Source organism: Symphalangus syndactylus, chromosome 12, assembly GCF_028878055.3.
Source record: "Symphalangus syndactylus isolate Jambi chromosome 12, NHGRI_mSymSyn1-v2.1_pri, whole genome shotgun sequence".
Taxonomy (NCBI): domain Eukaryota; kingdom Metazoa; phylum Chordata; class Mammalia; order Primates; family Hylobatidae; genus Symphalangus; species Symphalangus syndactylus.
In genome coordinates this window covers 97,727,935-97,981,044 of record NC_072441.2, presented here as the reverse complement: position 1 = coordinate 97,981,044, position 253,110 = coordinate 97,727,935, and the positions used below count along the sequence as shown (strand labels likewise).

General features: G+C 39.2%; 5 protein-coding genes and 1 long non-coding RNA gene across 25 annotated transcripts; 4 read left to right on the top strand and 2 right to left on the bottom strand.

The window, feature by feature from the left end:
- The first annotated feature begins 16,062 nt into the window (after window positions 1-16,062).
- Window positions 16,063-59,455, top strand: SCYL3 (SCY1 like pseudokinase 3). 11 transcript variants are annotated; one of them, XM_063627218.1, is made up of 14 exons: window positions 16,213-16,458; window positions 21,610-21,824; window positions 33,427-33,612; window positions 36,133-36,246; window positions 38,765-38,821; window positions 42,169-42,271; window positions 43,489-43,600; window positions 45,549-45,626; window positions 48,003-48,142; window positions 49,715-49,899; window positions 53,302-53,473; window positions 56,578-56,739; window positions 57,568-58,262; window positions 58,766-59,455. In XM_063627218.1, exons 2-14 carry the CDS (start codon window positions 21,660-21,662, stop codon window positions 58,823-58,825), a joined length of 2,229 nt encoding a protein of 742 aa, XP_063483288.1. In that variant the 5' UTR covers window positions 16,213-16,458; window positions 21,610-21,659; the 3' UTR covers window positions 58,826-59,455. The 11 variants fall into 11 exon arrangements, with proteins under 11 accessions (XP_063483291.1, XP_063483288.1, XP_063483285.1 ...); XM_063627216.1 differs by lacking the exon at window positions 16,213-16,458 and adding an exon at window positions 16,499-16,677; XM_063627217.1 differs by lacking the exon at window positions 16,213-16,458 and adding an exon at window positions 16,784-16,989.
- Window positions 40,449-53,306, bottom strand: LOC134734528 (uncharacterized). Its single transcript, XR_010117624.1, has 3 exons — window positions 52,293-53,306; window positions 49,751-49,950; window positions 40,449-41,133 (listed from the first exon to the last, which is right to left on the bottom strand). It is a non-coding gene; the product is annotated as an uncharacterized lncRNA (long non-coding RNA).
- Window positions 59,456-116,922, bottom strand: FIRRM (FIGNL1 interacting regulator of recombination and mitosis). 5 transcript variants are annotated; one of them, XM_063627200.1, is made up of 24 exons: window positions 116,736-116,919; window positions 113,006-113,046; window positions 110,993-111,081; window positions 109,245-109,349; window positions 108,660-108,800; window positions 107,728-107,893; window positions 105,881-105,965; window positions 104,038-104,176; window positions 90,881-90,961; window positions 89,177-89,241; window positions 85,436-85,584; window positions 84,791-84,920; window positions 83,174-83,360; window positions 82,255-82,337; window positions 81,849-81,900; window positions 80,086-80,175; window positions 75,490-75,675; window positions 70,032-70,154; window positions 68,755-68,850; window positions 64,739-64,852; window positions 62,938-63,042; window positions 62,199-62,279; window positions 60,617-60,736; window positions 59,456-59,754 (listed from the first exon to the last, which is right to left on the bottom strand). In XM_063627200.1, the coding sequence occupies exons 1-24, from the start codon at window positions 116,843-116,845 to the stop codon at window positions 59,557-59,559; spliced, it is 2,736 nt and encodes a 911-aa protein (XP_063483270.1). In that variant the 5' UTR covers window positions 116,846-116,919; the 3' UTR covers window positions 59,456-59,556. The 5 variants fall into 5 exon arrangements, 4 of the variants coding, with proteins under 4 accessions (XP_063483270.1, XP_063483272.1, XP_063483273.1 ...); XM_063627202.1 differs by lacking the exon at window positions 110,993-111,081 and having other exon boundaries at window positions 116,736-116,830; XM_063627201.1 differs by lacking the exon at window positions 59,456-59,754 and having other exon boundaries at window positions 59,761-60,736; window positions 113,006-113,045; window positions 116,735-116,922.
- On the top strand, window positions 114,831-119,414 carry METTL18 (methyltransferase 18, RPL3 N3(tau)-histidine). Of its 5 annotated transcripts, none has more exons than XM_063627255.1 (3): window positions 116,936-117,077; window positions 118,047-118,173; window positions 118,277-119,414. In XM_063627255.1, exon 3 carries the CDS (start codon window positions 118,444-118,446, stop codon window positions 119,368-119,370), a length of 927 nt encoding a protein of 308 aa, XP_063483325.1. In that variant the 5' UTR covers window positions 116,936-117,077; window positions 118,047-118,173; window positions 118,277-118,443; the 3' UTR covers window positions 119,371-119,414. The 5 variants fall into 5 exon arrangements, with proteins under 5 accessions (XP_063483323.1, XP_063483322.1, XP_063483325.1 ...); XM_063627254.1 differs by having other exon boundaries at window positions 116,959-117,132; XM_063627253.1 differs by lacking the exon at window positions 116,936-117,077 and adding an exon at window positions 114,831-114,942 and having other exon boundaries at window positions 118,047-119,414.
- A 59,245-nt stretch (window positions 119,415-178,659) lies between these two features.
- Window positions 178,660-190,443, top strand: SELE (selectin E). The gene is made up of 14 exons (XM_063628180.1): window positions 178,660-178,768; window positions 179,083-179,167; window positions 179,744-180,127; window positions 180,827-180,934; window positions 182,139-182,324; window positions 183,089-183,274; window positions 183,388-183,576; window positions 184,521-184,709; window positions 184,839-185,027; window positions 185,239-185,415; window positions 185,957-186,064; window positions 187,156-187,177; window positions 187,283-187,355; window positions 188,576-190,443. Exons 2-13 carry the CDS (start codon window positions 179,131-179,133, stop codon window positions 187,338-187,340), a joined length of 1,833 nt encoding a protein of 610 aa, XP_063484250.1. The 5' UTR covers window positions 178,660-178,768; window positions 179,083-179,130; the 3' UTR covers window positions 187,341-187,355; window positions 188,576-190,443.
- A 10,553-nt stretch (window positions 190,444-200,996) lies between these two features.
- On the top strand, window positions 200,997-222,665 carry SELL (selectin L). Of its 2 annotated transcripts, XM_063627249.1 has the most exons (9): window positions 200,997-201,601; window positions 202,575-202,656; window positions 204,287-204,673; window positions 205,644-205,751; window positions 208,322-208,507; window positions 209,632-209,817; window positions 211,382-211,510; window positions 216,815-216,833; window positions 221,550-222,665. In XM_063627249.1, the coding sequence occupies exons 1-9, from the start codon at window positions 201,560-201,562 to the stop codon at window positions 221,566-221,568; spliced, it is 1,158 nt and encodes a 385-aa protein (XP_063483319.1). In that variant the 5' UTR covers window positions 200,997-201,559; the 3' UTR covers window positions 221,569-222,665. The 2 variants fall into 2 exon arrangements, with proteins under 2 accessions (XP_063483319.1, XP_063483320.1); XM_063627250.1 differs by lacking the exon at window positions 211,382-211,510 and having other exon boundaries at window positions 201,208-201,601.
- Window positions 222,666-253,110: the final 30,445 nt, after the last annotated feature.

The following is a 253,110-nucleotide window of genomic DNA, read 5'->3' as shown; positions in this document are numbered from 1 at the left end:
GGCCGGCTAATTTTTGCATTTTTTTAGTAGAGACGGGGATTCACCATGTTGGCCAGGCTGGTCTGGAACTCCTGACCTCAGATGATCCACCCACCTCGGCCTCCCGAAGTGCTGGGATTACAGGCGTGAGCCACTTGCATTTCTAACAAGTTCCCAGGGGCTGCTGCTGGCTCCGGTCCAAGGACCACACTTTGAGAACCACTGCACTAGTTCACAGTATGGGCCCTGTTGCTTATACTAGTATGCATTTTGTGAAATCATCTGGGTAGCTTTAAATATATATATATCCAACTCAAACCAATTAAATCATCATCTTTGGGGATGGAACACATGCATCACGTGGTTTAAAAGTTCTGCCAGGTCCCCGACGGGCTGCCCCGCCGTGCACCGGACCGGGTCGGGTGCAGAGAGCCCCTAGTCCTGGGAAATCGGGTGCAGCCAGAAAGGCAGCCACCCCCACACCCTTCATACAAGGCATGTTCGTGGGTAACCTGGCGCTAAACCACTCGGAGACGACCTGCTTCTGGGTTGGGGTTTGGGGTTTCCTATGTAGCAGAGCAACTCTCTAGCTGAAATGTATTGAAAGTCAGCCCTGGACACATAAAAAATTTTTTTTAATTATTTCAAAAAAACTCTGCCAGGTGATTTTAATGTACAACCAGGGTTGATAATTGCTAGTTTACAGAAAATTAACTGGTAGGTATATCTTCAGTATCTGAAACCAGTATATACACAGGAATTCCCACATGAAGCTTCTTTAAATGGTTGTGTGCTTGTTTATAGTTTAGTTATAGGTTCCTTAGTCATAGGTTCCTGTCCAGGTTATATGGGAGAGCAAGGATGTTGTGAGCATGAAATTCTTGTGCCAGTAGATACTACATCTGTATTATTTGTTCCAGCAGATGTGGCAGATGCTGATGTTATAATGTAACTACAATTACTGTTTGTAGTTCAGGCAACAGGACACAGGGGTTCTGCTTCCACATCAAATACATTGGTTGACCTATAAGCAGCGACAGCAAAAGCTACCATCCTGAGTACCTACAAGCACACAATATAGTACACACAAAACCAGCTGCCCTAGTGGTAATCACTAATGGCTGTTGAGTTGCACAACTGGTCATAAATATTGTCATCATCCCTAATACAATAAAAGTATAGTGTATATAGTGTAACAGTGTAGCCAAAATTATCACCAAAGGGTAAATATAACTTTAGTCCATTATATCTTAGGCCTTTTTTTCTTAGCTTGTTCATCTTCACCAGATGTGAGTCATCCGGTCTCTTAGTTACCTATTACCTATTTCTGTTTCTGCCTTCACCACTACTTCCTTTTTGTTTTGTTTTTGTTTTTGTTTTTGTTTTTGTTTTTTTGAGATGAAGTCTCCCTCTGTCACCCTGGCTGGAGTGCAGTGGCGCGATCTTGGCTCACTGCAAGCTCCGCCTCCTGGGTTCAAGCGATTCTCCTGCCTCAGCCTCCCAAAGTAGCTGGGACTACAGGTGCGTGCCGCCACACCTAGCTGTACTACTTCCATTTCTTTAATGCAAGTCTCTCTCTGAGTAATCAGGCCTCTAGTCCTGCAAAATAAGTGTTTGACACTAATAGAAGGTATTTATTCTAGCCTAAATAGCTATCCTCTCCTATCGGACAAGGTCATTTCCTCATTGGAGAGACAACTCTTAGCAATGCTTCTTTGCCTTGGGAACATATCCATTGAGTCCCATCAGCTAGAGGAAGGAGAAGAAAAACTGAATGCAATTAGGGAGCTCACAAGCCTTTCTGAAAAGTAATTTTCCTCTTCTGCATCTGGTTGTGTACCATCACTTGATGCTGTATGGAAGTGCCTCAGATTCTTTCCAAGTGGTTGGAGTACCCTCTTTATATTCTTCATTTAATTCCCTAATCTATTGGATTCAGTGATGGAAATAACCCCTATTGTCCCAGTTTTACTTTGTACAGGCTTGTGGTTCAAGTTAGAGCATCTATTTCATTATATTTATAAACCTCTCCCTCATCAAGTTGATATCTACATACATCAGCGGGGCTTTCTATAGTTACTTGTCCCAAGCTGGTTTTACACTAATTATCTAGGCATTTTGTTTCCATCTACATGACCATACAGTCAGCCCATCAGCTGCAGCCCACCAATCACCTGGCTTCTTGTACTGTCTGCATTGAAACTGCCTGGAGCTAAATATATTGTGACACTTGCTTGGTCCTTCTTCTCTGAGGGCATGTGGGTGGGAAGGCAGAGCCTAGCATTTAACTTTATTTCAGGTTATGGTGGCATTGCTATTCATGACACACTAGTAGTCTTTGTGTTTCCACTGTAAATCCTACCAGGGTATTTTCCTCTTATCACAGGCTCCCCTTTGATCTCAGTTGACACGGCCATCTTTTAGAATAGTGCAGGCCCAGTGTCTGCCATGCCACCTTCTTGTGAGTGTAATATTTTGGCCCCTTCCTTAAAGTACCGTTGTTATTTTAATTCACTCGAGATCTGAGCCATCACTCTGGACTGTTCACAGTTTAATCTGATTCAAAACATAGTCAGAAGCTTTGTTGCTACGATGTAGGCACCAGACCCATAAGGCCTTCCAACTCAGGTAGCTCCAACTAGACCGAAAGTGGTTGTTTTTCTAAGGGTATAAATTTATTTGTATCCCCTGGAATCCCTTACATCAAAATCCCACTGGTGGCTCCTGAAGGTTTCCTGACCTGATAGGGATCATCCACAGATCTAAGATCCAGAAACCAGTGAGTAATGCCACTAAAGAAAATTCTGAGACTAATGGGGGCACCTCTTTTTAATTGGGCTTGTATCAGTCAGAGTTTGATCAGAAAAACAGAACCACTATGAGTGATATAGTGTATGGAATTTATTATAGGATTAGCTCTTGTACAATTATAGCACCATTGTATAACATGAAACTATTCAAAGGAAGTAAAAATGAGTTCTAAGGAACATTCCCTGGCCCTAGAGTAAAGGGAACTTGCACGTGTTCCTGGCACCATTTCAGATTTGCTATGAACCCAGGATGACTATGCATCTCTTTTTCCATGGGAGTATCCTTCGTGGTTATTGTGTCCATCTCACTGTTGTATGTTGGGTGAGGGTGGAAAGTTCGAGATGGCAGGTACCTTCTTTCAGTCCACAGCTTCTAGATCAAGAAGAGCCATACTAGAGAAGAACCTGAAGACCACTCCCAAAGAGCTTCATCCATGCCTGGATGTGATTTTGATGATGAGATCCTGCACTTTAAACCAGAGCCTAATGCCATAAGGGTAGGAGGTTTTTGGCAGAGGAGATAAGCATATTTTGCATGTGGATGGGAGGTAAATAACTGTGGCAGAAGGAGATATGTAATTTAAAAAGGTGACCATGGTATTCTCCAGCTCCTCCCATCAAAAGATGGACTCTATTTCCTCACTTTTTGAAACTGGGCTTCCCTTGTATCTCACTTCTACCAATAGAATGAGACAGAAATGATGAGTGAGTTCTTACAGGTTCAGCTCTTTTTCCTTCTTCTCTACAATTTACTACTGTTTCAAGTCTGCTGTGTAATCAGCACTGCAATAGTACATGAATATGAAGCTGAACCCCTTAGATTACATCCATTACAGCTTGCACCAGGTGGGACATGGAGCTGCCCACTAAGGCTTAGACTCCAGGAGGGTGAGTCAAGGAAACATCACCTTTTGGTTAGCTTCACTTTCAGAGTTTTTTCTTTTCTTTTTTTTTTTTTTTTTACCAGAGGCAGAAATGCTTTTTATTCTTTTAAAAATGTTTGTTATTTTTATTTTTTATTATACTTTAAGTTCTAGGGTACATGTGCACAACGTGCAGGTTCGTTACATATGTATACATGTGCCATGTTGGTGTGCTGTACCCATCAACTCATCATTTACATTAGGTATATCTCCTAATGCTATCCCTCCCCCCTCCCCCCACCCCACAACAGGCCCCAGTGTGTAATGTTCCCCTTCCTGTGTCCAAGTGTTCTCATTGTTCAATTCTCACCTATGAGTGAGAACATGCAGTGTTTCGTTTTCTGTCCTTGTGATAGTTTGCTGAGAATGATGGTTTCCAGCTTCATCCATGTCCCTACAAAGGACATGATCTCATCCTTTTTTACGGCTGCATAGTATTCCATGGTGTATATGTGCCACATTTTCTTAATCCAGTCTATCATTGATGGACATTTGGGTTGGTTCCAAGTCTTTGCTATTGTGAATAGTGCCTCAATAAACATATGTGTGCATGTGTCTTTATAGCAGCATGATTTATAATCCTTTGGATATATACCCAGTAATGGGATGGCTGGGTCAAATGGTATTTCTGGTTTTAGATCCTTGAGGAATCGCCACACTGACTTTCACAATGGTTGAACTAGTTTACAGTCCCACTAACAGTGTAAAAGTGTTCCTATTTCTCCACATCCTCTCCAGCACCTGTTGTTTCCTGACTTTTTAATGATCACCATTCTAAGAGCTTCTTCATTTCCAGTCCTGGGCTGCAAGAATCTTGTTGTTGTTTTCCAGCTTTATTGAGATAAAATGGACAGATTAAAAATTGTATGTATTGAAGGTGTACACTGTGATGACTTGATATATGGATACATTGTGAAATGATTATCATAGCCAGGCACAGTGGCTCACAGCTGTAATCCTAGCACTTTGGGAGGCCGAGGTGGGGGGATCACTTGAGCCCAGGAGTTTAAGACCAGCCTGGGCAGCAAAGAGAGATCTCGTCTCTAATAAAATTCAAGAAAAAATTGGCTGGGCATGGTGGTGCATGCCTGTGGTCCCAGCTAGTTGGGGGTGGGGGGAACGCGAGGGGTGCTGAGTTGGGAGGATTGCTTGAATCTGGGAGGTTGAGGCTGCTGCGAGTCCTGATTGCACCACAGCACTGCAGTCTGGGTGACAGAGTGAGGCCTTGTCTTAAAAAAAAAAAAAAAAATTATCATCACCACAATTAGTTACTATTTGTGTGTATGTGGGGTGGGGAAGGGGGAAGCCACTTGAAATCCACTGTCTCCAAATGTCAAGTATACAATGCAGTGTTAGTAAGTGTAATCAGTGTGTTGTATGTTAGATCCCCAGAACTTAGTCATCTTAAACTGAAAGTCTATACCCTTTGTCCAGCATCTCCCTGTTTCCCCCACCCCACAGCTTTGGGCAACCGCCTGCTACTGTCTGCAAAGGAATCAGTTTTAATTTGGTGATTTTGAAAAGGAGAACCACACAAGTTTGGAGGGTTCATACAAACTCCAGAAATGGAGTGAAATAGTTGAGAAAGGGATGCTGAGCCTGTATTAGTCCATTCCCACACTGCTAGAAAGAACCACCTGAGACGGGGTAATTTATGAAGAAAAGAGGTTTAATTGACGCACAGTTCCACAGGCTGTATAGCAAGCATGGTTGGGGTGTCCTCAGGAAACTTAAAGTCATGGTGGAAGGGCGAAGGGGAAGCAAGCACCTTCTTCACATGACGGAGCAGGAAAGAAACAGAGCAGGGGTAGGTGCCACACACACATTTTTAAACAACCAGATCTGTGAGAACTCTATCACCAGGAGAACACGGGAAATCCACACTTATGATCCAGTCACCTCCCACCAGGTCCCTCCCCCAACATTGGGAATTAGGATTTGACATGAGATTTGGGTGGGGACACAGAGCCAAACCATATCAAAGCCTATCAATCATTTCTCATTGAAATTACCAAGTCTAGCCACTTTTAAAAATTTTTTTTAACATCTCTAATGTCTTTATGAGTATCCCCAATTTTTAGTTTTTCTCAAACCTGACAGAATATAACACAATATGACACAGAATATGTTATAAGGCACCTGCTGTTGATAGAGTTCCATTTTGTTTCAACGGTTAATGACTTGATGAATGTGATATTCATCTCCCTTTATGTGCACCTGTGTACATGCTCATACACATAGTGATATGGTTTAGCTCTGTGTCCCCACCCAAATCTCATGTTGAAGTGTGACCCTCAGTGTTGGAGGTGGGGCCTAGTGGGAGGTGACTGGATCATGGAGGTGGTTTGTAATGATTTAGCGCCATCCCCCTAGTGTTGTCTTGTGACAGAGTTCTCACGAGATCTGGCTGTTTAAAAAGTCTGTAGGATCTCCCCCTTCACTCTTTTCCTCCTGCTTCTGACACGTAAGATGTGCTTGCTTCCCCTTCGCCTTCTGCCATGATTTTAAGTCACCTGAGGCCTCCCCAGAAGCAGAAGCCTGTACAACCCACAGAACCATAAGCCAATTAAACTTCTTTTGTTTATAAATTACCTACTCTCAGATATGTTTTTATAGCAGAGCAAGAATGGACTAATACACATAGCATGGTCTTTTTTTTTTAATTGAGAAATAACAAATAACATAAAAGTACCTTTTTAAAATTTACATTTAAAATGTACTTTAAAAATATAATTTAGTGGATTTTAGTATATTCTCAAGGTTGCACAACCATCACCATTATCCAATTCCAGAATACTTTCATCACTCCAAAAGGAAACCTCCTACCCATCAGCAGTCATGCCCCCATTCCTCCTTACCCCCAGCCCCTAGCAACCATGTATCTACTTTCTCTCTGTGTGGATTTATCTAACCTGGACATTTCATATAAATACACTCAAAAAATGTGTGGCTTTTTGTGCCTGGATTCTTCCACTTAACATGATGTTTTCACAGCATCCATGTTGTCGCACGTATGAAAACTTTATCCCTTCCAATGGCTAAATAATATTCCATTGTTTCGAATACATTTTGTTCAGCCATTCATTGGTCCAGGCATTTTTTTAGGCGGCAATAAAAGTACTCAAAATGAAGACACAGCAGAGCTCCAAATGACAAGTGATTTCACTGTCTGTTTACTATCATGGGGAGCAGAAAGACTGCCCTGAATTGAGCTCCCCTGAGACCTAACCAAATTCACACTTGGCCCAGCCTTTGTCTGGAGAGTTAATTTTGTGGTACCAATTTCTGTTTTAGTTTTTCTCTCTAAAACAACTTTATTAGTGTAATCACATTTTCATGTAATTCCTAATTACCCTTCTTGGTCTGAATTCCTATTATTAAAATGCCATGTTTATATACTTGGTTTAGGGCTACTCTGATTTCAGCACATCACTACCGGATTTCCTTTAGCTGTTTCTTGCTTTCCTATTTCTTGCAGAAGATAAAAAAGACAAATAAGCCCTTCTTCTTCCTCTGCACCTCTCTTATCAAAAATGGTGAGAAGATAGCAGTGGTGCTATTCCTTGTGTTTTGGGAACACACGCGTCTTTGTCACTTGGTTGTACGCACCGTAGTGGCTTCTACTGCTGATAATGTCACTGGATCAATAAATTCGTTCCTAGTGAACTCCATTTAGATTCCATACAGTGAGAGGCAAAGTTGGGAGAAAAAATGAAAAAATTCAAAAGATTGGTGAGAAAACAATTGCTGTGAGAAAAGAGGAAAATAATTTTTTAAGAAACCAGTATCAAAATTGAGGGCAAAAGTTTTCAGAGGAGGTCTAAAATCACTAGGATTTGTTTTACTTGTTTTTAATATACTTGCTGATGATGGAACAGACATTGCACTGAATCCCTTTGTCCCATAAGCAGTAAGTTCCCCGATCTAGCTGCTTCTTCCTTGAGGCAGAACTGAGACTGGGGTGGGTGTTTGTTTGCAGGGAGGAGGGGAGGGACTCAGGAGAGATGGCAGCCCTGAGAAAGACTTGCAATGGTACAGTGAGCAAAAGGGAATTTTTTTTTTTTAAGGAAACAGAGCAAATGGTTTTTATATTGTTCTGAGCTAGAAGCACAGCTTTGGAGAGGACTGAGAAACTAGCTAAAGATCATAAGTTACTGTTTCTTGGCATAAATTTGTAAAGTTAACTGCCATCTATACCTTATCAGGAAATGTGACCATGCCGTATCCCCTCCTGTTTCCTATCAATGCTTTGGAGCTACTATCACAAGACCCTCAAGATTGTTATCATATGAGGAATTACAGGCTACGGGCACTGTTTCATAGATGTAAGACTCAAAAGCTTCCAATTTAAGTGTAGGAGACTAGAATATGCCCAAAATATGCCTCCTTGGCATAAGGATTATTTTCAGCTGAAGGCAATTGAGAAGAAGCAGATATTTTTAAAAAGCTCTCTATCCTACTCCTACTTCCCTCAAAACAAGATATAAATTTACAAAAGTATCCCTCCTTCCCTCTCCACTAGGAAACACAAAGTTTGATCACTAAAGGCAGCTTCTGTCCACACTAGAAGAATCTACATTAAAAACTTCCATTTATTTGCCTTACCATGGTTTGCCATCCTTTCTTCTGTCTTGTTATTTCTCTAAGAGTTTATTCTTCTTTGTTGAAGATGCTATATATGCCTGAGTTCTAAGTCACCTCTTTGAGTATCTCCTATGTGTATATGAAATACACATAAATAAACTTCTGTTCGTTTTTCTCCTGTCAATCTTTGTTATAGGGGCCCCAGACAATGAACTTAAGAGGAGGAAAAGGAAAGATTATTTTTCCTCCTTTATACAACTTTACATTCAGTTCCTCATCTCTTTATTAAATTATCTTTAAAATTACAAAAATACATGTGTGTAATCCCAGCACTTTGGGAAGTCGAAGCAGGAGGCAAGGTGTTCAAGACCAGCTTGGGCAACACAGCAAAACCCCGTCTCTACAAAAAATAATTTAAAAAATTTATCTGGATGTGGTGGCACATGCCTGTAATCCTTGCTGCTTGAGGGGCTGGGATGGGAGGACTGCTTGAGGCCAAGAGTTCAAAGTTATAATGAGCTATGATTGCACCATTGTACTTCACCCTGGGTGACAAGAGCCTGGACTCTGTCTCTTAAACAAATAAATAAATAAACAAAAACAATGTAGGCTCACTGTAACACATAAAACAATATGCAGATATATAAAAAGGTATATAAAGAAAGTAACCTCTCCCTACCTTACATGGTGAATGTTAACAGACTAGTGTATATTTTTCTATACTTCCATTCATTCATTCATCAGTAAATATTTGTTGAGCATCTATAATATTCCAAGCATTGTTCTAAGCCTTTATGGTAGATCATTGAACAAAACAGATTTTTTTCCCTTGTGAAACTTAACATTTCTAGCAGGGGAGAAAGAAACCATTAAAATGTAATTTTTTTAAAAAAGTACAATGAGGTTTCTCAGGCGAATATAAAATGAACACATGTCAAAGACTCTATTTAATGTTTTTATTAAGGAGGGAATCAGTAAGATTTTAAACTAGTCCAAATAGCAGCTGAGAAGATAGGTGTATATGTAGGCAATTTGATAAAGACATGTCAGGTTCAGGTTGCTGGGTTAATGACTTACAGGACAATGAACTATAACCATTAAGATGATTTGCTGTGCTGGACAAACTTATTTACATCTCTAGTGGGTGAAAATGAAAAAGTTAGCCTCTGCCCCTAAAAAGGTAATAAAGAAGGGGTAAAATAACCTAGTCGATAGGAATTTAATCCAGAATTGCATGGGAAGAAAGCCACAGTAACCTCTTTTGCCTATTTTAAAGTTTCATATAATTTTTTTCTCTCTAAACCAAAAGCCATAATACATAAGCAAATTGCCATATTTCATCAAATATATGATGCCATCACATTTAGGAAGCATCAATATATTTGGTACCACTAAGAAAAAGTTATTGACAAATTATATTATGCCATTTGTGGTAAAATGCATTCTGACCTTCAGGGATGTTAAAATGTGAAAAACTATAGTTTTAACAATCTAGAAAATACAGTATATGGCTGTTTATAAGATGGTCAGTGCTATGGAGGGAAAAAGCAAAAGAAAACAGGATAGGAAGCACCAGGAGTGTAGCAGGAAGGAAGGTAAAAGTTGTAGAATTAGGGTGGATCAGGACAGACTTCATTGAGAAGATGAGATCTGAACACAAAATAGAAGTAAGAGACTTTGTCAAATGGACATGTGGGAAAAGAGAATGACAGGCAAAAGGAAGCGCTAGAGCAAAAGTCCTAAGGGAAGAGCTCACCTGACATGCTGACAGGACAGCAAGGAGGCCACTGCGCGTGGACCATAGTGAGTGAGCAGGAGGTTAGCAGTGAGGCCAAAGGAGGGAGGCCTTAGATCATTTAGGGCAGTTCTCAAACCTTCCTGCAAGGTAGGTGCCTGCAAATCACCTAAAGATCCTGTTAAAATGTAGATTCTGACTCGACAATCTAATGTGAGGCCTCAGCTTTTGCATTTTTAACATGCTTCCAGAGGATGCTCATGTTGCCTTCAAATATTAATTAACCACCCCTACAGGACAGATCTAAGTTAGTACACATCTGTATCTCCCTGAAGGCTGAAGTATTTTAAATAAGATGTAGATATATAACGCACACATTGTTTGCCCCAAATCTGTCTCCCAGCAGCACGATTCCAAGCTGATTCATGGCACTTTGAAGTTGAGAAGCAATTCACACTTCAGAGGGTTTTAGCATCTGAAAGATTTCAATGAGAAGTCTATACTCCGGGGGCAGATACTACAAGCACTTCAGCTATCTCTAACTCAGATCAATACTAGTGGCTTTAAGGATGTTTAAAAGTGAATTTTCATGGCCAAAATAAGTAATTTCAAGATGGACAGAATGAATAGAAATGTTGCCATGCCTTACATGATCAGAGTATGAGAATCTAGCGAGTCTAATAGTCTACACGCTTTGGAAAGGTGCCCTAGATTTAGGATTTCAAACCAGTCCCATATGGAGAAGATTACAAAAAGATTTTGTCACCCAACTCTAATTAGGATAGCTGAGTCTGCTATTAGAATACTGTCCCATCTTCCTGCAGCGGATGGAGCTTTCATGCAAGATGCCATTCAAGCTCCTAAACAAGGAAGTGGAACCTCATTGAATTTGTATAACAGCTCTACTGTCTGTCTTTAAACCTTGCTAATAAACGTGTGAATGTGTAGAATCCCATCTCAGACTTGCTTTCATTCTCTCTTTGTAGTGGTGGCAAGGTTATGGTGGAACTTAGACAACACATACTTCTCATTACAGAAATCTTCCAATATCTATGCAAAGTTCCTAAAAACAATGAGAGAGCAAAGTGGCTTAGGTCAAGGTCAGTTTTCTATAAGGCATCCACTACCTATGGATGCTGTATGTATTTATCTGAGAGGTGCCTGAAGGAGGGTTTGTCCTTAACGCAAGTTTCCCCCTTTACACTTCCAGATTCTAATTGCAATTATGCAATTACACAAATTATTGAGGTAGAACATTAAATAGAAATCACTTGAATAACTTTTACTGTCTTTGGTTTTCAGGCAGAGCTTGTAAAAAGTTAGTTCAAATCAAGTTGGAAAAAATAATTAAGTTGGATGGCTAAGGCTTTTATAGAACCAGGAATATATCCAAGATATTTACAGTCTACTTGGGAGTCTAAGTTAGAAACATGAAAAAGATTAATTAAAAAAACACCTAAAAGTCAAGCTGAATACAATAAATTTGACATGTTTTGATTTGAATTAAGAAGAGGATTGGTTGAAAGTAAAATTCAGGTTGATCCTTAAACAGTATGACAAGAAAAAACTATTTCTATTAAGAAAACAAACTATTTGTTTATAATTGTCCCACCAGCCACATTCTAAGGACAGAGGATTCAAGTTGTTGAAGATTCTTTTCTTTCCTGGCCTTAGACATATTTAAAATGAGGACTGAGCAATCAGTGAGGGAATACAAGATTTCTATGCATAAGAAAGGCAGAATGAGCTCAGAAGACAGCTCCAGGGGACTCAGAACTGGAACCAGAGCTATAGAGGGCTCTGTGGGGTAAGGGCTGGGAGGCAGAGAGATGTAGGGAGGGTGCCTGGGACATGCAGTGTGCTCTCAGTAAATTCATTTGTGTGTTTAATATTTACTGAGTATCTAGTATGTTCTAGGCACTGTGTTATGTGCTAGAAATATGGCAGGAAAGAAAGAAATGAAGGAAGGAAGCCCTGTTTTCAGGGAGCTGATGTTCTAGCTGTGGGACAGAGATGCTGAACAAACAAATATGTGCATTGGTGTTAAGGAAAATAAGGCAAAGTCAAAAGACAGGAAGAGGCAGGTAATGTGCTGTTTTAGACAGTGTTTTCAGGGGAGCTGTCTCTGATAAATTGCATTCAAGTAGAATTTTCAAAATATAATTACAACTCTCATGCAAATATAAAATGAACACATTAGTTAATGAGGAAACTAAAAAGACATTAAGACTGTTCAAAGAGCATTTGTGTAGCCACATACTTACAAGCAATTTTATAAAGAAATATAGTAAGATTATTAGATTAGATTTTAAAATTAGAAATGCTCTCTAGTGCAATAAGAATAAACTTTGGGGTTATCTTTTCCACTGGACAGAAAGATTTGCATCTTTGTTGGACAAAAATATACAAGTTAGCCTGTGACTTCAATGCCCCAAATCTTTAAGAGTCTGAACAGGTGACATTTGTTCAGAGACCTGAGTGACATCAAGAGCAAATAGGTGAGTAGATGAATAGTGAAGAGGGGAAGCATTGAGTGTCAAACTCCCTCCCATCTCTCTCCTACTCCATTCACTGCAAAATATTCCTTTCTCATTGGTATTTGGAGGAGTGGGTTTACCTTGGGGAAATGAAAGGAAATACAGAGTCCTCTAGGCTGATGAATGATTATAGAGGATACCCTGGAGCTCAGCACATCTGGACATAAGATTAGGGAGCAAGGAACAGGGTGGGAAGGCCAGCAAAGACTCAGAGGTGAGGACACTGGGAAGAGGGTGGGCCAGCAAGTAGCTGTGTTGACTGCAGAAGATTTCATGTACTGGTTGAAGGGACTCATCTGTACTCCTCCTGTAAAAGGAAGAAAACCATAGTTATGAACTCTCGAGGGATAGTGTGAAAGGCAAGAGAATCCTTCTGTCTTTCAAATCTACATCCTCAGCATGTTCTCCCGCTGTCTCCTGGTGCTTGGGTGGCAGCTGCTGTTACACCCACAGCCATTTCCTTTAACAGGGAGGAAAAACCTTTCCTAATCCACCGTCTATCTTCCTCCCAACTTCTGCTATGTCTCACTGGCCAGAACTTGTGACCACCCTAGCGGGAAAGCAGGCTCAGAAAGTGATCTTTTTTTATTTCTTAACTTCTTTATCGAAGGTGAACAACGGAGAAGGGGGCGAGGAGTGGGAATGGATGTTGGAGCTAGTAAACCTAGGGTCTATGTGTTGTATTTCTTTTCTAACTCAGTCTTGAGGTCTCTCTCTGGGAGTGGTTATAAACGTTAGCTCTTCCGTGATGGGGTTTGGATATTTACAGCGTGCCTTCCATGGAATACTTCTTTATCCTGGCAGACGGCCTAAATCCTAGGTGTCTGACCCATGATGGGAGGTCCCTCTCACAGGAAGCTTGTTTATATTAGCAGGCACATTTGTGGCTCTTGTCTGCCCCATGTCTGGTTTATTCCAACCAAGACAGCCACTCTCTAGGAGAGCCCTAACCAGGAAACAAGTCAGGTGTGGGTGTATAGGTCAGGTGAGACACAGAGGAGGTGAACAAAACATGTGAAATAATAGAAGCAGTTTCATTACTTACAGATCCACAAGAAGAGAACAGCATGCCTCACAGGGCCAATGACAAGGGGGACACACATGCTCAACCAGTAGGAGGGGGACGAGACAGAGAGAGGGACCCATGGGCCAAAGCCTTCACTGTGGTCCTGGGTCCAACATCTTAGTCCCACTGTGACTAAGAGGTGGTCACTGAGGCATATCTGCAAAGTATATGTGGGGTATAGGGGTCAAGGGGATGAAGCAAGTAGCTTGTACCTGATGGTTCGATAGGGAGGTGGTCACCAGAGGTGGTCATACAAGGCAGATGTCTGGACTGAGCACATAGAGGAAGTGGGAGGAGGCAGAGAACTAGAGACTGTCCAGGGTGACTAGGCCCTGCTTCTAGTTTGAGAAGGTTAAACCTGTCCTCAGAATGGATAGTGAGGCCTTTGATATGTGCTCCCACCTCTTCAGCAAGCATATTGACAAATCCTCTTTCACCAACTTGTCTTGCTGTAACCGCCCAGTAGGTTCACCTTGCCGGCTGCCTAGATAGAGCCAATTTATCAAGACAGGGGAATTGCAATAGAGAAAGCTGGCTGTGTGGGGGGGCCAGAGTTTTATTATTACTCAAATCAGTCTCCTCCAGCAGTCGAGTTTTTAAAGACAATTTGGTGGGTGGGGAGGGGCAGTAAGTCAGGGAGTGCTGATAGGTTGGGTCCGAGATGAAATTATGGGGCATCACTGTCTTCTTGAACTGAGTCAGTTCCTGGGTGGGGGGTCACAAGATCAGATGGGCCAGTTTATCATCTGGGTAGTGCCAGCTGATCCATCAAATGCAGGGTCTGCAAAACATCTCAAACACTGATCTTAGGAGCAGTTTAGGGAGGGTCAGAATCTTGTGACCTCCAGCTGCATGACTCCCAAATCATAATTTTTTTTTTTTTTTTTTTTTTGAGACGGAGTCTCGCTCTGTCGCCCAGGCTGGAGTGCAGTGGCGAAATCTCGGCTCACTGCAAGCTCCGCCTCCCGGGTTCACGCCATTCTCCTGCCTCAGCCTCTCCAAGTAGCTGGGACTACAGGCGCCCGCCACCACGCCCGGCTAATTTTTTTTGTATTTTTAGTAGAGACGGGGTTTCACCGTGGTCTCGATCTCCTGACCTCGTGATCCACCCGCCTCGGCCTCCCAAAGTGCTGAGATTACAAGCGTGAGCCACCACGCCCGGCCTCCAAATCATAATTTCTAATCTTGTGGCTAATGTTGGTAGTCTAGACCCCAGGCAAGAAGGAGGTTGGTTTTGGGAAAGGGCTTTTATTGTTTTTGTTTTAAACTGTAAATTATAAACTAATTTCCTTCCAAAGTTAGTTCAGCCTATGCCCATGAATGAACAAGGATAGCATGGAGGTTAAGGACAAGATGGAGTTGGTTAAATTGGATCTCTTTCGCTGTCTTAGTCATAATTTTGCAAAGGCAGTTTCATTGCTACCTGAATGATTTTCCTAACTTCTCCATCAATCTCCTGGAAGCCTTTCTCCTTAATCAATTTCTTCAACCCTGCCAGACATGTGGCAGCTTCTTCATCAGCAGATGTGGCCTCTCCAGTTATTTTTATGTTTTTCAGTCCAAACCTATTCCTGAATCTGCGTAGCCATCCCTTACTTGCAGTAAATAGCTTGGTGTGCCTAATTTCAGCGGATCCCTTTCTGAAGTCTTCCTATAGGCTCAACACTTTCTGGCAAAACATACTGCGGTCAGCTGAAATACGTTTTCTGTTCATGTCTCCCACCCACAAATGTAATGCCTTTTCCGTCTTTTGCTATTGCACCTCCAACTACAAAAGTTACAGCCACAGTGCATGATAGGTGCTTAGTTAACTAGCACGAATCTTTTTCCTTCTTCACAATTTCATGGATAATTTGTTCTTATCACAGATTTTGGCAACCTCAGCATATGACTCTTTTTCTTAAGTCCAGAGCTTTCACCTTTTCATTTAAAGGAAGCACTTTACGGCTTCTCCTTGGCATATCCAAATTGTCAGCACCACAATTCCTGTGCTTTGCGGCCATTATTAAGTAAAATAAGGGTTATCTGAACATAAGCAGGTGTTATCTCTCAAGCAGGTGTTATCTCTCATTATCTCTGCTATACTATGGGTGCATCTGTTAACCAAAGCCGCTACTGAGTGGGTAATGGGTGGATACTGTACACAGCGGGGCTACCTGCGACAAAGAGATGATTCGCGTCCAGGGTGGGACAGAGTGGATGGCCCAAGATTTAATCGCGCTACTCAGAACGCAGGCCGTTTGAAACTTCACAATTGTTTATTTCTGGAGTTTTCCATTTAACATTTCTGAACCAAGGTTTGACCACAGGTAAGTGACACTGCAGAAAGCATGGAGGGGGGCAAAACTACTGCATTAATATTAAAATTTTCAAATATTACTTTTTGCTAAATGAAATGTGATTCAGAACCTTCCCTCTCAAAGATTAGGCGAGATAACCACGACCTCCGCCAGCAGCGGCTCTGCACGACTCCGCCCTCGCAGCCCAGCCAATCAAAGATACAGGTTCAGTGACGTCACTCTCCTGAAAGTCATCGCTAATTCCCGTACTCCTTTTCTCCGCCCTGCACCTCTACTATTTGTTACAAGTGACCAGCAGCCATTTTGGATTTGGGCGGAAATGAAATTAAAACTGTGCTGTTAAAAGCCTAAAAATTCAAGTCAAGACAAACTTGAGCATTCGACCCAAACGTCTAGAAAGGGGGCATCTTCGTGGACTAACTAGACCACTGGGGCAGTAAGTGAAACGGTGTCGTCGGGGCGCCCACACTTAAGATGGCACCGGCCTGAGACTCACCTGTGCGGCCGCTCTACCTCGGTTCCTGGTTAGTTGACCTCATTGGTGGCGTCGGAGGGAGGAAGGTGGGCCTTCTGTCCCGTTTCCGGACCCGTCTCTATGGTGTGGGAGAAACCCGGCCCCCAGAAGATTGCGGGTGTAGTGGCCACAGCCTTACAGGCAGGCAGGGGTGGTTGGTGTCAACAGGGGGGCCAACAGGGTACCAGAGCCAAGACCCTCGGCCTCCTCCCCCGCCGCCCTCCTGCAGGTAACAGGGAGCCCTGCGCTGCGCCCCCAGTCCTTGCAGGACTGCGCCGTGGGGGAAGGGGCCGGGCGGGGAGGAGGTGGTGGGCGCGCGCCCCGCTCGCGGGTTTGCGTTCTGGGGCCCGCGCGGGAGCGAGCCCGGCGCGGCGCCGGCGGCCTGTTGAGCTGTGCTCTCAGCTTCGGAGCAGCCTCCCATTGCTGATTGTGGGGCGCCCTGTAATCTGCGCTTCGCGGGCGACCCCCGACGGGTGAGGCGCCCGCGGCCAGAGCTCTCCAAAGCAGCCGCGGAGTCGGTCCTCGCAGGGAGGTGTGGAAGGTGAGGGGCCAGCGAAGCGAGAGCGGCGCCCTGGCCCTTCAGTGACCCCGCGGGGTCGCGGCAAGCAGGGTGAGGGTGCTCGGCTGGGCGGGTCACTGTCCCGGGGCGGCAGTGCCCGAGCCCGGGGGGATCCTGGGGGCGCGCTTGCCCTCGGGAAGGCGGCCTCATTCTTGATCCAAGACCAGTGCCCGGTCCCCCAAGGCCCAGCTGGCTCCTGTCTTGGCATAGTGCTTTCTGTTTAGAATAAAGATGAAACATTTCTCGGAAGGGCATATTCAGGAATCCATGTGAAATTCTCGGAGTCAGGTCTCGAATTTTGGGAGTCACTGTTACTGCTGTTTTTAAGGACCCATGTCCTTATAAAATGTAGTATCTTGAGCTGAAATCATAATTATTTTGGTCCATAAAGACTTAATTGTGTATTGCTTGTCAGCTAGCAATGCTGGACTGAGTTCCACAGAGGGAATATATACCTGAAACAGACGAAAGCGAAGGGCCGGAGTAATGTTACCGCTGGATACCAGAATATCGGCCAGTACAGTGCATCCTTAATACTCACAGTGCAAGCCATTATCTTTGGAACTTTCAAGCTAAGGGAGCTAGGGCCAAGGTAGTTTCGATTAATTGCTGGGAAAAGAAAATATTTGGTAGAAACATTTCCCTAGAGCACACGGGTTTCTTAGTTGAGTGTATGAGTCGCCTTTTGACCTGGACAAGGGTTTTCTTAATCTACAAGCGGTCCCGAAATTTCATGTGCTGCCCAAGTAGGCAAAAGAGTGGAGGGACATTATTAAAGGGAAGACTCTGATGCATATTCAAGTCAGAGACTGTCAACTCAGCATTTTATTATAGAGTGGAGATGCTAAGTGCTACAAAATACCTGTTAGGTGATACTAGGATATCGTTTTCTACCTTCTTGTGACTTTAATTTCAAAGCTAATGAGCAAGATTTTGTGTTTTCCCCCTCCTCAAAACAACAGGAAAGCATTTTGGAAGGCCAAGTGTTTTTCTTACATTTCAATAAATCAATTTTAGCTGAATTATTTTTAAAGCACTGGCAGGCATGGTGGCACATGTCTGTAATCTCAGCAACTAGGGAGGCTGGGGAGGGCGAGTAGCTTGAGCCCAGGAATTCCAGGTTACAGTGAGGTAGGATAGCGCCAATGCACTCCAGGCCAGCAACAACAGAAAAAGACCATATCTCTATTTAAAACAAAAAACAAACAAACAAAAAAACTTGTTCATATAACAGTATTTGTGCTTCTTTAGATACATTAGTGTGAAGAATTACTGCTTCAAAACATTCTCAAATTGCAATAATCAGCACACCTTTTTAATTTTCCCTCAATAAAGTTTGCACTGGGAACATACATATAATCCTACCACTCTCAGTATTACACTGATGGTATCAGTGGACTTCTGTCAAAAGTTAACATGCTTTCAAAACAAGAAAATGGCATCCTTTCTAGTTCTCTCAAGAAATTGAATCATCCCTTTTTAATTTTTAAGTGATTTTTTTTAAGTCTTAGACCTAAAATACAGTAAGAAAAATGAATTTTAACTACTTCCTAATGCTTTTATAACTTTGTTAATTACTTTATAATGGAATTCATATAAAATCTAAGGTTAATAGCTATTGCAAGGCCAATATTCTCACAAGGAAGTATTTTGCTATTTAGAAATAGCTAAGTAAATTAAATGTTCCTTTCTCCCGCCTCTGGTGACTGCCATTCATCTAGCCAGAGCACTGATCCTGAATCCTGGTGGCAGTCTTATCTCCCGTGAGGATTAATATTAACACTAAATAAACAGCATGATTTCCTGCCAAGAAGATATTCATTTACATACAGTCCCTTATTCTCTGCTTTTCTCTTATTGTGTGTTGATTTTGGAAAACTATGTTTTGTGGGTAAGAGAGAGAAGGTCAGACTAGCTTCAGATACTTTCAAAGTAACACTTCCATAACTCACTCTTCCAGTCTGACTGGCTTTTCAGGCAGGAGTTGGAGACCAAGTAGAGCTTTCTGCCTATGAAATGGCAATTAGTTTCAAAGAGCATAGACCCATTCAGGTTACCTGAGGAAAAGGGGGCTGGTTTTAAGGGTGTCAATGGGATGTTAGGGTATCTGGGTGGAATTGGATTTGAGGCTGGGTTTCTGGTAGTCTTGAGATGGATAGTAGTAATGTGCCCCCTAAGTATGACTAAGCTACGGTCCCAGTGTTTGCTTTCTTAAATTTTACTACCAACTGACTTCCTCTGTTTGGAAAGTTTCTGACTTCATGTGGCTTTGGTTTGCCATAGCGCCAACTCCACCTCATAGCATCCTTCTACCTTCGGCTATGCTTCTAATAGGCAAAAATTGTTCTTAGTTCAAATTCCTGGGGGAGACAATGATCTGGCCAGTTTATCTCTTCACTCAGGCCGTGAAATTGATGGCTAATTTGTGAATTGACCGCCCTTTGGCCCAGGATAGGTACCTGACAACATTAACTGTGCCCAAGAAGAGGTGGCAAGATCAAGTGCTAAGCATGATCCTCCCTACTCAGCAGGAGGTTGTGACAATCTGGCCAGCACTCCATCTCCAGAATAGAGGGATTAGCATTGTTGCTTTTACCCATGGTCCCACATAAACTTTTGATTTGTAGTCCCAGTAGAAAGGTGAATGTTACCATAGTTGCCATACTTGGCATTTCTTTTAGTACTGTTTTTTGCTTCTCTGTCATTTTTAAGAAAGATACATTGCCAGGTAGGTAGGAATTCAGTGAATTTGTTACAAAGCAGATTTAGTTCTTATTCTCAGCAACATTTTTAGATTTTGAAAAGCTTCAATTTTAGATAGCTTTGGGCTTTATACACGTGTTTCTTATGTAACGATGGTTGTGGATCGGTAGGCATTTTAAATTTTGTTCTAGGCATGTGTTTTGAGCAGCATTACATACCCAGTGTAGAAGGTGTTGTATGGAATTTCACCGAAGTGGGGAAAAATTCCAAGTAGGGGGTCAATGTGTAATGATTATTGAGTTTATATTTGTCCAAAGAATACAGATTTTAAACAAATTTTTAAAGGCCTACATAGAATTATTGGCCGTATTTGTAGCAGTTTGCTTTCTACATTGCCAGAGTTAGTAAGAACTCTACTTTCTAATTTTTATATTATGGTAAAGCCACCACTGAAAACTGACTGCCACAGACATACGTTTCAGACGTACGTTGTTTGGCCTATATAGGTTTAGAAAACATTTGATTCAACATTGAAAAATGTGGAGATTTCCACAAAACTAGTCAGGCTCTTGGTTCCTCATGATAAGTGGCATGATCTGACAGTTCTGAAACTGCAGTCCTGGTTGGAACTCTGTGATAGCCGCTGTCTTCAGAATGCAAGCCTCTCACAGTAGGTCCCATGCACTCACAGTAGGTCCCATGCACTCACAGTAGGTCCCTCTGCCAGTACTGCTGGGGCACTGCACATCACCTGTTGTCACCCTGTGAGTTTGTATCCCTGTTGTCAAGAAAGCTGTTCATATTGTAGAAGGTTTGGAAGGTGCAGGCAAGTGTGTGTATAAAATTACCTATAATCTGACCTTCCACTGGAAACCTCTGTTAATACTTCAGCATATATTTTTCAAGTCTGTGTGTATGTATACATATATTTCTTTTCAAAACAACTTTGAGGTGTAATTGATACAGAATGAATGAAAAAAGTGTACAGTTTTATGTTTTGACATTTATAATCACCCATTATCATCATCATAATCAAGATAATGAATATATCCATCCTCCCAAAAGTTCCTCATACATCATGATAATCCTTTCCTCTCCCTTGGCCCCTCTAACTGTGCGCCTTCGCTAGGCAAGCACTGAAGTATTTTGTCATAGTTGCATTTGAATTCTGTGTATGTGTGGGCTTTTTTTTTTTTTAGCATTTGAGATTATTTGAGATTCAGTTTTGCGGTTTCTCCTTTTTACTTGGGATAGCTTTGAAGGGTAGTGCGATCGTACTTTTTCTTATGTTTCTTGTCATTTGTGTTTCTTCAATGAGTTGTCTGTTTTCTTTCCCATTATTGTACTGGTGTTTTAGTGTTTTACTTGGTTTATATGAGCTCTTCATTTGTTAATATGTTTTTCATCATATTAACAATGTTTTTCAACATATTAACATTAAAACAATGATTTTCCTCATTATTATAAGTATTCTCCAATTTGTATTGTTTTCCTTTATAATTTTAAGTTATTTTCTACATACAGAAGTTTTATTGTTTTTGAATAATAAAGTTTTACAACATTTTCCTTTGTGAGTGAGGATATACAGGTGAGTTAGGAAGTATGAATTACCTTATTCTATTTTTGATTGCCTTTCCACTCTGAAAGTTTGTATGTGGTGGAGTTTGGGGAGGGACAGTAACTACATGTGACTAGTAATGTGCATTTTCTCTAGAGTTGTTAGTTGTTAATTAACAACCATTGCTGGTAACTTGCAGAGCATTTACCATTTTTACCGTCAAATGTCCTAGTTATGAGGATCGAAGAAACTAGTAGTTTGGGGTGGCTATGTCTGGATATCTCTTGTTGATGTTGCAGATAGGGATTTAATGTTTGAAATTGTTTTCTATTTTCTTTTAGATCTGCTTGGCTTTGAGGAAGAGTGGCAGTACTGCCTCACTGCATAAGGGATGGGATCAGAGAACAGTGCTTTAAAGAGCTATACACTGAAAGAACCACCATTTACCTTACCCTCTGGACTTGCTGTTTATCCTGCTGTACTGCAAGATGGCAAATTTGCTTCAGTTTTTGTGTATAAGAGAGAAAATGAAGACAAGGTTAATAAAGCTGCCAAGGTACCATAATAGGTGACGACTTAATAGTTAGTACTTTTTACTATCTTGTTTTCTTTAAAAAAAAAAATATGAAATTAGTAAAGTTCAAAGGAGGTAAGATCATAAGGACCAGTATTTTATTTATGTCCTTTCAAAACATTGCTCTTACTTCATGGGCCTATCTTCCATTTGCATGACATGGTCAGGTACCATACCTGTAGCCAAAAAACATCATAAAACTCAGTACAATGGCTTTTATCATCATATTTTATTTTTCTGGTGAGAAAGGGAGACATTTTTATATAGCTAATATAAGATATAAGGAGCGATATAAGGAGTTAATCTCGTCTAGCAAAATGCAGTTAACTATTGACAACATTCTGGAGGCCTCAGCTTCCTCCTTAGGGAAAAGATCCTTATAGTTCATGCCTTATAATTGTTGCTCCAGGCAGAGGGTGCATTAGCATGCTGTCTGACACACTCAGGAGACCCTGGCCTCTTATCAGAAAAAATGATTTTACTGTGGAATATAAGTCAATAAAATAACCCCAAGTGTCTTTTTGAATTAGGGAAAATGAAGGCATTAGTTGATGCTTCTTTGGATAGCTAGCACTTTGGAAATTTAGCCATTCAGCTATCTTCTAAAAAGGGAAATGTAGTTGTACTAGTAAATTAATTCTCCAGTGTTTATTCTGGTAGGCATGCTATTTTCAGGTTGAACTTGATATCTTGATTTTGTTAGAATTATAATCTCTATTACCTTGAGTCCCTTAGTAATATCAACAGGTATGGAACATTGATATCTATTTCATAGGACTCTAAATTGTTTTTACTTTTTAAAATGATTATAAAGGATTATATTAGTAATGGAATTTTGGTCTTCACAACAGTTATTTATTTGATGTTGTATTTTTGATCAAGCATGAAATTGTTATAAGATGGTCCCTAAAGAAAAAGATATGTAACAGTTCTCTCGAGATGCATTTCCTAGTAATGTGTTGTGGTAAAAAGTATAGCTGGCTGTTTTCTTGCTAGGTAATTTTGCTTTTTGGTAGAACCACATTTTTGACTCTTTTTTTACATCATCTAGGTATTGTTAAGAATTTTTTATTGTGATTTTACAAAAGACAAAATGCCTTACTTCACTTTCTTGTTACGTTATTTCCATCTAATATATATTTCATCTCCTGTTATTTTCATCTAATAAGATTGTGCATTTTTTTTTAATAAACTATTATTAGCAAGGTACTAGAGACTTATCTTTCTTAGTATTTTTTTCTTTATATGATTTTTTAAAAACCGTGTTACCCATTGTGGTACACATACCAAGAAAACTGAATAACCTAGATCGAGTTTTTAAAGGAAGAAAACACCAAGACCACTCTCCATTTTTGAGGATTTCTGTGCTGGAGGAATTGCAAAGCTTGAGAGGGAAGACTTATTCCCCCTTAATATTCATAGATATCCTTTTAAGCTGTGTTTGAGTCTTTGCACATAGTTCATCTTTGTCTCTTGTTAAGCCATTCTGTGGCTTTGAAAACCTCATATATGAATTTGGGAAATTTGAAATTGCAACAAAGTGATAACTTTAGATTCTCAGAATGTTTCTCATAATCTTAAAAAACTAGGTCATAGTACTTGAGAAATGTATGGCATTCGATGTGCTAGATTTTAGGAATTTGATGTCCTAGGTATCTGAAATACTAAAACAATATATTTAGCTTGCCTCACTTTCTCTAGAGTTCGGGTTGTTGGTCACACCTTTGGTAGTTTTAACAACTATTTCAAGCAGATATATAGTGTTTTCTGTGGCAGATGTTATTGGATAACAATATACACTTTCTTCACTGTTACAAGTAAAAAACAACAATCATAGTACACCAAGATGAAATGCAGGTATAAGCTCTGGCTACACAATAATATGAGAAATACTTAGTTCTATCTGACCATCTCATTTTATATTGAATTCATCAGCTACAATTAACAGTATAATTTGCTAACTGATGATGATGACTCATATGTAGGCCTATAAACAATGATAAATTCTAAGCCCGAATTTGGTTGCTATAGTTTGCTGTAATCTAACTGTTTAGTTAGGGCTTTGTGGTAAGCTTATAAAAGCTTATAAAAATGATTCTTGAGTGTCTTTATGCCAGGAATCACACTGGACTCTAAGAGTGGTATATAGATGCTATATAAGTGCTCTATTTAGTATTGTTGGAGTCATTATGCTCTTCTCCATAATGAATTTGGGCTGTTGTGGAAGGGTTAGTCAGCATATTTAAGAATGCACATTGTGTGGGCATAACAAGAAATGGAAGAGATGATGGCTATGCCCAAAAGAGCTTGCATTCTAGTTGGAGAAAGCTGTTCTCCTCTCTCATACTGACTTTTTTTTTTTTTTTGAGATGGGGTCTCGCTCTGTTTCCCAGGCTAGAGTGCAGTGGTTCAATCTTGGCTCACTGCAACCTCTGCCTCCCGGGTTCAAGTGATTCTCCTGCCTCAGCATCCCAGGTAGCTGGGATTACAGGCACACACCGACACACCCAGCTAATTTTTGTATTTTTAGTAGAGGTGGGGTTTCACCATGTTGGCCAGGATAATCTTGATCTCTCGACCTCGTGATCCGGCTTCCTCAGCCTCTCGAAATGCTGGGATTACAGGCGTGAACCACCGCACCTGGCCCATGGTTGACTTTTTAAGAAATTATTTTTTGCCCTTCATAATCAGAATCTAGTGCTCTTACGTGGCTCCTGGGCACTATCCACTCAGAAGAACTTCAGAAGTATCCCCCATGCCTCAGGTATGATGGACCCACCAGATGGATGGCCAGCTACTTGCTCCCCACCACACCTTTCAGACTTCACGCTCTCCTTTTTCCTTGAATGTTAATAACCATGCAACCTGCCATTCTAAACTAATTATCTGCCGAAATCTCTAGTCTGAGCTCCAGATCTATATTTTCACTTACTTGTTGAACATTTCCACCTAAAAGTTTTATCAGTACCTCAAATGCAAGCTCTACAGAATGGAATTTTTATTCCTTTCTCTTTCTGCATTTTATTGTTAGTTTATGATCTAACCTTCAGATAGTGGACATTTACAAAAAAAAAAAAGTGTCTGCATTTTGTCTTAGATTTACATCTTCAGAGAAAAAGGAATAATATTTATCCCTGAAGATCTTTGTTCTCTGCGCATCTTGGTTATTTTGTTTACTTAACATATTTAACAGCATGAAACTATGGCTTTGTCCCATCTAAAAGCCTGCAGGTGGATTTGGGCCATAATGCTGAGTCAGTTAACTTTGCATAGTTCTCAAAGTGAAACAGCGAATCAGAGGCAGAACAGCAATAAAAAGTTAAGCCTCTGAGGCTTGAATGAATTCTCTGGATAGCTGAATCATAACTGATTCCTGATAAATGGGAATCATTTATATTTAGGGATAGAATCTCATACTTAAGATCCCTGATTGGGTGTAGAAAAATATCATCATTGATAAATTATATAATACTATTCATATTTAACAATAAAGGTCCTTACCCAGAACCCTCTTTCAGAGACCATCACCTAGGACAGTAAATGGGATGTAATAAGTATTCAATAACTTTGAGGAAAGTGCGTTCAAGACACTCTCATTCAAAAATAGTCATCTTTCTCTACTAGGGCAAGAGCCATTTATTTGCTCAACTGATGTTCATTGAAAAATATCCTAGTTACCGTTAGCAAGTATGTCTTGTTGCTGTTCTTTAGAGCAGCAGAGGCTTGAATCAAAAAATGTCCTATTTGATTCTGAACTGCTAGCCTTTCCTGTGAGTCTATATGCATAATTTATGCTTAATATTGAATGTACCAAAGGAGAGTGACAAATAAGGTTCTTGCTAAGTTAAGTGCCTTGTTCAGAAACATGCAATGAGTCATTTCTTCCTCTCCTTCTTTATTAAACAAACAAGTACTCACTTTGGATCAAGAAAATTTCTAGGCATTGTAGAGTAAAACAATAAGCAGAAGAGAACATGAAAGATTTGGTTTGAAAATTATTTGAAATTTATTTGAAAATTACTTGAAATGATTCTTAAATGAAAATATGAGGGAGGCTACATAATTTTATGCAGAAACCGTAGCTCTAAACACACTTGTAGGCCAGGCATGGTGGCTCATGCCTGTAAGCCAAGCACTTTAGGAGGCTGAGGTAGGTGGATCACCTGAGGTCAGGAGTTTGAGACCAGCCTGGCCAACATGGTGAAACCCCATCTCTACTAAAAACACAAAAATTAGCCAGGCATGGTGGTGGGCGCCTGTAATCCCAGCTATTCGAGAGGCTGAGGCAGATGAATCATTTGAACCCTAGAGGCGAAGGTTGCAGTGAGCTGAGAACACACCATTGCACTCCAGCCTGGGTAACAAGAGCGAAACTCCATCTCAAAAACAAAACAAAACGAAACAAAAAAAACACTTGTAAAAAATTATTCCCAGTTAACTGCACTCATTTAACCAACCTGCTAACACAATTTTTGGTTTATCTGAATCTTTGCTGCATTTATTAGTTTGTAATTGCTTGTTAAAGAAATTTTTTCTTCAATATTTTCTTAATTTTTTTTATTAAATTAACTTGAGGGTAACAACTTTCTTCCTAAGAATAAATAAATAAACCTTATTGGAGCTATTCCCAGAGTTGGCAAAATTTGAGATTATTATAAGAAAATAAAAGAAATTAGAGGCTGGGCGCGGTGGCTCACACCTGTAATCCCAGCACTTTGGGAAGCGGAGGTGGGTGGATCACAAGGTCAGGAGTTTAAGACCAGCCTGGCCAACATAGTGAAACCCCATCTCTACTAAAAATACAAGAACAATTAGCTGGATGTGGTAGCGGGTGCCTGTAGTCCCAGCTACTTGGGAGGCTGAGGCAGGAGAATCAGTTGAACCTGGGAGGCAGAGGTTGCAGTGAGCCAAGATTGTGCCACTGCAATGTAGCTTGGGTGACATAGCGAGACTCTCTCAAAAAAAAAAAATGTAATTGGAGAAACCAACCCACTGAGAAGATTTTCCTATGACCCTGCCTGGAAGTAGTTTAACAGAGAAGTTTGAGGCATCTGATACAAAAATTGTACCAATGCAGGGTATGGATTCTTATGCTAGCCCATAGTCTTCCAAGAAGGTGTTTGGAACATTCAGTACTCATTGCTTATTTATGAAAATGGCACCTGATAATATATTGAGGCTTATCTTCCAAATGAAATATTTCATCACTCTCCTCCCAATCTGATTGCTTTACAGGGCTTCCTCAGTGATTGTATAGGGTAGACCCCCTAGAGCTTTAATATCATGAAATTTCTTTCAGAAATTCATGGTTTGTAAGGAAAACCACCATTCCAGCAGTTTCTTTTTGCTGTAAATAAATGATAAAATTATTCAGTGTTGGGGGAATTTTGGACTGTGGATCTCCTGTTACTCATGTTAAAACTTTCAAAATACGCTGCATGGGTGGGGATTGGAAAGTCAGGATCTGATAGAGCTGTTACAGGACTATCTAGAGAAGATACTCCGCAGATTTAACCTCCCTTGTTCAGACACAAAATTGTTTTATACTTGTCATTTCATCTGTGTCTACTGTCTGCTTAGAAAGTAGGACAAAAAAACAGGTCAGGAAGCGGGAATATTCCATTGTAGGGGTTTCTAAAAGTTGGGGTATCCATACCCAGTGAGTTGTGATAAAAGTTTAAAAGATGTTTAAATGTTTTATTTATTTAGACAGGGTCTTGCTCTGTTACCAAGGCTGGAGTGCCGTGATGTGATCATGGCTCGTTATAGCCTCAACCTCCCCAGCTCAAGCGATCGTCCGACCTCAGTCTCCTCAGTAGCTGGGACCACAGGTGGGTGCCACTGTGCCCAGCTAATTTTTGTAGTTTTTTGTAGAGATGGGGTTTCGCCATGTTGCCCAAGCCGGTCTTGAACCCCTGGGCCCAAGTGATCCACCCATCTCAGCCTCCCAAAGTGCTAGGATTACAGGGGAAAGCCACCGCACCCAGCATAAACATTTTCAAGGGGAGTAAATAATAAATAAAAAGGTAAAATGTAAGAAAACAGAATAAACAAAATTAAAATATTTTGTAAATGTGTTTTACATTTATTGATGATCTGTGGCAGAGGTGAGCAAACTTACACCCAGATTAGCTAAAAATGGTTTTTACAGGTTTTTTTTTTTTTTTTTTTTTTTTGAGATGGAATCTTGCTCTCTCGCCCAGGCTGGAGTGCAGTGGTGCGATCTCTCTCACTGCAAGCTCCGCCTCCCGGGTTGACGCCATTCTCCTGCTTCAGCCTCCAAGTAGCTGGGACCACAGGCACCCGCCACCACGCTTGGCTAATTTTTTTTGTATTTTTAATAGAGACGGGGTTTCACCGTGTTAGCCAGGCTGGTCTCGATCCTCTGACCTTGTGATCCGCCTGCCTCGGCCTCCCAAAGTGCTGGGATTACAGGCATGAGCCACTGCGCCTGGCCGGTTTTTACATTTTTAAAGTGCTGTTTAAAAAAAAAAAGAGAAGAGGCCACAGATACCCTACGACCTTTAAAGCCAAGATATTTATTATCTGGCCCTTACAGAAACTGTTTGCCAACCTCTGGTCTATGATGTGCCTGCATCAGGGTAAGCGTAAGATACTAATCCATTCAAAATTGTTTGATGGCCCAGCATGTAGTCTTATTTTTGTGATTATTTCATGTTCACTTGAAAAGAATATGTGTTCTGCAGTTCAGTGTAGTGTTAGTGTTATTAGATCAACATAGTTGACATTATTCATGTTCTCTTTGTTTTTCTTGTTATTATTTTGTGGGAAGAGGCTAGTTTTATTGAGAGAAGGGCGTTTAAGTCTCCAGCTGTGATTGTAGAATTGTCCATTTTTCGCTTTAATTTTGCCAATTTTTGCTTTATGTGTATTTTCAGACTCTATTATACAAATACACATACATAATTATGTCTTTTTAATAAATTATTTTTCTTTGAGAAATACCCATTTTTATCTCTGGCTGTACCCTTTGTCTTGAAGTGTATTTTGTCTGATAGGAATATAGCCACTCCGGCTTTCTTAATGCTTACTATTTTTGTGGTGTATCCTTCTTTATCCATTTACTTTCAATCCATCTGTGTCCTTATTTTTAAAGTCTCTTTAATAGGCAACATATAGATGGGTATTGCTAATTTAATCTACTCTTATTTCCAGTGTTTAGATCATTAACATTTAATGTAATTATTAATGTAGTTGGGTTTTATTGTTTGCTTTCTATTTGTCCCCTTACGCTCTTTTTTCTTCTGTTCCCCCTTCTTTTGGATTAATTGAATATTTTTTAGTGTTCCATTTTAATATATCTTGATTTTTTTGGCTATATTTCTTTATATATTTTTTAATGGCTGCACTAGGGATTTTAGTATATGTTAACTAGTCTTTAATAGTCTACTTGTTTTGCAAACTATCCACCTGACAAGGGATTAATAACCATAATATAAAAGGAGCTCAAACAACTCAATAACAAAAAACACAAAATAATCCAGTTTTAAAAGGGGCAAAAGATCTGAATAGACATTTCTCAAAAGGCACACAAATGGACAACAGGTATATAAAATAGTAGCAGTAATCATTAGAGAACTGCACAACAAAACCACGATAAGATACCCTCTTGGCCAGGTGTGGTGGCTCACGCCTGTAATCCCAGCACTTTGGAAGGCTGAGGACGGCGGATCACATGGTCAGGAGTTTGAGACCAGCCTGGCCAACATGGTGAGACCCCATCTCTACTAAAAAAATACAAAAATTAGCCTGGCATGGTGGTGTGCACCTGTAATCCCAGCTACTCGGGAGGCTGAGGCAAGAGAATTGCTTGAACCCAGGAGATGGAGGTTGCAGTGAGTGGAGATCATGCCACTGCACTCCAGCCTGGGTGACAGAGCAAGACTCTGTCAAAAAAAAAAAAAAAAGATATCCTCTCATCCCAGTTGAAATGGTTTTTATCAAAAAGATAGGCAGTAATGGATGCTGGTGATGATGTGGAGAAAGGGGAACCCTCATATACTGTTGATGAGAATGTAAATTAGTATAGCCACTACAGAATACTGTCTGGAGGTTCCTCAAAAAACTAAAAGCAGAACCACGCAGTGATTCAGCAATTCTACTGGGTGTGTATCCAAAATAAAGGGAATCAATATAAAAAAGAGATATTTGCACTCTTATATTTATTGCAGTATTATTCACAATAGCCAAAATGTGAAATCAACGTAAGTGTCCATCAGTGGATGAATGGATAAGGAAAATGTGGTGTATATATACGATGGAATGATATTTAGCCATAAAAAGAATGAAATCCCATCATTTGCAATAACATGTTAGGACCTAGAGGACATTATGTTAAGTCAGGTGTCCGCAACCCCTAGGCTGCAGACTGGTACTGGTTCGTGGCCTCTAGGAACAGGATTGCACAGCAGGAGGCTGTGGGCAGTGGACACGCGAGCATTACCATCTGAGTTCTGTCTCCTGTCAGATCAGCAGCAGTATTAGATTCTCATAGGAGCAGGAACCCTATTGTGAACTGTGTATGCAAGGGATCTAGGTTGTGCACTTCTTATAACAATCTAACTAATGCCTGATGATTTGAGGTAGAACAGTCTCATCCCGAAATAATCCCCCCACCCCTGGTCCATGAAAAAAATTATGTTCATGAAACTGGTCCCTGGTGTCAAAAAGGTTGGGGACCGCTGTGTTAAGTGATGTAAATGAGGCACAGAAAGACACACACTGCAAGATCTCACTCATGTGGAATGTAAAAAAGTTGATCTCATACGAGTTGAGAGTAGACTGGTGGTTACCAGAGGCCAGGGAGGGTAGGGGATTGTAGGGGATGAAGAGAGGTTGATTAATGGGTACAAATACACAGTTAGAAGATACAAGATAGAAGATCTAGTGTTTGATAGGTCAGTAGGATGACTAGTTTACAGTAATCGATTGTATATTTTTACATAACTAGAAGAGAATAATTCTAATGTTTCTAGCATAAAGAAAAGACAAATGTTTAAGGTAATGGATATCCCAATTACACTGATTTGATCTTTACAAATTGTATGAAAGTATTAAAATCACAGGTACTCCCCCAAAATATGCAGATTATCAATTTTTTTAATTTAAGAAAATTAAAAATAAATAGGGCAAAAAATAGTCTACTGTGGTTAATATTGTATCATGTCACATAAAACACAGAAGCCTTGTAATGTAGGTATCTTCAGCCTCCCATCCCTACCGTTCTTTGTTACACACATATTAATTGTACATTCATTCACACACATTGAAAACCTCACCAGGAAGTATTACAATATCTGCTCTAAATAGTGGTTAAATAACTGAAGAGGTAAAAACATGGCCTTCACCTGGGCACGGTGGCTCACGCCTGTAATCCCGACACTTTGGGAGGCTGAGGCAGGCAGATGGCCCGAGGTCAGGAATTCGAGACCAGCCTGGCCAAGATGGTGAAACCCTGTCTCTACTAAAAGTACAAAAATTACCTGGGCATGGTGATGCAAGCCTGTAGTCCCAGCTACTCGGGAGGCTGAGGCAGGAGAATCGCTAGAACCCAGGAGGCGGAGGTTGCAGTCAGCTGAGATTGCGCCACTGCATTCCAATCTAGGCGATAGAGTGAGACCCCGTCTCAAAAAAAAAAAAAAAAAGTGGCCTTCATATTTATTGTAATATTTACTGTTTCTGATGCTGTTCCTTCATTCCTGAAGATCTGAGTTTCCCTTTGGTATCATTTTTTCTTCCATTTGAAGAACTTCCATGAGCATTTTTTATATAGCAGGTCTTCTGGCAAGAAATACTGTTTTTTTTTTTTTTGTCACCAAAAGTGCTTTTATTTTGCCTTTTTCTCTGAAGGTTACTTTTGCTTAGATACAGTATTCCAAGCTGATAGTTTTTTCTTTCAGCATTTTAAACATGTTTCATTGTTTCTTGCCCTCCACCTTTCCTGATGAGAAATCTGCAGTTGTTTAAATCATCATTCTCCTCCATGTAATGTGTTTCCTTTAGCTGCTTCTAAGATTTTTTTATCTTTGATATTTAGCAGTTTGATGGTATTATGTTTAAGTGTGCTTTTTAAAAAATTTATCTTGTTTTATATTCACTGAAATTCTGAAGTCTATAAACTTAAGTATTTAGCCAAATTTAAATTTTCATCCATTGTATTTTTTATGCCCCAATTTTTTTCTTTTCTCTTTTTGGGACTTAAGCTATATTTATTTGACCTTTTGTTATTGTCACAGGTGTCTGAGGCTCTGGTCTCTTTTTTTTCTTTCTTAATTTTTCTTTTTGAGACGGGGGTTTCACTGTGTTGCCCAGCTGGTCTTGAACTCCTGGGCTGAAGTGATCCTCCTGCATTGGCCTCCCAAAGTGCTTGGATTACAGGTGTGAGCCACCAAACCTGGCCCTTCTGATCATTTTTTAAAAATACTTTTTATTCTTCAGATTGGTTAATATTTTCAAGTTTACTGACTCTTTATTCTGTCATGTTCATTCTGTTAATGAGTCCATACATTAATTTTTGATTTTCAATCTTTTATTTTTCTTTTGGAAATTTATATTTTTCTATTTATTTTGTAACTTTTCCTTTATCTCTAGGAGGATGATTATAATAGCTGTTTTAAATTCTTTCTGGTAATTCTAATATCTGAGGCCCCTTGGAGTGGTGTTTGTTGGTTGTCTTTTCCATTGAGAATGTGTTACATTTTTGTGGTTCTTTGTATGTTGAGTAGTTTGGGGTTGCATCCTGGACATTTTGAATGCGATGTCACATAACTGCTCTGTTATAATCTTTTGGAAAATGCTGATGTTTTTTATTTAGCAGGCAGCTAATTTAGGTTCAGCCCTCATGTTTTTGAACTACTTCCTCTTACTCTTCCTGTGAATAGTATTTGCAATCTGTCTGTTTCTCAAAACTTTGTTCTGTTGGTTTGGGTCTATCCTGTGGATGCTTGCTTCTGAGAATTTGTGGGTATATGAAAAATCAGGGCATCTCTCCAGCTCTCTCCTCTCTGGGATACCCTCCTCATACTCACCTTCCTTGGTTCTTTTCTATCATTCTTTCAGCCAGAAAGATGGTAAAGTTTTTACTGGACTTTTAGCACCTTTGTTACACTGCCTGGCAACTGGGGCCTGCCTTCATGCATATCTGTGAGAAGGGGAAAATTTCCCCAAACCAAGAAACTTACCCCCATGGGTGTCGCTTCTTCAGGTTTGACTCCCCTCCATAATCTGTTTGCATTTGATTACTTGTCAGGATTTCAGTTGTTTCTGGCACTTCGTTCGGTTTATAGCAGTAATCGTTGAGAGATCTGGGCTCTTATGAGGCTTACACTACCATAATGGAACTGGAAATTTCTGTAGAGTCATTTAAATGTTAGTAAATTGAATGATGTCAGAACAAGTCATAGATCTTTGCCTTATGTGAAATTTAGTGGGTAGGGAGGAAGGTAGGGAGCTCAAAAGAGCCTTAACTGCAAGTATACATTTTCTGATTTCCCACATAATGTATATGAAACTATAATCTGGTTTGGAGTCATTAACTTCAACTCTTTGGTTTGTATTTTTAAAGCATTTGAAGACACTTCGTCACCCTTGTTTGCTAAGATTTTTATCTTGTACTGTGGAAGCGGATGGCATTCATCTTGTCACTGAGCGAGTACAGCCCCTGGAAGTGGCTTTGGAAACATTGTCTTCTGCAGAGGTCTGTGCTGGGATCTATGACATATTGCTGGCTCTTATTTTCCTTCATGACAGAGTAAGTAACCTGTATAGTCTGCATCACAGACTTTGATGTAGATGGGGGTGGGGGGGTGATGTGTGTGGTAATACTTACAAATTATGGTGTGTATAGAAATTGTAAGTTAAGTGTTATTATTAGAAAACTTCCTGAGGAAAAATAGCATGTTGGAAGGCACAAGAGGTGCTATAGATAGAGGTTTTATAGAATGGACAACTAGTTCTGTGTCCCTGGACAGTTACTTATAGAATTTTATTTTAGTTCACTGTAGTCTGTCTCTAGTTTTGAATAATTCTTTGCCTAAAAATAGCTACAGCTGGCATGAGTTACTAAAACAAAGAAAAGGTGTAATGTCAGTGCTGCCATAGACTAAAGTTCCTATTTGTTTTCAGGAGTTGTGTCCCATTTTAGATTTTGAAGAAAGAAATGACCATTTCTTAGGAAGAGGCAGAATATATACATATCCTTTCCTTTCCCATTTGAGTAGTTGGGGCCAATTGAGAGACAGCCTCTTAACATTCTGTGGTGTAACCAGTGTGCTTGGCTCTCTGATGATATTTGCTATTACTAGAAGATGGTTCCTAGGTTTACTTCTGGTCTGTTTCTTGACAGTATTACTGTTTTCTTAATGGTATTTGCATTCTGAAGCATTAAGGTCTTTGGCAGTCCACCAAGATTAAAAAATACTAGTCACGGGTTAGAAACACTTGGACTTGACTCATCTTTATGTTTTTAAATTTTTTCGATTAATTGGAGACAGATTCTCCAAATAGCATGTTGGATTTATAGTCTCTTAAAAGTGTATTTATAAGGTCACATGAGAACTAGAATTATTAGTGGTTCAGTGGGGAGAAATGTCTTCTTTGTTGACAAAAGTGCATACACATGGTTAAAAAGTTTGTACAGTATGTGGGTGAGGTGTCCCTCTCCCATCCTTGAATCCAGTGCCCTAATTCCTCCTTCAGAGGCAATGGTGGTAACTCGTGTATTATTCCAGAGATGTTCTTTGTGCATATAAAACAAATATCTAGTGTGTATACTTCTTCTCTTTCATTTTTTTCTCAAATGGAGATATACTATACACACTATTCTAAACCTTCCTTTAAAAAATATTTATCTTTTGGAGTATTCTCTATAAAAATATTCACATATTTGATGTATTGGGTAGAATATTTAAAGTGCTCTTTTGGCCAGGCGCAGTGGCTTACACCTGTAATCCCAGCACTTTGGGAGGCCGAGGCAGGAGGATCGCTTGAGCCCAGGAGTTTGAGACCAGCCTGGGCAACATGGCAAGACCCTATCTCTACAAAAACATTTTAAAAAATGAGCCAGGCATGGTGGCACATGCCTGTAGTACCCCTACTCAGGAGACTGAGGTGGGAGGATTGCTTGAGCCCAGGAGGTCAAGGCTGCAGTGAGCTGTGATCACACCACTGTACTCCAGCTTGGGCAACAGAGACCCTGTAATAAATACATACATTACATACATACATAATAACTTTAAACATACTTTTTTGTCTACTGAAATGATTTTTGGTTTGGGGAAAAAAACTTAAATACCTGAATCCTGTTCTTATTTTCTCCCTTTCTTTTACTTATTTGACTGTACTATTTTTACAGTTTTTAAAATGGGCTCTTTTGTTGTCTGTGGGATATTTTTTTTTTTTTTTTTTGAGACGAGGTCTCTCTCTGTCGCCCAGGCTGGAGTGCAGTGGTGCAATCTCAGCTCACTGCAAGCTCCACCTCCCGGGTTCACGCCATTCTCCTGTCTCAGCCTCCCGAGTAGCTGGGACTACAGGCGCCCGCCACCATGCCTGGCTAATATTTTGTATTTTTCATAGAGACGGGGTTTCACCGTGTTAGCCAGGATGGTCTCAATCTCTTGACCTCATGATCCGCCCACCTCAAACTCCCAAAGTGCTGGGATTACAGGCGTGAGCCACCGTGCCCGGCTGGTCTGTGGGATATTTCTGGTGGTCCTTATCATTCCATTTTCCTCTTCTTCAGGCAGAATTTTTTTAATGCCTACTAACAAGATTTCAGGTGAAGTGGATCTGGGTTCGTGATAGAATGTAGGTGAGAAAGAATCTAGAGAAGAAAATTAATAAAATAACCTATGTGAGCAAAGATATATTTTATCTTTAAAAAGGCATTGGAAGCAAATAATATAGGCTATGCAGACTTGTAAATATATGTTTAAGAACATGTATATCCCCTAACTCCCATAGAAATGGGGAGATGACTGTGTGCACTGGCTTTAATGTGTTTATTAACCTGCCACATGAGGCAGGGGGAGATAACAGAAGCCCTTCCATTCCATTTTTCTTTTTATTTAACTTCATTCAGTTTGTTGTTTCTTAAAGTCATAGTTCCATTTATTATGCCACAAGTGGGAAGGCTTGTCATAATTTTTTTGGTGATTAGTATTTAGTTTTTTAAAATAAAGATTGTGAGAGATGGAGAAAAACATTTTTTGAAATAAATTTCTATTTCAGATCCTGGAGTGGCACTCTTCCTTCTGTTCTTTTTTTTTTCCAGGGACACCTAACACACAATAATGTCTGTTTATCATCTGTGTTTGTGAGTGAAGATGGGCACTGGAAGCTAGGAGGAATGGAAACTGTTTGTAAAGTTTCTCAGGCCACACCAGAGGTAAGCCAGGGGACAGCCCCCCTTCCTTACTTGGTTTTTAATAGTGTCTTGGTATGTGGTTCTTGCCTAGGCACTTTCCTTCAGTGTTAGCTTGGTCTTAGATTTGGAGACTTGAATTTTTTATCAGTGCCCTCATTTATAGAATTATAGCATTTTGTTCCTCAGAGGCAGTGGGGGTCATGTATCCTTTCTCCTTATTTTATAAATGGGGAAACCTGTGACTGAGAGAGGTAAAATGTTTCGTTCAGATATTTGAGTTAAATGTCCCTCCTCTTTGCCCCATAGTACCTTGTACTTACTTGGATCATACCACTTGATAGTGAAATAACCTTTATGTATCTGTCTTGTATTCCAGTGGTTGGGCTCTTAAAGGTGTGAGTCTCTTATCTTTACACCTCTACCTAGAATAGTGCCTGGCACATACTAGGTATTCAGAAAATGTTCTTTGAACAATTGTCCAAGTTGCCCAGTTTCATACATGGTATCGTAGTAGTTGGATTTAGGACCTGTGCACCTTAACTCCTAGTGGGCTGTGTTGTTGCTGATGTAGTATTCCTTATACTTTTGTCTGCGAGTTCTGCATGTTTCCCTCCTAGGTTGATGAACCTTTCTGTTTTGTTTTGTGTGTTCTTTTCACATTTTGCATGTTGCCGCTGCATTCACTCTTTCTTAAAGAAAAAATAAAAACCATTTCCATCTTAATATCCCTACAGAAATGGTGGCTCACTGTTGACTTACTGTTTCAGCCTAATTTCCCCTATTCTTTTTTGTTTTGTTTTTTTTGAGACAGAGTCTCGCTCTGTCGCCCAGGCTGGAGTGCAGTGGCGCAATCTCGGCTCACTGCAAGCTCCGCCTCCCGGGTTCACGCCATTCTTCTGCCTCAGCCTCTCCAAGTAGCTGGGACTACAGGCGCCCGCCACCACGCCTGGCTAATTTTTTGTATTTTTTAGTAGAGACGGGGTTTCACCGTGGTCTCGATCTCCTGACTTCGTGATCCGCCCGCCTCGGCCTTCCAAAGTGCTGGGATTACAAGCATGAGCCACCTCGTCCAGCCTCCCCTATTCTTTTTTGTGCTGCTTCCACACTTAACTTGGGCCACGTCTAACGTGCACCTTCGTGGGTTCTTGCTCAGTTCAAATGTTCTACCACAAAGACATCTCTCTGGTGATTCTGCCCATATTGATCTCTTTCTTTCCTGAATTTACCTTGTGTATACTTTGTATATAGCATGTAATCCTTTCTGTGCTATTTATTCCCAATTCTTTGCCATGGGATGTAAGGCCCTTCACAGTCTTTCTGCAGCCTACCTTCAGCCTCATTTACCATTTAGGTTTTTTTTGGGGAGTGCTGGGAAACGGAATTTCCCTCTGTCACCCAGGCTGGAGTGCAGTGGTGCAATCTCGGCTTACTGCAACCTCTGCCTCCCTGGCCCAAGTGATCTTCCCACCTCAGCCTCCTGAGTAGCTGGGACCACAGGTGCACACCACCACGCCTGGTTAATTTTTTATATTTTTGGTAGAGATGGGGTTTTGCTATGTTGCCAAGGCTGGTCTCAAATTCCTGACCTCAGGTTATGTGCCCACCTTAGCCTCCCAAAGTGCTGGGATTACAGATATGAGCCACCGAGCCTGGCCTCACTCAAGAGTTCTTGAGCTATAGTCTGGTTACATCTTGTTCCATGCAGTTCAGCTGTGTTCCCACATATGCCTTCTTCCTTCACATTCTTCTTCTTTGTAGGCCATTCTGTTGCTGGAATGCATTTCTTCCCCTTGGCTTCTGGAAAATGTAAACTCATCTGAGAGATGGCTTTAGTTTCCTTTCTGTGACTCCTTCCCCTAGGCATTCCCCTGCCCCACAAAATTAGTCACCCCAGTGCTTCCAGGGCACTTAGCATGTTTATGGAGATTCTTAGTTTACATTCTAGGTTATGAGCACCTGGTTGGGGGCAGAAACTTTATTGCATTCATCTTGTATTCCTAGTGCCCTAAACGATGTTCGGGACATATAGGCTCTTCAAAAATAGTCTTCGAAACTAGCGAATTAACATGCTTATTCTGTGGATGTTGGTTTTGTCTCCATAACTAAGGTTCTCAACTTTCTAATCTTGTGTGGTAGCAAGACTTAAGATTCATTTGATTTAGTGAGATTAATGACAGATTTGTTCTGTGCTGGAAAAGCCTTCTTATTGTTAATATCTAAGCAGGAAGAGAAAGAAGTGTTCTAATTTCCATATAAGGAAATCAGATGCACAGATGCCTCTGAACAGCAGAGCGTGTCTGTTAAACCAGATGAAGGGGAGAGGAAAAGGAACTACCATTTATTACTATGCCTTGTGCTGTGCCAGGTAATTTATTTGCATTTTTAAAATTAGAAGCATTTTAAATTTGTGCATCTAATGTGCGGCATTGATTTGAAGGTTTAATTGCTGCTGTTTGAATTGCTCATTGCATATGTAACTTGATGTAAGAGATTAGTTCACCAAACATATCTGAATCATTTTCTTTATTTCTCTGTCTAGTTTCTGAGGAGTATTCAGTCAATAAGAGACCCAGCATCTATCCCTCCTGAAGAGATGGTAAGATGATATACTTCACATATAATGAAGGTGCCTTTGTGTAACTATGAAATTTTAAAAAACTTTCCTCTGCTTATTCCTTTCTTTACTGAGTTATAGATGCCTCATAATTCCTCTGGCCTTAAAGCTTTCTAAGATTAATCTTAACACCACAGCCAGGGAGCCAACTTAAATTTTTTTGTCATATAAACACCTATGATATTGTTTAGAGGTAGAGATACCTCAGTGTGAACAGACAATTATACCCATTTCATGATAAGTAGTTGTATTAGTCTGTTTTCATGCTGCTGATAAAGACATACCTGAGACTGGGCAATTTACAAAAGAAAGAGGTTTTTTGGACTAACAGTTCCATGTGGCTGGGGAGGCCTCACAATCACAGCGGAAGGTGAAAGGCACTTCTCACATGGCAGCAGACAAGAGAAGAGAGCTTGTGCAGGGAAATTCCCTTTTATAAAACCATCAGTTCTTGTGAGACTTACTCACTATTACCAGAACAGTGCAGGAGAGATCTACCTCCATAATTCAGTCACCTCCCACCGAATTCCCATGACACATGGGAATTGTGGGAGTTATAATCTAGGATGAGAGTCACAACCAAACCACATCATTCCTCCCCTGGCCTCTCCCCAGTCTCATGTCCTCACATTTCAAAACCAATCATGTCTTCTCAACAGTCCCCCAAAGTCTTCACTCATTTCAGCATTAACTCAAAAGTCCATAGTCCAATGTCTCATCTGAGACAAGGCAAGTCCCTTCCACCTATGAGCCTGTAAAATCACAAGCAAGTTAGTTACTTCCTAGATAGAATGGGGGTACAGGCATTGGGTAAATACAGCCATTCCAAATGGGAGAAATTAGCTAAACAAAGGGGCTACAGGCAAGTCTGAAATCCAGTGAGGCAGTCAAATTTTAAAGCTCCAAAATGATCTCCTTTGACTCCATGTCTCACATCTGGGTCATGCTGATGCAAGAGGTGGGTTCCCATGGTCTTGGGCAGCTTCTACCCCTGTGGCTCTGCAGGGTACAGATTCCCTCCTGGCTGCTTTCACAGGCTGGTCTTGAATGTCTGCAGCTTTTCCAGGCACATGCTGCAAGCTGTCAGTGGATCTACCATTCTGGGTTCTGGAGGATGCTGGCCCCCTTCTCACAGCTCCATTAGGCAGTGCCCCAGTAGGAACTCTGTGTGGGGGCACTGACCTCACATTTCCTTTTCACACTGCCCTAGTAGAGGTTCTCCATAAGGGCCCTGCCCCTGCAGCAAATTCTGCCTGGGCATCCAGGCATTTCCATACATCTTCTGAAATCTAGGTAGAGGTTCCCAAACCCCAGTTCTTGACTTCTGTGCGCTTGCAGGCTCAACACCACGTGGAAGCTGCCAAGGCTTGGGGCTTGCACCCTCTGAAGCCACATACCAAGTTCTGCGTTGGCCCATTTCTGCCACAGCTAGAGCGGCTGGGATGCAGGGCACCAAGTCCCTAGGCTTCACACAGCATGGGGACCCTGGGCCTGGCCCATGAAACCACTTTTTCCTCCTAGGCCTGCAGGCCTGTGATGGGAGGGGCTGCCGTGAAGATCTCTGACATGCCCTGGAGACATTTTCCCCACTGTCTTGGGGATTAACATTTGGCCCCTCATTACTTTTGCAAACTTCTGCAGCTGGCTTGAATTTCACCGGAGATTTTCTTTTCTATTGCATTGTCAGGCTGCAAACTTCCCAAGCTTTTATGCTGTGTTTTCCTTTTAAAACTGAATACCTTTAACAGCACCCAAGTCACCTCTTGAATGCTCTGCTGCTTAGAAATTTCTTCCACCAGATACCCTAAATCATCTCTTAAATTCAAAGTTCCACAGTTCTTTAGGGCAGGGGCAAAGTGCCACCAGTCTCTGCTAAAACATAACAAGAGTCACCTTTGCCCCAGTTCCCAACAAGTTCCTCATCTCCATCTGAGACCACCTCAGCCTGGACCTTATTGTTCATATCACTAGCAGCATTTTTGTCAAAGCCATTCAACAAGTCTCTAGGAAATTCCAAACTTTCCCACATTTTCCTGTCTTCTTCTGAACCCTCCAAACTGTTCCAGCCTTTGCCAGTTACCCAGTTCCAAAGTCTCTTCCACATTTTTGGGTATCTTTTCAGCAACGCCCCACTCTACTGGTACCAATTTACTGTATTAGTCTGTTTTCACACTGCTGATGAAGACATACCCAAGACTGGGCAATTTACAAAAGAAAGAGGTTTATTGGACTTACATTTCCACGTGGCTGGGGAGGCCTTAAAATCATGGCAGAAGGTGAAAGGCATGTCTCACCTGGTGGCAGACAAGAGAAGAGAGCTTATGCAGGGAAGCTCCCCTTTTTAAAGCCATCAGATCTTGTGAGGCCCATTCACTCTCATGAGAACAGGGCAGGAAAGACCTGCCCCATAATTCAATCACCTCCCACTGGTTCTTCCCAGGACACGTGGGAATTATGGGAGTTATAATTCAAGATGAGATTTGGGTGGGAAAACAGTGAAACCATTATCAGTAGTTGCACTTTGCTGGAATCCATAATAATTGTGGAAGCAAGAACCCTAGTCCTTTCTTGTATGTCACCCAAACCATTCATCTATCTATAGCTGCCCATTACTTAGGATTTCAAGATGCGCCGAAGAATGATTATTAGGAGTGCTGGTAAAGAAAGATTCTATTTACCAATAAATTCAAAAGCAGATGCTCCTTCTATAAATTTGTTCTTATAGCGACTATAAACAATCCCCAAAGATATATTTAGTGTGCTTTACAGGAAATATGAACTCAACTATAAACTTAAGTATAGACCTAAGGCTTGAAATAAATCAGATTTATCCAAATCAGTATTATGTATATATACTAGTGTTTTTAAAATTGGTGATTTGTGGGTTTTAAGTCAATTTAGGGGGTCCTGACTAGCATTTTACAAAAAAAAAGAATAAAAGAACATGTCTTTGGGCATCTTAGATAGTAAGGCTAAGCATTGTTTTATGAAACTTTTGTTTCCATTATGTGTGTATTTATGTACGTGTATGTATAGTAGATCATGATATAAGATACATTCTTTACCATGGGTTGCTGTGAAAATATTTGTAAAAAGCCACCGACGTGTGCCGTACTCTGACCTTTGTAAAAATTTTTGCTCATTTTAGTGTATTAAAATCTTCAACAAATTCTATTCACTAGTAGTGTTAAGAACCTATACATTCATGTGTGGTGGTCTGAAGATAGATTTGAGTATAATAAATACAAACATGGGAGAAGGTGCTTCAGAGAAAATTAGAAATGGCTTATACGGCAGATCCTCTAGTTAATTGTCTTCACTGCTTTTAGTCTCCAGAATTCACAACTCTCCCAGAGTGTCATGGACATGCCCGGGATGCCTTTTCATTTGGAACATTGGTGGAAAGTTTGCTCACAATCTTAAATGAACAGGGTGAGTTGGAGTTATACTACTGCATCTATAGAATAAGTAGGAAAATCAACCATGGCCTGTTCTGTGTGGAATTCAAAGGAATACAGTCTTTGAGCATAGAAAGGAATCTTTTGCTTACCAGGTAACTTTTTTAGGGCAGATATTAAGAACAGTAAGGAAAGAAGCTTTGAGTTTCATTAGTTTGCATGGTGAAAAGAATTTTAAGTAGGAAGCACTTTGAACTATGGCTGTCAGTATCATGTGTGATTATCTTATTAATTGGTAATAGTACTTAAGCAGTCTAAATGTAGACTCTATTCCTTATTGAACCAGCCAATAAGTACATAACTATCATTAATGATTTATATGTAATAATTTGAATAATAGGGTAAAATTCATAATTTTTTGTTAAATTGGGCTTAACATTTCTTTATTCTTTCAAAGCTCATTTGATTTATTTTCCTATTACTTTAATTTACTCTTCACTTTTTTCTTTCATTGCCTCTTAAAGCTCAGGCTACTAAAGACATTGTTTTCTCCTCTCTTCTGTGTTCTGTAACTGCATGCTTGGCAGCCTGCTTCACTCTCCTGTGCCCACTTTAGGACTTTAATTTTCCACTCATTGAGTTTACTGGGGCATGTGTCACAGTATAGGCCCCTTATTGGCCTACATCTCACATGGCTCAAGCTTTGTGCCAGTTCTAATGCAGTTTGTTCTGCCAGGCTTATGCAGTGTTCTGATTCAGCTGTCAGCTCTAAATTGTCACATCCTAAATACTTGAGAATTAAACCCTAAGGCCCAAAGGCATCCATTGTGTATAATGAACTAACTATGTATTTAGAATGGTAGCAATTATTTACTATCCTTGGAAGAATTGTAAATATAATCATTCATATAACTGTTCTGTGGATGAGGAACCCCTGTTGAGAAAGACCCTCAAACCTATCACTGTTAGTCCTTCTTCTTTGGGCCTGAGCTGGGTTAAATGGATAATCAGGAAATGAGAGGGTATAGAAGGGAATGGCACCTGGGGTGGGGTTTGATGGTTGTGGCAGGACAACTTTCTACACCTGCCAATGAGTTTTGCCTAAGGCAAGCAGGAAGCTGTTTAGCAACAGCCAGGGCTTTGTTTGTTTGGGCTTTTACAGGTTGGTTTTTGCTCTCGGCAGTCTCCAGCTATAGAGGTCCTGAAAAGAGGGAGAAGGCATTGGAAACTAACTGTAGCTCTGGATTTCAGTTTCAGCGGATGTTCTCTCCAGCTTTCAACAGACCTTGCACTCAACTTTGCTGAATCCCATTCCAAAATGTCGGCCAGCGCTCTGCACCTTACTATCTCATGACTTCTTCAGGTGAGGGCATCTGGTGTGGTGACGCCAGCTGCTTCCGGAACACTGCTGCCTGCTCTCATGCCTTGGATAAGTGGCAGTGGGGGGATTTTGGAGGACCAAATGATGCAGTTTCTGTTGTTAATTATTAGGAGAGATTGAATCATGTCCACAGGAGAAAATAGAGGAAGAAATTGGGTTGTCTGTCAGTTTCCTATTATAGATAGGAAGTTTTAGAAATCCTTGATTGTCTTGAAGGCTTGGATTTAGAAATTGTAGCCAGATTTATTAGGGCTTCTAATACTGAAGAAGCTAGGTGTGTCCACTGGTTTACAGTTGTAAGTTAATTGAAAAAGTTACTAAACCTAGCCTTTCTTTTCTGCTGCCATTATATTATGAGTTTATTATTCAGTTTTTCTCATGGGGATAGGGAATGAGTTGATATTCTTTGTCTAGTAATATGTGATGGAAGAGCAAATAAGTTGGTTTAGAGGGAAGGGCACAATATAATTTAATACCTTATTAGATTCACAGATATTTTTGAACCCTTCTTCAAAATTAGCTTTAATTATGTGTCCTTCATTTTTTTATTTCCATGACTGCAGAACTTTTGCACAGGTTAGTTCCAAATTCATGACTTTTATTAGCAAAGCCAACCTTATGTTAGTTTTAAAACTAAAAACCCTATGTGTTTGCATTTAGAGTTTGGGAAAAACCAGAGCAAAGGGAAGGCTAGTATTATTCCCAAGTGGGGAAAATTACCTCTAGGATAGAACTAGGGGCAGGTGGGGAAGGGTAATCTTATTAAATAAGTAGCATTTATGGTTACTGGGCTTATATTGTCATATTTCAAAGAAACTATTCAAAACTTTCCCATTATGATCGTCTTTTTTGAGCATACTTTTAAAAATTTGTATTTTTAATTGACAAATTTTATATTTATCATTATGAGAGTCTTTCCAAAGTATTTCTATGCCCTTCTGGATGATTCTTAGAAATATTTTATTTCCCTTGATAGAAAGTCTCTACAAAGAACAATCCCTTATGGTAAATAGATTCTCTCATCACTGTGTGTAAAATGAGTTATTTATTAAGAGTTGTATTGTAAATTGAGAGAGGAGAAGAAAACTGAAAACATACAAACTGCACCTGCCAAAATCCCACTGTTAATATGGGGAGAAACCCCAGTCAAGAGACAACAGTAGGAGCCAGGGTCAGCATCCCTTACAGAGGCAGCTGAACCAATTTGATTAGATTTAAGTTTAGACATCTTTGCTGCTGAACCAGGGGGAAGCCTAAGGTAGGTATAAACATAAGATGTGAAGACCCAAGTGGTATCTTTGCTTACTGGGCCTCCGAATAGGCTGTCTAGCTTGCATGCCGGAGCATCTGGGGTCAACAGTCTCATATACAGTAGGGTGTGAGCTGAGCAGTTCACAGCCTTTGGAATTCTCTAGCAGCCCTGTAGGAAACCCGACCGCTCCTCTCACACTAATCCCTGCCTGGCTGAAAGAATGACCAAGTAACTTACAGCAGGAGAAATGAGAAGATTGCTGTATGGAAATTCCACTTTCCACAATCTCTTTAATAGTTTTTATTTCATCAAAGGAGACTTGAGAGTCAGCAATATTTTGTAATGGTAATGTCATTTCTCCCAGGATATTTCATTTCACATCCTATTACAACCAACAATTTGGAGGATTTTTCTGAGTAAACCATAAAGCATGTTAGCATATGTGTGTTTAAACTTGTATCCTCTTCATAGATCTCTTTGATATTAAAATATTAGATTTCATAGAGGCTTGTTCCATAGTATTTGTCTCATAAGCTACTTAGTTGTAATAGAATCTTTAAATGGCAAAGGAGAATGTTTCTTGGTTGAAAATTATATTGATGTAGTCTGTGATTATGGCCTCAATATTTAACATTCTCTAATCTGTTCTGCTGAATTCCTTCTCTTTTTGGCATTTAGAAATGATTTTCTGGAAGTTGTGAATTTCTTGAAAAGTTTAACATTGAAGAGTGAAGAGGAAAAAACGGAATTCTTTAAGTAAGTTCAGAAAATTAAGAATTTAAGTTGAATAACTTGGATTAAGTCCATATAATCACTTTAGGTATTCTAGAGAAGATGAGTCAGATATTTGGTTTATTTCACATTTATTGAACATTTCCTATGTGTCAGGCTTTCTGCTAGGCCCTGGGGTAGATATTTCTGGTGAAAGAAATAGATACCCAGACTGATAATCCTTAAACAGAGAGGTGGGTACAGTAGAGCTTTTGGAAGGAGTTCTGAGAACACACAGGGCAGGAGGTGGTCGTTAGAGAAAAGGTATTCTAGGCAGAGGGGCAACATGAACAAATGCACAAAGACAAGACCTAGTGTGACTTGTGCAGGAACCGCAAACAGTTGAGTCCTGCTGGGGGACAAATTCCAAGACAAGGACAGGTAGGAGGTACACCTCGCATGTGGCAGTGAGGAGTACTGACATTATTTGTAAATAGGGTACTTCAGGCATTGGAGCCATCAAAGAGATGGAAGCAGGTTGTGAAACAGGTTAATGTCCCTTTAGGTGGATCACTTTGTTGTCTATTGAGTGGGAAGGCTTAACTCATTTAAGATTTGGATTGGTTAGTGACTATGGTAGTCCAGGCAGTAAATATGAAGCCACATAAGGGCATTAATGTCTCCAGTGAAGAAGACACTAAGATAAACTAAGCTGAGAAGCCTTAGTGATTATCACCAAATGAAATAGAGAATATTGGAGGAGAGGACCTAATATGCAGGGAAAATTATGACTTCAGTGTTGGATATGTTGGTTTGAAGTATCTATTGGACTTTAGATAGAGATGTACATGGACAGTTGACCAGACAGGTCTGAAGCTTGAGAGAAGTCTTAAGCTGATGAGCTAGAGGGAAATATTAGGGTGTTATCAGCCTGTAGTTGGTGATATTTTCACAGAGAAAGTGGGTAGCATGAAAAGGACAGTGAGCCCAAATTGTAATTCTGGGGCACCCAACCTTATAAGGGGGCTGGTGGGAAGGAGTGGCTGATGAATGAGAAGCAGGGGTTAGAGAAGACTCAGAGAGCTAGGAAGGCTATGATATTCCCAAAGGGGTAGGGAATTTCACGAAGGTAGGAGGAACGAACAGGTACCTGTTCATTTAGCAGTTAGGAAGACACTGGTAACTTTATCTTAGCAAGAGCTGTTCCAGCAGTGAGAATGCATTGGGCTGAGAAGTGAACAGAAGGTGAGAAAGACACTGGAGAAAAACTTGGAGAGAAAATATTATTACTGAAGAAGCAAATGGAGTCAAGGAAGGATTTTGTAAGGGTGGAAGAGACCTGAGCTTATTAATAGACGAGGGAAAAGAGCTGGCAGGAGAATGGAGGGAGCAGTTGAAGCTGCAATCAAGTTGGGGAGACGGTTGGTGCATTGTCCTGGAAGAGAGGGGAATGCTGGGGCAGTGGCTGGATGGGGGTGGCCTTAAGTAAGAGGAGGCCCTCGGATCCTTGATAACTAGAAGGGAGGTGGGAATGAGTATCAATGTAAACCTGTTTGCTGATAGCGGTGTAGGGGTTTGAAGGTGATAATGCATGTGACCTGTTTCCTAATAAAGTAGGAGGCAAGGATATCTGCTAAGGGTGATTGTATAATGGAGTCATATTACCATTAATACCTAATATCTGTATTTCTTAACAAAGTGCCTTTATATATGTTGTTTTAATTTATGGGGATAGTGACAAAGGCCTATATTTTGTTAGTTATGGAAACTTTCTACATTGTTTAAATTTGAGAAAGTGTCTTTTATTATCTACAAACCCTGTCTTATTAGGGTAAAAAGGAGGGCACTTTGGCTATTAGTAAGGGGATAATTTGGTGGAAACATTTCCTGGTGTGAATTGGAGGTGTGCTGACTAGCTGGCTTTGCCTCACACTTTCTGTATTTTTTTTTTTTTTTTTTTGAGACAGAATCTCACTCTGTCACCCAGGCTGGAGTGCAGTGGCATGATCTCAGCTCACTGCAACCTCTGCCTCCCAGCTTCAAGCTATTGAACCTCAGCCTCCCATGCCTCAGCCCCGAGTAGCTGGGATTACAGGCATCTGCCACCACGCCCGGCTAATTTTTGTACTTTTAGTAGAGATGGGGTTTCACCATGTTGGCCAAGCTGGTCTCAAACTTCTGACCTCAAGTGATCTGCCTGCCCCGGCCACCCAAAGTGCTGAGATTACAGGTGTGAGCCACTGCACCCAGCCACACATTTTTCTTAAGTACTTGCGGACCAATCTGTTCACCTTCTCTATCTCCATTTCAAGTGCATCACTTTGATAGAAGTGAGAGACAGGATGTGTGTAGGCTAAACTGTACAAGTAAGCTGATACAGTGTCATGACCAGTTTCCTGGGCTTTCCCTTTTTGTCCTCAGATTTCTGCTGGACAGAGTCAGCTGCTTGTCAGAGGAATTGATAGCTTCAAGGTTGGTGCCTCTTCTGCTTAATCAGTTGGTGTTTGCAGAGCCAGTGGCTGTTAAGAGTTTTCTTCCTCATCTGCTTGGCCCCAAAAAAGGTGAATGCTTTTTCAAAGTCTTATTGCTAGTTAAGGAGTTTGGTGATTATTAGTCCATATTTGAGCAGGATGAGATTACTGTGTGGTGTAGTTAATGTTTGGTTCTAAAAATGGAGAACAATTATTGGCCCCTGATGTGATAACTTTAATTCAAACCTGGGTACCAGAGTTCACAGGATAGATGAAGCATCTTCCCAGAGAGTCCAATTTACTATAGTAAGTGTTACATCTGACTAGAATCTGAAATATACATTTGAAGTTCTAAGGTAAGGCATGCATCTTCAAAGAACTTTTACATTTATCATAAATCATTTAGGCCTGTGCCTCCTACCTTACCAAGAGCAACCCATTTATTTTCTATTTTCAGTGAAAAGCACTGAGATCATTTTACTTCTTGGGGCTTCAGGGTTTTTTTCCGAATGTGAAATGAGGTTATTGCTTTGGAATTTTACAATTTTATAGCACTATAGATGGTAACACAACAGATTAGAGAATATAGTATTAATATGACACTAGAATTTTAAGTTAAGTAGAATCCTGCTTTCAGAATTTATTTTTGTAAAGGGATCTCAGTCCAACAAAGCATTGTTACAGTTTAGAATCTCCTTATATCTCTACTTTGATATCATTCTCTTTAGCCATGAATTTTTCTTTATAGCTCTTACATCCTCTTCCTCAGTAGGTCTTACATAGGGGTGTGCCTCTGAATCACCTATGTTGCTTTTTAAAAATTTGCCTCTTTGCTTGATCCATTGGTTCTAGAACAGAGAGCCAGGACATAGGTATACATATTTTTTAAAAGTTCCCAAATAATTCTCAATACATACCTGCCTGATAACCACTACCATAAATACTGGAAAAAGAGGACTATCCTGCATCAAAGTCCCACTGTAGCATTTAACACCTGGTTTTGCAAATAAAACTACAACAATATTAGTATGTCACAAATCTAGTGTATGAAATTCCTCACTGATTAAACATAAATTTATAAAAAGTTACTCAGAATTCTATTAAAATACAAGCTTTGTTGTACACTAAGTATGATCTCTAGTATTTCAAAAACTCTACAAGATAAGTGTACTTAACATAATTAAGCGTTAAGTAATTTTTGGTCAAGAAAAGAACTTTCCTTTGGTTTGGAGCATTAGAATTTAGAAGAGTACTGGCCGGGCGTGGTGGCTCACGCCTGTAATCCCAGCACTTTGGGACGCCGAGGCAGGCGGATCACTAGGTCAGGAGTTTGAGACCAGCTTGGCCAACATGGTGAAACCCCATCTCTACTAAAAATACAAAAATTAGCCGGGCATGGTGGCGGGTGCCTGTAATCGCAGCTACTCGGGAGGCTGAGGCAGGAGAATTGCTTGAACCTGGGAGGAGGAGGTTGCAGTGATCCGAGATCGTGCCACTGCACTCCAGCCTGGGTGACAGAGTGAGACTCCGTCTCAAAAAAAAAAATTTAGAAGAGTACTTAGAGTATGTGTAGTTTTGGGCTCAATGTATGAATTATGCTTAATACTCTTCACTGAAATGAAAATCTGTTTTTTCATCTGTAACCTTTGATTTTTCGGGTAGATCACGCGCAGGGAGAAACTCCTTGCTTGCTCTCACCAGCCCTGTTCCAGTCACGGGTGATCCCCGTGCTTCTCCAGTTGTTTGAAGTTCATGAAGAGCATGTGCGGATGGTGCTGCTGTCTCACATTGAGGCCTATGTGGAGCACTTCACTCAGGAGCAGCTGAAGAAAGTCATCTTGCCACAGGTCAGAGGCCAAGTTTGCAGTGGGGTAGTCACAGAACCTGAGGGAAGAGTGCTGAAAGAAAGAAGGAGTTTTGGAGGTATTCAGATAATAGCTTAGAAAGCCTTGAGGCAGCAGTCTGTGGAATACAAAGTGCTGAAATTAAAATTGCATTTCCATTCCATTCACACAGGCAGATTGATTAAACTGACATATTTGGTCTTAACCTGGGAGAATCTATAATTGTTTGCTAATTTTGGGAGGGTAAATGAATAACAATAATGTAAGGAGCACTTTGTGAACATAAAATATAATTATCCATAATTATTATAAAGTAATTAAATTAGAACACAGAGGAACATGAGATGATTCGTATCAGTGGCTTTCAGCCTGTTGTCATCAGCCACTAGCCTTATTATGATTTGCCCACCAAAGGGTTTCGTTAGTGAAACTAATGAAAGGTTTATATTAGTTGCTTAGCCTGCCATAACAAATTATCACAAATTATAATGGCTTAAAGCAATACAAATTTATTCTTAGTTCTGGAGGCCAGAAGTCTAAAACCAGGGAGTCACCGGGACCCTGCTTCCTCTGAAGGCTGTAGGATGTGAAAGGGACTCCTCTTCACAAGCTTCTCGTAGTTCCCAGCAATCCTTGGTATTTCTTGGCTTGTGGCTATATCATTCCAGCCTCTGCTTCTGTTGTCACGCGGCCGCCTTACCTCCTTGTCTATCTTTACATGGCTTCTTAGAAAGACACCAGTCATTGAATTTATGGCCCACCCTAACCCAGTATGACCTCATCTAAAGGTCACATTCTGCATGGACATGAATTTTGGAGGGACACTATTCAACCTAGTATGAGGTTTTAAAAAAATTGTTTTAAAAGACTACAATCACATGGTGTCTTTCAAGTAATTTTCCTATGAGATAGATTAACATTCTCTCTGCTTTCAAGGAGCTCATAAGTGGGACATGTTTCAGTCATCTGTTGCCATGTAACTACCCCAAAACTTAGTGCCTTAAAACAATAATCATTTTATTAATTCTCATGATTCTTTGGATTGACTGGACTCAGCTGAAAGTTCTGTTTCACATACCAGCTGAGTCTTCAGTCATCTGGGGCCCGACAAGGGTTGACACATCCAAAATGGCTCCTTGGTATCTTGGAAGGGGTGGCTGAGAGGCTGGGCCTTTCTCTCTATGAATTTTCAGGAAGCTTGGGGGGCTTGTATCCCCCCATGTGACATTTCCACATGATTTTTCTAGCAAGGTAGGTGGACTTCTTAAATGGCTGGCCAGGGCTAAAGAAAATAAAAGGGCAAAAGAAGGCTTAAAGTGTAGGTTGTGAACTGACAGTCATTTTTGCCTCATTCTCTCGGTTAGAGTTGGAAAAGCCAGCCCAGGCTCATTGTGGGATGGGTTTACTCAAGGGCATGGATACTGGAGGTGTGATTCACTGGGGGCTGACTTTAAAGTCTCTGTGTTGTAGTAACTACAACATAGCACTTTGTATTTACATCTGCAGCAGTAATTGTTACCCTGTATGTAGTTGTGTCTGGAAATTTAGAAGAGGAATGAAGCACTTTAACTCTGAAATGGAGGTGTCATCATAGGTCTCAGAATTGGATTGAGGTCAAAGAGTAAATGTTGAGCATGTGGAAGACAATGAAAGCTCTCATTACTTAGGAAACTGCTTCCCCTAAAGAACAGTGGCCCAATTTGTGTGTGCTAGAAAGTTAACTTTGGTAGCAGTGTGGAAGAGAGACCACAGAAAAGGAGATAAGCGAGGAAGCTGTTAGAATAGTTTAGCTAAGAGATGACAAAGGCTGGGGAAAGTGTGACAGTGGATATAGGAGAGGGACACAGAAGGGGTAGTACTCAGTTTCTCATTAGATGGAAGAGGTGTCGAGGATGACCGATTTTTGGCTTGTGGATTGCTGTTTTATGATTATCATATTCAGTGAGTAGAACTCTAATCGTATGTAAAAGAAACATGTTTTAGTTTACATGTACAGAAAGTACCTGATCTGTTAGCATTGGTCCTAATAATTATCTTTTGAGTCCTGTTTGAAACCTTTAATCTTACTATATAAATGAGGAAACTAGGCCAGAAAAATAAAAAGACCACTTGGTCAAGTCACATTGAGAATTATTAGCAGAGCTAAGACCAAAACCAAAGATTCCTTCCTGATACCTATCATGCCCTGCTGCTTCCAGTAGGCAGGCCAGTTACCCTGGCCTTGTGTCTGGCTGGTGCAGATGCTTTGAAGGTCATTTCCTTCCTTATATGCACAGCAGTACTTGCCTGATATCTGCATGTGACTGTCTTCTAAGGTGTTTTTGGTTGCAAGTAACTGAAACTCATTTTAAACCAGCCAAAGCAAAAAAAGTTTAATGAAAGAATGTTAAGACTACCTTAGATGGAAATCAAGTGCAGCTGGGGCTTACAGCCATGTTTTTCATTCCTTTCTTCTCTCTGCATTTGTTTGACTTTTGACTCTGTGAAGACCAGCTTTCCTTGTTTTGGTGTGCACATGGCCAAAATGGTTGTCCCATAACTAACAAGTTTTCTGTCCTCATAAAAAAAAATTATTTTAGAGATGGGGTCTCACTGTGTTGCCCAAGCTAGAGTGCAGTGGCTCTTCACAGGCATGAACCCACTACCGATCAGCCCAGGAACTTTGACCTGCTCCATTTCCAACCTGGGCTGGTTCACCCCTCTTTAGGCAACCTGCTGGTCCCCAGCTCCTGGGAGGTTACTATATTGATGCTGAATTTAGTGCAGACACCGAATCAGCATAGCACACTATAGCCCAGAACTCCTGGGCTCAAGTGACCCACCTGCCTCAGCCTTCTGAGTAGCTCGGGCTACAGGCACGTGTCACTGCCTGGCATACTGTCCTCATTTTGAGTAAACCTATATAAACTGAAAATATAAATTCTTGTTTATATTACTGGACAAAAGATCATGATGGGCTTAGTTTGGGACAGGTGGTCCTACCCTTGAAAAGAGGAGCATGGACAGGAATGTAACTGTTAGTGCCCTAGATGAGTTCTGAGTGCTCTCTGCAAAACACTGCCAGTATGTGAACTTTTTATTACAGTTCTGTGATGTGAGTACAGATATGAAGACTTAACATTTAAAACCTTTTGTAGCAATTTGACAGAGTAATTTTATGTTCCCAACATATGTCTTTTTAATTTTGTTTTGATTGTATTTTTTAAAAATGGTAAGTCTGTGATGGATTGGCAGGGGAAGATACTGGTCTTTTACCACAGGTAGTTTGAGAGCCACTGACCTGGAACACATATCTAAGATAATGTAGTTTAAGCACAGTCTGTTTGCAGCCCAATTGCTCATTTACAGGGGAAGAAAGAGATAGGTATTGTGGTTGTCAACCCTTATTACCTCATTTGCTCCTAGGTTTTGCTGGGCCTGCGTGATACTAGCGATTCCATTGTGGCAATTACTCTGCATAGTCTAGCAGTGCTGGTCTCTCTACTTGGACCAGAGGTGGTTGTGGGAGGAGAACGAACCAAGATCTTCAAACGCACTGCCCCAAGTTTTACTAAAAATATTGACCTTTCTCTAGAAGGTAAGAATTATTAAAAGGTCTAGCTTTTTGTGTGTGTTATTTTTTTAGATTTTTACTATTATGTAAGTAATGTAGGAGGGTCATATTCAGTCAAATGATATAAAGAAGTATAAATAAAAAGTTAATTTCCCTTTCTGAACTTCTAGGGGGGATTTTCAGTGGGAATCCTTTCATACTTTTTTTTAAGCTTGCAAAAAGACACACAGATGTATGTTTACACATGCATAGAGAGTCATGTACCACATAAGGACGTTTTGGTCAACGAAGGACCTCCTAAATGACTGTCTATACCATGATGGTCTCATGACATTATAATGGAGCTGAAAAATTGCTATTGGCAATTGATGTTGTAGCTGTAATGGAATGCACTACTCATGTGTTTGTGGTGATGCTGGTGTAAACAAACCTAGTGTGCTGCCAGTCATATAAAAGTATACTGCATACAATTATGGGCAGTACATAATACTTGGTAATGATAACAAATGACTATCTAACTGGTTTATATATTTACTATACTTTTAATCATTAGTGTATTCCTTCTGCTTATTAAAAAAAAAAACAAAAACTTTAACTGTGAAACAGCCTCCAGGGGTCCTTCAGGAAGTATTCGAGAAGAAGGCATTGTTATCGGAGGACATGACAGCTCCCTGCAGACCTTCCAGCGGAATAAGCTGTGGAGGTCAAAGACAGTGAAATTGATTATCTTGACCCTGTGTAGGCAAGGCCTAGGCTAATGTGTGTGATTGTGTCTTAGATTTTAACAAAAAAGTTTCAAAGTAAAAATAAGTAAATAATTTTAAAAACAAAAAGCTTACAGAATAAGGATATAAAGAAAATATTTTGGTACAGTTGTACAATATGTTTTAAGCAGTGTTATTACAAAAAAGTCAAACAGTTAAAAACATTAAGTTTATAAAGTTATAGTAAACATTATTGAGGAAAATTTTTTAATAAATTTAGCGTAGCCTAAGTGTAGTGTTTATAAAGTGTATGGTAGTGTACAGTAATATCCTAGGCCTTTATATTCATTCATTGGTAACTCAGAGCAACTTCTAGTCCTACAAATGCCATTCACAGTAAATACCCTATACAGGTATACCATGGATCATTATATTTTTACTGTACCTTTTCTATATTTGGACACTCAAATAATTACCACTGTTATAATTATCTACAGTATTCAGTACAGTAACATGCTGTATCAGTTTATAGCCTAGGTGTTAGTAGGCTATACCATCTATGATGTTTATACAAGGACAAAATCGTCTAAGATGCATTTCTCAGAACACATCCCCATTGTTAAGTGACACAAGACTGTGTAGGATTTTTGTTTAAATGGTAAGAAAATGCCATGCACAAATCTATAATTTGTTTTCAAGTAACAACATTATCAGGGACCTGTCTCCCAATACATAAAAATCTAACTTACTCTTTGAAAGCTACCTAATATTTCATTGAATATAATTCATTCAGTGATTTCTTTATTCATGGATACTGCATCCATTTCTGGATTTTTAATCACTACAAACAGTTCTGCAATGAATATCTTTATACGTGTATCTTTCCAGTTGGTCCCCCATATTTGCAGGTTTGCATCTGCAGATTTAACCAACTGTGGATCAAAAATACTCAGAAAAGAAACCAAAAAATAAAGGTATTATAAGTAACCAAGAAATGATTTAAAGTATTATGGGATGATATGCGTAGATTATATTTAAATACTACATCATTTTCTTTAAGAGACTTGAGCGTCTGCAGACACTGAATGTCAGAAGTCAACTTGCTGGGCCAAAGGATATATTTTAAATTTAGTAGATACTGTCAGCTTACAAAAAGGTTACATCAATTCTTACTAACACTAGATGTTTAAGTTTCTTGTGACTTTTGTTGGCCTATGGGGTAAAAAGCTGTTGACTTTTAGATACTGCAGGAAGTCCTTATTTCTGGTATGTTCCCAGTGGATGTTACCTGGGAGGTAGCAGTAATTTCTGGTCTTACAAGAATTTTTTATCAACAGTGTCACTGCTCCTTTGTATAGCCTTCAAGAAGACAATGACCTTGTTATGTAATTCTGGATCTCCAACCTAGTTCTCATTGATAGTTGGTAACATGGAGACACTTAGTAGAAAGGAGTTATCAGATAGGCTTTTCTCTAATTTTGATGCTAAAAGAATTTTTAAAGCAGCATTGGCTCCCTGAAGTTTTGAAGAGCGTTCACCTCTTCCTTGGTGCTAATGAAACCAGTGTCATGGCTGCAAAGAGCTTGAAAAGGGTAATGTAGAGGCTGTGGTCTCATTTTCAGCTATGAAAGGGAAATAGGAAATTAAGTCTGCCTGAAAGAGGTGGAGAACATGGTTCAGAAAAGACATCGGATAAGGCATTAGATAGGACTTCAAGGAGGATAGTGGCACAAGTAAGAGTGGAGGGCTTGTAGAGGCCTGGCCTTAGAGTGCTGGGGTGAGGAGGGGGGAGATGTGTTGCTGAAGAGAGCTGGGGACCTAATCGTAAGAGTTTACCCCAGGCCATTCCCCACATCCTCACTTTTTGGCCAAAAATTTATTGAATCGTTTTGACTAATGCCCATTTTTTTAAGTGTAAACTTTCTGGTAAACTGTTAAGGACATTTCTTGAAACTAATTTTTTCCCCAGTTGGGGGTTAAATGTCCACAGCTTAAATTTATTATTTTAACTACTTTTAAGTGTATAGTTTTGTGGTATTCACTACATTCCTATTCTTGTGCTTATACTCTTCAACTCTTATTCTTAAAAGGAAAGTAAGTAGAATCAGTTGGTTTTAAATCTCCACCAACATGTTTTGAAGGGCTGTAACTTTTTAACTAGGTGTCCCAAATGTAATGCTTGGATCCTTTCTATTCATCACCACCACATGGAGTGGACATAGCCTGTTCTTAAACACCTCTAGGGACAGGCAGTCCATTCCATAATGGGTGTATGTCTTCAAATGTTTGAAGATGTTCTCTCCTCCATTTTATCCTTTATCTGTGTAAAAATATACCCATTTCACTTAACTATGCCCACCAACCATGTGATAGATAAGCAATTTACTGTCCCTTTCATGTTTTGGAGTTTTTATTTACCTTCAGATTCTCCTATGCGTGTCATCTGCAGCCATCACAGTCAGATCTTGCCAATCTTGGAGAACCCCTTCTCTAGCATATTCCCTAAATGTTTCTTTTCTGGCAGCATGCCCATCAACAGCAAGAAGCACATACAGCAAGATTACTACAATACTCTTTTACAAACAGGTAGAAATACTAAATTTATATAGCTTTTCCATTGCTTGGATGAATGTTCTCCTGAGACTAATAAGCTTATGGGTGTTTCGGGAGTTTTGAGACTGATTTATTTGTAATTATGTAGTCAGCTTTGGTCTCATCTTGTTTCTCCAGACTACTGGATATATACTTACCTCTTCTTTATAATTGATGAGAAGAGCAGGTTGACATTACTTGAATTCTTTTTTGCACTGATACTTTACTTTGAGACTTTTGATGCCTTAGTGCAGCATCTTCCAAATTGTACCAGGAATGATAGTTTTGAAAGATGTTAATGGGCGTGTTGTGAAAAAGAGTTCTGTGGTTAAGTAAGTTTGGGGAAATGACAGCAAAGTCATTAACACATTGCACAGGATCTCTCAGTGCCTTAACTACTACACTTAGGGAAATCTGCTTAAAGTGAGGTTAATAAGTTGGGTTAGGCAAACTTATTTGAGCCTGCAAGACTTTTTCAGGCATATGTAATTAACATCCCAAGGATAACACTGCCTGGCTTAGAGCATTTCTATATTTATGTCAATATACTGTATGTTTGGATATTTAATAAGGATTGAATGCGCTAGTTATTACTTACATGCTTCCACTGAGTTAATAATATAAGTATTATGTAATTATTTGGATAACATGTGACATCGTTGATCTTGAATAATGTTCTGCTAGGATCTCTGTTGTTTAGTATGCATGGATATTTCCAAGTAATTAGATCTGTACTACTACACTTCCTTAATGCTATCCTTCCCCTAAATGTAGTTCTTACCTTTAACCAGTATTTTATGAGAATAGTTCTTTTCCCTACAGGTGATCCATTTTCTCAGCCTATTAAATTTCCCATAAATGGACTCTCAGATGTAAAAAATACTTTGGAGGACAGTGAAAACTTCCCATCGAGTTCTAAAAAGTCTGAGGAGTGGCCTGACTGGAGTGAACCTGAGGAGCCTGAAAATCAAACTGTCAACATACAGATTTGGCCTAGAGAACCTTGTGATGCTGTCAAGTCCCAGTGCAATACCTTGGATGTGGAGGAGTCATCCTGGGATGACTGCGAGCCCAGCAGCTTAGATACTAAAGTAAACCCAGGAGGTGGAATCACTGCTACGAAACCTGTTACCTCAGGGGAGCAGAAGCCTATTCCTGCTTTGCTTCCACTCACTGAAGAGTCTATGCCTTGGAAATCAAGCCTACCCCAAAAGACTAGTTTTGTACAACGGGGGAATGACCCAGACCAAATCAAGCTGCCAAAAGTGTCATCACAAGAAAGGCCCCTTAAGGTTCCATCAGAACTTGGTTTAGGAGAGGAATTCACCATTCAAGTAAAAAAGAAGCCAGTAAAAGATCCTGAGATGGACTGGTTTGCTGATATGATCCCAGAAATTAAGCCTTCTGCTGCTTTTCTTATATTACCTGAACTGAGGACAGAAATGGTCCCTAAAAAGGATGATGTCTCCCCAGTGATGCAGTTTTCCTCAAAATTTGCTGCAGCAGAAATTACTGAGGTGAGTACATTTTATGGAGTAAACTGTGCTACTAGCTTTAGGATTTCCGTCATAGGTCCTAGTTGCAGTATCCCATTTATAACAAGCAACATGCTATTTCCCCATCAAGTCAAGCACAAAATTAACAAAATCAGTTTCTGTCATTGGTATCTTTCCTTCCCCCAGAAAAATGTAGCAATGCTTAGTTTGTTTAATGAGCTATTGTACCCTTTTTATTTGAAAAAAAAAAAAGGGGGGGGGCGTTAAAATAAATAAGGATATGGTGTCATCACACTGATTTTTACTGGATTTTATGGTTTTTGAAAAGCTATTATTTTCCAGTGCCATGGTTTTGTAATCCTACTTTTCAACTTTCTGTTAGAGCTCTTAAGTTATTTTACTTAGTACAAGGTAGTGTTTCTTGCATCAAAAGATAAATTTTAAATTCCTGCTTTTTCAAATTTGCATGATTTTTGCATATGATTTGTTTCAGTGGGTTTTTGGTGTGCTTTATTTTGTTGCAGGGAGAGGCTGAAGGCTGGGAAGAAGAAGGGGAGCTGAACTGGGAAGATAATAACTGGTGACAATAGATGTGAGTTAAACTTTAGGAAAAAGGATTCCCTTTTTTTAAAAAAAATCAATACCTCAAAAGCAGGCTTTGGGACAAGAAAACCCCAAAGTGGCCTGCTTTTCCCATCCCAGGAGCTCATTATCCAGTCTGTGCCAACTGAAATACGAGACTGCGAGTGCTGGCTAAAAACTCTGGGTGGTGAGGCTCACAGTACTGGTTTCCAGGAGGAAGAAGAGCCTTTGTGCATTTGACTGAGGCCAGTTTCTATGAAGAGTAAGTAGCTAAGGACAGGTCGAACTTACTTACTGCTTTTTCCAGGACAATTCTGGAAGTAAAATGTAAGAATTCAAGCTGGTTAGCTTAATTTTGTGCCATTCTTTAACATAAGAGTAAGCTCTATTAATTATGAAATACAACTTTAAAAAATTCTAGCTATAAATTATATAAATGATTTTAAATTGCTGAGGTTTCCTTAGGCAGCTTATTTATTTGTTTACAGTTATACTATCTGAGTAAATGGTTCTTTGTGGACCTGGGCAGTTCCTGACTGTTCCACATGTAGTACATTGTACCAAAGTTCTTAATAAGAATATTCCCCACAATCCTGTTCTCTAAATGTCAAATAAAGATTATTTTCACTAGATTCAGCTTTACAAAATTTGTTTTATATCTGTTAGAAAATGTACAGACATAAGTATTTTCATTTGACAAAGCATCAAACTCAGTTCTGCCTAGGGATAAGTTTCACCCTAGAGTATGTATATAACGTTTTAGCTTATCCATCCTTTCTTGGAGCGCCTCCATCTCCATTAAAAGCCAGGCTGGAGCAGGACCCTTTTGGAGTAGTGACTCAGTTGCTTCCAAGGCCCCTACTATTGTATGCAGCGCTGAACTGTACTCTTCTTCCCAAGGGAACTCTTGACGAGCTCTTTTTGCATAAGGCTGGAAAAAAAACATAGGTAATATCGTAATATCCATTCTAAATATAAAGAACCTTCCTTTTGGACTGGAGTAAAGCTTACATGCAAATTTTATTCTAGTAATTGGATCACAAGGGTAGGAGGATGCACCCCAAAACCCCTACACAGTCATCTAGAAAAAGATGTAAAGGCATTTTGGTTTATCATAGCAATTCAGAGTGCTACTACCAGTGTCTTAGTTTGTATGTGGTATACAATAAGTATCCTGTCCCAAAGGGCTCCCAATGAGAAGTGCTGCATAGTCCAAGCTTACATGTCTTATAAATAAGTTCATAAATGTATTTTCTTTTTATGAGAGTTTGACTAAAACTTATCAGAATGTTGTTCTTCATAAATTACTACTATACTATACTAATTACTATACTAATAGTGCTCAAAACAATATTTTGAATATCCTTACTGATGTCAAATTCTGCCTTTTAATGGGTAGATGTGATCTTTAGATACTGCCTAGAATTATTAGGAGACTCATTTGATTAATAAGGCAAGGAATCAAACTAAACATATAGGAGTAAGTTTCTTTCATTTTCTTCTGTGGTTCAGTAAAAACTGCATTTATAGCATCACTGGTACAATATGTAACTTACTTCCCTTAAAGGTTACTACCAATAATTCAAACATACTGAAAATATATTTGATATGGTGTAGTCCCACTTCTGAATTTTAAAAGCAAGTACCATAAAACAGAATTTTACATGTCTAGATCTTATTTGATTTGAAATTCAACATGAGGCTGGAAACCACACTGGTTTGTTTCATCAGTAAGTAAAAAGGGCAGAATTTGCCTTGTTAAAAGTTGGCCCCTATTTGAAATCAGCCCATACCTGTAAAGATGACCTCTTTGCTTCTTCTACAGTCACATTAGCAAAGGGTTCCCAGAAAATACCTTTTTCCTGTTTCACACGTTCCACTTTGGCAGCTTCAGTTTCATCTACAAACTCAGTCTGCCAGGGACCATGAAAAACCAAGCAAACAGCAACATGTTAGCACTCTACTAGATATGAAATGGCCATGTAATTTGTGTAAGTGCTGAGTGTTCAACCATACTAGGCAAATTCTGGAAGTCACATGGACTGATCTATAAATACTCAGTATAATCTGGATTAAATCACTGTACTGTGTTCTTCCTTACAAAAAAGTTATAGAGTCGTCTTTGCAGGAAAAAATGATAGTCTGCTAACCTTTACTGTATAAGCTAAGAAACTGGCAACAGCAGTGTATACACATGTACTTAAAATCCAGCTTAGATGTAATATAAGTAGGCCAAGTGTGGTGGCTCATGCCTGTAATCCCAGGACTTTGGTGGGAGGAATGCTTGAGCCCAGGAGTTTAAGGTTACAGCGAGCTATGATCACACCACCACACTCCAATCTGGGTGACACAGCGAGACTCTGTCTAAAAAATAAAGTTCAGTGAGTCAAGTGGGCCCATTCCACCTAAAAAAAAAATATATGTAATATATGTAAAATATATAACATGTGCATCATTACATGTAATATATAAAATAATTCAGTTTCTCCTGGTAGTTTAAATTTGTAGTTTAACAGTTCCACTAGTATTTCAATTAACTATTATTTCCTCACGCAAAGTTCCAAAGTATGCATAGACATAGGAACCCTGTGATTCAAAATTTTGGTTTTAATTGTAAAAACAGGTCTTGGCTACAAAGAGAATAAAAAAGCCATCCCAAAAGGAAAAAAAAAAAAAAAAAAAGGACCCTGAGCTTACCCTGGCTTGGGAGGCTGCCAAAAAAAAAAAAAAAAAAAAAAGCCATGCCTAAGTTATACCCAAAATATGGTAGTAAACATCCTCTCAGGCCTACCTAATTATGTGATCAAGTGTATTTAATTATGATTATTAATAGCTTAGGGATCCTCATTAGTCATCTCACTGCCTGGATAATCAGTGCTATTACACCCCAAACAACAGGCAGAGGAACTACAAGTATTCTTTTTTGAGACAGTCTCGCTCTGTCACTCAGGCTGGAGTGCAGTGGCACGATCTTGGCTTGCTGCAATCTCTGCCTCCCCAGTTCAAGCAATTCTCCTGCTTCAGCCTTCCGAGTAGCTGGGACTGCAGGCACGTACCACCATGCCCGGCTAATTTTTGTATTTTTAGTAGAGACAGGGTTTCACCATGTTGGCCAAGCTGATCTTGAACTCCTGACCTCGTGATCCACCCGCCTTGGCCTCCCAAAGTGCTGGGATTAAAGGCATGAGCCACTGCGCCTGGCCCCAAGTGTTTTACTTCTGTGGCCTCAATTGCTTCGTAAAAGTCTGTCAGCACCGTGCTGAGCACTGTGAAAAGTTTAAGCTAAGACAATACTCAGGTTGGTTACAGTTACATAATTTCGGAAAAAAAAAAAATAGGGCAAAGAATAAAACATGAGCCACATAAAGAAAGTACCTTCTCCAGAAAGGATACAACTTTGTTCCTAGTTTCTTCAGAACTGAGACACTGTGGAACTATCTCTTCATGATTTGTTCCCTATTAAAAAATTAATGAACAAGACCAATTTTAACATATTTCAACAACTTTCAAAGACAAATAGATGAGTTTTATGAGCTACCTTAACCAAAAATTCATTTTAAATAAGAGTCCCAGAGGATCTTCAGGGGTGTAAACTCATGATTCCTTCAGGGTCCCTAAGGATAATACAAAATTAACTTCTGTACAAGTGTTGTAAGCTTTAATTACTTCTGCTGGGTCATACTAATGCTTCTGGACTCCTTTATGATCATAGGCATGACTATACAGCAAATGCATTAAGAGTAAAGGAGCAACCCATCTTACAGGTTTAGGTTCATCAGCCTAACCCTTATGACTGATAGCACAAAATGAAATGTATTATCATTTGAGCCAAAAATACTATCTGCTGGAAGACTGTGTCTGTGTCTGTGTCAGTAGGCCTGCTGTGTATGCCTGTTCTGGTCCTTGTTTATTCAGAGGACCTTAGGAAATTCACTTCATTTATCTTAAGCCTCATTTTGATAAGCTGTAAAAGAGATAACGAGTAATGTACCCTTCAGACAATTTTCCGATTGCAATACAGAAGCAGTTCAATAAATGTTTTGGGATTGTTCTGGAACATTTGAAATATTAAAATGGTTTGAAAGTCATTGTGATAAATCAGTTTTATAATTACCTCAGCAAACTGAGTAAATGCCTCCAAGGTATGTTGTTCTAGCAGCCAACTCCTGTCAGCTAGCAGTAAGGCAAAAATACAGGACAGGTTGGGCAGAATTCTGTCCTAAAAGAACCAAGCCTTATTATAATAGAGAAAAGAAACCATAATAGATAATCATAAAATAGCCATACATTCAGTAAGCCCAGTGTTGTCAAGTTTCCATAATCCTGTCCCAGGGGGAACACACTAAAACATATTAGGTAATGTCACTCTTTTACTCAGATCCTTCCAGTAGCTCCCTATTTCCCTCGTAGTGAAAGCCAAAGTCCTCAAATGGCCTGCAAAGTCCTGCTACCTCTGTGTTAGCTATACTTGCTTACCTGAATATGAGGCATGCTCCCTTCTCCAATGCTTTGCATTTCAGGTTTTTACTTGCATGTCACCTTGGTGAGGACTTCACTGACTATATATCCCATTTCAAACTGGACCCCTACATTCATATTCCCTATCTTCCTTCCCTGCTTTATTTTTCTCCATAGCACTCACCACCATTTAATATACTGCACATATCACCATGTTGTTATTGTTTATTGCCTCTAAACAGGCTAACAGTGGGGATTTATTAGTTTGGTTCATTACTGCATTGCCAATGATTAAAACAGCACTGGATACGGCAAAAACTTATAATCTTTCCCAAATGGATAAATCAGTCAATCTCATTTCATAGCTTTAAATGCCTCCTATGTTCTGATGAATATCAAAAATTTCTTCAGGTCTTGACCTCACTCCTGGGAATATAGAAGGCACTGCGATTTCTGCTTATAAAACATTTGTTTCATAATTTCTCAGCCTGTGCATAGTCTATAGTGGTTCACAAATGAAGCAGCATTTTGGAATAGATTTATTTCATGGTAAAAAGACAGCTCAGATGCCAAGTGTCTTTGGATATTTTTGTCAAGAGAGTTGAAAAGAAGCTGTCAACATTCTATGCTTATCTCATGAAATATAACCTTAACATGATGGAGACAGATGGGATACTGTTAACTTATGAACAAATAAAAGAGCCCCTTAGAAATTAAATTTTTGGTTTCAAAGAGTTTAATCCACATGTTATGAGATACTATCACGTGTTTGCTTTAATTACGTAAGAAAGTTCTCATTAGTGAACTCTTTATAGTCGCTCCCTTGGAGATTGAAGTGTCAATTACTAGAATTACTGAATTTTGGCTATAGTAATAAGGAAGGCGTAACTCTCAATTTATGAAGATCTCTTTGCTGTAAGTTCTTTAAATTGTGTACTGGCCTGGTAATATACATTTACTGAGGTTTTAAAATTCAGTAGATGTGTATTGCCAGGCTAGTGCAGTATAATTTTATAAATAATCCATTTGTCAGCTATACATACTTTGCAACATTTTCAAAAATACTGTCTTTAAAAACAGGTTCTCTTTCATGGATAAAAAACGAAGAGAATAATTTTAATAAATTACCAAATTTCCTAATTACGTGCTGTTCCCTATAAGACAAATACACAGGAACTGTGTATTAGAACCCAACTGGAATAAGAATCTAATATGGTAGACTACAGCCAACTAATAAATTATTTGTGTATCAACATATATTTTTCTAAAAGAAAAGAACTTAAAATGAGTTGTATTGTAAGTTATAAATAGATTTTATAATCTGTCTGGAACATAGTTTTTTTTTCCAACTTTGTCAGTAATTGCAAAATTTCAGAAAAAGCCTAAAAATCCCTTAATCACTAACTCTTATAGAGATTTTGTTTTAATAATACAAGAACAGAGTTAAGCAATATTACCTGGATAGCTTCAGGTATAAAAAGTTTTCCTAGAGAAGATACAAAATCCAACATTGCCAAACGAACATAGTCAGGAGGCTCTAATTTAAGCAGTGAGGTCTGCAAAGTTACTACCTACAGAGGTGAAGACCAAAGAACAGTTATAAATAATACCAGTATTTTGTACAGACACAATAACTGCCTAAGATCCGGATGGAAATGTGGGGAGGGGAAACAAAACCAAACCCAGAAAAAAACAAACACACCACAGCCCCTGAACTTCACTGGTAGAATTTAAATAAGAATCCTATGAACAAGTTAACTGTTACAGCATTATTCTTACCACACCCTCCTGCCTCCAACCACGTAAAAAATAAAAGTATACATGTTCTTGAAAAACTTTATATACCAAACCTTTAAAAAATATTGTGTACAAACACTATTTTATCGTGCTTTGATTTATTGCACTTTGAAGATACTGCATTTTTTTTTTTTTTTTTTTACAATGTAAGGTGTGTGGCAACTCTGTACTGAACAAGTCTACCTGTACCATTTCTGCAACAGCATGTGCTCACTTCATGGCTGTCACAGATTGGTAATTCCTGCAATATTTCAACTTGTTCATTAGGATTTTATTATGGTGATTTGTGATCTTTGATGTTACTACTGTAATTGTTTTGGAGCACCACAAACTGTGCCCATATAAGATGGCAAATATAATAAATTGTGTGTTGTGACTGTTCTACCAACAGGTAGGTCACCAGCCTCTCCCCTTCTCCTTGGGCTTCCCTATTCCCTGAGACACAATATTAAAATTAACTCTAAAATGGCCTCTTAAGTGTTCGAGTGAAAAGAATAATCTCATCTCTCACTTTAAATCAAAAGCTAAAGATAATTCAGCCTGGTGCTGTCAAAAGCCAAGAGAGGTGAAAAGCTAGGCCTCTTTTGCAAGTTAGCCAAGTCGTGAATGCAAAGGAAAAGTTCTTGAAGGAAATGAAAAATGCTATTCCAATGAACACGGGAAGTCTTATTGTTCATGTGGAAAGTTTTAGTGGTCTGGATAGATCAAACCAGCCGCAATATTCCTTAAAGCCAAAGCCAAATCCAAAGCCAGGCCCCAACTCTCTCCAGTTCTGTGAAAGCTGAGAGGTGAAAAAGCTGCAGAAGAAATGTTTGATGCTAACAGAGGTTGACCCGTGAAGTTTAAGAAGCATCTCCGTAACACAAAAGCACAAGGTGAAGCAACAAGTGCTGATGAAGAAGCTGCAGTAAATTATCCAGAAGACCTGACTAAGATCACTGATGGAAGTGGTTGCATTAAACAATATATTTTTAATGTAGAGGAAGCACCATTCTATTGGAAGAAGATGCTACCTAGGATTTTCATAGCTAGAGAGGTGAAGTCAATGCCTGGCTTCAAAGCTCAAAGGACAGACTCTCTTCTTGGGGGCTAATGCAGCTGGTGAAGTTGAAGCCAATGTTCACTTACTATTAAAAAAATCCTAAGGCCCTTAAGAATTCTGCTAAATCTACTCTGCATGTACTCTATCAATGGAACAACAAAGCCAGGATGATAGCATACCTGTTTATATCACTGTTTACTGAATATTTTTTGGCCCACTATTGAGAGGCCTACTGCTCAGAAAAAAAGATTTCTTTCAAAATATACTGCTCATTGACAATGCACCTGCTCACCCAGGAGCTCTGAAGGAGACGTATAAGATGAATATTGTTTTCATGTTTGTTAATACAACAATCATTCTGCAGCCCATGAATCAAGGAATAATTGTGACTTTCAAGTCTTATTGTTTAAGAAATACGTTTTATAAGGCTATAGCTGCCATGGATAGTGATTCCTCTGATGAACCTGGACAAAGTAAATTGAAAACCTTCTGGGAAGGAGTCATCATTTCAGATGCCATGAAGAACATTCATGATTCATTTGGAGGAGGTCAAAATATCAACATTAACAGGAGTTAGAAGTTGATTCCATCCCTCATGGATGACTTTGAGGGGTTCAAACCTACAGTGGAGGAAGTAACTGTAGATGTGGTAGAAATAGCTAGCAAACTAGAAGTAGATCCTGAAGATGTGACTGAATTGTTGCAATCTCATGATCAAACTTGAATGGAAGAGGAGTTGCTTCTCATGAATGAACAAAGAAAGTGGTTTCTTGACACATAACTACTGGTATAGAAGATGCTGTGAACATTGTTGAAATGAAAACAAATAATTTAGAGTATTACATAAACTGAGTTGTTAAAACAATAGCAGGAATTGAGAAGATTGACTCTAATTTTGAAAGAAGTTTTACTGTGGGTAAAATACCATCAAATAGCATCACATGCTACAGAGAAATCTTTCATGAAGGGAAGAGTCAATTGATGTGGCAGACTTCATTGTCGTATTTTAAGAAATTGCCACAGCCACCCTAACCTTCAGCAACCACCATCCTGATGGGTTAGCAGCCATCCACACTGAAGCAAGACCCTCTACCACCAAAAAGATTATGTTTTGCTGAAGGCTTATATGATCATTAGCATTTTTAGCAATAAAGTGTTTTTTAATTATGTACATTTTTTACACATAATACTATAATACACTTAACCTACAGTATAGTGTAAACGTAACTTCTGTATGCACTGGGAAGCCAAAAAATTCATGTGACTCACTCACTTTATTGTGGTGGTCTGGAACACAACCTGTAATCTCTCTGTGGTATGCCTGTATTTAAAATTCTATTGAGAGAAAAGGACTGGTAAGCTTTTTCTCTAACAGGCCAAATAGTAAGTATTTTAGGCTTTGTAGGCAACATGTTCTCTGTTACATATTATTTTTTATTTTGCAAACCTTTAAAATTCATGCCTAGCTCTTGGGCTGAAAACAGGAGGGCAAAATTTAGACAGGAGGCCGTAATTTGCAAACCCCCAATTTAAAAGAATCTTGAGGTGAAATCTTTTATAAAGGAAGCAATACCTTTTGAACAATCTACTTATTTCGAAATTTTAGAACTTTATTTGGGTTTTTTAAAGGTAGGCACATTCTATCAAAATTATTGTATTTTTTTCTAAAAGAATATTAGAGCTTTCAGAATCAGAATCAAATTGTTGCATTCAATGAGTTAATTACTGTATTCTGACTCTTTATAACTTAGTAAAATCCATGTTATACATATGATATAGGACATACTTCTTATTGCTAACTTCTTCATATACACACCATTAAAAAAAGCTACTAAAAGCAAAGCTGTTACTAGTTTTATTCCTTTCTGTTCTACCACATACTGTGACAGGAATCATCTCTTCGATCATCTTCATGAATAAGAAGGGTAGTTTCTCCTCTTAACAGTTATTGTTTCTCTTTCTTACCTGACCCTGAGCTTAAGCTAACTCTTACTTTGGGGCGTCAATTCTGTCTTCTATGGACTCATTCCAAAGCCTCTAAATCACTTCAGTTTAGCTGAAGGGCTTTCCCATTTTCTCTGTCATCTTAGAACCTCCAAAAGAAAGGCACAGCTGAGGCACCACGACAAGGCTTCCCTGGACAGTGACCCAGGCTCTGCCTGTCCTAGCCATGTAAGCTGGAGGCCAAAGAGGAAATTCAGTAGTGCTTTTCTTTCAAAATAATTTTATTTTTTCAAAGAAACAATGGATGCTATCTTTTAATCCACACTGGTTAGATTCCACATTCCCACAGCTGCTGAAATGCCTTTGAAACTGCTATGAATGCAGGTTCAACACACGAACTGACTCCTAACCTCAGGGCTTTGTGGGGGGTAGTTAACAGTAATAACAAAAAGTATTGACTGCTCAGTATAGGGTGACAGAGAAGAACAGATAAAGGCTGAATTAACAGCACCATATATTAACAATACTGTAAGGAAGAAAGAGAAATGAGATATCCTTGATGAAGACAAGTCAACATATGACACAACAAGAGGAGGTTTAAAAGAAATATTTCTAGAAAGTTATTTTACATGATAGCAGTTTTAGCAACCTCCTTAGCAAACAAAGTATCAATTTGGTCATTATTCTTACCTGAAGTATCAGTTTAGGATCTAGGGTTTGAATGAAAAATCCCAACAGTGGAAGTAAAAGGCTGAATGTCTGTTGAACATAAGGTTGATCTGCTACCTAAGAAACACAAAGTAACTTTGAAGAAAAATTTTCAATCACATAAGATTTACTATAATAATAGCAAACTTTTATTGAGCACTTATTATATATCAGGTAATATGTTTATTGAGCACTTATTATATATCAGGTAATATGTTAAGTATTTTATATTTATTACCTCATTTATGCCTTACAAAACAGCTCTGAGGTAGATATTATTACCTTCACTTTACTGATAAGAAAACAGGGTCAAAGAGGTTAAATAATTTGTTCAAGATCACATGGCTAGGATAAAAAGCAGAGCTGTGACTGAAATCCAAATTTAAGTCTAAAAGGGATCTAATTACTTGTCTGTCACTGAAAGGCTTGTATGTTCCTTAGTAATATTAAAATTTCATTTCTCTTCTTCATAATTTTGGTTTACATTATAATATTGTAAGCTATATCCCCAGCACAGATATCCTGAATGAATACTGAATGATTTGTGAACATCAGGGAAAGTACTTCATGAAGTCAAAACATTGCAGTAGGGCAATCTGACCATAAAAAACAATAATAAAACATTATCTGTAAAATCATTTCTATCATTTCCCAAAAGTATGGCTGTTGCCTTTAGCTTCCACTAGCTGCCAGAGGCCAATGTTAATTTCTACTTAGTCAAAGAAAACAAACAGGCTATTTATATTTTTAAACTAAGAAACACGTGTACAACCATGTGTGGGATGCATATCATTAGTTTTAGATCATCACTTGGCTTTTCGGCTTTTCTGGGAAAGAGAAATACAAATTAGCCACATCCATTCACTAGCCCTTTCCACCTTTAAGTCAGCTCACCCTCCATTGCCCAAAAGATTTATTAAAGGTCCTAGAATCACAGAAATAGGATACATTAACCCAAGACAGAACAGAAACAATAGGGGAAGAGATTGGGGGTGGGGGGGGGAAGGGTATAACCAGTTAGGAAAGTAAGTAGGTGGACTGCCATCACATTATGTATTCTAATTTTACTAATATAATGCTATCACACTCTGAAAGAAAGCTGCCTGAGAGAGTACAGATACTTTAAGTTCTTATAAAGGTCTACCAAGCACCCAAAAGAATTAGATACATTTTACTCTACACTGGAAAATTTCAGTACAATCCTCTTTTTTTGATATTTTCTATTTTTTGATAAGGAAAGAATCAGTTGCTTTCCTTACCTGTTTAATGTTTAAAAAAGCCCAAAGCTGACTCACAACTTCCATAATTGCAGTTTGTTTTCCTGTATCCAAAGCTTCACCAGCAGAATTACATATTGCAAGCAAAGCAGACAGTACTGTGTTCTAAAGGACAGAAACAGGAAAGGACTTGAGTTTAAACACCAGTCTAAAGCACCACCAAGAGCCCACTTACCTAGGTTATAAAAGGTACTTTTAACTCTTCATAAAAGTCCATGTAGAATAATACTTCTAAGAGCCAAAGCCATCTTTTCAGCTATTTAATTAACACAAGTATATATTAAAAATAATTTTCCTTGTACACAGAAACATTTGCTTGATTTTTCTAAATAAACTTTTTTTTTTTTTTTTTTTTTGAGACGGCATCTCGCTCTGTCACCAGGCTAGAGTGCAGTGGTGCAATCTTGGCTCACTGTAACCTCCAACTCCCAGGTTCAAAAGATTCTCCTGCCTCAACCTCCCGAGAAGCTGGGACTACAGGCACGTACCACCACACCCAGCTAATTTTTGTATTTTTATTAGAGACTCGGTTTTCACCATGTTGGCCAGGATGGTCTCGATCTCTTGACCTCGTGATCTGCCCGTCTCGGCCTCCCAAAGTGCTAGGATTACAGGCGTGAGCCACTGCACCCAGCCATAAACTTCCTCTTAGGGTGAAACGCTGGTAACCCAAAGTTACCAAATGGAAGCAGAAATGTACTTTAATAAATAGCTTTGATACAAGTGGTCAGTATAATCAAGCTAATTTATAATATACATCAACAAAAAGTTATTTTTTCACATTACGCACCCAGCAATCTTTATAGGTTACTAGATTTTTATTTTTCCTGTTGTTTTAAAATTTTAAATGCCTCAGCAACACTGCATTTAATAAGCAAAGATAGTACTTAAAAAATACTAGTATTTGAAACTAAAGGCAATCTTTTCTGGATTAACTCTTACCATGTGTGAAAATCCTCAATTCTCTCTCTGACTGGCCAGGAATGAGGTTGTTTGAGGTGTGGTGGGGGTACAGAGGAGGTCTTACGAGAATGTAATACACAGTAACAATGAATGCCTTTAATCTATTATACTTAGACAACCACACTTAATTTTATGCAATTACCATACAACTTCTTAAGATTTACTTATTTCCTTTTATAAATAAACATGTTCTAGATGCAGAAATCCTTAAAATGATACTAGCAAACCAAATTCAATAGCACATCAAAAATTAATTCAACATGATCAAGTATACTCCATTCCTGGGATGCAAGGTTGGTTCAACATATGCAAATCAGTAAGTGTGATTCACCACGTAAGCAGAATTAAAGACAAAAACCATATTGATCATCTCAATAGATATGGAAAAAGCTTTTGATAAAATCCAACATCCCTTTATAATAAAGGCCGTCAAGACACTAGGCATCAAAAGAACATACATCAAAATAATAAGAGCCATCTATGACAACCTCACAGCCAACAACATACTGAACAGGCAAAAACTGGAGGCATTCCTCTTCAGAAATGGAACATGACAAGGATGCCCACTCTCACCACTGCTATTCAACATAATATTGAAAGTTCAAGCCAGAGCAGTAAGGCAAGAGAAAAAAATAAAAGCAGCACACAAATAGGAAAAGAAGTCAAACTATCTGTTTCAGGATACAAAATCAATGTACAAAAATCAGTACTATTTCTATACACCAATAACATTCAAGCTGAGTGGCAAATCAGGAACACAAGGCCAAGTGCAGTGGCTCACGCCTGTAATCCCAGCACATTGGGAGGCCGAGGTGGGAGGATCACGAGGTCAGGAGATCGAGGCCATCCTGGCTAACACAGTGAGACCCCGTCTCTACTAAAAATACAAAAAATTAGCTGGGCGTGTTGGCAGACACCTGTAGTCCCAGCTACTTGGGAGGCTAAGGCAGGAGAATGGCAGGAACCCAGGAGGCAGAGCTCGCAGTAAGCTGAGATTGCATCATTGCACTCCAGCCTGAGTGACAGTGTGAGACTCCGTCTCAACAAAAAAAGAAAAAAAAAAAAAAGAAAACACAATTCTGTTTACAGTAGACACACACACACCCCTAGGAATACATTTAACCAAGGAGGTGAAAGATCTCTGCAAGGAGAACTATAAAACATTGCTAAAAGAAATCATAGATGACACAAACAAATGGAAAAACATTCCATGCTCATAGACTGGAAGAGTCAATATCATTAAGATGGCCATACTGCCCAAAGCAATCTACAGATTCAATGCTTTTCCTACCAAACTACTGACACCGTTTTTCACAGAATTAGAAGAAACTATTCTAAAATTTATATGGAATCAAAAAAGAGCCTGAATAGCCAAAGTAATCCTAAGCAAAATGAAGAAGGCCAGAGGCATCACATGACTTGACTTGAAACTATACTGTAAGACTACAGTAACCAAAACATCATGATACTGGTACAAAAACAGAAATGGATCAATGAAACACAATAGAGAACCTACAAATAAAGCCATATACCTACAGCCATGTGATCATTGAAAAAGTCAACAAAAACAAGCAATAGGGAAAGGACTCCTATTCAATAAATGGTGCTGGGATAGCTAGCTAGCCTACATGCAGAAGAATGAAACTGGATAGCCACCTTTCAGCATATACAAAAATTAACTCAAGATGGATTAAAGATTTAAATATAAGACCTCAAACTATAAGAATCCTAGAAAAAAACCTAGGAAACACCATTCTAGACATCAGCCTTGAGAAAGACACCAATAGCAATTGTAATAAAAACAAAAATTGACAAGTGGGACCTAATTAAAGAGCTTCTGCACAGCAAAAGAAACTATCAACAAAGTAAACAGACAACTCATAAAATGGGAGAAAATACTTGCAAACTATGCATGTGACAAAGGTCTAATATCCAGAATCTATAAGGAACTTAAACACCTGAACAAGTAAAAAACAACCCCATAAGAAAATGGGCAAAAGACATGAACAGACACTTCTCAAAACAAGACACACAAGAGGCCAACCAACATATAAAAAAACTATCAGGGAAATGCAAATCAAAATCACAATGAGATACTATCTCACACCAGTCACAATGGCCGTTATTAAAAAGTCAAACAACAGATGCTGGTGAGGCTGCAGAGAAAATAAACACTTATATACTGCTGGTAGGAATGTATATTATTTCAGCCACTGTGGAAAGCAGTTTGGAGATTTCTCAAAGAACTCAGAACTACCATTCTACCCAGCAATCTCATTACTGGGTACATATCCAAAAGAAAACAAATCGTTCTACCAAAAAGACACATGTACTCACATGTTCATTGCAGCACTACTCACAACAGCAGACATGGAATCAACCTAGATGTCCATCAACAGATTAAAGAAAATGTGGTACATATATACCATGGAATAGTATACAGTCATAAAAAAGAATGAAATCATGTCCTTTGCAGCAACAGAGAGCAGCTAGACACCATTATCCTAAGCAAACTAACACAGGAACAGAAAACCAAATACCATATGTTCTCACTTATAAGTGAGAGCTAAACACTGGGCACTCATGGACATAAAGATGGCAACAATAAACACAGGACTACTAGTGGGGGGAGGGAGGAGAGACGGTAAGTGTTGATAAACAGTTGGGTACTATGCTGAGTACCTGGGTGATGAAATCATTCATATCCCAAACCTCAGCATCACACAATAAAACCAGGTAACAAACCTGCACAAGTATCCCCTACATCTAAAATAAATGTTGAGGCTCGGTGTAGTGGCTCATTCCTGTAATCCCAGCACTTTGGGAGACTGAGGTGGACAGATCACCTGAGGTCAGGAGTTCGAGACCAGCCTGGTCAATATGGTGAAACCCCATCTCTACTAAAAATACAAAAATGAGCCAGGCATGGTGGCGGGTGCCTGCAATCCCAGCTACTCGGGAGGCTGAGGCAGGATAATTGCTTAAGGCCAGGAGGCAGGGGTTGCGGTGAGCCAAAATCATGCCACTGCACTCTAGCCTGGGCAACAGAGCAAGACTCCATCTCAAAAAATAAAGTAAAAAATAAACGTTGAAAAAATTTTAAAATAAAAAAAAGGCATATGTTGAACAACCTGCTGAACTAAAAAGCTGTGGTCATACTTCAAAAAGTTTACTTATAGGGCTTTTACTTTACCTAATATAAAACAAAACATCTTTTGTCCTTACTATAGAAATTGGTATACATTAAATGCAAAACTCAGACACATTTAACCCGTTCTTAACTAGGTATTTAATACTTTTTCTAAAATAAAGTCACATAAAAACATTTCCTTTGGATAAGCCTGGGCATGGTGGCTCACACCTGTAATCCCAGCACTTTGCGAGGCCAAGGCGGGTGGATTACCTGACATGAGGAGTTCGTGACCTGCTGGCCAACATGGTGAAAGTCCGTCTCTACTAAAAATACAAAACATTAGCTGGGCATGGTGGGGGGAGCCTGTAATCCCTGCTACTCAGGAGGCTGAGGCAGGAGAATCGCCTGAATCCATGAGGTGGAGGTTGCAGTGAGCCAAGATCACACCATTGCACTCCAGCCTGGATGATGAGAACAAAACCTCATCCCCCCCAAAAATTATAATAATTATGATCAAGTGTCATTACATATAACAGTATCAGAACATTGGTACTCAGCATGGAAACATATGCCCTCAGAAAAACCTGAACTCCTAATTTAGAACTGCAAATAGACCTCTGTCCCTTTGAATGCCCTATCCTTATCCTTGCTTTTCTCTACTTAACATAAATTGGCATTTCTTATTTTACTGTCCACTGCTAAGCTCAAATGTGAGTCTATGAGAGTAGACATTTTTGGTTCCCGATGTACCCCCAATGCCTAGAACAAAGTGGCACATAAAAGTACTCCAAATACATTTGTTGAATGAATGAATGAGCATATGAACACTAAACTGGAAATTTCAACTACATGTACTATATCCAGTCAACTTTTAAAAATCTCGCATTTCCTACTTCTTCTAGTAGATGAGTCTCTTTTTATTATTCCATTATTTTATGAGGGAACATTCTATGTAAAAGGTACATAAAGGTTCAGAGTAAGTTAGCATAAAATGAGCACAAAATGGGGGTTGTATTTTGTCGAATGGAAGAATTACATCTGCCTAATCCAGAGATGCATCAGCAAAAATACACAAGTGAAGTGTTCCATAGTGTGTTTCATCATGTCTCAACATATCTTAAGTGACACAGGAAACAACCCCACAATATAATACATCAATTAAAGTAACAGTAAGTTTCTCACAAATTCTTTTACAAAGTAGAAATCTGAAAATCTTACCAGGTTCTAACAGAAACAGAGAACAGAGAGTGTGTGCATCTTATTAACAACCTATCCCCAGTACCTAAAACAATGCTCAATAAACAGCTGCTGAATGAATAAAATCAATCAAAATTATTATCTTACCAGAGATTCTAGTTCTCCCAAAGTACGACTGCTGCTCAGCCATTTCCTGCATTCTGCTGTGCCTACTGTGGTGACCTCATGGACAGTTTGTTCCCTAAGCTCAGCAGGTAACGCCTGGAAGGAAATATGCTGCCACAGAGGCAGATTTTCTGCTTCTTTTGGGGAAAATTTCTGGATAAACTCCAGCTGAAATAAATTGTTAAAGAAGAGTAAAATGAGACAAGTCAGAGGAATGGATACACAAAAGCTAAGTATTAGTTTCCACATTTAATATTTCAAGAAAGCTTTATAATGGTACAGTACTATCTACGTTCCAGACCAGGGTAACATAAATGAACATGCTTTATTATTATTGTTGTTGATGCTGCATTGGTTTCCAAAACAAAAACACAGCTTAAGTGGAGCACAATATAAAGGCACCCAAGACATTAAATAATGTATTTATTAGTTATGTCAGATATCTTATCATGCTCCTACTTACCAATAAGTCTTATTTTGCTATATACTCCTCACCTTGTACAGTTAAGTCAAAAGTAATATTCCAAATATACAAACTGGATTGATTTAGTCAACCTTCATAGCTTACTATTATCTCACTTGATTATAGCAGAGAACTTAAAGAAGCAAAGATTCAGCTTTCAAATGAGTTAGCTGGTTTTGTCCTACTTTAGACAACATACTAAATCAGTTTCACAAAGGTAAGCCACAAATCAAAAAGAGTGTGGTTGGCAAATCCATTCCACCACTGAAATAACCAAAGTGCTTAGTAGGTTAACAGAAAAGTACTGTTTTGTTAAAATGCAGATGTTAGAGACTAGATAAAAATGGAAAACAAAAGTTGTAAGAAACAGTTTAAATATTGAATCAGTTTTTGGTGGAAAAATAGTAAAAACCAATGGTGCATTTAATGATTAAAATAAGTATAATCCAACTAGGAAGTATATTAGTGTATTTTCTAAGAAGTAGAATAATTCAATTTAAAATACTCAAAATCTACTTGATGAAAACTTTTCCCACACCAAAAACTAAAAACCCACCAAAAAAAAAAAAATTAAATCTGACAGAGAAACTTTTCTGTCATATGCTATATTTGTATTTCAATTTTATTTCTTTTGTGGAAAATATTTACCAGTCAATGCAAGCTAGAAATCATGTGGCTATCTGCTGTGACAGAGGCTACACCCAGAAAAACAGATCCCTTGATGAGCGAGTGTCTATTATAAAAAGCAGCTTTATTCATAAAACGAAACTACATCAGGAAAGCCAAGAGAACTGTGCCAACTGGTAAACATCAGTTAAAATATCACCTTTCTTTATAATAAAGTCCAGTAAGTGAGTGAACTACTTCCCTTTCCAAAATAGAAACTAAAAAAATAATGTCCTGGACAACATAAAAGGGTAGGTATTGCCAAAATTTGTTACAGTAAGAGTTCAAGATTCTATTCTGAGGTTGAAAACCCTGGTTTCAACACAATTCTAAAGACTTAAAACTGCTATGACAAAATAGTTCATAAAAGACTAAAGTATAAGGGAACAATACACAGAGAATTATGACTTCTTTTCTTAAAACCGGAAAGAGAATACACTTGTGGGTTTAAAATGCAAATGCAGTAATTTTTACTTCACATTAAAAAGGTAGTACAACTATCAGTGTGCTTAGATAAGGCATATTAAATACTTTTCCCTCAAGTAGGTAACCTCCTTGTATTTTTGCTTTTCTTGATACAATGGAATACTACTAATAGTTACATACTAAAAGAAATAATGTGATATTCAATAATTACTATTAGAACAGTAAATGCATTCTAACATCTATTAGCATTTTCTTCCAAATTAGCATCATAGACACCTTTGTTTTTTAAAGTATATTATCACCATACTGGGATTAACTATTTTCATTTATGTTAAGGTGACATCACTTGTAAAAAAATTTGGGTTATTTTACTATTTAAAAAGACACCATCTTGTAATGCATATAGCTGAATAATTATTTCAAGTTTCATTGCTCGCTTCTCCTTTTTTCTCTAATATGCTTTCTTACCTTTGCTTCTCTAGTCCCACAACCTTCCGCATTCATCCTGTAACATGTACCTCAAATGCCATCAACTCCCAACTCCTATGCCTACCTGTTCCCATACTGCACCTCTTCAGAAATGACTGTCTCAGCTATGAACACCCAAAAACATTTGATTTGTGCCTCAGTTTTGGCATTCATCACAAACCACTCTTTAATATGAGTATCTTTATAAATTTATAATTTCTACTAGATTTTATGTTCCTTAAGATATCATGAGATAGTGCAGTGGTTTCCAAGCTGTTTTTTTTACAATAAGACAGTCTTGCTATGTTGTCCAGGCTGGACTTGAACTTTGGGCTAAATAAAACGATCCTCCGATTCTCCTGCCTCAGCATCCCAGATCAGCTGTTAGGTGTGAATTTGTGGAAGTTATTTGATTTCCCCGAGCTACTGTTTCTTCATCTGTCAAATGGACACAATATTATCTGTCACAAGGCTGCTGTAAGGACTAAATGAATTAAGTGCCTGGCCTGGTACAGTCTCAAAAATATTATTTCCCTTCCTCCTTCCTTTAAGAGAAAGGATAATGTCTTAAGGGGTAAAAAAAAGAGCCAAGCAGGAGAGGAGACCTAACATTTGTTAAATGGTCTTTTCATGCCATATGTATATCTTATCAAGTTTCTTAACTGCCATATGAGTATTAGTATCTATCTCAATTTTATAATTAACTCTCCTAAGGACTCTCAAAATGGGTATTCAGATTCAGGTTTTCTTAAATTTCATCACAATAACTTGTACATAAACAAAATCTGCATTTAATAACTGAAGATACAAATTAAAAGTAACTCCTCATTTACCTATAATTTACATATCTGATAGCCTCAATTATTTGGAAAAATTTAGAAAACTGAGAGTAAGAGATCTCTAGGCATAGACTATAATTTATCTAATTTAGAACACTGCTTCTAGACCTCATAGCTAATTCATTCTGAGTTATATTATTTTAAAAGTTAAAATTTCATAACCACCTTGTGAAAATGATTTTATTCCTGTTGTATAAATAAGAAAATTGAGGTTAAAAGGAAAGTGGCAACTGAGCTCAATAGCTCACACCTCTAATCCCAGCACTTTGGGACGCCAAGGCAGGAGGATCGTTTGAGTTCAAGTTTGAGACCAGCCTGGACAACATAACCAGACCTTGTCTCTATTAAAAAAAAAAAAAAAAAAAGGAAAGTGACTTTCTTAAAGTCTTATGATATGTGACCCTTTCCCTCCCAGTCCCACTTCTTCTAAGAGATCTGGAGTAGAAAATTCTTTTGGAAGCAAGCAAGCTCCCCATGCTCTTAGAGGGCTAATAGGTGGGGCTACCTTTAAGAAAAAGAAGGCTAAGAGGTAGGTGTAGTACCTCTGGTTCCTGGCCAACCACTCTAGGGCAGGAAAAGACTTGGACTTGAGGCAAAAACCCTAGTCAGAAATAACTCCTAGCATTTATTGAGCACTCTCTCAAACCTAGCACTATCCTGTTTTCCATGTATTATTTCCAAGTCTTTACAAACTTTTTCAAAATAGTTATACATATCTTCTGCTTTGCAGACAACGAAAATGAAGTTCAGAAAGGATGACTTGCCTAAGGTCATGGTATGCCAGGATTCAAACCAAGGACCATAGGACCTTAAAGTCTAATCCTCTTCACTAATCTAGTAGTTTCCAAGCTTAGATCCAAGTCTGACTCACGCAGGAACTTAATGACAGTACCAACAAAAACAAATTATTGAGCCTTACTTCATACCCATGCCTCCATACCCACCCATCCACAGATTAGAGTCCAGGAACTTATATTTTTAAAAGAGCTCCTACAACAGTTCCAATGTGAGCAGTCTGAGGGACTGCACTAGGCCATACAGGTTTATGTAAGTAAAGACCATTAAAAGCAAAAATAATATTCTAGCTCTTCAAAATAAAAGGGGCAGGGGATATAGAACCATTTCATTTCATGTATCTCAAATATATATGAAAAACAAGGGGAAAGATCTATTTCAGGAAGATAGAATTAGAATAATTATCTATAACTCGAAGCAAGGACATCAAAATCTATACCCAGCAATAAGCAAAGCAATCAACATGTCAAAAATTTATGCTTAGATCACACCAATATTTAAATTTAAAATAAATGGAGGCAAGGCCAGGCAGAGTGGCTCACACCTGCAATCTCAGCACTTTGGAAGGAAGAGATGGATCACTTGAGCCCAGCAGTTTGAGACCAGCCTAGGCAACATAGTGAGACCCAGTCTCTACAAATAATTTTTTTAAAAATTAGCCAGGCGTAGTGGCATGTGCCTGTAGTCCCAGCTACTCAGGAGGCTGAGGTGGGAAGATTGCTTGAGCCCAGGAAGTCGAGGCTGCAGTGAGCTGTGATCGAGCCACTGTAAAACCAGCCTGGGTAACACAGCGAGACTCTGTCTCAAAAAAATAATAAAATAAATTTTTAAAAATGGAAAAAAAAAAAAGGCTATCAAAGGAGTCTGAATCCAACTCTAAGCAGCTTCATAGACAGTGACAAAGATGATATCCCTCCTTGCCTGATGGGGTGGCGCCATGAAGAAAAAGAGACGCTTCAACAGTATTGATAGGTTGATGAGTTGATAACATTCTCCAGGGCACGACTTTATCTGGAAAAAGACATGAGAGAGGAGAGAAGAGACTGACTAATTTAGAATCAGAATTTTTACAAGAAGAGAATATGCCAAAATATTAATAGCAGCTCTTTCTAGGGGAAAAGATGGTAGGTAATACTGACTTTTAATTTGGGGCTTTTCTTATCTTCAATGAATCTAAATTTAGAATGAGACTGAAATTTTGACATTATATTTAAAAATAACACTGTAATTTCTACTTCTAATTATCATTTTGATGATAACTGGGTATGTCAGTCCTCCTACTCAAAGACAATTCATGGAACTTTTTCAGATCTAACAACAATAGTAGAGAGGTAGATAAAAACTCTACAAGACAGAAGCTTCATTAAAAGATGTTACAGGGGCTGAGTGTGATGGTTCACAACTGTAATCCCAGCACTTTGGGAGGCCAAGGTGGGAGGACTGCTTGAGCCCAAGAGTTTGAAACTAGCCTGGGCAACACAGCAAGAATTCCATATCCACAAAAAGTTTTAAAAATTAGCTGGGCATAGTGGTGCATGCCTGTAGTCCCAGCTACTCAGTAGGGTGAGGGAGGAGGACCATTTGCACCCAGAAGTGAGGCTGTAGTGAACTATGATTGCACACAACTGCATTCCAGCCTGGGTGACAGAAAGAGACCCTGTCTCTAAGAAAAAAACCACCACTAACAAAAAAATTTTATAAACTCAATTTTATCAATTCCTATCATAATATAATATCATTCCATCCTGGAATCAACTTTTATCGTAATGAACTCGAAGAAATCCATTCCTACACCATAATGCACTAAGAAAGCTTTTATTTAAAGGAAACTTGAGACATAAAACACATAACATGAAAATCACTTTATCTGCTTTGTGAAAGATATGTTAAGGATTTAGTAAAGTGTGTTAGTGATAATCCAGACCATCAGCCATGGAGACATGGATGTCAGCTGTTCAGGTTATTACGCACCTCACTGGATCTGATCTACAAAATCCTTTAAAGGTTAACCAAGAAATATATGATACAGTAAGACTATTAGAAAACAAAAGATGTATGGCCCACATAAGATCTTAAAGGCCAGGGACAAAAATACGTAACAAATAGGTCATAATCATCTTATATGGAACACATAAAACACCTCAGAATTTAAAAGCAAAAAATGTTAATGTTAAGAAGATGAAATCATTATTAATTTTCTGTCTGTACCTATTCATAAAACATGACTTCTTTTACCAAAAGCATCTATCAATGTCAAACTCAAGTTCCTCTCAAATCATCTTGACTTAAAAAAAAAATACAACAAAATCAAGAGTCGGCTTGTCTGAGGCATATTAGAGAGACAGAAGAGAGAGACCTCTTGGCCATCAATTACAAGTCGCTCTTATTTTCTACTTTGCATTCAATTTTAAATGTAATCTCAATTAACCCAGTCTTTCCTTCCCAGAACAATTACTGAAATTACATAAAATCCTGAGAATATGAGAAAACATCCCCAGTTTCACACTAACGATTTTTTAGTACATCCTTCTTAAAAGTATCAGCATTAATACAGGACAAAGACAGTCAAAACAATCTTGTTACTATGATATTTCTCCCGCTGATATTCACACTCTTAAAGATTATTATATCCCCAAAGGAACTGCATATAAAGTGGGTATTTTAGGCCTTCTAATTCTACGCACCAGATGAGCCACTATGGTGACATGGTGTGCACAGAGTTCAGCAGTCCCATATCTGCAATATAAAAGAGAAGGCAACTACATTTATACAATTACTCAGAAACACAAGGAGATGAACTTGCATAAAGCACTAAAAATATTCTGATGAGGACATTAAAAACTGCCATTATTTCCATGACCAAATAATATCACAATATACAAAACTCCCTAAACAGTACTCATCTATTGGCTTGAACCAAAGAAAGAACTTGTTTCCTAATTTAATGCTGTAATATGAAATCAAAGCGTTTTGGGAATTATTTTTAAAGGATTATTGAAACATAGTTTTTCTATAAGCTTACAATTATAAAATTATTTACTGTCACTACTAATAACCAATCCAAAGAACAAAAAAGCAAATATGTTGTACCGAGCAAGGAAGCACCATGCATCCATAGCTAACAAAGAGGTGATCATATTAGCACTAAGTACAGCATTCAGCAGAGCAGCATCCTAATCAAAAACAGAAAAATTAATTTATTTAAATACTAAAGTTCACAATAAGCAATAATATTATATTTCTCAAAATAAAACAAGAAAGCACTATCAGAATTCAAATAACAGATCCTCAATGGGAAAGTTCTACTTTCTAGTATCTGAAAGGACACTGCCATTCCCTCAATATTTATTGAGCACCTACTATACATTAAGTACTGTGCTGTGCTATGGAGAGTTCAACATGATTTTAAATGTAGTAACTCAATCACTAGGATCCACAAAGATTCTCTAAGTAGCCTGAAATATTCAAAACAACATAAATAACATATATGCTTATATTATTATTTCTGCCTTTATTCACATACAATATTTAATAGGTGCTAGATATTGTGTAATATCTGAAATGCTACTGATCCCTAAATTTCAGATATTACAAATATCAAATTCCTAGAATTTCTTAACCTCTTTTCAAATCAAATTCTATTTTTTTGAAAATCTACATTATGTCTGAGATCTATGAGACCTGATACTACAAGCTATTTACTTTTCTTTTGAAACTTACTACATACTTTTCTTTTGAAACTTACTACATGAGTACTACATATTTTTCCTCTTCTCACATTGTCTTTGCATACCTCCCCACCCAAAATGTTTTCTCAAATATTTTAGCCAAATATTAGATCTAAATAACATAGGAATCTGGGATTACCATTTTCTAGGACACAACTAAGTTTCATTCAAAAGGAATATACTAAGTATACCCACACTTTCTTCTGTATATGAACCACAATTTCAATGAAGAGAAAGCAAAAGTGTAACCTTAGCTTAGCACAGTTAAGTAATATGCTTACCAGTTCAGCAAACAGTGAGGGATGAAAGGAAGTAATAAATGTACACAGATGAACACAAACATGCTGATACAAGGTGACAGCCACCTCAGCTTTCCCCTTACTCTTTAATCCCTGTAAATGAACAGGTAGAGAGAGTTCACCAGAACACTGCCCAAAACTGTAGAAAATGGCTTTGAGTAGAGATACCCTGCAGGGAAATTGAGAACATTGAACCCAACATTAATAACATTTACTAATTAGCAAATATAATAATAATATGTAACATGGAAGGTTGTTTAAGCAGAAAATGTTTCAAGAGGTATAATCAGCAATAGTTTCCAACATGTGTGAATATGTACACATAAAAGGAAAATATATTCACTGTCAAAGAAATTCCTTAAAGGAGAATTTTCCTGGACATTTTTTGCATCATTTACCAACTGTTTATCTTGGTACTGAGTTACACAAAGTCAAAGTTCCTCAAGGAACTTGAAACTTAAATAGCTAAATTAGATATTATATGGAAAACAGAAAATAAGTAGCAGACAAGGAAGAGTCATTTTAAGATTAAAATGGTTGAAGAAACTTAGAGGAGTTAAACAACAAATTAAAAATAGTCAAGTTATGGGCAGGGTGTAGTGGTTCACGCCTGTAATCCCAGCATTTTGGGAGGCCAAGGCGGGAAGATCACTTGAGCCCAGGAGTTGGAAGACCAGCCTGGGCAACATAGTGAGACCTTATCCCTAGAAAAAATTTAAAAATTAGCCAGGAGAGCTGGCACACACCATTAGTCCCAGTTATTTAGGAGGCTAAGGTAGGAGAATTACTTGAGCCCGGGAAGTTGAGGTTGCAGTGACCCATGGTCGTGCCACTGCACTCCAGCCTGGGTGACAGAGCAAGACCCTGCTCCAAACAAAACACAACAAAACAAAACAAAACTGTTCAAATTGTAAGTATGTAAAGAAGACAAAAGCACGAGTAAAAGCACACAAATAAGGAGTGTGACAGAAGCAAGGAATATGTGTTGAAAATGAACACAAGAATGAGGAGCAAAAGTAGAAGATGACAACAGTATGGGACAGGCTTTAAATCCAGCTGAGAAGTTCTAACATCATGTTTCAGTTTTTGAGCAGAATAGGAAGCTCAGAGCCAGGTTTAGGGAGACTAACCTCATTGTGGTACATAGAATGGGATAAAGGAAGAGGTGAAAAATTAGAGCACAGAGTAATCCGGGAAGAAAGAAACTAGAGCCTGGACTATGGTGTTGGCAAGGAAGATGATTAAAGGTTAGATTTGCCAGGATATACCTTACAGTGTCTAGTATTCTATTTATCAGAGCTCATTTTTAAATGTTTCTACTTACAGCTACTCTATTACAATCAATGTTTATAATGCTATTAAGCAATACTGAACAAAATTAAAATATTAAAATATTTTTAGCATCTAATATAGTTTTATATATTTTATATTTATCTATTTTTATAAAGTAGCAATGTATATGTGTGTGTGTCTACACAATAACTATTAACATAAATTTCTCATTAAAAAAAAACCCACAAACTTAATTTCAAGACCATTCCAAACAACAGGGCATTCTCAACCATTGGTAATATGACTGGATAAAAACATGTTTGCTACCTGGTTGTAGTTTCTGAGACCTGGCTGTCTGTGCACCACAGGGTTTGCACTTCCTTAGGCTGAGATGGCAGCTTATCCATGACAACAACCAGAAGAAGACATTGTGGAAACTGTAGTTCACATGGCAGGTCTTACATGTAATAAAAACACATTAATTCAGCAGAAATCTGATGAATATGTAAAGGAATAATTTTTGTTTGTTTGTTTGAGACAAAGTCTCACTCTGTCACCCAGCCTGGAGTGCAGTGGTGTGATCTCAGCTCACTGCAACCTCCACTGTCTGGGTTCAAGTGATTCTCCTGTCTCAGCCTCCTGAGTAGCTGGGACTATAGGTACATGCCACCACACCCAGCTAATTTTTGTATTTTTAGTATAGATGGCATTTCACCATATTGGTCAGGCTGGTCTTGAACTCCTGACCTCAGGTGATCTGCCCACCTCGGCCTCCCAAAGTGCTGGGATTACAGGCGTGATTCACTGTGCCCAGCCAGGTATAATTTTTAAATAAGAAATATGTTTCAAGAAAAGAAAGTAAAAGAAACTTAATGAAAATTTCTTAATTGTAAAAAAGAATGGCTAGGGGAAATCACTGTCTCTAACATGTCATAATAGATGATTTATCATTAAATCTGTTTTGAAGCTTACCTAGTTTACTGTCCAAAACCACCTGCATGAAAGGCTGAAATGTGAGCAGCTGACTGACAAGTGGATCCAGTGTCACTAGGAAAGCACCTGCTATTTCCTCTTGGTGTGCTTTAGAAATGCTGGTAGCATAAAGGCTTGGAGGAAACTTGCTGGACAGGGAGAGAAAAAAAACTCATTCATTAATAGCTATCTTCTAATTTTAGGTAGAGTAAGTACTATAAACTGATGTTCTGGTAGTAAAAATATATTAAAAACTAAATTTTTAAAAATAAGTGTGCATTTTATAAAACAAAATTCAAAGTACTGAATTGATACCAGAATTGGATCAAGATCTCTAAACTAAACATAGCCATAGTTCTATAAAATGATAAGCTGATAATCTTAGAGAAATCTTTGTTGCTTTGAGGCACTGATATAATTTTGACAATATCCTTAAAAATACTATAAAAATCTAAATCTTAAATCAAAAGTAAAAATGTATATTGAAAAGATTATTACTGATAAATTCTAGCTTATTTCTATTAAAAGTTGTTTTTTAGGCAGAGCGTGGTGGCTCATGCCTGTAATCCCAGCACTTTGGGAGGTTGAGGCAGGTGGATCACCTGAGGTCAAGAGTTCAAGACCAGCCTTGCCAACATGGTGAAACCCCGTCTCTACTAAAAATACAAAAATTAGCTGGGTGTGGTGGTGCATGCCTGTAATCCCAGCTACTCGGGAGGCTGAGGCAGGAGAATCGCTTGAAACCAGAAGGCGGAGGTTGCTGTGAGCCAAGACCGTGCCATTGCACTCCAGCCTGGGCGGCAGAGTGAAACTCTGTCTCAGAAAAAAAAAAAAAAAAAAATTGCCGCGTGTGGTGGCTCACGCCTGTAATCCCAGCACTTTGGGAGGCTGAGGCGGGCGGATCAACTGAGGTTGGGAGTTCAAGACCAGCCTGACAAACATGGAGAAACCTCGTCTCTACTAAAAATACGAAATTAGCTGAGCGTGGTGGCACATGCCTATAATCCCAGCTACTTGAGAGGCTGAGGCAGGAGAATCGCTTGAACCTGGGAGACGGAGGTTGCAGTGAGCCGAGATTGCACCATTGCACTCCAGCCTAGACAGCAAGAGTGAAACTCCGTCTCAAAAAAGAAAAAAAAAAAGTTGTTTTTAAATAGGCAGAAAGCTGAATTTACTATGAATTAATAGTTTCTCAGAAGCAAGAGCTTTACAAGAAATAAACCGTATACTAACACTGAAGAATGGAAAGATTATTTCATGAAAATGTCTCAGTAACTGGATTTTAAACTAAACTTCAATCAAAACTTATGTCAACTAAGATATGTATTCTATATTTTTTGCCACATTAATTGTAAACTTGCCAATACATGAGAAAACTCTGTCTAGCAGAGGATAACAGCATTTTAAAGTATGCACTTAAGATAAACACTTGAGGTTTTTGTAGAGTGATGGAAAAACCACCAATCTGTCAATTAGTTACATGACTTTGGTTCATTCATTTGCCCTCCCTGAGACTCAGTTTCATCATTTGTGACACTGATTCTGAGTTACTGTGAGGATTAAATTATAAGTAAATAAAAGATATACAAATAAATCATAGTAATGAAATTCCATAGACTTGAATTACATCTACTAAGCATCATTTCAAGAATTTATTTTTTCAATCAAATATTTTTAAATTAATTTGACAAATGTTTACTAAGTGCCTATGTATACATGCCATGCACTGTTCCATGAGTGGGTGATACAGTAATACAGAGAATATACAGTCATTGTCTTTATAGTTTACAATTCTAATGAAAGGGGACAGTTAACAGACAAGTGTACAAGTAAATAATATAGCAGAGGTTAATTCAGTGCTGTAGAGAAAAAAAATAAAACAAGGAAAGAAAGACAAGAAGTTCTATTGATGAAAGTCATCTGAGGGGTTGAGCAGAGAAGGCACATCATCTGATTTATGTTTTTTATCATTTACTTTGGCTACTGTGTGGAGAACAAACTAGCGCGAGGCAAAGATAGAAAGTTTTTTTGCAAAATCCAGGCAAGAAAATAATAGGGGGTCAGATCAGATGGTAGCAGTTCAGGAGATGAGAAGTGCATGTACGTGTGTGTGTGTACCCTGAAGGTAACATTGACAGAACATGTTAAAGGGGCAAGGTTTTTTGGTCTGATCAATTTGAAGAATAACATTGTCACTTAAACTGAAATAAAGAAGTTACAAAAGGAGATTTTGTTGGGTATGAGGATGATATGGGTGGAAATTAAGAGTTCAGTTTGGGACAATTTAGTATAGATGTCCTGACTGGTAGTTAGACATTAAAGGAGACATAAATTTAAAGTCTTGAGACTAAATGAAAATAGATAGATAACAGGCCTGAGGAGTAAGTGCTGGGACACACTTAACTTAGAAGAGAAACCTGCTAAGGAGGCTGAAAAGGAGCAGCTAGTAAGACTAGAAGAGAACCAACAGTGAGACATGTCCCAGAAACCAACAGAACAAAGTGTCAAAAAAGAGGATCAAGTGCTACTGACAGGTTACAGAAGGACTATAATTGACTACTGGATGCAGCAATGTGGTGGTCACTGATGACCTTAACAAGAACTATTTTGATGAAGTGTTGGTACAGAAAGCCTGATTGGACTAGATTCAAGAAAGAGATGAGGCAGGGGTATAAGACAACTCTTTCTAGAAATTTTGCTGTAAAGAAAGGCAGAGAAATGAGAGGGTATTTGTAGGAGGATGTAGAGTCAAGAGATTTTGTTTTGTATTGTTAAGATGGGAAAAATAACAGCATATGTGTATACTCATGAGAGTGACCCAGTGTGGAGGAAAGGCTGATGATGCAAGAGGGAAAGGGAATAATTGCTGGTGCAAGGTCACTGAACCTGTGAGAGAGGATGAAATCCAATGCACAATGGAGAGGCTAGTCTTAGGGGCACAGTTCACTCATGGGAGTGAGGGAATGAATATATGGGTCTAGATACACATAGAATAGTAGATGTTTTAGAGGAAACATACAGCAGCTCTCTTTTAATTGCTTCCATTTTTCCTCAGTGACACAGGAAGTGAGGTCATTGACAATGAGGAATTGGGAAGGTGTTGGGAGATACAGGAAGTTTGAGGAAGGAAAGGTGTGAAAAAGTTGTCTGGGACACTAAATGAATTATGAAGCTGCAACAGGACTGCTGGATAAATGAACTCACTTTGTGTCAAATTTAGGGCTCTTTGGAGGAAATCATCAATTTTAGAAGTCACTTAGCCCCCATCTAAATTTTGATACCTTTCTGTAATTCCATTTTTTTCTGAGATGGTTTCAGAAAAAAGACCGTCCTGTAAAGTGAATTACAGAAAGGTATCAAAATTTAAATTTAAATGGAGGCTAAGTGACTTAAACTTCATAAAAACAAAATAAAAATAAAGATTAAAAAATGCCAATATAAAAATAAAGGTATATATAAGGTATACGTATATTTGTGTATATATATATTTGCCATTGGATTTTATCACCTACTAATTATTTATCGCTCCTGTATAAGGTACTAATAAAATACAAAGATAAGCATAACTCATGTGGAATATATCTTTCAAAAGCCTCTATCTCCAATTACTTCAAGCTAGCAGATAAAAATTACTAAAACTTTAAGAAAAACTCTGTTTTATCGTAAAATGGTAGGTACTTAAGCACTGCATGGCACAGATGGCATTGTTATATCTTAATAACGATATAGCATTCTTCTTACCTGTGTATCTGAAGATACAGCTGGTGCAAAGTACAGCAAGAATCAGAGAGGAAAGGAAGAAATTCCTAAAATAAAACAACTCTATTCATTCTTTGCATAAAAATGTGTCTCTTTAGTACATATAATCTCACAAAGGTATGCAAAATAAAATAAAATCCTGAATGTGCCCCCTTTTAAAAAAATTATTTGTTTTTCTTTCTTTTCTTTTCTTTTGAGACAGAGTTTCACTCTTGTTGCCCAGGCTGTAGTACAATGGTGTGATCTCGGCTCATGCAACCTCTGCCTCCTAGGTTCAAGCAATTCTCGTGCCTCAGCCTCCCAGGCAGCTGGGATTACAGGCATGTACCATCATGCCCGGCTAATTTGGTATTGTTAGTAGAGGAGGGGTTTCACCATGTTGTCCAGGCTGGTCTTGAACTCCTGACCTCAGGTAATCCACCTGCCTTGGCCTCCCAAAGTGCTGGGATTATAGGCATGAGCCACCGCGCCCAGCACTAAAAAAAAATTCTTAACATGAGAATGAAAGGAGGATGAGGCTAAAAAACTCATTGTTCTATTTAACCACAATGTTCAAACTTTAAAAACTGTGTCATAATTTTAAAGAGGCCTGCATATTTGAGAGTCATCAGAACAGTAGCAATAACTGTAAAATAGAAAAGTTGTCGACCAGGCGTGATGGCTCACACCTGTGATACCAGCATTTTGGGAGGGCAAGGCAGGCAGATCACCTGAGGTCAGGAGTTCAAGACCAGCCTGACCAACATGGTGAAACCCCATCTCTACTAAAAATACAAAAATTAGCCAGGTGTGGTGGCAGGCGCCTGTAGTCTCAGCTCCTCAGGAGGCTGAGGCAGGAGAATCGCTTGAACCTGGGAGGCAGAGGTTGCAGTGAGCCGAGATCATGCCACTGCACTCCAGCCTGGGCAACAGAGCGAGACTCTGTCTCAAAAAAATAAATAAATAGAAAAGTTATCAAGGCAGATCATTTGCAAAGATGAGCAGAGAATGCTTACAGCAGCCAGTGAACAAAACATTATTAGTAAAAGATATTACTGGTTTTTAAAAAAACATTGTCCATGTTCAATTTGTTTTTGATCTTGTCTTCTTCTGTTTTTGACGAAAGATAAGGGTTTCCAATGACGATTTATTGCAGCCAGAATGCCATGGCTGGTACCCTGGCTACTGATACACTGCCATCCAAATTGGTCTTTCTGGGCAGCTGCCATTTAAGAGTAGTTGGCTGCTTCTTACACTGGGCTCCCTGCAGCTTGCAGGGTTTGTATTCCAGTGGCAAAGACACATTGTAGGAAATGCACCAATGGCACTTGATGGGTAGTTACCCATCTGATATTTACTTGGTGTGTAGGGAGGCAAAGTTTTCCCTAACTATGCTGCTTGTCTTTTTGAAAAAATCAATTCTATCAGGGGAATCTTTAAAAATTTTCAAATGACCATCAGCTTTTTCCTATATCTTATAATACAATAAAAACTAATTTTTTTTTTACTTTCTAAGACATTGTCTAACCATAAATGATAAAGAAATCACACCTGTACTTAAATCCCAGCCTTACCAGTTTCTAGATATGTGACTTGATCAAGTTATATGCTATCTGAGCTTGAGCTTTCTATTCTGTGGAATGGGGATAATAATTCGTTTTCTGAGAGGACTACAATTAAATAAAGTAACGTATAATAAAGCCTTACCTTAGCGTAGTGCAAAAGGGAGTTGGCAAAAAAACGACACAATTTGAGTGTTTTCTGAAATAATCTGTAGTCAGCATTATCCTGATCCAAAAAGGGAAATAACAAAGCATAATAAGAAAAGAATATAAAATTAGCTAAGCTTACAAATGAGATAATATTTTCTAAAAACAAAACAAAACAAAAACCCTCTTAAACACAGTATAAAATTTTTCCAAGAAAATATAACTCTGAATGATTAGGTGCAATACAAATAACAAATGACAACAGAGGTATTAAATTAAATTCTACATTACTGAAAAGAAATCTTAACCTATGATGGCAAAAGAGGTGATCCTTCTCGGTTGATCTGAAAGTGAAAGAAATTTAAATACCTTATTCTTTGTTACATGGGGATCAATTTAACGGATGGTCAAAAGAAAAAGGTCTTACAAATCAAAGAAAGAATGATATATAGAAGAAAACAGGTAAAGACATAAAAACACATTTCACAAAAAAGACAAAACAAACTGCCAATAAACTACTACTGAAAAATATTCAAATTACAACCTAATTATATATATTTGAGGAAGGGGGAGGTTTGAGGGTTATTTGATTAGCAAAGATTAAAAAGATGGATAATATCCCTACACTAGTAAGGAAGTAAGTTAACAAGCACTTTCTTTTACCACTGGTGGGAGCATAAAATAATACATTATTATTAAAACTTGAAATGTTAAAACACCTTGAGTAGCAATTCAATTTCTGGAAATACAGTCTACAGAAATACTAGCATAGGTATGCAATGTGACATTTTTCGCTGCTCTGCCTATGGAGTAGCCATTCTTTATTCCTTTACTTTCTTCATAAACTTGCTTTCATTTTACTCTATGGATTCACCTTGAATTCTTTCTTGCACAAGATCCAGACCTCTTTTGGGGTCTGGATCAGGACCTCTTTCCAGTAATAACTTCCTGGCAAACCCCATAGGGACAATACTGAGGAGACCTCCAGCCCCCAAAATTAGACTGCAGCACCAATTAGTCAACTTTCATTAAGTGGTGGGGTACCCAGGTGATGAAGAGGATTGGGTTAGAGGCCTAACTTACAGGAGTTAGAGTCTCTCCTAAGACAGGGTGGGTTTAAACGCCCCTCTTAATAAAAGGAAAGGATGCTTGACTGAACTTTGGTTTGTGGCTCAACTTAGGAAAATTAGACTCCTTCTTAAGATTTAGGGGGTTAGAGATCCCCCTCAGTAAAGTCCCTCTTGGCTAAGAACTGGTTTGGCACTACAGGATATTAACTGCTATTCTCTTTGGATTACTCGGCCTTGCACTCTTGCTGATGGCTGTGGGTGACAGGATTAGGCATGTACAGAATCATGGGACATGGGGAGCTTTTATCCTCCCCAAAAGGGGAAACTTGAGCTGATGGAACTGCTGAAAAAGATCCCTTCACTACAGACAAGTGCTGCCTGAACTTGATTCAGTGTCACTGCAATGGAGGGGTCTTTCTCAGGCCTCCCTGAGCTCCTCACCTTCCCCACCCTGCCACAAGCAATGCTTTTCTCCCATTCTCTCCTCTCCCTTTCTTAGCTTTTCTGTTACTCAGATCAACTGTCTACTCTTTCATCTTGCCCAGAGACCACATGTTGAAAAATATCCTTAGGAGCTTGACCTTGTAACCACATGGCAGTACTTGCTCTTTGTCTCTACCATCCAGAGGACAGGAATTTGGGGGTTCATGTTTTAATTAGCTCTAAAAATTATCTTGAGCCTTTGCAAGCTCAAAATTGGCTGCTCTGGGCTCCTTCTGGAAAGAACAATGGAAATTGCCTAGTGCTGGAGCTCAGCAGCTAAGGCTTTGCCATTTTACAATGGCTGGTGGCCCGGGTTCAATCTGGCAAAGGCAATGAGTACTTTCTGGTTGATATCTGTGTGACCTTTACCATTTATTGATTCTCTTCCCCTCCATGAACTGTCTTGAATTTTTCTTTCTCTGAGCACCTGGAAGGTTTCCTTTGGTAACATTCAAAAGCCAGAAATATTGGCACTTTGGCATGGCTAAAGTTGGGTAATACAGGATTTAAAAGGACGTTTTAAAAAGTGCTATGGTTAAAAGTGAGCTTAACTGAAAGTAGATATTCAAGCTCTAACAGCCTGGGACTCCATCAGAAAACAGAGGGGGCACCACAGATCCCTTTTTAGTGAAAACCTCTATTTTCCTCATGGAACCCCAAGAATTAAAAGTGCATAGATCCCTCTCAAAATCTAAGGCTCTGTTCTGTTCTGTTTTGCATTGCATTATCTGATGTTTTCCACTTTGGAGGTATCATAAATTACTTCACAGAGCCTTGGTATATAACTAGGTAGGAAATATACTTTTGGCAATAACTAATGGCATGAGGGGGATACTCAGATCTTTGTACATTTGGATCAGAAGCATGCTCTTGGCCACTTAGAAGGTATAGGGATGTCCCCACCTTCCCCTCAACCCCCATTGAGAGATACAACTCCCATGAGTGATGGGCTGATCACAGAATAGACTGATTGGCTTTGGGTTACTTTGCTATGAAATGCATGGTAAAATCATTGGACTGCCTTGTTCCATAGTGTTTCTCTTTTGGGAATCCAGGATCCAGTATACAAATGGGACACTTAATTTTGGGGGATCTGTTTTGCATTCCAACTGTGCCTGCTTATTAGGCTGTAGAAACTGCATGCTTTCCCGGCCCTGTTCCTCTAAGGGCTCTACCCTAAAGCCAGTAATCCAATTAAGAAACTGGCAAATGAGCCAGGGGTGGTGGCTCACACCTGTAATCCCAGCATTTTGGGAGGCTGAGGCAGGCAGATCACTTGGGGTCAGTAGTTCAAGACCAGCCTGGCCAACATGGCGAAACCCTGCCTCTACTAAAAACACAAAAATTAGCCAGGCGTGGTGGCTCATGCTTGTAATCCCAGCTACTTTGGAGGCTGAGGCAAGAGAATCACTTGAACCCAGGAAGCAGAGGTTGCAGTGAGCTAAGATCATGCCATTGTACTCCAGCATGGGCAACAGAGCAAGACTCTGTCTCAAAATAAATAATAAATAAAACTGGCAAATGAAAAATCTTATAACTACTGGATCTCTTCTTCTGTGTATTTATATGTATTGCGCATGAAATATAAAAGAGCTTTGATAACTGGTTTAAAAATAATGAACACTTAAATATTTTGTCAGAAAAGTAAAAAGTGGAATGCCTTTTAGTTCATGTGACTAAAGTAATTTCTGGGAAATACAGTTTTAAAGATTATTGGTAAAATTAAAATATCTTCAAAATAAAGACATGTGGTTTAAATTAGGCAGGTTAGATATTAGGTTTGCTAAATGCTTTAAGGTCATAAACTGCTTCTTTCACTTTTGAAAACTGTTTAACTTTGGAGCAGATTCTAGGTAAGGCCTGGGGACATGTGGTGTTAGCCATGCCCCCTAGCTATGCTAGAAAGAGTCAGACCTTATCTGCACTTCTGTTCTGTGTCCTAGGCCCCATACCTAGTACATAATTAGAATTCCTTACTTACCAAGGTTTTCCACCATAAGTAAAAGTTGCTAAGAGTTAACATTGTAACACGTAATTGAAGACTACTGAAGAAACAGTTTTACATTACAGGTATGTAAGGAAAGTGAAATGTGTTTTTGGTAAAAGATTATAAGAAAGCATGGGAATGTGGATTTTTGACCTAGATTAAAGGGGGATAGGATTGTTTTAAGTTAAATAGGATAACGCTGAAGGTTTGAGCAAGTTGTGTAACATTTGTAAAAAATTAATCTTGAAAAAAAAAATCTGTGTGAACATATTGGCTAAAGTTAAAGGGGTATTATTCAGTTTTTCCATAAATTGAACACTGGAAAAAAATCACAACAGGATTTCCTGAGGGCAATAATCTACTCTTTAACAAAAATTGTAAAGAGTTGTAAATGGTTTATGAGAATCTTACCTTATGGTTATACTGATTAAAATTAGATTTTATACTGATTAAATTTATACTGATTAAAATTACGTTTGTCTATACAGTTGTATTAAGAATTGGAGTTAACATTAATAGGACACTAGTGCAAAGGTGAAACTTGGCTTTTTTGGTATAAAAATCATACAGGAAGCATAGTCAAATATAAAATGATGTTTGGCTTTCTTTGGGCTATATTTGTATAAATGCTATTGGCATGTGTTCCAAAATTATGGGAAACAACTATCATTCTGATATGACTTAATGTACATTATAATTGTTATATAAAATTGTTATCAGCCACAGAAGTAACCAAAATCCCCAGTCAATTATGGCTTTAACAGAGGCTGCCCTAAGGCTTTTTGTCATCCACAGACAATTGTTGTCTTGTTTTAATCAAAAGGTGATTTTTAATCAGCTACAGGACTTTGACAGGTGCTTTTCAATGCAGGTTTCTGATAACTTTGGCAATTGTGACATTAAAATAGAGGAAAGAAATTTTCAGGACTCTCATGAAGAGCTGGAGTGTTCGTGGATATCAAACAGCGCAAGCGTTAACTACATGGACTGAACTAATAGAAGACTGAAGTAATTTTTTTTTTACTTTTTGTTTAAAATGTTGCTGATCCTTTGTTTTATTTTTCAGAGTCAAGAAAACTTCTTTTGAGCTGTTTTGAGCTTTTCTTTGAGCTGTTTAACAATTGAGTAAAGTATATCGCTGTGAATAAAATTTGGAGCATATCTGTTTGCGACTTCTCCAGAATTTGGAACCTATTTGTGAATATTCTTAACTTACAGCAATATAGTTATTTGCATAAGTGCAATACGAATGTTTTCTTTTGCAACAGGACACAACTGGAGAAACTGGTTATTTTACCAAGGCTTTGGCTGGAATAGTATGCTTTCCTTCAAGGAATCAAACTTGACTTATAACGCCAATACAGGCCCTTGGGAAAACTTGCCTCATACCTTGTTTATGCAGTACCTGTACAGGGTTCCTTACCTGTGGTAAGTAAAGAATGTCACTTTCTGACAGGCCTGGGAGCCCCAAGTTATCTTGGGACCTCAAGAGGAAAAGAATTTATCCAATTCATATTTTAAAAAGTCTTGTCTGAGTTTCCTTATGAAACAGAGTTCCATCAAAGCCAATTTTAAAAAGCTCATATGAAAAATAATTATTCTTGCTGTACTTTATACAGATAACCAGGCCAAGTATAAAAAAGCAAATCAGTCTTATCATGATTTGCCTTTAGTAAAAATGGGAGACTGGAGAGAGAAAAAAAATTATGTTTCAAAAACTATGGTACACCTGTTATTAGGTGTTTTTGAGTGTTTTTCTCATCAGGTGTTTTTGAGCTTTTTTTCTGCAATTTAGACTAACCCTGCTTATTCCTGTGAACCAACCAGTGATCTCTGGCTGCTGCTCAGAAGAAACAAGAGGGATGGTAATGTGAAAATCTGGATCAGTATTCTAATTCTGGGCTCATACTGGAATCAGCTTGGTTTCCAACAGTTGCCCAGTTCATGGAAAGCCTTCTTACTTAGTTTACTTGGGATAATTTTACTTATTTTGCTTTACTGTTGTGGAATATACTGCTGTTGTTCTCTGTGTAGGAATATGAGATAAGCTTACTGAATGTTTTATTAAATCGAACGCTTACTAATCTTCCAGATACCACCGTTTTTTAGAATTGAGAGTTATGAATGGCCCTCATCATACTGACACTTTCTGACTGATCTCCTCTCTACCCCGAATATAAGAGACCCCAATAGTTAGACAGGAATATCATCATCCCTATTCAGCTCGAAGAAGTTATAGAAGATGTCTATTTGTCCCTCTACAACCCTTAGGATTAAGGGTTCCCTTATAAAAGGGAGGAGGAAAATATGTCAGAGGTGTTTTAACCAGAGGACTCCATCTTGAAAAGGGGCTGGGTAAAATGAGGTCAAGACCTACAGGACTGCATTTCCAGGTTAGGCATCCTAAGTCACAGGATGAGATGGGAGGTCAGCACAAGACAGGTCACAAAGACCTTGCTGATAAAACAGCATGCAGTAGAGAAGCTGGCCAAAACCCACCAAATCTAAGATGGTGACAAAAGTGACTTCTGGTTGTCTTCACTGCTCATTATACACTAATTATAATGCATTAGCATGATAAAAGATAATCCCATCAGTTCCATCACAGTTTACAAATACCCTGGCAACAACCAGAAGTTACCCTACATAATCTACAAAGGGGAGAAACCCTCAGTTATGGGAATTGCCCACCCCTTTCCCAGAAAGGGAATAATCTACACCTTGTTTAGCACAGGAATCAGGAAATGGCCATAAAAGTGGTCAACCAGGAGACTTTGGGGTTGCTCCACCTATGGAGTAACAATTATTTATTCTTTTCTTTTTTTTTTTTGAGACAGAGTCTTGCTCTGTCACCCAGGCTGGAGTGCAGTGGCGCGATCTCAGCTCACTGCAACCTCCACCTACTGGGTTCAAGAGATTCTCCTGCCTCAGCCTCCCGAGTAGCTGGGATTACAGGCGCCTACCACCGTGCCCAGCTAATTTTTGTATTTTTAGTAGAGATAGGGTTTTACCACGTTGGCCAGGCTGGTCTCCAACTCCTGACCTCATGATCCACCCACCTCTGCCTCCCAAAGTGCTGGGATTACAGGCGTCAGCCACCGCGCCTGGCCTTATTCGTTTACTTTCTTAATAAACTTGCTTTCACTTTACAAAAAAAAAAAACAAAACTTTTTTTATATAGTGAAAACTGAAATGAACCAAGTGTGCATCATGTGGAGAACACCTAAATACAGTTGACCTTTGAACAACATGGGGTCTAGGGGTGCCAGCCCCCATGTGGTCTAAAATCCAGGTATAACTTTTGAGTCTCCCAAAACTTAACTACTAATAGCCTACCACTGAGTATAAGCCTTACTAATAAAAACAGCTGATTAACATATTTTATATGTAGTATGTATTAACACTGTCTATTTATAAGATGAATCATCTGTCTGAAATGGCAGGTAATTGCAGTTGCAGACCTCAATTTACAATATGTATCAAGGAATTCTTGGGAGCACGTCCAGGATCACTAGTGGCACTTGTTATGGGTTTACTGTATTGCATTAAAGATGATGAAAAAATATGGAGGCACCTCAAGCAATAACTTTTTACTGAGAAAAACAATGTACTTACTGGAGAGACAAACTGCTCATGTGGGGATGGTTAGTATCACATGGCCTTGCAACACTTGAGTTCACAGTAACAGCAACAGGAAGTGGCTATGAAATTATTGCATTATATTGAATATATAGAAAATAATGGCAAAAATTGCAATTACTTTTGCACAACCTAATAGTACTACAATATGTACCACAGTTAATTTTATGCAGTTATGATTTAATACTGCATCTTTACCTTTGTTTACATTTCTCTCAACTGCATGGTACCATGTATGGTCTCTGTGTGCTAAGTTTTGATAAATTTTAACCTTTGATAATAGATTTGTATTATCTTATGGTAATAAATGACAATTCAAAAAAATCTGCATAAGTTGACCTGTGCAGTTCAGACCTGCATTGTTCAAGGGTCAACTATAAATTTATAGTATAATCATATAAGTAAAAAATCAAATTGTAAACAATTTGCATAATGTAAAAATTAATTACACAAATTGAGTCATTCTTGTCATATCCAACTAAACCAGAGTCAACAGGCCTAGGGGAAAAGCACTCAGGGCACAAAACATTTCTCCCAAAATGTAATTCTCTGTAGGCCTGGCTGCTGAAACTGCCTGCTGTAACCGAAAACCAGTTTTATCTAAGGGCTACTGAAAAAACCTGGTGCAACTCTAAGACCAGTGTTACCCATTGCCAGCACTCACCAGTCAGAGCTTGACAGCTCCCCAAATCTAGTGCCAATGGACTTTCTTGAAGAGCTATATGTAATATTTCTCCTTTTTTATAAGACCGCTAACCTTCTCTTTTTTCTGTGGACATACCGAACAATTGGTCTGCATGAATGCTCCAAAGTGCAATTACTTCCTCCCAAATAAAACGTTTTGTTTTCAGAGATTTGTCTATTGACTCTAATGATAACATAATCCTATCATTATTTTTAAATGTGTTAAATGTTAGTTTTCTCCCCCCCCAAAATAAATCAAAACCTTTCCTGTGACTCTTTCTAGTAGACAAAAATAGGATTTCACTTTCCATGTTAGATACTTGTGTAATATGTGTGAGTTTTCTGATTACGTATTACATTTGTAAATTGATATAACAGTGGGTAGTGCCAATAGTATGCAGGGAGGGCTATAGATTCATCTGCCTGGATTTAAGTCCTGGTCCTACTACAACTACTATATGATCTGGGGAAAGTTATTAAATCTTTCTGTGGCCCAGTTTTCTCATCTACAATGAGGCTAATACAGGATTATTGTGAGATTTAAACAGTGTCTGACATTTAAGCAACTTAGCTCAATAAATATTGGTTGTTCCACCACCCAAGTTTATAATACACATTATAATCCAAACAGCTTTAAATAGTGCTGTAAAATTAAGTCTAAATAAATTACTGTCTTTAATTTGTGAATTATTTCATATGAAAATAACATATCTTAACTTACATGTTAATTAGCTATGTTTCTTTTCTAACAGAGCAAAATCTTCATTAAACCCAATCAAAACAGAGTTGGATGGTTTGCTAATGGAATATGATCCCTCATTTTGACTTTTATTAAAAATATTTGAAAATAGTCCATTTTCCTCAGCAGAAATAGAGTAGATGAAAATTCACCTTTCTTTGATCATTTTTTTTTTGAGATGGAGTCTCACTCTGTTGCCCAGGCTGGAGGCTGGAGTGCAGTGACACCACCTCGGCTTACTTCAACCTCCACCTCCTGGGTTCAAGTGATCCTCCTGCCTCAGCCTCCCAAGTAGCTGGGATTACAGGTGCACACCATCACTCCTGGCTAATTTTTGTATTTTTAGTAGAGACGGGGTTTCACCATGTTGGCCAGCCTGGTCTCGAACTCCTAGCTCAAGCGATCTGCCCACCTCAGCCTCCCAAAGTGCTGGGATTACAGCCATGAGCCACCACACTCAGCCTTTTTGATTATTCTGAACATGAACTCTCTAATACAGTGCTATGCAAATTTAAAAGCACAAAGTTTAATCTACACTGACCTTAATCAGCATAGACGTCATCATATCAACATAAGAAACCTTTCCTGATTTCATCACTGGGTCCCTATCTTGTACTCCCATGAGCCAGTCAATACCCAGTCCTCCAAAGATCATACCATTCTATAATAATTACCTACTTATTTGTGTCTCAAGCTAGACTCTAAGTTGTTGAGGCCACCTACAACATTTCCTGACACAGAATAAGCACTCTGGAAATACTTGTTAAATGACTGAATGAGTGGCGACACACAACTTATTTGTTTGCTTACTTTAAATTTTCTCTCTCATTCAAGAGGAAATTACACAAGATGTGTTCGAAGCCTCTAGCTTTACTTCATTACTAAATAGCATACTACCAATTAAACCTAGAGTTTTATTTTTACATTTTCAAAAAACAGGTAAATAACACAAATAACAGTCCCATCTTTGATTTACTCAACTGTTTAAAACAAGGTTTGCATCTTAATGCCAACAAAGAAGGTGTGGGTAATATAAGCAAGGAAGACCATTTTTCAATGCTTTAAAATATGAGCACCATTCTTTCTTTCTTTGTATCTATCTATCTGTCTATCTATCTATCTATCTATCTATCTATCTATCTATCTATCTATCCATCCATCCATCCATCTATCTAGACAGGCTCTCACTCTGTTGTCCAGGCTAGAGTACAGTGGCCCGATCATGGCTCACTGCAGCCTCAGTCACCTGGGCTCAATGCATCCTCCCACTCCAGTCTCCTAAGTAACTAGAACTACAGGTATGTGCCACGAGGCCTGGAGAATTTTTTTATTTTTTATGGAGATGGGGGTCTCCCTGTGTTGCCCAGGCTGGTCTCGAACTCCTGGGCTCAAGTAATCCTTATGCCTTGGCCTCTCAAAAGTGCTGAGATTACAGGCACATTCTTTCTTTAATAAAACAATTAAAATACTAATAAAATTTAAATGTAACAGGCAATAAAATCTAAGTGTAGGCAACAGATATAATAGTATATGTTTATTTTCTGAATAATACAAATTTCTAAAAGCATTATATAAACATAAGTAGGAATTAGAGTGGAAATTAAATTATTTCTAAGGGCCACACAAATTTCCCTATGTTTATAGAAAAACTAAATAACTGGGGGCTAAAGAACTATATGTTAAAACTATACATTAAAAACTCTAACAGAATATTCTCTTTTTGAAACCAATTTCAAGACTTAATTGAGAATAAATATCGATTTTAGGGGTTGTTATGGGTTGACCTGTGTCCCTCCCAAAAAGCTTTAAGTTCTAACTCCCAATACTTCAGAATGTGGCCTTATTTGGAAATAGGGTTATTGAAGACATAATTAGTTAAGATAAGGTCATACTAAAGTAAGGTATGCCCTTAATCACTATCACTGGTGTTCTTATAAAAAGATGTGAAGACACAGAAAGCCAAAGTAAGCTAAGGATTGCCAGTGACACCCAGAAGCTAAGAGAAAGATATGAAATATATTCTCCCCTAAAGCCTTCCAGAGAACATGGCCCTATTGACACACTGTGAACTTCTGCCTCTAGAAATGTGAGAGAATAAAATTCTATTGTTTTAAGCCACCTAGTTTGTGGTAACTTGTTATGGCAACCCCAGGAAATTAATACAAGGAATGATACATCACATGCTTCTATAAATAGTGTAATATTAATTAAATCTACTGGTCTTATTTTGACTTTTTTTCAAAGTGAGATGATATGGCTTGAAGATTGGTGCCCTCCCAGACACCTAACACCCAATGTGATACTATTAAGAGGTGGGGCCTTTGGGGAAGTGATTAAGTCACGAGGGCTCTGCCCTCATGAATGACGTAAGTGCCCTTACAAAAGAGGTTGAAGGGAGCTGTCTTGACCCTTGCACTAAGTGAGGATGCAGCAACAAGGGGCCATCTTTGAAGCAGAGAGCACACACTCGCCAGACACCCAATCTACTGGTGCCTTGATATTGGGCTTCCAGCTTCCAGAACTGTGAGACATAAATTTCTAATATTTATAATCCCCTACCCAGTTTAAGGGATTTTGTTATAGCAGCCTAAATGGACTAAGACACAAAGTGAAAACTGCTTGGAAAACTTCAATACTTTACTTTGATTGGTAAATAAATATTAATAGTGAACAGCAGAGGGCGTCGCTGATCAGAATTTGGAGTTAAGATTGAAGATTATACAGTCCACCTCAAAGCTCCATTTCAGGCAATGGACAGTAAGCAGAACTGGTCATTTATCAGTCCCAAATTTGAACAAATGAGTAAAAATATGAGAATTTTCTTGGGCAGTTAAGAGAATTTAAATTTTCTGATTTCCATCTATAAGCAGTTTATATAAACTGAAAATATACTTTATGTACAGCCACCCTGGCTAAGCAGCCCCCATACTCTCTCTCTTGCCACTATAGACTATACTGTTGCCTAGGCTTTCTTCATCTTACTCCTGGTCCAGTATCTCTGTTTAATTTTCCTCTGCAAGTACTAGCTGCAAAGTCTGTGGTGTCAAGAGAAGCAAGAAGGAAACTGAAAAAGGAGGTTGGGGTTGAGAATATGAATCTATAGGATAAAGGTAAAGAAGAAAACAACCTTCCTGCCATTGATATAGGATAACCAAACAAACTTATCCTTTTAGCAAGGTAAGAGGAATCAGAAAGGATGCACGAATGAAGTGAGGACAAAAAAGGAAAGGGAAAAAGGAAGAAGGGATATAAGGGGAGGGGCAGGTGAGATAAAGAAGAGAAGCAAGAAGAAAAAAGTTATCCGCTTCCTAACACTACTCCTCATTTCCTTCTTACTACCTTCAGAACTTCTTTTTAAAGTTCCACCCTCCCCTAGGGTCTGTCCTTCCATATCAGCCCTGCCCTAGGAGTTGCTACCAGTTTTAGGACTTGGATGAACCCCTACAGTTTCACCCCCATAGCTGACTGGCAGGGAAGAACACAGGTACAAAGGAATTCCCTGTATCAGCTTGCAGATGTACAATAGAAGGGGCTATGTCATTGCTATTCAAAGAAGAAATATTCAATTCATGGTCCCATTAAAATTATTACATATAGGGTGGGCACGGTGGCTCACACCTGTAATCCTAGCACTTTGGGAGGCCAAGGCGGATGGACCACCTGAGGTCAGGAGTTCGAGACCAGCCTGGCAAACATGGCGAAATCCCGTCTCCACTAAAAAAATTAGCCAAGCGTGGTGGCAGGCGCCTATAATCCCAGCTACTCAGGAGGCTAAGGCAGAACGATCCCTTGAACCCGTGAGGCAGAGGTTGCAGTGAGCCAAGATCGTACCACTGCACTCCAGCGTGACAGAGTGAGATGCCGTCTCAAAAAAAAAAAAAAATTACATATAACTGTTAGGTCCTGAGTACTATTAATTTTATAATTTAGGACTATTATAGTTAAATAAAATTAGAAGGCTAGTCTGAAAGCAAAAGGTACTATGTATAACAGTGTTACAGGAAAATGAGTTATAATTCCCAATAATCGTACTACAAATTTTTAGAATATAATGTTTCATAAATGGGATACCAATTCAACACTTTAACTTTTCGAAATAAAAACAAACATATGAATATATCAAATTTAAAAGACTGATACATATATATACACGCATAAACATACTTGTATCCCTAAAGGTTGCAATGCATTGGTGAAGAAAAAATGCAAGATTGATTGCAACTATATCAGATATTATATAAATATGAACAAAAGAATTTTTGTTCTCATGCAGAAAAGAATGAAAGGATTCTGAGAAGAATGCTGTGACCAACCAGTTACAATGCAAAGAGGGAGCCAGGTAGACCCCAGAGGCAATGAGAGCAGTTAGGAATCTAATGCAATGCTCTGAGTGAAAAGTAATTATGGGCTATAAATAATCCCACAGATCAAAAAAAAACCCAAATGAAATTAAAATCCTCTTAAATAGACTGACCCAGACATTCAAATGAGATTTACTAACTGCCAAAGAAAATAAGAGTTGCTGTTTAAAATGCTATTAGCCCAAATTTTACCTGTGCATCTGACTGTGTCATCTGCTCAGCTAACTGTAAACAAGAATGGAAGGAGAAAAGAATGTCTTCACACAAGCTAGTAATTATATCTTTGTGTTTCAACTGGCTTTTTATTATGGACTGGTGCTTAAGGCTCTGCCTAAATGAATAAAAAGAAAAGAATACAATCACCACAAGTAACACATGAAGTAACTTAGGACCACTAACAATATCTACCTTATAGAACATTTAAAAAAAAAATCACAAAGCATCATATATCACATAATATAACTAAGATGTGCCTAGTTTACCTCTGAAGCAGTTATATTTGTTTAAATAAGTTGCTAATTTTTTCTCTGTGTAAAATATTGAATTCTTACTATGTACGAGGCATTCTACTAGGACCTGGAGACAAAGGGGTCAAACAAATGGGAACAATCTCTGCCTTACCTGTATGAAACTTGTGGTCTAGCATGACAGAGAACGTTAAATAATTTTAAGAATAATTAATTAGGGCTGTGATTTGTCAAATGACAGAGTCTAAGGTGCTGCAATAGAGAGACCTAATCTAACTTATTCTTAGGGTAAGGATATCAATCTAACTTATTCTTAGGGTAAGGATATCAAAGAATGTTATCATGAAGATATAACTCTTAAGCTGAGAACTGAAAGACAGTAAGCAGGAGTTAGCAAGGTATACAAGAGGAGAGAGAAGCATCCTAGGCAGATGGAAAAACCACAAAAAGGCTCTGGGACAGAAGAGTTTGGTATGTTTGAGGAACTAAAAGCAGGGAGAGCAGCATGATACAGGCTGGTGAAGGAGGCAGCGTCCACAGAGGATTAGGTTGTTATTCTTAGTAAAATGGGATAGACTTTAAGCAATAGAGTGACATGATCTGATTTACTTTTTAAAAGATCATTCTGCTGGGTAGAAAATGAACTGGAAGAGGGTAAGAATGTAAGATAATCAGTGATGATGATAGTGATGTGGCTAATTCCTTGAGCATTAACTATGTGTCATGTACATTTCTAAGCATTTCACAGTGATGAACTCAATTCTCACTATAACCCTGTCAAGAAGTTGCTATTATTATTTCCATTTTCAGATAAGCAAACTAACGTTCAGAGAAATTAACCAAATAGCCCAAGGACTAAATGATTTCAATCAGAAGGACTAAATGATTTCAAGAATGGATTTAAGCACATGTGATACAGCTCCCAGGCAACACTCTTAACCACTGAATGGCAACTTAATGTCCTGGTAGTACAAGAAAAGCACCTAAGACCTGAAAATACACTGACCTTTAATGTTTTATGTATGTGTATAAAGTAGATATTCTTAACCATTTTTACTTCTCAACCACATCTCCTCTCACCCCTAAGAATCTGAAGAATGCTATGGGCACTATCCCTGGTGACCCTTTAAATGCTTCAGTTTCAGAAAGCTAAAATTACTGTATAAATGGAATTAAGCATGAACAACTTAAAAGTACCTAATCAAAAGATTATATTCAGTTTTAATTATAGTTATCAATTTATCTAATCCTAGAAATAGGATACTTGATAGCTGGTTAAACAACAGTAGCAGCAGGAAAGTGGTTAAGTTCTAGTCTGGCCCATGGCCCATTATTTCTGAAGTACTAGCTAACTAGGAAGAACACTTTTTTTAATTTTAGAGGCCACAGGGTAAAGAAGTCCAATTTGACTTGAGAGCTACCTGTAGAATATCTGGATTATCAGACAGCAGTGTCAGTGAACATTAAATTCACACAAAATGTTTCAAATGCAATCTAAAGAAACATGAACAATTAAGATTGGGGAATATGGAAAACATTTTCTAAAAAGTAAAAAATAACATACTTACTTAATTATAAACTTCCAAGTATTGGCATGAAATGCATGGTCCATACTGGAAATAACAGAGCAGATATCCAATAAAGAATGAATAACTGCAAAGAAAGATAACAGAACTTTTAAGACATCCAAATGTCACGGGGGTGAGTTTCTCCTATAATTAAAACTATCTACTGAACAATTTCAACATTTGATTGAATTAAAATACCTAACACAATTTGGAAATAGTTGTGTCAAAAGAATTATTTAAACTAAGTGTCACACTTGTTAACGGTTCTTATAAATATTGAATATTAACTTTTGAAGTTTATACCTACCAGATGACCTAAATAAAACTAAAACTGTTTAGTGGAATAAAAGCTGTACCCTATTATAACTGAAATATTCTACAGATATAATTCTAATCCAAAATGACAAAACAAATTGCTAAGGAAAGAAAATCTAAAAAGGAAGAATTCAAATTAATTTCCATGGTATTCATGCAAGGCTTTTACTTAGCCTGTGGTAGATTATTTATAAAAATGGCCACAATGACTGCCCTTTGTGAATCCACACTTTTCCACAATGACTCTGGGCTAAAAATGCTATGACCTGCTGTGGCCCGGGGGACAATAATAAAATTAAGGCAAGCAGAAACTTGAAAAGTGCTAGCATACAGCGACCTGCTCACTCTTTTGCTACTCTTAGAAACCCTGAAACCACTGCCATCAAGTATCTGAGATGGAGTGAGCCTGCTGGATGATGCACATGGCTTTCTCAAGTACTTCTGCCTCTGCCAACAGCCAGATGTGAATGAAGTCACTGAAGTCACATGGGTGAGCTAGTGCCCCAGGTGGATCAGAGAAAGTTGTCTCAGGGCATCCCACCCTAAACTGCAGACTCACAGAATCATGAACAAATAAATAGTGAATAAATAGATTTTGAGGGGGTGTGTTGCAGAGCAACAGGTGCCTGATACACTGCACAAAACCAACTTACTCTCTTTATACCAAAGTTTTGAATGCAAATTTTGCCTTTATATTGTTTTTCAAACTCTTGGTCATAATCCATTAATGAGTGATAAAATCAATGAAGTGTGTTACAACCAGCAATTCTTTAAAAATAAACTAGTATTGGCCAGGCAGGGTGGCTCATGCCTGTAATCCCAGCACTCTGGGAGGCTGAGGCAGGTGGATTACCTGAGGTCAGGAGTTCAAGACCAGCCTGGCCAACACGGTGAAACCCCGTCTCTACTAAAAATATAAAAATTAGCCAGGTGTGGTGGTGGACGCCTATAATCCCAGCTACTCATGAGGCTGAGGCAGGAGAATCGCTTGAGTCCGGGAGGCGAGGTTGCAGTGAGCCGAGATTGTGCCACTGCACTCCAGCCTGGGTGACAGAGTGAGACTCTGTCTCAAAAAAATAGAATAAAATAAAAATAAACTAGTATAAAGTGCATCACATGTAAAATGAGATATTTCATTATAATATGTATATGGGAATAGACATATTTACGTACACATATGCACGTATTTATATGTATTCTGGAAGGAAATATAAACTGCATCTCAGTATCAGTTATGGTTAAAAAAATGTGAAAGTTATTGTCTCTGAATATGGACAACCTCAGAGATTATAAAGTTATATAAGTTAATCATTGTGGAGAAATTACAGTAACTAAATACGCAAATCTAGGTTAAGGTACCCAAAATAAATTTTACAAATTCCAAATTTAAAGATTAAAAATTTATTTGGTAAGATTTAAATCAATTTTAATGCATAATTAGTAAGAAAATAACACGAATCATTACGAGACAATTTTAACTGATACATGATTTATAGTCACCGTATACTAAGCAGAAAGTTTTCTTCACTCACCTATTACCATATTCAAAATATCATCATTGTTATCTACTAAAGGGTCCATGCAAATCATGTCCAGCAGTTCCATCAGCTGCTTTTGAAGAGAATAGGCCTCCTTGAAAAGAGCCTGGAGAAGGTCTGAAACTAGGTGTAAACACCCAGAATACACAGATTCACTATTCTGATTACAGATAAATAAAAATGAGAGAAAAAATAAATCATAAAAAGCTCAAGAGCCAAATTTACTTTAATTCATACTATTAGAGATCATAAATTTACTGAATCACATATTTATTCATTATTTAGTGAACATCCATTAAATATAGTGTGCTTCAAGAGATGCAAGCATGTATAAAATATTATTTCTGATTTCCATGATCTTGCAAATATATAACTAAAAAAGGGTAACATTAGGCCAGGTGCATGACATTTTTAGCATCCTATCAGCAAAGAGAGGTATTAATTAACTAATGATTTTCATTCGCCCAACAAATAGCAATATTAAAACTGTCTGTGCCCCATAAATTCTAGGCAAGCTTTTGTGCCTCAAGGCTATCTTTGGCATGTAGAGATGGACTAAATAAGGATTAACTTCCCTTTATAAAAGGAAGTTCTGACATCTAATAATAATGGTAATTGAATATTGATCAATGCAACATGACATAACTATTTCAGGATCCCTATGTCTGTCTCAACACAAATTCTTAAAACTTCTTTCTTCATAGTGGGAAAATAAGATAAAACTAAAAAACCCCAAAAAGCCACTTTTTATGACTTCCTTAAAACCACTTTTTTTGAAACAATTATTTACTAACATGTTCTTTATTCTATGGAAAAGTCTATTTCAACATAGACTAAAATGTAAAATTTTATACAAACATTATTTTACTCAGCCCCTATGCACATTGATTATATACCATTCAAAGTATAATTAGACTTTTACTCACCTTACAATGCACAAATGTGCTTTTAATTATATGAAGGACTGAGGAGGGGAGACTCTGAATATTTTCCAACATGATGGATTCCTGTGTGGCACAGACATGCTGAACACATCCTGTAAGAGCTCCTAAGAGCTGCACCATCGTCTGTGAATAAGGAAGGAAATTTCATTCAGAATATATTTTTTGTGCACTGAAAAGGTATTAGTCAGTATGCTAGGTGCTACAAATACAACAGTGAACAAAACACAGTCTGTTCCTCTTTTCACAGAACTTTAGTCTATCAGAACTACAAATACTGGAACAACTGTCTAGCCATTTAGAATCCTAACACAAACTTCAAAACACATGGCAGGTGTTCTACACATATCCCTTGAAAATACAGGTAGGGTCAGCTAGCTTGATGACTTGTCTTCTTATAAGAGTTTATTATTCAGAATTCATGTTTCTATATTCACGTCTTTAATTCTATAAATTTAATTCCAACATTAGGCCATTACATAAGAATACATGGCTAATCAGTATCAGTATAAAAATTTTGACATTCTTTAAGCTCCCTCTCTCTCCTGTTTTCTAATACATTTGACTTACTTGTAAAATATTCCTTAGAGTGGTCTGGATTTCCAAATTTTGGCTTGACAGTCCTCTGGCTTGACTGGTTAATTCATACATCATGTCATCAAATAATTTCACAGTCTGTAAAAATAAATGAAGTAATAAACAGGAATAAGAGAAATCACTAGAAAAGACAAGACAAAACTTTACAGAGAAAACACAATACGATAATTTGATTTTGCACTAGTAACATCCACGGGCTATCATCTAGCTTAACAACTGTACCTAATTAAGCACAAAATATAGAGAAAAGGTATTTTTACAATATAATCCCCCAAAAGCCTCAAACAGAAATTTATTTTCCATTTCTATGGTTTGAATCTATTTAGTAGCATCAATTTTTTAAAAAAATCACTCAAAGTTCATGTTTTAGAGATGCAAAAAATAAAAGTATTACTTTTGCACAATAAATTTGACTGTCTTGAAGAATCCACATTCATACAGTCATTTACAAGGGTATTTTCTGGAAGGAATTTGCACTGAATCGCCTATTCACTACTCACTTATTTTCTAACCAGTTTCCTTTTGACCCAATTCAAGCTAACCTTCCCAAATTAAGGGTACAGAATTACAAACAAGCTTTTTGTCTGTGAAAAGTTAGCCACCCTAGATCTTAATACTTGGATCTTTCTAACAATTTAAATGACCTAAACATTACAAGAATAGCAACATAGTCAACAATACAATGCAGTTAAAGAAAATACTGTTTCCCATAGGCCTGTTAACACTCAACATCCATTTTCATCTATGTAACAGTTGAATCTTTTTCTGGTGGTCAAGAACAAATTCTAAGAAATATTTCAGATAGAGAATCATCAAGTGACTATGAGTACAAGAAATTTGAAAGATTAGGTTTAAAAGCTAAAGTTAGAAACCCATTTCAATATGAGATTAATTACAAATAATGTTTCATTTTGGCACCAAAGTATCTTTAGTTCCCTCCATTTAATACAAAAAAAGTATGCTTGTGCTTTTCAGAGAAAACATACACCATATATATCTAAAAAGTAATCATGTATTCTGTGAATTTAATGTTTTCTCTTAGTTACTTGATTTTGCCAATATTCCAGCCTTTTTTTTTTTTTTTTTTTTTTGAATTGAGGATTTCACTCTGTCACCCAGGCTGGAGTACAGTGGCTTTAAAATACAAGAGCATTTAAAATTGACTACAAATAATTTAAACTCAGTTAGTAAAAGAACCATACAATCCAAAAATATAATTTTTTCTTTTTTCTTTTTTTTTTTTTTTTGAGAGGGAGCATCGCTCTTATTGCCCAGGCTGGAGTGCAATGGCACGATCTTGACTCAGTGCAACCTCCGCCTCCCATGCTCAAGCAATTCTCCTATGTCAGCCTCCCTAGTAGCTGGGATTACAGGCACCCGCCACCACGTCCAGCTAATTTTTTGTACTTTTAGTAGAGACGAGGTTTCATCATGTTGACCATGGGTGGTCTCGAACTCCTGACCTCAGATGATCTGCCCACCTCAGCCTCCCAAAGTGCAGAGATTACAGGCATGAGCCCCCGTGCCTGGCCTATAACAGTTTTTAACTGCCTAATGATCACACTAACACCATTATAGTCTCACATGAGATCTAGTTACTCCTTATTTTTATTTTGAATATATTTGATATATTAGAAAAACAGAGCCATAATTAATAATAAATTATCTAAGACTGAGGCTAGATTCCTTATAACATGTATTTTCAGGTAATAGTATTATACCTTTGGTAACACTTGTGAAAAGAAAGTCTGTTCCAATGTCAGGTGGTTCATATGAGGTAAAAACATTTCTACAATAATTTTCAAAATTTCTGTAAAGCAAATAACATTTTATAAAAATATTGTCATGTCAGTCAACAAAGGCCACTGTCTTTTATTAAATGCAAGAATACTACCAATCTAAAGCTTGATACACTTTCCAAATACCACATTCTATATAGATAACTATTAAGTAATAGCCAAAAAAAAAAAAAAAGAGAGAAAGGAAACAACCTACATATCCAACAATTGTGGACCAGTTAAATAGGTGTGTGTACATCTATTGAATAGGATCTGCCATCATTAAAATGACATTTTAAAACATGAAAAATGTTCATAATGTAGTTAAACAAAAAGTTTCCAAAATATAACACCAATTTTAATATAGATAAACATGTACAAAGAATGATGGATAGGCTGGCAGGAATATACGGAAATGAGATGAGACTGTTCTCATCAAAATCTTAACCATTTCAGATTAGATGTTTTGTAATCTTTTCTGTTTTTCTATATGTTTCATATTTTCCACAATGAACATGAATCACTTCTATACTCAAGATAAAAAATAATTTACTTAAAAAAAATTAGGCCATGCATGGTGGCTCACACCTGTAATCCCAACACTTTGGGTGGCTGAGGCAGGAGGATTGCCTGAGCCCAGGAGTTAAAGACCAACCTGGGTAACATGACAAGACCTCATGCCTACCAAAAAGTAAATATATAAATAGAAAATTAGCCAGACATGGTAGCATGCACCTGTGGTCTCAGCTACTTGGAAGGCTGAGGTGAGAGGACTGCTTGAGCCGGGGAGATGGAGGCTGCAGTGAGCTATGTTCGCACCACTACACTCCAGTTTTGGTGACAAAGCAAGACCCTGTCCCCCAAAACAAACAAACAAAAATATAGGCTAAGCATCATGGCTCAGACCTGTAATCCCAGCACTTTAGAAAATGGAGGCAGGAGAATAGCTTGAACCCAGGAGTTCAGGCTGCAGTGAGCTATGATCACACTACTGCTCTCCAGCCTGGGCAACAGAGTGAGATCTTGTCTCGAAAACAAAACAAAACAAACTTTGGGGCCAGGCTCAGTGGCTCATGCCTGTAATCCCGGCACTTATGGAGGCCGAGGCAGGAGGATCACTTGAGCTCAGGAGTTTTGAGACCAGCCTGGCCAACATGATGAAACCCCATCTCTACTAAAAATACAAAAATTAGCCAAGTGTGGTGAAGCATGCCTGTAATCCCAGCTACTTGGGAGACTGAGGCAGGAGAATCACCTGAACCTGGAAGGTGGAGGTTGCAGTGAGCAAAGATCACGCCACTGCACTCCAACCTGGGTGACAAGACGAGACTCCAACAAAAACAAAGGAAAAAAAAAATTAGGTCCCATTACACAACATAGATTCAAATTATAAATGAATATTCCACAACCAAGTGAACTCTAAATAGAAAAGCTAACTCAAAATATGAGTAAACTGAGCAGTCTAGTCTTAACTCTCTTCTGACTAGAAGAATAAATCTCACCAAGTGAGACTGATGAAGACATGAAAATGAGAAAGTCAACTTCCTCCAAATGATAAATTTGTTATCACCTAGACAATCAGCTTTCGGCAATTTAGAAAGCATCTTCTAAATGACACTAAACATGTTAGAGGCTGATAGTTATTCAGTAGACTGTAAATCATGTTTTATATAGGTCTAATCGTAACAACTAACGTTTAATATTTACAATTTGTTTATACATACATCATCAACAAAACACTTTTGGTATTTATCCAAAATGTAATTTAAAACTTTTAAGTGCTGGAATTTGAAGGAATTTGTTCATTTCAAGTAACTGAAGGTTATAAAGGCTGTAACACAGAGAACAGTTACATTTCAAGGGAATACAAAACTATAAGGACACATCCACTGAGGTATGTGGGGACTCAGACCTTAACATCAAAGTAAATCATACAGTTAAAACAATTTTACTTACGAATATGCTCAATCCAACTGTCAGAATGTTGAGACGATGAGTAGGATAATTAAGGAAGATACTAGTATCATAGTAATAGGGTATTCATTACTCAGAACAAACTTAAAAAAAAAAAAAAACCCTTTTGAAATTTAAGCAATGACCCATAAGAGATTGGAATTGGACTCAGATTACTGGCTTAATTTTGCTTTTAAAAACTTAAGATTTATTAGGTAAACAGTGTTGTGAAAATACATTAAAGAAATATTTTGAAAATTGCCCAGGGACAAACTTGCCTTTCAAACTATGCATAGTCATGAAATATTTTTGACAGATGAGAAACAGTGCTACAATAATCCACAGATTTATGATTTAGTTATTTATTTTTTTTAGAGAGAGGGTCTCGCAAAGGGCCGGGCGGGGTGGCTCACGCCTGTAATCCCAGCACTTTGGGAGACCTAGACGGGCAGAACAAGAGGTCAGGAGTTCAAGACCAGCCTGACCAATATGGTGAAACCCCGTCTCTACTAAAAACACAAAAAAATTAGCTGGGCATGGTGGCGCATGCCTGTAATCCCAGCTGTTCAGGAGGCTGAGGCAGGAGAATCACTTGAACCTGTGAGGCAGAGGTTGCAGTGAGCCAAGATTGCGCCATTGCACTCCAGCATAGGCGAGACTCTGTCTCAAAAAAAAAGAAGAGAGACGGTCTTGCTGTCACCCAGGATGGAGTGCGGTGACATGATCACACCTCACTGCAGCCTTAAGCTCCTGGGCTAAAGTGATCCTCCCATACCAGCCTCTCAAGGAACTGGGATTAGAGATGCACACCACCATGCCCAGTTTGTACTTCCGATTTCTATTACAAGAAATTTCTCTTTCCTTAACATTTCTATAGTACTTAATTTATACCTAAGTCATTCATCACCTTCTATCTTATTTTCACATTACTTACATACCTATCTTACCAACCTTATTTGACTGAAACTCTTCTGCACATAGCAGCTTACGAATACATGACAATAAATTCTTCATATACACCATCAAGAATAACTGTTAGAAATGTTGTACTGTAACAGCACTGTAAGAATCATCAAAGAATGTCAATAAGAAAAATGAATAACCTGGCCGGGCACAGTGGCTCACGCCTGTAGTCCCAGCACTTTGGGAGGCCGAGGCAGGCAGATCACGAGGTCAGGAGTTCGAGACCAGCCTGGCCAACATGGTGAAACCCTGTCTCTACTAAAGATACAAAAAATTAGCCGGGCATGGTGGCACGTGCCTGTAATCTCAGCTACTCGGGAGGCTGAGGAAGGAGAATCGCTTGAACCTGCTTGCTGTGAGCTGAGACTGCATCATTGCACTCCAGCCTGGGTGACAGGGTGAGACTCCATCTCAAAAAAAAAAAAAAAAAACCCATAATCCTACCACACTAATACAAGAATTCATTCCTCTTCTGAAATCGTATTTTCCACATATATTTTTTACAGCAGCAATCAAAATGAGGTCATCATTAACTCAAATTTGAGTTCAGTAGGGTAGAATCGGCCTCATGAAAAAATTTCAGTAAAGCTCAAATAATTACTAGCTGTTCCAAAATTAGTTATGATTATGCAAACATGCAGGTAAGGCCTGGAAAATATTACGTAAAATGCAAAACATGAAAATGATTTTGGGGGGTAATGGCATTGTAGATTTATTGCAAATTTTTCATTTGTTAAAATAGTGAGGCTAAAATACTACCATAAGCAGAAAAAAAAGTATTGTCTAATTAGACTCACAAGTATTTTTAAAATATGAAATATTTTTAGCCCTTTAACCAATGCTTACTATGTGTCAGGCACTGTTCTAGGTGCTGAGGATAACGCTGTGAAGAAAATCAACATCCTGCCTTTATGAACTTTGCAACATAATGTGTAGAAGTGGAAAATATACAAAGCAAACGAGCATTTCTTTCAACGGTAATGTGCTTTTTAGAAAACTGAACAGGCCAATGTGATACAAGTGTAAGACTGGGTTTGGGGGAACTGCCTCAGATTGAAGGCTCTGAAAAAGCCCCTCTAAGGAAGTGACATTTGGGCCAAGACATAAACATGAAATATGCAAAAGGCTGAGAAAACAAATCAGGCTGAGCAAAAAGATCTTAAGGTAGGTAAGCCTAATGTATTCATTAACAGTGTAGTTAACTAGGTATGCGAGAAGGGCAAGGCTTAGATCACCTGGAGCCTTGAAGGTAAAGTGGTTTAAAAAGGGAAATGACGAGATCTGTATTTTTCCCCTCTTAACTTTTTTGGAATAATGAACTATGAGTAGAAACAAGGAAACTATTAATACTCCAAGTGAGAGGTGCTAAGGGTTTGGAATCAGAGCGATAGCAATGAGGATGGAGATAAATGGATTGATTCAAGACATAGTTTGGAATCAGAAACAATAGAACTTACTGATCGGGTGTGTGAGAGAGAGAGGATTCAAGGTTTCAGTCTGTGAAACCATTTACTCAGACGAAGAAAACTAGAGGAAGTTTGGGCTTTTTTTGAATGTCGTTTGAAGTGCAAAGCTAGGTGGGAATGTTGACTTTCAACTTAATGAAGTCTCTCTATAAGCTTGTGGGGAAGAAGAGGAATCACGTTCCGTGTCTCTGTTCTCCCAAAGCCTAACACCATGTCTCACACACATTATGCATGCAGTTTTAAGTGTTTTTGAATGTTTTGAGGGTGGCTATTCGTTTTCAAGTTGAAACTCCTTGAAGATGGCAATTCTGTATCTACACAAAAACTAAAAAAGGGGGCTTTGGCACCTTCTGAGATTTTGCTAATGTCTAGGTGAATGACTTCTATGTGATTATATGGGGCTTCAGCTGCACAATATTTGTGCAGTATTGAGATTCTCTCAAGTGAAGGCTACTTTTTTTCTTTTGAGTGTAATTGTATAAAGCTGGGCTCAAATGTTGTGAAAAAGATACATATACATATGGTTCACCATGAAAGGCTAGGATTCTAGGCACATTTACAACCACAAAGGCATGAGACCAATCAAGAATGTGCTGCACCCGGACGAAGAAGACGCTAAGCGCCTCAAATCCAACCGTTGAAAGCCAACAAGAAGCGGAAGCAACTCTTTCAGAAAGACTCCAGCCTGGGCGAGAGGAGTGAGAACTTGTCAAAAAAAAAAAAAAAAAAAAAAAAGAAAGAAGAAAAAGAGGTCTGAGAGGGGAAGGAGGAAAATCATTTTTATTTACTGAACATCTTTTAAAGATTTCACACCATAGAACTAGCTCCTTTAATTCTCACAACGCTAAGAAAGGCCTTATTCATATTCACCACCCCTTTTACAGGAGACAAAAGCTGAGTATCTCGCTTTACCTCAAACTATTAAGAGCCAGAGATATCCTCATACCGCAGGTCTCAGTCCTTCCCTCCCCCACTACCCACTAGCAGAAGTATTTACTTAATTGCAAGCAACGAGTACAGAAAAACTCAAAGAAGGAATGGAAGAAAACGCCACATCCACTGCTAAAACCTTGGGTCAGAACACGTCCGCGAGCCTTTCCAGGGCCAAAGCCTTAGATCTACCACGGTTGTCGCTTCCCCTCCAGTCCCTCGCTTTTCATCCCACTCATTGACAAAGAAAAGAGGGGGTTCAGGCCGCGGTAATATAACCCAGCCTGGCGGTGGGTCTGAAGGGACAGAAGAGAAAGGTTCGCGACCCGCCCACACCCGTCTCTAGGTAGAAGTGACAACCAAGGAAGGATATGAGGAGTCGCGGCAGGACGGACGGCAGTTCCCGGCGGCATAGCTCCTCTGGCCAGCTACTTAATTCTTCCAGGGGAACCGCGCTAGCTGGGACCGCGCGTTCCTGAGACATACTTTAGTCAAACAGGAGAGCTTCAAACCAGTCCCGCCAAAGCCGAGACCGGAAACTCGCAGTCCCGCCAACCCTTGCGCGCTCTCCGCCGGCTCCAAAACCATAGAGAGGAGGACGGCTGGTTTCTTGGTGAGCCCCGGTCTCTAACGCCGGAAAGAAAGTCGGGCTTCTCTAGCCCCTGGAGGACTCGACTCACTGGTGCGCGATTTCGGTCCGGAGGAGACGTCATGAGGTGAGCTTTTTCAGACGCGCGATCCCAGGACACGTCGGGAAGCTAGCATCCCCAGGTCTGGATCACTGTAAACATTACATTCAAATGGGGAGGTGAGGGCCAGAAGTCCCCACTTCTGGGGTCGGATTTGTTCTGTGACCTGCAGCCGGAAGTGACTCCAAGCCTTGCAGCGTGATGGGAGAGAAAAGAGGCGCGTTCCTAGCCACGGGACTGGGTGACCCGCCTCTCCCCAAAATTGTAAATCTTGTGTAAAGGGAACAAAGATCCCACTTGCCAGAACTGTGAAAATTGAGGCAGATAGTATAGTGTCTAGCGCAGTAGATAGAAGATTCTCGATAAAGTTGCTTCTTATTTCTACAGGTCTCTCCAAACCACTGCAGTGCCCTAGTTTGCGTTTGCTCTGCCACCAAATTAGTCTTTACTAATTATTGCCAAATTACCCCCACTTCCATACACTTAGGGCTGCTGTTCTCGACTAAATGTTTGGAGTGAAGTCTTGGATGAATTTACACACACCAGGCCATACCTATGCATGTTTCTAAAGGGACGCTCACTTACCAAAATAAGATACTGCACGTCTTTTGTAAAAGACAGAAGTGAAGTTATTCTGGAAGCTTAGGGGGTGAATATGGTTGGACACAATCAAGACAGCTGAAAGAGAGCAAGTAGCTAGGCTGTCCTGTCTGAATATCTTGGACTTTATGTTTGTCCAGGTGGTGGTGGTGGTTGTTGCTGCTGCTGTTGTTCTTCTGTTTGTTTTTATAGTTGATTTTCTTCTCCCACTTTTGAACCCTTAAGGTGTGTATGAGTGTCCAAATCTCTTATCTCTCTGTCTTCCCCACGACTTTTTAAGAAAAGGCAGCTGTATAGTGGGACGGGGAGGGGTGGGGGTGGCTGCTTAATATTACACTTTAGTGAAATGTGCCATTTTGCTTTAATCATCATTTTCTTTTTTTTTTTTCTTTCCAGAGCTGCATGGAAAGAGGACCAAAGACGTCTAAAAAGTCATTTGGAAATATCTCTAAATATTTGTTACCATGTATAAGCTGCTAAAGAGAAATTGGGCCCAACAAAACTAATTGAATAATTAAGGCAGGTTTGTGTGTATCATCAAATTCTATCCAGAAGTTGAAGAATCTGAATTTAAAGATTGTGTGCATTTAATAAGAGGATGACCTTTCAGTTTAATTTCACTATAGAAGACCATCTGGAAAATGAATTAACACCCATTGGAGATGGAGCTTTGACCCTGGATTCCTCAAAAGAGCTGTCAGTCTCAGAAAGTCAAAAAGGAGAAGAGAGGGACAGAAAATGTTCTGCAGAACAGTTTGACTTGCCTCAGGATCACTTGTGGGAACATAAGTCAATGGAAAATGCAGCTCCCTCTCAAGACACAGACTGTCCACTCAGTGCAGCCAACAGTTCAAGTAACTTGGAGCCACATGGAAGACAGCCCTCCTTGAGAGCTGCCAAAGAGCATGCTATGCCTAAAGATTTAAAGAAGATGTTAGAAAATAAAGTCATAGAAACATTACCAGGTTTCCAGCATGTTAACTTATCAGTAGTGAAAACCATCCTGTTGAAAGAGAACTTCCGTGGAGAAAACATAGTTGCAAAAAGCTTTTCTTCTCACTCTGATCTGATTACAGGTGTTTATGAAGGAGGCTTAAAAATCTGGGAATGTACCTTTGACCTCCTGGCTTATTTCACAAAGGCCAAAGTGAAATTTGCTGGGAAAAAAGTCTTGGATCTTGGTTGTGGATCAGGTTTACTGGGTATAACTGCATTCAAGGGAGGGGCCAAAGAAATTCACTTTCAAGATTATAACAGTATGGTGATTGATGAAGTAACATTACCTAATGTAGTAGCTAACTCCACTTTGGAAGATGAAGAAAATGATGTAAATGAGCCAGATGTGAAAAGATGCAGGAAACCAAAAGTAACACAAGAACTATATAAATGCCGATTTTTTTCTGGTGAGTGGTCTGAGTTTTATAAGCTTGTACTAAGCAGTGAAAAACTTTTTGTAAAATATGATCTCATTCTCACCTCAGAAACCATTTACAACCCAGATTATTATAGTAATTTGCACCAGACTTTCCTTAGACTGTTAAGTAAAAATGGGCGTGTACTTTTGGCCAGCAAAGCACATTATTTTGGTGTAGGTGGAGGTGTTCATCTCTTTCAGAAGTTTGTAGAAGAAAGAGATGTTTTTAAGACCAGAATACTCAAAATAATTGATGAAGGATTAAAGAGGTTCATAATTGAAATAACGTTTAAGTCTCCTGGTTAACGTTCACTGCGTATCCAAAATGAAATAAACAGAAGGACCAAAAATTTGAGTGTTTGATTTCTGTTTTGCTATTATTTTTTCAGAAATTTTGATGTTGTTTGTTTAGTTTTGTTTATCCAAATCATAAGTGAGCTATGTTACCAATCTTGTACTCACTAGGTGAAACTGAGAAAGTATCCTTGTGCATTTGATGAGATCTCCTGGGAAATCATTTTGTAGGAAAATCTGGTATTCTCCATCTTCGTTCTATTTGACCTTTTACCACCTTTGACATTACATGAAATTGTTCCCAGGAAATCCTGCCATTTCTTCTCTCAAGTCTGTGAGTTTCTTCCCAGTCTTCGTTAGTTCCTTGTTCACATTAATATACATCACTAAATATTAGGTTGAGGCCTTATGTAAATAAGAAGAGGTTTTTGTTTCATTTTGTTTTTATATTCATTTACCTTGTGTAGTAAGGATCAGAATGGTGAGAATTTAACTAAATTCACATGGAGATGAGGAAACAAAGGGAATCTGTGACAGAGTATAAAAGTGATACAGAGAACTTGTACTACTTGAGGTTTACCCCTTATAGCCAAGTAAGAGATCCTGCGGTCTTGGTAGGAGGAAAAAGTATAAGAAAGGAGAATTCCAGATTTGGGGGAGTATAGACTTCTCACCAGTTGTTAAATAGTAGGAAAGGAGAAAGTGTTTTGTTGATTCAAATGCAAAAAATTTCACATTTTACCACATTGGGAATTGGGATCTGCCGTGCTTTCTATAACAACAGTAAAATTGACAGCATTTTTTTCTCTCTTGGAAGTAGCTAAAATAATCGGACATCATGGATTCAATTGAATATGATATTTACTGGACATTTACGGTTAACTAGGTACTTTGTATAGCATCTTGCATAATACTTAAAACATTATGAGGTATATGTCATCCCCATTTTAGTAGCGATCATAATAGCTAACAGTATTTAGCATTTACTGTATACAGGGCAGAAGAGTTTTACATATGTTAACATTAAATATTCATAACTGCCCTATAAGACTCCAAGAAGTAATTGATTTGCTCCCAATCACATTTCTCACCTAGAACCAGTATCTGAAGGCTTTAAAATCTTTATACTCTTTCATAACCCAGTGGTCTCAATTCTACCAATGCCTATTTTCATCACAAATACTTCCTAGCACCCTCTTACTACGCTAGAATGAAAGTCATAGTTAAGGAGACTTACTTATATACATTATTAAAAAGTATATTCCTAGTTTATAATTATATGTGATATTCACAACTCTAATATGAAGAAAGTAATTTATAATCAAATAATTTATATCTCATCAGATACACACACACAGATGTAGCTACACAGAAGACATGCAGCAGCCAGATGCTTATACCTAGGAACAGGGGACCCTGATGCCTGGGCTGTGGACCAGTACCAGTCCCTGGCCTGTTAGGAACTGGGCTGCACAGCAGGAGGTGAGTGGTAGGCAAATGAGTATTACTGCCTGAGCTCTGTTTCCTGTCAGATCAGCAGCGGTGTTAGATTCTCATGGGAGTGCACACCGTATTGTGAACTGCACATTTGAGGGATCTAGCTTGCGCACTCCTTGTGAGAATCTAATGCCTGATGATCTGAGGTGGAACAGTTTCATCCTGAAACCACTCCCCTGCCCAGCCCTTCATGGAAAAATGATCTTCCACAAAACTGGTCCCTGGTGCCAAAAAGGTTGGGGACTGCTAACCTAGAGTACCATTACTGAAAATGCCACAGCTACAATTCCAGACTTACCTACTAGGTAAGGTAGAACAAATGGGCCTTGACAGCTGGATTGGGGAATTGAGGTAGAAATCACTGGATGGAGGCTCATAATACAATAATCTGTTTCAATGATTTTGAGACAAATAGGTATCTCTCAATTCTCCAAGAGAATTAGACTTTTAATGAGGTCTCATCCAGGAAACCTATTCAGGAACAGCAGTGACATAGCCTCTAACTAGGGGCTCAGGACACAGTTTCATTTCCCAGGGAGAGGGTCCAACAAGTGCAGAAAGAATCAAAGCAGAAGCCCAGTCATGGGAACTAGATAATTTGGGGCATTAAAGATAAATTTGGGGCCAGGCATGGTGGCTCATGCCTGTAATCCCAGCACTTTGGGAGGCCAAGGCAGGCGGATCACCTGAGGTCAGGAGTTCGAGACCACCCTGACCAACATGGAGAAACCCCGTGTCTACTAAAAATACAAAATTAGGTGGGTGTGGTGGTGCATGCCAGTAATCCCAGCTATTAGAGAGGCTGGGACGGGAGAATGGTGAGAAGCGCTTGAACCCAGGAGGCGGAGGTTGCAGTGAGCCGAGATCGTGCCATTGCACTCCAGCCTAGGCAATAGGGAAAGACTCTGTCTCAAAAAAAAAGAAAAAAGATAAATTTGGGGAATTTATATTAAACAGCCAAAAGGGAACACACCTACCCAAGATAGCTGGCAGCAAAAGGGACTTGAAACACAAATTATGGCTACAAATCCAGAAAACGGATACATAGCTTTCTCATCTAACAGTATAATTTAATCATTTAAGGGTTATGATACCTTGGGTTAAAATTAAATTTCTCCATCTGTAAAACAAGGTTTATAATATTATATCCCTAGCAGAGTTCCTTGAAGATTAAGAGTTAAGCGTTCATCATGGTTCCTATCAAGGTTCCTATGTACAAGTGGAAATTATTATTTTTAATAATTCTTACTATTTATTCACCTATTTTCTGAACCAAATAGGAAGTCCCGCTCACTTTTATTAAAAATGGTGTTTGTGCCTTTACAGTATACAAATCTCAGTTCAGAACTTGAAGAAAGCACTAAGTTCTAAACCTTGCTCTGCCCACCATTAATCTCCACTCTCTCTCATCCCATTCCCCTCCCTACTCCTCACCTCTGCATTCCTAAATTGTATTTTTTGGAAGCTTTGGTTGCAGATTATTTAGGATGAAGAAGAGTGCATCTTGTAAATTTGCTTCTAAAACCCAGTCACATATGTGCTATGTTCTGCCTTTAAACTCCCCGTTTCTCAGATGTGCCTATCCTCTAAGTTCCAGTTTTCATGTCCCACAGATGACGTTCTGTCCATGGTTCAGAAACTCATGGAAATGTCTCTGTGCTGACTAAGTTATGACCTCTCTGTGTCAAATGTGATGGCCAGTGACACATCTGCTGTAGGGTCTGTGGGGTGGGTAAGTGTCAGTGTTTCATCTAGAGAATTAGATTTTCGAGAATATTAAACCTGTCTTCACTTTTCAATGCCCTCCATAGTATTTTCTTCAGGTGCTTACTAAATGGTCATTTGAAAAAGAGGAATAGCAAGGAAACTGTGACTCCATGAACTTGATTCTTTGCCTCCACTTCAGCTGGGACATTTTGAATTTTTTATACCATGTTTATGATGGAATTGTGATTGTTGATAATAAGGATTTTCTTTGGGTAAAAGTACACATTTAAAATTGCCATCATAACTAGTGCAGCCCAGGAGAGAAGTTGCTCTGTGCTTTGTAAGACTCCTTTACTGCAGTCCAGGGATGCAGCTTCTATATAGCCCAGATGGTTGGGGAAAGACACAGTACATTTATGACTACTAGCTATCCAATTTCTGCCTTTTCAAGGAATTAAAATTCAGATAGCCCTTAAAAGGAGTTTCATCATCTATACAGGAGGTTATCTAACAAAAGTGCTTTTTCTGTTTGAAAGAAACTATGTAAAAATTACAATTACAATTACAAAGACCAACTTTATAACTTAAATATTACCTAACTTAAATATTACTAAAGAAAGTGGGGCATTTTACCCCTCACAGAGCAAGGTGAGTGGCCAATTTGTGATCTGCAAAAAAAAGATATGATGTAGGGATACTGTAGCTATCCTTTTCCATTTACTGATGGGATGGAAAAAGTGGATGTAAAGGCTTGCCTTTGGCAGTAAAGTTGACCCTTGAACAACATGGGGACAGGGGTGCACATCCCCCTGCAGTTGAAAATCCACATACAACTTTTGACTCCTCGAAAACTTAACCACTGATAGCATACTCTTGACCTGAAGCCTTACAGATAACATAAACAGTCAACTAAGACATATTTTGTATGTCATATGTGTTATAGATTGTATTCTTACAATAAGCTAGAGAGAAAAAAGTGTTAAAAAAATTAGGAAGAAGAGAAAATATATTTACTATTCACTAAGTGAAAGTGGATCATCATAAATGTCTTTGTGCTTGTCATCTTCAAGTAGACTTCAAGTATCTTTGAGTGGACTGAGTAGTAGGAGGAAGAGGATTGGTTGATCTTACTGTCTCAGGGGTGGCAGAGGTAGAAGAAAATCTGCATATAACTGACCATGCAATTCAAATCCATGTTGTTCAAGGGTCAGTTGTATATATTTTAAGCCTGTACAATACAATTGCATGTGCTTAGTCTCATGAAACCCCAAATGCCTTGGCTGTGCTGCTGCTAGACTGTGTGGTTCACAGTACAGAGATAAAGATGCTCCTTCCTCCAGGAAGATTCAGCCCCATGATAGGGGGAATGGTGGGATAAGTCAAACAAAATCTGTTTTTAGCCCCACTTGCCCTTTCAGCTCTTCTTAGTCATCTTGTGGCTTAGTACTACAAACTTCCACAGTCTTCCAACTGATAAGATATAGGAAAATGGGCAAAAAGTGATGAACATAAAAACAAAAAAACTATGTAACATACATCACATGTAGGAAGGGGGCTGTAAGAGATGGGTTTTCCTTCTCACAATGATTTGGTGCTCAAAAAAGCCATTCCATTGAGGACATCCAGCATGGCAAAATAGAGTAAAGTTTTAGTAATCTCATTGTGTAGTAGATTGTTAAAGAAAAAAATGGTTCAATGATACTTGTTTAAGCATGGTAAGGCAGACTTTATTCATTACCATTGAGATAGGTATAGGGACCATGGCAATGGGATTTTGCAGTAGGGGGAGAAAATAGGCTTAACTGCAGAGTATGGGCAAGTGGGAATTTATAGCCAAGGAGCAAGGTGGGTCAAGGGGTCAGTGGATGAAAAAATACTAAGAGGAAGCATCAAGGGTAAGGAGGATTCTAATCTAACAGAACCTAACAGAATTCTTGCTGAAGACAAGCCAGACATTACCAGGGAGGGAGATAGTGACTTTTGAGATGGGGATTCTTGCTAAACTGACTTAGCAGAGTTCTTTACTAAAACTGGATTTCACCAAAAAGTCCACAGGTGGACATAAGAGAAAGCCCAGAAGCCTAACTAAATTTTGGCCAAGGAAAGAATCTGTCAAGGTGAATGCAGAGTTTGAACTGGAAATTAGGGCTACAGAAGTAAGTATTCCTGTGTGAGCCTCCCACCACTGCACACTGCACACTGCACCCTGCAGTGAAATCATCAAAATGAGCACTGAAGTCAGATGGCTGCTGAAATCTGTCCCTATTGCCCCATTCAAGAGTCTTAGATGTTCTCTGCCTGTCCTGGCTACACTGCAGCAGCAGCAGCATAGTTCTGAAAGCCTCCAAAGATAATCCAGTTAGCCACACGGTATCTGTGTAGCTCTAGTAATTTTCAAAGTCTGCTCTCAAACCTCCAGCAGGTCTCCACCAGTAAAGTTCTACTGCTGGTCCCAGTACAGTGGTCATGGATCATTCAATCAGCTCAGTCACCTTTCAGGTCTTCCTAAGGCTACAGAGGAGAAATCAATATGCTTCACAATGTATAGATAACAAACTTGTCCACTGTAAGATCCTGAAAATTTTATTCAAAGAGATAAATAGGAAAAAAAATATTTCTATTCTGTCATGTCTGGTCGAGACTTGTCCAGATTCTTCTTTCTGCGGGTCTAAAATGTCCTAGAGCTCAAAATTCTTCTAGATCTCTGCTATTTTAGGATAAATAACTTCTAGTGAATTTCTATAAATTAGATGGTGCACTTATTTTAAATTGCATGAAAAAAGTATTCAGTGTGTGCGTATTTTTTTAAAGGGAAAATGTGTGTGGAAAGGTAGACTAATGCCTAGAAATTCAGAACACATCCAGTCAGCTCAGTGGCACAGCAAATTGTCATTAACCAATCTCTATGCCAGCTTTTTTATTATCATTGCTATTCCACCCTCTTTGTGTTTTAAAAATCTTCAGAGGAAGACCCATTTTTAATGATTTGCTTTTCTTCCCTAAGCTTTCCACAGATTAAACTCTGCATCCTGTTTGCTTTGCTGTGTTCAAGCTTCTCCAGGATTTTTACAATAAGAACCAAAAATATCCTTACTTCTATGGAAAAATACCTCAGAGATGCATTTTCTTGGAAGGGTGGTCAGACGTTTTGAATATTCTGCATTTTATTTGCTTTAACAGGAAATACATCCAAGCCTGTATTTTAAATATTAAAATAACCACTCGTTTAACTTTGTGACTAGCTTTCATTTTCCCAAAGTAGGAAAAAAATATTATTTATATAACCTCCCTCTTTGTGTTTCTGAAATACTTCAGAAACTCTTGTGTCTTATCTCCTAACATAGTTCAACATAAAGAGAAATAACCTTAGTTACAGTTGAAATCATTAGAGATTCTTAAGTTTCTGGTAATTTTAATTAGGTTCAGTGTCATCTATTATGGTCATATAGATATTTTACATGATTGCTTAAAAAGAAATGACAAAACCAAATATAAAAACCTGAATGTAAATTATTTTACCCATAATTGGTCTAAAGAAACATCCTGGATCAGCCCAGTATTTGATTACATTGATATGTACAGGAGACAGGCAAATACAGGTGGTAAAGGCCCCACCTTCAAGCCTGAAAATCCATAGCCCTAAGTGAGAAGAGGCATTCCCGTTTTTTGCACCTAAAAAGTTCCCTTTTGGCCTGCCATGCCCCTTATTGTGTACCATATAAACCCCAAACCCCAGGCTCCAGAGGGAGACAGGCAGATGAATGGCAGAACAGCATGGCAGAGAAGGAGAGAAGAGGAGCATCTGAACATCGAGAGGCTGGGGATGACTGGAGAGGAGATCGGCTGCTGGACAGCCAAACTCCAGAAGAATATCATCTTCCCACTCCGTCCCCCTTCCAGCTCCCCATCCATCCCACTGAGAGCCACCTCCACCACTCCATAAAACTCCCACATTCATCCTTCAAGTCCATGTGGGACCTGATTCCTCCTGGATGCCAGACAAGGACCTGGGTACCAAGAAGAAACAGCTAGTTAATGCTTAAGCTGCAGACAGCAAAGCTGAAAGAGTGCACTGTAACACATACCTACTTGGGCTTCAGGAGTTGCAGGCACCCACCTCTAGACAGTACCATGGGGCCAGAGCCCAAAGAGCTCGGCCAGCTCCTGCACCTTCCCGCCTGTGTGCTCCCCCTCCTATGAGGGGTTTGAGCTCAAGGTGGTGCAACAGAGAGCCACCCCCCTGTCACACATCCTGCGAGGGAGGCCAGAGAACTCTCCTATCTCAACATGTACACAAGGTTTTTATTTCTCTGGGACATTTTTGTAATAGGAAGAATTGAGCCCCTTCCCCGGTGCCACTTCCTACACGTCAGTCCCTTTGTGTTTTATTTTTCTCCAATACTGGCGGATTAAACAGAATTCTACCTTACACTAAAGCTCAAACATATTCTCATCCCATCAAGAATGCACTGAGTACTTACTATGAGTAGAGAAGGTAATTTCCATTTTCAATTATTCCTGTAAAAAAAAATTACCACTTATAAGAAAGTTTACCCTTGTGTTGTATAGTAACTCAACACACTTCCCTTTCCACTTCATTTCTCCTGGATTTCCTATAAAAAGCTGTGTGATGAACAGAAAAGACCCTGGGTCTATTTGTGTTCTGTGTATGCCCCTTTTACTGTGACTTGTGCATTTCCTTTGTTAGTCAAGGGACTTTGTCAAATTTAATTTATGAAGGTTCGGAGATTAACTAACAGGAAACAGAACAACAGGTAACTGATAGCTTTGGACTCAAGCCTTCTCAGAAAAAGAGAAATGTATTCAAGCAAGCAAGCAAGCAAACAGACAAACAAAATTGGATGGAAGGGAGAGGAAAGAGATGAAGAATGATAGACAAACACATATGGAATTGCATGAATTAAAATTTAGAGCAGCAGAAAGAGTGCTGGGAAAAAAAAAATGGTAGAGCCCAAGGAAGAAGACCAGGCAATCAGGGAGTCAAGGGGTTGCCTGCAATTCACATAATACTTGTGAACTTTTAAACAAGTGACTGTGGAAGATTGCTGGTGACTCATGGTGGTGGAGACAATCAAGAAACAGGGTTGGCAAGAGTGCAAGGAGAGGCCCTTGATGACAGCCCCAGTGACCTTGCTGCACCCTACATTTGACCTCAGTTGGAGTTTGGGATTGTGGAACAACACTGCTGAACTTTATATGTAGAATAATCCACATCCCAGTTTGCTTGAGACAGTGCTGAAGTACGCATCTGATTTAACATTCTAGCATTCTTAAAAGTGTATTGATTATGGCCAGGCACAGTGGCTCTTGCCTGAGATCCCAGCATTTTGGGGGAACTTGGTGGGAGGATCTCTCTAGCCGAGGAGTTCAAGACCAGCTTGGGCAACATAGGGTGACCCTGTCTCTACAAAGAATTAAAAAGTTAGCTGGACATGGTAGCACACACCTGTGGTCTCAGCTATGTGGGAGGCTAAGATGGGAGGATTGCTTGAGCCTGGGAGTTCAAACCTGCAGTGAACCGTGGTCATGCCACTCCACTCCAGCCAGGGTGAGAGAGCAAGACCCTGTCTCAAAAAAATGATAATAGGTGTGTTGATTATGGTCAGCTTGTGTATACCAATTCTGTAACACTATTCTTATTCTTATAACTTTGTTGAGTGAGTCATGATTTTAAAACAATCACTTGATAAATATTAACTTCAAATCATGTGTCAAGCACTAGGTGTGAAAATAGAATCTAAAGTTAAAATGATACATTCTGTGCTTTTGGAGAGCTTCCATTCTAGGGTGGAAATACACAAGTGAACCTCTTGTGAGAATGTTTTACATACTGTGCAGGTTTCTGATAGGGTCATCCTTTTGAGCTATAGAGTAAGACTATATCCCTGTAATAGGGTGTATATGGAAGAAAGTTGAAGAGGAAGAGTATGAGTGGCTATTTCTCAGTATAAACCATCTCCTGGTGACTTAGTAGATTTTCAAATGGAAGTAAAACTTAGAAAGTTGATCAAAGAGCTAGGAAACCTTGCTTCTTTTCTGACTCTGAACTTCAAGAATTGAGACAGTTCCTGACAGTGAGAGAACAGATGGTCTCTGCCAACTGTAGGCAGGCAATGGGGGACTAAAGGCTAAAGATGAGCAACATAAATCTCAAGAAAAATATTAGGAGAACACTCTTCCCCCTTTTCAAGAAGAGCCTCCCCTCCATTGCCAACTTCAAAGGCCAGCAATTTTGTTCTATTAGGGGAAATGACTAGTTTCCTTAATAACATATATATGAAAAACAACTAATATGAAAAAGACTAGAATAATGACAAGTCAACTGGGACAGTGCTAAGATAGAGGAGAAATTCCTTTGGGCCAGTGAGGGAAGACTTCTCAGAAGAGATAACGCTTGATCTCAGACTTACATGTAAGCAGATTTGAATCAGAATAATAGGGGAGTGAGATTGGAAGGGTGGTGAGCTGAGTGCTTAAGAGGCAGAAAAACTAGTCTGTGAAAAAGCACTAAACTTTCAGAGCATGTTAATTCATTAATTCATGAATTAATGAATTGCACCCAGGTGTTCAATATGTATTGAGCACCTACTACGTGCCAAGAATATTCCAAGGTGCTGGGTTCTAGGAGGAGAGTCTGCATTTCCAATAGGTCCCACCTGATTCTGATGCTTCTAGATAATGGATAGCAATCTAAGTAGCAAAGCTACAAATCACTGAACTGTATGACCTCAGTCAGATATAAAGCTGGTTCAGTGACTGATGAAAGACCTTCCAATTATTTACTTTTCCTGTGTCAATGAAAAAAGCCAAACTCTATAAAATATTTAAGGAAGTTTACTATGAGCCAAGTATGAGTGACCAAGGTCTGCAACACAGTCTCACGAGTTTCTGAAAACATGTGCCCAAGGTGGTTGGGTTACAGCTTGATGTTATACATTTTAGGGGAATGGAGGTTACAGGCAGATATCCATCAACACATATAAGGTGTACATTGGTTCAGTCCAGAAAGGCGGGATAACTCAAAGGAGTGGGGCTTTTAAGTCATAGGTGGATTCAAAGACTTTCTGATTGGCAGTTGGTTGAAAGAGTTGTTATTATCTAAAGACCTGGAATCAGTAGAAACTAATAGGATAAAATAAGGAGTTGTGGAGACCAAGGGTCTTATTATGTTGATGAAGCCTCTAGATAGTAGCTTAAGAGAGAATAGATGGTAAATGTCTTGTGCTGGGCACCGTGGCTCACGCCTGTAATGCCAGCACTTTGGGAGGCCGAGGTGGGCGGATCATGAGGTCAGGAGTTCAATACTAGCCTGGCCAACATGGTGAAACCCTGTCTCTACTAAAAATACAAAAATTAGCTGGGCATAATGGCATGGATCTGTAATACCAGCTACTCAGAAAGCTGAGGCAGGAGAATCGCTTGAACCTGGGAGGCGAAGGTTGCAGTGAGTTGAGATCGCGCCACTGCACTCCAGCCTGGGCAACAGAGCAAGACTCTGCCTCAAAAAAAAAAAAGATGCTAGCCTCTTAGTTAAATCTCTCCTGGATCAGTAAAAGACTTGGAAAGAGAAGGAGATTCTGTACAGCATGTCAATTTTCCCCACAAGAGACAGCTTTGCAGGGCCATTTCAAAATATATCAAAGAAATATACTTTGGGATAAAAAACCTTGATTTCTTCCAGAGCCTGGCTCTCTACTACAGTCTGGCTTGTCAGTCTTAAGATCTGTGTTTTAATGTCAATGCTGACATTCAGTTGTGCCTGAATTCCAAAGGGAGGAGAGAATAATGAGTCATTTGGGCTTCCCCCACCCACCCCCAATCCTGGCCAAAACTAGTTTTTCAGGTTTACTTTGGTATTCCTTTGGCTGAGAGAAGGAGTCTGTTCAGTTGGTTGGGGGAGCTTAGAATTTTATTTTTGTTGTATACCTGTTAAAATTTGCCATCAAATATTATCAAAATTTCATCTTACCAATCTAAATTACATGTTCTGTAGGCACTTGTAAAAATTGGCATTCTTTTAAAACAGTCTATCACAGTTTAGCACTTTAGTTTTATATTTCATTGGGAAATAATTTTTTTTTTTTTTAAGTTTAGTCTTTGAAAAACCTGTGGGCTGGGCACAGTGGCTCACGCTTGTAATCCCAGCACTTTGGGAGGCTGAGGAGGATGATTCATGAGGTCAGGAGTTCAAGACAAGGCTGGCCAAGATGGTGAAACCCCATCTCTACTAACAATACAAAAATTAGCTGGAGACAGTGGCAGGCGCCTGTAATCCCAGCTACTTGGGAGGCTGAGGCAGGAGAATTGCTTGAACCCAGGTGGCAGAGGTTACAGTGAGCCAGGATCGTACCACTGCATGCCAGCCTGGGCGAAAGAGTGAGACTCCGTCTCAAAAAAGAAAAGAAAAACCTGCATACACTCATGGTTGAAGGAAAATACTGCCCTTCCTACCTGTTAAGCCCACCTCTGAGCATAAATCCTTGGATTTCACTTATCACACATAATGATCAATCTGTGAAGTGTTTGTTTCTTGTAAGCGAGTGACTGTGATGCAAGACTGGTTCAACATACACAAATCAATAAACGTAATCTATCACATAAACAGAACACTTGGACACAGGAAGGGGAACATCACATACCAGGGCCTGTCGGGGGGTAGGGGACTGGGGGAGGGATAGCATTAGGAGAAATACCTAATGTAAATGATGAGTTGATGGGTGCAGCAAACCAACATGGCACATTTATACCTATATAACAAACCTGCACATTGTGCACATGTACCCTAAAACTTAAAGTATAAATATAATTTAAAAAACCATAGTTCTCTAATAAAGAAAGAATAAAACATTGAACTAAAGTGCAGAAATAGCCCTCAAATAGCCATCCGATTCTCAAATCTTGCTCCAAAGTCAGTTAAAGGGTAAGAGTTGTGAAAAGCTGATCAGTGGAAACTTGAGTTTATTTTTTTGATTATGTTTTATGTGGAGCTCTCTTGACCTGGCTGTATTTCCAGGAGACTATGGGGTTAAACCACAGTGGTCACAGTGAACTTCATGTCAGTACAACAGAAACAAACATATTATGCACGGGTTCTATCCCTGACCCCCGATTAGTCAGTTTTGCCTGGAGTGGACCATCCAAGCATGTTTTTTACTACCATTTTTCAGGAGACATTTCCCACATTCTAAACAAAGGAAGTCTGGCCTTTTCTCCGTGACGTTCCCTTATTGTTATTTAATGCTGAATCACAGTGCAATGCCTTACTGTGCACCCATGCTCCTTGCTGGGTATTCTCCTGGCATCTCTTATCAAGCACCACCATTTCCCACAGGGCACAGCTCCAAGATGCCAAAGTTGTTCTGATGTAAAGTGCAGACACAAACTTCTCCTGCTTCCTTTTTTAGATCACATTCTATTAGTACAAAAGCTCTTTCAGATGTTTTTAATTTTTTTTCCTGCAAAGCACCCATCTTCATCTCCCCTAGATTCTGTCATGTGTTCATTGCAGATCTGGGCCAGGATGAAAAACTGGGAGGAAGACACTGACTCTAATTACAGAAATACCTCCCTTCCATCACTGAAGGACTTATTACAGAGTCAAGATCTTTCAAGAGAATGGATTAGTTCTGTACCAGGTAGAATTGCCAGATAAGATACAAATATTTCAGTAGACATACTAAAAAAGTATTTGTTGTTTATCTGAAATTCAAATCTACCTGTGTGTCCTTGATTTATATTTACTAATTGTGAAAAACCTACTCCTAGACGTCTCAGTCTCTTACAGAAATTATTTTTGGTGAGTTCAGCTAAGAGTCAAGCCAAAAGTTCAACTGTATTTAGTTATACCAGTGCAAATGTTTGTCCAATTTCCTGCACAGATGAACTGATATGAAGGGGGCTGCCAAGGAATACTAAGATTACACAGAACAGTCAGACTGGAAATGGAATATGCCCCATGTTGGGAAGAAAATCATTTTTATCCTAGTAAAGGAACTGACCACTTAATGCCTTAAGTGATCATTACCTGTCATTATTTATTGAATAGCAAAATGCAATATCCCTTCATATCCCCAAAGGAGCCTGAGACTGGAAAAGCATATAAAAGAGGTAAAAAGAAAGCCAGGCCAGTGTCCTGGAAACAGACAGAGGAACAGAGGAAAGACGGACAGTGTCAAATGCCGTAGGTTGGCCAAGTAAGATGAATGCCACTGGATTTGACAACGTGCAGGCCAACAGTCATATTAATAAAGGGTAGTTTTATGGCCAGGCATGGTGGCTCACTCTTGTAATCCCAGCACTTTGAGGGCCTGAGGCGAGCGGATCACTTGAGGTCAGGAGTTTGAGACCAGCCTGGACAACATGGTGAAACCCCGTCTTTACTAAAAACACAAAATAGCCCGGCGCAGTAGCTCAAGCCTGTAATCCCAGCACTTTGGGAGGTCCAGGTGCGCAGATCATTTGAGGTCAGGAGTTCAAGACCAGCCTGACCAACATGGTGAAACTTGGTATCTATTAAAATACAAAAAAAAATTAGCCTGGCATGGTGGTGCATGCCTGTAGTCCCAGCTACTTGGGAGGCTGAGGCAGGAGAATAGCTTGAACCCGGGAGGCAGAGGTTGCAGTGAGCTGAGTTCATGCCACTGCAGTCTAGCCTGGGCAACAGAGTGAGACACTGTCTCGAAAACACACACACACACACACACACACACACAAACAAAAACACAAAGCAATTAGCCAGTTGTGGTGGTGCATGTGTATAATCCCAGCTATTCAGGAGTCTAAGGCAGGGGGATCACTTGAACCCGTGAGGCGGAGGTTGGAGTGAGCTGAGATCATGCCACTGCACTCCAGCCTAGGTGACAGAGTGAGACTCCATCTAAAAAAAAAAAAAAAAGAAAGAAAAAGGGAGTTTTTGGTTGCGCAATTGGAGTGAAAATGATAAATGACATAAATGATTATGTTCAAAACAACTGAGGGAGGGGATCTGGGGACAGAAATCATATGTAACTAGTTAGAGTAGTTTATCAGCAAAAAGAAGTAGAGAACTGAGGTGACAACTGGAAGGAGAAGTGGGATCTGGAGAATGATCTCTTAAGCTGGGGAGCAACATAAAACAGAGCCTGTGTGTGGTGATGGACTGATCCTGCAGAAAAAGATTTTTTTTAGTTGTTTTATATATATATATATATATATATTTTTTTTTTTTTTAATTATACTTTAAGTTCTAGGGTACATGCGCACAATGTGCAGGTTTCTTACATACGTATACATGTGCTATGTTGGTGTGCTGCACCCATTAACTCATCATTTAACATTAGGTATATCTCCTAATGCTATCCCTTCCTCCTCCCCTCACCCACAACAGGCCCCAGTGGGTTCCCCTTCCCGTGTCCAAGTGTTCTCATTGTTCAAGTCCCACCTATGAGTGAGAACATGCAGTGTTTGGTTTTTTGTCCTTGCGATAGTTTGCTGATAATGGTGGTTTCCAGCTTCATCCATGTCCCTACAAAGGACATGAACTCATCATTTTTTATGGCTGCATAGTATTCCATGGTGTATATGTGCCACATTTTCTTTTCTTTTTTTTTTTTTTTTTTTTGAGACGGAGTCTCGCTTTTTCACCCAGGCCGGAGTGCAGTGGCTCAATCTCGGCTCACTGCAAGCTCCGCCTCCCGGGTTCATGCCATTCTCCTGCCTCAGCCTCTCCGAGTAGCTGGGACTACAGGCGCCCGCCACCACGCCTGGCTAACTTTTTGTATTTTTAGTAGAGACGGGGTTTCACCGTGGTCTCGATCTCCTGACCTAGTGATCCACCCGCCTCGGCCTCCCAAAGTTCTGGGATTACAAGCGTGAGCCACCGCGCCTGGCCTATGTGCCACATTTTCTTAATCCAATCTATCATTGTTGGACATTTGGGTTGGTTCCAAGTCTTTGCTATTGTGAGTAGTGCTGCAATAAACATATGTGTGCATGTGTCTTTATAGCAGCATGACTTATATTCCTTTGGGTATATACCCAGTAATGGGATGGCTGGGTCAAATGGTATTTCTAGTTCTAGATCCCTGAGGAATCGCCACGCTGTCTTCCACAGTGGTTGAACTAGTTTACAGTCCCACCAACAGTGTAAAAGTGTTCCTATTTCTCCACATCCTGTCCAGCACCTGTTTGTTTCCTGACTTTTTAATGATCGCCATTCTAACTGGTGTGAGATGATATCCCACTGTGGTTTTGATTTGCATTTCTCTGATGGCCAATGATGATGAACATTGAAAAAGAAGACTTTTTTTTTTCCCTTTAGGAGCTACTCTGTTAATTGAAGAAAAGGAAAACTTGATGGAAGAAAATGAGAGAGAATGAGAGAATTGCTAGAGCAATGACCTTGAGCTGGTAAGAGCTGTTAATATTCAAAACTGAAGTGGAAGGGTTAGCCTTAGATAGAAACACAGATAGGCAGTACATCCATGGTAATGAGAGGAAATGCAAAGTACATGGTACGGGGCTAGATAAGGTAGTAGAAGTTTGTGGCTTCTATTTTCTCAGAGAAATAGGAAACAAGATCATCAGTTAAAAATGAGGGTGGGGAAGAGATAATAGCTGTATGAAGAGAGAGGGAATGGTATGGAGCACTCACATGAATGGAATTGGGGAAATGTAGTATGACTGAAAGACATACTGTCACATAAGAGCCCGCTTGAAGTTAGCAATTCTAAATTTAAACGGAGACCTGTTTAAATTTAAAGGGAGCAAGGCTTTGTAGATTTTCTCCAACTATGATCTAGTAAATTGGTGAAGACCCAGAGTAGGTAGATGGTGGGATTTAAGCAGGGTTGGGATCTAACGAAGAGAGATTAATGACACAAAGTTCAGCAACTCCTCTGTAGCATCAAAGTGGGAGTACTTGTACCTGGAATATGTCTTCTCTCTAGTGCAAGGGAACAACGCTGGGGCCTTGAGCTGCCAACAGACACTTGATGGTAACACTTAGTAGGATCCTTGACTGTGTGTTGCCTGAGGTGGAGGATTAGCATAAACACACACATTTGGCACCTCCAACAGCAATAAAAATGTGATCCAGTCAAGACAGCCTTCACAAGAGATGCTTCTACTCAAATTTCCACTCATTAGTGCTTCCTATCTTTTGCAGTTTGCTAACTTGGATCAGGATGAAAAAATTGGTTGGCTCCTGCTGGGGGAATTTTTTAATGTCACCATTCAATGTTTTGTGGTTTCCTGTATTAGAAAATGGCTGTTTACTCAATTTTGATTGTTGATGAGAATAGACATAATATCTGTTTTTGGTGGCTCTGAATATTTTCACACATTGATTAACCCATCAACAACATTTACTAAACTCCTACTCTATGCAAAGCCCTAGCTGATAAAATAGCGTAAAGAACACTGTTCCTCATGTTAATGGCCTTAAAAGCTTACTGGGGCCAGATATTGCGGCTCATGACTGTAATCCCAGCATTTTGGGAGGCCACGGTGCTCCCAAAACTGGGAGGATCAATTGTGATCAGGAGACCAGCCTGGGTAACATAGTGAGAGTCCATCTCACAAAAAATAAAAAATAAAAAGTAGTGGGGTATGGTGGCACATGCCTGTAGTCACAGCTACTCACTAGGCTGAGGTGGGAGGACTGTTGAGCTGGGAGGTAGAAGCTGCAGTGAGTTGTGATCACACCACTTCACTCCGTTCTAGGCGACAGAGTAAGACCTTGTCTCAAAAAAGAAAATTTTTATTGAGTAGGTAATAAACAGTAAAAACCTTTTTACCTAAATGGCCAATGAGAGAAAAATTTTTCTAGCAGTTCAGAGAAAAAGCTAGGGTTTGAGTGGTTAGGACAGGCTTTATGGAAGTAGGCCTTGAGATACAGAAAATGCTAAATTGGGGAAGAAAGTGAAGTGGTCCTGGAGAAGATATTTATATAAAGGAAGGTTTGATAAGGAAATGCTGAATGTACTCCAGGAGAGGAAAAAACTCATCCTGGTTAGGGCAGTGTTGTTGAAAAGGGGAGTTTGAGTTAAGTAACAGAGAGTCTTAAGGGCTGATTAAGGAATTTTGCCTTTTTTTTTTACTTCATTAAAAGCCATTGAAGGTTATTAGCAAAGGAGCAGTGGTGTGAAACACTGACACTTTATAGCTGATCTCCTCATGGTGCTTGGGTATCCTAACAGAATGTTGTTAGGCCAGGCTGTATTTTGGACAGTGGCTGAAAATAAATAATAGCTATATAATGTTCATTATATGACTGTACCACAATTTATAGTCTCAATCCATATTTTTAAAGCATTTTCCCCAATTTTTTTAGCATTAAAAGCAATATTGCAATAGGCATGCTTGTGTGTAAACCCTTGTACACATGCCTAATTATGCTGGACAAATTAATAGGTCAGAGTATATAAATATTTTATTTTTATTTATTATTATTTTTTGAGACGGAGTTTTGCTCTTGTTGCCCAGGCTGGAGTACAGTGGCACAACGTCAACTCACTGCAACCTCCACCTCCTGGGTTCAAGCAATTCTCCTGCCTCAGCCTCCCAAGTAGCCAGGATTACCAGCATATGCCAACATGCCTGGCTAGTTTTTGTATTTTTGGTAGAGACAGGGTTTCACCATGTTGGTCAGGCTGGTCTCAAACTCCTGACCTCGGGTGATCCACCCGCCTCAGCCTCCCAGAGTGCTGGGATTACAGGCATGAGCCACGGTGCCTGGCCTATAAATATTTTTAAAGTGTTCTGATCTATATTAATTACATGCCTAACATTGGTGTATGAAATTTTTTTTTTTCTGAAACATTCACAGCTCAGTATTCTTACAGATTTTGGTTATTTGTGGGAAAAGGCTATTTCCTTATTTGATGTTTATTTCTTTGAGAGTTTACTTCTTTGATAAGGTTAAACTTTTTCACATATATATATGAACAGTTTATTTTTTTTGTTTTGAATTGCTTTTAGCAGTTTAGTTTTCCATTGGGAGTATTCATTGTTTTCTTACTGTTTTGTAAAGGCTCTTTTTGTATTCATGTATATACATATATTTGTCATAAGTACTACAAATTTTTTGTGTTTGCTTTTTAACTTTGTTTATAAAAATTTCTGATATATGTTAATTTTAAAAATTAGTATTTTACAAGCTTTTCATTTATGGTAATGTGGCACTATGTTAAAAAATGTCCCATCAGCCCAGCTCTTTGGGAGGCTGAGGTGCTTGAAGGCAGGAGTTCGAGATAAGCCTGGGCAACAAAGCAAGACCCCTGTCTCTACAAAAAATAAAAAATAAGTTGGATGTGGTGGCGCATGCCTGTAGTTCCTGCTACCTGGGGGGCTGAGCTGGGAGAATCACTTGAGCCCGGGAGTTCAAGGCTGCAGTGAGCCATGATCACGCCATTGCACTCTAGGCTAGGTAACAGAGCAATACCCTGTCTCTGAAAAAAAAAAAAGTCCCATCAAAAGACTATATAACAATTTATATTTTCTTCAAGTATTTTGTGGTTTCTTTTTTTAAAAAAATTTAAATGTAGTATCCGGAATTTATTTTAATGTAAGATGAAGGCAGGAACCTAATTTTATCCTCCCTCCTTTCCTTCCTCCCCTCTAATGATTAGCTATTTGTCTTAACCCTATCTATGCCAATTTTTGCTGATTTGAAGTATGTCATTTTTATCATACCTTAAATCTTCATCATAATTAAGTATAGTTCTGGTCTTTTTATGCTGTTTCATTGCTTTGCTGCCTATTGTTACACTAGTATTAAATTGTTTTCATCAATACACCTTTATAATAGAATTTTGTATCTGGCAGGCAAGACTCTCCTTGATTTCTGTCCTTTTCAGACCTTTTTTTTGGGGGGGAGTGGTGGGGTCCCATTCACTATTCATACATGCTTATTTTTCCCAGGTAAACTTTATAATTATCTGACAATTTGTAAACAATTCCTAAGATATTTCGTTTGACATTGTATAAAATGTATACATTAATTTGGTGAGAAATGGAACACCTAGAATATTAAATATTAGAATCCAGTAAAATGGTCTGTCTCCCCATACATGTAAGTTTTTTTTTTCCCTTAAGGCCATTATTAACATCTTTCAGTTTCTTCACATATCCTACAAATGTGTTAAGTTTATCCCTATGTTTCTTCTATCTTTTTTTTTTACATTGTTAAAGTGAATAGGATTTTTCCCATTATATTTTTAAGCTAGTGGTTTCTGGTAAATAGGGAAGCTGTTTATTTAGGACATTTCCCTTTTTTTCCTAAGCTTGTCTTCCCTTGGCTTTATGACCCTTCTCTTTTCGTGGAATGCCTCAGATCTCACCTAGGGAAGCAGTGTGGAGTAACAGAAAAAGCTTTGGTTTAAAATCATGTCTTTGACTCTTGGTTCTGTATCTTAGTAATTGCATGAACTTGAACCAGTTGAATATCAGTTTCTTCTTCTGAAAAATAGGGATCATAAAACCAACCTCATGGGTTTGTTGTGAGGATTAAATGAAATAATATGTGCTACACTTACTAGGTTCTAGTCCCTAGCATGATGCACATATAAATGCTCAATAAATGTTTGTTGAATAAATACTGTTAATAGAGAGCCACAATCTCCTAAAAGTACACCTTGAGCATTTGTCCCTTGTACTTTTTAAGAGAAGAAGGTAACACATTATTAGATAAAAGGTCACTGAGCAACTTTTAATCTGCAACCTGGTGCCATGAATGAACAAACTGGGAAGTAAGAGTAGGGAGGCTTCCTGTCATGGAGGTGGCTACATAAATGGAATAATTCCAGGGGACTCAGAAACCTACTGTTCATACCTGTTTCCCAGCCCTTGGCCACAGTGTCTGAAATGAAGTTGAGAGCCTGCTGTTGGGCCAGACAGCATTCTCCCCTTAGGCTATCTTTGAAAATACAATCACATTTGGACACAATATAAATCAGTTTATCAAATCACTTTTTTTTTTTTTTCTGTAGAGATGAGATCCAGGGACCATGATATTTCTGGTGCCTATGGAAAGGGAAGACACAAAAAATGGAAAAGGAGGACTTCAAAGATTAATTTTGCTTGCATGACATTTTCCCCAGTAGTTGCCCTGGGCAAGGGAACTCATTTGCAAATGATGAGCTCTCATTTTCAGTTGAGGATATTTCCTATTAGTCAGTTATTACGGCTTATAAATAAATATGCCCATTGTAAGTTTGCTAAGTATACAGCAATTCCCCAGAGGCTGGTTAGTCCTTGGTAAGTTTATGAATTTAACAATTTCAGGAACACGGGGTCGAAAGGTAAGGTACAACAGCCATGAGGTTGGAAGGAAAGAGCTAACTAACACCCTGTGTCTTACCGTGTTAGTCACTGAAAGCTATTGTTTGATTCCTATGGAAAGTGTCTTCTTAAAACAAATCTTCTCTAGAATTGTCTTTCCACTGTTGTCTAGACCAGTTAAGTATACTGGTCATTTTCTTGTTCTTGACAGAGTTTTGGGAACAGTAAATCGTAAGAACCCCAGAAAATCTTGAACTTTCTAATAGGAGCTTCAAGTTTTCTGCTTTTCTGTCCTGAACAGAAAGTAATTTTACAGTTATTAACTTCAACCCAGTGAAACACCAAAAATGCTTCACTAGGAACATGTCCAGTATCAGTGATCACATTTAAAAATCCAAAGTGAACAATTACATAAATCATCTAAGGACTCTTCTAATGTCTTACTTTCCTGTCTAACTGACACCATAGAATAAAAATCCAAACTCTTCTTTCTCCAGTGTTGTTTTATTTCTACTACCAGTGTCCTCTTCTTGGCAAATCAGAAGTCTTCCATTCATCCATTCATCCATCCATCCATCCATCCATCCATCCATCCATCCATCCATCCTTCCACCCATCCAGTCATTCAGGCGATAAGAATTGAGAACATACTTAAGAGCATACTTAAGTGCACCTTACCTAGCTCTTTCTAGGTAATGTAGAGGTACAAAAAGCAGAATAAAATACTATCCCTGATCTCAAACTATTTACATTTCCCATAGAAAGACAAGACATGCTAAGACTCTGTGTCTGTTTCCTTTCACAGAAAAGTGTCTCAAGAATTGTCTGTGCTTGCAGGTTATATTTTCTCATTTTTCATTATCTCCTCAATCTACTCTAATTGGTCTTCTGTCTCACCACTCCACTCAAAGTGCTCATCATATTTCCAAATCCAATGGTCACTTTTCTGTCCTTATATTATTTGACTGCCCAGAAGTTGATGACTGCCTCGCCTCTTTGACACCCTTCTTCTCTTGCCTTCTATGATGCTTCATCTCCTGGCTTTCCTCTCCACCTCATTGGGTGCTCAGTGTTACTTATTTTGCCAGTTTCTATTCCTCTTATAACTGTCTAAATGTACACCAGAGTCCTAGGCCTTCATTGCCTCCTTATCTTCACCTACTTTGAGAATCTCATCTACTCCCCTGGCTTTAAATACTACCCATATGCCAATGATCAGATTAATTTCCTTTTCCCTTACGTTTCTTATTTATTTATTGAGACAGGGTCTCACTCTGTCACCTAAGCTGGTTTACAGTGGCGAGATCTTGGCTCACTGCAACCTCCACCTCCTGTGCTCAAGTGATTCTCCCATCTCAGCCCCCCAAGTAGCTTGGACCACAGGCATGTGCCACCATGCCCAGGTAATATTTTGCATATTTTGTAGAGACAGGGTTTTGCCATGTTGCCCAGGCTGGTCTCAAACTCCTGAGCTCAACTGATCTGCCTGCCTCAGCCTTCCAAAGTCCTGGGATCACAGGCCTGACCTACCACACCCGACCCTGTCCCTTACCTTTCAATGAGCTCCACTCACCTGAAATCTCCACTGGGATGCCTAATAAGCCTTTCAAAATTAATTTGCAAAACAAAGCCTGTGATTCTCAATCTCCTTTATCTCAGTTCACAGCACCCATTTATTCAGTTGCTCAGGTACAAACCTAGGAACCATTATTAATTTATTTTATTTTTTTTACTCTCATATATGATCCATAAACCAAACCTATTATAGACTCTACCCCCAAAATAGAATGCCACTTTTATTTCTACAACTACTGTCCTAGTCTAAGCTACCATTATCTCAATAGCCCCTAACTTAGTTTACTCCTACCTCATTATAATTAATTCTCCAGAAGTATCTTTTAAAAATACAAATCACACCTCTCACCCTAGTGCAAAACCTCCAGTGATTTTTAAATCCTCTTGGAATAAAATCTGGTTGCCTTATTATGAGCTATAAGAGACTATATTATCTGGCTCTGCTTATAATTCCAATCTCAGCATATAACAGTTTTTTCCTCTTTGCTTAGTATGCTACCGGCACACTGGCCTTCTTTTTGGTCCTTGAACAGGCAAAGCTTGCACCCAATGGCATTTGTATTTGCTGTTCAGTCCAAAAGTTCTGTCCCCACATCTCTGCACACCTAGCTTCTCGGTATCCTTCAGGTTGCAGCTCACATGTGGTCTCTTTCTTAGAGAGATCTTTTCTAACCATGCAAAGGTAAGCGGCCTTCCTTCCAGTGCCTTTTCACTGTCCATTACCTCGTTTCATTTTCTTCACAGTAGGTATCATTGTCTGAAATCATCTTGTTAAATGATTTGTTTATGTATTTATTGTCTACCTCTCCCTCTCTGGAATGTCAATTCTGTCAGATCTAGGATTTTGTGTGTCTTATTCACTGCTGTATCTTTACTGCTTAGAATGATGTTCTGCACAGAAAGGCTCAAAACATTTTTTCAATGAATGAATAAATGAAAGATTCTTTAGCAGCTCCTCATTATATTTAGGGTAAGGTCCAAGATACTACATAGGTTTTAGAAGCCAATCCTTGCTGCTTTCTCTAGCCTTATTTTTCACCACTAGATCCCTTCTGAATTCTGCTTGGCTTTGACTATGTAGTATTACTTTTTACCATTTCTGTACTTTTGCACGTATTGTTCTTTTCCCCTGGATGCACTTCCTTCTCTGTATACATCTTTGCCTGGATAATTTCTTTTTCTCTTTTTCTTTCTTTTTCTTTTTCTTTTTCTTTCTTTCTTTCTTTTTTTTTTTTTTTGAGACAGAGTTCACTCTCGTTGCCCAGGCTGGAGTGCAATGGCACGATCTTGGCTCACCGCAACCTCTGCCTCCTGGGTTCAAGCGCTTCTCCTGCCTCAGCCTCCCGAGTAGCTGGGATTACAGGCATGCACCATCATGCCCAGCTAATTTTGTATTTTTAGTAGAGACAGGGTTTCTCCATATTGGTCAGGCTGGTCTCAAACTCGCAACCTCAGGTGATCCGCCCGCCTCGGCCTCCCAAAGTGCTGGGATTACAGGCGTGAGCCACCGCGCCTGGCCTGCCTGGATAATTTCTACTTACTTTTTAAGTCTTAGCTTAGAGTCCACTCTCTGTGGTGGCGGTTGGTAATCTTGCCAAGCCGCTTCCCATCAGACCAGGAAGATTGGAGTCCTCATTTAGAAAGTTCAGAGGTCTCCTTGTCTTCTTGGAATTGGATATTTCCATAATTGTCAATAGCAATAAAAATGTTGGTGGTTTTGACTGAGACAATGGTGTGACAATTCTTAATGAAGGCTTGTTTTAAACCATCTATCACCATAGCAATCAGAAAATAGTTGTAGTGACTAATATAGTAATAAAAATAAAAAGATTAGGTTAAACAAGGTGTTTCCTATGCAAACTGATGGCTTTTGGTTTCTCGCCCTTCTGCTCTTGGGCCTCTCAGATCTTTACTGTGTTTCCTAAGAAATGCTCATGTTCGGGAATTGGTCTCTAATCACCAAGTTTCGTGACTGTGTTTCTAGGTCAAAGCCAGACATCTGATTAAATCAAATTGGTCAAAAATCTTTGCTCTTGAGAATGGGAGTTTGTCATCTATAAAAGTCATTCCTTTCTTCAGGGAAGACAACTGAGGAGGAAAAGAACAAGCAAATATGATCATATTTATCATCCATGTGTGGCAGGTACCTGTAATCCCAGCTACTTGGGAAGCTGAGGCAGGAGAATCACTTGAACCCGGGAGATGGAGGTTGCAGTGAGCGGACATCGCACCACCGCAGTCTCGGCTGGGAGACAGAGTGAGACTCTGTTTCAAAAAAAAAAAAAATTTTTTTTAATGTTTCCTCCTTGCCTATAGGAAAAAGGCTCTGACTTCCTTTCTTGCATATATCTCTCCCGAACTTCCAGGCTGGATTATGTTCCCCATGGTCTCTGCACTAATACTTCTATCACAGATTTACCACATTATAATTATTTTTCTACTTGCAGATTACCAAATAAAATTTCAAACATATCTATAATCTATATAAAATCAATAATCTTTTTCTAACTTGGCATTTAATAAATATTTGTTGAGTTTGTTGAATGAATGGGTTATGGAAGAAAATTAAAGTAAACATGTCAACAAAAAATATCACAAGATCATATGTAAGTAAATGTGATTTACAGAGTCAGAAGAATGTCCTGAACTGCAGAGTAGTTAAATATCTCTGTGGGCTGAAGTAGCCAGGGGAGGCTTTGTAGGAGCACAGCCTTAGAGGTTGGATATAGTTGAGTAAACAAGATGGAGAGAGGACATTATTCCAAAAATAGTGGCAGAGAGGCACAGGCCAGTGAGTGGGCAAGTACTGCAGTGGAATTAGTGCCATAAAATCAGGTTAAAGTCCATTTAGGCAGAGCTCTGATGCCCAGGCTAAGGAGTCAGAGCCTTTTTCCTACAGGCAAGGAGGAAACATTAAAAAAAAAATTTTTTTTTTTTTGAGACCGAGTCTCACTCTGTCTCCCAGCCTAGAACGCAGTAGTCTGATCTCTGCTCACAGCAACCTCCACCTCCTGGGTTCAAGCGATTCTCCTGCCTCAGCTTCCTGAGTTGCTGGGATTACAGGCACCTGCCAAACTACACCCAGCTAATTTTTGTATTTTTAGTAGAGACAGGGTTTCACCATGTTGACCAGGCTGGTCTCGAACTCCTGACCTCAGGTAATCCACATGCCTCGGCCTCCCAAATTGCTGGGATTACAGGCATGAGTCATCACACCTGGCCAAAAATTCTTAATTGTACAAATAATATGCTGTACATTTTATTTAAGGAAAACTTATTTTGTCATGGAATGCAGGATGTGTTGGAAGGAGGAAGGAAGGCTTACATTTAAGAAAGGGGCTTTGGAAGGAGTATTGGGATGAGAAGGACAGCAGCCAGTCATAGAGATCCAAAGCATTAGGGAGTTGATAATCCACTGATCCTTCTCTTAGAAGTATAAACATACATGACTTCCTGGTGGTTTTTGTGGACTCCTAATCCTATATTCGTCGTATGCCTAGAGTGTCAAACATCCTTTATCATTTTAAAATCTAAACTCCAAAATCCTTCCTATTAGGGGCTTCCCTCCCTCGTTTCCTTTCTTCTCCCCTCCCCACTTTCTTCCTTCCTCTCTACTGAAGTATAATAGATATACAGTAAACTGAACATTTTAAAAGTGTATAACTTGATGTTTTGACATATATATGTATGCACCTGTGAAACCATGCCACAAGATAATGAACATATCAATCACCCTCAAAAGTTTTCTTATGCCCCCTTTTTAATCCAGTTGCCCTTTCTCAGATACTCTACAACACCTGCCCCCCGTTCCACCACCAGTGGGCAAAATTGTTCTGCTTTTTGTTACTATAGATTAGTCTTCATTTTCTAGAATTTCAATATAAACGGAATTATTCAGTATGTATTACTTTTGTCTGACTTTTTCCATTCAGCCTTACGGTTTTGAGGTTCATCCTTGTTATGTGTTTATTCCTTATTCAACCATTTATTCCTTTTTACTGCTGCGTAAAAATTGTGGATATACCACAATTTGTTTATGTATTCACTTATTGAAGGACATTTAGGTTGTTTCCAGTTTGTGGCTATTACAAATAAGGCTGCTATAACCATTCATTGTATCAATATATATAAAGATGTTTATTTTAAGAAATTAGCTCATGTGATTATAAGGCCTAACAAATCTTTAGGCAGGCTGGCCGACTGGAAACTCAGGCAGGAGTTGAGTCTGCAGTCTGGAGGCAGAATTTCTTTCTCTCTGGGAAACCTTACTTTTTGCTCTTAAGGCCTTCAGCTGATTGGATGAAGCCCACCCACACTATCAAGAGCAATCTCCTTTACTTCAAGTGAACAGATTGTAGCTGTTAACCACATCTACAAAATACCTTCACAGACACACCTAGATTACTGTTTGATTCAGTAACTGGGTATTATAGCCTAGCCAAGTTGACATACAAGGCTAACCATCACCTTTAAATACTGTGTGTGGACATGTTTTCATTTCTCTTGTGTAAATACTTAGGAGTAGAGTGGCTGGGCTGCATGGTGGTTCTATGTTTAACTTTCTAGAAACTGATAAAATGGTTTTCTGAAGTAGACGCTTCATTTTACATTCCTGCTAGCAGTGTATTAGAGTTCTAGTTCCTCTAAGTCGCCTCTGTACCTTGGCTTTGAGAAAACAGCAAGCGTGCCTATCAAAGAATGGGGAGAGAGCAGAGAGTGATTTTTTGGGTGGGGGCTGGAGGGCAGGGTTGGTGCTAAAGCTCACTCAAGCTCCTTTGGCAATAATACGTGTTAAATAATATATTTTGTTTGGAATTTGGGGTGAGTTTTAAATGAGCCTGGCTTTGGTATATCACAATGTCTTCCATCCCTCACCATGGCCTTTGTTTATCTGCTGGTTGTAGTTATGAACTAGAATTGTTTTCTCCCCACTTCTGTCTGTTGATTGGTGGAAAAATATCTGATGACTTTTGTTATAGTTCAGGCTAGGTCAAAGGCCATGTTTGCCAGCAGTCTCAGCTCACTCCAGTAAAATGAGGGGAGTGGGGGTTATTGGTCCGATTTGTTTGTTTCTTCTCTGCTCTCAGCTGTGTTCTTAGCTCTTAGCTTAGCACTCTAGGTTGGAGTGCAATAGCACAATCAATCATAGCTCATTGCAGCCTTGAACTCCTGGGCTCAAGTAAGCCTCTCACCTCAGCCTTGTAGGTAGCTGGGATTAAAGGTGCAAGCCACAGCATGAAATTGGTGAGGTTTTTTTTTTTCTCAAAAATTAATCTATCCATTTTCTCTCTTGGAGAGTGAAAACATATTGTTATCCAAAGTTTCCTCTTAGCTAGTGCAAGAGGCTGTGTTTTCTGGATGAATAGCTGTTGAAGTCGCTGATATAGTTATATGGGGAAGAGCCCTTCCCTGTTTTCAGTACTGCTTGCCTTTCCTGTTTCATTTCTTTTGCTCATTTCATTTACGAAGGGGGAGGAAAGTTCTCTGAGCTTATACTTGCATAACTGTCATTTTCAGTAGTCTTATAGCAGATATTAACAAAGCTATCCACTAGGTAAACTCATCAACTTTATGACATTAAATTTTTGATGTGTAGTATATCTGTTATTTTAAAATAATTACGGATTCACAGGAAATTGCAAAAATATATGCCAAATGTCCTGTGTTCCCTTTACCCAGTTTCCCTCAATGACAATGTTTTGTATAACTGTAGTCTGATATTGAAACTAGGATATTGATGTTGGCACAATGTGAGGAGCTTCTTCACATGCCACCAGTTTTATATTCTCTTGTGTGTATGCGTATGTAGACCCGTACAATTTTATCACATGTAGATTCCTGCAATCACGACCACAACCAAGACATAGAATCCTTCAACCACAAGGCTCTTTTGTGCTACCCCTTTATATTTACACCTTACCCTTTTCTCACTCCCCATCCCAAAACACAGTACCCGCTAATCTGTTCTCCATCTCTATGATTTTGCTATTTTTAAAATACTAAGTAAATGAAATAGTACAGTATATACCATTTTGAGATGCGCTTTTTTTCCCACTCAGCATTAATTCCTTTGAGATTCATCTGTGTTATTGTATGTATCAATAGCTCTTTTCTCTTTATCGCTAAGCATTATTCCATTGTATGGATACACCACCGTTTGCCTAAGCATTCACCCAATAAAGACATCTCAGTTTTTTCCAGTTTTTTATGAATAACACTTCTATGAACTTTCATGTATATGTTTTTGTGTAAAAAAAATGCTTTTTTTTTTTCATTTATCTGGGACAAATGCTCAAGAGTACAATTCCTCGGTTGTTAGCACATGTTTAATTTTCTAAGAAATTGCCGAACAGTTTTCCAGAACGGCTATATCTTTTCACAGTCCCACCAGCTTTTGGTCATGCCTCTCTCCTAAGCTCTGGAATGTTGCTTCCAACTGCCTCTTGGGTAAATGTGCCTGGATGTCTCACATCCGGGAACTCAAGAGTGTTAAAACTTGAGCTCATTATTTTCCCCTAGACACCAATTATTCCTTTTTTATTTTCCGTCTTTATTAATGAAAGTGTTTACTGCCTAAGCCAGACACTGACAGCCACCATGTATTCCTCTCTCTCTCTCTCACATATTCCCACGTTTAATCCATCATTTGGATTTGTCCATTTTATCTCCTTTTTCTCAAATACAGGAGAAGACAGATTACCATCAACCAGCAATTGTGACTATCTACATATTCACATAAGGATTTCCCAACTTGGGGTATTTTTGTCAAGTTGATACCAGGCATTTTGGAGTTAGTAAGTATAGTAATGTTTAAGGCAGAGAGAAGTAAAACAGACTAGCTGGTCACATATAAGCAGCCCTAAATTGCCAAGTGAACTCAAATCTCTGTATGGAGTAGCAGATTGCAAAACATAGACCTATTCTGGGGAAAGTTCTGGCCTTGGGTCTGTGTAGAAAGTGCAAATGAATTCTAATGTATTTATGAAACAACTTATTTTACCAGTGTGGACACTGTTAATTAATCTTATATAGCAGAGTGTGCTGGCTTGGATCCACTATTAGTTGTAATGTTTTATAGAATAGTCCTTAAAAGTCACCTAAGGGTCAAGTTAATAATAATTGTGCCTTAGTGGCTTTGCTACTAAGAAATCTTAGCTACTAGGATTTTTGAAGAAAATTGTCAAGTTCCTTGTGAGATAAGCTAGAGCATGCTTGTTCCTGGTCAGCACTTTGGTCATTCAATAGAATTTCAGGGCCATTACTCACTATTGTTACTAGGTACACTTATGTCACTAGCTGAACGTATGTCACCTTCATGACTCCAGACTCCAAACTAGGTCTTTCTGGCCAGAGGAGCAAATATCTACCAACATAATTCTCAGAGACGTGACATAATGCTTGTGAAACTGTATCCTGAAATAAAGGCCCTGCCAGTGCTGAGAGGTAATATAAGGAAAAGGGGAATCCAGAGGCAGGTGCCAATCCTTTTAGTGGCTTCCTGGAGATCACCTCTTCCTGTCTTCTCTTCCAGTTGGATAGCTAATTCTACTTCAAGTGGAATATCAGCCGTTGACCATTTCGCTATTAGTATAAATGATTATTAAGTTGTTTGTGTTAAAAGAATTACTTAATATCATGTCCCTAGGGACTCTATAGTGTGACTGCTTGGCATAATTGTAGGCAAGGAAGCCAACCTGGCTTCCTAACAATAGGGAATATATTCAGGAAATTCCCCATTTAAGCTCATTTCCAGCTGGCTTTGTTTAGCTAGTGCTGTGGGACATCAGAGTCCTTGGAAGTTAGAGCCATTGACACTTATTTCTTTCATCATGATCCAGGTTCCATCAGGTTACTGTGACTGTCATCGACAGCCTCCAAGGGAAAAAAACTCACAAGAGTCAGCCTGGGACATACGAGAAAGAGATGCCAGTCTCCTACCTCTTGTTTCCTCACTTGAAGTGCAACCCATTTCCAACCATCTTTTCTTTCCAACTACTGAGGGTCGTGCTTTGATTTTTCTATGCACACAGCTGACATATGCTAGGCCTAAGAAAGGGAGGCTGCAAGACTGGACATGCTAGTTTGCTAGAGAACCAGTGAATCCTCTGTGAAGCTTGTCCAGTGAAGACCCAAATATTTACAAATTATCAGGAAAGAACTCATTCTCTTTCTCTCTGTATATTCTGTCTGTATTGGCTTTCCATTGCTTCAGTAATAAACTGCCACAAATTTAGCAGCATACAATAAAAATTTATTATCTTATATTTCCATAAGTCAAAAGCCTGAAACAAGTCTCACCTGGCTAAAATCAAGGCATTACAGAGCTGTGTTCCTTTCTGGAGGTTCTAGGGGAGAATCCATTTCCTTGCTCATTTGAGTGGTTGGCAGAATCCAATTTCTTGTGGTCAGAGGACTGCTTTCTAGCTGGCTGTCAGATGAGGGCTTTTTCCTATTTCTTGAGGCCACCCATACTCCTTGTTTTGTGGCCTAGTTCCTCTATCTTCAAAGCCAGCAACAGTGGGTAGAGTCATTTTCATGCTCTGAATCTCTTTCTTTTTTACTCTGTCTCATCTCTCTCTAACCCAGCTGGGAAAGGTTTTCTGCTTTTTTAAGGTCTCATGTGATTAGATTGGCCCTGGTTAATCCGGGATAATCTTACAATCCAAAGGTCTGAATCCTTAATCACATTAGCAAAGTCCCTTTTGACATGAAATGTAACATATTCACAAGTTCTGGGGATCAGCATTTGGGCATCTTTGGGTATCAATGATCTGTCTACCATACTATATATAGGAATAAGATTCACGTATGCATTTATTCAACAAACACTTATTGAGTGCCTACTATATACCAGACAATTTGTAAGACACTGGATGGATGTTCTGTTCTATCTCACTTGAGAACAGTGAGAGGTGATAAAGAGTTTGTGCACTGAACAAATTTACTGATTGAATTTTCTCTTGAGCCACACATTGTCCACAAGGAGAAAAGGCCTGGGAGGGAAATGATAACAGGATTCATTTCATTTTTCACAGATTAGGGGCTGGGCACAAAATGAAAAATTAATGGTATGAAAGTGCTACTGTAGAGGTCTTCTTAACTGAGAAAGAATCAATTCATTTAACAACTTATAACAGCTTTTTATATGTGTCATGGTATCATGCTAATATGTATAAATATGGTTTGTGCTCCATAAAAGCTTGCAATTTAGCTCAGGAGGTGTGGCATTTCAAATAGATAACAATACAGAGCAGTATTTCATATGATTAAAGCAACAGTCATGCTTCAGGCCACGTGTGATGACTCATGCCTGTAATCCCAGCATTTTGGGAGGCCAAGGCGGGTGGATCACTAGAGGTCAGGAATGAGACCAGCCAGGCCAACATGGAGAAACCACATCTGTACTAAAAATACAAAAAATTAGCTGGGTGTGGTGGTGGGCACCTGTAGTCCCAGGTACTTGGGAGGCTGAGATGGCAGAATCAACTTGAACCTGAAAAGTGGAGGTTGTAGTGAGCCAAGATTGCATCACTGCACCAGCCTGGGTGACAGAGTGACAGACTCCATCTCAAAAAAAAAAAAAAGCCATGCTTCAGACTACAGGGGGCCTGATACACAACCATGTGTGCCAACAACAGGGATTTAGGAGATTGTCAGAGTTCATGCGAGAGGAGGATCAGAGTTAAAAATACCAAGTGTGGACAGAGTCCTTCATTAAATGATGGACTATAAATAAAGTACAGAACTGTCCTTGTATATCCTTTCTCTGTTATCTGTCATATTATTTCCTTCAAAAAGAATACCTAGGAAAAGTTAGATCAAAATGCTATTGCTCAAAACATTGACGACACCAAATGCTGGTGAGTATGTAGAGCAACAGGAACTCTTTCATTGCTGGTGAGAATGCAAAACGGTATATCCAGTTAGGAAGAGCGTGGCAGTTTCTTACAACACTAAACATACTCTTACCATACAATCCAGCAATTGCACTCCTAGGAATGGAGCTAAAAAAGCTGAAAATGTTCAATTCACAAAAAAACGTGTACATAGATGTTTACAGCAGCTTTACTCATGATTGTTGAAACTTGGAAGCAACCAAGGTGTTCTTTGATAGGTGAATGAATACATAAACTGTAGTACATCCAGACAATGGAATATTATTCAATGCTATAAATATTGAGCTATGAAGCTTTGAAAAGACATGGAAGAACATTAAAGTGAAAGAAACCAGTTTGAAAGTCCCACATACTGTATATTTAAACTATATGACATTCAGGAAAAGGCAAAACAATGGAGACAGGAAAATTAGCAGTAGTTGTCAGGGATTAATGGGGAGGGAGTGATGAATAGGAAGAAGATCAAAGATTTTTAGGGCAGTGAAACTATTCTTTATGATACTATAGTGGTGAATACATGTCATTATATATTTGTCAAAACCCATAGAAGGTACAACACCAAGAGACATCCCTAATATAAACTATGGATTTTGGATGAAAATGACATGTCAATGTAGATTCATCAGTTATAATAAATGTACCACTCTGGTGCAGGTTGCTGATACTGGGGGAGGCTATCTGTGCTTGGGGGTAGGGAGTGCTATATGGAAACTCTCTGTACATTCTGCTCAATTTTGCTTGTACATAAAACTCTAAAAATAAAGCCTACATTTTTAAAATGTTGTTTCTATTGTTTTTTGAGTAGCTATTTTGTGCCAGACACTATGCAAGGCTATGTTAGTTATCATTTGTCCTCACAGAAATCCCATAAAAGGGGTGTCATTATTTTTGTTGTACAAATAGGAAACCTTTTATTTCTGGAGATTAGGTGACTTTCTTAAGGCTACCTAGCTGGTATGGTATGGCTGTGTCCCCACCCAAATCTCATCTTGAATTGTAGTTCCCATAATCCCCACCTGTCATGGGAGGGACGCTGTGGGAGGTAAATTAATCATGGGGGCAATTACCCTCATGCTATTTTCATGATAGTTAGTGAGTTCTCACAAGATCTGATGGTTTTATAAGGGGCTTTTCCCTCTTTGCTTGGAACTTCTCTTTGCTGCCACCATGTTTGTAAGTTTCCTGAGGCCTCCCAGCCATGCTGAACTGTGAGTCAGTTGAACCTCTGTTCTTTATAAATTACCCAGTCTTGAGTAAGTCTTTATTAGCAGCATGAGAACAGACTAATACAGTAAATTAGTACCATGGGGAGTGCCACTGCTGTAAAGATACCCAAAAATGTAGAAGTGACTTTAGAACTGGGTAACAGACAGAGGTTGGAACCATTTGGAGGGCTATTAGAAGACAGGAAAAAGTGGGGAAATTTGAAACTTCGTAGAGACTTGTTGAATGGCTTTGACCAAAATGTTGATAGTAACATGGACAACTAAGTCCAAGCTGAGATGGTCTCATATGGAGATGAGAAACTTGTTGGGAACTGGAGTAAAGGTCACTCTTGCTATGCAAAGAAACCAGCAACATTGTGTCCCCTAGACATCTGTGGAACTTTGAACTTGAGAGAGATGATTTTGGGTATCTGGGGGAAGAAATTTCTAAGCCGCAAAGTCTTCAGTAGGAAGCATAGCTTAAAAGTTTGAAAATTTGCAGCATGATGATGCAATAGAAAAGAAAAATCCTGTTTTCTGGGGAGAAATTCAAACCAGTGACAGAAATTTGCATAAGTAAGTTGGTGCTGCAGGAGGAGCTGAATGTTAATTAACAAGACAATGGGGAAAATGTCTCCAGGGCATGTCAGACACCTTCATGGCCACCCTTCCCATCACAGACTTGGAGGCCTAGGATGGAAAAATGGTTTCCTCAGCTAGTCCCAAGGCCCTCCCACTGTACAGCAGCTATGGTTGCCCTAAACTCGGTCCTCTGTTTCTTTAGGGCAGTAAGAGTTGGGAACTTTTAGGTTTTACCTGCCTCTCAGACAAAATAAAAAATAATTTTTTCATCTTGATGCTACTCCTTTCTTCCAGATGTAGACACCTCTCTAATTTCCAGTCGCTTTTTATTGCTCTCCAGAGTCTAAAGATTGTCATTGTTTTCTGTGAGAGAGTTGGTCTGATAGACTACTCCCCCAAAACTGGAAGCTGGAAGCCTATAATTATAAATAGACTTTGAGTAGTATTCTTCTTTGGAAAGGGATTTTAACTACTCCCTGTGTACTTCTTTATTTCCTGTTTTTCTCATCCATAATCTTTTTATTTTCATACTTCCTAAGTCAGACAATTTTCCTACTTGAAGATTCAGTGACTGCTATCAAATGACCCCCGTATTACTAAATACAATATCCCCAACTGCATTTATAAAAAGAAAATTTATTGTTTATTAGTAAACAATGTTGTAGAATAGTAAGATATTGCTGGGCTTTGGAGCCAGATAATCAAGGTTAGAATCCCAGATTCTAACTTACTAGCTGGTGTATTAGTCCTTTCTCATGCTGCTAATAAAGACATACCCAAGACTGGGAGACTGGGTAATTTATGAAGAAAAGAGGTTTAATTGACTCACAGTTCAGCATGGTTGGGGAGGCCTTAGGAAACTTACAGTCGTGGTCGCAGCAAGGAGAAGTTCCAAGCAAAGAGGGAAAAGCCCCTTATAAAACCATCTGATCTTATGAGAACTCACGCACTATCATGAGAACAGCATGAGGATAACTGCCCTCATGTTTAATTACCTTCCACCAGTTCCCCCCCATGACACATGGGGATTATGAAAGCTATAATTCAAGATGAGATTTGGGTGGAGACATAGCCAAACCATATAATTCCACCCCTGGCCCCTCTCAAATCTCATGTCCTCACATTTCAAAACACAATCATGCCCTCCAACTGTCCCCCAAGGTCTTAACTCATTCCAGCATTAAGTCAAAAATCCAAGTTCAAAGTCTCATCTGAAACAAGGCAAGTCCCTTCCACCTATGAGCCTGTAAAATCAAAAGCGAGTTAGTTACTTCCTAGATACAATGGGGGTACAGGTATTGGGTAAATACACCAGTTCCAAATGGGAAAAATTGCCAAAACAAAGGAGTTGCAGACCCCATGCAAGTCCAAAACCCAACAGGGCAATCACTAACATTAAAGTTCCAAAACGATCTCCTTTGACTGCATGTCTCACATCCAGGTCACACTGATGCAAGAGGTGGACTTCCAATGGCCTTGGGCAGCTCTGCCCCCATGGCTTTGCAGGATATAGCCTGCTTCCTGGTTGCTTTTTCACAAGTTGGCATTGAGTGTCTGTGGCTTTTCCATGAGTATGGTGCAAGCTGTTGGTGGATTTACCATTCTGGGGTCTGGGCCAGGTGCAGTGGCTCATGCCTGTAATCCTAGCACTTTGGGAGGCTGAGGTGGGTGATCACAAGGTCAGGAGATCGAGACCATCCTGGCTAACACGGTAAAACCCCGTCTCTGCTTAAAAAATACAAAAAATTAGCCAGGCGTGGTGGTGGGCACCTGTAGTCCCAGATACTTGGGCGGCTGAGGCAGGAGAATGGCGTGAACCCAGGAGGTGGAGCTTGCAGTGAGCTGAGATTGTGCCACTGCACTCCAGCCTGGGCGACAAAGCAAGACTCTGCCAAAAAAAAAAAACCATTCTAAGGTTAAGAGTTTGAGACCAGCCTGGCCAACATGGAGAAACCCCGTCTCTACTAAAAATACAAAATTAGCTGGGCATGGTGGTGCATGCCTGTAATCCCATCTACTCAGGAGACTGAGGCAGGAGAATCACTTGAACCCAAGAGGCGGAGGTTGCGGTGAGCCGAGATCACACCATTGCACTCCAGCCTGGACAACAAGAGCAAAAGTCCGTCTCAAAAAAAAAAAAAAAAAAAAGCCGTTGTGTTATTATGATGGTGGGTCCAGGGGAGCAATCTTTGTGGACACTGTCCACCTCCGTACATTGCAGAGTTCAGAAGAAATTGACCATGCAGTGTCTCAGCCCTTTCCTCCCTTCTCTTTGGGATTTGCCTGCCTGCAGAGAACCTGTGTCCTACTCTGCTCTATGATATGTGGTATTAGGAGTCTGCTCCTGCATGATAAGTGACTGAGTGGGTAAATCTAACTCTGGAGTGCAATGTTAAGAAGCCAATTTTGTTGAAGACCCAAGCCAAGTTAATTAAGAAACATAAGCTTATATTAACATTTTTAGTTATTTGATTTCTATGACCTAGATATACCATAGTTTAGATAGCTTCTGATTTTTAAAACTTTTTGCTATGAAAAACGATACTGTAATGAATAACTTTTTATATGTATACCTATGTGGGTATTTCTGAAGAAAGAAATGGAATTTCTGGGTCAATGGTAAAATTCTCATAGCTATTGACAAAATGTCTTTCATTGTAAATAATTTTTACTTGTACTAATATTTCACAACTTATCTCTTCATTTGGACCATTCACCCATTCTCACAAAACTTGCAAGATCTCCACTTTGATTTCCTCATTCATCCATATCTTAGTACTGTTAGTAGCCAATAAATTCCTGGAGACCGTCCGTTGCCTGGGGAAATTCTGCAAAACGTGCAGTATTTGCTGAAAAATGTGTAGTCTTCTATTTCTCAATAAGTCTCTTCAATTTAGATATAGACAACACAAATATAAGCAGTTTTCAAATATATGATTTAAACATGTGGATGTCAAAGACTAAACAAAACTGATGTTTAACCATGTAAAGTTTGTCATTTCCTGAGGATTTGTTTGTGGAGGAAAGTGATGAGAAAAATCAGATTTAAGTCATATTTGAGGATAAAGCCTTTTAATTCCACACTCTCTAAACCTGAACCATGCTAGTGGAGTTAGACAAAACAGTTCTGTTATCATATCTCAGAATAACTTTACTAACGTAATGATACTAGCAACTCACACATGTTTAGGTTATAAAGTTTATAAAAGACTTGCCACCCAAGTGGAATATAGATTAATCTTCCCTTTCTACAAATGAAGAATGTTCTCTGAGGTTCAGAGAATGTGTTTTGTCTAGGGTCACATTATAACTGACAGAACGGGGACTTAAATTCAGGTCTACATTCTAATTGGAACTGATAAGAAAGATGGAAGACAGATTAAACAACATAGTGAATGACTGAGAGCAAACTTGGTTCTCTTTCCTCTGCCTCCATCCATGAAAGGGTAAGCAGAGTACAACAGAACAGGGAAACGTGGGTGGAAAGGCGTTAGCAAGAAGTTGTTTCTTTCTTACTTTTCTGCTCTTGAATTCTCAGCTAACTGTCTGCTCAGGAATTATCATACCCAAGATCTTCTCCCCTAGGGATTGGTGCTGCCACCTCTACAGTGGACCTCTAAGGAGCACTGATTCCTCCCTACTTGGGTGTGAGAAAAAAAGTCCATAATGATTTATTAATTATGTTCCATGTGCCAGTTACTGGGCTAGATTCTTTAATTTTATATTGTCTCATAGATACTGAAATTATTAATAGTATTCCCTTCTTACACGTGAGGAAATTGCCAAAACTATACTAAGAACAGAAAAATCGAACACATTTCTTTTTTCCTTGAAGTGGCAAAGATGAGTGGCAAATTCTTTTGAATTTTAAAATTAAAATTAAAATAATGTATCAAAATGTAAAAGGAAAAAATTAAAACAGCAAAAGGAGCCATAATTCTACCAATCTAACGCAACTATTTTTTTGTGTGTACCATTTTATCCTTATACACATGTATTTTTTATAAGGTACAATTGGAATATATGTAAGTTTTGTGTTCAGGTTTTCAAATTTACTGTCATAACTGTCTTCTATGTTCTCATAATCTTCACAATAAATATTTTAGTGTTTGCTTCATAAATGATTCCTGTAATGGACATTTAGGTTGTTTCCAGTGTTTGGTTATCCAAATCAAGTTGCTATGCTTTGTGTTAATAGTGTTTTGTTACTATTCAATTATTTCCTTAGAATAAACTCTCAAGAGTCATATTATTAAATAAAAGATTGTAAACATTTTTATAGCCTTGCCACATGATACCACATTACTAGGCAAAAAAGCTATGTGAATCTGAGTGACACACACAAGTAACTTTAAAGTTAGACATTTTCAAAAGAAACCATGCTGTTTTCTATTTTTGGCAGTACAGTGAGTTAGAAACTCTGAATGGCTCTCCAAGCTAAAATATTGAATAAAAGATAAAAATCATCTTAAATAAATTTCTGAGCTGACAAGTAAGAAATCTTAAAATCCAAAATGAATTAAAACCAACAATTCTGATTAGTAAGTGAGAAAGCTGCCTTTACCCTGGGTGGTCTGTTGAATACAAAAGAATACAACATTCATGACGTTGCATCCTTCCTGGTGCATCATATTAGGAGACACATGACTCAGTATGATCCATTATTGGTGATACTAAGTTTGATCACTAGATTAAGATGGTTTCTGCTAGATTTCTTCATTGTAAAGTCACCATTTTCCACTTGTAATAAGTTATCTTTAGGGTGACACCTTCAGACTGTGTGAATATCCTGTTCCCCAACCTATTTTACACAATAGTAATACATCCATTAATAATACTTGCCTGAATTGATTATTACAGTGGTGTTTTGCAAAATGATGTTTCTCTAATTCTGTCATTTCTTCTGTCTTTGCTATTTGATATTCTTCTGTAAATAAGAGCTCCCCCTCTCTTCCCCTTCTGTGGGCTATGGATTATTTTTTGTTTTAAGTGTTAGAATCCATTATTCTCAATATTTTTTTTTTTGATGCTTGATTGTCCTAAATATGGCCAGTGAGGATTCAAGTTGCCTCACGTGTGTTTGTGACATGTTCCCATGTTTTTGAGCACTTTCTTACTTCTGATTTGGCAAGAAATTCCAGGCTAACGTTGTACTTTACCTAATCCAGACCTAGAATCAGTCTTTTCTCCAAGAAGACCTTGTTCCTTTTAATGGAGAATGGCATTTGGAAACCATGTTCTGAGAAAGGGGTGCCCTCCTGTCTATTAAGATAAGATTGAATCTAGGCCTTTTCACTAACAGAGCTAGGACATTTATAATTTTTAAAATAATGAGTTTATATGGTTATCTCTCTGCAGGTCTTTCTTTCATTTGCCAAGTCCATATTTATATTTCTCTACTCCCAGAATGATAATTTTAGTTCCCAATAACATCAACATATTTATTCATTTATTCAATTCTAGAATACATGAAAATTAATTTCAGAATTGGTACGTTAGTATTGCTACCAATAAAAATCCTACAAGCTAAAGTTCAAGATATTTTTGCAATTTTTCTTGTCCTTAGACTATAACCACTGAATGTATACAGTTAGAATATTGTGTTCCACTGGTATGTTGGATTATGTTTTTTTCTTCTGAGTTTATGTTATCACTTTGATATACTGTTAGATTCAATTATTTCTGTTTGTATTAAATTTTAAAGCTTGTGATTTCTTCTTTTTTTGCTATTTCTGTTGATTTATTTATATTTTTGACTATGTAAACATAAACATAATTCAAAAGTCAAAACTGTATATAAATATATACTCAAAGAAGCCTAATTCACTTTCACTCTATTTCTACTAACACCAGGAGATAACTAGTTTTACTAGTTTCTTTCTTATCCTTTCTGTACTTATTTTCACAAAAATAAACAGATGCACACATATCTTATTTCCCCTTTCTTATACTAAAGAGAGCATAACAAATACTCTTTGGCTCTGGATTTTTGGAAAAAATTAACAACATAAGTGAATTGCACTTTATTGTACAGATATACCATAGTTTATTCAGTAAGTCTCCTATTTGTTCATGTAGGTTGTTTTTAATATTTTGCTATTAAAATTAAACCATAACTAATAACCTAATGCATATATATTTTTATTGTTGAGGTGTATCTTCACCACTAATCCTAGAAGCGGGATTACTAGGTCAAAGAATAAATGCATAAGCACTTTTGCTAGATATTGCCAAATTCCTCTCTATAGAGATGTTACTATTTTACATCTGTACCAGCAATCTATGAAACTGAGTGTTTTCCCTCAGCCTCATCAACAGTGCCAAGCTTTCAAGGACACCCTCTCTTTTAAACAGTTTGTCCTTATATGGTCTTTATCCTTCTTTCAACCCCCTGCTTCCACAATTTGTATAATTTTTTTTTTTTTTTGCCTTGTCAGGACTTTCTTTGGGCCTGTTAAGTTTCTAGACATAGCAAAGACAAGGAGTTTACTGTATTTGCCTTGGAATTTTTGTAATTACAACATTTTGAGAGAAGCTGCTTATTTGTGAATCAGTGTGTTCTAAGACAAGAAGGCTTTCCTTCATATTCTTTCATTTTATAACAACCAATTTAAACCACTGAATGCTTCATATTCTTAAAACACCTAAACACATCACAACTGTTCTAAAAATCATTAGCCATGAAAAATTCACACAATATCACGCTGAACTTTGCAAAAGCAAAGCTAAATTTCTTTTAGGAACTCAACACTCAGCAAAACAAATGTCAAAACAAGTTTTTCTTAACTTGAACTTTTACCTGGTCACGTACAAAAAGGAAAATGAGTGTCTAAGCCAGCACGAAAGATTATAAGATAGATGGAAAAATGATAAGAGAACATCTCGTATTTTTGCTTATGTGGTAAGAGACTGAATCTTCTTCTTGTAAAAAATGCTTTTTCTTTTCCTTTTTTTTATTTTTATTTTTTCTTTTTCTACCAACTGGACTATTTTCTTTGGAGAAGAACTAATGCTTATAGCAACACTTGTATATACAGTGGCCTCTGGGCTTACAAGACTTAACATTTGCAGTTTTGAGTATTAGATGGACATGACATTTGACACTTTGCAATTTTACTGAGACAGGGATTTGAATTCTGTATACAGCACAAAGAAAGGTAAGTGTATGTTGGTTAGAATGTCTCCGAGCTAGGGAGTGAGCTATTTTCTCTAGGGTTCTGTTGGTCTTGATTGTATAAACAGATATACCTTGTTTTATAGTACTATGTAGATAATTGAATTTTTTACAAATTGAACGTTTGTGGCAACCCTGCATGAAGTAAGTCTATCAGTGCCATTTTTCCAATGACATGTGCTCACATTGTGTCTCTGTGTCACATTTTGGTAATTCTCACAATACTTCAAATTTTTCATTATCACTATATCTGTTATGGTGATCTGCGATCAATGATTTTTTATTTTATTATTGTAATTGTTTTGGAGCATCATGATCTGCGCCCATGCAAGGTGATAAGCTTAATTGATAAATGTTGTGTGTGCTCTGCTGACTGGCTGTTTCCCCATCTCCCTCCCTCTACTCAGGCCTCCTTATTCCCTGAGACACCATAATATCAAAATTAGGCAAATTAATTAACCCTACAGTGGCCTCTAATGGCAAATTGAGCATTGGCTTCAACTTAAAAGTCGCCAGCTGTGTTAGCACCTAATAAGAGAGTCTGCCTGTCCTTTTAAGCTTTGAAGCCAGGCATCATCATGTAAGTGTTCAAATGAAAGGAAGGGTCACACATCTTACTTTAAATAAAAAGCTAAAATGATGAAGCTTAGTGAAAAAGGCATTGTGTAAACTGAGATCGGCTAAAATCTAGGCCTCTTGTATCAAACAGTCAAATTGTGAATAGAAAGGAAAAATTCTTGAAGGAAAGGAGAAGTGCTATCACAAAAAATAGTAAGAAAGTGAAACAGTCTTACTGCTGATATGAAGACAGTTTTAGTGGTCTGGATAGAAAATCAAACCAGCCACAGCCTTCCCTTAAACCAAAGTGTAATCCAAGGCCCAACATTCTTCAATTCTGTGAACTCTGAGAGAGGCGAGGAAGCTGTAAAAGAAGAATGTGAGGCTAGCAGAGGTTAGTTTATGAGGTTAGAGGAAAGGAGCCATCCCCATAACATAAAAGTACAAGGTGAAGCAGAAGTACTGATGCAGACACTGTGGTAAGTTATCCAGCGGATCTAGGTAAGATCAGTGATGAAGGTGGCTACACTAAACGACAGATATTTAGGGTATAAAAAATGGCTTCCTATTGGGAGAAGATGCTATCTAAGATTTTCATAGCTAGAGAAGAGAGTGATGCCTGGCTTCAAAGCTTGAAAGGACAGGCAGACACTCTTATTAGAGGCTAACACTGCTGGCGACTTTAAGTTGAAGACAGGCCAGGCGCTGTGGCCCACGCCTGTAATCCCAGCACTTTGGGAGGCCGACGCGGGTGGATTACGAGGTCAGGAAATCGAGACCATCCTGGCTAACACAGTGAAACCCCGTCTCTACTAAAATACAAAAAATTAGCTGGGCATGGTGGCGGGCGCCTGTAGTCCCAGCTACTCGGGAGGCAGAGGCAGGAGAATGGTGTGAACCCGGGAGGCAGAGCTTGCAGTGAGCTGAGATTGCGCCACTGCACTCCAGCCTGGGTGACAGACTGAGACTCTGTCTCAAAAAAACAACAAAAAAAGTTGAAGCCAATGCTCAATTTGCCATTCCCAAAATCCTAAGGCCCTTGAGAATTATGCCAAATCTACTCTGCTTGTGCCCTATCAGTGGAAAAACAGAGCTTGGATGACAGCACTTCTCTTTACAGCATAGTTTACTGACTATTTTAAGTCCACTGTGGAGATCTACTGCTCAGAAAAATAATTTCTTTCAAGATACTACTGCTCATTTGACAATGCACCTGCTCACCCAGGAGCTCTGAAGGAGGTGTATGAGGAGATGAGTATTGTTTTCATGTCTGGTAACCCAGTGTCCATTCTGCAGCCCATGGATCAAGGAGTCACTTTGACTTTCAAGTCTCATTAGTTATGATATACATTTTGGGCTAGACACAGTGGCTCAAGCTGTAATCCAGTGTTTTGAGAGGCCAAGGTGGAAGAATCACTCGAGCCCAGGAGTTTGAGTCTTCAATGAGTTATGATTGTGCCACTGCATTCCAGGTTGGGTGACAGGGTGAGACCCTATGCCCCCACAAAAAAAGAAATACATTTTATAAATCTATAGCTTCCATAGATAGCGATTCATCTGATGGATCCGGGGAAAGCCAATCGAAAACCTTCTGGAAAACGTTCACCATTCTAGATGCCATTAAGAATATCCATGAATCATGGGAGCAGGTCAAAATATCAACATTAACAGGAGTTTGAAAGAAGTTGATTCCAACCCTCATGAGTGACTTTAAGGGTTTAAGACTTCAGTGGAGAAAGTAAGTACAGATGAGATAGAAACAGCAAGAGAACTAAAATTAGAAGTAGAGCCTGAAGATGTAATTGAATTGTTGCAATATCAGGATAAAACTTTAGTGGATGAGGAGCTGCTTCTTATAGATGACCAAAGTAAGTGGTTTCTTGAGGTAGAATATACTCCTGGGGAAGATGGTATGGACATTGTTGAAATGACAACAAGGGACTTCTAATATTCCATAAACTTAGTTGACAAAACAGCACCAGAATTTGAAAGGATTGACTCCAATTTTGAAAATTCTACTGTGGGTAAAATGCTATCAAAGAGCATTGCAGGCTACAGAGAAAAAAAAATCATTTATGACAGGAAGGGTCAATTGATATGTCAAACTTGATTGTTGTCTTACTTTAAGAAATTGCCAAAGCCACCCAGTCAGCAGACATGAACATTGAGGAAAGACCTTCCACCAGCAAAAGATTATGACTTGCTGAAGTCTCAGATGACCATTAGCATTTTTAGCCAACACCTTAAATTGAGATAGGCTAAAATCTAGGCCTCTTGTATCAAACAGTCAAATTGTGAATAGAAAGGAAAAATTCTTGAAGGAAAGAAAAAGTGCTATCACAAAAAATAGTAAGAAAGTGAAACAGCCTTATTGCTGATATGAAGAAAGTTTTAGTGGTCTGGATAGAAAATCAAACCAGCCACAGCCTTAAATTAAGGTGTTTACATTGTTTATTAGATATAATGTTATTGTATATTTAATAGACTATGGTATAGTAAAAATGTAACTTTGATATACACTGGGAAACCAAAAAATTCATGTGGCTGGTTTTATGGCAGTGGTCATAAAACCGAATGTGGTTTTGGAGACATTGTGGGAACCAAACCCACAGTATCTCCAAGGTATGCCTGTATATAGTTTACCCAGAAAAGGTAAATGCTGTGCATTTATATTTAGATTATTCTCAATATTTTCTATTAAAAATTATTCCCTAATGAAGAACCTCATGCATATATATTTATTTCATGTCATTGGAAGCATATCAGAGAATGGTGTTGCAGGGAAAAAAGTATCCATAATCAAGTATATTGGGAAACTGCTGGCTTAGCAGATGTGAAGCACATTTCTGCTCTGCGGGACTTCTCAGAGTGTTTAACATGCTAATGTGCATTAGAGTCTTCAAGGAAGTGGCCACATTATGGAGTGTTTCCAAACTTATTTGACCATGGCATTCTTTTTTCACTGAGCATCTCTGGGAAGTAGTGTTCCGTGGAACATATAGCTATGGTGCCATTTATACAATTGGAGATTCCTGAAGGTCTTTGAATTCATTTCACAAGAAGGTAAAATGTCTTCCCTACTTCATCTTCTAGAATTCAATTCATCCACTCCAGAGCCTCTAGACAGCCTTGCTGCTTTACCATGGGTTTTACTGTTTCTTTTCCTTCACTCAGTCCAGGACCTATTTCTCAAGAAATGGGCTTCTCAATACTAGCCTAGAAATTTCCCACCCATCCAGGTGGATAGGTTTTTCTAGGCTTGAGACATCATTGACAGTTATTTATTCATATTCTGGAGGACAGGCAAATTCTCAGTTGCCTCTACATTACAGCTTTGGCGGATCATCTCCAAATGGTTAACTGTAAAATTAGCATTTCTAATAGGATCTTTACATGCTGCTATATATTGAGTAACTATATAACCCAGGCTCTTTATTCTGATTATCTCATCCATTTTATTTTTTTTAAAGCTACAGCATTATGATATGAAAAGAATTCCCATTTTACAGATATGCTATTTAACAGATGAAGAACTTGAAGTTCAGAGAGAGTTAATACCTTGCTTAAGGTCACATAGCTAGTTAGCATCAATGCCCAGACTTTTTTGTTTGTTTTGCAGATTTGCATGACTACAGTGACAAGTTTTTTCTCCCATTCTATGCTGTTTCCCAGAAATTTAACAAAGTAGAGACCCGTAGTCTATTAGACTAAGAAAACCCAGAAGAATGTACTTTTGATTCAGTTTTCTGAATATTCCAGGGAGGCAAGTGACTCATTCCTGACTGCTCCACAACCACCTTATTTCTTCTGAGTATTTAGTAGCAGGGGTTACACCCCACTCATATAGGAGAAAGTGTTTCATTTCCCCAAGCCAGACAAGGCTCTCTTAATGAAGGGAAACATTCCACTTGTTAGAATCACAGATAAAGACTTTCCCATGCCAATTACCTTTAGCCAGACAGACTGGAGGCATCTTTCTACGAGATAAAGCGATAAAGCTGAGCTTCTTAAAAAAGTATTGTTCCTCTCTTCCTTTCTTCCTATCTATTAGAAGCAGAGATAAGGCCTTGCTGGCTTGCTGACATTATCCTCTGTATTCCGGTAATACTCCCCAGGGAATGACCTGTGGGTTTTTCAACTCAGTTTTCTCTCCAAAATCAACATTGTTCAACAACACAAAGGCACCACCTCTGAACATCAAAGGCCAAGTAAGCCAAGATCCAGAGAGTGAGGAAATTCTGTTTTGAAATTCAGCCCAAAATCTTCCACAGTTCCCTTTCTGGACAATGCAAGCAAGGTACTCATTGTCAGGTTGATCATTTCATCATCTTTGATGCGTTGCTTCACATAAACCTTAGTGTTTCAACCTGTGTAACTTTGGCAAACAGGTGAAAGAGATGCAGCTGACCACCTTGACTCCTTTATCACAACTAGATGGCTATTGTCTGTGGACAAGACACTCTCATCCACTCATACAGGCCATGCCGGGGTGGCTGGCACAGATGAGGTTTCCAGGACTCACTGGGCCCAATGCCCAGTCTTCCTTCTAGGTGGCCTCATTGGCTTCCTTCTTTTGTGCAAGCATTGTCCAGTTTTGGTATGAAGGTTATAACCTCCTAGAATTAGTTGGGAAGGCTCAATTTACTCTTCTCTTAGAATTTTTAAATATTCTAAGAAGGGTTTGTAAATGCTATAAGTAGAAGTGCCTGGCGAGTGCAGTGGCTCATGCCTGTAATCCCAGCACATTGGGAGGCGGAGGCGGGCAGAACACCTGAGGTCAGGAGTTCGAGACCAGCCTGGCCAACATGGTGAAACCGCATCTCTGCTAAAAATACAAAAATTAGCCAGGCGTAATGGCACACACCTGTTATCCCAGCTACTCGGGAGGCTGAGGCAGGAGAATCACTTGAATCCAGGAGGCGGAGATTGCAGTGAGCCAAGATAGCACCACTGTACTCCATGCTGGAAGACAGAGCAAGACTGTCTCAAAAAAAAAAAAAAAAAAAAAAAGAAGTGCTTCCTTATTGTGAAAACCTACTACCTTTACACATAAAAACAGTTGAACTGTGTATCTAATATTTATTTAAGTCTCATTATTTCCACTGTGGAAATGTGTCCCTCAAAAGACACTTCCTGCTCTCCTCAGGTCTGACCCCCAGGACTCTTGCCATGGTGAGGATAGAGGCACGGCCCATCATCCCTCTCCCTTAGCTTCTCCATATCTGTGCTCAGTTTGATATTAGGAGATACAGGGGCTGGCAGCTTTTTTCAGATGCTTTTCTTTTTTTATATTGTGAGAAATTAATGTAGCAAGAACAGTGTGCATGCTTTCCTTTTAGGATGCTTACTATCCTGAAATCCACAATTAGGACACATGAACAAATATTTAACATGTTTCAGGTGACTTCATTTATTCATTCAACAGATATTTTTGATTATTTACTAAAAGCCAGGCTGTGTTGGGGCCTGGAGATGCAACAACAAATAAAATACCCTATGAGAAGAAGGCATCATTATGACTTCCAAAATTATCCCCATTTCTCAGTAAAAAATTGGGCACCAGCAACTAATTAATAGTAAAACTGGATTAGAGCAAACATCAGGTGTCAGAATGGCTCTGTGTAGTAAGTAGGCCCTTCCTTATTTTGCATTCATGTGTTTTCTGTGCTGTGTGTGCCCTCCTCTAGACAGACTCATGAGAGATGGTAAAGTTAGTAGAGTGTGAATATAGCAGTAAAACCACAGGTCACTTATAGGGAGGCAGTGTGGTAGCCAAGAACATAGACTTTGGAGTTAGACCTGGGTTTGAGTCCTAGTTTTGTCACTTACAGGCTATGACATCTTAAACAAGTTATTTAAACTCTAAGCCTCAGTGCCTTCTTTGTAAAACTGGGATATTAATACGTAATTCCTGACCATGTTATGATGATCAAATGATATGGTATTCTTAAGTCCTAAGTGCTGTGTCTAATGTGAAGTAAGTGGCCAGTTAATGATAGCTGCTAGATTAACAATCATAATTATTGTTCAAGAAGACTGGCAAAATGAAATGTCTATTTATGGGACATCAGTTCACAGAGTATAGGAACAACTGAGATATAAAAACTAATAGAGTTGGGTTATCCAAGAAAGAGAAATGCCAAGGGGACATGGATGAGGCACCCATAATATCTCCTGTACTTTGTATATTTAACTCCCACTTAAAAGTCTAGACAAACCCTTGCATTCATGGATTAGTTCCACGTCTAAGCAGAGGAGCTATAAGATCCAAGTCAGAAAACACATCACAGTGCTAATTTAGGTTAGCCATTCACCTAATTCCTGGGTTAGGTCTCTGTAGGACAGCCTACTATGATCGGCGAATTCTTTTTTTTTTTTTTTTTTTTTTGAGACAGAGTCTTGCTCTGTCTCCCAGGCTGGAGTGCAGCGGCACAATCTTGGCTCACTGCAACCTCCGCTTCCCGGGTTCAAGTGATTCTCCTGCCTCAGCCTCCTGAGCAGCTGGGACTACAGGTGCCCACCACCATGCCTGGCTAATTTTTGTATTTTTAGTAGAAATGGGGTTTCACCATGTTGGCCAGGATGGTCTTAATCTCTTGACCAAATGATCCACCTGCCTTGGCCTCCCAAAGTGCTGGGATTACAGGCATGAGCCACCACGCCCAGACTTGGTGGGCAGAATTCTAAAGATGCCCCCCACTCCTGAAGATTTCTGCTCCCTGGTTGTTTAATCAAACATGAATCTAGGTACTTGATATGGTTTGGCTGTGTCCCCACACAAATCTCATCTTGAATTCCTGCATGTTGTGGGAGGGACCTGGAGGGAAGTAATTGAATCATGGGAGCAAGACTTTCCCATGCTGTTCTTGTGATTGTGAATAAGTATTATGAGATCTGATGGTTTTAAAAAGAGGAGTTTCCTGCACAAGCTCTCTCTCTTTGCCTGCTGCCATCCACGTAAGACATGACTTGCTCCTCCTTGCCTTCCGCCATGATTGTGAGGCTTCCCCAGCCATGTGGAACTGTAAATCTAATTAAACCTCTTTCTTTTGTGAATTGCCCAGTCTTGGGTATGTCTTTATCAGTAGCATGAAAATGAACTAATACAGTACTGTTGGAAGGGGCTTTGTAGATGGAATTAAGATCACTAGTCAGCTAGCCTTAAAATATGGAGATTATCCTGGATTGAATAAATCCAATGTAATCCCGTGAGCCCTTACAAGCAGCAGAGGCAGACGTGGTACACAGAGGAGAAATGAGGTGAAGGCACAGTTGGAGACATTTGAAGAGAGGGACTTGACTAGCCACTGCTGGTTTGAAAGGTGAAGTGGAGACACAAGTCAGAGAGTAGTCTCTAGAAGCTAAGAATGACTCCTGGCCAACAGCCAGCAAGGGAACAGGGACCTTGGTTCTGCAACCACAAGGATCTGGATTCTGCCAACAATCTGAATGAGCTTGAAAGTGGATTCATCCCCAAGCCTCCCAAGAAGAGCCCAACTGGATGACACCTTGATATTGGCAATGTGAAACCTAGAGCAGAGAAACTAGTTGAGCTAACCTGTACTTCTGACCCACAGAAACTATGACATAATAAATATGTGTTGTTTGCCGCCATCAGGTTTGTAGTAATCTGTTACAGTAGTGACAGAAAACTAATAACATCCACCCTGTCCCAACACAGCATTCAGATCACGTCAGATTTAAATACAAGCATCTGGAATTCATTGTAGAGGGCTTTTTCTGACCACAGGAATCCAACTGAAAGTGCAGAGGAATTAACCATGCCCTCCCAGGATCAGCCCTCAGCCAGTGATTGAGTTGGTGGATACATACCCTAGGCAGGCTTCTTGACCCTCCTTGGGGAGACCCTGAGGTTTTCTGTACTAGACAGAGTTCGTTAGTGCAACTGAGCCCCATGGTTGCCCAAAGCGGTAACCTGCTTATTAACACACTTTTTGTTGAATTTCTTCCTTTCCCCATCTCACTTCCTCACTCTCCTACTAGGCTTTCTTGGGATTACGTTTTCAATAAATGACTGGCACCCACATCCTTATTTCAGGGTCTGCTTCTTTTTTTTTTTTTTTTTTTTTTTTTTACTCAATAAGTATTTATTGAATGAATGTAAGAAGGAACAACCAGAACAGTATAATAGGCAAACTAGGTGAACCATTGTTTCAAAACTAAGGGAGAAAAAAGTGCAAGAGAGGGGAGTGGGCCAAACGCGGTGGTTCATGCCTATAATCCTAGCACTTTAGGAGGCCTAGTGGGGAGGACCGCTTGAGCCCAGGAGTTTGGGACCAGGCTGGGCAACACAGTGAGACCCTGTCTTTACAGAAAAATTTAAAACTTAACCAGGTGTGGTGGTGCTCACCTGTAGTCCCAGCTACTTGGGAGGCTGATGCAGGAGGATCATCTGAGCCTGGGAGTTCGAGGCTGCAGTGAGCCATGATCCCACCACTGCACACTGCACTCTAGCCTGGGCAACAGAGTGAGATTGTCTCAAAAAAAAAAAAAAAAAAAAAAAAGAGAGGGGTGGTCAACATACTATATGCTGAAGAGAGGTCAAGCTCAAGTCTGAAAAATGACTCTGGATTTGGGAAAAAGTCATTGGTGATGATCAGTTTCTTGGGAGTGTACTGGTAGATTTTTAACAACCAACTCTCCAAAAACAAATGTATCCATGTATATACATCTGCGCCGTGCACTCTAGCCTTTTTTTTATTTCAGGGTCTGCTTCTAAAGGAACCCGATCAAAGACACTAAGCTCGCGAAACTGGGGTGGGGGTAAAGGAAGCCAAGAAGGTTGCTATAACATTTTCTCATGTAAAAACTAAGGTTTACTTCCCTGCTGAGATTTAAGTCTGAGTAGGCATGGAGTCAATAAAAAGGACATGGACTTTAGAGTAACACAGATTGAATCTCCACTCTACCATTTATTAACTGAAAAAACACTAGCAAGTTATGTAACCTCTCCAGATCTCTGTTTTGTCCTCGATAACATTAGATTAATATCTACCTTTCACTTTGTAAAATTTGTAAGAAGCAATGTATGTGAAGTGCTAGGCCCATACATAGTAAACACTCTAAATATGGTATATTCCTATGAATTATTAGCTAAAAACTTCACAGCAAGGAAAAATAAAGAACACTTTGATATAAATTAGTGCCTTTTCCCATATTTATACCTTTTGTCATATTATGTCACAGCTAGCAGAGATGGTAGTCAAGCCCTCTTGGTAAAAATAAGTAAGTTCTCTGGAAATCTGAGACTTGATGAGGCAAAGAATCTTGCCCCAGTGACAGAGCTCATTAGTGTGAAATAGAAATCTCTTGTGTTAAATCACTGTATTTATTTATTTATTGAGATGGAATTTTGCTCTTGCTGCCCAGGCTGGAGTGCAATGGCGCGATCTTGGCTCACTGCAACCTCTGTCTCCCGGGTTCAAGCAATTCTCCTGCCTCAGCCTCCTGAGTTGCTGGGATTACAGTCATGCACCACCACGCCCGGCTAATTTTGTATTTTTAGTAGAGATGGGGTTTCACCACGTTGGCCAGGCTGGTCTCAAACTCCCGGCCTCAGGTGATCCACCCGCCTTGGCCTCCCCAAGTGCTGGGATTACAGGCATGAGCCACTGCTCCTGGCCAAATCACTGTATTTAAATATTCATTGTTATCTGGTTAATCCAATCATTTCCAAATATCAAAGACTTACATAGTTAACTATATCAGTTGTTGAGCTCTAAAGAGATTTAGAAAATCCAGGTTTTTCTCCTACTTCTCCAAAATCACCTATTTTAGATTGGGGAAGAGAAAAAAAGTTACCCATTTTCTTTGCCCTTTGGTGTCCTTTTAGTGCTGTCTGTAATTGTTACATTTTCTAATACAGTAAAATCCAAGTTATATGTTTAAAAGTGGCCAGAGCAGAATTTTTCTGACGTGAGAACAAAGCTAATAATAGTCCTTTAGGAAATTTCTGACTTACAAAACAAGCAGCACAAATGGCCAAGGAAAACAAACAAGGGGCTCTTCTAAAATCCAGGGGTATTTCTTCCCTCGTGTTAACAACAGTCGGCAAACAGTCTGGCTACATTCAGGAAAAGTTCTCTTAATTAACCAGCCGATCCTCACTTGTTTCTTCCGCTTTGGGAATTCACCAGAGTTTGCTCATTTTGAAGAAATTCCCATTAGTTAGTTTTTAAGTCCCCAAGCAGAAAGCGGAAACTTCAAGATAAGATGCTGCCAAAGAGGAAGCAAAAAGCACGTGAAAAATTTAAGTCTCAGATCATCCGGGAAGCTCAAGAAGGATTAGTGGAATTGCAAAGTCCTCTGGAATCAGAGGAGAAAAGAGAATAACTAATATATACATATTTGTGTTAATTCTTTAGCAGCTATTCTCTCTCGCTCTCTTTTTTATTGGTAAGAATTCTTATACATTCACTCTCCATGTGTAAGAATTCAAAACGCTACTCACCCTAAATTTTCCTTATATTTTCCCAGCACTTTACAAGTGGGGTTCTAGCCTTCCAGTTCCAAAGAGAAGTGTCACAATGATAGTAAATTTTGATCAAAATTCTGATACCTGTAGCTGAGCAGAGCACCAACCACGGGGTCTTACTAACGTTTTCTCCAAGTTAGGTGGCCCTAGGCCAATATATCTAAGTGTGATAGGATCTGGTCATCTTACACATTCTGTATTAGAATCACCTGAGATACTCATTTAAAGCCCAAATCCCTGGGCTCCTCCCAGACCTATTGAGTCAGAGCCTCCGAGTATGAGACCTGAAGATGTGCATTTTAGGTGAGTTGTCCAGGTGATTCTTCCTCATTCTTAAGTCTGAGAACCCTACACTTCCCTCTGGGTGTGGGAGAGAAGAGTGAGATAGAGCCTGGAGCTCCTACTCGACTCAGATATTATAAGATGTCTATAAATTCCAAGTGAGTAAACATGGCTTTCTGGGAAATAAACTTAGAACCAGACACATTTTCATCAAATATATTTAGATTTTGATCAAACAGAAAATGCCATTCTGTACTGTGGTGATACACATTTTCCTTCACAATTTTGGGAATGCAAGAAATACCATGTTTGTATTTTGCAAATAGGGTGGAATCTTTATTGGGATTTCCTCCCTCTACCTAAGACTCTGCAAAGGTAACTTAGATGTTAGCAGAGTAGAGCTTTTTTATGGGAGAGAGGGAACTAAGGCTTTCAAAACTAAGCACCCAGGGGTAAAATAAGCCTTCCCAGAGGTAAGGGAACAGGCAGCCTCAGGAAGGCAGGAGGCCACCACTGTCCCTGCTTCCCACTCACATTCAGCTCTGAAGAACCAAATATAACTTCACTCGTCGATAGATGCTTTTGCCACGTGTGGTCGTGGCCAGTGCTGCTTCCCACTAAACTCAATAATCTCCTGTCCACAGGGTGGCCTTGGTTAAAATTCTAACATTTGTCTTGGGGTCCCCAATCTCTTCTTTCTGGCTGTCTCTCTGTCTCCCACTCCCTTTGCCATAAAAGTGAGAATGAGTGGGCCTGGGCACACAGCAAAAGTGGTTGAAGTCTTTGATGCCTGATTAAAGGGGGTGGAGGAGAGGACAAGAGACTTCCAGGAAAAGAGACAATAAAGCCAGGAAGGGTGACACCTCAGAGATTAAATAGCACTGGTGGCAGACACTGGGGTGTGCCTGTGTTTGCACTGTCTTCTTTCCTCTTTTCATTCTCATCCATGTAGCGGATGCTTCCCCCATGTAGGAAATTGCCAAGAGGGTCCCTGTGAGGCCAGGCTTAAAAACCGGCAATCCGGTAACAGCCAGCTACATCTTCAGAATTTGGGAGATTCAGTGGAGCCTTGAAGTACCTCTAATCAGCCTGTTTTTTCGGGGTATATTTTGGATTATTTGAAGAGGGAGATAATCATAATATTCAACATGCCCAACTATTCACATCTTACCCAATTTCCTCTTCAACTCCCCCTGATTTGCCCCCACCCTCAAAAAACAAGCAATTGCCTCTTATGAAATCCTAATAGGAAAAAGCAGGTGAAGAAGCTATAGTCTGGCTGTAATCCTACTCCAACCCTGCACTGGCCCAGGGCCTCTCCATGAGAGGAAAGCTGGGTCTATCTATGGCCTCTTCAGCAGCCCAGGTAGCCAGAGGGTAGCCCATCAGCTCCCATTATCCATGTACCTGATTTGCAGTCCCAACCTCAGGGGCAGGGAGATAGAAAATACTGTGGGAGAATGCAGGTAATTGTAAGGATGAGTGGATTTTGAATAACATACCTCTGGTTAAAACAAGTGTATATATTATATACATATAAATTATATACATGATATAAGAAAATATGTACATATTGTAAACCAAAAAGTAACTGAAGCATATCTCAATAGATTAGAGGTTTATTTTGTCCCAGGTAAAAGAAACACAAATCACTGTAGGATCTGTGACCCGTGCTTTTTCCAAAGAGGGTTTTGGGAACTTCCATCTTTAGAGGGGAAAGAGCAAGCAGGAGGGGAAGAAAATAAACGAAAGATGGGTTGGCAATGAGGCAAGTGTTTACATTGTGGCAAGGCTCTGTAACACTCAGTGAGTCTACACTTTACATGTAAAAAGAAGGGACTAGAGGGAAATTATGCATTGATCTCATGCTCAATACATCCATATTTTATATACGATAAAGTAAGCATGTGAAATTACAGGTATTTGGGAACAAAAGGAAGGCAGTTTTTGCATGACTCATTTCCCAAGCTTAACTTTCCCTTTGGCATAGTGAATTTGAGGTCTCAAGATTCTGTTCTTCTTTCACAATGTTTTATATATATATATATACAGATAGATATAAATGTATATATCTATATATACAGATATAAATATAAATATCTATATTTATATATAAAATATATATAAATATCTGTATTTATATATAATATATATTATATATATATATTATATATAAAATATATATATAATATATATATTATATATTATATATATATAATATATATATTATATATTATATATATATAATATATATTATATATAAAATATATATAATATATATAATATATATTATATATATATTATATATAAAAAATATATATTATATATATATTATATATAAAATATATATAATATATATTATATATATATTATATATAAAAAATATATATTATATATATATTATATATAAAATATATATATTATATATAAAATATATATATCTATATTTATATATCAAATAGATATATCTATATTTATATATCAAATAGATGTAAATATCCATATTTATATATATGGATATTAAATATTATATATTAAATAGATGTAAATATCCATATTTATATCTAAAATAGATGTAAATATCCATATTTATATCTAAAATAGATGTAAATATCCATATTTATATCTAAAATAGATGTAAATATCCATATTTATATCTAAAATAGATGTAAATATCCATATTTATATCTAAAATAGATGTAAATATCCATATTTATATCTAAAATAGATGTAAATATCCATATTTATATCTAAAATAGATGTAAATATCCATATTTATATCTAAAATAGATGTAAATATCCATATTTATATCTAAAATAGATGTAAATATCCATATTTATATCTAAAATAGATGTAAATATTCATATTTGTATAAAATATATAAAAATATAGCTATTTATATATAAAATGTATATAAATATAGCTATTTATATAAAATATATAGCTATATTTATATAAAATATATAAATAGCTATATTTATATATAAAATATATATAAATAGCTATATTTATATATAAAATATATATAAATAGCTATATTTAGATGTAAAATATATAAATAGCTATATGTATATATAAAATATATACGAATAGCTATATGTATATGTAAAATATATACGAATAGCTATATGTATATGTAAAATATATACGAATAGCTATATGTATATGTAAAATATATACGAATAGCTATATGTATATGTAAAATATATACGAATAGCTATATGTATATGTAAAATATATACGAATAGCTATATGTATATGTAAAATATATACGAATAGCTATATGTATATGTAAAATATATACGAATAGCTATATGTATATGTAAAATATATACGAATAGCTATATGTATATGTAAAATATATACGAATAGCTATATGTATATGTAAAATATATACGAATAGCTATATGTATATGTAAAATATATACGAATAGCTATATGTATATGTAAAATATATACGAATAGCTATATGTATATGTAAAATATATACGAATAGCTATATGTATATGTAAAATATATACGAATAGCTATATGTATATGTAAAATATATACGAATAGCTATATGTATATGTAAAATATATACGAATAGCTATATGTATATATAAAATATATATAAATGTCTATATGTATATAAATATCTATATTTATATATAAAAATATATATCTATATATAAATATATCTATATTTATATATAAAATATATCTATATATATAAAAATATATAAATATATCTATATTTATATATAAAAAATATATAAATATCTATATTTATATACCAAATATATAAATATATACAAATAATATATACTACATAGATAATATATTGTAATTATATATATATTCTACATATATTATATATATTCTGCATTTAAGTTACTGTTACTCACCTATCTCTTCCACTCCTTATTTCTCTTATCCTTCCAATATTGGGTTTTCTCCCTGAAGCTTTCTCAATGTTAATTTAGAATAATCAGTTTGCCCTTTTACCTTAGAGAAAATTTGCTTTTGAATCAGGAACTTCTGCGAAGTGTGGCTTAGGGATCAACTTTACCTAGGCGTGGCTCCACCTGCCTTGCTTGTTTTTTCCTTTGTCCACTTTCTCTCTGCCTATGCACTGGAGATCCAGGGTCTGTTCTCACCGCATCCTCTCCCTACTGCTCGCTGTCCCTGGGGTCCCTTGCAGTCCCTATGTCTCAGAACCCAGGACACAGCCATCTCAGTGGAGAGCTGTGATGGTCAAGGAGGTCTCAGGAAGAAGAGGGCAAGAAGAGTACAGGAAACTTGGGTAGAACAAGGAATCTCGGGGCATAACAACAAAAGAAATCATGGTTTGGAGTAGCAGGTAAGGGAGTGGGCTCTGGATATCAACTGCCTGGTTTCAACCCTTAGCTCTGTGCTTTTAAATGAGATAAAATCCCCAGATTCTCAATTTCCTCATCTGTAAAACGGGGATAATAAGAGTCCCTATTTCATAGGCTGTTGTATGGATCAAATAATCAATAGGTGAACATACAAAATGCTCAGAACATGGCCTAGCACGTAGTAAGCACTCAATAAATGTTAGGGATTATATTTGGGGATCCAGGACATACATATGTAAGTAAAATAGAAACTTCATCACCACTAGGGCTATTTTTAGATATCTTTGAACTAATTTTAAAAAGGGGAAGAGATAAACTATAAACTTAGTTATGAAAAATTCATAATAATAAAGGTAGTTATCTAGGGATGTTAATGACTAATTTCTATTTGCAAAATAATTATTAGGTACTTTATTGATATCAAAGAAAAGTAGTTTTTTAAGATTTGGCTACACTATACATTTGACCATGCTTTTTAAAAATAGCAGATTATGTATTCATACTTTATTAAAAATAAAATACATACAGATAATGTATTAACCCAGCTTGACATTCTGCCCTAAAATCTAAATAAACATTATATGAGTGATTATTCTTCTGAATTTATTGAAGCAACAACCACATTGAGCTAAGTAAAGTGGGATAAAGAATTAGAATAATGTCAGTATCTGGATCATGTAAGAGAGTGGGAAGGTGGGGGGAATAAATTCTATGCTTTTTGATAGGGGTTGAATTAAATTCGTTAATTATTTTTTTCTAATCAGTTGTCTTTTTTGGAATTTTTCTTCTCTTTTCTTGTTTTTCTTGGGTCTTGACATCTTCATGAACACAGAAAGACCAGTGCTAACAAGTAAAGAGAAAAATGAGGCTTTTACCACTACTTGTTCAGGTATGCTGATAGTACATTTTTAGATAGACCTCCTATTTTAAAAAGCTGTAGATATAGAATATTAGCTTGACTTGAGCTTTGAAAACCTACAGAATATGGAAATTAAAATGATCCCCATTTACTGTTACCATCATTTAGATAGGATAAGATGCAGAGATGGGGAATGTATACAATCACCCAGAAGAAATGTCAAAATGAAGAGCAGGAATATAGGATATCACATACATCTCCTTCTGTTGCATTTGGAAACAAGTTTCTTTTCTTTTCTTTTTTTTCTTTTTTTGGGATGGAGTCTTGCTCTGTCGCCCAGGCTGGAGTGCAATGGTGCGATTTCAGCTCACTGCAACCTCTGCCTCCTGGGTTCAAGCGATTCTCTTGCATCAGGCTCTCCAGTAGCTGGGATTACAGGCATGTGCCACTATACCCCGGCTAATTTTTGTATTTTTAGTAGAGACGGGGTTTCACCATATGGGCCAGGCTGGTCTGGAACTCCTGACCTCAGGTGATCCACCCACCTCAGCCTCCCAAAGTGCTGGGATTACAGGCATGAGCCACCATGCCTGGCCTAGAGACAAGTTTCTTTAAACTGTATTCTTGTTACTATAAAGGTGAAAAATTGGGAAATTGAAAAAAATTTGAAAATCCTGAAAATAATAATGAAGGATATAAAAATTATCCCAAATCCTGCCATCCAGAGTTAGTCACTGTTAACATTGTGGAAGAGTTTTGATTCTTTGCACATTAACATTTCAAAAATTTTAAACAAAATTTTGACCAATTAAATATGGATATATAGTTTTCCTTTTTATTTTTTTTCCTTTTTTTTTTTTTAAGACAGAGTTTCACTCGTTTCCCAGGCTGGAGTGCAATGGCATGATCTTGGCTCACTGCAACATCCGCCTCCTGAGTTCAAGCGATTCTCCTGCCTCAGCCTCCCAAGTAGCTGGGATTACAGGCATGCGCCACCATGCCCAGTTAATTTTGTATTTTTAGTAGAGATGGGGTTTCTCCATGTTGGTCAGGCTGGTCTTGAACTCCCGGCCTCAGGTGATCCGCCTGCCTCGGCCTCCCAAAGTGCTGGGATTACAGTGTGAGCCACCGTGCCTGGCCTCCATTTTATTTTTTTCACTGAACAAACCATGAAACTTTCCCAGATGTAAATATCTATTTCCATTTTTTCTTATTTTTTAAAAAAATAAGGCATTATTTTAACCATTTGTGTGTTAGATATTATTTTTAGATAATATTTTAATTTAGGCATAACTGCTGTGCAAAATCTGAAGATTAACATCTACCTTGTAAGTCATTCCTCTGTGAGACACTGAATGTTAAATATGTTGAATTGGCAGGTGAAAAAGGAAGAAAAAATGAATAGTGATTGGTTATCCACAGCTACGAATGAGAAATTGAAGGTGGTAGACTATGGATGACAAACCTATTCTTGGTTTCCTTCTGTTTCCGAAATTCTAATGACTACCACAACTACATGAGAGACACTACTAACAAGCAAAGTTTTACAACTTTTTAAAGACATAGACTTTATGTTATTAGAATTAAAAATCATGCATTTGTGTCATATTAATAAAACTGCATATACGATATAAAGGCATGGACAAAGGTGAAGTAGCTTCAAGAGACAGAATTTCTGACATCATTGTAATTTTAAGCATCGTGGATATTCCCGGGAAACTTTTTGGATGCCATTGGGGATTTCCTCTTTACTGGATGTGGACAATATCCTCCTATTATTCACAGGAAGCAATCCCTCCTATAAAAGGGCCTCAGCCGAAGTAGTGTTCAGCTGTTCTTGGCTGACTTCACATCAAAACTCCTATACTGACCTGAGACAGAGACAGCAGTGATACCCACCTGAGAGATCCTGTGTTTGAACAACTGCTTCCCAAAACGGTAAGTGCAGAACGCTTTATAAGGGCAGCCTTGGGCCATGAAACACAGATATGCAAAAGGCCTTCTAATAAAAACCACATCGGTACAAGCTCTTATTGTATTGTAGCTAAAACCTGTCTTTTTTCTTTGACCAAAATGACGAAAATCTTAAAATTTGTTGGTTTATTCATTTGATTAAACTCTGAAATAAAGATTATGACACTAGAGTCCTTTACCCAAAACCTTAGGATGCTGCCTTAAATGTCATGGTAGAATAATGTAACTAGCTACCCAGGATTTCCTTCTCTAATTCATTTTGTGTTTTATCTCCCCAGGAAAGTATTTCAAGCCTAAACCTTTGGGTGAAAAGAACTCTTGAAGTCATGATTGCTTCACAGTTTCTCTCAGCTCTTACTTTGGGTAAGTCAGTGTCATTAGACCAGAATTTCTCATTCTTGCACTATAGATATTTCAGACTGAAATATCCTTGCTTGTTTGGGGCTGTCCTGCACAGGATATCTGGCAGCATCCTTGACCTCTACCTGCAATGTGTTCTTCCCTGGGCTTAGGGCCATTTACTTATCTCTTGGTGTCTCCCTTTCCTTAAGTGTAAAGTGTAGATCATAAATGACCTATTTCCCAGATGCATTGTGAGGACTCAATAGCATGGTTCTTGGAAAGTCCCTCATACAGTGCTTCTTGGTGCATACTAAGTGCTCGATAAAGCTTAGTTATTCTGATTATTATTCTACTACAAAATGTGTATACTATAATGTTGTGAGTGAGTGTGGGTAAAACACCTAGTGGGTGGCCAGTCACAAAAGAGATAAACAATAAGTCGCTGTTTCTTCATACGTACCTCTTACTTTTGAAAAGATGAGAAAAGTCTGGGCCATGTCACAAACATTGCCAAAAATAAGACAATAAAAAGCACAGTTGTCAGAGTTAAACCACAACAGCACCAAACTACCATTTCTTTTCTTTTTCTTCCACTAGTGCTTCTCATTAAAGAGGGTAGAGCCTGGTCTTACAACACCTCCATGGAAGCTATGACTTATGACGAGGCCAGTGCTTATTGTCAGCAAAGGTACACGCATCTGGTTGCAATTCAAAACAAAGAAGAGATTGAGTACCTAAACTCCATATTGAGCTATTCACCAAGTTATTACTGGATTGGAATCAGAAAAGTCAACAACGTGTGGGTCTGGGTAGGAACCCAGAAACCTCTGACGGAAGAAGCCAAGAACTGGGCTCCCGGTGAACCCAACAATAGGCAAAAAGATGAGGACTGCGTGGAGATCTACATCAAGAGAGAAAAAGATGTGGGCATGTGGAATGATGAGAGGTGCAGCAAGAAGAAGCTTGCCCTATGCTACACAGGTAGGGAGTTTGCGGCAGCAGTGGGAGGTAGTTTCAGTGTGTGGGCATCTAGGCAAATTTACAGCATGCAAAAACTGCTCTCTATTGTGATCATTTTATGTTCTAAAAGATTCTGTTTAACCGCTAAAGTTTCTCTCTTTTGCTGTTTTATGTGAATGTGGGCAAGAATATGTGGGTATGTGTATACATATATATGTATATATATACACACACACATATATACACACACATACATATATGTGTATATATATAGCCTACAGTATTTATTATTTATATACATTTTATACATACACACGCATATATACACATATACACATACATATATACACATATGTGTGTGTATATATATATATAAAATATAAATACTGTAGGCAAATATGTAGTTCTTTACATATAAAAATGCACACACAATACATATTTTAATTACTTGTTTATTTGTGGTAGGGGAACTGTCTTCAGAGTTTGTGAAGAAGTAAATTTTCTACGGTAGGTGCCAGCCACAGCTATACATTAGCACCAAGGTTTAGGATAGGTGGGCCTGAAACTCAGATTTGGAACTTTGTAAAACATTTCAGTTAAAGTCTATGGCACTCTGTAGCACTGCTGATGTCTCTGTTGCACACTGTTGATTCTAAAATCAAAGGCACTCAGTATAAGCACAGTGATAGTCCTCCTCATCATGCTTTGTATTTTCTGCAGCTGCCTGTACCAATACATCCTGCAGTGGCCACGGTGAATGTGTGGAGACCATCAATAATTACACTTGCAAGTGTGACCCTGGCTTCAGTGGACTGGAGTGTGAGCAAAGTAAGTCTGGTTCTCACCTCTTTCTTCACTTGAGATGGTTGCACCATCTCATGTCCTAGCTGGCATTAGAGTCAGGTCTGCATGCCTTCCCTTCCCTGGTGCAGATGGTGTCATATGGTGATCGTGAGCTGAGACTATGAAGTCAGACTCGTCTGGATCTGAGTCCTAGGTTCACCAGTTATTTATTTTGGCACCTTGACAAGATAGTTTCACTCTCTATGTCAGTTTTCTCATTGTAAAATGAGGATAATAATAGTGTGAACTTCATAGGCTCATGGTTACATGGTGCCTGGCACACAGGACACATTCAATAAACTGTAGTTCTGTGTCCCTGCAAGGAACATATACTCACATCATCTAGGTGGTAACAAGACGTTGCAGTAGAAATGAGTAAGTTACAGAGTCCAGGGTATCTTGGTTCATGCTCTGGCTCTGTAATGACTAGCTGTGTAGCATGGAGCAAGTCGCTTGAATGAAATGAGGTCTCAGTTCCTAAATTTGTACATTAAGAGAGTTAGATTAGCTTCTCTCCAAGATTGCTTAGCACAGCGTTGTGCAGTAGAGCTTTTGTGATAATGGAAATGTGCCATAGCTGTGCTTTCCAGTGTGTAGCTATGAGCCACATGTGGTTATTGAATACTTGAAATGTGGCTGGTGACACTGAGGAACTGAATTTTAAATGTCATTTGATTTCAACGAATTCAAGTTTAAATTTGAGTAGCCACACATAGATAGTGGCTACTATAGTAGACAGTGCAGCATTAGGGTTTTAAAATTTGTAATGTATTCTAGTACTTAAATTTGAAATATAGCTTTGTGGATGGTTCTCACCCTGAGTGGAAGCTTACCGTAGTATTTTTAGCAGTTGTGAGAAAAGTAATAAGAAATTTGTTGTGGTACCTAAGTTTGCTGTGTTTGTTCATATAATTTGAGCAGTTTTGAGGTAAACACAATTACACTACTCTCCCCATATCACTCAATATTTCTTTTTTATGGTTGCCGTCACTGCTTTTTTGTTGTTGTTATGGATCAGTGTTTTCTTGAATAAAAGAAAAGGGGTAGAATTACAGTCAATTTTACATATTCCATTAGAAATTTTATAAATTTTTAAACTAAAAAAAAACCAAACTGTAGTTCCAGTTTCCAGTGTTCTTATCTGTTAAAGGTGAGAGATGAGCAGAACTGATTTGGGTTTCTTTTTCAGTTGTGAACTGTACAGCCCCAGAATCCCCTGAGCATGGAAGCCTGGTTTGCAGTCACCCACTGGGAAACTTCAGCTATAATTCTTCCTGCTCTGTCAGCTGTGATAGGGGCTACCTGCCAAGCAGCATGGAAACCACGCAGTGTATGTCCTCTGGAGAATGGAGTGCTCCTATTCCAGCTTGCAATGGTAAATCCCTCTGAGAATGCACAGAACGTTCTCTAACTTATCTCTCATTGCTTCTGTTTTTTAATCCAAATTACATTTTCAAAACTTCAGGGAAAGTTTTTTGTTTTTGTTTTTGTTTTTAATACAACTCGTTCTCTCAGCCAATGTATACTGCCAACCCAGTACCTGCTTGGGTTGAGAGAGGTTTTTTTTTAATTCTGTGCTTGAAATGGGTGTTTCTGAGGCTCTGGTGATTTGTAAGGGAGACCATAAAACAATAAAGCTCTAGAAATCTCAATGGATTTCTCATCTTCTTTCCCTGTTTAACTTTTCCAAGCCATGGGACTAACTTAAGACCATGATAGTCAAGCAGTCTTAGTATCTCTTTTTCTCTCTTAATTTTATCTTTCTGAACCAGAGGCCAAAAAAAAAGAAAAATCAGTTCTTCAGGCTCTGATGGGCTAAAATAAATGAATAGCCTATGTATGTCAGTACTAGTCATAACTCCTAATCTGGAATCTATTTTTTTTAATTTTTACCTCACGTAAACAATAACATAGATTAGAGACCACTCAGCATAGGCAAAGTGAAAATCAGAAAAGATAGACTATCCATGAAAAAGAATAAAAGCTTTTATTCTGGCTGTGCATGTCCCTAAGAATTGACATAGGACTTTGGGATATACCCTTTGAAGGCAGCTTCCTCACTCTGTTATGCACCCAGCTCAATAGGAAGTGAAAAGATCATTCTTCTGTAAAATTCATGGTGCTCTTTCAAATCCCCAGTGGTTGAGTGTGATGCTGTGACAAATCCAGCCAATGGGTTCGTGGAATGTTTCCCAAACCCTGGAAGCTTCCCGTGGGACACAACCTGTACATTTGACTGTGAAGAAGGATTTGAACTAATGGGAGCCCAGAGCCTTCAGTGTACCTCATCTGGGAATTGGGACAACGAGATGCCAACGTGTAAAGGTAGAGTTGCTCCACATGGAGACTTACTGTGAACATTCTTTCTCTCAACCCATACTGGAAATGGGCAAGTTAATTCTAGGCCATGCTAATATCAATGGGTGTATTTGTTACAGCTGTGACATGCAAGGCCATCCGCCAGCCTCAGAATGGCTCTGTGAGGTGCAGCCATTCCCCTGCTGGAGAGTTCACCTTCAAATCATCCTGCAACTTCACCTGTAAGGAAGGCTTCATGTTGCAGGGACCAGCCCAGGTTGAATGCACCACTCAAGGGCAGTGGACACAGCAAATCCCAGTTTGTGAAGGTAAGCTTGAGATCCTTCGATTTATACTTTCTTAAAGAACAACCATCTTCAAACTTGGACAATGAAAAAAAAAAAAACCAATACCCACTTTAACTATAGAAATCAGATTTGATAAGCAACACTCATATCTTTGAGATTCATTTAAAAGAACTAAAGTTTGGCCAGGGAAAGGATCATATGTGTTAAGAATGAATCCTTTGCTGTTTTTTTTTAACTGTGATGTGCTGATGAAACTTTATAGACATTAGCATGGAATAGACAGAATTCTTAATCTAAAGGAATCATATTAGAAAATTCGGAAAGCAGAATAATGAGAACATGATTTGAATGTAAAACTCTCATCACACCTGTCTTCTGAAATGGCTCATAATTAGCAGTGATGAGACTGTTTCAAGCATGGTGTCAGCTGCAGAGATAGTATTGATACATATATAAGCAGTAAACTTTAATTCACTTTAAAGTGAGAGCAAGGATATTGAAAACAAGCAGTTTTTACTATCAGGCACTGGCCTTCTCCTAGCCAAAGCCAGCACAGAATGATTTCCAGTAGCAAAACATTATAACACAAAAACCAAACTGCAAAACAGACAAATTTTATAGGGGTGCTTTCTTTTCTTTCTTTTTGGCACCATCTATAAACATCCATGACCCATATGTTGTCCTCAGACTGTGTGAAATATTTTCCTTTACCATAATTTATTTTGTGTGTTAGAAGAACAGTGCTCAGGAACTAATGTTCTGATTAATTAGTCTTTTAATTAGTGCCACAATCAGTGAGGGGCTGAAATTCAAAGAAAACACAGCCATCTTCCCATTTGTCCAGGGAATTATAAAGAATCTTCAGTTCTCCAAGTGTTGCTTGAATGAACTGGGTTCACTCAACAAATGCCAAGTACTCTCCAGTTCCACTGCAATATTTTCTGACCATCATTTTGATGTCTCAGCTTTCCAGTGCACGGCCTTGTCCAACCCTGAACGAGGCTACATGAATTGTCTTCCTAGTGCTTCTGGCAGTTTCCGTAATGGGTCCAGCTGTGAGTTCTCCTGTGAGCAGGGTTTTGTGTTGAAGGGATCCGAAAGGCTCCAATGTGGCCCCACAGGGGAGTGGGACAACGAGAAGCCCACATGTGAAGGTACAGTCTTTGTTTTTATTTTATTTTAAGATAAAAAAACTATTGAAGAGCTTAGGAACTTGGTTACCTTGGGAAACGTATTGCTGGAGATGCAAACAAACTTCTGAAGTGCCCTCTCCTGTGTTCCAGCTGTGAGATGCAATGCTGTCCACCAGCTCCCGAAGGGTTTGGTGAGGTGTGCTCATTCCTCTATTGGAGAATTCACCTACAAGTCCTCTTGTGCCTTCAGCTGTGAGGAGGGGTTTGAATTACACGGATCAACTCAACTTGAGTGCACATCCCAGGGACAATGGACAGAAGAGGTTCCTTCCTGCCAAGGTAGAATTGAGTGCAGACTTTTTTAGGGTACGGGTCAAATACTTCACAAGTTTCTGAACCTAGATTGCTCCAAGGGGGTTTGGTCCTAATTTCCTACATGCTGAAAACTAAGTAGTGCTTACACATTACATTTATTGTTGACTTTAAACAAGTTTTAGAAGTTTTCCAGTAGATTTTTCTGAAACTCTGCCTGTGTACCTAACATTTGCAGTGGTAAAATGTTCAAGCCTGGCAGTTCCGGGAAAGATCAACATGAGCTGCAGTGGGGAGCCCGTGTTTGGCACTGTGTGCGAGTTCACCTGTCCTGAAGGATGGACGCTCAATGGCTCTGCAGCTCTGACATGTAGTGCCACAGGACACTGGTCTGGCATGCTACCTACCTGTGAAGGTGATGCATTGATTGATGGTGGTTGTCTGGGGATTAAAGAGAAAAAGGGGGAGCTATCTTATTACAGTAATCAACTATTCATTGTATCCAAACCAGAAAGTTCGCCCAGGTTGACAAGTTGTGGATATTAAGTTGTATGGGGATAGAGAAAAAACAGAAGTTGCATGTTGATGGAATGGCTAGAATTTTGACAACTGGAAAAAGGAGACAGAGAGAGGAGAGGAGAAAGGGGAAATGGAAAATAAGAGGGAGTGAGAGCAAGAGAGCAAGCAAGTGCAGTGTTTATTAACCAAGGTGTGGTGTGGTATGTGAATGAGCTTGGCAAGTTAGAGTTCTGCCTGCCAATGGTGGAAATAACTTCAAAGGTGGCTTGGAGCAGATCTCAAAGGCCTGTAATGCCACATCTCTGCTTCTCGTATTAAACTAGATAGCTCTTCTGCTCCTAGTAATGAATGTACAGAAAAAAGGCCAAAGGGACAGGACGGAGAGACTTTAACATCAATTCCTCCTCATGACATTTCTTCGTCTCTTGTTTCCTTAGCTCCCACTGAGTCCAACATTCCCTTGGTAGCTGGACTTTCTGCTGCTGGACTCTCCCTCCTGACATTAGCACCATTTCTCCTCTGGCTTCGGAAATGCTTTCGGAAAGGTGAGGGAGTTTATGAATGTACTTCAAAAATGTTTTTGAAAATACATTTCTTTCTCATTGATAAGTCATGGTCTTGCTTACTAATTTAAACAATAATTAGAATCTGGATAAAATGCGGTATAATTAAGCAGAAGTCTTAAGAAAAGAGTTAGTAGTACAACTCAGTTTGGGAAGAGTTTTAGGAAATAAAAATGTTAGTCGTGCCTAATATTGTACAACTCCAGGAGGTGCTATTCATGTTGAATTATATAATGCCTCCAGGAATTGTGCAATGAGACTGCCATGATGAGTGCTCTAAGGAAAATGGATAAAATTCTTCCTAAGGAGATTTATTTGGAGTACAGGCTTAAATTTGGGAGTATCTCATAAGGAATATGCAAGCACATCTGACTACACTTATGGTTTGTTTGGCTTACATGTTTAAGAGTACTTAAAACATTTTTGAGTTAAGTTCTGACATTTACAAAATAGGAAGACTCACATTTAAATTAAGACTTTGGACTTCTCAAGAAAGATTGGGAGCTGATGGCCAGGCACGGTGGCTCACGCCTGTAATCCCAGCACTTTGGGAGGCTGAGGCGGGCGGATCACGAGGTCAGGAGATCGAGACCATCCTGGTTAACATGGTGAAACCCTGTCTCTACTAAAAATACAAAAAAAATTAGCCGGGCGTGGTGGCGGGCGCCTGTAGTCCCAGCTACTCGGGAGGCTGAGGCAGGAGAATGGCGTGAACCCGGGAGGTGGAGCTTGCAGGGAGCCAAGATCGCACCACTGCACTCCAGCCTGGGTGAAAGAGCGAGACTCCGTCTCAAAAAAAAAAAAAAAAAAAAAAAAGATTGGGAGCTGAATCAGGCAAGATGACCCCGTAGCTATTTGCTGGCATTAGGAAGCTGCTATGCCCTTTGGATGGCTGTGCACTTTGCATTTTACCCTAGATGCCACCGAGCCATGCTTGCGCTCTGATTATTACAGAGGCCCTGAAGCATCGAGTTTGCAACACTTGATGAATTAAGTCATATTGTATCTGGATTTAATATATCCTTAAAAGTCATTTAGTCTGAATTATTGGTTGTTTGTCTTTTCTTTCGCAGCAAAGAAATTTGTTCCTGCCAGGTAAGTTGCATTCTTATACAAAGCATGCCATTGAACATTCCACATGTTTTTCTCTCTTCATGTTGGAAGACAGTGCTTTACCTAGTGTTCTCATGTATTCCACAGCAGCTGCCAAAGCCTTGAATCAGATGGAAGCTACCAAAAGCCTTCTTACATCCTTTAAGTTCAAAAGAATCAGGTAAGACTTATAAATCACAAATGGTTATGAGAGATGTATCTTCTCTACATGCTCTGTTTCTCCTTGAACCCTCCAAACTTGCCAGTATCTTAGGGAGGGAGCAGGGGAGAAATCACCTGGGTATTGTTCTGGAAAGTTGTTTTATTTTTTGTAGAAGGAGAGGAAAGAAACAGATCCTGCTTTATTGTGTAATTTCATTTATGATAGACAATAATAATGAAGATAGCTGACCCTTACATTGCACTCACTATATTCTAGGAATTTTTCTAAGCTAGAAACTCTGAGATAAGGGCTGTTACTATATTTCTTATCTTTTCTTTTTACTTTTTTTTTTTTAAATTTTGAGTCTTATTCTGTTGCCCAGACTGGAGTGCAGTGGCATGATCTTGGCTCACTGCCACCTCTGCCTCCTGGGTTCAAGCAATTCTCCTGCCTCAGCCTCCTGAGTAGCTGGGATTACAGGTGCCCGCCACCACACCCAGCTAATTTTTGTATTTTTAGTAGAGATTTTCTATTTTTTCGTCATGTTGGCCAGGCTGGTCTCGTACTCCTGATCTGCCCGTCTTGGCCTCCCAAAGTGCTGGGATTACGGGCGTGAGCCACTGGGCCTGGCCTGTTACTTTATTTCTTATCATACAGATGAAGAAAATGAGACAGAGAGAAGTTAAGTAAATTGCCTGAAATCTCAAAGCTAGTAAGTGGTGTAGCCAGGATTCAAACCCTGGCAGTCTGGTTCTAAAATTTGTGTTCTTAACTACTCTGACCTGCTTTGAGAGAATTTGGAAAGGTCAAGACCCTCTGAATACTTTTTAAAAAATTAAAATAACTTTTTTTGTGTGTGCGGTTTTAAGTTTACAGAAAAATTGAGCAGAAAACACAAAGAGTTCCAACATATCTCCTCGGCCCACCCCCTCCAATTCCCCCTGTTATTAACATCTTATATTAGTGTTACAACTGATGGGCCAATATTGATACATTATTATTCATTAATGTCCACAGGCTACATTAGAATTCACTCTGTGTTGTATATTCTGTAGGTTTTGACAGATGTATAATAAGTATCCATCATCACTGTCCTAACTGAATAGAATTCGATGTTCCTACATGGTCTATCCTAGTGAGAGTGTATACAGTGGTCTGTGTTAGAAGGTACATTTTGTTGTCCTGATCAGTATGCAGAATATTAAGTGTTCTGATGACATGCATGTTTATATTTACAGAAACACAGGTGCATCTGGGGAACTAGAGGGATACACTGAAGTTAACAGAGACAGATAATTCTCCTCAGGTCTCTGGCCCTTCTTGCCTACTATGCCAGATGCCTTTATGGCTGAAACCGCAACACCCATCACCACTTCAATAGATCAAAGTCCAGTGGGCAAGGACAGCCTTCAACTGAAAAGACTCAGTGTTCCCTTTCCTACTCTCAGGATCAAGAAAGTGTTGGCTAATGAATGGAAAGGGTATTTTCTTCCAAGCAAAGGTGAAGAGACCAAGACTCTGAAATCTCAGAATTCCTTTTCTAACTCTCCTTTGCTCGCTGTAAAATCTTGGCACAGAAACACGATATTTTGTGGCTTTCTTTCTTTTGCCCTTCACAGTGTTTCGACAGCTGATTACACAGTTGCTGTCATAAGAATGAATAATAATTATCAAGAGTTTAGAGGAAAAAAATGACTAAAAATATTATAACTTAAAAAAATGACAGATGTTGAATGCCCACAGGCAAATGCATGGAGGGTTGTTAACGGTGCAAATCCTACTGAATGCTCTGTGCGAGGGTTACTATGCACAATTTAATCACTTTCATCCCTATGGGATTCAGTGCTTCTTAAAGAGTTCTTAAGGATTGTGATATTTTTACTTGCATTGAATATATTATAATCTTCCATAATTCTTCATTCAATACAAGTGTTGTAGGGACTTAAAAAACTTGTAAATGTTGTCAACTATGATATGGTAAAAGTTACTTATTCTAGATTACCCCCTCATTGTTTATTAACAAATTATGTTACATCTGTTATAAATTCATCTCAAAAAGGGAAACTGTTGTCCCCTAGGAAGGCATGATGTTAACCAAAATAAAGTTCTGAGTGTTTTTACTGCAGTTGTTTTTTAAAAACATGGTAGAATTGGAGAGTAAAAACTGAATGGAAGGTTTATATATTGTCAGGTATTTTTTCAGAAATGTGTGGTTTCCATGATGAAAAACTTCCATGAGGCCAAATGTTTTGAACTAATAAAAGCGTAAATGCAAACACACGAAGGTATAATTTTATGAATGTCTTTGTTGGAAAAGAATACAGAAAGATGGATGTGCTTTGCATTCCTACAAAGATGTTTGTCAGATGTGATATGTAAACATAATTCTTGTATATTATGGAAGATTTTAAATTCACAATAGAAACTCACCATGTATAAGAGTCATCTGGTAGATTTTTAACGAATGAAGATGTCTAATAGTTATTCCCTATTTGTTTTCTTCTGTATGTTAGGGTGCTCTGGAGAGGAATGCCTGTGTGAGCAAGCATTTATGTTTATTTATAAGCAGATTTAACAATTCCAAAGGAATCTCCAGTTTTCAGTTGATCACTGGCAATGAGAAATTCTCAGTCAGTAATTGCCAAAGCTGCTCTAGCCTTGAGGAGTGTGAGAATCAAAACTCTCCTACACTTCCATTAACTTAGCATGTGTTGAAAAAAAAGTTTCAGAGAAATTCTGGCTGAACACTGGCAATGACAAAGCCAACAGTCAAAACAGAGATGTGATAAGAATCAGAACAGCAGAGGTTCTTTTAAAGGGGCAGAAAAACTCTGGGAAATAAGAGAGAACAACTACTGTGATCAGGCTATGTATGGAATACATTGTTATTTTCTTTGAAATTGTTTAAGTGTTGTAAATATTTATGTAAACTGCAATAGAAATTAGCTGTGTGAAATACCATGTGGTTTGTGTTTGAGTTTTATTGAGAATTTTAAATTATAACTTAAAATATTTTATAATTTTTAAAGTATATATTTATTTAAGCTTATGTCAGACCTATTTGACATGACACTATAAAGGTTGATAATAAATGTGCTTATGTTTATCTCTGTGTTAAGGTTCTTTCTTAGAAATTTTATTTAGATAAAACTCACATGCCATAAAACGCACCCTTTAAAAATGTATGTGATTGTACAGCTATCACCATTGTTTAACTCCAGAAGATTTCTATCACCCTGATGAAACATTATTTCTCAGTGTGTCTGTGAGAGTATTTCCGAAGAGATTAGTATTTAATTGGTAGACTAAGAAGATTGCCTTCACCAATGTGGGTGGCCATGATCCAACCCACTGAGGCCCTGTGTAGAGCAAAAAGAGTGAATTCACTCTCTTTTTAAGCTGGGACACCCATCTTCTCCTGCCCTCCAACACTGGCACTCTTGGTTCTAGAGCCTTTGGACTTTGAAGTATTCCACTGGCTTTCCTGGTTCTCAGCTCGTAGACAGCAGGCCATGGGACTTCTCAGCTTCCATAATTGTGTGAGACAATTTCTATAAAAAATACCATACCCCCACACCCCAACACACACACACACACACACACACACACACACACACACACACACACCCTATTGATTCTGTTTCTCTGGAGAACTCCAACTAATACATGTCCCTTCATGAGAACTGGCTACTTAGACTAGGTCTCCTCTTTAATGCCCTCATAACCCATATGTCTCTTCCTTCCTTTAATTGTAATAAATAATTATAGATTATTACTTGCACAATTGTTTGTTTAATGTCTGTCTTCCCCACTAAACTCTAAGTTCCTTAGGGGTAGGGAAAAATTACCTTGTTCATTGCTGTATTCCCAGAATCTAGCACATTCCTGATGCAGAGTGGACATCCAACAAATATTTATTGAATGAATAAATCAATGCATGGATGAATGAATGCATATTTTAGCTCATAATAAGAAGTAGAATCACTTTTCACAAATAGAATGAGTGGTCTCAGAAGGCTAAAGTTTAAAACCCAGTTATGTATCAACTGCCCCCACTACTGCCAGTTTGCAATTTAATATATCTATCTCTCAAAAGTCCAGCAATTATTTCAATCCCCATATACAGAAATGGGGCTTGTAGGAATTATTGTGAGGGCTAAAGGTCAATAGAAATAAAAGGGAAAAATTTTTTTTAAAAAGGAGGTGTAAAAATAGCACAAGAGGAAGTAATAAGAGAGAAAAAGGAAAGATACTAAAAGAAAAAATGTTGAGGTACATAGGGTAAACAGTACAGATGCTACAGAAGGGAAATATCTAGTTCTGTATTCACTCACCTGGGAGCTTAAAACATCCACATAAGTGCTGGGCGTGGTGACTCACGCCTGTAATCCCAGCACTTTGGGAGGTGGAGGCGGGTGGATCACGAGGTCAAGAGATCAAGACCATCCTGGCCAACATGGCGAAACCCCATCTCTACTAAAAATACAAAAATTAGCTGGGCATAGTGGCGCATGCCTGTAGTCCCAGCTACTCAAGAGGCTGAGGCAGAAGAATCGCTTGAGCCCGGGAGGCAGAGTTTGCAGTGAGCAGAGATCACGCCACTGCACTCCAGCCTGGCGACAGAGTGAGACTCTGTCTCAGAAAAAAAAAAAAAAAAAATCCACGCAAGCGTACATGCTCATGTGCACACACATACACACAGAGATATATTCCTAAACCCTAACCCACAGGTAATTTGCCCTGAAGATAATGAAAATTAAGCTTCAGGGCCCATTACTTAGATAAACCTTTAAATTACAAGAGCCTGGGTCCTAGGAATGTGTTTACATGGTAATACATCTTTGTAAAATCTATAAAAGCAAGACACATTTACATTCCTTTTCTCAAAGAGAGACCTCAAATTATATAAACCTTGGACCCTGAAAAACTCCTGAATCTGTTCCTGAACCAACCCAAAATATTCTGATTCAGTAGGATTGGGAGCGAATGTTGTGTGTATATTTTTTTGTTTCTTTAATGTTACCAAGTGATTTGGATGCACAACCAGGTTTGGAAGTTACTGAAAAAGGACTACAGGCTGATTAGTTTAATGAGTCCCTGATGTCTATGTGGTATTTCTGGAGCTTTGCCACCGTTGATTGGGTCATATACCATATAACACTATGTAGTTTGGGAAAAGTGGACAATGGGTAACATTCACTTGCACATTGCAGTGATGGTCACATCGCCCCCTATGTTGAGTAATTAGCTATCCATCTGTATGTACTGGCTGTAGCAATATAGTTCTTTTCAACAAGAAATAAAGAGAATTCAGACACAACATTCACAGTTGTAAATATCAAGAAAATAGAGTAAATTCATTTAACAAAAATCCAATTTTGGAAGCAAGATATATCTGCCAACAGTGTAACTGTCCAATGGGTTCATTCTGTTTGCTGCCCAGATAAAGGTGATTTATCAAGATGCGAATTGCAATAGACAAAGAATTTAATTCATGCAGAGCCGGCCAAATGGGAGACCGGAGTTTTGTTATCACTGAAAACAGCCTCCCCCAAAATTCTAAGGCTAAGATTTTTCAAGGATAATTTGACAGGCAGAGGAAAGGGTGCTGCTGATTGGTTGGGATGAAATCATAGTGGTGTGGAAAATGGTCCTTGTACATGTTAAGTCTGCTTCTGGGTGGAGCCACAGGACTTGTGGATGGGTCCAGGTAAAGCCACCAGTTGGAATGTAAGAATCTGAAAAGACATCTCAAGAGGCCAATCAGATTCTATGATAGTGCTGTTATCTGCAGGAGTAATTGGGGATGTTGCAAATCTTGTGACCTCCGGAATAACAGTTGGTAATTGCTTACATCTACACCTTGGCAGAATTCAGGCTCCTGTCCTCCTCCTAACCTTTCATTGCTGGTCTTTTATTAGTTTTACAAAGGCAGTTTAGTTTTGGAGAAGGGCTATTATCATTTAAGCTATAAACTAAATTTCTTCCAAAGATATCTTGGCCCAAGCCCAGGAATTATTAAGGGCAGTCTGGAAGGTAAAGGCAAGATGGGGGTTGATTATATCAGATCTCTTTCACTGTCATAATTTTCTCACTATTATAACTTTTGTGAAGGCAGTTTTAATAGTGCAGCATAGACTTGAAATAAATAAGGAGAAACCAGGCGGGGTGTTGTGGCTTATGCCTGTAATCTCAGCACTTTGGGAGGCTGAGGCAGGTGGATCACCTGAGGTTAGGAGTTCGAGACCTGCTTGGCCAACATGGCAAAACCCCGTCTCTAATAAAAATACAAAATCTTAGCCAGGTGTGGTGGCACGCACCTGTAGCCCCAGCTACTCGGGAGGCTGAGACATGAGAATCACTTGAACCAGGGAGATGGAGGCTGCAGTGAGCCGAGATCACACCACTGCACTCCAGCCTGAGCAACAGAGTGAGACCTTGTCTCAAAAAAAAAAAAAAAGAAAAGAAAAAAACAAACAAGTAAGGAGAAACCTGATGGTTAGAAATAAGGAAATGTTTAATGGCTTGGAGTTTCAATGAGGTAGGAGTAAAAAGCATTGCAATGAGATACTTGAGCAATACACTTGCAAGAATAGGAGACAGTGGTTAAAGAGTGAAGTGTTTGAACATGTTACTTAGAGATGGTACAGTCTTAGGTGATGCCAAGGTTGAGGCTGTGCCTAGGGAAGGAGGTAGCTCAAGTCTAGTGGAGGAAAATGTCATTGGAGAGCTGAGGATCTCTGCTGTGGTATGGGTTGTGCCATGGATGGTGAAGTCCCATAAGACTATGAGAAGTGCTTACAGGGAGAGGAAGATCAGGAGCCAGGTGCCAAAGCCAATCTTGCATGAGGAGTTGGGAGGTCACTACAATGAGGACAGTGAAATTGTTTATCTCAGTATCACAAGCTTCAAAGAAGCAGAGTTATTTTATTTCTTCTTTGTGTGTGTGTGTGTGTTTTTTTTTTTTTTTTTAAAGAGGGCAGATGAACAAAGATATATAAGAGGCACTCGTTATAAAGGAGAAGATTGCCCCTGCCGTCCAACCCTGAAGTACGTGCTGTGTGGAGAATAAATACTGTCATCTTGAGACATCTGCAGGGGAAGTGATGTCCTTGGGAGGCAGTCGGGCTAATGACAAAGCAAGGAGGTAGGAGAAAATTTGAACAGAAAACTGGAAGATTGAGGGGAGTTTGGTGATGGCGAAGACAGGAATCCCAGGGATGGTAAGGAAGCATTTGGGATGAAAATCAAGGTTGGGTCAGGAGAGAACAGTTTAGGTGAACTGTCTAGGAGACAGATGACAGACAATAAGAGGGGCTTACATGCCAAATGTAAGGAAATGTGAGCCATGATGATTTGTCCTGATAGGATTGTGGAGGTAGGTGGGCAGTTAGTTAATTCTCTACTGCACATTCCTTCTACCCATGATAAACTGATAGCAACTGCAGTGAGTGCAGCCTTGGTTGGCTGAAATGAGCAAATAAATCTTGCGGTCATCTGTAATGGAGGCATAGGCTAGGGAAGGATTGGGTAGTGGTACTTTGACCATCCCTTGGACCCAGGGATGCTGCTTTCAATGGCATTCACTGGAACTTCCCTCATGTCTCGTGGCAGGTAAATGGTTCTTCAGCATTGGGTCCTCTCTCCAGGGTTTTGTGATGGTTTTATAACGCTCACCAACTCAATCTAGTTCTACCTTTTGAGGGCCACAAAACAGTCTAATAACCACTCTTTTCCTTACCACCCATCAAATGGCTGTTAATATGTCTCCATGACCTTTCCTATTCCAAATCTTTTGGCTGAGTGTACATTAAATTTTTTTTATTGAGGTGAATTTCACATGACATAAAACAACGATCTTAAAGTGTACAATCCAGTGACGTTTTTATCGCATTGTATAACCACCATCTCTGATATGGTTTGGATCCATGTTCTCACTCAAATCTCATGTCAAATTATAATCCCCAATGTTGGAGGTGGGGCCTGGTGGGAGGTGATTTGATCATGAGGGTGGGGTTTCTCATGAATGATTTAGTACCATCCTCTTGGTACTGTCCTCATGATAGTGAATGAGTTCTCGCGAGATCTGGCTGTTTAAAAGTGACTGTCACCTCCCCACATCCCTCTCTTGCTCCTGCTTTTGCCATGTGATATGCCTGCTCCCCTTTCACCTTCTGCCATGATTGTAAGCTTCCTGAGGCCTCACCAGAAGCTGAGCAGATATCAGCACCATGCTTCCTGTAAAGCTTGCAGAAATGTAAGCCAATTAAACATCTTTTCTTTATAAATTACCAAGTCTCAGGTAATTCTTTATAACAATGCAAGAATGGCCTAACAAAATCTCTATCTAGTTCTGAAATATTTTTATCAGAAGAAAACTCTGTACCCTATAAGCCATTAGTACCCATTTCTTCCTCAGTCCCTGGGAACCTCTAATCTACTTTCTGTCTCTATGGATTTACCTCTTCTATATATTTCATATAAATGGAATCAGACAACATGTAACCTTTTGTATCTGGCTTCTTTTGGAACAGGAATTAAAAGAAATTAAATAATGTGTAAGCAGAAACTCAGTTGTCTGTAAGAAAACCCAATTCCCCCTGAGAAAGAGAAAGAGCTGGAGTCCTTTAAAAACAAACTGCCTGTTTTTCTGTGGCTAGTGAGCCTTATCTCTCCTCCTTTCCCAGGCATTGTGAAGACCCTGTTTCTCTAGCTGTGCAGCTGCAAGGTCACTAGACAGATAAACTCAAGTCGCAAAACATGTTTCTTCTTGAAAAGTAAGAAATGATGTAATGCTGTCTCAATTAATTGAATAACTGTCTTTTTTTCTCCCTTCTGCACTATGCCTCCCCCTGCACAGATACCCCTTTCTCCCACCCCACACAATGCTTGAAAGGTAACTTAACTCTTTGTTCAGGGCTCAGTCCTTTGGATGTTAATCAGACTTGGCCAGTGCACCTAAATAATAAATATCCTCCTGAATCCCATCGGTCTCTCTGATTCCTTAAAAAATCCCGCAACATTTCCACTACCAAAGTTTGTTGACATGTTGGATATGACTTGTGAAAAAAAAGAGAGGTGTCTCAGTTAACTCCAAAAGTTTTGGTCTGAGTAATTGGGAGGATGGAGTTATAATCTACTGAGATGGAAAGGCTGTGGGAAGAGCCCTACAGATTGGAGGAGAAGTTCAGAAGTTCAGTTTGGGATATGTAAAATATGAGAGGCTTATTGAACAACTAAATTTGTTTGGGGATGGAGATGTTGAGTAGGCATTTGGCTACAGGAGAATAGTTCTGGTTGTACAGAATTTAGAGGTCATTAGCATTTAAATGGTATTCAAAATCAAGAGAGTGAATTGAACCACCAAGTTAGTGAGGTTAGACACAGAAGAGCAATGCAGTGATCTCTGGAGTACTCCAAGGGTTTGGAGGTTGGGAAGATGAGGGAGAGTCAACACATGATACAGAAGAAATAGCCAGTGAAGTAGGAGGAAACCCAGGAGATCCCTGGTGAAGTAAGATGAGGATGGAGAATAGGCTGTTGGTGTTAGTGAAGTGTAGGACCTCAGTGAGAGCAGTCTCAGGGAATTGGTGTGGCCGAAAGCCTGATTGGACAAGCTTCAAGAGAGAATTACACCCTGAGCAACACAGTGAGATCCTGTCTCTACAAAAAAATAAAAATAAAAAAATCAGTCGAGGGGTGGGGCATGTGCCTGTAGTCATAGCTACATGGGAGGCTGAGGGAGAAGAGGCACTAGACCCCAGGATTCCTTGAATGCAATGAGCTATGATCACACCACTGCATTCTAGCCTGAGTGACAGAGCAGCATTCCCATCTCTTAGAGGAAGAGAGAGAAATTGAGAGAATTAGAGGAAAGAACTTAGAAAAAACAAGTCTAGATATTTCTTTCAGTGTATAGTAGGAGCGCTGGCACTTTCACAAGTCTCCCTGGCTCCACGTTTGTCCCCATTTTACCATGTCTTCCAAGTTCCTGCCATAAGTTCAGCTTAATGATCAACAGCACGGATTTGGAACTGATTGGCCTCTGTTCAAACTCCCAACCACGTCTCTTACTAGTTATGTGACTAAGGCAACTTTCTCTTTTTTAAATTTTTTTATTATACTTTAATTTCTGGGATACAAGTTTAGAACGTGCAGGTTTGTTACATAGGTATACATGTGCATGGTGGTTTGCTGCACTCATCAACCTGTCATCTCATCTACATTAGGTATTTCTCCTAATGCTGTTCCTCCCCTAGCCCCACATCCCCTGACATGCCCCAGTGTGTGATATTCCCCTTCCTGTGTCCATGTGTTCTCATTGTTCAACTCCCACTTATGAGTGAGAATGGGAAACGTTTGGTTTTCTGTTCCAGTGTCAGTTGGCTGAGAATGACGGTTTCCAGCTTCATCAATGTCCCTGCAAAGGACATGAACTCATCCTTTTTTATGGCTGCATAGTATTCCATGGTGTATATGTGCCACATTGTCTTTATCCAATTTATCATTGATGGGCATTTGGGTTGGTTCCAAGTCTTTGCTGTTGTGAATAGTGCCTCAATAAACATAAGTGTGCATGTGTCTTTATAGTAGAATGATTTATAATCCTTTGGGTATATACCCAGTAATGGGATTGCTGGGTCAAATGGTTTTTCTAGTTATAGATCCTTGAGAAATCGCCACATTGTCTTCCACACTGGTTGAACTAATTTACACTCCGACCAACACTGTAAAAAGCGTTCCTATTTCTCCACATCCTTTCCAGCATCTGTTGTTTCCTGACTTTTTAATAATCACCATTCTAACTGGCATGAGATGGAATCTCATTGTGGTTTTGATTTGCATTTCTCTAATGACCAGTGATGATGAGCATTTTTTCATATGTTTGTCGACTGCATAAACATCTTATTTTGAGAATTGTCTGTTCATATCCTTTGCTCACTTTTTGATGGCGTTGTTTGTTTTTTCTTGTAAATTTGTTTAAGTTCCTTGTAGATTTTGGATATTAGCCCTTTGTCAGATGGATAGATTGCAAAAATTTTCTCCCGTTCTGTAGGTTGCCTGTCCACTTTGATGATAATTTTTTTTTTCTACTGTGCAGAAGCTCTTTAGTTTAATTAGATCCCATTTGTCAATTTTGGCTTTTGTTGCCACTGCTTTTGGTGTTTTAGTCATGAAGTCTTTGCCCATACCTACGTCCTGAATGGTATTGCCTAGGTTTTCTCCTAGAATTTTTATGGTTTTAGGTCTTTCATTTAAGTCTTTAATCCATCTTGAGTTAATTTTTGTATAAGGTGTAAGGAAGGGATCCAGTTTCAGTTTTCTGCATATGGCTAGCCAGTTTTCCCAACACCATTTATTAAATAGGGAATCCTTTCCCCATTGCTTCTTTTTGTCAGCTTTGTCAAAGATCAGATGGTTGTAGATATGTGGTGTTATTTCTGATGCCTCTGTTCTGTTCCATTGGTCCATATATCTGTTTTGGTACCAGTACCATGCTATTTTGGTTACTATAGCCTTGTAGTATAGTTTGAAGTCAGGTAGCATGATGCCTCCATCTTTGTTCTTTTTGGTTAGGATTGTCTTGGCTATACAAGCTCTTTTTTTGGTTCCATATGAAGTTTAAAGTTGTTTTTTCTAATTCTGTGAAGAAAGTCAATGGTAGCTTGATGGGGATAGCATTGAATCTATAAATTACCTTGGGCAGTATGGCCGTTTTCACGATATTGATTCTTCCTACCCATGAGCATGGAATGTTTTTCCATTTGTTTGTGTCCTCTCTTATTTCCTTGAGCAGTGGTTTGTAGTTCTCCTTGAAGAGGTCCTTCACATTCCTTGTAAGTTGGATTCCTAGGTATTTTATTGTCTTTGTAGCAATTGCGAATGGGAGTTCACTCATGATTTGGCTCTCTGTCTATTATTGCTGTAAAGGAATTCTTGTGATTTTTTCACATTGATTTTGTAACCTGAGACTTTGCTGAAGTTGCTTATCAGCTTAAGGAGATTTTGGGCTGAGACAATGGGAGTTTCTAAATATACAATCATGTCATCTGCAAACAGACACAATTTGACTTCCTCTCTTCTATTTGAATACTCTTTATTTCTTTCTCTTGCCTGATCGCCCTGGCCAGAACTTCCAATACTATGTTGAACAGGAGTGGTGAGAGAGGCATCCTTGTCTTGTGCCAGTTTTTAAAGGGAATGCTTTCAGTTTTTGCCCATTCAGTATGCTATTGGCTGTGGGTTTGTCATAAATAGCTCTTATTATTTTGAGATACGTTCAATCAATACCTAGTTTATTGAGAGTTTTTAGCATGAAGGGGTGTTGAATTTTATCCAAGGCCTTTTCTGCGTCTATTGAGATAATCATGTGGTTTTTGTGATTGGTTCTGTTTATGTGATGGATTCTGTTTATTGATTTGTGTATGTTGAACCAGATTTGCATCCCAGGGATGAAGCCGACTTGATTGTGGTTGATAAGCTTTTTGATGTGCTGCTGGATTCAGTTTGCCATATTTTATTGAGGATTTTCGCACTGATGTTCATCAGGGATATTGGCCCGAAATTTTCTTTTTTTGTTGTGTCTCTGCCAGGTTTTAGTATCAGGATGTTGCTGGCCTCATAAAATGAGTGAGGGAGGAGTCCCTCTTTTTCTATTCTTTGGAATACTTTCAGAAGGAATGGTACCAGCTCCTTTTTGTACCTCTGGTAGAATTTGGCTGTGAATCCATCTGGTCCTGGGCTTTTTTTTTTAGTTGGTAGGCTATTAATTACTGCCTTAATTTCAGAACTTGTTATTGGTCTATTCAGGGATTCGACTTCTTCCTGGTTTAGTCTTGGGAGGTTGTATGTGTTCAGGAATTTATCCATTTCTTCTAGATTTTCTAGTTTATTTGCGTAAAGGTGTTTATAGTAATCTCTGATGGTAGTTTGTATTTCTATGGGATCAGTGGTAATATCCCCTTTACCATTTTTTATTGTGGCTATTGATTCTTCTTTCTTTTCTTATTCGTCTAGCTAGTGGTCCATCTATTTTGTTAATCTTTTCAAAATCCAGCTCCTGGATTCATTGATTTTTTGAAGGCTTTTCCGTGTCTCTACCTCCTACAGTTCTCCTCTGATCTTAGTTATTTCTTGTTTTCTACTGGTTTTTGAATTTGTTTCTTAACCTCTTTGAGACTCTTTATAATGGGGATAATAATCATATCTATAGCAGACAGCTGTTATAAATATTAAATAATATAATAAATATGGGGTGCTGAGCTTCAGAGTTTTTGTTGTTGCTATTATTATTTTCCTAAAAATGCAAATCTGATTTGCATTTGACTCATTGACTCACATCAGTGGGTCTTCCTTTTTAATTGTCCTTCATCATATGGGTCCTAATTTCACATGCAGTCTTATAAAACCGTCTCGTTTTATAGTCCAAGAATATTAAATGTACTTGTAGGCTCCCAAACCTACATGGTGAAAAGCTAGAGAGCACGGGCTCTCTTCAGGGGTTAACTTCAGGAAGTGCCACTAACAAGGACCTCCACTAGGTGGTGGGCAAGGAAAGATGGAGGTGAAGGAACCGAAATGAGTCAAGTCCACTGCTTAGCTCTACTGAAGTTTTGCAAACATCATAAATTTGTCTGAAATGCAGTTTTGATTTGTTGTATTTGCAATTTCCAAGGGCCATTTACCACAGGTAGCCAAGAGTTAGTTTAGCATTTATGAAAAAGATAGGGGAGGGTGGTGGAAAAGAAGGAGGAGGAGGAGAGAGAGAAGGAGGAAGAGGAGAACAAGAACCAAACATAAACAAGAACAAGAACAAGTAGAAGAAGAGGAGGAGGAGGAAAAAGTAGAGGAAGAAGAAGAACAACAACAACAACAATGAGGGAAGGAGGAGGAGGGGAAGGAAAGACGCATAGAAGAATGGAAGGAAGGATAGAAAGGAGGGATGGAAGAGAGAATCTAGTCACATTACTTTTCTGATCAGCAGTTCATTTTTGTCTCAGTGGGAGGGAATAGAGGCCAGTCTAGGAAAGGGGTGGGGAAAGAGGAAAGAGAAGTGGAGGAGGAAGGGGAGGGAAAAGGGGAGGAGGAGGAGGATGTGAGACTGGGTTAGAGAAATGAAAGAAAGCAAGGCTTTCTGTTGACATTCAGTGCAGTCTCTCTGCAGCACAGCACACTCTCCTTGGACAAGGACCTGAGACCCTTGTGCTAAGTCAAGAGGCTCAATGGGCTGCAGAAGAACTAGAGAAGGACCAAGCAAAGTCATGGTGAGCCTTTCAGCCTAAAAGATGTTTAGATGCTCAGATAGAAACTCTTGGGGTTGTAGAGGCAGGTGGCAAGGATAGGAAGCACCCTATTTCAATTCTGGTTTTAAATAATATAGAAACTAAAAATTTTCTCAGACCCTCAAAAAAAGTGATCCCGAAATCTTTCTTCTCAGATATGTTGATTTCCTCTTCTTGACTTTGTCTCTGGGGAGACTCTTGAAGAAGTACTATTGAAATCAGATCTTTTGCAGTAAACACTGTGTCTACCTGAGAAGTGATAAGCTTCGGAAGATAGAATTTTTTTTTAAATTATACTTTAAGTTCTAGGGTACACGTGCACAACGTGCAGGTTTGTTACATATGTATACATGTGCCATGTTGGTGTGCTGCACCCATTAACTCGTCATTTACTTTAAGTCTATTTTAAGGTGTGCAGGAAATCTGTGACTTTGTCATTTCAGTTGCTTAAAAAGGCATTTCTTTTTATTAAAAAAAGAAATATTTTCTTTCCTGGTGTTTGGCTAATTTTTTTTTTTTTAGGTATTTGAGGCATTGACCCATTATGATCAAGAGTGAGGCTATAACATTAAATATAAGCATCAATAGTTAATTAAGCACCAACAATACTTTAAAAAATATACACACTAAATATTAAATAGTTTTATCTAATAGCTCAGCAGAAAAGCAGGTATAAAAATTACCGAACCATAGAAAAAATTCAGGGCAGTACTGATTAGCAACTTGAGACTAAAGCGTGAAAATAAAATAGAACAAAACAAAACTATGCATCAGTTCTGATGTAAATTTAAAGTAATTTTTCATCTATGTCTGAGAAACCTGTTAACTCAGACAGGGTTAGTAGACATGTGTGTTTTATTTTGAATATTAAGAAAGTTGTAAGCACCTCCTCAAAGGCTATAAATGTGTGGTTTAAGAGTATAAATCTAAATATAATTTTGTATTTCATTTGCAGATATTTCCTTGGAAATGTCAGAGCACCCAGGGGGACTTATGGAACATCTTCAAGTTGTGGGGGTGGACAATGCTCTGTTGTGGTATGTTATGATATTTATATATCGCTAAGTCTATTTTACTTATGTTTTTTCTTAAATATCCACTGGTTATACATAGTCTAAGGGAAAATTATTTCACAGAGAGCTGTTACTTCTATCCCTTCTGTAAACATCTCTTTTCTTCTTACCTTTAGTTCTTCCCCAGAAACTCCTGAACACTATTTTTAACCTATAATAGCCCATGCTGTAGGGTTCAAATCCCAATAACCCCACAAAATCCTTCAATTATAAAGGAATAATGTTAATTAAGAAATCTCTGTTAAGGCACTTATAATCTGTACCAAATATTCAGCACCTCATTTTCTATTTTTTATTCATAGTTCAGTGTACATTAATGTCATTTCTACAATTACAATATGAGCTCATTAAGGGATGGGGCTTTATCATTTTTTGGTCCTTCTCCCATTGTTGTGACAAATTTTATATCTGATTCTTGAAGACTCTCCAGCAACAGCTTTGAACTTGGTTTCTCATTTCCTAAGTAAACTAACGTCTTCTTACCCCCAGCCTGGATTTTCAGCTCTAGCCAAGCAAACATGCTAACTCTCCCCTTCACACATTCCTTATGCCATGTCTGCACTGTGTCACATGGAAACTTAGTGCTCTTTTCACACAACATGTATTTTCTGAGTCCCTACGATGTGTGAAATTTATGGTAGGCACTAAGGATACAGCAGTGGACACAACAGTTTTTTCCCTCTTAGAACTTGCATTCTAGTGGAATGCTCATTCAAAACTCTGTTCAAAATGTTTATTTTATGATGCTCTTTACCATCAATTATATCTATTTCTTTACTGTATTAAATAGTGATTCATGTAGATCATGCCATGCTTAGAATGCCATACATTATTATGAAGTCATTGTGTAATTATGTGTTTAATTAGATATCTTCAAAGCCCTCATATTTGATGGGTCTGTATGTTTGTTAAACATCATCAGTTGAGTCTCTTTGTGTATAGAACATGATCTAATCAATTTCATAATCCTATATCATTTGACTTTATAAATTGCTCTTTTTAAAAATTATACAGTTAGATATATAAGAGTTGAGTGGTATACTGGGCTTTTCCAGAAGCAGTTCTTCCTATGGTAAAATAAAATTTTTTTTATATAAAAGAGATTACTTAAAAGTATGTCACTGTTCTTCCTGTCCTTATTATGCTTCTCCCATAGGTACATATGTGTTGGCCTTCAAGAAATGATTCCAGGATTAAAAAGTATACGTAAATTGTATAGTTATATGATATTACACTGTAATTAGTTGTAAATCATTAACAGCTACAATGAAAAAGAAATATGAATGTCTAAAATATGTTGGTTAAATTTCACCTGAAATAACTTTGAGAAAAAAATTAATAAGAAAATAAACCTAGAAAGCCACTAAATTTGTTTAAAATAGAACCTTAGATAAAAGCATCTTATAGTCAAGTCAGAAGGTCTAGGTTCTACTTCAAATCTGCAAACAACTATTCTGTGATCCTGAGATGGTCACATACACTCTTAGGCTCTGTTTCCTCATCTCTAAGTGTCTGGCTCAGCCTGGAGTAGTGCTAGGTTCTTTTTAGCTGTAACATTATGTAAGTCTGCATAGGTCACACTGATGTCTTGCAGATATCTTGGCACATCATGGAACCGACTGCTGGACTTACCATTATTCTGAAAAACCCATGAACTGGCAAAGGGCTAGAAGATTCTGCCGAGAGAATTACACAGATTTAGTTGCCATACAAAACAAGGCGGAAATTGAGTATCTGGAGAAGACTCTGCCTTTCAGTCGTTCTTACTACTGGATAGGAATCCGGAAGATAGGAGGAATATGGACGTGGGTGGGAACCAACAAATCTCTCACTGAAGAAGCAGAGAACTGGGGAGATGGTGAACCCAACAACAAGAAGAACAAGGAGGACTGTGTGGAGATCTATATCAAGAGAAAAAAAGATGCAGGCAAATGGAACGATGACGCCTGCCACAAACTAAAGGCAGCCCTCTGTTACACAGGTAGGGAGTGACAAGACGGCTATGTTGCCTCAGACTCAGGAAGGACAACGGTTAAGAGAATACTCAGATTTACCCCATGGAAAGGTGGGGGGATGAGAACAGCTGCTGGTTCATTCTAAAATACATCTAGCCCTCTATATAATCTTGCATCGTGTCACTTCTAAGAATTTTTGGTGTGTAAGATTTGTCCCTGTGCACAAAAGCTATACCCCTAAATCAAGTTACATCAAAATGATAGGTATATGTATGAAGTAAAGAGGAAGAACTAGACAATCAGTGCCTTTGATAATAAGGCAGGGGAGAAGAAGCTGACAGCTGGGGCCAGCTGGAAACTTAGGCTCACGTCGCCTCAGTTTTCACATTGTGAAGTAGAGAGTGTGGTGCTGCGTGCTTCCTTCTTGGTCTAACCTTATATAATTTTATATAAAAATTGCACTATCTTTGGTGTATGAATATTTCTGTAAAACCTTTTACAATGCCAAAACAGCCAGCATTTTCCAAGTGATGTTTTAACAGTGAACCATAGTTAATTTGGTCTCTTGTAAATTGGACTCTACTGTTTTAGCAAATTTTGACATTTTAATCTTTGTGATTTCTATAAAGAAAGGGATTGCCAAGAAATAATTGCATGCAGAAATGATTGAGGTCAGGTCATCATTTAACCTTCTCACTCATTAAAAACAAGTAATTTCAAGAGTTTCAAGGTATGCCACTAAGTTTCCTATAAGTGTTACAGAATATTAGTATTGGTAATTTCATTCCAAAAGCAAATAAATGCCTATGGCTATATGCTTAGTATATTTTATAAGTAAAAATTTTAGCATAAGATTTTTATGCTATGAATTTACAAATAAACCTTTCCTGATTATTTAAATCATCTCAGACAAAAGGTTATCTATGTCTAAAGAAATGACTTTGAGTACTAAAATGTAATCACATTAAAATATTTTTTTTTCTGACCTCCTTAAAGCTTCTTGCCAGCCCTGGTCATGCAGTGGCCATGGAGAATGTGTAGAAATCATCAATAATTACACCTGCAACTGTGATGTGGGGTACTATGGGCCCCAGTGTCAGTTTGGTAAGTCTCTTTCCTTTCTTTGCTTCTTCTTAGATAAAGTCACAGGAATCATTATAGCTTATCATGGAAGCTGGTTGGAACAAAATGATACTAGCCACTCTGAGAAATGGGAAGTTTTGATCAGAAAGCTCTGCTTTCACAATATTGTTACCTTTCCGTAAAGATTTCATAAGTCAGCATGAAGTTTCAATTCACTTCTCAACAAGTCTTTCTGAGTACCACAAGAAACACGGTGTTGGGATAAAAGCTGTCAGGGTTACAATAAGGAATTAGCATGGTAGATTCTTGCTCTCAAGAAGCTCGCAATCTAATGAGCTTGTTAGATTAATTAGAACTCTAAGGTCTGGAAGAAACTATGCCATTTATCATTAGGAAGCTGAGTTACCCAGAAAGTAATCTTGCTTTTTCCTTCTAGTAGTTCCTTTCCTTCTTGCAGTTTTCCACACTTAACACATGTGCTCTGTAGCACACTGAATTTGCTTGTGGCCTTCTCTCTCATTTTGCACATGGCCAAGAAACATGTTGTCTTTAAGACATAGTTCAAAGACAGTTTCTTCTAGGAAGCTTTCTTAGTTCTGATAGCTCCACATATTTCTTCCTCATTTCTCCCACTTAACGTTGAAGTCATCTGTTCACTTGTCCATCTCCTCTGGTACTGAAAGCTTCTTGAGATCAGTAAGTGTCCTATTTATCATTGCACCTTTGGGATTCACAAAATGCTTGTATATATCAGGCACTTGCTTGTGAGCCTGAATTGAATTGGACAATTTAATTTTTTAAAAAAGCAATGTTTGTAAAGAATAAAGAATTAAAACCAAAATAAATTTAAATGTCAACCAACTGAAATAGATCTATAGATCTAACTCATTTCACTTGATCCCTGGGCCATGACTCCTTCCTAATACTTTACTTTCACCCCATTTTTGAACTCTATTTTTTAACCCTTATGTTATTGGTATGCCTATTTTACTCATTTTTAATTATTGGTATGCCTATTTCATTCATTTTTACCATTTTACTTTTTTTTTGTCTCGGTTTCTCTCATATCACTCTTTTCTCATTCTACCTGTGATCATTTCTCCTGAGATCCTTCATGAGCACTAACCCAGGACCATAAACTATTATAATTTCTCAGCTTTTGTCTTTTGTATATTGCTCTTCTGACTCTAATCTACACGTATCCTTTGGTCAAACTTACTGACTTTTGCGGACTCACAAATCTATGTGATCTTTGGACTGATAAGCCTATCTCCAGCTCTGAACTCAAATATGCTAAGGATGTCCTTTGGGATGTTTAAAAGACTATAAAACCAATTGTTCCCAGTCAGCTTTCCTTTTTGTATTTCTTATCTCAGTATGTGGAATCACCATTTACACGGGCACCCTGGTATGAGACTCTCTTAACTCCCGCAACATTTATGCAGGGTAACATTCTACCAATTTTTACAACTTAGTGTTTTTCTAATTTGTCTTCCACTTGTCAACTCTACTACCATTGCCCTCATTATCTTTCTCCTAGATTCTTGCAATAGTTTATTAGATGAGTTCCACAATTTTAAATTAGCTCCCCTCAAATATATTATTCATACTACAGGGAGACTGATCAATTAAAAGCAATTAAAACACATCACACATACATGACAATCCACCCATTAATTTCTACCTACCATTTTGTCCTACAGGGTGAAATCTAAGCTCTTCAAGCCCCAGAGTAATGCTTGATATATAACAGATACTCTTTAAATCAATGAAAAAAGATAACATTTTCTCTTCGTTCCCATCTTTCTCCCTAATCTCATCTCACATAGTTTCCAAATACAAAAATCCTTCTGATTCCTTGAGTCCATTCTTCATTGAAGTCTCTAGAGCAAGGTAGCAATAATGGCTTAAATTTGACAGATGAGGAATAAGACATGAAAGTTGTACTGTTTACTAAATGGCATGGCAGGGTCTAAAATGTGAAAACTTTAATTTCCAAGTCTTAAATTTACCTATTGTACCACCAATCAGAACAGGGAAATAGATACAGTTTCTGGAGAGGGTTGTCAATATCAAAAGAGTTAAAATTCTGGAACTGAGCTAGAACAGAAGACAGAATTGAGGTCAAAATACTTCCTAGACTTTTATATTCTCTCCTTGCAAAGAAGGCTTATTATGGAGACCCACTTTTTCTCTGAACGTCTTGCTCCCAATACTCTAGTATGTGATAGTTATTTCCCGACTAAGCTGGTCATTCCGTTACACCTATTTGGGTTTAAGGATTCTCACTCCAGATAATGCTGAAGATAATAATATGAAGACTAGCTAATGTTTAACTAGAATTTCTTATGAGTCAGGCTTTGTTCTAAGGTCCTTGACTTATGCTAATTGAATTACATTTAGTTTCCATATCAATTTGATAAAGATAACACCGTTTCATTATTCCTCTTATATAGATGAAGAAACTGAAGTTGGAGGGTTCAAGTAACCTTGTTTAAAGGCACATGGTTATCAAGTGGCAGGGCTAGGATTCAAATCCAGGCATCAGTTCCTCTTAACTCTTCCCCATACTGTTTCTTTCCCTATTGAAGTGATTCAGTGTGAGCCTTTGGAGGCCCCAGAGCTGGGTACCATGGCCTGTACTCACCCTTTGGGAAACTTCAGCTTCAGCTCACAGTGTGCCTTCAACTGCTCTGAGGGAACAAACTTAACTGGGATTGAAGAAACCACTTGTGGACCATTTGGAACCTGGTCATCTCCAGAACCAACCTGTCAAGGTGAGTAACTTCAGACTAGAGGCTTTGTCATGGCGATCCTGGGCTTACAGTCAGAACATTCAGCAGAAGTTTGCTGAGAAGTCAAATTTAGGAGCCTAATTTAACCTAACTTTGTTTAACCTACTGTGATGTTTTTCAAAGGACTTATTCTTACTAAAGTTTTTTGAAAAACCTCCCAAACAAAAAGTAAAAACCAAATACTCCTGAAGCCATCTCCCAGTGGGTAACATGATTTATAGCAATACATCATGGTTATGCTGTGTTTTTTTATTTTTCTCATTGCCATTGCATAAATAACATCTTGTTGAACCTCAGTTAAATTTTGGTTCTTCTCCTCTCAATAACACCTGTTTTATGTGGTGTCCTACTTAACACCAACCAATTTCCTTCCCAGGGTAGTGAAGGTCTTTCTTGGTTGTTTTACTTGGCTTATTCTTAAAATCATCTTTTACTTTTCCTTGTGCATAAACTTTTAGGAGAATAACAACTGAAAAACAAAAACACAATCTCTTGATCTTTTTAAGTTTGAAATATGGTAGGTTTTTTTTTCATTTTTAACTGCCAACCTTATCTCCATATGGGAGAAAACCAATGTCATCTGAACTTGTGAAGTTTTGGTTAAATTTTCTACAAGTATGCTCCTGACGCATTAGTTTAAGTAGTTTAATTCTTAGAAGTGCTATCAAAATACCTTATTGAAATTATAAAACTGTCAACCCACCTACTGGAATTTACAGAAGTTGGACTTGCTTCAGTGAATTGGGATGTTTTTCAAAACGCTTGGGTAGATATCAGAACAGATGAAAAGGCAGAGATTCTCTGAGACTATCCCATAAGAGCCCTTGATCCAGAGGCCATATGGCATGGTACTTCCAGCAGAAGGGGAGGGTCACCTTAGCTAGGGCAGCAGCCTGGAGTAGCCACTCCTCTCCCCACAGCTTTCAATGCTTCCTTGCCTTCATCTCTCATTCACCATCCACCATCATTCTCAAGAAAATAAAGCCTGGAAGCAATATCACAAGTAATGTAGTCAGGCAGCTTTGGCTAAAAATCCTTTGCTCAAGGGAGGGTCTCTACTCAAAAATACTGTTTTGTCTTTTTTTTTTTTTTCTTTTTCATTGAAGTGATTCAGTGTGAGCCTCTATCAGCACCAGATTTGGGGATCATGAACTGTAGCCATCCCCTGGCCAGCTTCAGCTTTACCTCTGCATGTACCTTCATCTGCTCAGAAGGAACTGAGTTAATTGGGAAGAAGAAAACCATTTGTGAATCATCTGGAATCTGGTCAAATCCTAGTCCAATATGTCAAAGTGAGTAAGTTTGTCCTGGAAAACTGAAGTCTTAAAGATGGAGCTGATGGATGAGCAGATATGAGGAAAGACATACATAAACATTTACACGTTGTTTTGCTAAGAATATGTGGCCTAGAAATAAATTTGTATACTTAACTCACTGCAAAATCTTTGGTTGGTCTTTCCTCCTCCTTTAATGACAATCATTTCTTTTTTTCATTCTCACCTCTTGCCATCTTAACTCTTAAAATCTGAACTCACTGATTTACTTTTTACCCATTCTTCTATTCCACCACAATCTAACATCTCTGTTAGCCCGTTGAAATGCCTCTAAAAGGTCACTAATGACCACCTACTTCCCCAAATAATGGATACTCCTGAATTATCACTAAGCTAATGCTTCCCAAATCTATCTGTATGTGAGAAGAATCATATCTTGTTCATCTTTGTATACCCTCCACCTGACACAGTGCCTGGCAATAGGTGCTAAAGCAAATGCATGTTAAGCTAGCATGTGAAAGAATAGCTACCTATGTCTGCTCCTGAGACTATCTGCATGGATGACAAAAGTCTTTAAATGGTAGGATCTGCAGAAGCTGTCAGAAATGCTGATCTCTGTGTGCTGTGTGCCCAGGGCCAGGGAGTAGAGTGGATGAGCAGAGAGAGGCAGGGAGGCCTTTAGCAGAGGACTGTACATTAGGCCTATCAGAGACATTTCCCTTTAAGGTCTAGCTAGTGTTCATTTCCTCCTCATCTTCATCAAGCCAACAGGTACCCTCTGTCTGGAGCTCCTGGGAACTTAAGCCTTCTCTCCATCATATATTTGGGTGTGAGGATCAAATCACCTTGAAAATTTCATCAAAGTAATGGGAAGAACTAAGGATAGAATCAGACCCTCTGCCAATATGTAAAAAAGTAGATTCCTTCAAATGTTGGTATCAGGAGACAGATTTTTTTTATACCAGTATTTTCAAATAGAGGCTCCCAAATGAACTTAGTTTACACTTACAAGAGTATCTCTAAACACGCCCTTTTACTTATTCGTGAAGGAAGTAGAGGGTAGTGGTAACTACTGCATTGGAAAGAAATTAGTGCAGGTCCTTGGCATGTCAAAAACAAGTGCTTATTTTTGCACAACTGCTTTAAAGTAAAAGCATTAATGATTTCCTTTGACTGGTGAATTACCCAGTTCAGATCATCGGCTTTTATTTTTCCTGAAGTTGTATTAGGCTTTTAGCTGTTCTCTGTGTTTCAGAGTTCCAGTCATTGAACAAGTCCATGGAGCTAAATACAATGATGACCATTCTTGCCAATATTTTTAGGTGCATTCCTAGGAACTCTACGAACCACAAATCTGGGCATTGAGATTCTGCAGGCATTAGACTAACAAGGCTGGTCCAGTCTTTGCCTATGCTGTAGACTCATCATGGGCCTTCCCACGCCAGTTTCCTCAACTGTCAAACGGCATCAAATGGGCTACTACTGGGAGATGTAAGGAGGAAAAAAGTCAAATATCATGAGATGGACTAAGGAAATAATGCTGGTGGTCTCATGCTATGTGCCTTACTGATTTCTCTTTCAGAATTGGACAAAAGTTTCTCGATGATTAAGGAGGGTGATTATAACCCCCTCTTCATTCCAGTGGCAGTCATGGTTACTGCATTCTCTGGGTTGGCATTTATCATTTGGCTGGCAAGGAGATTAAAAAAAGGTATGTGAGTTTAACTTCATATGAAAAGAACACAACTTTAAAGTGAAAAAGGAAAAAAAAAGAAACCCACAGGAAATTAAGTGTGATAGATTCAACACAAGCAGGATGCCAAGCTTTACATTCTAGAGCCATCAGTCCCTGGAGACATGTAAATCAGCCCAGGACACACCTTCATTAAAACAGGTTGGCTCATTTTTGCTTTTCATCTGATAAACTTTTAAAAATGTCTATTACCTTCAAGGCAGCTTGCTAGGCTGATAACAACTAAGTGAGATATTCTAATGGTTCTTTGCTCTTATGTAATTCTTTAATACTTTTTTTTTTTTTTTTGAGACGGAGCCTCACTCTGTCACCAGGCTAGAGTGCAGTGGCACAATCTAAGCTCACTGCAACCTCCGCCTTCTGGGTTCAAGCTATTCTCCCACCTCAGCCTCCCAAGTAGCTGGGACTACAGGAGCGTGCCACCATGCCCAGCTAATTTTTTGTATTTTTAGTAGACACAGGGTTTCACTGTGTTAGCCAGAGTGGTCTCGATCTCCTGACCTCATAATCTGCCTGCCTCGGCCTCCCAAAGGGCTTGGATTACAGATGTGAGCCACCACGCCCAGTCTGCTCTTAATTAATTCTGAAAAAATGACACACAATCTCTGTCCTCTAAAAGCCTACATGCCTTGGATTTCAAAGCTACAATTCCACAAGGAAGTGGGTCTAATGTCCACTAAGGTTTCAAGGCACTGCTCCCAAATACCTGACCTCTTCAAGAGTCACCTGATTCCTAACACATGGGCATTGCATTAACCCTGGGAGAAATTCCCATGTGTTCTCCCAAGTATCTATTTACCAAGGCCACAGCTCTAACCAAATGCACCATATATGCTTTCCCTCCATCCATCACTGGAGAGGAAAAGAGAAGGAGGACTGCCTTGAGAAGTTAACATCTGCTGCCCAGATTATCACTCCCTTTACCTTAAGGCATGAGTGTGTCTCAGCCTTAAAGTGTGAGCAACCCACTAGCCTGCAGCAGGCCTTGGGTGTGTGGTGCCACATTTGGCCAAACTCACCTGGAAGAACCATTCAAGGCTGTAACATTCATGGACATTGGGCAGCTTTTAAGATATACCTGTTTTGGCCAGGTGTGGTGGCTCATGCCTGTAATCCCAGCACTTTGGGAGGCCGAGGTGGGCGGATCATGAGGTCAGCAGTTCAAAACCAGCCTGGCCAACATGGTGAAACCCTGTCTCTACTGAAAATACAAAAATTAGCCAGGTGTGCTGGCGGGCACCTGTAATCCCAGCTACTCGGGAGGCTGAGACAGGAGAATCACTTGAACCCAGGAGGCGGAGGTTGCAGTGAGCCGAGACCATGCCATTGCACTCCAGCCTGGTGACAGAGTGAGACTCCATCTCAACAACAACAAAAAAAGATATATCTGTTTCAAGTTCAGGGATGATCTCAAAACAATTGCTAACCAACTGCTCTGTGTTGCCTTTCTGTGGAGTCAGTTGATTGTCATTTTAATTTTCCTTCCATCAAATTAGTTAGTATGTATTCTGTTCACTGAATACGGTATGTAGAGATTGCCTTCTGTCCATTTACACTGGCAATTACAAAAATATTATTTATCAGTCCCTAATTGCATGCCACTCTGATCTTATCTTTCATTTAAATTTGAGAATAGTGGGTGCTAGGTAAGTTTTCTAACCAATCCAGAAAGACAAAGTGTGTGTGGGGGGGTGGGGATTGTTGGTATGCAAGAACTTCATTAGCTATGTATAACCTGAGCAGTTAAAATGTCCTTGCCCTTACTATAAATTCTGTGCTGATTGAATCTCACTATCTTATAGTATTATACAGTACTAAGTACTATACAGTACCAAGTATAAGTATCAAGTACTGCATTAAGGCAAAAGAAGAATGACAGTTTTCTCCAACCACGGATTATTCTTTCCATTGAGACTTCAAGGCCTGACCCCAATCATCCTGTCTTTATTCCTACCTTGGGCGATGATGGCAGAACTGACGGATAGAGAACAGGGTGGGTTATTACACACTGCCCCCTGGGATAAGGTGGCTATTATCTAAATAATTTTAAGGACTTTGGCGCTGTAAGTCACCTTTTTTTTAAATTTTATTTATTTATTTTTTTTGAGACGGAGTCTCGCTCTGTCACCCAGGCTGGAGTGCAGTGGCGCAATCTCGGCTCACTGCAAGCTCCGCCTCCCGGGTTCACGCCATTCTCCCGCCTCAGCCTCTCCGAGTAGCTGGGACTACAGGCGCCCGCCACCATGCCCGGCTAATTTTTTTGTGTTTTTAGTAGAGACGGGGTTTCACTGTGGTCTTGATCTCCTGACCTCGTGATCCGCTCGCCTCGGCCTCCCAAAGTGCTGGGATTACAAGCGTGAGCCACCGCGCCCGGCCGTAAGTCACCTTAATAAGGAAGCTATTTATTTCCGCATTCTAAAATCTTTTAATAAGTGTTTGTAGAATCAAAAGAATAGAATCAAACTCACTTGTACGTAGTGAGGGGTTAGCTGGCTAAGGCTGTTTTATAAGCAAGGGTAAAAAAATTAGTGGGGTTGTTTTTAAATTTTTTACCTTGGAGTCATTTCTGTACAAGATCTCAAACCGATAACTTGAAAACTGCTGTGGGAATCAGTGTGGGGCAAACAGGAAACAGATAACGGGCAGTTAGGCTAGTTACGGTTATGCCAACAAAGAAAACAGAAGCCCCAAAAGATCACTGGCTTGGTAGGAAGCTCAGGGTATCTTTAAGGTAACATTAAATAGTCTTCATCTGTGGGCCAGGCACCGTGGCTCTCACCTATAATCCCAGCACTTTTGGAGGCTGAGGCAGGAGTATTACTTGAGCCCACGAGTTCAAGACCAGCCCGGGCAACATGGCGAAACCACATCTCTACAAAAATACAAAAAATTAGTCAGGCATGGTAGCATGCACATGTAGTCCCAGCAACCCAGGAGACTGAGGTGGGAGGATCACTTGAACCCAGGAGGTCAAGGCTGCAGTAAGCCATGACAGCACCACTGCACTCCAGCCTGGGCAACAGAGTGAGGCCCTGTCTCAAAAAAAAAAAAAAAAAAAAAAGTCCTCATTTATAAAACATCTTCCATTTTCACCGACTTACAAATGATTCTGCTTTCCAAAGATTTTAGTTGTAGGTTGGTCCTTTAAAATATGAAGAATATTTTTCCTATAGAGACAACGGTAGAAATAATGGCTACATTCCCAGGCTAAATCTAAGACAAAATATAGTTCATGGCATTTACAAGGATAAAAGTAAAAAGTCATAAATCTCTATGTGTGTGTTTAGGGGTGTGTGTGTGTGTCTATGTGTGTGTGTATATGTATATATACACAGAGAGAGAGAGAGAATTTATAGGCTTTTTGGGTTCTAATCGCTAGAAAAAGGGCACAGGTAACTATTTAGAGCATGGTAGCCAATGAAGTGACTAGAGTCTTCACCCCTATTCTTCTGTCCTCAGATGAATCTTCTGACTCTAGCACTTTGTCCCCTGCCCTAGTAGTCTTAGTATGGAGACTTTCGCTCCTTTCTTCTAGGAAAGGAATAAGGAACGGCTCCAGAAACATGTGTGCTTGTGCATGGGCTCATCTAGACACATTTTGTGCTCCTGGCACTATCATTCTCTGATTAGTCACCACCATTGGCCCTGTTTGGTAAATGAGGAAACCAGGGCAATGATGTTTTAGGCCAAATCTCGAAAATCCCATATCAGCAGGACCCAGAGTCAGAGATTAGACTCCAATCCAGATACATCTTCTAAAATCATTGGTCTTCAGATTTGTGAACTGTTTTTTTCCTCGGTTGGAAGAATTTCCCACCAGAACCAACACGCAGGGTTAGACCAGGGCATGAAACTGAACACATGCCCCCTTAGTTCCCTTTTCTTCAAAATGAAACTCTTTCAGTAGGAACAGATTCTTACTCATCTATTGCTGTTAGGGTCATCGTCCCTAAAAAAAATATTTATGTGAAGTTAACTAGAATCTGAAATTAATTCAGATTTGATTCTCCCTGCTCAAGTGCACTTGGTCATCAGCAGGCTGAATTTTAGAAGAAAAGGTTTCAAATAGTAGTCTTTAATACTTTAAAGGATTAAAACAGTAATGGAACACTGTCTAAGTGCTAGGACCTGAACTAAATACTTGGAATATATTTTATCAACCCAGTGAGGATGATACAATTATTATGCCTCTTTAACAGATGAAGAAATTGTAGTTTAGAAAAGAAAGTAGCTGTTCAAAGACACACTACACTACAGGTGGCAACATAGGGCTTGCACCTGGGTGGGATGATTCTAGAATGCCAGTTTACAGCCACTGAAATATATTGCCTCCCAAATGATTCTTTCTGCTCAAAGAGTTTTTTTTTTTAAGTTATCTACTTATTTATATTCTGCTTTTTTCAAAAAGAATGTGAGAACAGTACAAAATGTGTTCAGTATAGCAAATTAAAATTAATTAAAAAGTAAAAAAGAAAGCCAAATTTGGGCAACCCTCTTGGGTCCCCTTCTATGCTGTGGAAGCTTTATTCTTTCACTCTTTGCAATAATAAATAAGCTTTATGTTTTATTGAGTCAAAAAAAAAAGAAAGCCAAATTTAAACTTAGGGTACAAAAATCATTTGGAACCGAGGTTGAAGTTACGGCACAAAAATATATGTCACAAAGTTCTATATACTTGGTAGGAGAGGGTCTCAGATCTAGCTCTGAGTTTCCTTAAAGCCAGTCAAAGGAGAACCATGTGATATTCCTTGTGTTTGTAAGATGAAAACACGGTTACTCAGATGAGGCTGCACAATTCCTACCAACAAGACCAAAGTGAAATTCTCTTGTGGATTCTCATAGAGATGATGCTGCGAGCTATAATGGCATATAGTTTTACAGTATTAGCAGCTGTCCCTCAAGGGAAGAATCTGCAGGTAGGAAGAGATGACAGATTGGGAAGGGATAAACACTTGAATGGACATATTGGGTCTCGCCACCAGGCAATTTAGCCTACACTTCTGTCTTCTTGAGTGGCATGGAGAATGGAATGGAAACCTCAAGAGGCATCTGCATCAACATGTCTGTTCTGTATGAGTGTCTACCACTGTTTATTAAACCAGTTCCTCAAATCTCCTTTGACACAGATAGTGTCCACCTAACAAATACCTAAATATACTTCAAAAGACAGTTTTGAGAGTGGGAGTCTTCCTCCTCCCTTACTTTAAAAACTTTAAATTGTCTAATTTTTGCTAATGCCATTTCTCCATTTTCTATTTTCAGGCAAGAAATCCAAGAAAAGGTAAGTTTTATTAGTGGCGAGGAGTTTCCACATCCGCTGATTCCTTCTCTACTTCCTTAAGTTACTTCCTGCTCTAGCTAGACACATTAATCCCATAGCAGTTTATTTACGGGGTCCTCATCCAAATGACCAGATAAGGTGATAAATCTACTAGCTTCCTTTCAGAGCTGTGCTTTTTGGTGCTAGTGGAGCTGAATGAGTGAATGAATGAACGAACAAGTAATCCCTAAAGAAAAGGGCAGTCTATGTAAAGGGAGATTTTTCTGATTACCTCAGAATTTTTTCTGAGGGTTAAAAACATTGTGGTGTGTTCTTCTTGTTCTTAAATATATTATTTAAGAAATATTCAATTGAACAAGCACTTGTTAAGAAATGAATAAATGCTTATTCAATTGACTATTTGCATTCAATTGCTCTAACAGGCATTGCCCTTCAGAAATGTGGGAAAGATAGGGAGCATGAATTCTACCTACAGCTTCCCCAAGGAGGCAAGTATTTTTCAGTTTGGTCTTGAAGCTCAAATTTCTTCTACTGGAGAAATAGCACAGTGGGAGGAGATGCAGACATGTGAAAGTTGATGGCCTACCTGGCAGAAATGAAGATGGCAAAATATTTCTCAGTATCTAGGGTTTAGTGACTTGCTCTGGAATTTTGGGAAGGAGAGTGTAAGTAAAATAAACTATGAAAGGAAGACTTTAGTGACATATTCAGTACCCAGCTGGACAACTGAGCTTCCTTTAAAATGCTAGAAATGAAGTGAGATGATTTCTGAAGGGATTGGGTGCTGGTTTGGGCAACCATCCTACCAACCACAAACTTAGTATGGGCCATTGCTTAGAATGCAAAGGAAAAAGTGGGAAAAGATGAGGCACCAGAAGCCAGATCATAAACTAATTTATAAGCCATGTGATACGGGCTTTATCTTACGGTCTTTTGGGATATCACTAAAGGGGTTTAAACAGTGAGCAGCCTTGCCTCTGGCATCTTATAAGGTCACCCTGCAGAGCAGTATGGCAAGTATGGGAGACAGGTGAGCCTGGATTCAAAGAGACTTGTTTTGGAGGCATTTGAAGTTATTAGGTTAAAACTGATGGCGCCTGTCTAGGGAACTAGTAGTAAGACTGGGTTCATGAAATAAGAGGAGGTGATATTAACTGAATGTGTCTGTTAATTGGCTAAAAGTGAAAGAGAAGAATCAAATTATCATCTTTCTCACCTGGAAACTGGCAGATGGTAGTCCTGTTTACTTCTGAGAAGGGAACATAAAAGAATGAGAGGTTTTGGAGGTAAAGATCATGGGTTCAGTTTTGTACTGAGCTTTGGGTGTATGCACATCATTCACTGTGGTTCATTGGACCTATCCAAAGCACAGAGGCTATGTTGGGGCAGGAGAGGCGGATTTGGGTCCCTCACATTTCAGGAGGTAACTGCCATCTCAGGAGTGGGTACGATCATCCAGGGAGGGTGTGAGTGCTCTGAGAATGGAATAGGACCTGGGAGAGAGGATGGGAGCCAGAGGAACATCATTATCTAATAAGTCAGCTAAGGGAAAGAGAAATGAAAAGAGGTTGCCAGGCAGGGAGAAGGAAGAGGAGGAAGAGTGTGGGGTAATGAACGCCAAGGAAAGAAAGAAAGGGGAATGGTTTCAAACATCGCCAGGAGAACCAGTAAGTATCCCCTGGATGCAACAAGGGTGTCAGTGGGGAGACTATTTTCAGTGCAGACATCAAGACGGAGGTCAGATGGCCAAGCATTGAGCATCACTGAGGATGAGAAAGTAGGACAGAACAAGCAGTCATCTTTTTTAAAATGTTTGGCTGTGAAGGAGAAATGGGGCAGGCGTAACTGGATGAGGATGTACGATCAGTGGAGGTTCTTTTTATTCTTTTTAATTACTCTGTCTTCTCTTTACTAGTGTAAATGAAGTCTAGTGAGGAAAGGCTTCTTTCTCTGGGCTGGTCTCCCTATGTCTGTGGCAGGAAACCCACAAGATGTGAAGATTTCCTTCAAACTCGCACCAACTGAGTGAAAGTATTTTCTGGCAAAATCTACCCAGAGCTGTTTTCTGGCTACCGGAACCACCTGTTTTAATTGCCACTAGATGGAAGCAGATCAACTGGATTTTTTTTTTTTTTTAAAAGATGTCCTTGAGGCACAGGAAGAGAGACTGGCTGGAAGAATATTAGCAAAAAGCTAATTACCATGCTAAGCAAATTGCTGTATTAAGTTTATTGGTTCACTGATTTTTTATAATCAGTCAATTAATAGTTGTTTATTGAACATTTTTGTGTTAGAAACTGCTAAGCTTTCTTGAGACACCAAGAGGAGTAAGCCTGCTGCCTGATTTCAGGAAAATTATTACCTAGCTGGGGAGTTAAGACAGGAATATAGAAAGAAAAAAATCAGAAAAATACAAGGCAGAGCATGGTAATGGCCAATGGGTGCTATATTTAAGAAAGAAAAGGTCATTTGGCTTGGTGATTATAGAAAATCCTATAAAGAAGGTTGCTTATGAAGAATAGATAGGATTTAGGTATATGGAGAAAAGCAGGAAAGGAAGGCAGTCTGTAGGAAGGAAATTATGTAAGCAGTGGTATGGTAGTGAGACTATGAAAACATTTTTCAGGGGCCAGTGAGCAGAACTTTCTTGAGCCCATGGCTTATTGAGGAGTTGTGGAGTCGAAGTTGGAAAGGAAGGCTGGCCCCAACAACATAAGTCTTGAATCCTTCACCAGATGGTCCAGAAAGGCTTAGCAAAGAAGAATTATTTGCCCAGTATTGACCAAGGCTGTATTAATTCATAAGAATCACAGAATTTTAGGTCTGGATAAGATCTTGGTGGAGATCACATTCAAACTCTTTTTGTAGTTGACCTAATTAAGTAACTTTTCTATAGGCCTTGAGCAAGTGACAGAGTTAGTTACAATAATCATAAACCTTTATCAAATATTAATTCCATGTTGTGCACTATTATGAATGGTTTACGTATCTTAAATCATGAAATATGCCTTTAAGTCTGTGGGAGAAGGGTCTATGAACATCTTCATTACTGATAAAGAAACAGGCACAGAGAAATAAAATAGCCTGAGGTCACAATAAATGGCAATGCTGAGATCCATGCTCATTTGGATCCAGTAATCATGCTCTTAACATGTATGCTTTTAGAACTCAAGACCCTTGACTACCAGCTTAGAGTGGCAAGTCCCAGGCACCCTCCTTTTCCAGTAATGTGATTTTTTTTCACACTGAAACCATTGTGTGATGGCACTGAGGAAGGGTGGGGTAGAAGTACGGTGTGTTTTTAGAACAAGTCAAAGGTAAAATGAATACTATCACACTGAACACTGTGAGCCTTTTTTTTTTTAAAGTTCTTGGGTGAATTTTCATAGTAGCTTGTGTTCATTTCTATTAGCTTTTGAATGGTGAATGAATGACTCCTTGGGCATTTGTGGTTTCATTTCTTGCTGGGTTATTTTGACTCTTCTGCAAAATGACTCTGTTTATCACCTCATTTGGTTTCTACTGTCTAAATTCTGGCAGGGTAGAAGCTACACCCAAGATACACAGGAAGATATGATGCCAACCTCAAAGGAGGGCATATGTGAAATTTTGTTTTCAGAAACATTTTTTTCTCTATTTTGGCAAGCACATTTGCAGCTGCTGAACTGTGGTTTACCCTGACAGTTCATCATGAGACCAGCTCCTCAGAATCTGGTTCTCCCTTTGAAAGGAGCTATGAAGACATACCACATTTCATTCTCTCTTTGTCCTTTCCAAGAATAAGACAGTTGTGTCTCACAAAAAAAGTGTCACTTATTTCTTTAAACTAAATGTGTTACCATCTCATTAAATTATATCCCAGGATATAATTTATCATGAGTTTATAACTACCACTATTTCATGAGTTTAAATTTTCTCCAATTTCACTTTCCATTTAAGCATGCCTTCTAATTTCTTGACTTTCCACTGCTCAAAATCAATCTACGGCTGGGCGCGGTGGCTCACGCCTGTAATCCCAGCACTTTGGGAGGCCGTGGCAGGTGGATCATGAGGTCAGGAGTTTGAGATTAGCCTGGCCAATATGGTGAAACCCCATCTCTACTAAAAATACAAAAATTAGCTGGGTGTGGTGGCATGTGCCTGTAGTCCCAGCTACTCAGGAAGTTGAGGCGGAAGAATTGCTTGAACCCAGGAGGCCGCAGTTGCATGAGTTGCCACCGTGCCACTGCACTCCAGACTGGGCAACAGAGTGAGACTCCGTCTCAAAAAAAATAAAATAAAATAAAAATAAATATAAATTTAAAAAATCAATCTACACTGTCCTTCAGACTCATTAGATCTGGAGACAAAGACCGTATGTACCACAAAAATTTCTCCAACTGGGGTCTGTGGGCCAGTGGCATAAGCATCACTAAAGAGCTTGTTAAGGGTGCAGAATCTCAGGCTCCACTCAGACCTACTGAATCAGAGTCTGCATTTTAACACCATCTCTGAGTGGTAAGCACATGAAAGTCTGAGAAGTGCTGCTACTAGGGTTTGCTTACATTCGTTCATCTTCAAAGGTTCCTAAAGCCCGGCCTCTTGTCTGAGATTTCCAGCTGAAAGCATTTCCTTGCTCCTCTTCTCATCTCTAATGAATATTTACCTTTACTACTAACACTCCAAGTTTTGCAATTTTTAAACTCTTAAGTTTATTATCTTTTGTTTTTCTTTCAGTATGGATGACCCATATTAAATCGCCCTCAGTGAAAGAAAATTCTTGGAATACTAAAAATCATGGGATCCTTTAAATCCTTCCATGAAACGTTTTGCATGCTGGCACCTCCTACATCAGACATGAAGTGTTTCCTTCAGCGCATCTGGAAAGATTTCTACCTGACCAACAGCTCCTTCTGCTTTCATTTTGCCCCTCAGTTATCCCTCAACCCCCAGCCCACAGGTGTTTATACAGCTCAGCTTTGTGTCTTTTCTGAGGAGAAACAAATAAGACCATAAAGGGAAAGGATTCATGTGGAATATAAAGATGGCTGACTTTGCTCTTTCTTGACTCTTGTTTTCGGTTTCAATTCAGTGCTGTACTTGATGACAGACACTTCTAAATGAAGTGAAAATTTGATACATATGTGAATATGGTCTCAGTTTTCTTGCAGATCAAATTTCACATTGTCTTCTGTACACTGTGGAGGTACACTCTTATAAAAAGTTCAGAAAGTCTACGCTCTCCTTGCTTTCTAACTCCAGTGAAGTAATGGGGTCCTGCTCAAGTTGAAAGAGTCCTATTTGCACTGTAGCCTCACCATCTGTGAACTGGACCATCCTATTTAACTGGCTTCAGCCTCCCCACCTTCTTAGCCGCCTCTCTTTTTCAATTCCTAGCATCTCATGAGTGCCAAGCAAAGGACAGAAGAGAGAAATAGCCTGCACTGTTTTTTAGTTTGGGGGTTTTGCTGTTTATGAGACCCATTCCTTTTTCTTATAGTCAATGTTTATTTTATCACGATATTATTAGTAAGAAAACATCACTGAAATGCTAGCTGCAAGTGACATCTCTTTGATGTTATATGGAAGAATTAAAACAGGTGGAGAAATTCCTTGATTCACAATGAAATGCTCTCCTTTCTCCTGCCCCCAGACCTTTTATCCACTTACCTAGATTCTACATATTCTTTAAATTTCATCTCAGGCCTCCCTCAACCCCACCACTTCTTTTATAACTAACTAGTCCTTAACTAATCCAACCCATGATGAGCTCCTCTTCCTGGCTTCTTACTGAAAGGTTACCCTGTAACATGCAATTTTGCATTTGAATAAAGCCTGCTTTTTAAGTGTTAACTAGTTTGCCTAGTTTGTTATTTTGAAAATTATTGTATGTTTTATTTTCTCCCCAGTGAGATTGTATGCTCCTTCAGGGCAGAGTTTGTGTCAGATCCCTGGAGTGTCTAGTGCATTACTTGACACTCAATAAATGAATGTTCAAATAAATCAGAAAGAGCATACGGTGTACTGCTGATATAAGTTTCAGCAAACCCTCTTTCTCTATGGCATCTGATGACTTGGGCAGATATCACCTAATGTCAAGAGCTGAATTCTTATGAGAGAATAGAGCCCTATCAGAAGCTAGCTGGAAATACCTCCTTGTCCCACGGCCAATACAGATTTCATACAAATTTGCATACATTATGAGAATAATTTTTCGGTAATGATTACGCTTTTCTTTCTCAAAGACATCTCAGATTCTGTATTATAGCAAGAGCTGTTGCAAAAGATTCTCCGTGTAGTACACTGTAAATCTTGTGTGTGCAAGTCACATTCATGTGGTTTAGGGTACATCCCCTGGAGTTGTACAGTGCACACATGCACAGACACACATGGCAACCCTGATCGAAAATGTTTATTCGACTAACACATCAGGGCCAAGGAACCCAAATGGACACTACTCCTTGTAATTATGATGTATATAGATTTAAAAATAAAGTTCTACATTCAAGCTCTAGGATTCCTATAAGATCTTAGGAGTTGCATAATAGTAATCACATAAATAAAGATTCATAATATAAATTTCTCCAAAAACCTTAGTCTTAACCTCCCTGAGACTTACTTCCTATGCCCATAAAACAAGAATGAAATTTGCCTTGCTTACCCCACAGGGTTATTGTGATGGTACCTTAAGTATGAAACTGCTGTGTGAACTGAATGTGAAACACGGACTTTTTTTTTTTTTTCCTCACTCAAATCTTACCTTTCACGCTTTCGTGGTGTAAGATTCTGGTTCTTATCCTAAGGCTGGAAGAGACGGAGCTCTGAGTCCTTATCCTGAGATTAGAAGCCAGGAAGTCTTTCACTTGTGTTCCAATAGGAATTAAGCCCTCAGATTTTCACCACACAGGGTCAGCTCTGCCCCCTGCACTTCTGCTTGGGGGAGGTGGAAGGGCCTGAGACAGGGAGTCAGAGGCATCAGTGGGAACCCTGCCTCTGTCTCTGTGATGTGACCCTGGCCAGTTGTTACTCTCTCTGAACTTCAGATTTATTTATGGAATGGGGATCCCATTATCTTCATCACATGATTGTGCTCCACTTTTTATGAAATAACTCCTCCCATCCTTTACTCAGAGTACCAAGTTCATGAAATTGACAGAGTCCCAGGAACACAGAATTATTCATTCCTTCTGATTTGCTCACCCAAGATCAATGTGCCTGGGCTGTATGATTGTAGTTTCCTATAGAAATAGTTCACCAAATTAAAATCTAATTTTTAAAAAATTAGCTGGGCATGGTAGCACATACCTGTAGTCCTAGCTAGTCAGGAAGCTGAGGCAGAAGGATTGCTTGAGCTCTAATGATTTAATGAGAATAGAAAGAAGCAAGAAAGAGGCTTCTTGTCCAAATTGCACTGTGGAAAATGAATAAATGTATTCTTTAGACATCTATATTTTTCTCCTTAAACTTCTTCCTATCTGCCAGTTGACTTCTCTCTACAGTTCTTTCTCCAGAGTTCTTTGCATTGCCCTCTTTCAACTTCAGCAATTTGATTTTTCCCTTCTGTTCAAATGTCCTATTATGGACATTTTGTGGAAAGAAAACCTGCCATCACCATAACAGCCTACTCACCATTTATGACAAAGGACAGGGAAATTATTAGGAGAAATAACGAGATCTTTACTTCCCTTTGGCCTTTGTGGCCTTGTCTGATCCAGTGGGCACCAACATTTTATGAGATACATACAGCCTTCCCTGCGAGACTCTGGAAGGGTTTTAGTTAGAAGTAATATAATAATTCTCATGCGTGTCGGTGTGAAGAGACAACCAAACAGGCTTTGTGTGAGCAATAAAGCTTTTTAGTCACCTGGGTGCAGGTGGGCTGTGTCCAAAAAGAGAGTCAGTGAAGGGAGATGGGGCAGGGCTCTTTTATAGGATTTGGGTGGGTAGTGGAAAATTACAGTCAAAGGGGGTTTTTCACTTGTGGCTAGGGGCGGGGGTCACAAGGTGCTCAGTGGGGGAGCTTCTGAGCCAGGAGAAGGAATTTCACAAGGTTGATCACTCAGTCAAGGTGGGGCAGGAACAAATCACAATGGTGGAATGTCATCAGTTAAGGCAGGAACCAGCCATTTTCACTTCTTTTGTGATACTTCACTTGCTTCAGGCCATGTGGATGTATACATGCAGGCTGGGGCTCAGAGGCCTGACATTCCTGTCTTCTTATATTAATAAGAAAAATAAAACGAAATAGTGGTAAAGTATTGGGGCAGTGAAAATTTTTGGGGGTGGTGTGGAGAGATAATGGGCTATGTTTCTCAGGGCTGCTTCAAGCAGGATTAGGGGTGGTGTGGGAACCTAGAGTGGGAGAGATTAAGCTGAAGGAAGATTTTGTGGTAAGGGGTGATATTATGGGGTTGTTAGAAGAAACTGTAGCAGAACAAGCCACAGACAAAACCCCTCAGACACCAAGTTAAAGAAGGAAGGCCCTTATTCGGCTGGGAGCATTGGCAAGACTCATGTCTCAAAAACCGAGCTCCCCAAGTGAACAATTCCTGTTCCTCTTAAGGGCTTACAACTCTAAGGCGGTCTGTGTGAGAGGGTCGTGACTGACTGAGCAAGCAGGGGGAGCAAGCAGGGGGTACCTGACTGGGGGCTGCGTGTACTCGTAATTAGAATGGACAGAACAGGACAGGGATTTTCACAGTGCTTTTCCATACAATGTCTGTAATCTATAGATAACATAACTGATTAGGTCAGGGGTTGATCTTAACTACCAGGCCCAGGGTGTGGCACCGGGCTGTCTGCCTGTGGATTTCATTTCTGCCTTTTAGTTTTTACTTCTTCTTTCTTTGGAGGCAGAAATTGGGCATAAGACAATATGAGGGGTGGTCTCCTCCCTTAAAACATTTGTCATATAGAATGATTGGTGATGGCCTGGATACGGTTTTGTATGAATTGAGAAACTAAATGGAAGACACAAGATCTGCATAAGAGAAGGAGAAAAACAGGTATTAAAGGATTAAGAATTGGGAGAACCCACGACATCTAATTAGAGAGTGCCCAAGGGGGTTCAGCATAATTACTTGCTTGGTTGGCAAGGCTTTTGGCTCTATCCTTGAGTTTTTTTTATGTTGTCATATACCAGGCCAGATTGATTTAGGTAAAAACAACACTCTTCATTTAAAAATATACAGAGTCCCCTTTTTCAGCAGTGAGTAAATTGAGGCCTCAGCGATTTTGGAGGAAAGAGAAATTGTAAAGCCAGCAATTGTTTGTTAAAGAAGGATTAGAAACGTCTAGGAGAGAGTGAGTGAGATTGATAGTGTGGTGGAGATAGCTGGGGAGAGGTAGAGGGGGGCATAAGAATGGGAACGAGAGTAAGAGTGAATATAAAAGTAAAGAAAAGGGCTTCATTAGAGTGAAAGTACTGGAGTGTACCTTGTCACTGAATATCTTCTATCTACCTTAAGAGAGATTTAAGGGTGGCTGTTTGAGGTAAAAACCAGGAGATATCAGTTATGATGGTTTGGAGGAAAAGTATAAATCAGCACTGTAAAAAAGGGCAGGGCATTTACAAGTAGTTGAGAATGGTGAATAGGAGAATGAATAGACAGAAGATTGTAGGGATGACAAGTTTTTGGGGCACAGTTCAAGTTGGGCTGGTGTCTGGAATGAGACTGGGGCATAATAAAAAGGAGCGTTCATACAGAAGCTTAAATGGGCTGTACCTTGTAGCATTTCGAGGACAGGCCCGAATTCTGAGAATGGCAAGTGGTAAAAGTACTGTCCAGTCCTTTTTAAGTTGGAGGCTGAGCTTAGTGAGGTGTGATTTTAAAAGACCATTAGTCCGTTCTACCTTTCCTAAAGATTGAGGACGGTAAGGGGTATGAAGGTTCCACTGAATACCAAGAGCCTGAGAAACTGCTTGCGTGCTTTGACTAGTAAAGGCTGGTCCATTATCAGACTGTATAGAGGTGGGAAGGCCAAACCGAGGAATTATGTCTGCCAGAAGGGAAGAAATGACCGTGGTGGCCTTCTCAGGCCCTGTGGGAAAGGCTTCTACCCATCCAGTGAAAGTATCTACCCAGACCAAGAGGTATTTTAGTCTCCTGATTTGGGGCATGTGAGTAAAGTCAATTCGCCAGTCCTGGGCAGGGGCAAATTCCCAAGCTTGATGTATAGGGAAGGGAGGGGGCCTGAACAATCCCTGAGGAGTAGTAGAATAGCAGATGGAACACTGAGAAGTGATTTCCTTGAGGATAGATTTCCATGATGGAAAGGAAATGAGAGGTTCTAAGAAGCGGGCTAGTGGCTTGTAACCTACATGGAAGAGGTTATAAAATGACAACAGAATAGAATGGGCCTGTAAGGCTGGAAGGAGATATTTTCCTTGGTCCAAGAGCCATTTTCCTTGTGTGGGAAGAGATTGATAGGTGGAAATTTCAGTGGGAGAGTAGGTGAGAGTGACCAATGAGAAGGAGAAAAACTGGCCATGAGGTACAGAAGTAGGAACTCTAGCTACTTTTTTAGCTACCTTATCAGCATAAGCGTTGCCCTGAGTGATGGGATCTGATGCCTTTTGATGGCTCTTGCAGTGAATAACTCCAGCTTCCTTTGGAAGAAAGCGGCCTTGAGAAGAGTTTTTATTAAAGAGGCATTAATGATGGAGGACCTTTGGTAGTGAGGAAACATTTTTCTGACCATATAACAGCATAGTGGTGCAGGATATGGAAGGCATGTTTAGAGTCAGTATAAATATCGACAAGTAGTCGCTTCGCAAGAGTGAGGGCTCCAGTTAAGGCAATGAGTTCGGCTTGCTGAGAGGTAGTGGAGGGAGACAGAGCATTAGTCTCAGTGATAGATATGGAAGATACTATAGCATAGGCTGCCTTTGTTGGTGAGTGGCGATTAGGCCTGGTGGAACTGCCATCAATAAACCAAGTATGATCAGGGTGAGGAACAGGAAAGAAGAAAATATGGGGAAATGGCATGAATGTCAGGTGGATTAGAGAGATACAGTCCTGGGGGTCAGGTGTAGTATCCGGAATAATGTGGGAGGCCAGCCTAAAACAGTAAGGTCAAGTTGTTTGGACAGAAAGGCTACAGGGTGTGGTCCTGGCTCTTGTGTAAAAATTTTGACTGCATAGCCCTGTACTTTGTCTGTGTGTAATGAAAAGGATTGGGATGAGTTAGGGAGAGCTACTGTGGGAGCAGCTTCTAGGACTGTTTTTTAAGGAATGGAAAGGGAAATGGGGAAAGGACTTAGGATTTATGGGGTCAGCTAGGTTTCCTTTTGTGCATTTATATAATGGTTTAGTCAGGGTGGTAAAACTAGGTATTCAAAGGTGGAAGTAACTAAACATGCCCAGAAAGGAAAGGAGTTATTGTTTTCTAGAAGGGGTTGGGGTTTGGGAGATTAGCTGGACATGATCAGCAGGGAGAGCACGTGTGTTTTCATGAAGAATTATGCCAAGATAGGTAATGGATGAGGAAGAAATTTGGGTTGACTGAAGTAATGGGGGCTGTCCATGAAGCCTTGTGGTAGTACAGCCCAGGTAAGTTGCTGAGGCTGATGGGTGTCAGGGTCAGTCCAAGTCCAAGTGAAAGTGAAGAGAGGCTGGGATGAAGGGTGCAAACGAATAGTAAAGAAAGCATGTTTTGAGATCCAGAATGGAATAAGGGTTATGGAGGGGTTTTGGAGGGAGGTACTGAGGATAGGAGAGTATATGGGTTTGGCACCACGGCGTGGATAGGCAAGACAATTTGGTTGATAAGGCACAGATCCTGAACTAATCTGTAAGAGTTGTCCAGTTTTTGGACAGGTAAAATGGGGGAATTGTAAGGAGAGTTTATAGGCTTTAAAAGGACATGCTGTAACAGGCAAGTGATAACAGGCTTTAATCCCTTTAAAGCCTGTTGTGGGATGGGATACTGCCATTGAGCCAGGTAAGGGTGATTAGGTTTTAATGGGATAGTAATGGGGGTGTGATCGGTTGCCAGGGAAGGAGTAGAGGTGTCCCATACCTGTGGGTTAAGGTAGGGGGATATGAGAGAAAGAGGCAAAGGAGGCTTTGGGTTGGGAAGAAGGGCAGCAGTGAGATGTGGCTGTAGTCCAGGAATAGTCAGGGAAGCAAATAATTTGGTTAAAATGTTTCAGCCTAATAAGGGAACTGGGCAGGTGGGGATAACTAAAAAGAACTGTATAAAAGAATATTGTTTAAATTGGCACCAGAGTTGGGGAGTTTTAAGGGGTTTAGAAGCCTGGCCATCAATACCCACAACAGTTATGGAGACAAGGCAAACAGGCCCTTGAAGAGAAGTAATGTGGAGTGGGTAGCCTCTGCATTGATTAAGAAGGGGATGGACTTACCCTCCACTGTAAGAGTTACTGAAAACATCTGTGATGGTCCAGGAGGCTTCTGAGGCGATCAGGCAGCATCAGTCTTCAGCCACTAAGCCGAGAAGATCTGGGAAGGAGTCAGTCAGAGAGCCTTGGGCCAGACTTCCAGGGGCTTTGGGAGTGGCTGCCGGGCAAATTGGACAGCCCGATTTCCACTGGGGTCCCACAGAGATGGAACATGGCTTAGGAAGAATCCCAGGCTGAGGGCATTCCTTGGTCCAGTGACCATATTTCTGGTACTTGAAGCAAGATCCTGATGCAGGAGGTCCTGTAGGCATGCTTGACCACTGAGGCTTAGGCATTTTGAAGTTCTTGTGTGCTGGAGATGTGGCTGGGGTTTCTCTCACAGTGGAGAAAAGGAATTGCAACTCAGAAATATGTTGCTACTTGGTTGCCTCTACTCTATTATTGTACACCTTGAAAGCAAGGTTAATTAAATCCTGTTGTGGGGTTTGAGGGCCGGAGTCTAATTTTGGAGCTTTTTCTAATGTTGGGAGCGGATTGGGTAATAAAACGCATATTGAGAATAAGACGGCCTTCTGGCCCCTCTGGGTCCAAGGCTGTAAAATGTCTAAGGGTTGCTGCCAAATGAGCCATGGACTGGGCTAGGTTTTCATATTTGATGACAAAAAGCCTAAACACTAACTAAGTTGGGAGAGGTTAGATAAAGAAAAAGGAGCATTAACCTTGACTATGCCTTTAGCTCCAGCCACCTCTTTAAGAGGAAATTGTTGGGCAGGTGGGGGAGGGCTAGTCACGGAACGAAACTGTAAGCTGGACCAGGTGTGAGGAGGGGAGGTGACAGAAGGATTATAGAGTGGAGGAGTGGATGCTGAGGAAGAATTGGAGCCTGATTCAGCCTGGCAGGGAGCGACCTGAGAAGGAGCAGTCTGGGGAGGAGGGGAGAGGTCAGATGGGTCAGTAGAAAAGGAAGATTGGAAAGACTCAGTGACACTTGGGGTTGGGACTGAGGGGACAGGTGGGAGGGAAAGAAGGAGGATTTGGGATGAGTTGCATTGGGAACAGAGACTAGGGAGGGACCGATGTGTAAAAGAATGCCTGGACGTCAGGCACCTCAGACCATTTGCCCATTTTACGACAAGAATTATTTAGATCTTGTGGGATGGAGAAATTGAAAGTGCCATTTTCAGGCTATTTGGAACCATTGTTGAGTTTGTATTGGGGTCAAGCGGTATTGCAGAAGAAAATAAGGCATTTAGGTTTTAGGTCAGGTGTGAGTTGAAGAGGTTTTAAGTTCCTGAGAACACAGGCTAAGGGAGAAAAGGGAGGAATGGAAGGTGGAAGGTGGCCCATGGTGAAGGAGGCAAGCCCAGAGAAGAGAGGGTGGAGACAAGGAGAGAAGGGGTGTGTGGGGGGATACTTGCCCCCCAGGAGAGGTGGTGCTTGCCACCAAGGCAAAGTGGTACTTGCCACTAAGGTGAAGGATCCAGGCAGGTGTCCCCGTGGTGATCAGACACCTCTGAAACGTGGGTGAATAATCAGGCAGGCATCCCTGCAGTGATTAAACACCAAGGGAAGACTGTCTTCCTGAGTCCGTGACTGGTGCTGGAGTTTTGGGTTCACAGATAAAACACATTTCCTCTGTCTCTACCAGAAAAGGAAAGGAACTGAAATTAAGGGAAGGGAGAGACTGAAGGGTGGTGCCAAGACTGAAGGGTGGTGCCAAGATTGAAGGGAGAAAGATGTTGAGGGATAGTGAGAGAGGTTGGAGAAGAGAGTAAAAAGAGGCCGCTTACCCAATTCAAAATTGGTGAGATATTCCTTGGGCTGGTTGGTCTGAGGACCAGAGGTCATAGGTGGATCTTTCTCATGGAGCAAAGAGCAGGAGGACAGGAGATTGATCTCCCAAGGGAGGTTCCCCAATCTGAGTTACGGCACCAAATGTCACATGGTCTGTGTGAAGAGACCACCAAACAGGCTTTGTGTGAGCAATAAAGCTTTTTAATCACCTAGGTGCAGGCAGGCTGAGTCCGAAAAGAGAGTCAGCGAGGGGAGATGGGGTGAGGCTGTTTTATAGGATTTGGGTGGGTAGTGGAAAATTACAGTCAAAGGGGGTTTTTCACTTGTGGGCAGGGGCGGGGGTCACAAGGTGCTCAGTGGGGGAGCTTCTGAGCCAGGGGAAGGAATTTCACAAGGCTAACCGCTCAGTCAAGGTGGGGCAGGAACAAATCACAATGGTGGAATGTCATCAGTTAAGGCAGGAACTGGCCATTTTCGCTTCTTTTGTGATTCTTCACTTGCTTCAGGCCATCTGGGTGTATACATGCAGGCTTGGGCTCAGAGGCCTGACAATAATATTTACTTGACATCTTGGTTTGAAGCTTGATCTGGTAGTGGTGTTTCCAATACCAATTGTTTTAATACTGGTAGTAACCATAATGATGATAATAGTAAGTAATGTGCTTTCTTTTAAAAGTTTTTAAATCTTGGTTGAGCGCTGTGGCTCATGCCTGTAACTCCAACAATTAGAGAGGTAAAAGGCAGGAGGATTGCTTGAAATCAGAAGTTTGAGACCAGCCTGGGCAATACAACAAGACCCCATCCCTAATTATTTTTTTAAAATTAGCTGGGCAGGGTAGCATATGCCTGTAGTCCTAGCTACTCAGGGAGCTGAGGCAGGAGGATTGCATGAACTCAGGACTTTGAGGCTGCAGTGAGCTATGATTGCACCCCTGCACTGCAGTCTGGATGACAGAATAAGAAGCTATCTCTAATAATAATAATAATAATAAGAATAAGAATAAAGTTTGTTAGGTTAAACTTATCTTGGCATCCAGTTATCTTAGTGGGCACCAAAATCCCTTTTTAGGAGTAAGCTACCTTTTTTTGATAAGCCTCTAATATAGCAGGTGTGACCCTACAGATGTAGTGTTGGCAGGAACTCAAACAATAGTAATACGTAATTAAGGCACTCTGTGTAAGAAAACTTAGAGGAGTTAATTTTCTTTGTTCCTGTGAGCACATGAGAAGAAAAAAAAAGAGAAGGTAATGAAAGTAGAGAGAGAAGAACTAGAAATGTGAGAAGCTGAAGAACTCTGTGGTGGGAGGGGTAGGGGTGGTGGGGGCATCCTGGCCTCTGGGGACTAGTATGGATTTAAACAGCATGACTCCCCTGCATCACACTAACCTCTGTAATATCCCACTAGGAATACAAACCCAGACTTGTATTTAGGTTGCTTTGAAGGAGGAGTTTAAGGTGAAGGGGCTGCTTCTTTAGTTTGGGAAAGTGGATACGAAGAAATAGCCATAAAAGGCAAAATTGGGACAAAATATTTTGGTAGAAACAAAATATTTAGAAGAAAATCAGTGCTATGGTGAGCATGAAAATTAAGCTCTCTGAGAATTTTGAAAACTCTTAGAGAGGGTTTGTGGCCAGTATTTTTAATTGATTTTATCTGGATTTTAGAGAGATCATACCTGACATCTGGTTTACATTCCTCATAGCATTTAATCCCTGGCCATAGATGGTATTGTCCTCATTTTAAATTTTAAGAAACTGAAGCTCAGAGATATTAGTTTGTCTAAGTTCATATAGCTAGACAGTGTCTATAGAGTTACTGAATGTCTGTTTAATAGATAATGAAAGGCAGTTTAAAGGAGCTGTGTGTCTAATGCCATAGAGAAAAGGGAATAAAAAATTACTTAGAATAGATTTGGTTTCAAACACTCTTGCTGAAATGGGTAGTCCAAAAGTATGCAGCCATTTCTCAATTCACAACAAAATCACTCTTGAAAGCAATTTTGAGAGAATAGGCTATGTCTCTTGATTTCAGCATCCTCAGAACTGACCCCTATGTCAGGAAGAAAATAGATCAAAATAGTTGTTCAATGACAAAGGACACAGGCATGTTTAGCAAAAAGAGAGGCTTAAGGCATGGGATAGTTGTCTTCAATTAACCAATTAAACATTTGCTGAAAATGTACGACTGCAAGAAATATTACCAGAGGCTATGGACACATAAGGGCAGAGTTCCTATCCCTGGGGATTCAGCATCTGGAAGGGGAGGGAAGGTAAACACCCTGAACTGCAAGCTAAGGCTGTATGTGCTATGGTCATGCCAAGTGTGCAAGCTCAGACATGCTGTGGCTCAGAGGAGGAAAAGATCACTTGGCAAAGGGCAACAGAATTCAGGGGCAAAATTAGATCCTAGATCGGGTTTAATTAGAAACCAGGAGGAGAGTCTAGTATCTAAGACAAAGGTATTGAAGTTAGAGATGTCGGACAGGTTACACTGCCTTGGCAGAGACCTGGGGATGAAAAAGATAGAGTGGCTTTCAACTCTAGAGTAAAGCTTATAAAGTTTATACTCTAGTTTCTGGGAAAACTTGAGCAAGAGTGGAACAGGATCACAATGGTATTCTGGGAAGATTAAGGTGTCAGAGAGTTTAGGAGTGGAGATAAACGGAAGCAGGGGAGACCAGTCAGTGAATGTAATTATTCAGGCGTGATGATGAGGGTGGGGCCAGGAAGGTTCAAGTGTAAACCATTGTGAAGGCTTTGGTCTCTGACTAGTTGGGGTCAGGGAGAGGGGTGCTGGCTGGGAGGAGGTGTAACAAAGTATTCAGAAAGGAAAACATAAAACAACAGTTCTGGCTAAATATGGCTTATGCAAATGTTCCATTTTTCAAAGATCTTGTAGGAAAGTCCCTGCTTTGTTATATTTCCTCTGCATGAACTTAGCTCTTTAATTCTTAATATAGGAGTGAGTCAAGGATGTGGCCAAATTGCCTGTGGAGACCAATAGCGGAGACTGGGAATAGGAAAAGCCCCACATCTAAGGCTCTTAAAAATGTGGATTTGAATCAGTTCTGACCCCTTAAAAGAAAGCAATCTGAGTTTAGTTTCAGAAATGCAGTTTTGACCAAGACCCTAACGCAGATTGGCCGACCCTGTGTCAATGTACCAGGAAGTCTCCAAAAATGCCTCTCCACTGGGCTCGCCTTTGACTGTATAGTCAGTTTCATGTGGATTTGGAGTAAACAGGCAGAATGTATAGTTGATGATGCACAGACTTGCACAATTGTGCTAATTACTTCTGGAGCATTATATGAATATTCCAGAGAAATTACTATTTCTTTAGAAAGTATGTACCCATAGCAATGGTTTCCAAACTTCTCTATTATGAGGAACACTCATTAAAGGTAAAAAATATTACAGAAGAAAAGTTATATTTTACTACCCAATAATTGAGAAAAATACAGATGTGCATATAGATTAAAACCAAAAAGGATTCCTTGTTCTGAGAAAAGTTAAAGCCTAGAGATTTAAAACCACTGTTCCTATACCCAGCGATATCTTTAAATATCTTTTATCTTCAGTAGAATGTATATTCACCTGCAATTCACATGCAAAAATACCTACAAGTAACTCAGGGCCATCTTCTCTTGGACTGTAATGGGAGGAGGCTGACTAGATAACATCTAAGATTCCTTCTAGCTCTAATTCTTAAAGACTCTATGACTTAAGTGTCCTTCCCATCCCTTTGAAGTTTGAGAGCAAAGTGAGCAACATTGTGGCTTCACTAAGCTCTGTAACTTGGACAAGTTACTTAAACGTTTTATGCCAGTTTTCTCATCGGTAAAATGGTGACAATGAGGGTACATCCCTCATATGGCAGTTATATGGCAGTTGTATAATACATGTAAAGAATTTAGAACAGTGACTGGCAAATAGTAAGCACTAAATAAATGACAGCTACTGGTATAATAATGGTAATAGTTATTAATTTCAGAAGACCTGTGCTTGTATCTGGGTTCTGGTACCTAGTAGTAATGTGCTATTCTAGTACCCTTCTTAGACTTGGGCAAGAGTGGCCCCTACTCAGCACCCCATGCTTTAGAAGTCCCCACTCTGACCCTCCTCCAGCACCCTTTCTACAGTGCGAGAAGTTTACGGAATTAAGAAAACATGTCTTCTGAAGCCTCCCTTATAGACCACACTACTGAAACCATCCCAAGCTTGCTTCCAGAACTTGTATGGACTTTTCCAGGTTTTCCTGAGGATGGGCTGTGTCTCAGTGTGTGCACAAGGGTGTCCCATTTTTTTTTAGGGTTTGGACTTGTAGGCTGGGGTGTTCATACCTGTATGTGAAAGGTGATTTGGTAAAGAGAAGGTGGGTGGACTGAAGGCTGGGGACCAACTCACCATGTGCCCCCAGTGTGGGACTCTGAAGCATCAAAGATTTCTAAATTCGAACCCCAGCTCATTATGAAGGTATGTCTGTCAATATAGAAATTGGAGCACATTTTATTTTGCAGTTTTAAAGCTTGAATTAAAATGCTTAAATATCTAGTTATAGGATATGTGGGCCTTCATTTGTATCTTTGCTTCATTCTTTACAATTAGTAGAGCTAGGTGTTTTTTTTAGCCCTCAGGCTCCTCATGTGTAAAGTGGAATTAATTATGGCTGCCTCACACAATTGTGGTGAGGATTAAACATGACAACATATAATAGCACCTAGAACAATATATTCAATAAATTTCTCTTTTTCTCTGGATTACACTTGATTCCATAGACATATGTGTGTTTCACTCAACTATTAGCCAATTCTACTACAGATGTAACATGAACAAAAGTAGACCATATAATAGACTATGAAGCAAATGTCAATAAATTTCAATGATGCAGAATCATACAGGTTGATATCTGTTCTACTTAAGTTAATAATAAAAAGGTAAATTACTTAAAATCCCAATATGTTTAACAATTTAAAAATATTTAAATAACTCATAAGTTAAAAAGTCACATAGCTCTCACCACAAAAAATGATAAGTATGTGAGATAATGCATACATTAATAAGCTAAATTTAGCCATTCCATAATGTACACATATTTCAAAGCCATATGCTGTGCACAATAAATATACACAATTATTATTTGTCAATTTAAAAAGTTAGTTTTTAAAAACCAAAAAGAAACTTTAAAGTTTTCTAATTGAATAGAAATTAGACAATAGAAATATCAACGATTTGGGGTGCAGCAAAAGAATAACAAGGACAATTTGTAGTTTTAATGCTTATACTAGAAAAGCAAAGCAAGCTAAAAATTAAACTTAAGAAGTTAGAGAAAAATTGAAAGAATAAATCATAAGGAAGTAGAAAAAAGGAAATAATAAACTTCAGAACAGAAGTTAATAGAAACAAGGAATAAAAGAAGATCAAAGAAGATAAAAAAATAGATGAACATCTATGAGACTCATCGAGGAAAAAAGAAAAATGGTATAAATAGACAAAATCTGGAGTACATAAAGAATATCTCTAAAGATATAGTAGGTAATTTTTTAAATTAAGAAAACATTAAGAACTTAATTAAAATATATTCGGTAATACTCAAAATAACCAAAACAAATTCGCCAAAAAATTACTTGCCAAGGATTGTTTGCCAAATATTTCATAAGTCTAAAATATCCTTAATTTAAAAACCAGATAAATATTGGCAAGAAAGGCCGGGCGCAGTGGCTCACGCTTGTAATCCCAGCACTTTGGGAGGCCGAGGCGGGCGGATCACGAGGTCAGGAGATCGAGACCACGGTGAAACCCTATCTCTACTAAAAATACAAAAAATTAGCCGGGCGTGGTGGCGGGCACCTGTAGTCCCAGCTACTAGGAGAGGCTGAGGCAGGAGAATGGCGTGAACCCGGGAGGCGGAGCTTGCAGTGAGCCGAGATTGCGCCACTGCACTCCAGCCTGGGCGACAGAGCGAGACTCCATCTCAAAAAAAAAAAAAAAATTTGGCAAGAAAGAAAAATAGTCCAATCTCATTCACAAATATATGTGAACAAATCTTAAACATAATACTGTATAGCAACCAAATATAGAAGCAAATAAAAAATATAGCCTCATGCTCAGTTTAGGTTTATTTCTGCAATATAAGAGTGGAATTTACATTAGAAAATTTCTAACCATTAAATCACCATATTAACAGATTAGAGAAGAGAAACCATATAACCACTTCAATATTGCAAAAAGGAATTCATGATTTTTAAAATGGAAAGAAAAAACTTTCAGCAAGCCACAGAGGAGATTTCCCTTACTAAAAAGGAGTACCTTCCAAACATTGCAAGAAACATCATATTTAATGGGGAATCATTTGCTGCTATGTCTCTATAATCAGGAGTAATTCAATGATGCTGACTGACAATGTTGGCCATGAAAATGCATCACTGGCATCTCCTGTGGGGGAGCAGAGTTGACTGAGTTGACTGACAGCCCAGCCCCAGTTGCTACCCCTCAGGATCTAACATGACTTTTTTTTTTTTTTTTTTTTTTTTTTTGAGACGGAGTCTCCCTCTGTTTCCCAGGATGGAGTGCAGTGGCGTGATCTCGGCTCACTGCAAGCTCCGCCTGCCGGGTTCACGCCATTCTCCTGCCTCAGCCTCCCAAGTAGCTGGGACTACAGGTGCCCGCCACCACGCCCGGCTATTTTTTTGTATTTTTAGTAGAGACGGGGTTTCACTGTGTTAGCCAGGATGGTCTCCATCTCCTGACCTCGTGATCTGCCTGCCTTGGCCTCCCAAAGTGCTGGGATTAGAGGCGTGAGCCACCCTGCCAGCCTAAAATTCTACAGCTCTCTGTGTGATTATAATAATGATCACAACCTGTCACACAGATCTTACTATTGTGTATGACCCTTCCACCGGATGATTAACTCCTGAAAAATCAGTCATGGCCAGATGCCTAACTCCTGAAAACTGCTCACAGCTTGTGCACAATACATGTTAGAATTAAATTAAGATCAAAACCTAACCTATTTATGCCTTGCAAATAACTGTAAAAACATACTAATACAAAACATTTTTATTTATTCCATCAGCCTTCATTACAGTGATAATAGAACGAGTATCAGTGTGGATCTAAACCCTGCAGTTTCAGTGAGCTGCAAGATGATTTCAGCTCTATATTTTCTTCAGAATTCTTCCCTGAAACCCTACACAATTCTTCCCTGAAAAAATAGTTCCAATATGTAATTAGCCTAGCATTACAGGCTAAAGGAAATTATTTACATCCAGCTTAAATTTGTCTTGCTGCAACATCAGTGTATTTTTCTTCTTCAGGGGAACTGGTGTAAACAAATGTGATTGGCTGATTCTTCCACGGAGGAAGAGTCAATATTCTAGTTATCGTTAACCCAAGATTATTTCTTTCTGCCAATACTTGAGTGTTATTAAAAATTTTAATAAGAGCTGGTGGTGGTCCTGAACTATTACCACTGGCAAAGAGTCTGCTTCTCTGGTTAGGGTTTGCATTTCTCTCACATGTGGTGCTGTTCTAGGCTGTGCCACTTTGTCAGAGCAGGAGAGAGAGAGCGGGGTGGACCATTTGGCAAAATTCCCTGAGGTTACAGGCCACCATTTCCCCTTCCTGCTCTACTGAAACGTAACGACTGAGTCAAGCCCTAGCCATCCCCCATGTTGGCCCTTTTGTGTACCAAACTATGACTGTTCACCAGACACTTAAAGATGATGGCCATAAGAAAGTTCTGGGAAAACTTGTGGGCTGGAGTCCTGATTCATGCACCAGGCATCAACAATAGCAGATGCAAACACAGAGAGCATTTGCACAGCAGGGTATGCTAGTATAAGTGATGATAAATGTAGCTTTTAGCTTTGTAATGCTGATAAATGACTTGCCAAGAAACTCATTTTTCCACAAAGGCAACTTGTTATTGCCAAATATCCTGCTCATCTGATTGGACAATGGTTCCTCTATTGTTCATCAATATGCATACAGTACAACTACTGACATTAACTTGTTTATTCAGAGGCGTTTACTTCCCTTCTCCCTCTCTCACTGGGTATTTGTTGTGTTTTAGAAAATAGTGAACTTGGCATTTAAAATGCTTAAACCCAGGTCCCAAGTTTATAGCTGTCTTATTTCCCATGGATTTAAAATGAGAGTATCACTGCAGATGGTTTCTGCAGCTACTGTTAACCCTAAATTGCCCTTACGGACCTCAAATACATCCAACCTTGAGAGACTCCGATAAAGGGATAATTTGTAATCTATGAACTATAAAGTATACTGTAGGTCCCCTCAGGGTTCCTACACTGCACTGCTCCAGGGACACCATTTATGTTGTATTCTGCATGAATGGTGCCCCTTTTGGGTTATGCAAAGCAGTGGCCTGGATATTATATGTAATACTTATACAAAAATAGCTACTATTTATTGATAAACTTACACAATTGTCTCAAATCCATACATTGCAAGAATGAATCACTATCTCTATTTTATAGATGCGAAGCTGGAAATTCAGAAAAGTGCAATAAGTTGTCCCACACTCACACCTGCCAAAAAAAAGTCAATAATTGAGGATGAATCAATGAGGTTTTAAAATCTGTTTGACTCCAAAGTTTGAGTTTTCCTCATTATGCCATCAATATTAAACATACTTGCAGTAAATGGGTATTTCTTCATTCATTTAACAGATATTTGTTAAATGCCACTAGTAATAATAGTCAACAACTATTGAACGCACACTGTACACCAGGTTGGGGATGCAATGTGGAACAAAACCAACATGGTCCTTGCATGCATGCGGCTTAGTGGTAGGAAAAACATGAGCCCAATAAGACAACAGCTAGTATATTTGTGTTCAGTATGTGAAGGCATTGTTGTTAAGTGGCCTACATACATACACGCTCATTTAATGCTCACACTAATCCTATGAGGTTGATATTATTTTTATCTCTATTTTGCAGTTGAAGAAACTAAGGAACAAGAGCAATTTACCTAGCATTGCACAGCTGGTCAATGACAGATCTGGGATTAAAATCCAGGGAGGCTAGCTCCAGAGTTCATGCACTTAGCTATTAGCTTACTAACAATGATCGTGTAAATCATTATCTCATGACTGCTGTGATAAATGTTATAAAGTAAAGGCATGATGTTAAAGCATACACATTGTATTTATTTTCATTCAAAGGGCATCAATCTCCTAGTTTTTATTAAAAACTTTACATACATTTATACAAAGAAGTTTAGGATGATATATATGTATATATGTGTGTGTGTTTATATATCAAATCTTTAAGCACTATTATCTCTGGATGGTAGAATTTCAAGTAATATCTGAAAATTTATTTTTAATGATTTTTATATCAAAATGTTAAAAATAGTAACTTATTGATTTTATCATATAAAATGAATACACTGTTTTCATTTGGGAAAAATGTCCCCACTTGATATAAAAACAAGGTGTTTATTTTAAAAATTATCTTTCAGTGGGTCTGAGGAAAAGAAAAAGCTGATGTCCAAATGAGGAAAAAAAATTAGTGAATCTTTCCGTAAGACTTACCTTTGCAGTGAAACTACATAAAAATTGAGAACTACTCCATAAAATTTCTCAACTAAGCATTGAGTAAGAGTTATTTGGCTTCAGAAGATCCATACTATATTCAAATTTTTGAGTAAAAATTTAACAGCAGATCTTGAATATTTAAATAAATATTTGCTTCACTTAAACCAAACAAGACAAACACCAGAAAGGACCTGTTCTTCATGGCAGGCCATGCTATAATGTGGAAAAAGCAAAGCCTACACAGCCATTCAGAACTGAGTTTAAATCCTGACGCTTCCAGTTTCTAGTCAACTGGCATGCCCCATGTATTTAATCTCTCCAAGGCTCAATTTCCACATATGTACATACAATGGATGGTTGTTATGAGATTAAAGATCATTGTAAGATTAAACATCACGTGTGTTAGGTACTTGGCTCTTTGCTTAATAAATGTTAATTAATGAGGTAAATATTTTATTTTAATATGAATGCTCAGATTTATACCACAAAGCAGCTTAACCTCCCCCCCACCATTAACTTTTAGGTTCAGGGGTACATGCACAGGTTTTCTATATAGGTAAATTGTATGTCACAGGGGTTTGGTGTGCAAATTATTTCATCACCCAGGTAATAAGCACAGTGTCCTATGGGTACTTTTTGATCCTCACCCTCCTCCCACCCTCTGTTCTCAAGTAGGTCCCATGTCTATTGTTCCCTCCTTTGTGTCCATGTGTACTCAATATTAAGCTGTCACATATAAATGAGAACATGTGGTATTTGGCTTTCTGTTCCTGCATTCATTTGCTTAGGATGATGGCCTCCAGCTACATCTATGTTGCTGCAAAGGACATGATCTTGTTCATTTTTATGGCTGCATACTATTCTGTGATGTATATGTACCACATTTTTTTTTAGCCAGTCTACCACTGATGGACATTTAGATTGATTCTGTGTCTTTGCTATTGTAAATAGTGCTGTAATGAACATATGCATGCATGTGCCTTTATGGTAAAACAATTTCTATTCCTTTGGGTATATACCCAATAATGGGATTGCTGGATTGAAAGGCAGTTCTGTTTTACACTCTTTGAGGAATCACCACACTCTCTTCCACAATGGCTGAACTAGTTTACATTCCCACCAGCAGTGCCTAAGCATTCCCTTTTCTCCACAACCTTCACCAGCATCTGTTACTGTCCGACTTTTTAATATTAGTCATTCCTACTGGTATTAGATGGTATCTCATTATGGTTTTGATTTGCATTTCTCTAATGATTAGTGATGTTAAACATTTTTTCATATGGTTGTTGGATGTGTGAATGTCTTATTTTGAAAAGTATCTATTCACGTCCTTTGCCCACTTTTTAATGGGGTTGACTTTTGCTCGTAAATTTGTTTAAGTTCCTTATAGATTCTGGATATTAGACCTTTGTCAGATGCATAGTTTGCAAAATTTTTTTTCCATTCTGTAGGTTGTTTACTCTGTTGGTAGTTTATTTTGTTGTACAGATAAACTATCTGTTCTGTACTGAGAGGTGACACCGTGCTGGCAGCCCTCACAGCCCTTGCTCACTCTCAGCTCCTCCTTGGCCTTGGCGCCCACTCTGGCCGTGCTTGAGTGGGCCCTTCAGCCTGCTGCTGCACTGTGGGAGCCCCTTTCTGGGCTGGCCAAGGCCAGAGCTGGCTCTCTCAGCTTGGGGGAGGTGTGGAGGGAAAGACGAGGGTGGGAACCGGGGCTGTGTGCAGTGCTTGCAGGTCAGCACGAGTTCGGGGTGGGCATGGGCTCAGCGGCCCCACACCTGGAGCAGCCGGCCGGCCCTGCCTGCCTGGGTAATGAGGGGCTTAGCACCCAGGCCAGCAGCTGCGGAGGGTACTGGGTCCCCAAGCAGTGCCAGCCCACTGGCGCTGTGCTCGATTTCTCACTGGGCCTTAGCTGCCTCCCCACAGGGCAGGGCTCAGGACCTGCAGCCCGCCACTCCTGAGCCTCCCCTCCCTCTGTGGGCTCCTGTGGGGCCCGAGCCTCCCCAACAAGCGCCACCCACTGCTCCACGGCACCTGGTCCCATCAACCACCCAAGGGTGAGGAGTGCAGGCCCATGGCACGGGACTGGCAGGCAGCTCCACCTGCGGCCATGGTGCGGGATCCACTGGGTGAAGCCAGCTGGGCTCCTGAGTCTGGTAGGGACTTGGAGAACCTTTATGTCTAGCTAGGGAATTGTAAATACACCAATAGGCACTCTGTATCTAGCTCAAGGTTTGTAAACACACCAATCAGCACCCTGTTTCTAGCTCAGGGTTTGTGAATGCACCAATCGACACTCTGTATCTAGCTACTCTGGTGGGGACTTGGAGAACCTTTGTGTCCACACTCTGTATCTAGCTAATCTAGTGCAGAGGTCGAGAACCTTTGTGTCTAGCTCAGGGATTGTAAACGCACCAATCAGCACCCTGTCAAAACACACCACTTGGCTCCCTGTAAAATGGATGAATCAGCAGGGTGTGGGTGGGGCCAGATAAGAGAATAAAAGCAGGCTGCCCGAGCCAGCAGTGGCAACCCACTGGGGTCCCCTTCCACACTGTGGAAGCTTGTTCTTTCGCTCTTTGCAATAAATCTTGCTGCTGCTCACTCTTTGGGTCCACACTGCCTTTATGAGCTGTAACACTCACCGCGAAGGTCTGCAGCTTCAATCCTGAAGCCAACGAGACCACGAACCCACTGGGAGGAACGAACAACTCCAGATGCCCCACTTTAAGAGCTGTAACACTGCGAAGGTCCGCAGCTTCACTCCTGAGCCAGCGAGACCGCGAACCCACCAGAAGGAAAAAACTCGGAACACATCTGAACATCAGAAGGAACAAACTCCAGACACGCCACCTTTAATAACTGTAACACTCACCGTGAAGGTCTGCAGCTTTATTCTTGAAGTCATTGAGACCAAGAACCCACCAATTCTGGACACAGTACAACTAAAGAGTTTCATTAGTCAGTTTGGTTTTTGTTACTATTGCTTTTGGTGTCTTGTCATGAAGTCTTTGCCAGGTCCTATGTTCAGAATGGTATTTCCCAGGTTATCTTCCGGGTTTTTATAGTGTTTGGTTTTAGATTTAAGTCTTTATTCCATCTTGAGTTATTTTTTGTATATGATATAAGGAAGGGGCCCAGGTTCAACCTTCTGCATATAGCTAGACAGTGATCCCAGCACCATTATGGAATAGGGAGTCTTTTCTCCATTGCTTGTTTTTGTGGATTTTGTCAAAGATAGATGGTTGTCAGTGTTCAGCATTATTTCTGGCCTCTGTATTCTGTTCCATTGTTTAACCCCTCTTTTGAGTGAAATGTATTATAAGCAGCAGTCAGTGGTTATTAAGGTGACTTCCATTTGTACATCTTTGTGGAGCCTTCCCTGGCTTTGGTCTGCACTTCTCAGGGCTGGCTCTGCAGATGAGGAATGAAGAAACAGTAACAGACAGAAAAGTCTCTAGGGGCTCAAGGAGCAGATCTTGGGGAAAAAAGAAAGAAGCCTGGAACGTCCATTCTATAGCATCAATTTACTTATTTTCAGACTATTGCCACCTGGCAAGTTTTAAATAACTTTCTACTGTATCTTTAATCCCACCTATTGGTCCCACCTATTGGTGTCTGGTAGGAAATAGACACCAAATTTCTCCTACAAGAAAAATGTGGTTCTTTTCTGTTTACCAAGTGCTGGTAGATACAATGTATCAGGTGTTAGAAGCAGATGCTGTCTTCTTGTAAGACACATGAAAAAGACACAATGTTGAGACTCCTTAAGAACTGGAATGAAGAAATAAACGCGCTTTGGAAAATGGAGAAACTCTTACCCACTAAACCTTCATTGCGGATTTTATACTCTAACTTTTCCTGCGAATTTTCCTCCTTGTAAATGACTGATGGCTTAAGGTAAAACAAGATTAAGCCAGAGGCTTGCTGAGGCTAACTGAGCTACTCTACAGTGACATGAGAAATTATTAACTGAACTTCTTTGAAGTATAATATACACATGGAAAAAGGTAGATATAAAAAAATGTACAGCTTAATGCATTTTTACAAACAACACATCCTGTAGCCAGCATCCAGATCATTACCACTCCCCAGAGCATTCCTTCTTTACCTCTTCTGGACATTAACTGTCCCCTCCCGACAAAGGTAGCCTCTCTTCTGATTTCTAACAGCACCATGAATTGGCTCCACCTATTTTTGAACTTTGTATATAGAGACAGTCTTTCAGTATGTGTTCTTTGGTCTGATTTCTTTCACTCAGCATTTTATGAGATTCATCCATATAATTGTATGAAGACTGTTCACCATCATTGCTGTGTCTGTGTGTGCATTTATATACTTATTTATATATCAAATGTATTAATAGGTAAAAATTTTGATCAGATATGCTTTTTCAACACCTAGAAGTTAAAAACAGCTGTGCACTGATGTGAAGCTTTTCTTTTTCCAATTTTCTGACTTCCCAAAAAGTCTCCTAAATGAGTTAGGCAAGGAAACTTTTCGCTATAGAAAGGAAGATGTTGGATTCCTGTTAATTCTAGTTTGTTTAGATTTTTCCACAATGGGAGGTGTTAACAGGGGAAGAAGTATAATGCTGCCTGGGAAAGGCTGCCACTGTTAATCATCCAAGTATGTCAGCTCAATCTAACTGATTTCCTGTGCTTGAAGACAGGAAAAGAGGTTGCTGCCTGGCTGCTCCTGCCCTGTGTTACAAACCAAAGCTGGGGTCAGGCCCAATTGTGAAGTGGTTTAAATTGGTCTCTAGTGCCGCCCCATTCTCCTTTCTATACCATCAGATACCCTCCCCTATTGCTCACCAAGGAGCTTGTGATTATAGCCCTCCTCTTCATCGGTAGATACATATCACCTAAAAGTGATGTTTTTTTAAAAAATTATACTTTAAGTTCTGTGATACATGTGCAGAACACGTAGGTTTGTTAAATAGGTATACATTTGCCATGGTGGTTTGCTGCACCCATCAACCCATCATCTACATTAAGTATTTCTCCTAATGCTATCCCTCCCCTAGTTCCCCATCCCACAACAGGCCCTGGTGTGTGATGTTCCCCTCCCTGTGTCCATGTGTTCTCATTGTTCAACTCCCACTTATGAGTGAGAACATGCAGTGTTTGGTTTTCCGTTCCTGTGTTACTTTGCTGAGAATGATGGTTTCCAGCTTCATCCATGTCCCTGGAAAGGACATGAACTCATCATTTTTTATGGCTGCATAGTATTCCACGGTGTATATGTGCTACATTTTCTTTATCCAGTCTATCATTGATGGGTATTTGGGTTGGTTCCAAGTCTTTGCTATTGTGAACAGTGCCACAATAAACATACGTGTGCATGTGTCTAGAGTAGAATGATTTATAATCCTTTGGGAATATATCTAGTAATGGGATTGCCGGATCAAATGGTATTTCTGGTTCTAGATCCTTGAGGAATCGCCACACTGTCTTCCCCAATGGTTGAACTAATTTACACTCCCACCAACAGTGTAAAAGCATTCCTATTTCTCCACATCCTCTCCAGCATTTGTTGTTTCCTGACTTTTTAATGATCACCATTCTAACTGGCATGAGATGGTATCTCATTGTGGTTTTGATTTGCATTTCTCTAATGACCAGAGATGATGAGCTTTTTTTCATATATTTGTTGGCCACATAAATGTCTTCTTTTGAGAATTGTCTGTTCATATCCTTCGTCCGCTTTTTGATGGGGTTGATTTTTTCTTGTAAACTTGTTGAAGTTCCTTGTAGATTCTGGATATTAGCCCTTTGTCAGATGGATAGATTGCAAAACTTTCTCCCATTCTGTAGGTTTCCTGTTCACTCTGATGATAGTTTCTTTTGCTCTGCAGTAGCTCTTTAGTTTAATTATATCCAATTTGTCAATTTCGGCTTTTGTTGCCATTGAGTTTGGTGTTTTAGTCATGAAGTCTTTGCACATGCCTATGTCCTGAATGGTATTGCCTAGGTTTTCTTCTAGGGTTTTTATAGTTTTAGGTCTCACATCTAAGTCTTTAATCCATCTTGAGTTAATTTTTGTATAAGGTGTAAGGAAGGGATCCAATTTCAATTTTTTGTATATGGCTAGCCAGTTTTCCCAACACCATTTATTAAATAGGGAATCCTTTCCCCATTGCTTGTTTTTGTCAGGTTTGTCAAAGATCAGATAGTTGTAGATGTGTGGCATTATTTCTGAGGCCGCTGTTCTGTTCCATTGGTCTATATATCTGTTTTGGTACCAGTACCATGCTGTTTTGGTTACTGTAGCCTTGTAGTATAGTTTGAAGTCAGGTAGTATGATGCCTCTAGCTTTGTTCTTTTTGCTTAGGATTGCCTTGGCTATATGGGCTCTTTTTTGTTACCACATGAAATTTAAAGTAGTTTTTTCTAATTCTGTGAAGAAAGTCAGTGGTAGTTTGATGGGGATAGCATTGAATCTATAAATTACTTTGGGAAGTATGGCCATTTTCATGATATTGATTCTTCCTATCCATGAACATGGAATGTTTTCCCATTTGTTTGTGTCCACTTTTATTTCTTTGGGCAGGAGTTTGTAGTTCTCCTTGAAGAGGTCCTTCACATCTCTTGTAAGTTGTATTCCTAGGGATTTTATTCTCTTTGTAGCAATTATGAACGGGAGTTCACTCACGATTTGGCTCTGTGTTTGTCTATTATTGGTGTATAGGAATGCTTGTAATTTTTGCACATTGATTTTGTAACCTGAGACTTTGCTGAATTTATTTATCAGCTTAAGGAGATTTTGGGCTGAGATGATGGTTTCTAAATAAACAATTATGTCATCTGCAAACAGTAACAGTTTGACATCCTCTCTTCCTATTTGAATACTCTTTATTTAATTCTCTTGCCTGATTGGCCTAGCTAGAACTTCCAATACTATGTTGAATAGAAGTGGTGAGAGAGGGTATCCTTGTCTTTTATCAGTTTTCAAAGGGAAGGCTTACAGCTTTTGCCCATTCAGTATGCTATTGGCTGTGGGTTTCTCATAAATAGCTCTTATTATTTTGAGATATGTTCCATCAATACCTAGTTTATTGAGAGTTTTTAGAATGAAGGGGTGTTTAATTTTATTGAAGGCATTTTCTGCCTCTATTGAGATAATCATGTGGTTTTTGTCACTGGTTCTGTTTATGAGCTGGATTACATTTATTGATTTGCGTATGTTGAACCAGCCTCACATCTCAGGGATGAAGTCGACTTGATCGTCGTGGGTAGCTTCTTGATATGCTGCTGGATTTGGTTTGCCAGTATTTTATTGAGGATTTTCACATTGATGTTCATAAGGGATATTGGCCAGAAATTTTCCTTTTTTGTTGTGTCTCTGTCAGGTTTTTGTATCAGGATGATGCTGGCCTCATAAAATGAGTTAAGGAGGAGTCCCTCTTTTTCTATTCTTTGGAATAATTTCAGAAGGAATTGTACCAGCTCCTCTGTACCTCTGGTAAAATTTGGCTGTGAATCCATCTGATCCTGGGCTTTTCTTTGTTGGTAGGATATTAATTACTGCCTCAATTTTAGAACTTGTTATTGGTCTATTCAGGGTTTCAACTTCTTCCTGGTTTACTCTTGGGAGAGTGTATGTGTCCAAGAATTTATCAGTTTCTTCTAGATTTTCTACTTTATTTGCATAAGGTGTTTATAGTATTTTCTGATGGTATTTCTGTGGGATCAGTGGTGATATCACCTTCATCACTTTTTATTGTGTCTATTTGATTCTTCTCTCTTTTCTTCTTTATTAGTCCTTCTAGTGGTCTATCTATTTTGTTAATCTTTTCAAAAAATCAGCTCCTGGGTTCACTGATTTTTTTGAAGGGTTTTCGTGTCTCTGTCTCCTTCAATTTTGCTCTGATCTTAGTTTTTTCTTGTCTTCTGCTAGCTTTTGAATTTGTTTGCTCTTGCTTCTCTATTTCTTTTAATTATGATGTTAAAGTGTTGACTTTACATCTTTCCCACTTTCTCCTGTGGGCATTTAGTGCTATAAATTTCCCTCTAAACACTGCTTCATTTGTGTCCCAGAGATTCTGTTACATTGTGTCTTTGTTCTCATTGGTTTCAAAGAACTTATTTATTTCTGCCTTAATTTTGTTATTTACCCAGTAGTCATTCAGGAGCAGGTTGCTCAGTTTCCATGTAGTTGTGCAGTTTTGAGTGAGCTTCTTAATTCTGAGTTCTAATTTAATTGCACTGTGGTCTGAGAGACTGTTTGTAATGATTTCAATTGTTTTGCATTAGTTGAGGAGTGTTATACTTCCAGTTATGTGGTCAATTTTAGAGTAAGTGTGATGTGGTGCTGAGAAGAATGTATAGTCTGTTGATTTGGGGTGGAGAGTTCTGTAGATGTCTATTAGGTCAGCTTGGTCCAGGGCTGAGTTCAAATACTGAATATCCTTGTTAATTTTCTGTCTTGTTGATCTGCCTAATATTGACGGTGGGGTGTTAAAGTCTCCCACTATTATTGTGTGGGAGTCTAAGTCTCTTTGTAGGTCTCTAAGAACTTGTCTTATGAATCTGGGTGCTCCTGTTTTGGGTGCATATATTTTTAGGATAATTAGCTCTTCTTGTTGCATTGATCCCCTTATGTTCATTTAATTCCCTTCTTTGCCTTTTGTGATCTTTAGTGGTTTAAAGTCCTTTTTATCAGAGACTAGGATTCCAACCCCTGCTTTTTTTTTGCTTTCCATTTGCTTGGTAAATATTCCTTCATCCCTTTATTTTGAGCCTATGTGTGTCTTTGCATGTGAGATGGGTCTCCTGAATACAGCACACTGATGGGTCTTGACTCTTTATCCAATTTGCCAGTTTGTGTCTTTTAATTGGGGCATTTAGCCCATTTACACTTAAGGTTAATATTGTTATGTGTGAATTTAATCCTGTCATTATGATGCTAGCTGGTTATTTTGCCTGATAGTTAATGCAGTATCTTCATAGTGTTGATGGTCTTTACAATTTAGTGGGTTTTTGCAGTGGCTGGTACGGGTTTTTCCTTCCCATGTTTAGTGCTTCCTTCAGGAGCTCTTGTAAGGCAGGCCTGATGGTGACAAAATCTCTTGGCATTTGCTTGTCTATAAAGGATTTTATTTCTCCTTTGCTTATGAAGCTTAGTTTGGCTGGATATGAAATTCTGGATTGAAAATTCTTTTCTTTAAGAATGTTGAATATTGGCATCCACTCTCTTCTGGCTGGTAGGGTTTCTGCAGAAAGATCTGCTGTTAGTCTGATGAGCTTCCCTTTGTGGGTAACCGGACCTTTCTCTCTGGCTGCCCTTAACATTTTTTCCTTCATTTCAACCTTGGTGAATCTGATGATTATGTGTATTGGGGTTGCTCTTCTTGAGGAGTATCTTTGTGGTGTCCTCTGTATTTCCTCAATTTTAATGTTGGCTTCTCTTTCTAGGTTGGGGAAGTTCTCCTGGATAATATCCTGAAGAGTGTTTTTCAACTTGGTTCCATTCTCCTTGTCAGTTTCAGTTACACCAATCAAACGTAGGTTTGGTCTTTTCACATAGTACCATGGAGGCTTTGTTTGTTCCTTTACATTCTGTTTTCTCTAATCTTGTCTTCACACTTTATTTTATTAAGTTGATCTTCAATCTCTGATATTCTTTCTTCCGCTTGATCAATTTGGCTATTGATACTTGTGTATGCCTCACAAAATTCTTGTGCTGTGTTTTTCAGCTGCATCAGGTTACTTACATTCTTCTCTAAACTGGTTATTCTAGTTAGCAATTCCTCTAACCTTTTTTCAAGGTTCTTAGCTTCCTTGCATTGGGTTAGAACATGCTCCTTTAGCTCAGAGGAGTTTGTTATTACACACTTTCTGAAACCTACTTCCGTCAATTCGTCAGACTCATTCTCTGTCCAGTTTTGTTCCCTTACTGGTGAGGAGTTGTGATCCTTTGGAGGAGAAGAGGCATTCTGGTTTTTGTAATTATCAGCCTTTTTGTGCTGGTTTTTCCTCATCTTCATGGATTTATCTACATTTTGTCTTTGATGTTGGTAACCTTCAGATGGGGTTTTTGTGTGGACGTCCTTTTGTTGATGTTGATGCTATTCCTTTCTGTTTGTTAGTTTTCCTTCTAACAGGCCCCTCTGCTGCAGGTCTGCTGAGTTTCCTGGAGGTCCACTCCAGACCCTGTTTGCCTGGGCATCACGAGTGGAGGCTTCAGAACAGCAAAGATTACTGCCTGTTCCTCCTCTGGAAGCTTTGCCCCAGAGGGGCACCTGCCACATGCCAGCTGGAGCGCTCCTGTATGAGGTGTCTGTTTATCCTTGCTGGGAGGTGTCTCCCAGTAAGGAGGCACAGGGGTCAGGGACCCACTTGAGGCAGTCTGTCCCTTAGCAGAGCTTGAGCGCTGTGCTGGGAGGTCCGCTGTTCTCTTCAGAGCTGGCAGGCAGAACATTTAAGTTTGCTGAAGCTGCACCCACAGCCATCTCTTCCCCCAGGTGCTCTGTCCCAGGAAGTTGGGAGTTTTATCTATAAGCCCCTGACTGGGGCTGCTGCTTTTCTTTCAGAGATGCCCTGCCCGGAGAGGAGGAATCTAGAGAGGCAGTCTGGCTACAGCGGCTTTGTCATGCTGCGGTGGGCTCTGCCCAGTTTGAAATTCCCGGTGGCTTTGTTTACACTGTGAGGGGAAAACCACCTACTCAAGCCTCAGTAATGGTGGACACCCCTCCCCCCACCAAGCTCGAGTATCCCAGGCCAACTTCAGATGGCTGTGCTGGCAGCGAGAATTTCAAGCCAGTGGATCTTAGCTTGCTGGGCTCCATGGGGGTGGGATCCACTGAGCTAGACCACTTGCCTCCCTGGCTTCAGCCCCCTTTCCAGGAGAGTGAACACCTCTGTCTCGCTGGTGTTTCAGGGGCCACTGGGATATGAAAAAAAACTCTTGCAGCTAGCTTAGTGTCTGCCCAAACAGCCGCCCAGTTTTGTCCTTGAAACTCAGGGTCCTGTTGGCATAGGCACTGGAGGGAATCTCCTAGTCTGTGGGTTGTGAAGACCATGGGAAAAGCACGGTATCTAGGCTGGAGTGCACCATTCCTCACAGCACAGTCCCTCACTGCTTCCCTTGGCTAGGGGAGGGAGTTCCCTGACCCATTGTGCTTCCTGGGTGAGGCAATGCCCCACCCTGATTTGGCTTACCCTCTATGAGCTGCACCCACTGTCTAATGAGTCCCTATGAGATGAGCCAGGTACCTCAGTTGGAAATGCAGAAATCACCCACCTTCTGCATTGATCTTGCTGGGAGCTGCAGACCAGAGCTGTTCCTATTCAGCCATCTTGCCAGCCACTGGCCCTAAAAGTGGTTTTAACTGTGTGGTTTTGATTGCTTCTCCATCACTTATTACCCCTGTTGGCACCAGTAGAGATGGCATAAATAAGTGACTTTCCTAGACACTTGCCATGACCCTTTGTATTTAACTGTGTCTTTATATTGCAGACACTTGTAGATTAAGTATCTTCAAAGAAGAGGAATAAGAGTTGGCCAGCCTATGGGGGTGGAGCCAAGATGGCCGAATAGGAACAGCTCCGGTCTCCAGCTCCCAGCCCCAGCGACACAGAAGACGGGTGATTTCTGCATTTCTGCTTGAGGTACCGGTTTCATCTCACTAGGGAGTGCCTAACAGTGGGTTCAGGACAGTCGGTGAAGCGCACTGTGCGCGAGCCGAAGCAGGGCGAGGCATTGCCTCACACGGGAAGCGCAAGGGGTCAGGGAGTTCCCTTTCCTAGTCAAAGAAAGGGGAAACAGACGGCACCTGGAATATCGGGTCAGTCCCGTCCTAATACTGCGCTTTTCCAACGGGCCTGGAAAACGGCACACTAGGAGATTGTGTCCCGCACCTGGCTCGGAGGGTCCTATGCCCACAGAGTCTCGCTGATTGCTAGCACAGCAGTCTGAGATCACGCTGCAAGGCGGCAACGAGGCTGGGGGAGGGGCGCCCGCCATTGCCCAGGCTTGCTTAAGTAAACAAAGCAGCCAGGAAGCTCGAACTGGGTGGAGCCCACCACAGCTCAAGGAGGCCTGCCTGCCTCTGTAGGCTCCACCTCTGGGGGCAGGGCACAGACAACCAAAAACTCAGCGAGAACCTCCACAGCCTTAAATGTCCCTGTCTGACTGACAGCTTTGAAGAGAGTAGTGGTTCTCCCAGCACGCAGCTGGAGATCTGAGAACGGACAGACTGCCTCCTAAAGTGGGTCCCTCACCCCTGAGCAGCCTAACTGGGAGGCACCCCCCAAGTAGGGACAGACTGACACCTCATTCAACCGGGTACTCCTCTGAGACAAAACTTTCAGAGGAACTATCAGACAGCTGAATTTGTGGTCTCACGAAAATCCGCTGTTCTGCAGCCACCGGTGCTGACACCCAGCCAAACAGGGTCTGGAGTGGACCTCTAGTAAACTCCAAAAGACCTGCAGCTGAGGGTCTTGTCTGGTAGAAGGAAAATTAACAAACAGAAAGGACATCCACACCAAAAACCCATCTGTACATCACCATCATCGAAGACAAAAAGTAGACAAAACCACAAAGATGGGGAAAAAACAGACCAAAAAAACTG

Bases quoted from the DNA above. Each gene is read 5' to 3' on its own strand.
- SCYL3 (XM_063627215.1), top strand. From the start codon at position 21,660: ATGGGATCAGAGAACAGTGCTTTAAAGAGCTATACACTGAAAGAACCA. The intron at 49,900-53,301 runs GTCAGAGGCCAA...ATTTGCTCCTAG, and splicing joins AGAAAGTCATCTTGCCACAG to GTTTTGCTGGGCCTGCGTGA. The intron at 53,474-57,567 runs GTAAGAATTATT...TTTTCCCTACAG, and splicing joins TATTGACCTTTCTCTAGAAG to GTGATCCATTTTCTCAGCCT.
- SELE (XM_063628180.1), top strand. From the start codon at position 179,131: ATGATTGCTTCACAGTTTCTCTCAGCTCTTACTTTGG. The intron at 183,577-184,520 runs GTAAGCTTGAGA...TTGATGTCTCAG, and splicing joins GCAAATCCCAGTTTGTGAAG to CTTTCCAGTGCACGGCCTTG. The intron at 184,710-184,838 runs GTACAGTCTTTG...CCTGTGTTCCAG, and splicing joins CGAGAAGCCCACATGTGAAG to CTGTGAGATGCAATGCTGTC.
- METTL18 (XM_063627253.1), top strand. From the start codon at position 118,249: ATGACCTTTCAGTTTAATTTCACTATAGAAGACCATCTGGAAAATGAA.
- FIRRM (XM_063627200.1), bottom strand. From the start codon at position 116,845: ATGTCTCAGGAACGCGCGGTCCCAGCTAGCGCGGTTCCCCTGGAAGAA. The intron at 82,338-83,173 runs GTAAGCATATTA...GTTTTTGATTAG, and splicing joins CCTCACTGTTTGCTGAACTG to GATGCTGCTCTGCTGAATGC. The intron at 60,737-62,198 runs GTACTTTCTTTA...GGTCCCTGGCAG, and splicing joins TTGTATCCTTTCTGGAGAAG to ACTGAGTTTGTAGATGAAAC.
- SELL (XM_063627249.1), top strand. From the start codon at position 201,560: ATGGGCTGCAGAAGAACTAGAGAAGGACCAAGCAAAGTCATG. The intron at 202,657-204,286 runs GTATGTTATGAT...GATGTCTTGCAG, and splicing joins GTGGACAATGCTCTGTTGTG to ATATCTTGGCACATCATGGA. The intron at 205,752-208,321 runs GTAAGTCTCTTT...TCCCTATTGAAG, and splicing joins TGGGCCCCAGTGTCAGTTTG to TGATTCAGTGTGAGCCTTTG.